Here is a 223590-nt window from a genome sequence, read left to right as displayed (position 1 = left end):
TCTATGATGAGACTAGGCTGACGAACAGGTATCAAGAGAGAGCTCCAAGATTAGAGCCCTGAGGACTTGAAACAGGGGTGCTCCAGGATAGTGGATGAGTTTGAAAGACTATTAAGGCTTTTAGAAAAATTATAGATCCAGAATGTATACAATGCCAAACGGGCACTGGTACTTCATAGCAGGCAGTTTGAACGTTTTCAAACTCAAGGAACTTTTGAAGTGGCAGAAAAGGTAGAGCTCATTGTGGGGAAACACTATTGGGAAAATTGTCTGCAAGCCTCTAGAGCCAGTGGCTTTACTCAGCACTGAAATAGGGAACAGAGGGAAGATAGATGGAGGTAACTTCTAAAGGGCCAGAAAAGGAATCGTCTCTTAAGAACATGCAACCAGAAATGACTTTATATGCCTGAGTTATATGCAAACTTGCTATTCTCCATATTTACGAACATTTTGTACTACCAAAGACCCAGAAATTGGCCTGAGTCTATGTACATTTTTTAAAAATCCGATATTATGAAAAAAAAAAATCTATGCAACAACAGGTCTCAGACCTGTCTCAGACAACAGGCAGCACAGGACAGTGATCTTTGAGAGAAGGAAAACTAATGAAGTAAGCCCTACAATTGCCCCAACCTACAACATGTAGAGAGTTTCCAGACCATGGATCAGAGAGAACAGAACAGAACCCAGGGGCACCTGGGTGGCTCAGTTAAGTGTCCAACTTTGTCTCAGGTCATGATCTCACAGTTGACGGGTTCAAGCCCCGCATTGGGCTCTGTGCTGACAGCTCAGAGCCCGGAGACTGCTTCAGATTCTGCATCTCCCTCTCTCTCTGCCCTTGCTCCACTCATGCTCTGTCTTTGTCTCTCAAAAATAAATGAAAATGTTAAAAAAAAAAAAAACAGAACCCAGATGTTTCCTTGGGTTGAAGAGAGTGCATGGTTCGGTAAGACCAAAATGCCTAGAATTGTGGGACAGAGTAAAAGAGAAGAAAATTTCAGAGAGCAAAAGATCACTGAAGATCTGCAAAGGCTCACCTTTGACTTTAGTACATATGTATGAGAAATTATCAAAGTCAAGGAAAGAACTGGAAGAAAGGTGCAGAAACAACAATCCACAGCTCACACATGGCCAGGAATATTTTATACTGTCAACATCAGAATAAAAAGACATCCTAATACATGAGGCAGCAATTAGAGTTCTCAGGTATCAAGTAGGGGCAAATTAGTCACAGATGAAAGGATGTTCTGGATCCACCTAATAAAGCATAAAAATAATCCTTAAAAAGATCCAACTATTTCCAAGTAACTGTCACAGGACAAACCTCAAGAATATTTAAATGAAAACAAATGATACAAAATATCCAACAAAATGCACAAAATGTACATTTTACATTACAAAGTACAGTGTAAAATACACAATGTCTGGTATCCAGTAAAAAATATGTATATGTATATGACCCACAAAGGAGAGAAAATTCCATCAATAGGAACAGACCCAAAAATTATGTAAGCAATAGAATTAGTAGATGAGAATGTTTAAAAAGTGATTATATTCTACATATCCAAAAAAAGTAAACATGAGCATGTTGAAAGAAAAAATGGAAGACAGAAGGAAGACCTAAATCACAATTACAAAAATGAAAACTATGATGTCTGAGATACAAAATACACTGGATGGGATGAACAGTACTTTGGATATTGCAGAAGAAAACATCAGTGAACTTAAAGACAGCCTACAATAGAAACTACCAACAAATGAAAAACAGAAAAAAAAGAAAAAACAGCATCAGTGAATTATAAGACAACATTAAATAGCTTAATATATGTGCAATTTGAGTGTCAGAGGAGAAATGAAAAATAGAAAAAGACATTTAAAAAAATAATGGCCAAATTATTCTCCAGATTTGTTTGGTTGCGCTTTTTTTTTTTTTTTTCAATTTTGGAGAAAGCTATAAACCCCAAAATCCAAGAAGTTCAATTAACCCCAAGTGGAATAAACATGAGGAAAACTACACCAAGGAACTCATATCAAATTGCTGGGAAAAAATGATAAAAAAAATTTTAAATAGCCATGTGGTGATGGTGGGCAGGGCAGGGTGGGGAGGAGAATACAGAACAAAAGTGAGAATGACAGCAAAATTCTCATCAGAAACAACTCAAACCAGGAGACAGGGGAGCAACATCTCTAAAGTATTGAAATAAACAAGTCCCAGATCTAAATTCTAAGGAATTCCAAATTGTCTCATAATTCTAAGAGAAAGACTTTCAGAAATGAAAATGAGGGGCCCCTGGGTGGCTCAGTTGACCATCTGACTCTTGACTTCAGCTCAGGTCATGAACCCTGGGTCATGGGATCAAACCCCACATTGGGCTCTGTGCTGAGCATGGAGCCTCTTAAGATTTTCTCTCTCTTTTCCTTTGCCCCTCTCCCTGGCTTGTGCTCTAAAACTTAAAAAAAAAAAATTTTTTTTTTTTAATGAAGATGAAATACACATAAAACTTATGGGCAACAACAAAAGCAGCACTCTAGGGAAATTTATCCTTATAAATACCTACATTAAAAATGAAGAAAGATCTCAGGGCACCTGGGTAGCTCAGTCGCTTAAGAGTCTGGCTCTTGATCTCAGCTCATGATCTCACAGTTTGGGGGATTGAGCCCCATACTAGGCTTGCACAGTAGGCCTGTGTATCAGGATCTGTGCTGAGCCTGCTTATTCTCTCCCTCTCTGTCTGTCCCTACCCTACTCATGCACTCTCTCAAAATAATAAATCAATAAACTTAAAAAAATGAAGATCTCCAATCAGTAACAGTTTACACCTTAAGCAACTAGAAAAAGAAGAGCAAGCTAAACACAGAGCTAGCATGTGGAAGAAAATAATAAAAATTAGGATATAAAGTAGAAAATGGAAAAACAGGGGCGCCTGGGTGGCGCAGTCGGTTGAGCGTCCGACTTCAGCCAGGTCACGATCTCACGGTCCGTGAGTTTGAGCCCCGCGTCAGGCTCTGGGCTGACGGCTCAGAGCCTGGAGCCTGTTTCTGATTCTGTGTCTCCCTCTCTCTCTGCCCCTCCCCCATTCATGCTCTGTCTCTCTCTGTCCCAAAAATAAATAAACGTTGAAAAAAAAAAAATTAAAAAAAAAAATAATAAATAAAAATAAAAAAAAGAAAATGGAAAAACAAAATCAATAAAACCAGAAGTTCCTTGAAAAGATAGGTGAAATTGACAAAGCTTTAACTGGACCAACAAAGTGAAAGAGACAAATAATTAAAATTGAAAATGAAAGTAAAGACATTAAATAATGGCCTTACAGAAATGAAAAGGATTACAAGTGAATACTATAAAAACTAAATGCCAACAAATTATATAATCTATAAAAAATGGACAAATTTCTTACAATACACAAATTACTTAAACTGACCCAAGAAGAAATAGAAAATCTCAGCAGACCTCTAACAAGTAAAGCAACATAATCGGTAGTGAAAAATCTCCCAATAAAGAAAAGGCCTGGACCAGATGGCTTCACCAGTGAATTCTATTGAACAAAGAATTAACACCAATCTGTAATGCCCCCGATTTCGAATCCAAGAGACCACCAAAGAGCCGATACCGATGCAAATGCACGAGGGTTTATTTGCAAGCTAGCGCTTGGGCCCAAGTATACCCGACACAGTGGAGCAGGGACTTGGACCCCTAGGTTAAAAGGCGTAGCAGTTTTATAGGGGCCAGTGGCCAATGAGATTGTAACACACACAGAAAGTTGCATAGTCATGCCAGTCCACACGCAGTGGCCAATTGAATTACAATTTATCCTATAGTAACTGTTTGAACTAGCCTATCACTCTGGTCAGAATTTGCGCGAAAGTTTGGCGGGCAAAAGGTGGGGTTTACATTCTTTGGCGGTTAGAGGTTCCGCATTCCTATATGAGCGGGTTTCCAGTAAGGGTGTGCTCAGCGGCTTGACTAGGGTGGGGGAGTGTCTTAAGCAATAAGCAGGTCATGTGGAGATTATACATGAGATGGTGGGTGTAGCACAAAATGAAGTTAGTCTTGCTCTGCTTGTCCAGGGGTAGGGGATTTTTGTTAAATTCCTTGGATCCCACACAATCCTTCTCAAATTTTCCCCAAAATTGAAGAGGAGGGAACACTTCCTCTCTCATTCTAAGAAGCCAGCATTACTCTGATACCAAAGCCAGTTAAAGACATCCCAAGAGGGGCGCCTGGGTGGCTCAGTCGGTTAAGCCTTGGACTTCAGCTCAGATCTTGCGGTTCTTGAGGTTGAGCCCCACATCGGCCTCTCTGCTAAACCTACTTCGGATCCTCTATCCCCGTCTCTCTCTGCCCCTCCCCTGCTCACACTCTCTCTCAAAAAATAAATAAATAAACTTCTAAAAGTTTTATGAAAGTAAATAAAGACATCACAAGAAAGCTACAGACCAATATTCCTTATGAATATAGATGCAAAAATATTCAACAAAAAGTTAGTAAATCAAACCCAATAGCACATTAAAAGGCTTATTTGCCATGACCAAATGGGATTCATCCCAGGAATGCAAGAGTGGTTTAACATAAGAAAATCAACATTTACAGAATGAAAGCACCCCCCACGACATGATCATCTCCATTAGTGCAGAAAAGGCATTTGACAATTCAACACCCTCTCATGATAAAGACTCTTAGAAAACTAGAAACAGGGGGGAAATTCTCAACATGAAAAATGGTATTTATGAATATTCCACAGTTAACCTCATATGCAATGATTAAAGCCTGAAAGCTTTAGGATGAGGAATGAGATAAGGATGCCCACTTTGACTGCCGTTATTCAACTCTGTACTAGAAGTTCTAGCCAAATCTATGAGGCAAGAAATAAAAGTCATCCAAATTGGAAAGGAACAGATAAAACTATCTCTATTCACAGATGACATGATCCTATGTAGAGAAAATGTCAAAATCCACAAGTAAGCTATTACAGCTAATAAACAAGGTCAGCAAAGTTGCAAGGTATAAGATCAACACATGAAAATCAGTTGTATTTCTATATACTAGCAATGAACAATCTGAAAAGGAAATTATGAAAGCAGTTCCATTTACAATAGCATTAAAAATAATAAAATACTTACTTAGCCAAGAAGATGAAAGATGTACACAAACTATAAAATATTGCTGAAAGAAATTAAAAACATAAATAGAAAAATCCCATATTCATGGATAATACTTAATACTGTTACATGTTAACACTACCCAAAGCAATCTAAAGATTCAATGCAGTCCCTATCAAAATTCCAGTAGTCTTATCCGGATGGCCAACAGGCACATGAAAAGATGCTCAACGTCGCTCCTTATCAGGGAAATACAAATCAAAACCACACTCAGATATCTCCTCACGCCAGTCAGAGTGGCCTAAAGGAACAAATCAGGAGACTATAGATGCTGGAGAGGATGTAGAGAAACGGGAACCCTCTTGCACTGTTGGTGGGAATGCAAATTGGTGCAGCCACTCTGGAAAACAGTGTGGAGGTTCCTCAAAAAATTAAAAGTAGACCCACCCTATGACCCAGCAATAGCACTGCTAGGGATTTACCCAAGGGATACAGGAGTGCTGATGCATAGGGGCACTTGTACCCCAATGTTTATAGCAGCACTCTCAACAATAGCCAAATTATGGAAAGAGCCTAAATGTCCATCAACTGACGAATGGATAAAGAAATTGTGGTTTATATACACAATGGAGTACTACGTGGCAATGAGAAAGAATGAAATATGGCCTTTTGTAGCAACGTGGATGGAACTGGAGAGTGTGATGCTAAGTGAAATAAGCCATACAGGGGCGCCTGGGTGGCGCAGTCGGTTAAGCGTCCGACTTCAGCCAGGTCACGATCTCACGGTCCGTGAGTTCGAGCCCCGCGTCAGGCTCTGGGCTGATGGCTTGGAGCCTGGAGCCTGTTTCCCATTCTGTGTCTCCCTCTCTCTCTGACCCTCCCCCGTTCATGCTCTGTCTCTCTCTGTCCCAAAAATAAAATAAAAACGTTGAAAGAAAAAAAAAATTAAAAAAAAAAAAAAAAAAGAAATAAGCCATACAGAGAAAGACAGATACCATATGTTTTCACTCTTATGTGGATCCTGAGAAACTTAACAGAAACCCATGGGGGAGGGGAAGAAAAAAAAAAAAAAGGAGGTTAGAGTGGGAGAGAGCCAAAGCATAAGAGACTCTTAAAAACTGAGAACAAACTGAGGGTTGATGGGGGGTGGGAGGGAGGAGAGGGTGGGTGATGGGTATTGAGGAGGGCACCTTTTGGGATGAGCACTGGGTGTTGTATGGAAACCAATTTGACAATAAACTTCATATATTGAAAAAAAAAAAAAACAAACAAAACAAAACAAAAAAAAAAACCCCACAAAATTCCAGTAGTCTTTGTAGAAATAGAAAAGCCAATCCTCAAATTCATATGGAACTCCCAAAACAATCTTGAAATAGAAGAAAATTGGAGGAGTCACACTTCTCAACTTTGAAAATTTACTACAAAGCTATAATAGTTAAAACAGTATGACAATGACATCAAAACAGACATATAGACCAATAGAATAGTATAGAGAGTCCAGTAATAAACCTTCACACAAATAGTAAATTGATTTTCAACAAGGGTACCAAGGCCATTCAATGGGAAAAGGACAGTCTTTTCAATAAACCATCCTAGGAAAACTAAATATCCACATGCAAAAGAATGAAATTGGACCCTTCCTTTACACCATTTACAAAATGGATCAAAGTCCTAAACTTTAGAAATGAAACTATAGCAAACCATAAGAGATTCTTAAATAGAACAAACTGAGAGTTGCTGGGGTGGGGAGGGGTATGGGCTAAATGGGTGATGGGCATTAAGGAGGGCACTTGTTGGGATGAGCACTGGGTGTAAGTAATGAATCACTGGGCTCTACTCCTGAAACCAATACTACACTGTGTGTTAACTAACTTGAACTTAAATAAGTAAAATTTTAAAAAGAGAAGAAAAGATTGGAGAAAATCTTCATGGCATTGGATTTGGCGACAACTTCAAGGATATGACACCAAAAACATAGGCAACAATAGAAAAAAATAGATAGATTTCATCAAAATTAAGATTGTATCAAAGGATACTATCAAAAAAATTAAAGACAACCTACTGAATGGGAGAAAATATTTTCAAATCATGTATCTGATAAGAGGTTAATATCTAGAATATATAAAGAACTCCTGCACTCAACAACAACAAGCCAATCTAAAAACTTAGTAAAAGATTTGAATAGACATTTCTCCAAATAAGATATACAAATGGCCAATAAGCACATGAAATGATGCTCAATCTCAATGGTCATTGGAGAAACACACATCAAACCTACGAGATACCACTTCACATCCCCTCATTAGGATAGCTATTAAAACACACACACACACACACACACACACACACACACACACACACACAACAAGTGTTGGTGAGGATGTGGAAAACTAGAATCCTTGTGCATCACTGATGGTAGTGTAAAACGGTAAAGCCACTGTGGAAAACAATGTGGAAGTTTCTCAGAAGGTTAAACATAGAAATGCCATATGATCCAGCAACCCCACTCCTACGTATACATCCAAAAGAACTGAAAGCCTGGACTCAGATTATTTGTGCACCCATGCTCATAGCAGCATTATTTACAATAGCCAAAAGGTAAAAGCAACTCAAGTGTCCAACAGCAGATGAATGGATAAACAAAATGTGGTATATACATACAATGGAATGTTATTTAGCCAGAAAAGGGAATGAAATTTTGATATATGCTACAACATGAATAGAGTTTGAAAACATTATGCTAAAAAAATAAGCCAGACACAAAAGGAGAAATAGTGTATGGTTCCTCTTATATGAGGTACCTAAAATAGGCAGATTCATTGAGATAGAATAGAGGTTATCAGAGGCTGGAAGAAGGAAAGGAAGAAAGTTATTGTTTAACGACTACAGAGTTTTTGTTGGGGACGATGAAAAAGTTTTGGGTATAGCTACTGGTAACAGTTCTACAACATTGTGAATGTATTTAATGCCACTTAATTGTACACTTCTGAATAATTACGATAAACACTATGCCATGTATATTTTACATATACAAATAAATTTATTTAAGTTAAAGTGAAATAATGACTTTTTCAGTTCAGGTATGCAAAACCAAAAGGAATTCATCATTATCAGACCAGTACCACAAGAAATGTTAAAGTAATTTCTTCAGGCAGGATGATGATACCAGATGGAAACTATATCTACACCAAAGAATGATTAGCACTGGGAATAGTAAATATGTGGATAAATGTAAAAGACTTTCATATTTTCAATCTCTTTAAAAGATAATGGGCTGTTTGGAGCAAAAGGATAAGATATATAAAAGTAAGATATAATATATAAAGATAATATATATAAGATTATATTATATATATATATATATATATATATATACGTATAAGATACATAAAGCTAAAATGTATGACAGCAATCATACAAAAGTTGGAAGAGAGGAAATGGAAATACACTGTTTTAATATTCTTATATGTTAGATAGTATAATATTTAAACATAAACTGAGATGAATTAAAGAAGTATACTGTAAATCCTAGAGTAAATCCTAAAATAAGAAAGCCAACAAATGAGATAAAATGTAATCATAAAAATAATCTAAAATAAGGGAAGAAACAAGAGATGAGAAGAGTAGAAAACCAATTGCAAGATGGTAGATTTAAAACCAAACATCAATAATCACATTAAATGTAAATGGTCTAAACACACAATTAAAAGGCAGATTCTCAGACAGGACTTTAAAATCAAGACCCAGTTATATGTAATCTGAGAAACCAACTTTAAGAATAAAGACACATATAGATAAAAAGTAAGAGAATGGAAAATATATATCATGCTAACACAAATCATAAGAAAACCAGAGTGGCTATGTTAATATCAAAATAGTTTTCAGAACAAGGGGTATTACCAAGAATAAAGCAGATCATCCCATAATAAGGTGATTAATTTATCAGAAGCCCAAATTCTGAGTGTTTATGCAGCTAATAATACAATTTCAAAATACATGGAGCAAACTGATAGAGATAAAAGTAGTCTAACTCAGAATTGTAGCTAAGATTTCAATATCCCTCTCACTAATTCAGAGTAAGTAAATAGAAAATGAGGACAAACAACATAGTCAACCAATTAATAGGTTAATTTGACCTATTAACACTTCTAGAACACTCTACACAACAAAATTAAATTAAAAATCATTAACAAAGATCTAAAAAAATCTTCAAATATTTGGAAACTTAAGTAGCTCACTTCTTTTTTTTTTTAATGTTTATTTATTTATTTTGAGAGAGAGCATGTGAGCGCGGGGGAGGGGCAGAGGGGGAGAGAGAGAATCCCAAGCAGGCTCCACACTCAGCACAGCGCCCAATGTGGTGCTCAATCTCATGACACAAGATGAAATCAAGACCTGAGCTGAAATCAAGAGTAGGACACTTAACTGACTGAGCTCCCCCAAGAGCCCCTTAAATTGCTCACTTCTGAATAACCCATGGATCAAGAGGGAGAGGGGAGCAATCACAGGAAATTTTAGGGAAAAAAAGACTCTTTGAATGGAAAGAAAATGAAAACATATTTCAAACCTACGGGATTACTGCCAAAGCCGTGCTTAGATGGAATATATAGCATTAAATGTTGATATCTGAAATGAAGAAAAGTCTCCAATACCTAAGCTTTCACTTTAATAAACTAAAATGTGAAGACCAAATTAAACCTAAAGTAAGCACAAGGAGGAAATAATAAAGATTAAAGCAGAAAGAGCAATGAAACCAAATACAGAAAAAAAATAGAGAAAAAAATCAGTTAAGCCAAAAGCTGATACTTGGAGAAGATTGATAAAATTCATAAACATTTAACCAAACTGATTAGGGGCACAAATTACTAATACCAGGAATGAGACTGGGAACATCCCACAGAGTCTACAGCTTTGAAAAGGATATTAATAAAATATTATGAACTTCCTGCCAATAAATTTGAGAATTTAATTGAAATGGAACAATTTCTTGAAAGACAAAAAACTACCAGAGCCCAATGAAAAAATAACAGATGACATGAGTAGTCCTGAATCTGCTAAATGGAATTTATAGCTTAAAACCTTTCCACATAAAGAAAAGTCCAGGCCCGATGTCCTCAATAGTGAGTTTTACCAAACATTCCAGAAAGAAATAATACTAATTCTCTAAAATTCTCCCAGAAAATTGAAAAGAAGGAAATATATTTCCTGGGGAGGGGGGTGGGGTGGGGGCAGGGTCAGTATTGTACCCAAACCAGAAAGACAATACAAGAAAACTACAGATCAGTATCCCTTATGAACCCAGACATAAAAATTCTCAACAAAATTTTAGCAAATTGAATCCAACAATATATAGAAAGGACAATATATCATGACCAAGATGGGTTTATTCCATGAATGCAAGTGTGGCTTAAGATTCAAAGATCAATCAGTGTCATTCATATCAATAGACTCAAAACAAAACAAAACCATCACACTTATTGAAAGAAATCAGCAGAAAATAGAAGTAGGAGGAAAAAAGCAAATTCAGGAATCCCTGTTTTGGGGTGTCAGTTTTAAACTTTGCTCAGGATTCCTCCAAGCACTGCTTTAATCAACTGTATAATTGACATCACATTTTTTTTTTTTAGTTTGCACATGCTTGTGCTAATAATTATCCTTAAAATCTTTTAGATATGAAAACAAACTTCTAAATTCTAAAACAACAACAACAAAGTAATTTAATTGATGGACTGAAATATGGAGACTGAATTACTAAACCTGAAACAGCTGAGGAAATTTTCCAGAAGGGAGCGCACAGAGACAGATGACAATGTGAAAGAGAGGTTATAAAACATAGACAACATGGGGCACCTGGGTGGCGCAGTCGGTTAAGCATCCGACTTCAGCCAGGTCACAATCTCGCGGTCCGGGAGTTTGAGCCCCGCGTCGGGCTCTGGGCTGATGGCTCAGAGCCTGGAGCCTGTTTCAGATTCTGTGTCTCCCTCTCTCTCTGCGCCTCCCCCGTTCATGCTCTGTCTCTCTCTGTCCCAAAGATAAATAAACGTTGAAAAAAAAAATGTTTTTTAAATAAATAAATAAAATAAAACATAGACAACAGGACAAGAGGGTCCGAACTGCATCTCCCAGGAATTCCAGGTGGAAAGGACAGTGCCTGCCACTCACGTTTGTTCTGAGAACAAGAAAGACAGTCATCAAAGCGAACATGCACAGTGTTTACTAGGTGCCAAGGATGTTCTGCACAGTAATCACCGTGGCTAAGAACCGGCAAAAATGTCCTCAAATCAGGAGATTTAAATCATGGTACATCCATAAAAGCGAGTACCATGAAGTTATTAACAAGCACAAGGCAGATCTCCAAGTACAGATCTGGTAATCCGCAAGCGACATTGTTAACTAGAAAAAGCAAGATGCAGAACAGTGTGGGCCTGTTCACGCGAAAGTGATCCAGACCGATACCATCATCCACACACAGACGTCTCCAGGAAGTTGTAAGGATGCATAATAGCTGTTGCCCTGCGGGGATGTGGGATGGGAAGGAGACTGACTTCACTATAGCAGGCACTTTTGTACTGTCTGAGTTTTTTAACTTGGGCCTATATTAAGTAATAAAAAAAAAAAATACGTCACTGAAAGAACGTTTGGCCAGGCAGCAGGAACAGCCAGTGCACGGCCCAGAGGCAGGAAAGAGCCAGTGGGTCACCAAGTATACCCAAGGAAAGCCATGCTATTAACCACAGACTCAGGCCACAGGCCAGGCTCTTGGCCGAACCAGGCTGCACACGCCGTCCCATCGCAAACACCCTCCTCTTGGGGCAGGGGTGCCTCAGGCCAGTCATTCCCTGTGGTGAAAAAGAGCAAGACAGACCCACCTCCTCTTCTTTCCTACAGAAGAGAATTAAGATCACAAAATGATGTCACTTGTCACCATTCCTAAAGCGGATGATACATGATGCAGTAATAATCTACTGGGAAGCACCGACAGATGTGTGAGGTACAGGGCAGAGAAGAAAGAAGGAATGCATGCTTATTTCTTCTTCCTCAGAGAAGTCAGCATCCTGACCCATTTCTGAAGAAGAGAAACTGGAAATATACACCTAAATATATTAAAGTTAAAGATAGCAACTAGGAGAACTAAAAATGTCAATTTTCCAAATTACCCAGGTGAAGACACTACAGCAGAAGATGAGCAAAGAAAATAATAGGGAAGCATTTAAAAGGGGACAATGTGAAAAAGGTGAAAACAAAGATCAAGAATCTGGTACTAACATAAGTGGGATAAAGTCACTTGTTAGAAGAAAAAATTCAAATCTGACCAAAAAGATAAATCCAACCACTGAGAAGTGACTCAAAATTTCCAAAGTCAGAGTTCAAGCAAAGATGTACCAAGCAAATGTACATGAAAAGAAAGGACATGAAAGGTCCAGCAAAGTTGAATTTTGGTAAATTAAGCAAAACAAAAGTTTCATAAAGTTGGAGACCCTAATCCACACTGAATCTATCATTGTCTAACCCAAGCTGTGAGCCAAGGTTTCTTTTAGAGAGGGAAACAGGACTGGGAGCCATAAATAGGGACTGTCCGTAATTTTGAGTGCTTCATGACAGTGTTTTCAGTTATTATTTCAGCAATTAAATATAAAAATCATGGGGCACCTGGGTGGCTCAGTCAGTTGAGCATCCGACTCTTGATTTCAGCTCAGGTCGTGATCCCAGGGTTGTAGGATTGAGGCCCACGTTGGGCTCTGCACTGAGTGTCGAGCCTGCTTGGGATTCTCTCTCTCTTCTTCTGCCCCTCCCCTCACTAGTGCGCGCACGTGCGCGCACTCTCTCTAAAAAAAAGAAATAGTGAAATAGAAATCTTAAAATCTGATGTTGTTACGAACTTTTACTGCCAAACATATCAAATTATATAGGCAAAAATGAAACACAAGAAATTGATAGAAATAAAAATGTAGTTGAAGATATATACAGAGGGGTGCCTGGGTGGCTAAGTTGATTAGACGTCCAACTTCAGCTCAAGTCACAATCTCATAGTTCGTGAGTTTGAGCCCCGCATCAGGCTCTGTGCAGACAGCTCAGAGCCTGGAGCCTGCTTCAGATTCTGTGTCTCCCTCTTTCTCGGCCCCTGCCCTCCTCTCAAAAATAAACATTAAAAACATTTTTAAAAGAATGTATATAGAAGGCTCCTAATGTTTGCGGCAGATCTTGTGCTCTCCCCCATGACCAGTCAATCCATCACTGACCCCTGTCGTTTATACTCCTAAACGCCCCTGGGATCTATCCATTTCTCTCCATCTCCTCTGTCTCCACCCTAGTCCAAGATAATACCATCTCATCCCTAGATTATTACAGGAGCCTTCTAACTCACTCTGACCACCCTCCCCTTCCATCTCCCATTACCTGCTTTGTACTACACAGCCAGAGTGGTCTTTCCAAAATGGACATATTCTCATATACCCCTCTGAGTCAAGTGGGCCAGTGGTTTCTTGTTGCTCTCAAGGCAGAAATTTGTAATGTGACACAAAGGGCTGGGGCCACATGGTCCTCCCTGCCTCTCCAGCTTCCTTTCACACCATGCTCCCTCCCTCCGTCCTCAAGATGCCCTTCCATTCCTTAAAGACCATGCTCCTCTCCTGCCACAGGACATTTGCACAAGCCGTTCCCTAGACTGGGACTGTTCTCCTCCAGGTTCTCTGTCTTATTAATGCCATCTCATCTTTCAGATCTCAGTTCACCTGTCGCCTTGGCAGGGAAGCCTGTGACCTACCATTCGAGCTCTGATTCCTCTATGTTATGCTCTCATAGAACTCCATTCTTTTCTTGCACTGTATTTATTCAGGCTATTACTTGTCTGTCTGCTTCCCATCCCCACCCCCATTATCCTATAAGGACTGTAAGAAAAGGAATTTTTGTTTTTTTCCTATTTCCCCCAGTGGCTTGTACAGTATCCCAAATGTACTAGGTGCTATAATAAACACTAGTAGAACAAATCTGGATCAAATTACTAGCATTTATTAGATCAATCTTATGAATACCTATTTACTATCCTAGAAATCATAACCTTTTTAGTTCTTACAGAATATTGATGAAAGTCGCAATCCTCACAAACCTGGTAATCTGAAGAGTGAAGACAACTGACCACTTTCTCTATTGCACAGTAGGACTAGAAGTAAATATGAAAAATAAAACCCAGCAAGGGCTCTGTCTCATTCACTGCTGTCCAACACCTATTCCAGGTGCTCAGTATGTGTTTGTCAAACAAATAAGAACAGGAAGATGGAATTAAAGGGCCCCAAAAAGTAGGGTGGAGAGACAAAGAAGGAAAAAAGGAGAGAAAAAATTTGAGTTTCAATTAACAAGAGACTGAACATCAGATTCATGGGAGTTTTAGAAAGAAAACCAAAAAGAGAAAATAAATAAAGAAATAATGTAATATTTCAGAAGCTCAGAATATGAATCTCCAGCTTGAGAAAGCCCAGCAAACGTTCAGCTAAATGGATGCAAATGACCCACATCAGGACACACTGCCTTAAGTGCCTCGATGGCTCAGTTGGTTGAGTGTCCAGCTCTTGGTTTTGGCTCAGGTCGTGATCTCACATTTTGTGAGTTCAAGTCCTACATCGGGCTCTACACTGACAGCTCGGAGCCTGCTTGGGATTCTCTCTCTCTCCCACTTTCTCTGCCCCTCCCCAGCTTACTCACACTCTCTCTCAAAATGAATTAAAAAAAAAAAAAAAAAAAACGTAAAACATCTCTCAGAACACTGGAGACAAGGGGAGGGTGCTACGCACTCTCAGAAAATACATGTCACCTACGAAGATTCAAGAACAAAATGGCTCTGGACTTCTAAATGGTAACACTGGAAGCTAAAAGACAACCAATGCCTTCAAAATTCCGAAGAATCATAATTCCAGACTAGAATTCTATACCCTGCCTCGCTACCAAGGGCTCAATAAACAATAGACTAAAAATATTTCAGATATGCAAGGCCTTTAAAAAATTGACTCTCACTCATCTTTTCTCAGGAAGCTCCTAGAGAAAATACTCTATCAAAACTACTTAATAAAACAAAAAAGACCCAGGATCCAAGAAACAAGGAATCTAACGCAAGAAAGATGACAAGGAAAGTTCCAGAATGATACTGTGGGTAGTAGGTCCAGATTAACATGAAGATGGAGGTTGGGGGCCACGAAAATGGACTTCTCAGACCCCCAAGTACAGGGAATACAACTGACCGAAGACTTCAGCCGCTTTCCTCTAAAATCTGCGCTGGCATCTGCACCAAGGCCACCTCCCACAAGGTGCTCCCAGTCAGTGACTAGTGCCACAGGGAAAGAGGGCAGACCTTTTCCCAGGAGACGTGAGACTCCCCTGATGGCTCAGTTCGGCTGGAAGACTTCCCGATGGCTTTGCTGAACTTTCCTGATGCTGCACAAAAGCCTAGGATGCTTCCACCCAAACTTCTCTCCTTCCCTTGGGGCTGTTGGCTCACCCAGCCTTCTCTAACCCCCTCCCTGTTCTCCATCACAGAGACATTCCTCTTAATAAATTCTCGCATGTTGGGGCACCTGGGTGGCTCAGTCGGTTAAGCGTCCGACTTCAGCTCAGGTCACGATCTCACGGTTCGTGGGTTGGAGTCCCGCAACAGGCTCTCTGTCAGCACGGAGCCCACTTCAGATCCTCTGTCTCCCCCTCTCTCTGCCTTTCCTCCGCTCGCTCTCTCAGTTTATCTTTATTTATTTTATTATTTTATTTATTTTATTATTTATTTTCAAAAATAAGTAAACATTTTTTAAAAAGTAGAATTATGCCTACCACAACACTAAAGAAGTAGCTGGCACGCACCAGCAGGAGCCTGGGCAGTGGTCCTGGGGTGGACTTGAAGCAAGAAAGCTGGAACGTAAGGTGAGATACACGATAATTAGTTGACTTGCTTGCACTTCTTTCGGGATTGGGGTTTAACACCCAAGCAAGCACCCAGGAGTTGGAGCCAACTTACTGCTTTAGCTCTTAGAATCCTGGAAAAGCCAGAAATGATTGGGCAAGAGAATAAAGAGCCTAAGTTAAGTGGGCATGCTGGAATAGATATTTCACACACGGCCAGAAGGAGGCCATCAGGAATAGCGGAGGGGGGGCCCGCATCGCTAAGAAGTCCAGAGGTGGCACTCCTCTGCGGGCCAGCACTGATAGGAGAGGCCATCACAGAGCTGGCCTCGTGACGCATCACATGGTCCAGGGGTGGCGCCGACAGCAAGAAGCTGGAAAGCACAACTGCTGGAAGACCAGCCGGCTTGGTGGGGGAGTCAGGGGGGCGTGGCGCTGTGAGGGGGTCAAGAGAGTATGATGTCCCTGTTATTCTTCTATTTCTGCTGCACCAACCAACTTAGCGGTTTAGGACAATACAGACGTGTTACCTTACAACTTCGGAGGTCAGAAGGGCCACACTGGTCTCATTGGGTAAAATCACGGCATCAGTAGGGGCCACGTTCCTTCCTGGAGGCTCTGGGGGACAAACCACTGCCTTGCCTTTGCTAACTTCTGGAGGCCACCCGTGCTCCTGGGCTCCTGGCCCCCTTCCTCTATCCTCAGAGCTAGTGATGTTGTGAATCTCCCGACAGCCCACCCCCTCTACAGCCCATCTCTCCCTCTCCAACTGCAGCCTGGAAAGGCACTCCGAATCCAGGACACTCTCCCCTCCTCACAGTCCAACCCTTCATCGTGCCCGCAAGGTCCCTTTCTCTGTGCATGTCCCAGGAATTAGGATGTGGATGTCTTTGGGGGGGTGAGGAGGTGTTATCCTGCCTGCCATAGTCCTCCCTCTAGCCCCCGGTGATTCATATCCATCCACACGCAAAATACATCCATCCCATTGCTTTGGTCCCTAAGAGTCTCAACCCACTGCAGCAGCAACTCAAAGCCTCAGATCTCGTCTTCCACAGCACTTAGGTCAGCTGTGAGCCAGGCTCCAAGCAGACTCCATCCCAGAGCACAGGGTACCCGTGAAACTCGAAAACCAATTATCCTCTCCCAAAATCTGGCAGCAGGAAGCTATAGGATGACAAGTATACAGACATTCAAAAGGGAAGAAAATGGAGGAAAAGAGGAACCATGGTCCCAAACCATTCTGAAATCCAGCTGGGCAAACCCCCCTTAGGTTTCAGGGCCTGGGAGTAACTCTCATGGCCCACGGCTCTACCCTCCCTTCTTTGTGAAATGCGGCATGTTTGCTCGGGTGGTTTCCCGCCTGCACAATTCTAAAAGACAGCTTCCTTTCATTTGGCCCCTCTCTCTGTCCCATTCAGTCCAAGCTGGCAGTGGTATAAAACTCTCAAGAACTCTGTGGGTCACCTGTGCACACAAGGATTCACACCAGTGGACAAGAGGACCATCCACAGATCTTTCCCAGATAATCTCATCTCTATTCCTCGTTTCTGCTGAGGTGACTCCAGGGATCTGAGTCACAGATTTAATCTCTTCACAGGGACTGGTGTGGGACCCCTGGACTGAAAAGTGGTTAGGTCCTGAGAAGCAAGGACATCCCAGCCATCACCATGGACCCTGTAACATCATGGCAAGCATATAAACCAGGAGAATTCCCCTCAGTCATTCCCCAAAAGAAGAAGGGTCATTTACTTGGGTGAACGCAGACCGGGGGGGAAAGGGACTAACCAGATATTTCAAGGACCACTGGACACAGGGTCTGAGTTGACCCTGATGTCCAAAGGCCCAATGTTTCATCACAGTCCACCTCCTTTTTTTCTTTTTAAAAATTTTTTAACATTTATTTATTTTTGAGAGACAGAGATAGAGCATGAGCGGGGGAGGGGCAGAGAGAGAGGAAGACGCAGAATCCGAAGCAGGCTCCAGGCTCTGAGCTGTCAGCACAGAACACGACGCAGGGCTTGAATCCACAAACTGCGAGATCATGCCTTGACCAGAAGTCAGATGCTTAACCGACTGAGCCACCCAGGTGCCCCAAGTCCCCCCTCCTTAGAGTGGGGGCTGACAGGGTCAGGTCCCAGATGGCATCCTGGCTAGAGGCCACCTCACAGTGGGTTCAGTGGGTCTGTAGATTCACCTACATCCAGGTCGTTGCTCCAGTCCCTGCTTGTATAATTGGCATCGATAAACTTGGCAGTTGCAATGATGCCCATATTATGTCCCTGGGTGTGGAATGAGGGCTGTCATAGTAGAGAAGGCCACACGGAAATCTCTGAAACTCAGACCCTCACACAAACACGCAGCTACCCACTAAGGAAGAGGTGCTGCACAACCAAGCAGACAAAATGACCCAGTGGATCAACACTGGCCAGTGTTCACCACCAGCCACCCTAGAACTGGCACAGCAGGTACATGGATGGAAAGGCCACAAATGCCATCAACAGCATGGACTCCCACCTATCAAGACTGATCTAGGGGCACCCGGGTGGCTCCGTCAGTTGAGCGTCCAACTTCGGCTCGGGTCATGATCTCAAGGTTGACGAGTTCGAGCCCTGTGTTGGACTCTGTGCTGACAGCTTGGGGCCTGGAGCCTACTTCAGATTCTGTGTCCCTCTCTCTCTGACCCTTCCCCACTTGTGCTCTCTCTTTCTCCCCCCCAAGAATAAATAAACATTAAAAAAAAAAAAAAAGACTGAGCTACTTGCTCCTGCCTCAGGATGTCCAGCTGGTCAGCAGCAGAGACCAACCCTGAGCTCCCCTTATGGCATAATTCCTTGGGAAGACCACTTGGTAGCCAGTCAACATTGATCCTTTTCCATCCTGGAAGGGCCAGTGGTTCGTCCTCATGAGGACAGACAACTACAGAGCCTCAGCCAGCACCACTGTCCAGGGGCTTATAGAAAGCCTGATGCCCAGGCCTGCGGGCCAAACAGCAAGCACAGCATGTGGCCGTGACGGAGGCGTAGAAGTGCACCCACGATTCGGGGAGCCACTGGCTGTGTCACACACTGGGCCTTCCAGAAGCCGCCTCACCCAAAGCTTCAGTGGCCTAAAGGCACAGCTGAAATGCCAGCTAAGGAAATGTTCTCAAAGAATAGGTGGTGTCGATCAGAACACCGTGTTTTTATTAAATCAGAGACTTCTGGGGCTCCTGGGTGGCTCAGTCGGTTGAGCACCCGACTTCAGCTCAGGCCATGATCTCACGGTCCCCGAGTTCAAGCCCCATGTCAGTCTCCGTGCTGACAGCTCAGAGCCTGGAGCCTGCTTCAGATTCTGTGTCTCCCTCTCTCTCTGCCCCTCCCCCACTCGTGCTCTGTCTCTCAAAAATAAATAAAAACATTTTTTAAAAAATCAGAGACTTCTATCTAGTTCTGAGACCTCATAGGAAGGATACATGGCTCTCAATTGGAACGGAGTGGGAACAGGAGTTGCCCCCATTTGCCATTTTTGTGCCTCCCATGCCACCACCCTGGGGCTCGGCAGGGTAGGAAGTCCCCGTCACCAGAGGGGCGAGCAGAGAGAATCCTGGCGCACTGCAAGTTCCGGCCGCTGCCAGGGCACGGTGGACGTCTGCAGGAGGCAGCAGAAGGAAACGGGAATCACCGTGTTGGCAGAGGCGACGGATCAGGAGGAAGGAGGATGGGAACAATCTGTAGGGAATCCAGGTGATGCCACGGGGCACCTTCTGGTATTCTCTTGCCCCACTCCCACCGTGGACGGACACGTGCAGCAACCCCAGGCTGAAAAGGGTCTGCCGGTAAGTGTTCAGACCCGTCAGAAATGAAGGTTTGGGCCACTCCAGCAGGCAGAACCACCAACACAAGGTGATTGCTGGGGCCAAGATGAATGTAGAACGGACAGTGGAGGAGAGTGAGGAGGAATTTGCAAACCCAAGGTCGACCGCAGCACAAAGAACCGTAGTTCACCTCACTGACTTCCTCCTGAGTTTCCCCGGAAGAAGAAAGGCCCACAGAAACCACAGAACTGCTGCTCCCCTCACCTACGTAGAGAAACAACTGAAAATGTGCCTCGCGGACCTCCAGCATCAGGGAGAACAGCTGACCAATAGCCCCCGCGGCCTAGTTTTGAACTCCATCCTCCAGTTTGCACGGAGGCCTCGCCTGCCATGGGCCCCTCCCAGGACAACAGGGTAACTGAGGCAGGTGATTCCTGGGGGACCCAGGACTCCTGTGATAGCCAATCTTAGCTTCAAGACTCCCTGATGGCTTTGCAGAAATTTCCTCAGGATGCGTCCACCCGACCTTCCCTTCTGCTCTCCTCCACGTGGTGTAATTACATCTCAGTCCCGTGGCTCTCCCAGCCCGGGGCTGGCTCCCTCATTTTCTCTCACACAGGTATTTCCTCAAGAAAAAATCCCCGCATACTTAATCCCATCTTGGTGTCACTTCTTAAAGGTCCTAGACCAACACGGGAAGCCTCCTACAGGGATGGCACCAACAAAAACATGGAACTTACAAGACATACGATGTGTGTAAACACGTAGAAAATTAAATCAGAAGAGTTTTTCACTTTGTTGGAGAGATTGGAGAAATCCATGACAGATTCACAGAAATAAGCAAGTAGAAAAATGAGACAATTACTAACTCCAGAAAAAAAAACATTGGATGAGAAGGAGAAGGAAGAGGAGGAGGAGGAAAGGGGGAGGAGAAGGGGGAGGAGGGGAGGAGGAAAGGAGGAGAAGGAGGGGAGGAGGAGGAAAGGTGGAGGAGGAGGGGAGGAGGAAGAGGAGGAGAAGGGGAAGAGGAGGAAGAGGAGGAGAAGGGGAAGAGGAGGAAGAGGAGGAGGGGAGGAGGAAAGGAGGAGGAGGAGGAAAAGAGGGGAGGAGGGGAAGAGAGGAGGGGGAGGAGGACAGGAGGAGGAGAGGAGGAGGGGGAGGAGAAGGAGGGGGGAGGAGAAGGAGGGGGGAGGAGAAGGAGGGGGGAGGAGAAGGAGGGGGGAGGAGAAGGAGGGGGGAGGAGAAGGAGGGGGGAGGAGGAGGAGGAAGAGGAGGGGAGGAGGAGGAAGAGGAGGGGAGGAGGAGAGAAGGAGAGGAGGAGAAGGGGGGGGAGGGGGAAGAGGAGAGGAGGAAATCACTCCTTGGCTTGGTGGTAACAGTAGTAACATGGTCATAATGAGGTCAACACTAAATACTGATTAAGCCAAGAATCATGACATAACTCGGCTGAGAATGTTGGGGGAAGGGAAGTGGGAGAGCAGGCTGGGGAAAAAGCTAAAATGGCAGCCTTTATGACCAGGACATGACCCTATAGAATCCCAAATTATAAATCAAGAAATTGAGTGAACAGCATAAATATGTATATACCAAAAGAGCCAGGAAATGAAAAGGAAATGAAAAAGGCAGGGCACTGAGGTGTCTGTTACAGCTCTGCAATACTATTTAATCTTTGTACGTTTTACTTTAATGTATGTTTCCTTTTGAGAGAGGGAAAGAGACAAAGCACAAGTGGGGGAGGGGCAGAGAGAGAGGGAGACACAGAATCTGAAGCAGGCTCCAGGTTCAGTGCTGTCAGCACGGAGCCAGACGCGGGGCTCGAACTCACAAACCATGAGATCACGACCTGGGCCGAAGTTGGGGGCTTAAATGACTGAGCCACTGTACTTTTTACTTTAAAGAAAAATAACATACAATGAAAACATTACGGGGGCGCCTGAGAGGCTCAGTCGGTTAAGCGTCCAACTTCGGCTCAGGTCATGATCTTGCAGCCTGGGAGTCTGAGCACCACGTCGGGCTCTGTGCTGACAGCTCAGAGCCTGGAAACAGCTTCTGATTCTGTGTCTCCCACTCTCTCTGCCCCTCCCTTGCTCACGCTCTGTCTTTCTCACTCTCAAAAAAATGAATGTTTAAAAAAAAATTTTTTTAAAGGAAACATTGCACATCAAAACCTATAATAATTATGCTGGTTAGATTTAAAATCTATGCAAACAGTCTGTTGTCTAGGAAAACATAAATTAACAAAATTGATCCTAGACAAGGCAGACAAAAAAACCCCCGAATGGACTAGTAAGTCTAGAACAAATTAAAAAAGCAGTTAAACATCTGTCCTGAGTGCAAATACTCTGCATGATATTATGATGGTGGATATATGTCATTACACATTTATCCAAATCCACAGAATGTACAACCAAGAGTGAATTCTAATGTAAACGATGGACTTGGGGTAATAATGACATATCAGTGAGGTTCGATGATTGTAACAAATGTACCGTTCTGGTGGGGGATGTTGATAATGGAGGAGGAGGCTGTGCATGTGTGGGGGCAGAAGGCATATGGCAACTCTCTGTACCTTCCTCCCCATTTTGCCGTGTAAAGTCTGAAAACTGAAAAAAAAAAAAAAAAATCTGTCCCCTGCCCTTAAAAAGCCATCTCATAGCAGGCGTCAGTGGGGATCTGGGGCAACTCTCTCATCGTGGATGAGAGGGTAAGTTGGTAAAGCTGCTGGGGAGAAATGCTGGGCAGCAGCCACTGAACACACGCATACCCTATGAGCAACAATTCTACCCCCATGCTTACATCCGACAGAACAGAGTGATCGTGTCCCGAAAGCCAGGGGCAAGAATATTCATATCGGCTTGATTTGTAACAGACAAAAACTGGAAACCCAACAACCCAATAGTAGAACGAATGGGTAAATTCATACAGTGAAGAGACAACTATTTTTAAAAAATGAACTAGTGACCGTAATTCAATATCATGGATGAATCTCACAGACGTAATGTTGAGTGAAGAAAGTTAGACATCGAAATAGTTCATGCTGTATCACAGTGTTATGTGAAGTTGAAATGCACGCAAAACTAATCTATGGTGATAGAAATTGGATTAGCGGTCACCTCGGGAGCCACTCACTCATCAGGAGGCGCGAGGGGAAGTGTGGGGTGCTGGAAACGTTCCATAGCCTTACCTAGATGGTGGTTATTCCAGGACAGTCATGCAGGAAAATCCATAAAACTGTACCCTTAAAATTGTGTAACTTACCAGTTACACCTCTTTTTTCTTTTTACTAGAAAAATAAAGTATCGGGCCCAGATGGTTTTACTGAGAGTTATAACAAAACTTTTATTGCTAATTAAACTATCCCAGGGCATATAAAATGTTGGAAACAACCTAACTCTTCTTCAAGTTTGGCATAACCCTGTGGTCAGAATAAAAAGTGAAAACTTTACAGATCAATCTTACTTATGAATATATATGCAAAACTGCTCATATTAACAAACTGAATCCTGCATTATATGAGAATAATAAACCATGACCAGTTAAGCTTCATAGCATAACAGCCATACCAAACAAGAGAAAAGTATTAATGTAATTCCACACATTTACAACTGGAGAAAAGCCATCACCTTCAAAACACATCTTAAAAATCTGCAACCCTTTCCTCGTTAAAAAGAAAAGAAAAACAAACTGTCCATAAACTAGAAACAGATGGAAATTTTCTGAAGTCACTAATGGCTACCTCCCCAGAAATGTGTAACAAAGAGATGTCATACCTAACAGTGACACCCCTGAGGCGTTCCCATGAAGCAGAGGTGGCCATGCAGGTGTCAATGCAACATGATAAGAAAAAGAAATGAGAGGCATAATACAGAACGGATCATTGGCAGTGATGACTGAGCTTTTCTGAGTAGGCAATCCATTGAGAGAACAAACAAGAAAGCTCTTCAGCATAACCAGATAAACACACAGAAATAAAAGAACTTAACTACATCAGCAATAAACAATTTTCAAAAATATAACGGATGATTGGGCGCTTGGGTGGTTCAGTCAGTTGAGCGTCCAGCTTCGGTTCAGGTCATGATCTCACAGTTGGTGGGTTCGAGCCCCACATTGCACTCTGTGCTGACAGCTCGGAGCCTGGAGCCTGCTTCAGATTCTGTGCTTCCCTCTCTCTCTCTCTCTCTCTGCCCCTCCCCTGCTTGTGCTCAAATAAATAAATAGATAAATAATAATAAATGATAATAAATAAAATAAATAAGTAAGTAAGATGATTTCTGGTTTCCTGCAAGACAGTAAGCTGGCCTAGGTTGCTGATCCCCTCCTTAGCCAAACCCTGAATGCTCTACAGAGGTTAAAGGAGAGCATACAGCGTTAAGGAACTCAAGTGAAATTCCAGGGACAGAGGGTGGTTGACACCAAACGCAAAGGGATCAACAGCAGCCCAGAGCAGAGTCAGGGGCTATGCAGCAGATAGGTCAGGGGTCCAATGACCATCCTCTACTCTTGGTGATTCACTAGAAAGATGTGGACGATCTGAGATCAAGTTACAGCACAGCTAAGGCTTATTAAGCAAAGGATACAATACAGAAGCAGCAGGAAAAAGATACACACAGGTGACGTCCAGAGAGGTCAAGAGCAGACCCTCTACAAGGGCTGCACAGATTTTGTTTTTAGATGAAGTGCTTTTTATTTTTAGACCAAACATACTTAATATAAAACCCCTTCAATACGCCAACTGTAATCACAACAGCATCCACAGAGCCGCAGGAGAATGGGGTGCAGCAGGGAGGATGGCAGGGGGACGGAAGGTTTTCAGGGGTCCCGCTCCTTCCCTGGCCTGCAGTCACTCTGTGGCCTGTGAGAGCATGAGTTCCCAGCCAAGGGCACCTAGAGGCCGAGGGGTCCCGATGCCGACACTGAGCCCGGCCGAGCACAGCCAGGCCCCTCCCAGGTGCCACCGCCCCACTGTGGCAGCCTCCAGGGAAAGCCAGGTCCAGCTAGGAGGTAACAGGAGGTGGTTGTGACCGACGGGAGAGGCAACCGCCGTTCCTCAACATCCCACTGGCTGTGTCTTTGGGCACGGTCTTCCAGGGGCCCTCTGTGAACCACAGAGATGTGAGACGTCTCTGCCCCGGGGCAGCCACTCAAGCCTCAGAATCCAGAACTCTTATGAGATGCCCACCTAGGCACATCCCTGCTACGTGACTAGCTGTGGTAACTACAGCTCAGGACCCCAAAACAGATACCAGATGCACAGCATAAGCCCTAATGTTAACGGTAAGTATTCTAACATCTGATAATCTGTTCCATCATACCCCAAGGCCCTAGAGATCACAGAATACATAGCTACTCAATCATGATGTTATGTCCAAGAATGTTACAAAATTAGACAGATATGGGGCGCCTGGGTGGCTCAGTCGGTTGAGCATCCGACTTCAGCTCAGGTCACGATCTCACGGTTTGTGAGTTCAAGCCCCGCATCAGGCTCTGGGCTGATGGCTCAGAGCCTGGAGCCTGCTTCCGATTCTGTGTCTCCCTCTCTCTCTCTGCCCCTCCCCCATTCATGCTCTGTCTCTCTGTCCCAAAAATAAATAAACATTAAAAAAAAAATTCAAAATTAGACAGATATAGGCAGGGGCGCCTGGGTGGCTCCGTCAGTTAAGCATCTGACTTTGGCTCAGGTCATGGTCTCGTGGCTCCTGAGTTCGAGCCCCACATTGGGCTCTGAGCTGACAGTGCAGAGCCTGCTTGGGATTCTCTCTCTTTCTCTCTGCCCCTCTCCTCCACTCTGCTCTGCCTCTCTCTCAAAAGTAAATAAATGTTAAAAAATAATAAATAAAGACAAATAAAGACAAAGACTCATTGAGTGCTATAGAAGCCAAATGATAAAAACCCCACCACCAAGCACATTATGATAAAACTTGAGAACCTCAAAGATAAGGAGAAAAACAATGGGAAAAAAATGGAAAGCCTTCTGGAGATCAAAGAGATAAAGAGCAGATAATTTACAACAGAAAAGAAAAAAGATAGGGTCAGACTCTTCAAGAGTGACAGCAGAAGCGAGAAGACAGAGATCTGCTCTCAGAACATTTTCTGTATGGACCTCAATGGACCTCAATGAATCAACCTTGGATAAAGTCCTTCAGCAAGAATATTAATAAATGCAGCAGAATGTGGAGACACTGGGAAAATAAGGGTGACAAAACACCTTGGTAGTTCACAGTGACGGGGAGGGAGGAAACGGGAGGGGAGGAGAAATCTCAAACAACCCTGAACTAATACACTGGAAGTGAATGCGGCTGGTGGGGAAGGGGCGGAGGGGGGCACAGAAGAGTAAGGAGACCAGATGAGACAATGCTAAAATTCCTTACCTGAGGAAAAGGATGTAGATGGAAGTTAGATAAATTGATAGGAAAAATGAAGTCTAACTACTGGCCTAAGTTACCTCAACCAGCAGAAGAATACAATTAGAATGCATGACTTTAACAAATAAAATTCAGTGTGTGCAATCAAAGGCAGAGAGGGAGAAAAATGAAAAGCAAAATAAAATGGAGAAGGGAGAATATAAAATGGCAGAAATCAGTCAAAATATAAAATAATTACAACGGATGGGAGCGCCTGGGTGGCTCAGTGGGTTGGTTGAGCATCCGACTTCGACTCAGGTCATGATCTCACGGTTTGTGAGTTCGAGCCCCGTGTCGGGCTGTGTGCTGACAGCTCGGAGCTTGGAGCCTGCTTCCGATTCTGTGTCTCCCTCTCTCTCTGCCCCTCCCCCCCTCACGCTCTGTCTCTCAAAAACAAAATTAAAATGTAATTAAAAAAAATTTTTTTTAATGTACTGACGTGAGAAAAATGTAAAGTGAATAAAGCTGAGTAATGCATGGAGTATGCGTCTTGTGGGGGCAGGGACACATAAATGAGATGTTCACAGATGCGCAGGGAAAGGTCTGGAATGATGCACCGGAACTATCGCTGAGAACGGATGGTCATTTTACCACAAAATATGTATTTGAAATGTTCGCAGAAAACAAAACTTAGTTCTAAAACAACTTTTTAAAGAGTGAACATGAAAATGTGAAACCATTTTAAAAAGTGGAAGCCACACGCTGTATGAGCCTTTTTGCAACTAGACAGCTGACGGATGATTAGCATCCAAAATATAACCCAAGAGACAATTACAAATCAGTAAGGGAAGAAGCGGACGAAAGACGGGAATGGCCATTCACAGCAGAAACCACAAGGGTCGACAACCATGTGAAAAAGCTGTGCAGTAATAACCAAGGAGATGCGAGTTAAAATCACAATCAGAGTGAAGAAACAGTGTAAAGTTGATGGCACCGAGGGGTAGACATGCTCCTGCCCTATTAGAAGGCTGCGTTCTAATCCAACTGCTGTGGAAGGCAATGTGGCAACATCTGGGAAAGCTGAAGAAACAGTCCAAAGTCCAGCAAAGACCGCTTCTACTTAAATACTCAGAAGCTGTCACACACGAACAAGGAGACACATTCCAGAATTTCTCTGCACCGGTTTGTGACAGTGCAAAACTCGGAACTTCCTAAGTATATTTATACAATGAGACACCAGGCAGGAATCGGAATAAACGAACTACAGTCGACGTATCAAAGCGGGAAAAAGAATCTCTTAAACACGATTTGGTTTTTACGAAAAGGTGACTTAGGGACTGTGAAGTAAATCTCAACAAATTTCAAAGAATTTAAATAATCAGGAAATGTTCTGAGACCACAATCGCAATTGAGGTGAAGATCAATACCGATGGGTGCGGAATTTCCTTTTGGGCTGGCAAAAGTGTTCTGGAACGAGATGGTGTTGATGGTTGCACACTGTACATGTGCTAAATACCACTGAATTTACCTTGAGGAAAAACGGTAAGTTTTACATTATATGTATTTCACCACAAGTGTATAAAAAAATCAGTAACAAAAAATACCGAGGAAAATCCCATGTTAATAAAATAATACTCTTCTCAATAACTGGTAAAAGACAACGCATGCGCAGTGGGACTCAGAACAATGGAATAATGAAAACACGGTATCAAGATTTACAAAGGGAAGCTAGGGGGCGCCTGGGTGGCTCGGTCGGCTGAGCGTCCAACTTCAGCTCAGGGCATGATCTCACAGTTCACGAGTTCGAGCCCCGCGTCGGGCTCTGTGCTGGTAGCTCAGGGCCCGGAGCCTGCTTCAGATTCTGTGTCTCCCTCTCTCTCTGCCCCTCCCCCACTCACACGCACGCGCGCGCGCTCTCTCTCTCTCTCTCTCTCTCTCTCTCTCTCAAAAAGAAACATTAAAAAAAAAGAAAGACTGAAATCATTGATAAACCTCAGATTAATTCAGAAGAAGGTAACCTACCAACAACAGAAGTCAGCAATAAAATAGCTTCACCACATTCTCACTGCCAAAAATCCACAGCATGAAGCCAGTCCTGAAATGATCAGACTAATCTAGACCCAGGGGCAGTCTACAAAATGACCAGCCTGGACACTTCAAACATGCCAATGTCATGAGAAACAAACACCATTTGAGAAACTGTCCTGGAGTGAAGGAGACAAGAGACCTCTCAATGCGGCAAGTGACCCTGGACCTTGAAAACAAATGAGAAAGACGATGGGACAATGGATAAATTGTGACCGGGGTCTCTGTATGACAGTTGACCACTGTTACGCTGCCCCTTCGGTAACCATCCTGTAGGTGCATCAGCAAATGTCCTCGTTCTCAGGAAATACATGCTGGGCACAAAGGGACGTGATGTCCGAGACCTCCTCCAACAGTTCAGGTCCAAACAGACGCAGGGGTGGGGTTCAGCACTTACTCGTGAGCTGGCTTCATCTACCAGAGGCCTGCTCCTTGTCAAAGCCAAGGGTTGGTGAGCTGACTGCCCCACCCCCCGCCACCCCCACCAGCCCCTTTAAGGACTAGAGGGCAGACTGGACCCTGGCTCAGCTCTCGGCCCTTCCTGACGCTGTGAGGCTCTTCCCACCGTCTTCCCAGAAAGGCCCAGACGGTTCTGAGAAGCAGATACCCACCTGGGACTTGGAAACAGGCCCATCCCCTGGCGTGCAGCCCTTTGACTCAGTAGCAGTGTCTGCGGCTCCAGCCCGAGGCCCGTCGGCCCTTCAAGACCCACACGCTTTGGAGCAGGTGGGGCAGGTGGGCCTAAAGCCAAACCAGGAGGGGCCGGAGTCCTGAGGAGAGCTGGGTTCCAGCTGGACTACCCCTGCCCGGGGCTAAGGCTCAGTTTGGGCTCCCTCTGTTCCCCTCTGGGCCTCAACATCATTAAACTCCCTCACCCCCCACCCCCCACCCTACCTAGAACAATGGCCCAGACAACATGAACCACCTGCCCGTTCCCTCATCCTTCAGCTGGGCCAGGAGCCAGTGCCATCTGGCTGAAGGGGTCAGGGAGCCATAGGAACACCCCTTCCCAGCTGTTCGTGGGGTCGGTGTCTCGGGAGTGACAGACCTTCATCTGCTTCGGTTGGGGTAGGTCTAACTTGGCCGCTGCTGGGGAGAAGCCCTGAATCCCACCCGCACCCCCCACCTCAGGCTCGCACCTGAGCCCAGGGTGGCGACAGGGGCAGATCTGGGAGCCCCAAAGAGGGTGCGAGCTAGGACCCAAGCCCCTGGGCGCTCACCTGGAGCAGGAGGGGGCGCAGATCACCCAGATGTCCACCGTCCGCCTGCCGCCTGCCCGCCCGGGGCCGCAGCCTGACCTAGAGAGCGTTCGGGGAAGACGCATGCGGCCACAGGTGCGGCTCGGTAGCAGGACACCCGCACACCTGCGGCCTGGCCCCACAGCGCGTGCGCTCCGCTCCGCCACGCAGAGCTGACCTGACCTCCAGGACCCGCAGTGGGCGGCGCACCCAGCCAGCCCCTCGCGTGGGAGCAAAGGAAGGGCCCGGGGATAGGGCCACAGGCTCCCGGCAGCTTCCGCCACCAAGAGGGTCCCGGCCGGTCGGCGCCCGCGCGATGGGGGCTCCAGATGGGTCACGGCTCCGCCTCCAGTTCCCTCCAGAGGCCTCACGGGGAGGGCCGACCCCGGCTCCTCTGAAATCTGTCTCTGTTCCGTTTTTCTTGCCGCTGCCTCATCACGTTGGGCGGCAGTCGTTCAAAGCTGGGGACACCAGGCCCGTCACCAGCAGCTCCAGCACGGCCACCCTGAGCAAAGGACGCTGCTGAGGCCCCCCCTTCCACAGCCAGGTTTGCAGGCCTGTTGAGCTTTGCCCAGTCCCTGGTCCCCTCCCCACCCATCAGGCACCCTCCTTCCTCCTGCTCGGGGGCTGGGCCCAAGTATGGGCCCAGAGGCCCTGACCTGCCCTCCCTACCTGGCGGCCACGGTCCTAGCCCCTCACCCCAGCCCCAGCCCTGCATCCTCCTTAACTGAGTCAACCCTGCCTGGTCCCGGAGCTCTCCCGTGCAGATGGCCGCCCCTGCAGTCAGCCTTACACACGCAAACACACACTCATACTCACACGGGGCAACAGAAGCCACCAACGGGCCATCTCCCCAGCAGCACCCAGACAAGGACGTGAGGACCAGAGCACAGGTATTCTTTATTAGTTTCCACGCTCAATTGTCCCGAAGAGTGATTCGGAGCCCTTCCCACACAAAGTACAGGGTTATGGGGCGCCAGGTCGTCCACAGTCACCCAGCCACACAGCCTTCCCGAGACATCCCTGGGAACCCCGAGGAGAACACACTTGTGCTACAATGAGGCCCGGTCATTCTGGCCCCCAGCCGACTCCTCCCCCTGACTCCCGACCTCAGGGAGAGGAGCAGACACTGCCAAGAGCCTGGCCCACCTGAGAAAGGAAATGGGGGCCCCATGGTGGTAACTCAGCCGCCAGGAGGCCAGGTCCACTCAGATGAAGAAAACAAGGCACGGTTGTGAAAAGGTAGCAGAGCCAAAAAACCGAGCTGAAGATGGGTGTCCTCCGATGCTGGCCACCGCCCCTCGCCTTTCCTTTCTCCCAGACTTAACCCCCAGGCAGTCTGGTCTGCGGCGGGCAGAGTGAGGGCAACAGGTGAGTCCACAGCAGAGGGCAGGCACGCCCTCCGCCTGTCCACCCCCCCCCCACCCCAGCATCCCTGATGGGAGCCAGGGCTAAGGCCTCATGGCTCCCGCCCCCTTCCCCTCAGTCCTCAGGTCAGCCTGGCACCTGAGTGGGGCTCAGCTCCGGTAGCTCTTGAGCAGGTGCCCAGCGATCACCAGCCTCTGGATCTCGCTGGTGCCTTCATAAATCTCAGTGATGCGTGCGTCGCGGTAGTGCCGTTCGGCCGGCATCTCTGTCACGTAGCCCATGCCACCCAGGATCTGGATGGCCTGCGGGGGAAGCAGGGGATCGGGAGGGAAAAGGCCGTGTCAGGGGCGGGATCGGCCACAGTAAGGGACCAGCGAGGGAGGGGTAACCGGCCCACTTTCAGCTACTCAGTCCTGGGGACCTCACACCCAGGCACCTCTTCATGCACCCAGGACACTCACCTGGTGGCTGATGGCAGTTGCAGCCTCCGACGCAGCCAGTTTGGCCATTGCTGCTTCCTAAGCACAAGGGACGGTGGGGTCAGAAACTACTTTGGGGAGGAGCCCCCAGCTCATGGCCCTTCAGCAAGGCCGAGCCTGGGGAGCCTCCCCTCGAAGCAGTAAGCCTACGAGGCCCAAGGAAGCGGGACCCCACCCGGACTTCTCCCTCGGCACACCAAAGCTGTGGGCCATGCCCAGGGACCCCCTTGCCACAGGCACCTTGGTAAAAGGCTTCTTGTTATCCTTCAACATGGCAGCACGCCAGGTCAGCAGCCGGGCACTCTCCAGGGCCAGGGCCATGTCCGCCAGCTTGAACTGCAAGAACCCAGCCCCGCCTCAGTCAGTGGCCGCCCCACCCCCCCACCCCTCCCTCCCAGGACAGGAGGGAGGAGGAGGGAGAGCCTGCAAGCAGGTAAAAGCTTACCTCGGAGCCGGAGAGGAAAGGCCGGGCTGCCCTCCCTCCGGCATCCAGGCTAGGCTCCACTCATTACCTGGATGCTCTGGAGCTTGGTGAGGGGGGCCCCGAAGGCCTTGCGATTCTCGGCATAGTTCACAGCACAATCGAGGGCGGCCTGGGCGATGCCCAGGGCCTGGGCGGCAATGCCAATGCGCCCCATGTCCAGGGTTTGCTGTGGGGAAGGCCCCGGTCAGTGGCTGGCCAGCGGGGCCCCAGAGCCCTTGCCCGCACTGCCGGGCTCACCATGGCTATCTTGAAGCCCATCCCCAGCTCCCCCAGCAGGTTGTCCTTGGGGATGTGGCAGTCCTCAAAGATGAGGTTGGCCGTGGATGAGGCCCGGATGCCCAGCTTGTCTTCCTTCTTCCCCAGCGTGAGCCCAGGCGTCGGCATGGGAACCAAGAAGGCACTGATGCCCTGCGAGGCATACCCAGAGAGGTTCTCAGGGGCTGGCCCAGGCCACACCCCTTGATCCCCCACCAAACACCAGCAGCCCCTTCCCTCCCTCAGACCTCAGGCCGGGACGCCCTCTGCTGGCCTCCCTGGGGACGGTGCAGACTCCAGCCTCAGGCCAACAACCGGCCAGAGAGGGGAAGGGGCAGCCCCAAGGTGGCCAAGAGCAGAACAGCTCCACGGAGCCGAGGGGATTCGGGTGAAGAAACTGCGAAAGGTCTGCATCCCGGAGGTCTCATCGACCCTCCCCCTGGGGTTCCCACCTTGTTGTGCAAGGATCTGTCCGTGCTGGCAAAGACCACGGTGGCGGAGGCCTCCCACGCGTTGGTGATCCAGGCCTTGGTGCCGTTCAGGACCCACGAGTCGCCCTCCGCTCGGGCGGTAGTGGAGGCGGCTCCTGCGTCGCTGCCATTCCCTGCCCCACGCACAGACTCAGAATCCACCGCCTCCACCCCGCAAAGGGCGCTGCCACCAGCAAGCAGGGGACCCGGGCTCCACCCACCCCCAACTTGTGAGCACGAGGCCCCTGCCACCCGGCCTCCAAAGAATCAGGGTTCTGGCTCCTAACAGAAAGCTCCCAGGCCGCACCAGCTCCCAGAGTCCTCGGAGACTAGTCCAGGAGGGGAGGGGGGTGGCACAGCAGGGCGTCTTCACCCCAAAGGGACCCCAGAGCCAGGCATCCCTCACCGGCTCAGCTGAGGTGACTGCGTGCTCCTTGGTCGCTCCCAGGCGGCCCGCACGGAAGACCTGTGCCCTCGCCTCTCGCGGGCCCCCCTCCTGCCTCTGCCCTGGGGGACAACCCAGCTCCAACCCAAGTCCGTCACTCTGACCCTGAGGTGAGGGGATGGGGGCCGACCGCTGTCCCACCGTGGTACCTGGTTCACTGAGTGCAAAGCAGCCAATTTTGTCACCACCGGTAAAAGGGGTAATCCACAGCTGCTTCTGCTCCTTGGAGCCGAACTTCAGGAGAGGCCCCAAGTAGAGGGACTGGAGGGGGTGGGCGCGGGGAGGTGGTCAGAGGCCACCTGCCTGCCTGTGGACCCCACCCCAAGACCTGTTCTCTCCAGGGCCCTACCTGAAAGGACCAAGCCCAGAGGAGGTTGGGGGCTGGGCACCAAGGCCTGGCTGTGCCCAGGGTGCCTGGACACATAGCCAGGGTGCCCACCTGCCCACGGGAGCCTCCCCTCCACCTGTGTGTCCCAGGGACCCAGGAGAGGGAACTCACGTTGTTGACACTCATGATGACTCCTGTAGAGGCACAGCCCCGACTGATCTCCTCCATGGCAATGGCATAGGCCAGGTAATCAAGGCCGGCACCATTTAGCTCCTCGGGCACATCCATGGCCAGAAGCCCGAGCTCGCCCATCTTCTTCACCTGGCCCCAAAGAAGGATGTCATGGCAAGGGCCGTCAGGCGCGCACCCCTTAGCTCCTGAGCTGGTGTCTGCACAAACAGGCCATGTGGCCCCATCCACCCACCCCATGATGCCCGAATCCAGACACTGAAGACCCAGCCTCAGCTGAGGTCTGCATGACAGCACCGTGGACTGAAGCTGTTGTGCCCCCACACTCCACACTGGGTCACCTCTGTGTCTGTAGCCACAGCCAGCGAGCAGGCAGAAGATACAGGAAGCCTTCAGGGGCCTCCAAGGTAAGAAGCAGGGCAGCATAGTGTCATACTGACCTTCTCAGCCCCACGCACATACTCTGCCGCCCCACCACACGGTCTTTGCACATGCTGTTTCCGATCATCTGCAAATGAGTTGTTGCGGCCTCCTTCCTTTCAGACCTCAGCTCGAGCCTCGCTTCTTTCAGCTGCCGTCTCTGTCCTCTAACTGCGTGCCCTCCCAGAATCTCCGCCTTTCCAATGCGGTGCTTAGGCGGGTGCAGGTTCACACCTATTACCCTGCTGGTTTCGGTTACGATCCTTCTCCCTGACCATGACGGCAGAGACTGCTGTCTGCCCACTGTGCTATCCCCAGTGCCCGTGAAAGAGCGAATAAGTGGTAAGAGTTTGGAATTTCTGATGCAGGACAACAATACTAGTAATGGTCAACCATCAAGTGACTACTACGTGCCCAGCTCTGCATCTGAGTCTTTCCAGAGCTCAGACACATGAAGCAACCTGCTCGGGGCCAGAGCCCGGAGGCAGTGCAGCTGGACTGCACCCCGGGCCGTGACCCCAGGGCCATAACCAGCTCAGCACACCACCCATCTCCGCCCCTCTGACCTGGGACGAACTGCCTACCCTCCTTCAGCCTGCTTTCCTTCTGCCCAACGGGGACCACACACAACCTACCGAGCTTCAAAAAGAAGCAAATAAAACCAAGTGACTGTGGGGAGCAGCAGGGGCGGGGGGAGGAGAAGGGCACCGTTGCTTTCCACAAGCCCCTCTATGTCACTAGATTCTTGTAACCATGTTCTTACGTTATTTTAACTTAAAAGAAGCAAACATAAGAATGTTCACAATATCTTCTCACTTTTCTATAATATTATTTCCATGATTATAAAATTGTTACACTTCCTCTGCAAATAGGATCTTCGTCACAGAACTGTTTGAGGACTGAGACAATATATATAAAATGCTGACCCCGGGGCCGGGCACAAGCTGATCAGTGAATGGCACTTACTATCATTAAGTAGCTGACAAGTTGGCATCCGGACAAGAATGGATGGGAGGAGGGGCACTTCCATAATGATCTGTGCGCCCCTCTATGAATCTCTTACCAGATTCTGCCTTGAACCGCTCCCGGGGAGACTCTCCTGTAAGACTCCACACCTGGGGGGACCTTACTCCCCTCCGCCACTCCGGAAAGACCACAAGTGTCTGCCGAAAGGCAGTGAGCTGCAGAGCCGCAACTGCAATGAAGCTCTGCAGCCACAGGGGGGCGACATGGGTGGGAGGCTCTGCAGGTGAGATTAAGGCTGGTGAGATGGGGGTTACCCTGGATTACCCAGGGGGACCCTATGTCATCTCCAGGGTCCTTACAAGGGAAAGAGGGAGAAAGGAGGGTCGGAGAACGGAGATGGCCCCTTCTCTGGAGCCGCCAGAAGGAAGCGGCCCGGCCAGCATGCGGCTCTCAGCCCAGCGGGTCCCACATCAGATTTTTGATCTCCAGGAGCTGTCAGATAATAACGTGGTGTCGTTTCAAGCCGCTAGTCTGTGGACACCAGCAAGAGGAAACTAACAGACGGTGATAAAGTACCCAGAGGCGCCAGGGATGTGTCATTTCGAGAACCGCTGAAAAGACAAATGTTCTGTGCTGACCGCACACCTGCCGTCAGAGGGGGGCAGCGGCCTGCTCAGAGATGCTGTATCGCTTCAGCAGGTGGGAAGCACCCGGGGGGGGGGGGGGGGGCAGGGGTTCAAGGCAGAGTGACTTACTCGGCGCTGTATCTGAACCCATGTGGGGCCTCACAGGACGCTGTGCCAGCACGAGCGTGGCCTCCAAACAGAAACCATCAGACCCACACTTGAAGGTAGCCAACTCACCCATGCCAGGGGGAGAAACGTGGTGCTGGGTTAGGAGTCCGGGCCACACTCCACCAGGTGCCGGAAACACGCAGGCCTCCAGGACGCATGCGCAAGCCTAGAAGGGCACCCCGCTGGAAGGCTCTCTCTGGCCTACCGGCAAAACTGCCCCATGCTACCTACCAGTGCCACCCAACCTCCTCCTCATGCCACAGCCCTTCCGGGTTCGGCCCAAAAGAAAGGTCGGATTAGGCCCACAACTCCACCTCATCCCCGGAAACAAAAAGGAAACCCAAATCCCAGGTGGGGTTCCAGGACACAAGGAATCAAGCCAAGTCTCCGCTACAAGGAAGCCAGAGTTCCGGGCACTCTCCCCTCCGCAGCGCCTCCCACTGGCTATCCAGGCAGCTGTCACTGTAGGAGATCACTGCACCCCTGACCGGTCATTCCTCTTGAGAGTCTCACCCATGTCCCCTCCTCCCCCACCTCCTGCCATCAGTGTCTGCTTGAAAAACCTCCAGCCCCAACACACTTGAGGGCAGGCACTCACCCACACCAGGCCCAGAGCCTGCACACAACCAGGTTCCCCCAGTTTCATCAGGGATGCCTGGGGCCTGGGGCTGCCCTTTCCAACCTTTCTATTCTGAAGCAGATCGTGAGAACTCTGGCAAAAGGTTACGGCCAGAGGCAGGAATGTTCTAGGAACAATACAGAGGCAGAAGCAGTTATGGCCACGAGGTGCCCTCACCCAAGTGTGTCCTGGAAAAGAGACCGGCATCGAGGGAAAGAACCAGCGGGGCCGTGGAAAGAACACGCAGTATCATCAAAAAGAGAAAGAAAGCAGCAGAAACCTAAAGAACACGTGTCCAGTGGTAGAAATCGTTTCCGATCTAAGTGCGCGGATGGCCACCGGCTACCAGCAGAGGGGCCTGGGCTTCAGAGTCGTCCCAAGGGGAACCTCCCGGAGCTACTCATATGGCCACCCTCGGTCTCTTGTGTCTGTGAGCCAGACCTGCAACCCAAAGAGAGGCACCAGCCCCGACAAGGCCAAGCCTACTGGTCTCCAAACTCCCAAGACGCGAGAAAGAGTAACACCCCTTTCCTGGTTGCGACGGAACGAGCCTTCGGCACCGCCTGCCTTGGGTTTGGGAGACGCTGAGCAGGTACTTCATATAAAGTCAATGCCTCAAGTCGCCTCTAGAGCTCACATTTTTACAAATCAAATGGATCCTAAGTATGTGTGTGCTCACTAGAGCCCAAACTAACCCCCTTAGAAGAATCAAATCTCCCAGCCTGTTGGAGATTGGCTGCGTATTTGAGGGAAAGAGGCCCCGTTGGCCGCCGCCTCTAGTGTCCGCTGTCGGCTCGTGGGTGCTCCGAGCTGATGCAGCAAGGACATTCGGGGCTACCTGACAGCCGGGCGACCATCTGCTGAAGGTCGAGCACTCATTGAGAGCAAGGTGTTGTGTGCACAGGGACATGCAAACACAAATAGGAGCTCACTGCCTGCAACATCCGTGCTGGAAGACATACGCCCAGCGATGTGCTGAGCACAACCAGGATCATGGGTTATGAACGGGATGCTCCCGGAACAGAGACCGATGAAGTTTGCTTGAGACACATGGGAGGCGGCAATCAGGACACATTTCCAGGGTGGAATTAACAAGAGTCGGTGGCTATGAGGAAGAAGAAAATGGGGTAGGGCCCTAGAGGTTTCTATGTGGCTAACCAGGTCAGCGTAGCACCATCACCTGCCAGGGCATGAAAAAGACGAGGTGTTGCACCTGGTCTATTAAAGTTATTCAATAAACAGTCACCGAGTGAAGAAGAAATGGGGCTCAGTTTTGTTTTGTTTTGTATGCTCCACACCCAACAGGGGGCTTGAACTCATGACCCTGAGATCAAGAGTCGCACGCTCTCCTGACTGAGCCAGCCAGGCGCCCGGGCTCAGTTTTCTACACATAAAGTTTGGTGAGTCCAAAATCAGTTGAAACACCATTTTATTTCTTGCTTCCCTTTATGACAAAATAACATTGTAAGTTTATATTTACATTTTTTTTTCTTCTTTTTTCTTTTTTTTGGTTTGGACCCAGGAAGAATGAAGTTGCACTTAGGTTCCCAAACCAGCCAAGTAACCAGAAATTGGCACCAGCCTTCCACCTAATAGTTGGGTCTGCCTCCCCCAATTCTTCTCCCCTTGACCCTTCCCCCATAAACCCACATTTCTGGGCGGTGGTGAAAAAATATTAGAAATCATTAACTAAGCATCTACTATAGGCCAGGCCAGGCTCAGGAGTCTATAGACTCCTACTGACTCTATATGTGTGACTGGGAAGCAAGAAGCTTAACCCGTGGCTTCCGTTTTCATCTAAAAACCCCACTTACTCTGGGGTAAGTAACTACCCCCAGAGTGTTGTGCTGAAGATGTAAGGCATAAGCACCTAGAATACGGTAAGCCCTAAATGATAGTTATTCCTGTTCCTATGTCTATTTTATCTGGAAACACTAGTGGGATTATTATCTTGAATTCCGCAACCTGCCATATCCTCTGTGTGGCTCGAGCTCTGTTCCCTCTGCCCGCTTAAGCCCTGGCCTTCCTGCTGCAACTGGGAGATGAGCACCACCCCCCCACTCCCTGAAACACAGAGAGGGAGGAAGCAAAAACCCAGCAGGCCTCCTCAATCCGTGGCCAAGGGAGGCCAGTACTGATTAACCTCCATAATCCCATCAGCCACCAAGACAAGCGGGGTGGTGGCAAAATCCGAAGATTTAGCACAACTCCTTCCTAGCTCTGCAACCCCAGGCAATTCAAACAACGGCTCCTTTGTCATCTACGAAAAGGGGATAATAACAGCAGGACTCGGGACAATTTGATGACATCACAGACATGAAAACACCCTGACCAACACAGACCCAAATACAGATGCCATCGCAACCCTGAGCCGTGGCCGTGCATTCGGCCCCCACCTGCCAGAGGGAAGGAGGCTGCCTGCCGCCCATGGTCTCCTCCCCCCATACCTGTGTCTGCCCCTCTTCCGGAGGGTTAGCTTGAAAAATACCCAGCACCAGGAAGCAGGGAGGAGATTATAAAGCCAGAGGATTAGTTCAGAGGAGCTCGTCAAAAAGTCTGTTTCTATTGCCAGCTTTCTTGCCCAGAGCAAATCTGTCTGTAATATTAGTAAGAATTTGAGGGAATGTAGGAATAGGATAGGAAAAGTAAATCAAGCCGACTGTCTTTTGGTAGGAAAAGCCCCAGCACACAGCCACGCTCCCATAACCGCTCTGGGGAGAGCGCCTCTGAGCTCTTCCTGCTTGTCAGTGGTCATCCGCTCACTCCCCTCCTCTGTCTGCAGAGAGATGGCGTTTGTTCACATCTCCATTAACGGCACCGAAAGATGAAGGGAAACTGCCAGATAAGGTTACTGAGAGCAGGGCATGTGGGTACAGAGGGCAGAAGGGCAGCTTAGACCGTTGACGGGAATGTTCCCAACTAGAAGGGGGCTTCCCTGCCTGCCAGCGGGGCTTCTGGAACAACCACGTGGATAGTGTGGATGGAGAAGGGTTTGGGAGCCAGCCGGACTTGAGATATGAAGTCTAGCACCACGGATCAGTAACCCTGGAAAATCACTTTACCTCTGCCTCAAATTTCTCAACGTAATGGTATTAATAATAGCTACCATTTCCCAAGGGCCAGGAGGCACCAGAATTTGACAGGCATTACCCCACTTAATCCTTGTAAGCATTCTAGAAGCAAAATGGAGATTAGACTTGCAGGTGAGGACGTCCTCAGGACTAGAATAAGAAGGTGCACATGAAGTACTCAACAGCTCAAAAGTTATCCCCCTGATGCCAGTGCCCAGAATGCCAGGTTCTACTATACCTGGAGCTCCCCAGGGACTGCCATGGTTCTAAGCACAGTGCCCAATATGCTGTGATCAGCACAGTATTTTCTAAGCTGGAAAAGTGGCCCCAGAGCCCAGAAGACATGGATGGCAACTCTTGAACTCCTTAAGAGTGAAAAAAACAGGCCAAGAGAAGAGGCCAGAAAGTTTTCCTCTTTTACAAGTTATTGACTGAACAAATAGCTACTGGATATTTATACCATGTGCCACATGGCTTGCCAGCCCGGGAATACAGCAGGAACAGCTTTTTTTTTTTAAAGTTTATTTACTGGAGGCTGGGGGGGGGGGGGGGGGGGGAGGGGGGGAGGGCAGAGAGAGGGAGACAGAGAATCCCAAGCAGGGCCCTTGCTGTCAGCGCAGAGCCCGATGTGGGGCTTGATCTCACAAACCGTGAGATCACGACCTGAGCTGAAATCAAGAGTTGGACATTTAACCTCCTGAGTCACCCAGGCATCCCTACGGCAGGAACATCTTAAACGTGAAATTACAGATGCGCCGACTTCAAGGGAAAGAGCACTCGCACTGAGAGCTCCGGGTCTGGCGAGGAGCTGGGTCCCAGCCCTAGTTGTGCAACTCCCAAGCTCCGTGACCTGGGGCCCATTATTGAACCCTTGAGTCCCTCTGGGTTTACCAACCGCACAACCGGATGTAGGATACCAGTACCCTCACCTCACAGGGCTACGGTGAGATGCGGATGGGCTGGCACACCTCAGAAACGTGCCGAGCACCCTGCAAACGTTAACTCTTACTATAGGCACAAGGCCTGGCACACAGTGAGCATGCCGACCACGCACCATTATTACTGTTATTCCAGGAGTTAAATCCAGGCCTCGTGCTGAACGAAGGAAACCTCCAGAACATTTTCTGGGTCCCAGGGTTCCTGGCTTGGGAGTCTCGGTGCCTCTGGCTGTCACTGTCCCCACACATCCAGGAGCAGCTGGCAGACCACCATCAGGGGCTGCTGAGGTTGGAACTCTCACCTGGGCTGTCGGGAAGCGATGCTCCTTGTCCACCTGGGCGGCAATGGGAACCAGCTCCTTCTCGGCAAATTCCCGGCACGTCTGACGCAGCATCTGGTGCGTCTCGGGAAGTTCCACAGACTGGTAGATAGTGTGCAACTGACGCCAGTCCCAAGGACGCAGAGCTGCGGCAAGAACAGGTGTTGGTGGAAAGGGATTGCATCATCATCACCATCATAAACCAATGACTTGGTGGGCCTCCACCAGGAATGTCCCAAAGGACATCTGGCAACGTCTGGAAACAATTCTGGTCGTTACACCTGAAGAGCGAAATGCTATCGCTGTGAACTAGGTAGGGGCCAGGGGTACTAACACCCTACCTACAATGTACAGGACAGATCCCACAACAAAGGATTATCTGCCCAGGGATGTCTGGGTGGCTCAGTCGGTTGAGCATCTGACTCTTGATTTTGGCTCAGGTCATGATCCTAGGGTTGTGGGATCGAGTTCTGCGGCCAGCTCCACAATGAGTGTAGAGACTGCTTAAGATCGTCTCTCAAAAAAAAAAAAAAAAGATTCTGTCTCTCAGGGCACCTGAGTGGCTCAGTCAGTTAAGCACTGGACTCTTGATTTCAGCTCAGGTCATGATCTCACAGTTCCTGAGATAGAGCCCCACATCGGGCTCTGTGTCTGCCCCTCCCCCATTCTCTCAAAATAAACATTAAAAAAAATTTTTAATAGGAAAATAAAAAGTTTGTCTCTCCCTCCATCCCCCTCCTCAGCTCACATTCACTCCCTATCTCTAAAAATTTTTTAAAAAGTACAAAATAAAAGAATCATCGGCCCAACATGTCAATAGTGCTGCTGTTCAGAAATGCACACCAGCGGAATGCTTTCTCCACTTACTAAACACTTTGCACACAACTATCCCATTAGGACACTAATGGTAATAATAAGACAGCTTTGTGTCCTTAGGCAAGGATCTTAACTTCACTGGGTCTCAGTTCCCAGAAAATGTGGAGGCCAACAGTACTTAGCTCCTGGGGGTGGAAGGGGTAAAGAGATCCTGACTGCAGCACTCAGCACAGGGCCTGACAGAGACAGACCTCAATGGGGGGGTGGGGGGTGGGGTGGGGGGGGGTCCCCTTATTGCAGTCCTGCAGGGTGAGCTGGGTCTCTGGCCAGGCAAAGGAAGCCCTGGCCACGTGTGTCACTGCGGCTACAGGGAGAGAAAGAAGCTGGGAAAGGTGCAGTGTGAAGACCTAACATTCACTGGGCACCACATGCCAGGCGCTGAACTGAGTGTGTTACACAGGCTGTGTCTGATTCGACCCTCGTAACAACTCCCTGAGAACAGTAACACATTGGCGGGACCATTTTACCCACGCGCCCGCCATATGAGGAGGACGGGCCGAGCGTCTCGTCCAAGGTCAAAGTCCCAGGGTCAGGGTTCAATCCCAGGCCTGGCTCGGGAGGAGGGACGCGCCCCGGACCTGAGGGGGCGGGGAAATGACGCTCGGGGCGCTGATACGATAGCGAGAGCCGGGCGGCAGGCGGGGGTCGGAACAGGAGCCGGGGCCGCGCAGGCGCCAGCAGCGGCCCAACTAGGGCAAAGGCCGCGCGCGCTCCCGGAGGGGGCGCCGCCCGCCCTCCCGCCGTTGCCGGGGAGAGCCCGGCCGGCCCGGGCCGCCGCCCCGCTGAGCGGAGCGGGAGCGCACTCACCTCGGAGGCTGGGGCCGCAGGCCCGGGCGAGCAGCGCAGCTGCCATGGACGCGAACACCGCCAAACTGCGACCGCAGGCGCGCGGGCTCCGGGCTGCGCGGGCGGGGCCGGAGGCGGGACGTCACGGGCTCCAGCCCCGGGGGCGGGGTCCGCCGCGGCTCTTCCCGGCCCCGCCTCCCGCCAGCTAGCGCAAACCGCACTCTCCGGGGGTCCCGCGGTCTCCGCTGTCCACGGACGTCCGTTCTCAAAACTCTTGGACGGTGGCCCGCCTCTCCTAAAATCCAAGCCCGCAAACTAAAATGCCGCATATGGCCACCCCCCGCCCACTTCTCCCGCCCCAAGCCCACCATGCCCACCGGGCCCTCGCTGTCTTTGCTCTGGCCGCACAAGGCAGCTTTTCTGCAGTAGCTTTTCTGCAACAACAGGGCTTGTTCCTGCCTCCGGGACTTTGCAAGCCCTGTTCCTCTGCCCGGAATACTCCGTCCCTCCATCCAGGCCTGACTCACTGAGGCCTGCCCTGACCACACATTCTCCATCCCAGCGTTTGTTTTCCTTATTCATGGCACCCACCATCTGACATCTTCTCCAGTCCTCACACTGGTCTGTGAACTCCAAGAAGCACAAGGGTCTCGTCTTGCTCTGGTGCTCAATATTCAGGCCTGGGGAATCGGGTTGCCTGGGAGGGAGTTCTCCTTCCCCCAGCAGCTGTGGGGGGCGTGGGGCGGGGGGGAGGGGGGGGGAGTAGGGATGTTACCCCCTTGTTCCGCTGTAGTTCCCATCTCACTCGCAGTTGTGGGGCACTGCTCCCGATGCCATGCATTTGGTCCTTAGCATCCGCCCCAGGACGCCTTCACCCTCCCCAGGAAACTGGCAATTCCAGTTGCTGACAAGGGTCTTCCCTTAGCACAAGTGTGTCAGACCTCCACACCCTCCCAAGCACCTACACATCCCTCCATCCCTGTCTTTCTCCCGCTGTAACTCAGCCAGGCACCTGTCCGCAGCACTGACCCGCAGGTCAAAATGTGCCTTCCACCAAGGCCTTACCCTGCATCCCCGGAGATCAATGAAAAGATGTGGCAAAGTCCTTAATATGTTACCTTTCATTTAAAAGAAAGCCTCTAAATCCACAATACTTTAAAGCCAGATGAATGACTGTGGTTGGCAAATGCTCTGAGGCCTTCCTCACCTTTCTATTGGCCCACCTGAGCGCCAGCCCTGGGTGAAAGAAGACAGGAAAAAGCAGGAGAGGGGGAAATGAGTGAGTGAACAGAGGCCGATAATTGCTTTGGGTGCCACAGACCATCTAAACCAGACATACTTTACAATTGTATTGTCACCTCAGGGTTCCTGGGTGGCTCAGCTGGTTGAGCATCTGACTTCACCTCAGGTCATGATCTCACAGCTCCTGAGTTCGATCCCCATGTCAGGCTCTGTGCTGGCAGCTCAGAGTCTGGAGCCTGCTTCAGATTGTGTCTCCCTCTCTCTGCCCCTCCCCTGTTCGTGCTCTAAGAATAAGTAAACATTGAAAAATTTTTTTAATTTAAAAAAATAAATAAAATTGTATTTTCACCTTAAACAAGAATGTTGTTTTGTATTAAAAGTAGGCAAATTTCCCAGTAGAGACAGAAACCAGACAATGGTTGCAGGAGGTTTGGGTGAAGGGAGGGAACTGCCCTTTGCCAACACCAGGAACCTTAGGGAACTTTCTGGGGTGACGCAAAATCCCTATATCAGATTGTGATGGGGTAATAAGATTGTGTATTCATCCAACTGTACCCTTAAACCAGGTCAATTTTACTGCAGTTAAAGTACACCTTAATAAGCCTAACTTTAAAATACACAAATGTTTAATTCCCAAAGTCCCCCAGTGAAACAAAGCAAAAATATAAAACCTAAAGCCAAACACTGTTCCCTGTTCACCCTAGAAGCCACCTCTACTCATTATTTACAGAAAGGTCACATAAAGAAACTCCAAGCCCATTCCCACCCCACACCTGCTCCCCCCAGCAATGCAAAGGGCCCACTCAGGACACAAGAGAGGATGCGTGTACTGTGAAAATCTTTTATTACTGTCTCTTGTGACAAAATAACATTTTATACAAATAAGTCACCTAGTTTACTTTGGACACAAAGACAATACAAACTGGAATGAGGATCTTGGGTGAAGGGGAAAGAGGAGGAAGGACAGATCAGGTCATTGATGTTTCTTATATTCTGTGAAAAATAGATTTACAGGGGAAAAAAAATAGACTTTCACAACTTCAATGACTTTACATGATCCTTTATAAAACAAGGGTAAATCCGCCTCCACCAGACCCCTCTTGTGGCGAAGATGTTCTGTAACATGGAATGTGAGTAAGTGATGATTTGACGACCAGGCTCTCACACTGGGGACGGCAGCACCTCTGCACAGGAACCCCTTGCCCCATGCCCTGGCAAGGAAATCTATGCTGGGATTCTGGGGGCAGGCTGTCTCCAGTCCCCAAACCTCACTGACATCGTGGTGACAATAGCCACCAAAAGAAAGTGACTTGACAGAGAAAAAAGAGTGCCCTGGGAGTCTACAGGGGTGGCAGGACACTAAGGCAAGACTCACCTAATTCATCCAGTCCACATAGCCTAGGAAATCCATTCCAGAAATGAATGCCCCTTGAAGGCATTCCCCTTGAAGATTCCCCGTCACTGCCATTTCAAGAATCGCTGGTCTACAGTTAGCCCCAGCTTCCCTGAATCACTGGCCCTCTCTGAGAATCAGATAGCCCAAAGGCCGTAGGTGTCTTCAGGGAGTCTGCATGCCCCTGAAAACTGCTTTCTCTGCAAGAGATCTCCGAGCCAACATACCAGGACGGGGAAGCCTACGTTAGCCCACAGCTACTTTAAGTTGTTATTTCTTCCGCGTACTCTTTAGGACAGAATGAAATCAACAGGGATCTTCTTTGGAGAAGCAAGAAGGGCATCTTAGCCCAAAGGCTCCACAGGAAAAGAGAGATACTCTTCCTGGAGATTCCAAGGCAGAGGAACAGGAGCAAGACAGGAGAGGAAGAGGTGCAGGCGTCAGGCCCCGTGGCAACAGATGGGCCCGGCGGTCTGCTGGAATGTATTCCTCCGGGAGCTGCCGCTCAGATACCAGCTCTGAACAGAAGGCAGGGTCTCCCCATGCAGGTCGTTTTGCCCCTCCAATGGTATGATTACCCCCAAGACACGTGCTATCAACAGTCCAGATAACTTAACAACATGGCCTCCTGATTCAACTCCTGATTGCTTCAGCTACTTTCAGAGAAAATATGACTTCCAATTCTCTCCCCAGTTCAGGAAAAAAACTTGAATTTGAAACTCCCCCTGGTTAACACCCCAGGGTGGTTAACTCTGATTTCCTGAGTAATGAGACATACAAATCCAGACTCCCAGGTACAGAATACCAGACAGACCTTCTGGAGCAGAAGATGGCACAGACTGAGCACATGGCCTCAAAACCGTCCCCAGTGAGACTAAGGCAAGCCAGTGGGGAGGAGAATACAGCACTATTCAGGCCAGAATGCCTGCCTCCTCTGCCCTCCAGGTAAAGGCTAACACTGCATATAAGAGACAGCCCACAAGTCCACAAGACATGATCTATCCTGGGACACGTTTCCAAGACATACTCAACTGAGCAGAGCTCTGGAAGCTCCAAAAACCACATCCTAGATACTAAGTGAATATCAAATAGTAGAAAATCTCCTGATTAGGCTGCTGTCACATAGAGAAGGGGCGATTCTCAAGCTCAATATGCACACAGCTTCAGCTAGAGGAGAATATGCTAGAGGAGAATATGCTAGAGGAGAATATGCTAGAGGAGAAACCGAAGGTAAGGAAGCAGTGCTGATGTCTGTCCACAGAGGAGGAGGGAAGGAGGCCAATGCAGCTTTCCCCAGCAGCATGTGGGACAGAGCCACACATAAGGCACCTAGATTTGTAGTGGACTCCGGTTCTAAGATTCACCCGGCCTGGCGATGAGTAAGCCGTCTGCAGGGTGCCTGGTCTCTTCCCTCCTCAGCGGTTGGACCCAGTGCCAACACACACAAGTAAGGGTTTTCTCAGTGAGAAAGCTGCCAGCACCTGGCACAGCCCAGATTCTGGCCTGGCACAGAGCACTACTAGGCCAAGGTTCAAGGCCACTCACGCTCTAGAATCCAAACAGGGAGAGATACTGGTTAGTGAATGCACAGGGGCTTTCTGTGGCAAAGCGCTGGCCCTTCCATCCTGGGCCCCGCATGGCTTTTGTCCCAAGCATCTTGGGAGACTGCTCTCCGTCAGTTACTATGATGCTTCACAATGACTATCACCACATACTTGGGCCCTTCCTACTGCTACCTTTCTATCGATGCAAAATCCTGGCCACAGCAACAATCTTATCAGAGGGTCAGCTAAAGCCACCCACAGTCAGACAACCATACGGAGCTGAGGTGGCAAGAGTCTATCCAGTAAGGGCCTGAGGACAAACATAACCCACAAGGATGTGCAAGGAAGGTATTTTGAGAGCACCCTTTGAGAGCCACCTCAGGCTAGTTCATCCTTTCCAAACAACCAAAAGAACTCCAACTAGCAGTATGAAGGATCAGAATATGCATTAGAGGTCTGACCTGCCAGGATGGTTCCAGAAACTACTTCAGTAGAAAGGCAGACAGGAAAATCCTCCTAAATAAGAAATCTACAGAGTTTCAGACGCAAATCCCCATCAAAGCCAATCCTGCAGGCTCTCCTGTGTTGAAAAATCAAATCCTTCCTTTAAGTAGCTGTTGGTCCGTAACTATATCCAGTCCCAACACGAGCCAGATTAGCCCCAGGAACCTGATTAATACTATCAGAAGTCTAACCACACATCACATATGCTGGGAACACCACTGACATCTTATAAAACCTCTCCGAAAGAAGCCTAGAAATAAAAAAAATGAAACAAAAAACACAAAATACGAGGCCTGATGTGGCCTCAAGAGATCCTACTGCTCCGAGAGCAAACACTGCCACATTCTATCTCAGGAGATACTCAAAAGTCAGGAGGCAGGACACGCAGAGCAAGCTCGTCTTTCCTCCAAAGCGGGAACAGAAGGCACTGCCAGGCTGAAACCTTGTCGTATCCCCGGGAGGGCTGGCGGAGGATCCTGGAAGTCAGACAGAGAAGCAGGCCTCTCCACAACATGGACTTTTCAGTTTGGCAGCCCTGCCGGCCGCTGGTGCCTCCACTCCTGGCACCCACACACACCCCCTTTTTTTCCAGTTGCTTTCGAACTACGCTCAAACTGAGGTCAGACCGTGCCACCGGCAATACTGCAAGTGAGAGGGCGAGCTGCCTGGAAGAGACCCACTGTTCAGCTTCTCACAGCACCCAGGAACCTATGCAAAAGCCACTGACTGGCAAGCCGGCTGGCCAGAGCCTCCTTACCCTGACACAGCTGTGCCCGTAGCAGCCCGGGCTCATCAGCACAACCAGCAGGCAGCTATGACTACGTGAAAATAAATTTTCTTTTTTCTCTGGATTCCAGTAGCCTTACCCTAATCCTTCACATTACTATAATACGTCTGCAACCTAAGGGGTAAGGGAAAAGGGAAGAAAAAGTACTGGGGAAGAAAACACAGCACTGCTTGGCACCTCTCTTGGAGCACAGGAAACCACCACCCCAGCCTTGGCTTCCTGGGACCAGGTTCCAGATGTGTGTTGACGAACAGCAGGTTCAACCACCTCCATGTGCCAGGACCTCGGGCCACAGCAAAGCACCTCCCCGTCCACTCCCACAGCGGTCACTGGCCTCCATTATAGGCATAATCGGCCTTGTTGTGCATTATCAGCTTGTTGTCAACAAAGTAGAAGCTGTCAGAACGGGTCTCATAGGGATTTTCAATCATCAGACGAACTGCAGGTCAGAGAAAGGGAAAAAGCAAAGACTTACCTGTGAGTCTGCCCCACAGAATTGGTGGGGGAAAACTTAGTATCCCCTCTAGGGGCACCTGGGTGGCTCAGCTGATAAGCATCAGACTTCAGCTCAGGTCATGATCTCACAGTTTGTGAGTTCGAGCCCTGTTCAAGCCCTGCATCAGGTTCTCTGCCGTCAGCACAAAGCCCATTTTGAATCCTCTGTTCCCCCCATCTTTGCCCCTTCCCCACTCTCTCCCCCTTCCCCACTCTCTAAAAAAAAAAAAAAATTAAAAAAAAAAACCTCTTTAAAAATTAAAATTAGTGCCCCCTCTAAAATTCATAGACCAGCCCTCCAGAACATGTGCGTATACTGTTAGAATAATGAGGTCAGAACAGAGGGGGCCAGGCTTAGAGAGCTGGAGAGGACCAAAGAGGCCCCCAACTTAAACATGATACCCACTTCAACACAAGGATGCAATCCTCTCTCTGACATGGCACTCCTTGAGCATCTCGAGCCTGGACTCGTACTCGGAACCCCAGGAAAACAGGATTACCCTTTGCCAAACATGGACTACTGCACATTGTTTATTCAGTACTTCTGGTCTGTTCCCCACCTCTAGACATTCTGGTCCAAATTCCAAAAGCTGTGCCTCACTGTGCCCACTTCCCATGGGCACTCCTGACAACCAAAGGGATCCTAGGTATACACGAGTGAGGGGTGACAAAGGGCAAGGAGCCTTTTCCGGGGATGGCTCAGGGTATTAACTCGCAAAAGAGTCAGCAAAAGGTCTGCTTGTCTTGGGATCCAGATTTAAATCTCATTTGTCCAGGCAGCTGCCCAGGCCTCTTTAACCATTCTGGAAAGTCAAGATAATTAACAGTCACTACCTCTGATCAGTTCTGAGTTAACGATCACAAGCTATTTTGGTTCCTCTGGAGGAAACGTTCTCGTTTACCACAGGTCTCAAAAGATGAAACTGACTGTTGAAAGTCCTTTGGACCCACCGAGGCCAAAGTTACTTGGTTCATATCCAGAATATTGACCTCCACACTCTTTTAGCTTATGTGTTTTCAAGAAGAAAAGTCCTACCACCTTGGGTAAAAACTTGTACTACTATGCATAATCTTTCCTTGCAAGTATCTACATATCCTGGCACAGCTTGGGGAGCGGGTTTCAAACCAGGACCAGATGCTGTCATAAACAGCCCACCCCAGGCAGCAATCCTCATTTTACCTAAAAGCAGCACTGCCATGTGAGTGAAGAACATTCTGGCTTTCAGAATACAACAATTTTAAGGACATGGGATTCTGAGAAAACCAGTCAGTATATGCAGATCCTTCCCGACAACTCAGCCAAACCCCCACACTATTCACAGGCTCCCGCTCATATTCTCCATGTTCTGGAGCCATTTTCCCTGGTTACTAACAGATAAGGCCAGGCTGAGAGAGCTCCACCAGAGTCATGGGAACTGATAAAGCCTGCTCTCTCTCTTGATGAGTCCACCTCTTCCCCTGCCTCAGCTCCTCCCTCTGGTGCCTCCCCAGCTTTTCTTCCACAGGACTACAGGATTACTCTTCCTAAGACGTGACTTCCATCCGGCCATTCCTTCTGTCCCAAACCCTATAAGAGCTCCCTATTTCCTGTGGCTCTATTCTGACAGTTTATCTACGCCACCTCTACTTGCAGGGAATGGGAAAGACGAGGCCCCCAGACCTCTGATTCTATTGAGTCCCCAGCTTAGCTTCTCCCTCTAAGGAGAAAGGGGAGGGCAAAGAAGGAGCGCCGAGCAGAAGCCAATGACTAGCACACAGTGGAAAAGCAAGCCTAACGGAGGCTCGGAGAGGCGCTCCGGCTAACCCTAGTCCCAGAAATCATCATGGTCCTCTCTTCCTCTTCCTCAGTCACCCCCTTTCCCTGCAGCAGGCACCCAAAGCAGATGGCCTGCATTATTAAAACCTCTGATGCTCCCATACAGGCAGAATTTGAAACCCTAGACGGGAGCACTTGGAAATGAGAAGCCTGAGGTCAAATGCCCGGAGAGGCATCATGTCACTACCTCCCTCCTCTGCCAGATGAGGGTGTTGGACCAGATAGACTCCAAAGTTTGTTCCTTCTAGTCCTAAGAATTTAGGACGGGGAAGAAGTCAGGGGATACATACTGACATCCTCAGAAAGCTGGGGAAACTCATAGATATGTTCACAAGTGTTTCTACTGCTGGGGATGCAGAAGCCGAAATCAAAGTCAAAGTTTTTCAGCAAGCGTTCCCGGAAATAGTGCCGCTCGATCATCCGGAAGTTTGACACAGGTTTGTCTCCCACTGTGAACTCCACTCTGCAAAATAAATCTCTGTGAGCCCTACTTTGCCTCCTCCCTTCTTTAAAGCCAACCCAGAACCCAACCGAGAACATGCTTTGTGGACAAACGAGTGTTCTCCCTCCAGAAATACTGGTACTCACGTAGCCCCGACTGTGCGGAGGCGGAGAAATGCCGGTGTGAACTGATAGCGGACAAAACGTCCTGCGCTGATATCCACATCTCCACCTTCCTCCTCCTCCTCCTCCTCTTGGTCTGAAAGAGCACAAGGAATCCTGAGCGTACTGTCTCAGCGCCACCAAACAACACAACCAATTAACAGCACTAACACCAACGGCAGGATGGCTGATATTTACTGGGCACTTGCTACATAGCAGGCCCTGCGCTGATCATTTCACAGAATCCTCCCAACCCTGTGGAGAGTCATCATTATCTCCATCTTATAGATAAGGATGCAGAAGCCCAGAGTGGTTAAGCAGCAAGTTCAAATTTCCCCAGACAGTACACGGAGGGAACAGGGATTTGAACCAAGGTCCATCTGACTTGAAGCTTGTTCTTATAAACATTAAGCTATTTACCTTTTATGTAGTTGAGTGGCTTGGGCCGTATCCTAAGAGTGAAGCTTGAAACACAGGCTGGGTACTAGGTCCCTGGCATGGTCTATATTATACATAGTTATCAGGTCGCAGTGCTAGCTGCTAACCAAAAGAACGTGCCTACGAAGGTTGAAAATAGGCAAAAGGCGAGTTCAGAGAACACAAAACTTTCTGACAGGCAGCAAAGACAAGCTCCAAGACATAATCTTGTCATTTAAATGGAAGACATGGGCCTACAGCCTTGTAACGCCTATCCCAGGCCATGCCAAATCAGACACTGACAACCTGGGAAACAGTGAGGTAGGTAAGCAATGAGCCAACATGCTGGACCTGACTGAGGGTGAGTCTAGTCCATTCCTGAGCCCAGGAAATGGAAGTTTGTAAAATGAATCAGAGAACCATTTTAATGTGAACAAGGAGATAGTTCCCACTAGTAGCCATCCAGTATCCCACAAAAAAATTTTCTCCAGGTATTGGCTGAATGTGGGTGCAACTTCTGTCTTTTTTAACCCCAAACATCCCTCTGCCTATCACAAGCCCAAGAGCAAATGGGGAACCAGACGGAGCAGGCGTTCAGAGCCAGAGACTCTAGAGCCCTCACTCCAACAGTGTGATTCAGAGAGAATCAGACCAAATCTCAGGGATTCAAACTCATCAGAACAAGTGTAGTAGGAGGGTACTGATTCAGTGTGAGCATATTCTAAGTGAATCAAGATCCTTACAGGTAAAGACTGGAGAAGTTGAAAATCAAGGTGTCTTTTTTTTTTAATAAATTTTTTTCTTAACATTTATTTTTGAGACAGAGAGAGACAGAGCATGAACAGGGGAGGATCAGAGAGAGAGAGAGAGAGGGAGACACAGAAGGTGAAACAGGCTCCAGGCTTTGAGCTGTCAGCACAGAGCCCGACGCGGGGCTCGAACTCACGGACCATGAGATCATGACCTGAGCCGAAGTTGGACGCTCAACCGACTGAGCCACCCAGGCGCCCCCAAAATCAAGGTGTCTTTACAAGTTCTGTAGCCTCCCTGTTTGAGACAGTTCGGTTTTGTACTGAAATGACTACTCTGGGCCCAGCCCAGTCCAAGTCCACACATCTGAAATGGCCATGGGGTCCTCGAAACATCCAAAGTACTGGGACATTTCACGTAGGGACGTGAATACCACAGACCCAGGAGGCTGCCTGGCCCTGATCCTCCCAATACCAGCTAAGTATCCACAAGCTGGAGCCTTCAGGTGCCTTGGTCAGCACTAGATTATGAGAGCATGAAGGATGCCAGGTGGGGTGAGAAGACCAGGGCTCTAGCCTTGCCTGTGCAATGAACCTGAGCCGAGACCTTCTCAGGAAAGCCCTTCGACCTGTCTGGGCTACTAACACCTGCCTTACCAAATTTACAGGCTCTTTCTGAGTAGCAAATCATATGAGAAGAGTTTTGCAAAAAGAATTCTTGATTCAGACCTCAGTGGATACTGCAGTCATCTGTGCTGGTGTTCCAGTAACTAACTCCAGGGGGTGCTCCGTCTCCAGTGATGAGCTCCAAAGACTTTGATGTGGCCTGGCTAGCCAGAGAGGAACCACCCTGGAGCTGCGTGCACTACAACACAGGAAGCATCTATTCAAGGCTAATTTAAGGAATCCCAAGTAGATGAGTTCATAGGTCTGGGCTTTCTGTTCCTCCAGAAAATGGTGGAGATTAACATCCTACTAGGCCTTACAAGAAAATAGAAGGCACTGTTGAAAGGAAAGCGAGCGAGAAGACAGGTGAGCCTGGAATGGGACCCCCAGCATGACCCTTCCAGTGTCCCCAGGACACAAGTCTCAGGTGAGCTTTCTTCATTGTACTTTTAATTCCAAGGCTTCCTCTCCTAAACAGAGGCGACATGGTAAGAGGAATGAGCACAGGACCGTGGGAAAGTCACTTGGAAATTCTGAGACTCAGTGTCCTTGTCTGGAAAATGGGAGTAATAGCTCCTCACAGAGACGTGAGGATCACGTGACCTGATGTAAACAGAAACATGTGGGACACAGCGCCCAGCACAGAGCAGATACTCGGCAAACATCAGCCTCTTAGCGCAGCTGCAAACCAGGGCACCTGGCAGCCCAAGCTTCAGGAGGAGGCAAGGAAGTGGACACGCTGGAGTCCACGCCACAGGATGCAATGGTACACACAAATTCGAGCCTCAAGGACCTTTTGAAGTGACTGCTACAGTACTGAGGCCTACCTGAAACACAAGGTTTGGCAATCTCAAAAAGCACCGTCCCTGTCTCCAAATCTCGAATTTTGAAGCGGGTGAAATCAATACTGTAGATGTTATCTTCAGGTTTACATAAATAATCTGAAATGAGAGACAGAGAGAGAGAGAGAGAGAGACACCAATGCTGTTAAATAATCATCCAAAACTACCATTCATTTCTTCCTCCAGTTTTGAAGCAAACTCAGGTTTTTTTCTTACACAACTCACTTAAAATACACTCAAAAACTTCCCCTTACGTTAAAAGCAAATGTTGCAGGAAGAGAATAAGGGGATCAAAGAAAGAAAAAAAGAGCATGGATTTGGTTTGCATGAAAGATTATCGTAACACTTTAAGAAACAGGGATAGTATAAGGGGACTCCTTTGGAAACCCCTTGAATATCACAACAGGACAGAATTTTTTTTAGAAATCCATTTAAAAACATTCATGCTAATCTAATGGCTAATATAGTACTTGTTTGCCAGCCATTAGTATCACAAAGCAGAGAGCAGCAAACTTTTTCTGCAAAGGGCCAGATCATAAATAATTTAGACTCTGGGGCCACACTGTCTCTATCACAACCACTCAACCCTTGTCACTGTAGCGCAAAAGCAGCCACAGACAACACACGAATGAGCATAGCTGTAGTCCAATAAAAGTATTTACAGATACTGAAATACGAATTGCATGGAACCATGTGGGGCAAGACTTCTCCCCCTCCCCCGCCGAACTATTTAAAACTGTAAAAACCATTCTCAGCTTGTGGGCTGTACCAAATCAGGCAGAGGGCCACATCTACACAGGTGACAGGACAGACTGGCTGGTGAGGGTACTGGGCCAAAGTAACGTGGAACCTCTGACAACCTGAGCAGCTGGTCAATACAGTACTGATCAGAGAAAACTTTGCTGATTTCTTTCTACGATGACTCCTGACCGCATGATGGCAAACTGAAGAGCTCCTGATTACTTCCTAAATCTGAAAAAGACTGAGGAAGGTTCTGCACCTTTAGAGGGTACTCCATACACAACTGAACGGAACAGGCTAACAAAATCCAGAGGTCACCAAGCTCTGACCTGTGGCTTTCTCCAGTAGGCTGCTGACATGAATTTGAGCCACAGCACCAATCCCAAGCCCCTACACAGGACCTCTGCCCACCAAGAACACTGCTTAGGGCCAGGCATTACAACGGCCTGATTCCCCCTTGGTATGAGGAGGAAGTAGGAGGTTAGAAGGCTCAGGTGATGAGCACTTCTATACATTCAGGGCCCCGAATGAAAACTGGGTCAGAACTGAAGAGCAAGACCTACTAAAGATATACTCAGGCATGCAACGGACAGGCCCGACCCAAACAGTGATGGCAAATGGGGACATGGAAATATCCAGAATCAGGTTAAACCTCTTAAGAGATGGGAATTCCTTTTCATACTGGCTGGACCAAGGCCCACCGCCTGAACTCCCATCCCCACATCACTGGAGCTGCCACCAGCTCCCTGAGTACACCCGAGCGGCCCCAGGCTGACAGCTAAAGCCGTTCAGCAGAGGACACGGTGGCAGCCTTAGGTCCGTGGCGGGAGTGCGGGTGCTGCAGGGTTAGAAGTGTGGAGGGCAGCAGGGTCTAACAAGGTGACTGCAAACTCTGGGGAAGAAATAGCAAGACAAAGGGCATCAGGTCAGGGCTCGGCTTGGAAGAGAACAGAGAAAGGAAGGAGAACCAGGACACGGGGGTGGGCAATATGTTTCTTCCCACCCGTACCTACATCCATGAAAAGGTGTAGTAGAATGGTTGCACGACACATCCTCAATTCACGAGAACACGTGTCAAGAGCAGGAGTCACATTTTGGATCGTGTACATAAACTGAAACTTTATCAACACACTTTTTAATGTGACTGTTTAAAATCTGCATGAAATGCCACTGTTTGAGGAAGGAAGGACGCCCCTGCACACAAAGGGACAAGGCTTGGGACCAAAAGAGGTAGGGCGGTCAAGCCAGGCTGGAGAGGGGGGCTGTCAGGAGCGGGGTGCAGAAAGGCGGAGGAAGAAAGTAGGGGTCTGGGCAGGCAGACGCTGCAGAAGCTGGAAGTGGGCAGGATGAGGGAGCCTGGCTCGGCAGGAGCTTCACTGATACCTGTGGGTCTTCCAGGATGAGGGGGCAGCAGTCCCACTTACCAGGGTCAAGAGGATCCAGTTAAGCTTAAGGGGGGCTCCCTACCCACACAGATCCAGCTGAGGAGGAGAACGGCCGGCCTGGAGGCCCAGCTGCGGCCGGCCCAGGAGAAGCCTGGCGTGGCTGGACGCAGGGGAACGCAGTCAAGCTCAAAGAGAACCCCTTCCCAACCTAGTCTAGTTGAGGGTGGGAGGCGCAGAGCTCGCCCGGCGGAGTGGCCGGCGGCGCGGCCTGGCCGACCGAGGGGGCCACAGGGTGGACCCCCGGGCCGGTCAGGCGGCGAGCGGCCGGCTCCGCTGAAGGCGACAAGGGGCCCGGGGCCCAGCGCGAGGGCAGGGCGCGGCCGAGCGGGCACTCACTCTCGGTGACCCGGCTGAGGCGCAGGACGTGCTCGGGCCGGATGGTGTCCAGAGCCAGCAGCTCCTGCTCCGTGACCGCCGCCCCGATGCCGTCCTCTGTCGCGTGGGGGGGCGCCTGCCGCCGCGCCTTGAGTCGGTTCAGGACACCGCCGCCTGCCTTCTTCTTCTCCTCTTTGCCGGCCACCAGCGCCCCCGGCCCAGCCGCTGACCCCGCGGCCGCAGCCTTCGGGTTCGACCCGCTCATCGCTCCGCCGCCAAGATGGCCGCCGCCTCCGCAGCGCCGTAACTATGGAGAGCGGGGGCGGGGCCCGGGGTGGCACCTGGGGAGGGGTGGGGCGGGGGCGGGGGCGGGGGCGGGGGCGGGGGGCGGGGCCTGCGGGTCAGCGGCCGGCTGCCGTCTCGCCTGCTTGGGCCCAGCCAGGTGGTAAGCCACGAGGGTGGCTGGGGTGCCAACCCCCCAGACTCTCCATCAGGTCCCCAAAGTCACCTCACCTCAAATGTCTTTAAAATATTTCATACAGTCAAATGACTTTCTGTCATATAAACTGTAGACAAGGCATCTTGAGAGAGTTTTTTAATCTGTAGCACAGAAGTTAAAAGTGCTTGCCTTGCAAAAGCACCTTTCCAGATTACAGTTTCTAAATCCTACTGTGCCAGGCTTTGGGCTCGACCTTGTGCTAGACTACAGGGAATGTAAGAATATGAATGAGGACTGGGATTGGGTCCACCTTACTCACTATTGTATTCTGGCAGTCCAGCTAATGCCTGACACAGTAGGTGCTCAATAATGAGTGAGTGAGTGAAGGAATGCTCCACTATGAAGGAGCTTCCCCTTTGCTGGGACAGACTGTGAAGTACATAATTCATTATGTGGCCCTTCCTCTTGACCAACCCAGTAAGTATGAATGAACTCAAAGAGGAGCCAGATGGCCGACTGCTCTAAAAAGAGGTAGAGCATGGGGCGCCTGGGTGGCGCAGTCGGTTAAGTGTCCGACTTTAGCCAGGTCACGATCTTGCGGTCCGTGAGTTCGAGCCCCGCGTCAGGCTCAGGGCTGATGGCTCAGAGCCTGGAGCCTGTTTCCGATTCTGTGTCTCCCTCTCTCTCTGCCCCTCCCCTGTTCATGCTCTGTCTCTCTCTGTCCCAAAAATAAATAAACGTTGAAAAAAAAAAATTTTTTTTTAATAAAATAAAATAAAAAGAGGTAGAGCAAAGATGCTACCGGAACACACAGGAGTGGTCTGGCCAATCGGGAAGAGGCTTCACAGAGGCAACATCTGCACTGAGCCCTGGAAGTTAACCATGACTTCACCAATTGGAAGAGGTGGGCCAGGGGGTTGAGTGGGTGAAGGGTGGGTTGAGGCCATCCTCTCACACCCCAGGTTGGCTCCTTCTCTAGGGATTCTGGATCAACAGGCTTCTGTGTCAGAGGCCTGGGCCTACAACTGATGTAGTGTGTCTGCTAAGTGTGGTATCACATCTTACCCAGACTTAGGCCAGAGTGAAACTCCACCTTTCTCCCCATGGTCAGCCTCAATACTTAATTCATGCCAGGCTTTGCTGTGTCCTTCTCACCTTATGTAAGGGGCTTGGGAGGGGCTGACAGACCTAGCCTCGTTCCTGGACAAAATCCAAACCTTACTACACCCCAGCTGCCCAGCCTGGTGGAACAGTATGTGGCCAAGTTCCTATCTAAAAACTGTCCTGTCTTTGAGAGATTACCACGGTGGCATTTACCAAACTGTTCAGGAAAATTTTAATAGATGTGTACAAAGAATTAAAGTCCTTCCCTTTGCAAACAACTCTTTTAAAACCACTCAGCAGTGAGTGGTTACTGAAGAATTTCCAGAACTTTTAATATGCTACTTAATTGTGAATCACCAGGAGGGAGGCTCAGAATGCAGCCATTTCCCACTCACTTGCTCACTGAACCTTTGTTCTCAGAGTTCTCAAGAATAGTTACCTGGATCCCCCGCTTTTCTCTTTCTAGGGATGGTAACAAATGTATTACCCCTTTTATGCACAGAGTTGTTTAGTGCAAAGACGTTTACCACAGGACCATTTGCAACATTGAAAAATTACAATAAATTACAGTTGCATCCATTCAAGTTATGCAGCTGTTAAAAAGAATGAGATCCCAGGCCCCTGGGTGGCTGGTCTGTTAAGCATCTGACTCTTCATTTCAGCTCAGGCCATGATCTCACGGTTTGTGAGTTCCAGCCCCCCCCATCAGGCTCTCTGTTGTCAGCACATAGACTTGCTCAAGTGTGCTCGGGCATGTGTGCTCTCTCTCAAAAATAAACGTTAGAAAAAAAAACCTTAAAAAAAAAAAAAAAGAATGAGATCCATCTATATGTACCAGTATAGAGAGAGCTTAAAGACATATTGGGGGTAGGAGGAGACAGGGGGGACAAGGCACAGAATCCCATTTGTTTAAAATAAAAAGGACATGAAAAACAAAAGGGGGGGGGGGCACACCTGGCTGGCTCAATTGGTTAAGCATGGACTCTTGATTTTGGCTCAGGTCATGATCTCACAGTTCATGGGTTCCAGCCCCCTCACAGGCTCTGTGCTGATATCACAGAGCCTGCTTGGGCTTCTCTGTCCTTCACCCCCTGGCGCTTGCATGCTCACGCTCTCTCTCCCAAAATAATAAACTTAAAAAAAAGAAAGTAAAAATAAATAAAATAAAAAGGACATGAATCTATGGATCTGCATTTGTAACTGCAAAGGAAGAGATCTTGAGATACACTAAAGTGTCAAGCGTAGTTCCCTCGGGGGAGGAGACAGTATTAGGAGGAACGAACTAAAAAGAGAATATAGTCACTTTTGACATGAGAGCTACTTATGCACTATTTTGTCACCAGCATACGATCATGGGTTGCTTATATATTTAAAAAATATACATCTTAGGATCTTTGTCCGGAAGGAAAACGTTAAACCAAAGTAGCCTTATCTTCTCTTAAAATTTAAAAGCAACTTCACATGTGATCACTTTTTCCTGTTCAAAAGAAAATTAAATAAAAACTCCTACATGGGGAGCTGGAGCTGGGGCCTATACTCTCTCGGGTCACTACCTATGAACCTTTGTTCATACACACACACACACACACACACACACACACACACACACACACACACACACATATACATGGAAGGAGTAGGAAGAATAAGGGCTATAAACTCCAATCCGTCGCTACTTCTCTTCACCAATCTTTCTAAGGTGCATCAAAAGGCTTTTTTAAAAAGTGTTTTTTGAAAAGTACATAAACTAACACCATGTTTGGAGAAAAAAGGACAACACAGAGCTACCGGATTAGCAAGTTTTAACCCAAGGTTTCCCTGGGCTAGATGCGGGAAGGCCAGCATGGACAGGCCAGACTCTTTCACCCCAGCTCTGAGCTCTCCAAGTCCCTCTCCTGGTTGTTTTCCTTGCTGTAAGAGGTGTGACAGTGGCTATTTTCCAGGGCAGTCCCAGGGTAGCCAGGCAGTCTGACTCAAACCAGGCCAGGCAGGTGGGGCCTGGTGCTGGTGCAACCAAGGTAAGCAAGACATCAGAGGGCTTTTTCTGCAAAGACTGGGAACTTCAGTCCTCCTTCCTACTCCCTCCTAAAGGTGGCATGCATCGAATTGGCGGGTCAAAGCTGGGACTGCAGGCATGCCTTGTGGTCTGGGACTGAGAACTGGTAACTTCCCTAGTAGCCAAGTCACCATCTCCCTGGCTGAGGGCTGTTTTTACAAAGCAAGAATTTATATTTATATCCCACCTGTTTCCAAAAGGGATTTCTCGCATATTCCCAAGTCATACAGCACAAGCTTGGTGAGTGAAAACTCATGGAGCCTTGTGGAGGGCAGTACTTCCAAATCTTTAAATGCATATAATGTTTGACCCAATAATTCCCTAATGGATTCTGAAGAAACATGTGCACATGTGCAGAATAAATCTGTGTAGGGGCACCTGGGTGGCTCAATCAGTTAACCGTCTGACTTCCACTCAAGTCAGAATCTCACCGCTTCTGAGTTCGAGCCCCACATCGGGCTCTGTGCACAGACGGTTTGAGCCTGGAGCCTGCTTCGGATCCTGTGTCTCCCTCTCTCTCTGCCCCTCCCCGCTCATACTCTGTCTCTCTCTGTCTCAAAAATAAACATTAAAAAAAAATGCTGTATCAATATGTGTATATGTATATATGCGTATACATATAAATATATGTACATATAAAATACGTATAAAAGGAAAGATATCCACCAGACCATCACCTATATTCTCCTCTGGGGATTAGATGAGTAGGTATGAGAATGAGAAGTTTTCAGATTTTGCATCCATATAACTTTAAATTAAAAAAATGCTCATGTATTTCCTGTATCACTACATCTTAAAGAGTTACTTTCTTTTTCAGAAAAGGAATGATATAATAAACCTCCATTTAACCATCACCCAGCATCATCAGTTACCTTCATTTAATTGTTTTTTGTTTTGTTTTGTTTTTTAAAGAACAGCACATCATGGCATTAAGAGCATGAGTGTGTGGTTAGTCCCACTCCTCACTCTGTCACTTACCAGCTATGTGACTTCGGGCAGGTCATCTATCCCCTCTGAGCCTTTGTTTCCTCCTTTATAAGTCAAGCTAGTCACACATCTTCCCTGGATGTAGTGAAGAGATCAAAACCAGCAACGAAAGCATGATGCTGGTACCAGGGGGCGTGAATCGTGAGTGGTCACGATGCCAATATATTTCAGCGGCCTTTCTCCAGGACCCCTCAGCAGAGGGCAGGCACACCAGATGGGGAGAAGAGGTGGAGCTGGACGGGAGAGCATGGTGACTGAAGAGAGCTGAGGGGAAATGAGCTGGGGACCAGGCTTGAGGAAGCCACACATGGATTCCAGTGGCAGCGGCAAGGAGACCCAGGACAGTAAGTCTTAGCACAAGGCCAAGCCAAAAGAGCAAGTGGGGTTATTTTTTACTAACATATAAGTGGGTGGCAACAAACAAAACTAAGACTCTAGGGCCAGAGTCCTGCAGTGAGGTGCCTACCACCTCAGGCTGTCAGAGAACAGAGGCAATCCCACTGCAGAACCTCCCTGCTCCACGTCCTCTCTGCCTTGACCCCTCACCACTGCTTATACCAACGAGCTTTCCAGTAAATGTGGAGAAAACTCCTCTCTCTTCCTCTATACGGGATGGAGGGGGGGAGGGTACTAAGTATGGAGAAAGGTCCGACACACCGGCTCCAGCCAACCGGGAGCCTGATTTCCTTCGCGAGATTAAGATCTGGACCCAAGGAGCGGTTTCACCCAACCCCCAGCACTTGGCCCAAGATCTTCTGTCAGTTTTCCTCCCTGCAACTCCCTAGAGCAAGGCTTCTTCAGGTCTCTTCCCCCATTTGGCAGCTCGCGGAAAGCTACTTGAAATAGTAACAGCTAGGTCTGAATTAGTAAAGAACTCCAGTTATGGGTGGGCTCGAGCTAAGAAAGAGGCTCTGTGGGCCTCCTGGTTTATTTGGGCCCTGAGAACAGACGCCATCAACACTGGCCTCATTCTTGGAGCTGAGCAATGAATTCTGCCCTTTAAGGGATAACTGAGGGAAGTAGGCCAAACTCTCCTGGTACCAGCAGCCTCCATTCTTGCTGGAGAAATACAGCAGGTAGGTTCTGGAGTCTGGAGCCAGTCACATAGCATGGTGGGGAAAGGAAAGGTAATCAGAGTAACAGAGAGTAATGATGAGCCAGAATCCTGGTGTAAAGTCCTAGCTCTGTCTAGGCTGGCTCTATGGCCTTGGGCAAGTCACTTCACCTATGTAAGGCTAATACCAACTGTTTTGTTGAAGATGAAACAGAAATAACTTCTGTAAAAGTGCTTGGCATTGTGCCTCATCCATTTCAAGGGCTCCATTAAGGGATATCCACAAGTATCCTTATAGCTTAAAGAGAACAGGGGCTTTGCAAGCAGATAGACTGAATTTGAAACCTGGCTTCACTGTTTACTGACTAGCCTGGGGTAAATGAAGTTTTTTGAGTTTCATGCTCCTCAGCTGTGAACAAGGTAGATTCATTACAGGGGAAAGAAATCCTTCCTGCTCTTTCTGCATATACATCCTTCCCAATGTATACTCAACACTGACAACACACCTGAAAAGGAGAAAGCAGAGAAAATCGTCCCAGGGCTCGGTCTGTCCACAGGCTGTCATGGCAGCTGAGGGAAAGATGTGCATTGGGAGGGAGAGTCGAGTCATGGCCTGGCATTCCAGTGAAAGTGGAAACAAAACAAAACAACTGTTTATTTTTCCTTGAATGCACTGCTGGCTGAAATGGCCAGGCAGTTTTACAGAACTTCATTCTCTTAACCAAACATCCCGGCGAAAACAAAAGCAAGAGACACGAGGCTAAAATGGACAAAAGCTGCTGGTCTTGTCCCAGGAGAGCCCTTTGCAGCTAAGTGAGCCCCCATGTCTCCCTTTTCCCACCCAATCACTTCACCTCTTCGCAATCAAGTTCAAACTCAATCTCAACAGTGTCACTGCAAATTGTTTATTAAAACACAAAGCAATGGACAGTGAAAAACATCCTGATTTTTTTACTTTTTGGTGGGAGTAGGATGGGGCATGTAAGGGGTAGGGACAGATGGAGACAGCCCAGAAGGAAAGACAGCTCTATCCACCCCCCACTGCTTTCCCGGGCCAGCCAGGTTCAAAGCCCCTCAATCACATCTCACTGTGCTGCTGGAAATGCATGTTGTGGCTACAGTTTGTTTCGCCGCGGCTGGGAGAGGATGGGAATCTAGGAGCTACCAGGCCTACTAAGAACTTGCCACTCTTCTCCAGTACTTGGTATAGAACAGAGCAGCCAGGCCCAATGGTGGGGGGGGGGGGGGGGGGGGAGGGAGGCAGGGGTGGTTTCCTGACAAGCCAGGTTAGGCCAATAATTGTTGAAGAGGCTGCTCTGAGCTCAGAATGGGCAGCTGGTCCTAGTGTGTGAGAACATGGTGGAAGGAGGATCCAAAGAGGGAACTAATCCAGGGTCAAATTTCTTTTCATTCCCTGGATCGTAACACGCCAGGGAAGAGGAGTCAAGAACGCCTCATTCCTGGTTTTGCCGTAAAGACTCTCCCTGCCAATTCTCCCCTCCCACCTGGCAACTAGGCTCTCCTTTCCTGACAGTTGTCCTTTCAAAGGACGGAAAGCACACTTCAGTTTGTTGTTGTTTTCCCTCATACTGAAATAAAGCACTGAAGCTCAAAATAGAGGTGAGAACGAAGTTCTGCTTCTCCTGGTGCTGTGTGCCCCCACCTCACAAGACTGCCTGGATGTGAGAGGTGCCAGGGCCCTCCCTGCCAACTCTAACAGGACTACTGTTTCCCTGGCTGCCGGCACAATCCTGGCTCCTTGTCTTTATGATCCTGGAGGGGGTGGGGGGTGGGAGGGGACTGTCCCAAGAGATCCATCCTGCTCTTTTTCTGCCAGTCCAGCCAGTCCCCAAATTATCTGCTCTTATCAAAATGATTTGGCAGCCGAAGGCAGGCCACCCAAAAGGCAGCTGGGGAAGGACAAACTAGATCGGCAGCAAGCCACCCACGTACAAAGAAGAAATCCGCCCTAGCTGGGCAGCTGACCCACTGATGCCAATCTGGTCTCGTAATAAAATGAGGAAATCTAGCCCTCTTGCCCCAGAAGAGGTCTAAATACAGAAAGAGTCCTAGCTCGGACAGAACGGGAGAAATTACTCTGATCTCTCTGAAGCGTGAACATTAAGGCTTCTTTGCAATATTTTTAGAGCTCTTTGATCCCTAATTATATCTTTCCATAGAAGAGAAGCAGACTTCTAAGATTTCTGAACAGATCCCGGGTGTTTCTGGTTCTGCTTCCGCACTATCACTGAGCCTTACCCCAGGCTCCTTCCCCCCAGGGCCACAGCAGAAGGAGGCCCAAGCATCTCCTCCTCCTCCCCTTGTTTTGAACAGGAGCATCTGTTACTCTCTCACTTTGGAAAGTTCACCTGCTCTCCTAGGTCCTTTGGAGAGGCATAGAGGACAATATTACATGTTGCCACTTGATGCCATTAAGGCTCCTCGAGGCAAGAAGACACTTGAATTAGGTTAGAGCCGGCCAGCAAAGGGGAGGGGGAGAAAGGGATGGGGAAGCAGCCCCACGGCAGGGACTGTAAGACCCCTGCCCAGACCTGAATCTAAAGGGAATGCCCACCCTGGCTCAGAGCAGGAGAGGAAAAGGCACTGTGCTGACCGGGGTGGGTCCTGCCCCAATCTCCAGGGAGGGTAGAGAACCCGTGGACTCTTTCCCTGGTCTTCCCAAGGTGAGCCAATTTCTAGAGAAAGGAGTATATGTGCTAGGAAAGGGAAAATACTGCTGCTGTTTTCTGAAGTTCAACTGAGATTCTAGAAGCCATGGCCAGGTCTTCCCAGGAGAAAGTAGAAGCAGGATAAGAAGGAAGAGAAATTCCTTAAAACAGAAGCTTCTCTAAAAAGATAAAGAAGTCAAAACACAATTCCAAAACCAGATTAGTTTCCAGACACAGAAAGGGGCAGGTAAACTTAACTTGAACTTCACCCCATCTCTTCAAAGCCTAATTGACCTCTAATGTGCTCTCCCAATTTCAGGCCAGTATCTCTTAGGCAAACAGTGGAAAAAAGAGAAAAGGTTACATTCTCAAACCAGCCGGTAGTGACCCTACAGGCCCTGTGCCGCCCCCACCCCCACCACCCGGGAGTCTAACACCACTGACACTCGAAGATAACCATTTTTCAAGTCACCAGAATTCAAGATATCCACTGAGCAGCTTCTCCTCCATAGTGGAGATGTTACAGAAATATGGATCTGGTTTAGGGGACATGAGTGCCACAGATTATTTCCTGGCAGGATGTTTCAGTCAGCGTGAGTGAAACCCAAAAAGGCCAGCTGGCCCCTGACCCAAATCAGAGCTACACTGAAGACTCTCAGTCTATCCCCAGCAGAACATCTTAATGTGGTCCACCCAGAAACTGAACCGAAGCCACATTCCTGGCAAAAGGAGTTTCATCTTGGCCGTCTGCTCTTGGCTTTGGCCAGCTGGGCTCAGGGAGATCTAAAAACCTAGGACAGTGCACGGATCCAGTAGAAGAGTCCAGGCCTCCCCTTCCCCAGAGCTAAGTGGCATCCCTCATCACCTCCCCAACCCCAGATAGACTCCCTACAGCGTAGCTGCCTGGTCCTAGCACTAGCTCAAAATACAGGCAGGAGAACAAACAGTGCAAAAAGCAAACGACGAACAGAGTAATTGGTGACGTACACAATACAAAAATAAAAATAAAGAGTGCCCCACCCCACCCCTTTAACCTAAACTTCATGTACCTATATCATCTTGAAGGAGCCCCCCCCCCCCCCCCGAACAAAAAAAAAAAGCTTTCAAGTTCAGCATCATGGGCCAGCTATGACCAGCCCCGGGCAGCTGTTAGCTGGGTGGACTTGGCTCCAGGGGACTCTACCCCAGCCCCCCACCATACTTCTTCCTGTTTCCTCACTTCTCCTTTAGTTTTTGTGAGCCATAGAAAGATGTTCCTTCCTTTCGGACACAAGCAGAGGAAAATGCCCATCCCTATCCCTGGGCTCAGGGGAAAGGAGTGAGCTTGGAAACAGGGGTGGGCTTGGAAGCAAAGCTGCTTGGCTTACAGTACCGTTAGGAAATGGCCCCAGGAGCCAGGGTTTCCTTCTGAGACTCTGAGTCACTGAAGGGATGCGTTGAGGTGAGTAGGCGGGACCCCTCCTTCCTCAAAGACCCAGGCAAACTAACAAACAAGGCAAAATGGAGGCAGCGAGTCCTCCTTCCTCCTCTTGTCTACTCCATTGACAGTGGCCTACAGCTTTGAGGAGATCTGATGGAAGGGGAACCAAAGCCACTGTCAGAAGCCCAATTAGTCAGGACGTCCATTGCCCTGGGCAAGGGGTGCCCCGGACCAAGGCTACAGGATGCCATCCTTCAAAGCAGGGAGCTTTGTGAAGCACTCCAGGAAGTGTTCCTCTTATTGCGGCCTCAGGCCACAGTCATCCAGATGCCTGACTCAATCCCCTACTACCGAGGCCTAAGTCACAGCGAAAATAAAGGGCTCCCACTCTCAAAGGACTAAATGCTGGCCCAGAGTAACTCATTAAGAGCCAAAACCCAGGCCATGAGCCCAAGAGCTACTTACTTTGTCACATAAGCAATTCAAATGCGTGGAGCTCTTCAAACACATTAAAAAAAAAAAAAAAAAAAAAAAAAAAGACAATTCAACACATTCTAAAAAGATGAGCCTGGTCTGAGATTCTATGCTGCTCTAGCCCAAGCGGAAGCTAACCCTGCTGCTTTCCATCCACAAAACTCTGTGTAGCTTGGTTGGGTCCTCCCTCATTGTTGCTCTAACTGGGAAAAGAATAACAGTGACCAGAAAGAAAGGCAACAGGGAACCTTCATTTCCTGTACAAGTTTTTCCAGGGAATTGAAGACAGCCACTTGATGCTAAGGCTGGCTTCAGAGCCGCCAGGACTATGGCTGACTAGAAATCTTTCAGCTCCGTCACACCAAGAACCCAACTGCAGCTCAGACAGGGAAATGAAAGGAAAGGGGTAGACTGCTAGGATCGGGAAGAGGCGCCAGTGGGCCAGATACAGACAATGAGTCTAATTTCTTGGGGCAGCTCTAGGCATAAACCAAAACTGGTTGACTTGTGACACGGAAGGACATGGGAATAAATGAACATCAGATACTAGATAGACACTCTAAACAGTGGTCAGTCACTTAGTAGGGCTCAAGTCTCTGAGGTGGCTCTTAAGTTATGCTAACATAAGCCTTTTCTAATCCAAAGACCAGAAAAGACTTTTAAGGTCAAGTGTTCTGTTGCTGCAGGCTGGAAAGCATCCCTGTCCCCTGGCAGCAAGACCCTACAAAGGGGCCAGTAAAAGAACTGCTGGGTCAGGTCCTCCTGGCTGCTGGCTCAGAGATCCAGGGAGGGAGGTACCAACAAGGTGAGGTGGTAGAGGATAAGACATTCAAGCAGAGGGAACCCCAAATCCCCAGGTCGCCTTCCCTTCTTGGCAATAACTTAGCGGGATGATTGAGAGAGAGAGAAGAGATTTCAAATGGGCCAGATTAAAGGGGGAAAAAAATGAGAAGAAATCAAAGTCCCCAACAGGCACTGAAATCAAAATGATTTGTTGTGGTAACAAGTCAGAGGCAACTTGAGGACCTGACATAAACTAATCGTCTTGGATACCAGACAGTCCTCTAACTGGCATATGTCAGGGAGACAAGCAATGACAAAGCGCAAACACTTAAGGTGGAACCATCACTGGGCTGAAACCAGAAAGGCTTCCAAGTAAGGAAGTATCTAATTTTCTTTTCTTTTTTTTTTTTTAATCCCCCTTCTGTTTTCGTCTTTATCATACAAATTATACACCTTCACACATACACAAAGCACACACACTTTCAATCCCAGGACATCTGAAAACTTATCTGGACATAACTTCAGAACATACCCAACTCCCAGCGCTGGTCTTCTCAGGTAATAAGATGACATTTCCCTGCTGTTAATTTCTAACCTAACAAAAGGAACCACGTCTGCTCTGGGTTCAGAGTCCTTTCCACTAGGTGTGCAGATAGGGCTCCTTGAACATGGAGGATCTGCTTCACCTTAAGTACCCTGGAGAGGAAAGAGACGGCTGGGGCCAGCCACAAAGAGAGCACGAGGACTGAAGCAGGGCTGGGACCAGTGGTGGATAAGGGCTGCTCTCTACCCACTCTGCCTCTTTTTTTCTCCTTTAATTTTTGTGTGTGGTTTTGTTTGTTTGTTTGTCTGTTAATCACTGTGAAAAATACAGAAACCAAAACCAACATGTTCGGTTTCTTTCCCACACCCCTTCACCCTGTTCAGGATGGTACTTGTTCTCACAACCGGCAGAGGCAGAAGAGGGTTGGAATGAAGACTCCAAAGGCCACCAGGATGGGAAACATGAGGCTGCTGTTGTCCGAGGCATAGGGGTTGGGCGTGCGGGGGCCTGACTGCACCCGATTCTTATTGGTCTGTCTTTTGAGATTAGACCCTTCATCATATTCTTCTTCTTCTTCTTCCTCTTCTTTCTTCTCCAGTCCTGGATGAGGCTGCAGCTTTGGTACATCTGACACAAGAAAGTAGACATCTTTTAAGTAAGACCCACACCATTTAAAAAAAAAATTTTTTTTTAATGTTTATTTATTTTTGAGAGAGAGAGAGAGACAGAGTGCGAGCAGGGGAGGGGCAGAGAGGGAGACACAGAATCCAAGGCAGGTTCCAGGCTCCGAGCTGTCAGCACAGAGCTTGACGCAAGGCACGAACCCACAAACCATGAGATCACAACCTGAGCCAAAGTCGGATGCTCAACCGACTGAGCCACCCAGGTGCCCCAAGACCCACACCATTTAAGTGAGACCCTTAAGAGCCATAAATGAGCCACAATAAAGAGATGCCATGACCTATGCAAGGTCTACAGCAAAAAAACAGATGTAGCAGAAACAACTCCTGGCCTAGAGAATAGCAGATGGCTGTAAACACCAGTCTTTTTTAGATTTAACTAAAATGTAGTAGAAGCCCTACCCCAGGGAGGCTTCCTATCACCTTCCTTTTCTCCTTCTTCAGAACCGTGAGGACTGGACTGAACAGTGGCAATGACTCGACACCCAAAACTTAACCTTTTCAAATCCCTTCTGCAGCCTCCACAATCCCATGTGCCCTTCTGATTCACACAGCAACTGAGGAAAAGCTGAGCTACATACAGGGCCCTGGGTTGTCAGCACACACCACCCCTCTGTTCTGCCTGCTCCTTAGGGACTCAAGCTACAAATCTGTTTTTGTGGCAAGACATCTGCCTAGATGTCATAACACCAGCATCTTGAGACACATCAAGACAACAGGATGAGCAACTTGTTGCATTAAGGATGAGTTTCGGGAAAGGGTACAGAGGCCGAATGGAAGAGAAAAGTCACTAAGACACCAGCTTTCTGTGCAAAAATCAGCCTGGGAAGCTGGCAGCCAGGATCATCTCAATGCTGAGAAAGTGATATATCCTAAGGCTGGATCCCAGGGACAAGGAGACATTCGGAAGTGGACTTTTGTCCAGTGCGGTTGAGCAATGCCCGAGAGCACACCGAAACCCTGAAAGACTCCTCCCTCTTTTGCCTTTTCCCTTTCTGCCCCCAGGAAATTGATGTCAAAGAAAGAGAATAAGGACAGGTTTTAGGCGATTCCAAGACTAGAAGGGTCAAGGCACACCAGTAGGTACCATTATTAAGCCCCATTTACAGTGAACTTAAAGGAATTTGTCCAAAACCAAACAGCTGATTAAGTGGCAGCAGCAAAATCTGAACACAGACCTTACTCCAAAGCTATGGTCAGCACCATGCTGCACTCCATCCCCATCCATCTGACTTTGGATTCCCCACAATTTGGCTTTAAGTGTTTATACAAAAGTGAATGGCTAAATTATTCCCCCAAGGCTTTCCTCAATCATATCCTTCAGACCAAGGCAAAAAAGCAAGTTAAAAACACCACTTACCATCCACTGTCCCAGCCATGATGTAGAGTGCACAAACTTTGGGATTGTCATAGTACCCCTGGGAAATGGGAGAACCAGGGTCAGCACCACACAGCAGTAAACATTCCCCCACCCCCACTCTTTTAAACATCTCCTCAGCTGGGAAGGCAGAGGGAGAGCATTACCTTTACAAACTCGATGTAGAGTTTCCCTGTGAAGGTGGACACCTCCCCTTGGACACTCAGCTTTCCCTTTCTGATGCTCATAGGGATGATTTCATCATGAGCTGTGCTGTGCCCAACACGATCAAAGATGTCCAAGTCCTTCACCACGACATGGCCGTTCAGTCGCACATCAAATACCTTCCACGATTAAAAAACAAAAGAGAGACAATGTCAAAACCATCAGCTTCATACTCCCTTTAGCAGCTGGACATCATGTACCTGCTTGGGCTTCAAGTTCAGAAATAATTTTTAAAATGAAAGAGCTGGATATAGTCAAGGGTAAAGAGTTCTTTACATGAGCCAAATCAAAGCCATGTTCCTTCATGGTCAAGGTCTCATACTGGCCTTAGGAAACAAAGAATATAAACAAAAAGCTCAACATGGAAAAAAAAAAAAAAAGCTCAACATGGAAAGAAGGAAATTCATAAGAAGAGACAGGAAAAGAATAAGGCTAAAAAACAAGAAGGTGCTGACAAGTAAGGAAGACGACCAGGATCAGTTAGTTGCCAAGAACTAAGATTCTGGCATTGCCTTCTGTCACCAACCCCCAAGGCAAGTGCAGCCTTGTGAGCAATGGGACATCGCTTCTCGAGGGGCAGAAGGAATCCAGCTTCTCCTCACAGCTCACCTGTTCCTCCCTTCTGGGGAGGCTCTTACATTCTCTGGCCCATAGCAGGGGACTATCCAAGAGTGGCAGTGTCCCACTGACCAGGCCTCACCTTCTGCTGGGACTGTGCAAAGTAGACCTCAGCAAATTTCAACACCAGCACGTAGTCCCCCTCCTCCTTGATGGGCACTTCGTAGCCAAAAGTCTCCTCATTGTACCGCTCTGTTTGATACAGGATCTGGTCCTCGGGGTTGGAACGCAGGATTGGCAGTTTCATACCATAGTCGGAGGCTGGGGACAAAAGTCAAAGAGACACCACATCAGAGGCAAGACACACAAAAATTGCAGAGACCCCACAACTGCCAGAGCCATTTCTGGGGCAATGCTAGTAACCCTCCCAGGGGAAGGAGCCACCCCCTCTGCATCTGGCTTTAAAGTGACCAGACACAAAGGCAAGCATCAGAGAGCCTAATGGCTCTAAGGAAGAAAAAGTGAAAGAAACCAAACACTAATCACCCCAATAGCTCCCTAACCCTCAGAGAAGAACTTCTTAGAAGCTTGTTAAAATGACTTTCCTCAACCGCAGAGAGTGACAGGAAGAAAACAGGCAAAAGCTACAGCTCCTGGCTCCCTGAGAGGGGAGCTTCAGAGAAACCTCATAAAACAGGGGGGGATGGCCAAGAACTCTGCAAGACCATTAAGTTCAAAGAGTTTTTTTCATTCAGAAAAGCTCAAGGGTCTAAAACAAACAGGAAATGTTAGGCAAGTCATTCTGCATTGTCTTTACTACAAATAAGATACCAGCTTAGTTGCTTTTTATAATTTTCATTCACAAAGTTCCAAGGGTGGTAAATACCAGAGAAACATGCTCACAAAAAGAAGGGCGTGATACTCTCTAATTTCTTTTACATGCAAACACCTTACTTCCCACAAACTCACAAAACTCAACCTCACCTACTCTCTCCTGAACGTATCCCAGTTAATCCAAAAGAGTTTAGAACCAAAAAGTTCCTAATGTAGCCCCAGCACCTAACAAAGTCGCTGGCACATAAACAGGCACTCAAGATGATTCGCTGAACCAACAAACAGCAACTAAGGAGGTGCCTGAGCAGCAGTGAAGCCATGCTATTCTTTCCATAGGGCTAAGCCATCCTCGCAGGAAAAAAATCTGCCAAGGTCCTATTGGCACCTCTGGCCTAAAATGCCCAAGTCCTGGGGGAGCCACCTTTCCCATCTCACACACTGATAAGGAATAAGGCAGGGTAAAAGTAAAAAGTTAGAGGTGCCTGGCTGGCTCAGTTGATACAGCATGTGACTCTTAACCTCAGAGTCATGAGTGTTCATGCCCCACACTGAGGGTAAAGCTTACATTAAAAAAAAAAAAAAAAAAAAAAAAAAGGTAAAAAGTTACATACCTTGAGTCAGTATCAAAAAGCCAAAAACCTCTACTGCCCCCAGCCCTCTTCCCCCAACCTTAGTAGGAGACAAGATTACACATGTTTTTCTCCCCCGAACACATAACAAATTAAACTGGGGTCTTGCCTCAAATATTAGACACTGACTGCACTCCAGCCTCAGAGATGAATAGCTACGCTTCCTCCTTCAGAGAGTAGCCTCTCTGACTCCTTTATCCTGTAAACACAATGAGGTTTCCCAGTGCTCCATAATCTACTTTCCAAACTGCAGATTTAGCAATGATTTCAGTACACCCGCCTAGTCTCTCCTCCAGCCTGGGATTAAGATTTCAAGACCACCTTCCAATCGCACATGATGACTCTGAAGACATTTGGCACCTAGATCCTTTGGGAGATGTCCAAGAGCAGTCATCCCTGGAGCTTTATCATCTGAATCACCACAACTCCAACAGGATCTTTTATCTCTAAGGAAGGTCAAAGAGTAACTAAAAGAGCCAGTGGCTAAGGTCAAGCCCTCAAAAAAATAAACATAACTGTTAACAGTTCCTGTAAGTGAACAGTTAGCCGTGACATCAGATGGACCTGATGAGACAATGCAACAGGAAACTCATTGCGCTTCTGTCTTCAGGCTTTTTTCTTTTTATTTCTTCTCAAGAAATCAAAGGGTGGCCAAGTAGCACTACAAAGGACGGACTGCCAACACGCCTCAGCTCTTTCCCAGGCTCAAACCCTTATGCCATGAAGATTAAAAGACTGCTATTTCTCTTCCACTTGAGCTCTAAGAATTCCCTCCTTCCAGGAGGACCATGATCCTTACAAATTTGGAACATTAACTACATTTGCTTTTTACACACACAGGAAATTTTGTACATGTGTGGGGAATCTTTTTTCTTTCTTTCTTTCTCGTGAGCGGAAAAAGTGAGAAACTGACAGTAATGTAATCTGTAAGAGCCGTAGTCTCACAACTCACAAAACTCAGCCATGTGAATAAAAACTACTTAACAACCTTGGAATTACCTTTAAATATTTTTCCTGTAAAGCCCAAGTGGCTTTCCCAGGAGATCTGCCACATGCAAAGTTGCATTTGTCCAAGTCCCAAGTGATGCAGCAGTAAAAAGGGTTTCTTTCTTTCCCCTTTAGACTTTAGGTATTCACAGCTAAACAGATCTCTCTAAAATACAGTGACGTGTACACAGTCAGCACACTGCTGAAGTTGGCACAATATAGCTCAGACAGTTAACCAGAAAGGAAGGCGGCCAAAGGGCCTACATTATGTCTGCTGCTTCTTAGTTCGGGACAATGGAGGCACCAGGCTGTTTGAAAAATTCAGCCCCAGTTTGAGAGTAAGACAGGCCTGGATTTGAATCCTGGCTCCGCCGCCTACCATGTGGTGTGGAACGATTTGTCTTCTCACCTATAAAATGGGGATAACACCTATCCCACAGGTTGCATGTAGGGAGATCTGTAAACAGCTTAATACAGTGCCTCATAGAGACACAGACAGACATAAAGGTTTGCCACCCAGGCAAGCATATGCACACAATAAGCACCAAAAAAAAAAAAAAAAAAAAGATGCCTCCACTCCCAGGAGTTTAGGGAATGGACCAAGTGGAAATGGAAGTAATAAAAAATTGGAAAACTGCGGTGAGGAACCACAGCAGTGAAAAAGCCAGAATGAGCTGGAAGCTGTCCTACACGAGACCACCACTGCAGAGCTGCTGTGGCACTCCACCCTTGCCACCCCACCCTTGCCACCCCGGGGTTAGGCCTCCCACCTGACCGCTAGCTTATTCTTCTCAGTCACTTCCTTCTCACGCAAGGCGAGTCCATAAAGAATTATTCTGAATGCACTGAGGCGGGGAACCTTGAGGATTCGGTTAATCAAAAAGGAAGGGCCAAAGGGCCTACATTATGTCTGCTGTTTCTTACTTAGTTCAGGACAATAGAGGAGCCAGGCAACTTAAAAAATTCAGCTCCAGTTTGAGAGTAAGACAGGCCTGGATTTGAACCCTGGCTCTGCAAACTACTACATGATTTGGAACAGATTATTATCTCTAGGTGTTTCTTCACCTGTAAAATGGGGATACCGCCTACCTAAGTTCTCTACCTGTGAACTTCTGCTACTTAGAGGGCCTGCAGATGAAGCCGGCCTCTTAGGCGAAAGTATGCAGAGAAAATTCTAAACAAATCCCACAGCCTTAAGCAAATCAGACACAGCAGTGACCCTCAGCGTCTTTCATGCTCTAATCTCCCCAGAGCCAAATCCCTCCCCAGCCAAAAGGAAGGTTGCCCAGAAAAGGGTCTTCCTTAGGCCTGCAGAATTAGTAATCTAATAGGTTCAGGCCCTTAGCCACCTTTTTTTCCCCTCTGGAACCATGTTCTGCCCTACTTGTAACTTCATGTGAAAGGTTATCAAGAACAGAGAAAGACAGAGACACTTAAACCCACTCTGGGCAAGAGAGTTTTCAGACTCAGGTCACTGATTTCTAGAGCACGAGAAGTTATAGTACAAAGGAAAACAAGGCCCAGAGAGGTAAAGCCTGTTCTTCAAGGTCATACAAATGATTGGCAGATATCTTTCTATGAAGAGGAAATAGCCTCTCCTAAAACCAGGCCAAGTCCTGGGCCCTCAGGCCAAATAACCAGGCCTTTTCCTCCTGAGTCAGGAGGAACCCAGAATGAGCAAGAACCTGGAATTTGCAGCATGCCAAAGCCCCAAGTTGAGCACTCTATAGTGGTATTTCCATCTGGTGAAGCCCACAAGTTGAAAAAGCCTTTCCCGGGCTATGAGGATCTCCTGTGAGCACTAGCTACCCTCAAGGCAGAAAAGAAATTCAATAAACATTATGAAGTGCCTTTGAAAGCAAAAGCCACTAGGTGCCCTAAGCCACTCACGGTTACAAGAATGCTGAACTACAAAGACACTATAGAGAAACATCAAGTTCAAAAGCAGGCCAAACCCTTATCTGGATTAACTTGGCAACAAATGCCTAAATCCATTCAACATAAAACGAACCAATGCTGGAAACAATATCGCCGGCATGTGGCAAAAGAAATTAGACATACAGCTCCTACTGCAATTAGTGTAATAGCTGCATGGAGCAAGGGTCTCCAAATACCTGGCACATCCCACCCAAACAGTGCCAGGGAAGGGAAGGCAGAGTGAACAGCTACACTTCCCTTGGTGGCACCGACTCCTTAGCACAGAAGCTACAGAGATGCCTCCGGAGAATGGAAGCTGAATTGAATCTAAGACCCAGATCTAAGGCCACCAAAATGCTACTCTCAGTCAGGAACCCAGTAAGTGCAATGATGCAACAGGCTGGTCCAAGCCACAGTTGACAACCAGCCTCCACTCTCCATCCACCCCTTCCTACCGCTACAATTCATGGCCCCTGTCTGTTACACTCTGACAGAGTGGAGCAGGGAACCTCTGTTTATAGAGCACCCCAAAGGCTGGGGTCCAAGACAGGATTCCAGTACACACGAGCTTTGGTAGGTCTCATGTAATTTTACCTGCTACAATAAACCCCTCCAAAGAAATTGCAACCATGAGCCAATAACCCAAGGACAGAGAGCCTGGCTGACTGCTGACCAGCACCACACCTCCCCCTGCAAATCACCTGCACCAGCAAATTAAACAGGATTTCTGAACTGGGAACTGAACCTGCATGGTCTTAGCTTTTTCCTCTGCACAATAAACCTAATAGGATTCATGTAATATGTAAAGCCTGGTATCTGTCAAGTGAAAGAAACCATCTGCACGCGTCCTCACCATTCCTATCTCAAGAGGCAAAGTCCACAAACGGTCTAGTTTCCTCAAGAGCTCCTTCCTCCCTGCCCACACCCATGAAGAAAGAGGAAGGGTCCAGGATGGAGACAGCAGTGACCTCGTGCTTATGTGAAGTCTGGCTTTGGCTGCTGTTACAGCTGCTAAAGACCGGGGCCCTGACTCAGCTGAACCCAGGCCACTGAGACCTACATGCCAGGGCCGAGTAAATTCCAAGACAAACACAGAACTTCAGAAAACGGCCCTGTGTCCCAACATCCTCACACGTATGGAAGCAATAAACCCTCGAATACAACAAACTCCGGGACACTGCAATGAACTTGGAAGAACGAAGTTAAACCCTTTTGTAAAGGCAAGAGCCAAATCTGGGCATCGTGGAAAAAATGAGAGAAAGTCTGTCTCTTAGCTTTCTGGAGATGGCACACTGCCAATTTGGCAGCCTCTGAACCCAGCATACAACATAAATCTCCTTCCAACACACGAAATAAGGAACTTCCCTCTTAAACCTGTTGTCCAATCCCACTTAACAGAAGAAAAGAGTCTAGAGCAGATTTTCCCAAAGTCTGGTCTGAGGATGCCCAACATCAGAAGCCCCTGGTGCAGAAACGTGGGTTTAATCTATTAGGTCTGGAATCTGCATTTTTAGCCAGCTCCCCCCCACCCCCACCCCGCCATTCTTACACTAACTTTGAGAACTGCGCAGCTCTGTGAAAACTACTGTTGCTGGTCAGTTAAGTCAGAATCATTTTCCCCATACACTGGAATCCTACCCCTCAAGACTTCTTAGGGTAGGCGCTACACGCTCTACACGTACTCTCGGATAGAATACTCCGATGGTTCCACTGGCTGACCCAGTTGACACTCCACCAGCCTCACGTGCAGGATGGCTTCAGTACAACCACCCTCTGGGGTGGCCTCAGCTTCTACTTTTGAGCACACATAGTCCTCACTCTAAAGGGGGGAGCAGGAGGAGGCTACAATCAAACTTTCCTGGCTCATCGTCTTCGAAGATTCCTTTCTATTCCGGCTAAGAATCAAGCCCCGCTCCTGCAGATGGGGTAAGGAAAGCGGCCGATTTCTGGGATGGCAAGAATCTAGCAGGAACGGTCGTAATACAGCACAGCAAAACCACCCAGGCCTGGGACACTGATAACCTACGACCCGTGAGGCCTCGAGGTGGCAACAAGCCGCCCTCGTCTTTAGTTTCCCACATCGGCTGGAAGAGAGGGGTTAAGAAAATGCAGGATGTGAGGTCCAAATATAACTTCTCGCCAACTCTGCCTCAATCTCTCTTCGTAGCTTCGAGACCGCGCCAGGCTCTGAGCTCTGACCGGGTCCCTGAGGAAACCGCAGAGACAGACTTGGCTCCGGAGACGTGGCCCCAGGGTCGAGGAAGGGGCTCAGAGCCCGCAGCCCTCGGTCGACTGCGCCCAGCACGGCAGGCCCCGGATCCCACGGCTCGGCTGAGGGGCTCTCACCTCGGCCCACCCGACCTTCCAAAGGGTCCTTGCGGAAGTGGATCCCGTGCACGTCCACATGCGCCTCGCCGCCCGCGTTGACGGCCCAAATGACGCTCTCGGGCAGCCCGGCCCCCGCCGAGCAGACCACGCCGAGCCCCGGCCCCCGGAGCGCCGGCGGCAGCAGCAGCAGCAATAGCAGTTGCAGGAGCGCCACGCCGGCTCCCTCAACCGCCCGGGCCTCCAGCATGGCGGCCACCACAGCGGGGGCAGCCTCCGCCGACCCTCGTCCTCAGTCGGCCGCCAGGCCGCCCAGGGCTCAGAAAAACAGCGCCACGGGCCGCTCTGCTTCAGTCGCCGGGGACATGTCGCTCTCAGGCCTCCTTCTCAGCCACGGGTGCCGCCTCCCACCTCAGGAACAACCTACCCCGCCGCCCAGCCCCCCACGACCCTACAGCCAATCAGCGCCCGGCCCTCATTAATTACCCATCGCCCAGCCGGGAGACGCCCGTCCATTGGCTTCCGGGCGAGGGAAAGGGCGTGGCTACTCCCAGGAGCCAGCCCAACCAACAGGCTCGAGAGGGAGCGCGCGCAGAGGTGGGGAGTTCGGTTGAAGCGGCGGTTCAATGCGGAAGTGGCGGGGTGCAGCGCCCAGGCGGCCCCGGAATCCTGCAGCTGAATAGGAAAGGTGGCCTGGGAGGGAAGGTTTAGAGTAGGGCGCACTGACACGTCGCCAACACTTCCGGTGCTCCAAATCCTGGGACCGAATAGGCTCCGGGTAGGGGTGCGTTGCCCACTTTCCCGCCCCCTCTTTTCTCAGGGAGAGGCATGAACATAAGCTCTAGTAGGAGAAGCAATGGAAACTCTTTCGACCCGAGCCTCAGTCTTTTTCTCTGTGTGAGGCAAAACACCCATCCTCTCCTAGACAGGTTGCTAGCACAGGTCTTCAGGGAGAGAGTCCCACGGGGACAAGACCCCGCCCCCACCCCTTAGCGAGCTCTGGGCTGGTGGTAGCGTCCAGACAGCCGTCCAATCAGAAGACTCCAACGCAGCGGAAATGCGTGGCCTTGTCGGGGAGGGGCTCCTGGCTACCCAGGTATCCTTGGCGACAGCCTGGGTCCGTCCCAGCGACTCAGGGGCGGGACCGGGACTTCCCCAACCCCGGTGAGCGGAGTCGCGCGTGGTACCCAGCCTGTAGGTGTACGCGTGACTCGAGCTCCCTTTCTGCTCCTTGGCATTTCACCCAGCGCTTTCCTACATTGGCGATCTCTGCGCTGTGGTCACTGTCCAAACCCCCACTCTTCAGACAGATAAACTGAGGCCCAGAGAGGGACTCAGTGTTGGCCAAAAGGTCACACTGCAAGTTTAGGGCAGGGCCAGGGCAAATTCCACCAATATTTTTTGAGACCCTACTAGTATGGTTGGCAGATGTAGCAGATAAAATACAGGAAGCCCAATTAACTTTGAATTTCAGGTAAACAAATGGGACATACTATGAAAAAATAATTCATATTTTGTTTAAAATCCAATTTTAACTGGGCTTTTTGCATTTTACCTAACAACCCTACCTACTACGTGCCAGGCAATGAACTTTGTGCAGCAGTGAACAAAAACACCCAGGGTCCTGAATGAGAATTGCAGACTTTGAACTACCCACAGCTCAATTATTTAGCTAGAACAGAGATAAAGGAATGCAATGAGATACCAAAATCGAGAGGATCCATGGGGGATATGGAAATGCACCATAATTCCTTGCCCAGCCCCCAAGGTCAGACCCCACAGGGTTAACTTTTAGAGTGTCCGCCCTCCTGGTCCCACTTTTTCCCTCCATAATTTGCAAGGATCTGGACTAGCTTGCTCCCACAGACATGTAAACGTCTCAAGGCACCTCTGAAGTCCTGCACTAGGGTTTCTTATCTCATTCTCCACTTCTCTGAAAACTCATCTTTGGAGAAAACTGACAAGTCAGCGCTTGAATAGCCCTCAGAGCAGGAGTATGGTGCAAATAGGAAACACAGGTACAAAGAGGTGATGGAGGTTTCCTCCCTCCCAGGCAGCTGACCTGTAGAGCCACACACTAAACTACCTACAGGAGCTCTTGTTTATTTTACCTTTAAGGTAGTGTAGTCCAGGAGAAACTATCACAAAAATGGATTAAATCTTTGGGGAGGACTCAAAAGACCTAACCTTAAGCCTTCTCTCAGTTCCCCAGATCCTTGGTCACCCCACGAGATGAATAGGATACTTGGCTAGCTCCCATTGGGCTCCTCAGATTCCATTCCTGACTGGGCTACTTTTGTACAGAGGAGTCTGGCCCAGCTTTTTGAGATCCAGTATCTGGTGAATTAGACCACCTCTTAGGTAAAATAAAAGTTCTGAGACCCTGGAGGCAGGATGAGCATGGAATCTGAGCTAGATTGCCTGGGTTCCAAGCCGTGCTCCACCATTTATTCACTGTGTGGCCGGCCTTGGGCAAGTGTTCTACCTCTCTGAGTTTCAGTTTCCTCAACTGAGAAAGACATAGTAGTAGTTCCTACTCTGAAGGCTAGATCTGAGGCTTATAAAAGGTAATGCAACCATTTGACCCAGCAATTTAACTCCATTTGACCCAAGAGAAATGAAAACATGTGTCCCCGCAAAGTGCATGAATGTTCACAGCAGCATTATTCACAACAGCTGAAAAGTGGAAGCAACGCAAGTGTCCATCAACTGATGAATGGATAAACAAAATGTGGTATATTTATACAATAAACTATTGTTCAACCAAAAAAGGGTAATAAAGTACAGTTACACACTACAACATGGATGAACATTGAAAACATTACACTGAGTGAAAGAAGCTAGACATAAAAGGCCACAAATTGCATTATTGAATTTATATAAAATGTCCAGAATAGGTAAATCTATACAGGCAGAAAGTAGATTAGTAGTTGTCTGGGGCTGGAGGAAGGGAGGCTGGGGGATGATAGCTAACATCTGTTTTAAAAAATTGCTTGAAGGGGCGCCTGGGTGGCTCAGTTGGTTGAGCGTCCGACTTCAGCTCAGGTCATGATCTCGCGGTCCGTGAGTTTGAGCCCTGCGTCAGGCTCTGGGCTGATGGCTCAGAGCCTGGAGCCTGCTTCGGATTCTGTGTCTCCCTCTCTCTCTGCCCCTCCCCCGTTCATGCTCTGTCTCTCTCTGTCTCAAAAATAAATAAACGTTTAAAAAAAATTTTTTTTAAATAAAAAAAAATTGCTTGAAGCCTACCAGCACCCTCTCGGGATGGAGAACTTGCCTTCCGTATAGTGATAGGAACTGAGATTTGGGGGTCAGACAGAACTGGGTTCAGTTCCTTTCTCAGTGGCTTCCCAGCTATGTCTGTTACTCCTTTTCTCTGTAATCACCTCTCTCCTAAAGTGCAAAAGGTCATCCACCTCACAGTTGTTGTAAGGATTAAACGAGATATTTTAAAACAGACACCTACCAATAAATTATCTGAAAAAGAAATAAAGAAATTGATTCCATTTACAACAGCATCAAAAACAGTAAAGTACTTGGGAATACATTTAACTAAGAAGGTGAAAGATCTCTACTCTGAAAACTGTAAGACATTGATGAAAGAAATTGAAGAAGACACAAATAAATGAAAGATATTCCATGTTCATGGATTGGAAGAACTAATATTGTTAAAATGTCAATACTACCAAAAGCCATCTATAGACTCAATGCAATCCTTGTCAAGATTCTAATGGCAGTTCTTTACAGAAGTAGAAAAGAACACTTCTAAAATTTATATGGAACCACAAAAGATCCCAAATAGCCAAAGAAATCCTGAGAAAGAAGAACAAAACAGGAGGCATCACAATTCCTGATTTCAAGCTATCCTATAAAGCTATAGTCATCCAAAAAAAAAAAAAGTGTCCATCAATTATTTCTCACTAAAATTGGAAAAATAAAAAATTTTTTTAGTTTTTTTATTGAAGAAAAAAAATTTTTTTTTTAAATTTTTTTTTTCAATGTTTATTTATTTTTGGGACAGAGAGAGACAGAGCATGAACGGGCGAGGGGCAGAGAGAGAGGGAGACACAGAATCGGAAACAGGCTCCAGGCTCTGAGCCATCAGCCCAGAGCCCGACGCGGGGCTCGAACTCACGGACTGCGAGATCGTGACCTGGCTGAAGTCGGACGCTCAACCGACTGTGCCACCCAGGCGCCCCGAAAAAAATTTTTTTAACATCTATTCATTATTGAGAGACACAAGGCATGAGTAGGGGAGGGGTAGAGAGAGGGGGAAACACAGAATCTGAAGTAGGCTCCAGGCTCTGACCTGTCAGCACAGAGCCCGATGCGGGGCTCGAACTCACAAACTGTGAGATCATGACCCGAGCCGAAGTCAGACGCTTAACTGACTGAGCCACCCAGGTGCCCGCCTCACAAAAAAATTTTTTAACAGACACCATTCGTTTATGGAAGAAAGATATACTTTTTATGGAAAATACAGACAACTCAGAAGAGAACTTTAAAAACATAAAATTCACTATAATTCCATCCCTAACTGGGATAAGGCATATAAACTCAGGCCCTGATGGAGCAGGTTCTTAACAGCCATTGGTTCCCACCCACTTATTCTCACAACCACCTCAAGAAGATGGGGAAAAAATGTCCCCCATTTTGCAGATGAGAAGCTCAAGTTCAGTAGGGTTAGGTGATTTGCCCACACAGTGAGAGCCAAAGACTGGTGCTTTTTGGCTTCTAATCTAGTAATCTGCCTCTGAACCAGGCTACCTCTCAGACACCACTTGGTGCAAATCACAGCCCCACCATTAATTACCATGTATGTGACTTTGGGTAAATAAATTTATCTCTATTAGCCTCAGTTTCCTTATCTGATAGATAAGGAAAGAATGGAGAGAATAATTGTACATATCTTGTAGAATTGCAGAAAATAAAAAGATATATTTTAAACACAAAATAAAAAGGACATGTTTTAAAAGTGAGCATGGTGGGACCCTGGAGCCCATAGCTAAATGCTCAATAAATATTAGTCATGGGTGTTTGGGGGCATAAAGCCCTGGACTCAAAGCCTAGCTTTACTTTTTTAGAGCTGTGTGGACTTGGGAAAGTCATTTCTCCTCTCTGGACCTTGGTTGCCTCATCTGTGAAGTGGAACTTATTAGAAGATCCACCACACAAGGGTGATAGGAACCCTTAACAGAGCGCCTGGCCCATCGTAGGCCTTCAATGCACAGTAGCTATTTATCATATAAAAATAAATAATTATATAATATTGGCAACTGAATAAATAGAAAAGGTCCTGGTGAAGTGCTCAGGCTGAAAAGTTGAGAAAAACCCTCCCACACACAGGACGAGGGAAAAACCAAAGGGAACCAGAGTTCAAAAGTGGAAAATGGAGCAGCTGTTGGCAAGCCCCCAGAGGCAGTTTCACCTTGACCCACAAAACTGAAAAGGGGTGTGTCTTCCTGAACAGATAAGGATCAGAAGAACAAAGCATGCTATTAATTAAGTCTTGCCTATTTTAAGTTTATGGACTATTCTTCCCTTAAAGATAAGCTCACAATAAAAGTTCAAAAGGTAAACACAGAAAGGGGGTGGGGGCCAGTCCTGCCTTCTGCTCAGCACCCCCTGCCAGGTGGGTGGTCTGGTCCCAAAGCCAAGTTTCCTCACCTAGGGCCTCTAACAGTCAGACAGCCAGGGGACCAGATCTTCCCAGAGAGTCCAGGAACCAGCCCATGGTGTCTCCTTGTCCTGGCCCCCAGTGAGCCACTGGAACTGAACTTCAGGGGAGGGAGAATGGACTTGGCTTTTCTTCACTTCCCCCAGAAGGATATGAGTCACAGGGAAGAAGCCAGGCAGGATTAGAGTTGCCTAGGACATGGACAGAAAAAGCGAGCGCCTTCCCATCTGGGTGAGCTTGGGCAAGTCACTTCCCTTCTGCATCTGGGTTGGAATGAGGATTATAGAAAGTAGACTTTGGGAGAATGCCTTCCATGGCCATCGAAAGCGCTCCACATAAGCTAACTGTTATCTCCCAGATTCTTTCCATTGTGTCAAGGGCACAATTTAGGGAGTCAGGAACCCCAGAGAGTGTTTATTATCTACTCTAGGTGTCCACTTGGCAAGTCACATCCTCTCTCTGAACCTCAGTTTCCTCATCTGCAAAATGGGGTGACTGTAAAGGTGGAGTGAATTGATGAATGAAAAATATTAACATATACCAACAATACCACCTAAATTAAAAAAGTCGCTGCTTTATCTTTTCTGTTCTCTCCCCTAGAGCTGGGCAAATTAGGGAAGCAATTAAGAAATATGAAAACCAGAGCTTGCACACCGGATTGTAAATGGCTACATTACTTGCCAGCTATCCCTTTTGTCCAGAACTTTCTATCATGATGGAAACATACTATGTCTGTACCATCTGGTACAGTAGCCACTAGCCACCCGTGGCTGTGGAACATGTGAAATGTGGCTGGTTTGCTTGGAGAACTATACATTTATCTAGTGTTAATTAATTTACATTTAAATAGCCACATGTAGCTACTGGCCAGTGCCCCTTTGGGCTGTAAGTTCCATGAGACCGGCCATCAGATCCGCCTTTTTTGTCCTTATATCCTTAACTCCTAGCAAAGGACCTGGCATAAAGTATGTGCTCAGTCTATATTTATTGATTGAAAGAATTAACAGAAGCAGGAACTGAAAAGAGAACATTCCAAGAACTGCATCTCTCCTCTTTCCCGCGAAGTTTCCAAGACTGTAAAATGGGGATAATAGTGGTTTCTCTCTCCTAGAATTATAATGAGAATTCACAAGTTAATATTTGTAAAGGTATTCATAGAATGTCAGCAACATAGCTGGTGTTATTTATACATGTGCTCATTAATTAAAAGCCATCTAGCCCTGCGAATTCGTCTTTTTTTGGAAAATGTATCAGTTATATTTAAATGTGGTTGCAAATGAAAGCAAATTTCGAAGTAATAATGGCTTAAAGGACACAGACGTTTTTTCTCTCTCTTGTAAAGGACTCTGGAGTGAGGAACTTCAGGGCTTTTAGGAGAGCTCCTGAAAGGTGTCAGGGATCCAGGCTCCTTTTATTTGTTGTTCCATTGACACCACTTCAGCACTGACTTCTTCCTCATGGTCCAAGATGGCTGCTCAAGCTCCGAGCTTCAAGGCCACATTCCAGCTAGCAAGAAGGAGAAAGAAAGGCAAAGGAAACCAGGTCTTCCTTTTAAGGACACTTTCCAGAAACCACACACACTTTTTATTTTTTAATTTATTTTTGAGAGAGGGAGAATGCAAGTGAGTGAGGGGCAGAGACAGAAAACCCCATGAGGTACAGAGAGAGAAGGAGAGAGAGAGGAGAGACAGTGCGAAGCCCAGAGCCAGATTCGAGTTCACCAGATGTGGGGCTGGAACTCATGAACCGCAAGATCATGACCTAAGCCAAAGTCTGACACTTAACTGACTGAGCCACCCAGGCACCTCTACGCAGCTGCTGCTGCTTCTTCTTCTTCTTCTTCTTCTTCTTTTTGTTTTTATTTATTTATTTTGAGAGAGAGAGAGAGAGAGAGCACTAGCAGCAAGAGGGACAGAAAGGGAAGGAGAGAGAATCTCAAGCAGTCTCCATGTTCAGTGCAGGGCTCGATGTGGGGCTCAATCCCACAACTGTGAGATCATGACCTCAGCCGTGACTGAGCCACCCAGGTGCTCCAAAACTACACACACTTCTATCCCATCAGCCAGAACTTGGGCACAAGGCCACACTGAGCTGCAAGGGAGGCTGGGAAATGTAGTCTTGCTTCTGAATGTCATAAAAATTGAGTTTTATTACTAAAGAAGACAAAGAAAACAATGTTGATGGACACCCAGCAGTGTCTCCCCAGAATTCGATTTTCACCCTAGGATTTGGTTTTCAATGGCTGTTTCAGGCCGTTGTAGCTACTAATACAGGTGACAATGAACATGTGTAGGGGGCTCTTCGACCCCACATTGGGCTTTCATGTCTGCTACCTGATCTGAACACTAAAACCCTTCCAGGCATATATGTTGGTTCTTATGGTTCTTATTTCCCCTTGAACAGATGAGAAAATCAAAGCTTCACCAACTAGCTCAAGGTCCCACAGACTATAAATGATGGACCAATGACAAGAATCTAGGTCTGTGCAACTCCCAGTCCTTGGTCTGTTTTCCCATTCCATGACACTAGACTTCGAGGCCCGCAGCCCAGAGAAATGATCCCAAAAAGACCCAATGCCAGAGCAGAGCAAGACCTGAGGTCAGGAGAACCACCGGGCATGGGGCCCGGAGCCCTTCCTGCATCCGAGGGCAGCAGTCACAAATGGCTGCCACCCTCAGCGCCCCCAGTCTCACATCCGTCTGACAAGTATTTGCCGGGCATGCACTACCCACCCAGCCAAGTACAAGGGGTTCAGGAGACCCAACAGAGAACAGGTCAAATAAGGTCCTGCACTTAGGTCTCTCACAAACCAGTCAGGGAAGACAGATGGTAAAGGAGTGAACAAATACATATATTTATACGTTCATGGATTTTTTTTGTTCATTTATTCAATAAATAATTGCTGAGTACCTACCACTAGACCCTGGAGGTACCGTAGTGAACAAGGCACAGATGGTCTCTGCCAATGTGGATCTTACACTCTAATGAGGGGTAAGGGCTGTCAAGAAGCAGATAAACAGGAACGTATTGTAATAAAATAAATATGTGTCAGGCCATGAATTTCATCTCTCTCTAAATAACGTAAATGGGATATGGCCATGGCTTCCTACCTTCCTTCAATAAGGAAGTCAAGGAGACATTTAAGCCCAGTCCCCCCAAAATGAGAGGGATCCAGCTTTTGGAAAAGGGCAGGGAAAGCATTTCCGGGGCTCCTGGGTGGTTCAGTCGGTTAAGCGCCCTACTCTTGACTCTGCTCAGATCATGATCTCACGGTTTGTGGAATTGAGCCCCACATCGGGCTCTGCGCTGACAGCGCAGAGCCCGCCTGAGATTCTCTCTCTCCCTCTCTCTCTGCTCCTCCCCCACTCGCTCTCTATCTCAAAAAATAAATAAATAAGCATTTTTTTAAGAAGAAAAGAAAAGCATTCTAGACAGAACAGTATGTGTGAGGGCCCTGAGCCAGGCCCTCTACTAAGTATTATGCATGGATCATCTCTTCACAACCCCCCGCCAACAGGCAGGTGCAATTATTATCGTTAATAATAGATAAGGAGGCTCAAAGAGTAAGACAGACTCCTTGACCACATACATCCCTTAACTCCCTTAAGTGGCAGAGCTGGGATTCGAATGCAGGTTCACGTTACCACTAACGCCCATGCCTTGCTCGTGGTACTCAGCCCCTTTGTCCTCTCTCTAAGACAGGCAGGCATCGGCAGAGAACAGGAGCAGGTGGCAGGCACCTCCAGAGGGATGAAGGGACATTCTGGCCCTGCAGCCTAAGCCACAGGCACAGCCAAGAGCATCAGGGCCACTTTGCAGGACCATGCTGTGCAGACAGTCACTCCCTGGTCATGGAGCCAGATCCCAGATTTAAGCTGATTATCTTGTCACTGTCAATGAGAGGTCCCACCAAAGCCATTGAAGAATAGCATAGCTGGCCCTCTTTTCCCCTTTCCTTGAGAGAGGATCGTGGAGGCATCAGGACACAGTGGAGAAAGGGGTCGGGAAATGGGGAATAACACCACAATAATAAGAGTGAAAACTTTGATGGTGCTTCCTGTGTGCCAGGTACTGTTCCAAGGGCTTCGAGTATGCTAACTTGCTTAATCTTCAAAACCATGCTATAACATCATCCTCATTTTACAGGTGAGGAAACCGAGGCCCAGAGGGTCCCATAACTTACCTAAGAGGACACAGCTAATAAGTTTATTTATTTCTGAGAGAGAGAGCAGGAACTGGGGAAGGGGCAGAGAGAGGGAGACAGAATCCAAAGCAGGCTCCAGGTTCTGAGCTGTCAGCACAGAGCCCAATGAGGGCCTTGAACCCACAAACCGTGAGATCATGACCTGAGCCAAAGTCAGATGCTCAACCGACTGAGCCACCCCGGCGCCCCACAGCTAAAAAGTGGCAGAGCGGGGATTTGAACCCAGGTGGCTGACTCCTGAGCTTACACTTGTTTAAACACTTTTATTGGAAAATAAGACAAACAGGGGCTCCTGGGTGGCTCCGTCCATTAAGTGTCGAACTCTTGATTTTGGCTCAGGTCAGGATCTCATGGTTTGTGAGTTGGAGCCCTGCGTCAGGCTCTGTGCTGACAGCGTGGAGCCTGCGTCTCCGTTTCCCTCTCTCTCTGCTCCTCCTCTACTCGTGATCTCTCCCTCTCTCTTTCAAAAATAAATAAACATTAAAAAAAAAAAAGAAAAGAAGACACACAGAAAAACCTACAGAACAAGTGTATAAATTAGTGAAATGAAGTATTATGAGGCAAACACCCTTGTACGTACCACACAGGTCAAGAAACAGAAATTTGCCAGAAACTCCAGAAGCCCCTGTCTGTGCTCCCCACTCAGGCACAGCCCCCTCCTGGCCTCTCTCTAAAATCAAACACTATTCGGACCTTTATAGGAAGAATTCCCCATGTTTGTCCACGATGTTTTCTCCTGAATGTATCCCTGGACACTGTTGGTTGGTCAGGCCCATCTTTAAGTTTTGTGTTTGTTTTGTTTTTGTTTTGTTTTGGGGAGGGGGGAGAAAGAGAGAGAGAGAGAGAGAGAGAGAGAATCTGAAGCAGGCTCTGCACTGTCAGTGCAGCTTGAATTCAAGAACCCTGAGATCATGACCTGAGCTGAGATCAAGAGTCAGGCGCTTTACTGACACCCAGGTGCCCTAAGTCAGGCCCATCTTTAAACTTGGTACCTTTTAGTCTGTAAGTTCTCCCTCCACCCCTTTCTTTTTCTTGTAACGTATCTGTTGAAGAGCTTCAGTCGTTTGAGCAGGGGAGTTTCCCAGCCTGGATATCGCTGGTGGAAGATAGTCACAGTACAGCTCAGCATGTTACCCTGTTCTCTGAGTTTCCTGCCAGCTGCCTGCTGGATCTAGAGGCTCGGACTCAGGTTCTATCTTTCTGGCAAGGCCCGGGGAGGGAGGGGGCGGAGGGAGCTGGTATTCTTCCATCAGGGGCATGGAAGGTCTGTTTTCCTCTGTCTTTTGATCAGAGCCCATGCTATTAACCACATTGCTAATAGGGATGCTTCCCGGGTGTCCTCAGCTGCTCCGTGATTTGCTCCACCCTCTGGACATATCTGTCTCCAAAAGCAAGCCTTTTATAGGCACCACAGTTTCTGCTGCTCCGAGCCCGGCTGACACACGAAGGCAGCCCCTCAGAGGTCCTACCTGAGCTTCTCCACATCCCAGTGGCAGTGATGGATGGGGCCCTGCCTCCCTGATGAGCCTCATCTCTGTCTCTCCTCCCTCCAGCCCAGTCCACCAGGCAGATGGAGTTCTGCTTCGTTTCCCAAAAGATCTGTGTTCTCCCTTACCTCTGGGCCCTTGTTCGTGCTGTTCCCTCAACCAGAAACACTCTTCCCCTTACCTCCTCTGACCAAGCATGGCAGATTCTTCAGGTCCTAGCAAATCTGTCCCTTCCACCCTCTCCCCACCCTGCCGGACTGGATTGGGTACCTTTCACATACCCTCCTCACTTCTCCTAGGCTAACCTCATAAGTAACCTAGTAAGCAGCACTGCTGCCACATTATACGTGTCTGTTTTCTCTTTTTTTTTGATGTTTATTTGTATTTGAGAGAGAGAGAGAGAGACAGAGACAGAGACAGAGACAGAGACAGAGAGAGGAGCAGGGGAGGGGCAGAGAGAGAGGGAGACAGAATCTGAAGCGGGGCTCCAACCCAGGAACCGTGAGATCATGACTTGAGCCGAAGTCTGACGCTTAACCGACTGAACCACCCAGGCGCCCCAACTTGTCTGTTTTTTTAACTGTATGCCCTGCTAGAGACAGGGACCCTCACACCGGAACTGGCACATGGTAGGTGCACAGTTAAGTATCTGTTGAGCACATGCATGCATGAATTAATGAATTGGAGTTTACAAGTCATAAGAAGGCAAATCTAAGCTCAGATTTAAGGACCTTTCAGACAATGAGAGCCCTTCTAAGATGACACAGCCCCAGCTCCCACTAGGGGAGGTAATTAAGCATTTGCGTGGTGCAGGTCACAGAAAGAACTCCCAACTGGGTTAGGATCCATCTAGAAAAATGAGTCCTCGTTCTTCGAATGCAGCAGAACCTTTTCTTCGAACAATCTAGGAACCACTAAATATAAGACAAGTTCCAGAAGGGGAGTTTGAGTTTCAGCACTGGAGGAGACAGAAGTCCAGGCCCAGGGCTTCCCCTTGTCCTGAGCACTAGAGTATCTCTGAACACTGGCCTAGCTATATATTCAAGTCGCTTTCATAGCCACTCTGTCTGTGATTAGGAGGCCACCACACCAGGGAAAGAAGTGTTCTAGATGACACCCTAACTCTACTTTCTTCCCTCTCTGGTGCCACCAAGGGCTCGTCCTATCAGCTGACAGAGATGCCCACAGGAGCCCTCTCTCTATGAACTGCTCCTCTGGCCCTCCAAGGCCATTGCACTTCTGCAACCATGTAGATCTGAGGTCTCTGGGCAGAGCCAAGTCAATACAAAAGCAGGCAGAACCGCAGGCCTGCCTTGCGGGGCGCAGAGCCAAGGGCTTAGTCTCAGAATTGGATTATGAGAGTGAATTTGGAACTCCCAGCCCCCCTGGCCTCAGGGACATGGGGATTACCCAGGCCTCTGGCGGGGGAGGGGGGGCGCCCTCAGTCCTTCCCACATTCCGTGCCAAGTCTGAGAACAAGGATCTTGCCTCTGCCGCAGCACACAGGCAGGGGCAGGGATTTCCCACCCACCACCCACTTCCAGCTTTTAGCCCACAGCCTCCTCCACCCACGCTGCCTGGGAACACACTTGCCTCCCCCACCCCCACCCCCACCCCCATGTCTGGGACTTAACAGCAGTGTTACTCAAATTGCGGTCCTCCAGCAAGAACATCCCCTGGGAGCTTATTAGAGATGCAAATTCATGGACCCCACTTCAGACTCTGAATCAGAAGCACTAGGGTGGGGCCGAGATCTGTGGCTTAACAAAATCTCCAGGCGATTCTTACATGCTAAAGTTTGAGAACCACAAGCTTGAAGTATACAGGTCCACCCTACACACCTGTCCAATCATGTCCTCACCCTGTCAAAGCTTCTGGGCAACTTCCACCCACTAACACCCCCTTGGACTCCTTCAACCCTTCAGTGACAGAAACTAATGACGGTGACTACAAACGGATCCTGTGTAATACTGCCATGCTGGGCACTCCCACGGCAGTTATAGGAATAGCAGCCCCTGGAGGGACGCAATGCAATGCCCTAAGAGCACTTACTGGGGATTTTATTATCCTTTATTATTCCCCTGTCACATAGGAGGAAACTGAGGTTCAGAGAGGGGACATGACTGGCCCAAAGCCACACAGCAAGTAAACAACTATACTCTCCAGCTTCCAATGCTGCAGAGCAGCATTTCGACATCTGTTTTACGCACACACTGGGATTTCCTTCGTGGCAAACACCTTGTCATCACTTCCGCAGGAAAGCCTCTCCTGACCTCCCCAGACTACACCAGGCCTTCTTATTATACCCTACCACGGATCCCTGCTTTTTTGCTTAATAAAATCATCACAATTTGTAACCACGTGGTGAAGTATTTCATGTCTGTCTCCCCACCAGTACGGATGCTCCAGGAAGACAGGAAGGGGACAGACCCTGCTAGATGCTTACCCAATTTCTAGTCTCCTTTTCTTTGAGAGCCTGACTTTGTTTGGGGCAACTGGGTACCCAGCTAAATCACTATATCCCCCAGGCTCCCCTTCAGCTAGAGGCATAAGGTCCCGGCTTCTGAGATGAGAGGGGTACCTGATGGTGCTCAATAAATGCATGTTGAATACAGGACTGTTCAGCCAGCTCTGGGCATGCGGTCAGTACTCAGGAAATGTGTGCCATCTGCACGGGCCCAAGAAGCAAAGACCCCCACAGCTGCCCTTGTCTTGGAAATATTTTTATTGGTTCTGAGAGAACAGGGCTGTGGCGAGCTGGGACGGGCACAGAGCTAAGGAGGGCGGCGAGAGGCTTTGCCCTGGGGCGGACATGCTGTGCGGGGGGGCTGCTGGCAGGCTCCCTGGCCCACCCCACCGGCAGCGGCTGGGTCCATGGCACTTGGCGCCCGGCATGACCTCTGCTGGCTTGGCACTGTGGCCTCCTCGTCGGCGGGCGCCCCCCTTTCCAGTTGCAGGAGTTGTGAGTCTTTCACAGTGCGGAGGGGAGGGGGTCCAGGGTGGGCACCTCCCTGGGGTGCAGGCAGGCCCCTTCCGCCAGTCCATCCTGGGCTCTCGGCGGCTACGGCAGGGTGAGGCGCGCTCTGGCTCCTCTTCTCCCGCCCGGGGGGGAGCTTGGCAGTCCTGGAGGGGCCCTCACGGCCTCAGCGGGACATCATCCGGACAAACTCTGGGAGGGCACAGGACAGGACCGGGTGGGGAGAAAGGAGCCGTCAGGCCCAGCTCAGGACACAGCCTCCAAGTCTCCCTCGGATCTGAGCGCCCCCCCTCCATTGACATAGCTCCTACCTCGGGGCTGGTCCCCTACAGCCCTCCGGTCTCTCCCAGTCCATCTTGCGCACAGCAGCTGGGCCCCAGGATGGGGGCTTTCTCATCTGCATACCTGACCCCTCTGAAACCTCCCAGGCTCCCCACTGGATAACGTCCAATATCCTGATGTGACCTCCAGGCCCTCCCAGCTGTGGCCCCAGCTGACGCGGCTCTCACAAGCTCACCCCCAGTCCATTACGCTCCAACCACACACAGATCTCCCTGTCGGTGCAGCTGGCACACTCACTCTCCCTCCACCTCTCAGCTTGCCTGCACTCGTCCCCTCTCTCTTCTTTTTCTTTTAACTAGACTTGATTTTTTTTTTTAGGTTCACAGCAACATTAAGCAGAAAGTACAGAGTTCCCATATGCACCCTGCCTTCCCAGCATACGGCCTCCCCTACTGTCGACATCCGGCACCAGAGTGGGACATTTGTTCTAATCGATGAACCCACGCTGACACAGCATTAGCACCCAGAGGCCACAGTAACATTCAAGTTCAGCCTTCGTGCCGCACATTCTGTGGGTTGGGGCAAATGCATAATGACGTGTATCCACTATTACAGTGTCATACAGAACGGTTTCACTGCCTTGAAAATCCTCTGTGCTCCACCTATTCATACCTCCCCCACCGCACAACCCTTAGCAACCACTGATCTTTTCACCGTCTCCATAGTTTTATCTTTTCAAGAATGTCATACAGTTGGAATCACACACTACGTAGCCTTTTCAGATTGACTTCTTTCACTTAACGATATGCACTTAAGATTTCTCCATGTCTTTTCATGGCTTGATGGCTCATTTATTTTTAGTGTGAATAATGTGCCATTGTCACCCTTTATCCACTCACCAACCGAAGGGCATCTTGGTTGCTTCCAGGTTTGGGCAATTATGAATAATGCTGCTATAAACATCTGTGTGCAGGTTTCTGTGTGGACGTAAGTTTCAATTCATTTGGGTAAATACCCTTTACTTCACCTGGTGGCTCCTACTCATCTCTTAGAGCTCTATTTATTTATAGCCTCCTCCAGGAAACCTTCCCTAATCCCCCCTCCAGCTTGGCAAGATGCCTCTCCCCTGTACTCCACAGCTCACTGTATTTCCCCCAAAACAGCAGGGACTACAGCGTTGGCTTCTGTCTTCCTTGCTGGTCTTGGGCTCTCAAGGCAGATCTCAACACACAGTAGGTATACATACTATGTATGCAATACATACGAGCAGAATGGATGGGGGATGCTGGGCTTGCAGGGAAGGGCTGTCATCTGTGAGGGGGCACCACCGGGACACGGGCAACCTGAAATTTTCGGATCTGGTGGCAGCAAAGCCTTCTTTCCATATAGCCACACTCTCCTCAAACTTGAGTCTAAGTGCTCCCCAGAAAAGGCCTTCCAACTTTTGTGTTCTGGACACACGCACATCCTACATCCTGGTACATGTTTATCTTGTCTTTCTGCTCAGAAGGCAAGTTCCCGGGGCACAGAGTGAACGTTTTACTGTATTTTTGCCCTAGATCCCATAGCTGTCTTGAGCAGTATCTTGCAGGGTTACATATGTAGTGGTTGAGATCCCAGGCCTGGTTTATGATCCAGCTCCGTGTCTTAACGGTCTGGCAATTTCAAGCAAGTCATATGACTTCTCTGAGCTTCAATTTCCTCATATGTAACACGAGGCCATAATAGTGGCAATCCAGACAGTTGTTGTGAAAATAAAATGGGATAATATATGTAAGTGTACTTGGTGCGGTGACTGGTACATAATACATGTACAATAAATGGTAACTAGTATAATGATTCCTGATTCCTTAAAAAAAAAAAAAAAAAGAAGAAACAAAAGCTTTTACTGAGCATTAGCTATGTGCCAGGTACTGAATTATGAGGAAATACAGAGATAAACAAAATGGTGTTCTTCTCAAAAAGTTCAGTCAAGCAGAGGTACACCTAGCACGTGGGGGAGCAGTGTGAAGGATGAGGGTGAGCCTGAGGTGCTGTGAAAGCCCAGAAAAGAGGGATTCAGCCTGAGGAACCAGATATACACACAGACATAAACATATACATATGTATGAATAAATGATTGTATGGATAATTTTTTAGAGATGGGTGAATGGATAGACACCTGGACACATGAAGAGATGGATGGAACAGATGGAGAGAGAGATTTGGCAAGATGGACCAATGGATGGTTGGGTGAAGGGATGAATGGGAAGGTGGGTTATAGGGGCGCATAGATGGAGGGGTACAAGAATGGAAGGGTAGGGGCATGGAAAGATGGAGTCATGATGGATACACAGTTGGAAGTCTCCACATATGGCCACTACTGCCTTGGCTTCTCTCCCACGTTCAAACCCCACCTACCTTCAAAGTCTACTCGTCCATCCCCATTGAGGTCCACATCTCGGATAATTTCCTCTATGTCTCGGTGTCCCACCTGATGGCCCAGGAGTTTCCTCATGGCCTCCCGCAACTCACTGGTGCTTATCTCTCCATCACCATTGGTGTCAAACTAGAGAGGGCAGGGAGGAGAAAGGGGTAGCTTCAACGTGGGGGGCCCAAGGTCGGGCCCCTTCTCTAGCATCATTGCCCCCCCCCCTTACCCCGAGACTCTTCTCTGTCCAAGCTTCTTCCCTTGGCCTGTGATCCGGGGCTCTAGTTTCTCCTTTCAAGTAACTGTCCTGGGGTTGGAATTCTAACAACACCCTGCCCGTGCCTGTCCAGTGGTCGTCACTTACCTCTCGGAAAGCATCTCGAAGTTCCTTCACTCCAATCATATCTGCTGTTTCCGCCAGGAGTTTAGGTCCCATTAGCTCTACGAAGTCATCGAAATCTACATGGCCACCCACTGGAGACAGAGGAAAGGGCTAGGTCATCCATCCAACCACTCCCCACCTCTAACTAAGCAAAGGAAGGCACTGTGAACCCCTCCTTGACTGGTCCAGTGCTGGGTCCAGGGTACAACCAAAGGCCAAATGAGGACACACAGGTGACCAGGGACAGGTGGCTTATCAAAGAATGGCTCAGGGGAGTGGCCAGGGTTAGATGGAGGGAACCAGTCGGGAGGTGGATAGAGAGAAAGATACGGGCTAAGGACACACTGGGTCAGAGACAGGCAAAGAATGTCAGAGACGGAGAGACAGAGAGACAGAGACAGAGCAGAAAGGCAGAGAGAGAAACAGAAGTTATGAGAGCCTGGCCCACCTGCCCCAAGCCTTACTCTTGTTGTGCAAATGGAAGCTCAAATTCAACAAGATCCCCCAGTAGGTAGGAGTGGTGGAGAACCAACACCCATCCCACCCCCTGCTCACGGCAGCTTTCAGCCAGTGACTGCTGAAACTCCCCATTGGAGGGATGAGGGCTCTAACTTCAAGGTGGGCTTGCTACACTGACTCCCTGAGCTGCCTAGCAGAATGAGAATGAGACTCTGGCCACTCATGGTGCTGGCTGGCTCGAGAGTTCAACCTTTGTGGCTCCTTCTCTTTGTGGTCTCACTTGCCTACTCCCTGCTGATGCTTCTCTTCACCTTCCAAATAAACTGCTTGCACTCAAATCCTTGTTTCGGGGCCTGCTTCCGGGAGAACCCCAAAACTAAGACAGAGAATAACACAGTAATGAGAACTTCCTTCTGTTCAACAATCACCGTGTGCCACGTACAGCGTTGTTTTGCAGACAGTCTCTCAATGACTTCCTGTGCTCCTCTCATTGTACAGTTTACAGGTGAGGAAAAGGAGGCTCAGAGAGGGTAAGTGGTTTGCCCCAAGTCACAGAGCTGGAAAGAGCTGGGCCCAGAACTTAAGCCCAGGGCCTGTGTGACTGCAGAGGACTTGGAGGGCGGGGACGGGAAGGGAAGAGGGTGCCCAGAGGAGGGACTCACGGTTCATGTTGATCTGCTGAGAAAGTTCAATAAGTTCCATCTCGGTGGGCATGTAGCCCATGGTACGCATGCAGTTGCCCAGGTCCCGGCAGTTGATGTAGCCATCCTTGTCCTTGTCAAATTCTCTGAAGGCCTCTCGGAGCTCTGAGGAACAGAATAAAAGTGGGCATGGCTGGGGGTGGGGTCCACAGAGCCTCTGATCAGAGGCAGCCCGGGTGCCCACTGGCCCGGAGAGCCAGACCCTGGAGCTGCCAGGACGGCGCTCCTCTGACAGCTGACTCCACAGAGGATACCCAGCCCCGTACCAGGCCTTGTCCCCAGGAAGCCAATGTGTCTCTGCCTCTCTTCCCACCAATCTCCCTTCCCTCAACTGCCTGGAGAGCTGAGCAACCCTTTCCCCTAAGGGGCTGCGTCTTACCTTCAATCTCCTCTGGCCGCAGCGATCTGTCCTGAAACAAAAGAAAGTGTCCTATTAGCAGCTGCGAGCGACCTAGAAGTTACAAAATGCCCAACCTGAAGGCCATCCAAGGGACAGCAAGCACCGAGTGGGACGCATGCCTGGACCACGTCTTCAAGGGAAAAAGCTGCAGCCCCGCATCTCCCATAGACACGGGAGATGCCCAGGGACCCCAGAGCCCCATCCAGCCTGGGCAGAGAACCTCTGTGTCCCCATTCCAGACACAAGGATGTGTCAGGGAACAGAGCTGGTCTGGAGGCAAAAACCTGTAAATAAAGCAGGGTGGGCGGGAGGTCACAACAGTGTGGAAATCTGCAAGGCGATGGGAGGGAGGGAGGGGCTGGAAGGACAGAAAGCAGGGACTAGACAGGCTGCCCATAAGGGAGGAAGAGGAGGAGGAGGAGCCAAGGGTGTGGAGGTAGACTTCAGGCTGTGCCCTGCTGCTTGGGCACGGCCCACCTTCTCCAGTTTGACCCCCATCCTACACCTGGCCCTGTCACGGGACACAGCATAGGACCCTGGGGGCCGCCAGTGCCAGTGGCTGCTGCCAGGGTCCAAAGCACACATCTCCAGCTTCAAGCAGTGCCCAGATCTCCTTGGGGAGTCAAGGAAACCCTGGGTCTAGGCATCTGAACAGATGGCGGCGAGGTCTCCAAAGAGCAGGCCCAGAGGACGCATGGGGTAAGCTCTGGCTGGTGAGGTGCCAGTCACCCTAGGCCTTCCCAGGAGGCAGACAGACTGGCACGAAATTGATGCCCCACTGGACCTGTTCAATCAGCTCCAGAACTGGTGCACTGGGCCCATCCTCCCTGTCACAGCTCTCCGTCCTTGGGCAGGAGGAACATGGGGCAGGGCGTGCCCCCCTGAGGAAGCACATACCAGGTGTGGGCACGCCTATCGTGAACACAGACACGCAGGTGGGCCACAGTGAGCGTGAGGCATCTCGGCTGTGCACGCAGGCTGTTCTAGCCCACACAGTCAGGGCAGGCAAGAGACAGCTTCTGACCACCCACTGTAAACTGGCCCTGGGTCAAGGGACCCCAGCTCCGGAAAATCTGAGAATCTTCTAGAAAGGGGCTGCTGAGCAACCCCTTATGAGACAACCAGGTGCACAGGACCATGTGCTCAAGAGTGGCTAAATGTGGCAGGACAGTGTTGAGAGTGTACATGAGCCGGGGCTGAGCAGCCTGCAAGCTATCCAGCCCTCAGGTAGTATTTCTAGCTGAGGGCAGGATTCACTGAAGGTATGCGTGTCTCTGCAAGATGACTGTCGGGACTTCCACCGTAAAAGCCTGTCACGGTACATTGTCATCACTCTCTTCCTAATCAGACTTGGATCTTGGGTGGCCGAAAAGGATGATTTTTGCCATGCCCTGTGCCCCCGGTAAGTGAAGTGAGCGAGTAGGCGAGTGTATGTGTGTCCATATGCACGCAGAGGTCACTGGCTAGGATAAGTCACTTCGACATGAGTCCTTTCCCCGCCCCCCCTTCAAGCCTCACGCAGGCTCCCACTTTTCCAGGACCCAGTTCTGCAGGACTGGAGGGGATAGGGTACTGCTGACCCCCAGGGCAGCCCCCTCTGCTTCGTGCACAGCCAGAGCCAGGAGCAGGAAGGCTAGGTACCCCTCTCCAGGTGCCTGTGGTGGTGCTGGTCTGGCTGAGTCCTGGGAGCTGGCCCCTGGATCACACACTCTGCTGTGTGAAGCAGGGCCAGGGATGCCCACCGAGGTGACAGGGAAACCATGAGCACCATCCCCAGGGGTGAGATGGGAATACAGCACACGAATACCCCTTTCTCCCCAGCTTATGTGGTCCGGGAGAAGATCTTGGCCTCTAGCGTCGGACAAACTCAAGTGCAAAGCCCAGATCTGCTACTTGCTAGCTGTGGGGCCTTGGGTAGGTCACTTCAGCTCTCCAAGCCATCGTCTCATCAATAAAATGGGTTGATACTGGTACCCACCTAATAAGACCTTTGTGAGCATCCCGTGAGACAAGATATATAAAGTGCTTAGGGGGCGTCTGGGTGGCTCAGTCTGTTAAACATCCGACTCTTGATTTTGGCTCAGGTCATGATCTCACAGTTCACGGGTTCAAGCCCCATGTCAGGCTCTGCACTGACAGCACAGAGCATGCTTGGGATTCTCTGCCTCCCTCTCTCTCTGCCCTTCCCCTGCTCACAGTCTCTGTCTCAAAAATAAATAAACTTAAAAAAAAAAATAAAGTGTTTAGCGTGTGGCATTCAAGAAATGGAACCTTCATACATTCGTATTGGTGACATTATGATTATCACCCTCTCCCGGTGACCGCTCGGATACCTAAGGGAGGTTGCCCCATATAGTAGCCGCGTGTGGCTATAGGAATTGGAATTGGAATCAAACAAACAGAATTAACAATTCAGTTCCCCAGTTGCACTAGCCACATTTCAAAAGCTCAATGGCCACGTGTGGCTGGTGGCTACTATATTGGACAGCATCAATTATAGAATATTTCCATTATTGTAGGAAGTACTGGACATTGTATTCAGGAGGGCTGTTAAGAGTACAGGAAACCCCTGAGTCAGATTCCCCAAGTTCAAACCCTACCTCTGCCTCCCATTAGCTGTCATCTCGAGTTACCTCCCTGACTCAGTTTCCTCATCTGCCAAATGGGGATGATCATAGTACTTACCTCTCAGGGTTGCTCTGAGACTTAATTGAAGAGATGCACCAAAGCACTTAGCACAGTGCCTTGCACATAGCAAGTGCTCAAAAATAACACAAAAAAACCAAAAAACAAAAAACAAGCAAACAAACAAAAAACATGAGCTGCTGTTATTACTTCTTGCTGGTGGATGTAGACTCACCAGTGCTTTGCAGCCATGGGTGGGAAACTTTGGGGGTCAGATTCCCAAGTTGAGGGTTTGGGGTATATCCATTAGGGGACACGGGTTGCTGCTGCGTACCGGGCCCCGCTTCTTCCCAGCACCTCGTTATGCCCTTGAAGGCAAGTCGAGTGAGGCTCCACTGGGGCCAACTTACGTACAGGCTGCCTGTTCTCAGCGAAGCCCTTGCGCAGGAAAATGCAGGCAGGGCCCAGCAGGTTGTGCATGACCGCGCAGTTCTGGGCCAGCATCAGGAGCGGTCCTGGGAGCTCGCCGCTGGCCGCCAGCCCCTCCTCGCTCGTCTGCACCACTGTGTAGCTGCTCTTCTCCTCCTGGCGCATCTTCAGCCAGCACCAAGCAAATACAAAAGAGAGGCAAGGGCGTCACCTCCCTGCCCAACCGGCCCTCCTGGCCTCAGCCTGGCTGCTGGTCCTAGAAGGGGCTCTCCTCAAGAGGAGACCCTGGAGAGTCAGACAGTAGGGTTCGGAGAGCTCTCGGGATGCATGGGAGGCAGGAGTGAAACTGGTTCAAGAAATGGAGTCTCTGATCCTTGCCTGAAACGGATGCTCCGGGGAGAGCTGGGTGTGACACCCGCCGTGTGGAACAGGGCCACACATGTGTTCACAACACACACACGTGCACAAAATCACACACTCGCATGTATGCAGAAGATTAGAAAGAGAAGGAGGCAGAGGGAGGCTTCTGTTCCAGCCAATGGGAAGTGCTCGCTCAGAGACTAATGAATACAGTCCTTGCCCGAGATGTTCCCAAACTGACTTTTGTCCCTGCCTTCAATAGACCCCACTGGAAGGCAGTGACGACAATCAGAGCTGGGAACACACAGAGCAGGCTCGGGTAGGCTGCTGGACTGGCAGGTGCAAACACATGAGCCTAGCCGACATAACCAAGAGGGGGGACTGTCCTCTCCGAAGGACAGTGCTACTTAACTCAGCCCAAGGTTTCCAGACCTTCAGCTGGGCCAAGCAAAGCCCAACTGGTCAGAGTCTACCCAGTTTGCTGCCTCAAGACTAGACACTCTCTGCCCCCAGCAGCTCTCCTTCTTCCCCCTCCTGTCTCTGGCTCCCTGCCTGGCCCAGCCTGCCCGGCCTCTAGAGGCTGAGGCAGGGGCCCTCTCTCTGCTTACCGAATATAGCTGTGCTTTCAGGCCCTGGCCCTTCTCTCCTCCTCCCTGACAGTTCCCATGCAGCTATAAAAAGTCAGCACTGCTCACAGACGGTCCCCTTAGGACAACAGCAGCATCCAGACACAACATTCTAGTCCACCCCGGCCTCCCCAGGATGCCCAAGGCCCCCCAGGATCCAGGCCAGGGCACTCTGCCTTCAGTCCTGAGCTTGGATGAGCTTAGACTTAGAGGCAAACCTTTCAAGGAGAAACAGAGCAGCTGAAACTTGGAGGGCCGTCTTTGCCCAAGAACCCCAGAGCTGCCCACCCTACCCTATGTCCTACTGTACCCCACTTGCTGCCAGGTTCTTCCAGCTCACAGAAGGTCATGCCCAGGAGAAGATCCTGTGATGTAGGGGGCGGCCTGTCCTCCCAGGCTGAGAACCTGAACAGTCTCTCCCAGCTTACATCATCTCCCCTCTCCTCCAGTACATCTTCTCCCCAAAGCCCCGCGCTCTGGGGCTCCAGACTAGACTCCCTTCCAACCTCCTAAGCCTCTCCCAGGCCTAGAGAGGGAGGAGCAGTATCCTGGTTCCTCAGAGGGGAGGCAGCAATTCATGCTAAGGGCAAGGCCCAAGTTCAGTGAATGCAATAGGTTTGGGTCTCTGCTTGTCTCAGAACTTCAGAGAGGTCAGGCAGACCAAGGGCCATTCTGGTTTAATGTCTGAAAGAGTTCAGGGCCTCAGCCATACTCTCACAGGATCCCAGGACCCAAGCTAGAGCAAGGGCAAATCCAGAGAGACCTTCTCAACTGGGAGGCTGGCTCAGAGGAATGTTGGCAGTAGACAGCGGCTCGACCCCATGAAACAAGCTCCCAAGATGTGTGCAGAGAATCCGCCTTTTCGTTTCTGGCTGAGTCTCGTACACTTGGCTCAGAGTGAGCACAAGCCAGGAAGGAGGAGGCAGCACAGCGGAGGCACAGAGCTCAGAGAAGAGATTTAGTACCCTGGCTTTGGACTCCAACAGTCTCGGGGACAAATTCTGGCCCCGCCCCTTGCTTGCTATGTGACCTTGGGCAAGTGACTGCACCTCTCTGTGCTCTGGGTTCCTTCTCAGTCCGGCGGGGATACACACGGCCCCTCGCAGGATTCTCGTGAGAAATAAATGAGCTATTGCACAGTGCCTTGAGCACTGTAAGAGCCAAATGCATGGAGTTGCCATGGGGATGACAATGACGATGATAAGGACAACGGCGATGATGGAGATGCAACATAAGAGGTGCTGGGAGCCAGAAGGCATTTACTTCTGGCTCCAGAGGAAGTGGGAGAATATTTGCCAATCAGGAAAGAACGGAGAAGGATGGAGAAGAATGTGTTCCCACGAAGAAGGGACCCGCGGTGGCTGGGGAATTTCCACTGCGTCTCTTGATCATAATACTGCCTGGCACCAAGTCGCCCCGGGAGGCTGCTGTTCTCCTCCGGCCAGTGATGGCACCTGACAGCCTGGTCCTGCCCCACACGGAGCCCGGAGCAGGCCGCCTCTCCCCATTACGCGCCCCCCGGCTACCACGCTCAGGAAGCCAAGTGGGCAGCGGCTTGACAATGTCTCCTGGCACCGAGGGGACATCTCCCCGAGAGGAGCATGGCAACAGGAGGGGTCAGCCTGCCTCATGACCTTACAGCTTTCTAACAACACGAGCTGGCTAAGAGAAGGCAGGTCAAAGCTTCCTCTCACTTGGAAGGTATTCAAGCAGCGGGTGAGTAAGTGAGCAAGTGCTTGGCGAGGTGAAGGAAGGAATCGCTGCAGTGAGTGGGAATCCGGACGACCTGGAAGGTCAGGTGCGGGGATCTACGAATAACATTTCTGACAGCAGGAGAGAGACGCAGCCTCTCACAGAGGCAAAAATAAAAATAAAATACCAGCTATGGATTCACACAGACCAGCGTTTCCAAAATCTCCACTCCGCTTCCACTCGGCTGTGTGACCTTAGGAACGCTCTTAAGCCCAGCTCCTTGCTCTATAAAAGAGCCAAGAGAACTACCTGGTGGAAAAGAGCAAACGAGATCACAGAGGCTGGGCGTGTTGTAGCTTTTCAGAAGAAAGCAACTGTTGTTATTACAAAAAGAAAAATGAAATTGAATGCAAGAAGTTTTATTGTCTTTTACCTTATTCCGTGGACTCAAACCCCCTCCTATTTTCTTTTTATCCTCCATCCCCATTCTAAGAAAACCCAGAGTGGAAACATTAGGATCATGATGATAATAATACTAATTACCATTTATTGAGGACTCGGTTCTGGGCAGTGTGCACAGCACTTTTATTTGCTTCTGACAATCACCTTGGGAGGCAAATATTAGTATTTCCACTTGATGGACAAGGGAATTGAGGTCCAGAGAGGTCAAGTAACTTGCCCAAAGTCACATGGCTGGAAAGAACAGATTTGAGAAGTCTGGCTCTTAAACACTCTGCTGTGTACAGGGAGAAGAGGGGAGGTAGAACAGAGGGATAAATCTTGTTCTTAAGTTCACCTCTTTAAGCTTTGGACAGAACCCGGGGCGGGGGGGGAGGCTTTCGGCCTGTGGTCCTCTAGACTAATTCAGGTCAGTTTCTGCTTCTCTGCAACTGCGTGGAGGCCAAATCCTCTCCTAAGATGACAGCTGATGGGGCTGTGTGCACAGAAGAAACAGTCAACCCTCGGAAGGATCCAAGGAACAGTGGAGATGAAAGGGAATTTGGTGTGAGCAGCTTAGCTAAATGAGGAAGATGATGAGCAAAAAGGCTCAAAATTTCCTAAATTAAGAGACTATCAAACTGACCCAGGAGGTAGTATGGGGTTAGGGACAGAGATGCCATTAGTTAACCTAAGACCTTCGGTAAGTCACTTTACCTGAGTGGCAATCAAGTTCCTTATCTGGAAAATGAAAGAACTGGAAGAAAACATCCCTATCATTCCTCCTTCTTTTAAATAATATCCATGAGTTTCTTCTATGGCTTAGCTACAGAGGGCTAGAAATACAAGCAGAGCCCATTTAAAGCAAAACCCTATAGATGTAAGCCCAGCTTTGCATGAAAAATGTCTTGGAGGTGGTGATTTGCTTTCCAAAAGGAATTCTTGCAAAAGGATATCATCCTGGTAGATAAGCAATAAATCCACTACACAAAGCGACTTACAGACACCTTTGCTCAACATCCTGTTTCTCAGTGGAAACAATCCGGGGCTCTGAACCAGCTGGTCCTAGTTGAGATTCTCTAACCTGATTCAAGAATTACTGAGGGTGGCAGGGGATACCCCAGTAGCAATGGGATTGACTCCAAAACCCACAATTCTGAAGGTTTAGAGACCACCAGAGAGAGGGCCAGATGCTCTCAAAGAGATGAATGAGTCCCTGGTCCTACGGCTGGGAAGGAACCTCAGCAGCAGCAGAGGCAAAGCCCAGCTCAACCCTCTTCTGATCCTACCAGCCCCAGGAAGGTCCGGTCACTCACATGCTGTGGATCTGTGCTTTTTATTTTGTAGCCCAGGAACTCTTTGGTTTCTTTCCTAAATCTTGTGCTAATTCCCAAACACAGCCCCCCATGCAGCTGTTAAGTCCCAACTTCAGCGCAGAGCCTGAGACACAGAAAACTGGGATCGGAGGGAATGTAGAGATTGAGGCAGGGAAACAGCTCTAGATAGAACCCACGGAAAGGGTAGCAAGCTTCAGATGCCCACCCCCTCCGTCCCCAACTCTGGCACAGATGGCAAGATGCCCCCTCCCCTGCCCCAGATCTTGGGAACTCCAGAAACATACCTTCCTTGAGAGATTTCTCAGTGGAGACTTGACACAGTTGCCCATCCTAAGCTGAGGCAGCCCCTCTCAGGATCCCCGGGTCCATGAAGGAGACTCCTGGGGACTAAGAGACCTTAGTCCCTGTCACGGCCAACCCCAGCCTCCATCTGCCTGCGCGGTTCTTCCTCCTGGACCGTTCTGAGCCCTCTCTCCTGCGCGCGTGCTCTCTTACTCGTCTGCCTGCTCCTGCTCTCTGATTTTTTTTTTTTTTTTTTTTTTTTTTTTTTTTTTTTTTTTGTGGATTGTGTATATGTTTGTGTGTGTGGGTTTAACTTTCTGGGCACTTTCTTAAGGACATGAAGGCAGGAGGGGAGAGGGCAGGGCACAGAGAAAATCGCCTGGAGAGCTGATGGCAGAGGGCAGCAAGCTGGGGAAAGCTGCCGGATCATCTACATCAGATTAGAGCTCAGTCCTCTCTCCGGTTCATTTCCCTTCCCTCAGCCCCTCCTCTCCTGCTGCCAAATCTGCAGGGAGATTGCTTCAGGGAGGGGGGCCCAGAATGGCAGCTGCAGCTGGGAATTAGGCCAGCAGACCCAGAAGGGGAAGCAGGCTAGTTTGGGCTACCAAAGCCAGGGTGCCTCCCAGCTCCCAGCCTTGTGCTTGCATACACACACACACACACACACACACACACACACAAAGAACTCAGGGACAGACACACATCCTAATTGCCCCCCGGCAATCACAGCTGGATTGAGAGCAGGCAGTTCCAGTTGAAGGCCTGGAAGATCCTGTGACATCCCCATCACGCTCCATTTTTCACACTTGCCTCGTTACCAAAAGGGGATGAGGCTCCGGGGCTGGAAGCTGAGCCAACAGCAGCGATCAGGTCCTTCGCTCCCTTTGCTATGTCAGGTCTCTCCGACCCAAGGGAAACCAAGAGACCACCGGGAGGGCGGGGGGCATGATGGAGGCAGTGCCGGTAGAGGTGTGATCCAGGGCTGTGACCCCTCTAACCATCCTCCGCCTAATCCTGAGTGAAGATCTGTCACAGGCTTCCTCTGGGTGCAAAGCTGAAAGGCTGCCCTTGTCAGAGTGGTCTTCGAGGTCCCACGACTGGAACTTTTTTTAGGTGAGTGGCTCTTCCTCGTCCCTCTGGGTTCCAGGTTTGATGTGAACTCATCTCAAGCCTCAGATGTTACATTCAAGACCTACAGGCGGAGCCCGATGACCCAAGAGAGGAGGCGTCCCTGTTTCCCCCCTGCAGCCAGCTTTTCCCAGCAGGGGGCACCAGAGGTAGGTTGGGAAGGCGAACTCTTTCTCGGCCCCGGTGCAAAAACCCTTTCATGGGTCGCTGAAAGAGTTTTCAGTCCAGGGAGGCTGCTTTCCCAGGGATTTTTTGTCCAGCTTGAGTGGCTGGTCAGAAGCCCCATTAGGGGAGTGGGTGGGGCGCGGCCCAGAAGGTGCCACAGGCTCGCTCCCAGGGAGCCGGGGGAGGAAGTCCCTGGATAGCTCCTGACGTCTGCGCTGCTGCTGACGATGGAACGGTTTAATCAGGGGAGTTACTCAGCAGCCTTGTTTGGGCCAAACCTCCAGAGGGGGGTACGGAGAAGGAGGGGCAGCCCCTGAGGACAGAGGGAGGAGACCGGGGAGGCGTTGACTCCCAAAGGGCAGGAAAAACACCGGGGAGATGAAACAGATGAGTGAGCAGCTAACATAAGTGCCTTCTCCAAAGACGTGTTCCTCCAGAAGAGAGCACAAAGCAGCCTCTCTGCAGGGCAGGGGGGTCAGGGTCATGAGACTCAGGTGCATGAGAAGGGTCTGCCAGCTTCTGACTTCTCACATTCCAGAGCTTCTGTTTCCTTGCCTGGAAAAATGGGGTTTCCCCTTATCTTGCTTCTAAAGCAGATGTGGGCAAGTACCCGGCGCATGGTAGATACTCAGAGAGTAATTATTAAAATGGAAGGAGGAAGTGACATTTGTCCAGTGTTTGTGTGCCAGTCACTGTGCCTGGCTCTGGGAATGCTGTGGGGAGAACAAGATAAACATGGTCCCTGCGTTCAGGGAGCTTACGCTCTAGCAGGCAGGCAAGAGCTATTAAAGAGCTAGGAAGGCACTTACTTAATTACATTTCAGGTAAATGCGATGAAGGGGAAACACAAAACCTCCGAGAATGTGAGACAGAGGAATCCGACTTAGTCTGGGGGTTTCGGAAAGACTGGGAGGTCAAACCTAGAACACCAACCATCTGCAGACTCTTGAAAAGCTGGGGCTCACCAGGGACCCCAGAGGGAAGTTGGGTTAGGTTCCAGGTACAGACCCAGTTCATATTAACTACCTGGGCAGATACACGGGAAGGCAGCCACAGCATCAAGCAGAGATTCTCAATGCTAGCTGAAGCTGAGAATCTCTGGGGAGCCTCCCCAGAGATTCTGGTTTAATAGGTGTAGGTAAGCTCCAGACATTGGTGGTGTTTAGTGCTCCAGGTAAATGTAATCTGCAGCCAGTGTTGAAGACCACTGACACGGATGCTAAGAGCTTGGAAAGCAGAGGCGGCAGACCTGGTTCAAATCTTGCCCTTCTGCCTAGCAAACTCTATGACCTTGAAAACTTGTGAATCTCTTTGAGCCTCAGTTTCTTTATAAAATGGGTACACTAATAACCCTTCCCTCTTGGGCTGTTGTGAGGAGTTAATGAGATAATACACACACAAGGGGCTTGGCACAGTGCCAGGCACCTAGAAGGTGCCCCTTCCCCTGCCCAGGATTGATCTTAAAGGGCCAGCTGTGCGCTCCCTTCCCCCATACTCAGCAAAACACCCACTCAGTCAGACCTGGTGACTTCTGCCCCCTGCAGGCCAGCCCAGAGCACAGCCCCCATTTGTCAACCTTGGAATATGCCTGTCCTTGGAAACAGGAGACGGGAAATGGCAAAAACAGGCCCCTATGGAAAAAGTCATGCACTTTGAAGAAATCCCATCCTTCTTCAGGGGGAAGGATGCTGCTAGCTTGAGGCTTAAGGCAGCAAGGGATTCAGGGATTCTAACTCAGAGCTTGCTTAAGCTATTTTGGGCTGGACAGGTCAGGTTATGGTGGTCCTGAGTGACCATAGGATAACTGGTGATCTAGAGGGAGCAGGTGGCTTGACCTTTAGGAGAAATTTTTTAAAAGGATCGGGGCACCCGGGTGGCTCAGTCGGTTGAGCGTCCGCCTTCAGCTCAGGTCATGATCTCACAGCTCCTGAGTTGGAGCCCGCATCGCATCAGGCTCTGTGCTGACAGCCCTGAGCCTGGAGCCTGCTTTGGATTCTGTCTCTCTCTCTCTCTCTCTCTCTCTCTCTCTGCTCCCTCCCCGACTCGCTCTGTCTCTCTCTGTCTCTCAAAAATAGATAAAAACATTAAAAAAAAAATAAAAGGATCGAACAGTGGGGGCTTCTCTAAGGAGCATATCATGTGGCCCCACCTTCCCATCCCTCTTCACTGGGACAGCAGCCCCTGGGCCTCCAGAAGCCTACACTTTGAGTTCTGGAATGGAATAATAGGATCAGAGGGATGAGAAGGATAAACCCTTTGCTGATTATTCCTGATTAGGAGGGAGGCTGGCCTCTAGCCCTGATCAGTTCTATCACCAGCATTTGAGCTTGGATGACAGCCCGGTGCGAACACACTCAGGGAAAGCTGGGTCATAACCTAAGAGGTGCTTTGTGGATGTTTCTGACAAATAGGAAACACACTTATGTGACTCCCCACCGAACTGGCATGGAGCAGCACAGGCAGGTTCTTCAGAGATCACAGCCCTGCCATTTACTTACTGTTTGACCTTTGGACAAGCCACTCCCCTCTCTCCAGCCTGTTTCCTCATCTCTAAAATGGGGGTGGGTGGAGTGGGGGGGGTGGATAATGCCAATCTTCACAGACTGCTGTGAAGATAAGATCATGAGAAGATACTTTGGCAAATGTTTAGCGAGCTCCTGACGGAGGTCTCAGGCCACTCTTGTTGTTTCCCCAAAACAGCTAAAGGCCAAAGCGGATGTCCTGGAGGACTGTATAGGATTGATATTAACCCCAAGCTGACCTCCTCTTTCATTTTCCCCAGGCCCCCGATGAAAGGCAAGAGGGTATCCCAGCCCTCCGAGAGAGCAGTAGGGAGAGACTGGGCAGGGCAGGAATGAACAAAATACACAGCCCTCATCCTAGGAACACAGACCTAGTACGATTGAATCTATTAGGACCCAAGCTTCCATATAGTCTCCCTCCCTCATCTGAACTATAGGAACTAAGAAACCTCTGCAGACCAGAGGCTAGAGATACTGGTCATTTGCTCATTAGATATGGTGATCATGTTATGTGCAAAGCAGTTTGGGAATTGGGCTAATCTAGTCAAATCAGAAGAGATGTCTCTATGGGTAGAAAAAGGGAAAAGATGGAACAGAGCTGTGGGTTTTATACACAGTTGCCTCCTCTACAAGGGGTGTTTCTTCCTCAGCTTAGACTAAGGAGCAGAAAAAAAAAACCAAACCAAAACAAAACAAAACAAAAACGTTCTTAAAATAGTTTTACAAAACCCAATGCCAAGAGTTGCCCCAAATCATGCCTATTCTGAGTTAATGTCTCATGCCGCATCTCTCTAGGCAGCTGGGTAGCATGTCCTCAGCTGGCCACAAAGAGGGTACTTGGGAAGCTCTCTTGTCATTCAGCTCATTTAATGGCCTTTCTTGCCCTGCTCAGAGACAGCTTTCAAAGTATCTTACACAGGCCCACATTCAGATAGTTACTCTATTAACAATAACATTAATGAAGGCTGCCCTTTTTTCCCAGCACCTACTCAAGCCAGGCATTTTGACATCCTTAATCTTGTGTGACCCTCATTAATAGCTCTGCAAGGTAGTTTTTGTCAGTGTCATTTCTGGAGGAAGAAACCCAGACCAGAGGGAGAGAATAACAGACCCAAGGTCACAGCAATGGGAAGTGACCGACTTGGGACTGCAATTTGCAACTCTTCTTTCTCCCACACCACCATTCCCTGGCTTCACCTCAAAACCACATCATCTCCTTGCAGGCAGTCAGGCAGCTCTAGGAGGTCACTGAAGCATCCTGATTCCTGTTCCCCCTAATGTAGGAGTCTAGCTTGGTCCTTTCAGTGTCACTTTGAGCCCTGGCTCTCCCTGACTCTATTGCAAATGGAAAGAAGAAGGTCCGGGACAGCACTTAGCAGTTAATCAACAATAGCAATAATAACTAATATCGATAGTGCCCTTGCTCTGAACCATGCACTCGGCCAAGATCTGTACACATCTATCTCCATGTTCCATCTAACTCCCCCGAAATCCAGTGAAGTACTATGATTTCCCCCAGTTCTGCAGGTAAAGAAACAGAGGCTTTAACAAGGTTACACAATTTGCTTAAGGTTAAAAACAATAACAGAACTTGGGAGACGTGAGAAATAGACCTCCCCAGGACTATGTTTTGCCCTAAACAGATTCTATCAGAATGTTTTTGTATTCAGAATCCCATTTCCCTTCTCTTGGTCCTGGCCCTGTCTCTAAGGACAGAAATCTCAAAGCAAAGAAAAGTAAAGAAGACTGGAGACCCTGACACAAAAGTCCCAGGCTGGGTTCCGTTGTTATTGCTGTTGTTGTTCAAGCAGATGTCTGAGAGCTGTCAGCAGGAAGCCCGCACTGAATGTGCTGAGCTTTAGAGAAAAAGTCCGCAGCTCCAGAGGCAAGAGCTCCCACACGGAGGTCGTAAATATTTGATGGGACCTTCCAGCCCTTCCTGACTCAGGTGACCCTGGTGACATTTCAGAACACTGGGCTGGAGACTATTAATGACTAAGAACGTAGAAGGAGGATGGAAAGCAGGCAGCTGAAATGCTCTGAGCTCCCAAAGGGCCCATGAAGGCAAATTCTGGAAGACTGGAAAAAGAAAAGACTCTTTTTCTAGGAACGAAGGCCAGAAAATGTGTGCTTCCGGGCCCGTGACCTACCCCTCCACACTGCTAGATGGTGAGCTCCCAAACAGCCAGCACCGCAGCTATCTTGTCCGCTGTTGGCTCCCTGGTCCCAGCAAATGCTGGGGCAAAGTAGATGTCCCCAAATATCGGATAAATGTTTGAATAGATGTCACTGACTCCACAGCCCAGACCCACTCCACCTCAACATGTCGCTGCACTAACTCTCAAAGCCCTGCATCCAAATCTCTACTCTGGAGAACTGCTTCCAGCTAACTCGGCTAACGAGGGCTCCCCACAGGAACAAAGCCACACACTGCTGCCCTATCACACCACACAGCAGCCCCGCGCAACCCGAATCCACGTGCAGCTGCCTTCATGTCAGACCTCCGCCGGCATCAGCCACCACGGAGTAGTGTTTTGAAAAGGAATGTGCAGATCTGAAGCAGAACACACACGGCCTCCGTGGAATTCGGATCCAGCATGGCAAGCCAGGAGCTTGAAACGGCTTCTCTACACTACATCCTAGCACAGAAACACTCAGGGCCCCTCTTCCTCCAGACACCATGCAGACTCTCCCATCAGACCTCTGCATTACACCCCTCCTCGGCTGCCGCAGAACTGCCTCAACGCTGTGCCAATGAGTTTGAATTAATTATGGACTCAGCACTAGAGGAAACCCTGGCTTTGCGCAGGAGTTCACAGTTCCCTTCTGAGAACCTCTCTCCCCAGCAGCACATCCCAAACTGTAGACCTAGATTAGGGCACGGATGCTCAGCTGCCAATGACCCTTGACAGAAAGGCCTAGAGGAAACCAGAGTAGCCACTGGTGACCCCCTAGTGACCTTCCTGACCCTAGAATGCACATCAACTCAGGCCAGGGTGTTATTCCACGTTCTACAACTTGACAGCTGCCCACCCGCCATCCTAGTGACATCCCTGGAGTGACAACTTCTTAAATCTCCCCAAAGTTCTGATGTGAGCCATAGCTCTGTGTAGCCCCTCTATGCCCACCCAGACCCTTCTCTTTTCTCATATTTTTCAGTCTCCATCTAGCTCTCCAAACTTTTCCCAGGTCTCTGGGGCCACGACAGCTCATGACTAGTGTCTTCCATCCCCAAGCAAGGCTGTGTGCCCCCGCGGTAGCCATTCTTGACTCCCAGACTCCAAACCCTTTGCTCCCTTGGGTGGCTCACTGGCAGTCTTGGCTGGAGACCGGAGTTGGCGCCACCTGCTCAGAGCGCCCCTCCGGACCCCTGCAAAAATCTCCAGACGGTTTGTGGCGGTCGTTCCCTTCCAGGACTGGCCTATTCTGGCAGGTGGAGGGCGGCGAGGCGCTGGTGCCTCGCCCAGAAGAGGCCCGGAGCGTGGACAGCGCACAGGGTGCTGAATCAGGCACGGGGGAGGCGGAGTGCCGGCCAGGGCGCAGGGCTGCGGAAGGACTACGGGGAGCGTGACTGGGGGGCCGCGGGCAGCGGGCGCGCGCAGCCGCGGCAGGGTCCCGAGCGCCTTTCCCGGGAGCGCGGACGGGAGGCGCGGCCCTTACCTGGCCGAAGGCGGAGCTGAGCATGGGGCGCAGCTGGTGGAGGAACGGGTCTGCCTCGGACGCGGCGGCTGGAGCTGAGTCCCCGCGACCCGGGACTCGCAGCGAGCCCCGGAGGCCGAGCGCCGGGGACAGCCCCCGTTCCTCCCCATCCCGCCCGCGGGCCGGCGGCAGCGGCGACGGCGGCGAAGGTCGGGACGCCGCGGTCGGCAGCGCCTCCCGGGGCCTGCAGTGCGCCTGGGGGAGCCCGCGCCTGCTCCCCCGCGCGCCCTCCTCTCGCGGCGCCGGCCGGCACAGGGGCCTCCGCGAACTGGGGTCCCCGGACGGCGGCGGCGTGCCCGGGCCGGTGCCGGGCAGCCGGCGGCCGGGCAGCCCTGGCTCCCGGGCAGGGCCGTGGCGGGGAACCCGGCTGCCCCCGCTGGCCGCCGCCGCCTTCAGCAGCGATGTCTTGGACTCGCTTTTGGCGATGTGCGAGCTCATCGCGGCGGGGCCCGCGCTCGCATGGCCCGGCGGGGGCGGCGCGGTGCGGCGCGGCGCGGGGCCCCCGGCGGGCAGAGAGCGGGGCGCCCGGCGGGAGCCAAGCCCGAGGACGCGCTGGAGGCGGGCGCCGTCCCCCGGCCGCTTAAATGCGGCCCCGTCGCCGCCGCCCATGTGACAGCGCAGCCTCTACGCCCGGAGCCCCGAGCTTCCCGGCGGCTGGCGGTGCGGATCTGGGGGGGCTGCCGGCTGTCCCCGGAGAGCCCACCCCCGGCTCCTCGGCGGCCCAGGTACCGCCGCGCCCCGCCCCTTTCCCCGCCCCGCGCTCGTGGAGCCCCGCTTCCGGGCGGCCTCTGGCGGCGGAGGGGGCACTGCGGCGCGGCGCCGGGAGCGCTAGGGAAGGGGTTCGGCGAATGGCCCCAAAGATGCCCAGACCTTGGTAGGCGGCAGTGCCTCTTATCGCGCCCGGAGGCTCCCACAGTGACCCGGAACCGCTGGAACTTCCAGAAATGCAGGCGGGGTGCACTCCCCAGGGGGTACAACTTTGGAAACGAGGAGAGAGAGGTGCCATGAACTGGAGACCCAAGAAGGGTGAAGGCACTCCAGGACAGCACTGTGTAAACAGACACCGGAGCCAGAATGGCGTGGAAGGACACCGCTGAAAGGAGCGTCTATGGGGCGCTTCATCCACTCCAGTACCACGGAGTGTGACCAGGATGACCCTGGTAAATCAGCCAGAGAGTTTTCAGTTGTCAAAGCAGAAGAGAAGCCAGGTGGCATCAGTGTAACCTGGACTTTGCAGGGCCTGGTGATGATGAAATCTCAGGTAGGAGCCATTTGCTACCCCTCCAGCTGTTGCCCCCCTCCCCCTTGCCTTCGTGTCTTTCCAGATGTTAGAGAAATTCCTGCTCTTGGCGGGCAGCCAGGGAGTCACAAAGGCCTGGTTTGAATCTCAGATCCCAGCTCTGCCACTTACCATCTGGGTAACTTGGACAAGTGTCATCAACCTCTTGGACCTTGTTTTTTGTTTTTTTTTCCCCTCTCTCTCTTCTCTAAAATGCAGGTAAATGATCATAACCAACTCCTCGGTAACATCCAATGATGCCATGCACATAAAAGGCCTGGCCGAGGGCTTAGAATATGGCCCACGTGCAGTTAACCTAGTTCCCTTCCCTCTACACCTTATGAAGCCCCATCTCCCACTCTTGTTTAGTAATGGGATACTTGAGATTTGAAGGGAAGGGGTGGGATGGGAACCTCCCAGGATCTCCCTGTTCTGGTCTCTGGCCCTGATGCCATCCATGCATGAGAATTGGGCACATCTGATCACTGCTCAGCCTCAAGAGAAGGATAGATGGACAGACTACGAATATGTTACACTTCACTCATGCCAAGGGTTCACCCTACTCTGCACTGCCTGCTTCTTTGACATACCCATATGCAAGGAATTAAGAAAAAAACAAACAGAATGGGCAGGAAAAAGCAACAGCCAGAGGCCAAAGTGAACAAGGAAAGTGTGGCAAATTGTTCCCCAGCTCACCTACGAGGGACTGAATTGGCATATCAAAGCCACTCGGGCTCCTAAAGCACAAATACTGAGGCGAGCTGGGGTCCAGTAGCCCAGGAGCCTTATTGCATCATCCACTCAGATATGAAGGGCATAAAGGGCCCACCCTCTCACAGTTTGGGACCAATCAATGTCTCACCTGTTCCAGCCCTCAGAATAATCGGTGTTCAGCAGGATTAACAGCAAGTGCACACTGTGCATAAATCACAGGAGATAAAATACCTTATCAGGGTCCCTTAGTTGCTGATGAGAGGCAACGAAGGGTATTCGGAATCCCTGCTGTGCCGCTCTTGGTCATCTTTCCGAAATTCCCAAATTTGCTGGCCAACACCTCTGTCCACAACCGATTTCTGGAAAAGTGAGGGACCTGGTTGCATCACCTATGATATTAGAGTAAATAAAAGCAATCAAGATTATGTTCATGGAGCCAGTGGATAAAACACTTGCACTCAGATCCTGGGGAATCCTGGATATATGCCAAGGTTCCATTTCATTTGTAAAATTTGCTGATTTGTTCGTTCACTTAAAGATTTCTAGAACCGGGCACTGTGCTAGGCACCTGATATACCAAGATTCATCCACGTAGTCAACAAACACTTGAGTGCCTGTTATTTGCCGGGCACTGTTCTAGGTATCAGAGACACGGTGCTAAACAAAACAGTCTCTATCCTCAGTGACAAGTGAACCATAGAAATGCATGGAAAGTTGATGGTGACACACTGGTGGCATTTAGTGCTGTGAAAAGAAATAAAGCAGGTAGGAGAGGAGGGCTTAATGGAGGAGGTTCTCTCGGACAGTGATTACGGGGGACCTCTCTGAGGTGGGGACATTTGAGCAGGGACCACAAGGAAGTAAGGGAGCAAGCCACATATATACCCAGGGGAAGAGCTTTCCTGGCAGAGGGGAGATGATTCAAAAGTCCCAGGGAGAGAACAGCTTGGCATGTTCGAGAAGAAGCAAAGAGGCAAATGGAGCTGGAGTGAACAAGGGGGAGGGTGGTACAGGTGAAATTAGAGAGAAAGGGCCAGACAGCCAAGGACTCTGGGTTTTTTCTAAGTGTGAAGGGAAGCCAGCAGGCCTGCAGGCTTGTGGTAGAGGAGGGGCATGTGGTTTTTTACATTGTTATAAAGGATCATTGGCTGCTTCGTGGCAGGTCCCCTGTTGGACGGCAGTCTGGCAACATGGATCCAGTCAGGTGCTGTCACGCGGAACAGGTGGGAGAAGGTGGCGGTTTAGCTAGAGTGATTGGGGGCAAGGGGTGAGCAGCAGTCAGATTTGGGAGATATTTAAAGAATGACGGTAAGATTCAGTCCCTGCTCTCAAGGAATTCACAGGAAAATCAAGAGAGAATGAAAGCCACTATAATGTAATGGGAAACAGGCAATAAGGGAAAGACAGGCTGGGTTAAGCAGCACCTTCAGGGGGGGTTGGGGAAGGCGTTGGAGAAGGTGACATTTGAGCCGTGTTTGGAGAAGTGAAATTCCACCAGATGTAAAAGGAAGGTCATTCCAGGCAGGGGGAACAGCTTACGTGAAGCCTTGGGAGCATGAGGCTGCACGGTGTGTTTTGGAATCATTTGGCGGGTGGGGGGGAGGGTGGGGGACGAGGAAGATAGCCCAGAAAAGTGGTTGGAACAAGACTGGGAAGGAATTTGAATGTGACATCATTCAGGAGCAAGTCCTTTATTCTATCAACAGTAGAGAGGCCTGGAAGGTTTTACAAGTAGGTACCAGACACAGGCAGAACTGTGTTCTGATGCATTATGGAGTAGACTGGAAGGACATTAGGAAATGCGGTTCATTCGTTTCACAAAAATGAGCAAGTGCCCACCATGTACACTACGCATCAGGAAGTGAGCAGTAAACAAATGACCATCCTGCCTTTCTTTATGGATTTTAGGTCTGGTGGGGAGGTAATAAGAACTAAATGTAGCGGGGCGCCTGGGTGGCTCAGTCGGTTGAGCATCCAACTTCAGCTCAGGTCATGATCTCACAGTTTGTGGGTTCGAGCCCCACATCGGGCTGTGTACTGACAGCTCAGAGCCTGGAGCCTGCTTTGGGTTCTGTCTCTCTCTCTCTCTCTCTCTCTCTCTCTCTGCCATTCCCTGCTCACACTCTGTCTCTCTCTCAAATAAACATAAAAATAAAAGAGGACTAAATGTAGAGGCTGGGACAGATTCAGGAAATATTTCAGAAGTACCATCATAAAGACAGGGAAAGTTCTGCATGTGGAAAATGAGAATGGCTTGCCTTTCTGATTGTGAGATATAATGGGAATATAGTTACTGCAAAGGATCCTGCCATGTGGAAATAATTTGTAAATAATCCATATGGATTATATATATACATATATACCCTTTATAGCTTTAAGAGCATTTCCACATAAAATTTCTCACTTGCCCTTAAGTGTTTTACAGATTGTAATTATTAAATAATTATATGTTGTAATATCATTTGACTCTATAACCCTTGGCCAAAGTTCTGCAAAAGGATAGCTGTTTTGGAGCACTGGAAAAACATCCTAGCATATGAGGGCAGTTAAATAGGGATAATACGTTCGAGACCATGGCACCAGTCTAGAGAGAAAAGTGTGTGTGTAGCTGTCTGTATGTCTTAATTTCTAAGAGAATCCATTCAGAAGGAGTCAGGCAGGGTGAAAGGCAAAATTCTTTTCTTTTTTTAGTTTTTTAACGTTTATTTATTTCTGAGAGAGCACGAGGAGGGAGGGGCAGAGAGAGAGGGAGACACAGAATCTGAAGCAGTCTCTAGGCTCTGAGCTGTCAGCACAGAGCCCAATGTGGGGCTCAAACTCACGAACTGTGAGATCATGACCTGAGCTCAAGTCGGTTGCTTAACCGACTGAGCCACCCAGGCGCCCCAGGGCAAAATTCTTAAAAATGTACCTGGGTCTCTCATTTAACACCTGTCACTCTGATAACGTCATGTCCCTGTAGCAAACTCCTCTAAAAAAACTGTACTTTCCTGACCAGGATGGTGTGTCATATTTAGAGTCTAGAAAAAGGCTGTGGAGCCTTTGCACAGTGGTGCTTAAATTAATTCTCCATGACGTTTCCCGTCTAGCTCACTCCTTTCTGCTGTTTTCAGAATCAGATTCCGCACTTAATCTCTCCCTTGTTTTCAGATGACAAAATCTCTCTGTTAGGTTTCAGAAAGCTGGGATTACAAAATGTTCTTATGGCTTTAAGTCCTCTGTGGTGATTGGAGAACTCAGGAAAGGATTGGATGAGATTTTGGTTTTTGGGTTTTGTTTTTTTTTTTTTGGTGGGGAAGGGGCAGTCAGTGGACTGAATAGGGGATTCCTTTGTGGAAATCTGCCTTTGGACCCAAATGTTCATCACTTAAGAGGATTCCAAGATTTTTAAAATAAAATGAAAAGAGATGTGGGTTACAGGCATATATGCATGTGCCAAAACCGCACTGTGCATGGAAGACTGCTCCGTGTACACATTATAACTCAATAAAAAGATAAATCAGACAAGCAAGACAGGCAGAGCAAAAATAATACTGACAAATAGAACCAAATACTGGTCTGTCTTAGGGATGTGAGTTGTGATTTTTCAAAATAATAGCAGCTAAACTCAGTCAGTAAGAGCCTCTGACGTGAGGCCAAGGTTGTCACGAGCTGATTCCTATGTAGGCCATTTGCTCGCCACGGTTTTGTGGGGGCAGTTGGTACCACTCATCCTACTAGCAAGTTCTGTATTTGTTTCCTGGTTTCAAGGGCAAAAGAGAGAGAAAGTATAGAGCAGGGAAATTCGGTCCCCTATGGATGACTGGTGAGGAGTTACCATCTTTTTTGTTATTATTATTGAAGTACAGTTACACCCTATGTTACAGTAGTTTCAGGTGTACGACGTAGGGATTTGACAACTCTATACGTTATGCGGGGCTCATCACCCGTGTAGCTGCCATCTGTCACCAGACAATGTCATTACAGTACCATTGTACTGTATTCCCTGTGCTGTGACTTAATTCATTCCACAACTGGTTACCATCTTCTTCTAAGAACAGCATATCGGATCTCCAAACGTTAGAACATATCATCACCATCAGTCTCATTCAGAATGCTCCTCGCTTTCCTTCTTTTTTTTTTTAATGTTTGAGAGAGAGAGAGAGAGAGTGAGCGAGCGCGAGTTGGGGAGGGAGACACAGAATGTGAAACAAGCTCCAGCCTCTGAGCTGTCAGCACAGAGCCTGATGCGGGGCTCGAACCCACAGACCGTTGGATCGTGACCTGAGCTGAAGTCGGACGCTCAACCGACTGAGCCACCCAGGCGCCCCTCACTTTCCTTCCTTAATCCAGAGCAGTTCTTAGCCTCTCTGAGATCTTGATTGGATGCAGGAGTGATCACTCCGCACTCCCACCCTCAATGCCTTACTCCTTTAATACAATACCACACACCCCTATACTCCATTGGTGGAGATATATACCATCAGTATACAACACACTGGAAGTTACCATTACATCCATGCAGTTTCCATTAGCTGAAATGCAACCCGTGTTCGGGTGACCTAACAACACTCCAGCCACATGGCCTCCTTTATTATCTGTCTCTCCCACTAGACTGTATGTTCCATGAAAGCAGAGACAGGCCTGATTTCGTCACTCCGGGATATCCAGCACTTAGCACAGGAACTGCCTGCCACATTACAGGTGTTCACCTAATACTTAGTGAAGGAGTAACAAATCAAAAGAAGCAAAGCATTGCTGTTTTTATAGAGATGAGTCTCCTGTGCTTGGACTCAGCGGAGGGGATGGAAATGGAATTGAAAGATGATTCTGCATGGTTTGGTTTTCCCTTTCAGACAGATCATTTCTGTTGTTCGTATATAGAACCTGGGTCCTGAGTGACCAGCCAGCACAAAAGTACATGTGACCTTTAAGGACCCGGCATGTTTTTGCCACAGGCAGGAGGGTTCTATGTTTTAATTGCCTGGAGGTTTCATCCAAAATCAGAGTCGGCCAACAGTGCAGTCTGTGAGCAGGGCGGTTACATCTGTGGCACTTGGAATTGTGCCCGGTCCCACACCGAGCAGACCTCCCCGGACCGCAAGGTTGGAAACAATGTGGGTTCAGCAAAGAAAGCTCACCTTGCTGCGGGGAATGGCCGGGCTACTCATAAAATTACCTGAAGTAAGACCCTCTCAACAGACATAAGTATGAGCAGAGGGATGGGAGGCACTGGGAGCTCACAGATGGAACTATTTACCAACTCATGTGGAAGTATTTCGGTATTTTAACAATTGAAAGGCACCACCAGCACCCATCAGCTGATTTCTGGTCCTGAGCATCAGCAGAACCATCCCTACCGCAGGATGTCTGAGAAGCCGCCTGCCTTCTCGGAAGCTGCCGTTTCCCAGTTTGCAGATGAGATGTACAGGCAACATCTTTGCCCGGACATCTAAACATTGCGGTTCTGGCCGGCAGGACCTTGACGGGAGGCCCCTCGCCTTACAGAGTTCTGAGATAATTTTCCTTTAGCGAGGCTGACATCACTGACCTAAAGGTGGGTTCTAGGCAACTGCCCTATCTGGAGAACAATCATTCATGCTGATAAATGAGTCACTGGGAGAGAGAGAAATTGAGACACCTTATGAAGCAGAGCTCTGCTCCCCCAGAACTGACACAGCCCTGTCCTGTCCCCGGGCTATGTGTAACCCAGCAACAAAGATGTATACCGGGACCAGGCTGGATGAGGAAGGTCTGGAGCTAAAACCACAAAGACGCTCAGCCTTTAATGGAGAAGGGCTTTTAGAAAAGATCTGGCAAATTCTCTGCCCTTTCAACTTCACTTTCTGTTCTCTTTTTATCTGCTTTCAGCATTTCCAATTAATCTTGGAATGAGAGCCCAAGGCAAGAAGCCAGTGGTGCCTGAGGAATGCTAAAGAGCAAACCGATCCAGGGAAACAAATGCCAGCAAGGGACCCCACAGCAAAGAGACAGACACTGTGAGCATCTCTCCCGTTACCATGAGGCTTGCGAGGCGTGTGCGCGGGTCTCCGCATTGGCACCATCTGCCAATTCCTCAGGAGGACAGAACAAACCAGCGAGGCATGAAGATTAGATTATGTAACGCTTGAGGATTGCTGTTTTCAAAGAGGAAACAAATGGAACGAATTGATTTGCTTGTTAGAGTCATGTCACTAAAGGAGACCCGTTCCCTCCTCCTCTGAGAGGACCTCATTAAAGAGGGACACGATTTCACAGATTCAGACCATGTGAGACCACAATTGACTCCATTCATAAGAGCAAGTCTAATTTCCAGAGTTGCACTGATAAATCCCACTCTGCTTGCCTGAAAAATGACTATTCAGCTACCTCCTAGGTACCAACATGGCAAGGAATTTAACTGTTGCCAGTGGCCAGCCACAAGATTCAGAACCTTTGAGCTTTGCCTGAACTGAACTCACTTGCTTCTGGGGGAGCAGTACCTAATTTTGAGACCGGTGGGGTCGTGTTTACTATTCAGAGCTCTAGACAGGTGCTTTGATAGAGTGGGGATGTGTTCTTAAAAATACACGCGTCAGTAACATTGTATGGTGACAGATGGTAAAACTCCACTCATCTTGGAGAGCACTGAGTAATGTATAGAATTGTTGAATCACTATGCGGTTGCACCTAAAACTAATATAACATTGCATATCAACTATACTTTGATAATAATTTCTTTTAAATACATGCATCGAGAAGGAAAATTCATTGCATGTCTAGGATTCTTTTGTCATGGCTGGGCTTCTCTCAAAATGCCCAGCACAATACTTTTTTATAGTATGGTCAGTAGAAGAATGAATGAATGAATGAATGACCCTGAACTTACTGCCATAGGTGCCATTCCCAAAGGTTTCATTTTCTTTTTTTTTTTTAATTTTTTTTTTAACGTTTTATTTATTTTTGAGACAGAGAGAGACAGAGCATGAACAGGGGAGGGGCAGAGAGAGAGGGAGACACAGAATCTGAAACAGGCTCCAGGCTCTGAGCTATCAGCACAGACCCCAACGTGGGGCTCGAACTCACGGACCGCGAGATCGTGACCTGAGCTGAAGTCGGACGCTCAACCGACCGAGCCACCTAGGCGCCCCTCATTTTCTTACTAAAATATTTAAACGTCTTACTAAAAGATTTAAACGTCAAGTCTTCACTCAACAAGGAAACGAAGTCTTCTATAACAGGTATTTTCCAATTGCCCCTTCGGGTCCACTTTTCTACCCATCCTACATCAACTCACTCCTTAGTCCTCTTAGCTTCCAGCCAATGGGAGGCAACAGCAGAGGCGTGGAGGGCAGAAGGAGGGTGAGGTCAAAGTATTTATTCCCCCAGTTCCCTCCCTGCCAGATCACCACGGGTTGGTTGTTCTATTGATAATAGCTCACCACCGCTCCTTGTCAAGGTGGCCCTCTCTTCCTGGGTTCTGTCATTTCTCCCTCCTTTGAACTTCCAGATCTAGAGATGATAAAGACTGGGGCACCTGGGTGGCTCGGTGGGTTAAGCGTCCGACTCTTGGTATTGGCTTCAGGTCATGATCTCTTGGTTTGGTCTCGTGGGTTTGAGCCCTGTGTCGGTGCGGAGCCCGCTTGGGATTCTCTGTCTCCCTCTCTCTCTGCCCTCCCCCACGCGTGCCATCTCTGTCTCTGTCAAAATAAGTAAACAAATTTAAAAAAAAATGACAAAGACCCCAGCTATTACGAGCCTCTTGGATCCTGCACTATCCTTATGGTTTCCCTACACCTTACCAACCCTTGCATATAGTGTCTCTATTAAATCCTCCCCTAATTATCTATTTTGAGTGTGCCATCTGTTTCTTATGCAGACCCTGACTGATACACGTACCACATGTGTCAGCCTGTTCTAGGCCCTGCACCGCAGTGTTTTTAAAAAGTAGCAAAATTAATAATACGATATGCTACTACTTTGTACTTATTCTCAATGTTCACCTTCTCACAAGGCTATAATAACAACTTAAAGATAAAACCTAATTCCTCTTTACAACATAATTGTGCAGTAGAGTTTGTATGAGCTAAATATAATTCGGAGAACAAGCTTTTTCGTGTCATCAAAATTCATGTTAACAACTATAAAGGGAGAACTGCAGAACTGATGCCCTTGAGATTTAACAGAAAACATATTCCAGTATTGAAATCAATCACACAGATGTTCAAAAGCCTACTAGGTGGCCAGAAAGGTGCTGATCTTAGTGAGAAACAACACAGACGTGGGCTCTCACTTCGTGCAATTTGTTCTTGTTTTACACGCTAAACATACTCCTAAAAAGTTGAATACCAATTGTGTTTCCATAAATCAAAAAATAGTTGTATGATCATGGTGAGCGTATTCTTCAAATAATAATTTGGTAAAATAATCACCCTTTGATCTTTTGAACTGATTTTTTGTCCATCCAGAGTACTTCAAAAGAAATTTATCTTTGGTCTGTAGGGAAGATTGGTCTCCTTCCGTGCTCCTGGAATAGGAAAAATTGTGGAATAGAATTTAGAGGAAAGATAAGGGAAGTACCATTTATAGACCACATATAGAATGCCAGGCAGTTTGCATCTGTTAGCATATTTAATCCTGGAGGTATATACGTATTCCATTGTTCCCTTATTTGCTACTTCTAAAAAAAAAAAAAATTAGAATGGCAGGTATGAATTCAAAATCCATTTTTTTTTTTTAACAAGAAATCAAAGCAAAAACATTCAGTGCAGGACTCTAAAGATCATATTACTCCTCAGCTTCGCTGGCTTCCCACTGCTTAGGATCAAGTCCAAAATTCTTTACACTGTCACTGCTCCCGCCTCAGTTCTCTCCACCAGCCAGGCTTCTTCCCACTTGAAGGCCTTTGACCTCTGTTCCCACATCTGTCTGCAACCTCTTCTTCTCCCTTCTTTTCCAGGCTAACTCATACTCATCCCTCTGGTTTCTGCTCAGTTTACACTTCCCAGGGAATTTTGTCCCCCCAGCTGGGCCTATGTCACTGCATCCCTAGTGCCGAACACCAGAGAAGGGCTGAACGCTCATTTGTGCCCCGTCGCAACGAATGGGGAAGGGTTGCCCAGCGGGGCTGCCCAGCCTCATGGGGGCCAGATCTACCATTTCCCTAGGAGGGGGTTGCCTTCGCCCCAGGGGCCTGCCAAAGCCTCCCTCAAAAACGGAAAGGCCAAAAGAACCTCCTTTGAGGTTCAAGAAGGTCTTAGCTTTCTCTCTCCCCATCAAGCGGACCTACAGTCGCTCCAGGACCCTCTAGCTGAGGTGAGAACAAAACAGCCCCACTTATCCCAACAGGGTCATGACCTTCCTCCCGCCTCACAACTGCCCACTTGTATCAGCCACGTGATGCAGAAGCTGCGCATGCGCCGGAGAAGTGTTCCTCACGGGATCTCTCTTCCCTAGCCCAGATGTTGGGGCATTTCAACCTGGCCCGCTTGAGGGCTGGCAGAATTAGGAGTGGGGTTTGCGAGGTCACTTGGGAGGCCAAGGTGGGGTTGGGTTGCATTGAGCATAGCCCAGTAGCAGGCACTGGGCTAAAATATCTCATTGAATACTCCCAATGCCTTTGTGTAGTGTAGGGATTGATATGTCCGTTTTACAGACGGAGAAACTGAAGCTCGTGTGGCAAAAACCAGGGACTTATCTAATGACGATCCTCGGATTTGAACTCCATTTTCTGTCTCCCAGACACCAAGTCTTCTTATGTCCTTGATCATCCTTCAACAGTAAAGGGAGGGATGCCCTCTCTCCTTCCCTGTTGAACCTCAGGGATTCATGTCCTGGCTGTGTGACTTTGGGCAAGTCATGTCACCGCTGAGCCTCAGTTTCATCATCTGTAAGATGACAGTATTGCCCTCTGGCCATTACTTACGAAAATTAACTTTTTTTAAGGTTATTTATTTATGTTGAGAGAGTGCAAACAACAGCAAGGGAGGGGCAGAGGGAGAGAGAGAGGGGGAGAGGGGGAGAGAGAGAGAGAGAGAGAGAGACTCCCAAGCAGACTCCAAGCTGTCAGCACAGAGCCCGACATGGGCTTTAACTCACAAACCTGGGGATCGTGACCTGAGCCGAAGTCAAGAGTCCAGCGCTTAACTGACTGAGCCACCTGGGTGCCCTGAAAATTAACTTTTCTAGAAAAAAATTTGGTCATGCCTACCAGATGCCAGGTACTGCACTAGGTAGGCCTGGGGTGTACCAAAGCAGAAGAGATCATGTCATTAAAAGATAGTGTATAATAGGAGATGCTAATAAATTCCAAAGCCCATCAAGAATATATACAGGAGGTTACATAATGGCAAGTGTCATGAAAAAAAATTGAGCAGGGAAAGGGAATAAGGAATGTATCGCATGGGCACAGGTTTAAGTAGAATGGTCAGGGAAGGCCTCATGAGCAGTTGGCATTTGAGCCGAGACCTGAGGAGCTGAGGGAGAAAGACCTGCCAGAGATTATTCTAGAAACCTGGGAGAGTTTGGACCCATCTCCCATTAAGAACAGATGAGATCTAAAAATGGGCCTGGCATCCCCATTGAAGCTTGCAGTTCTGTGGGCTTCCCTCATTGGAAGGTGGGAAGCTCTACTGTGGGTTTCTCACAGCTGGTCCTGGGGAAGTGGAAACAGCCTGTTACAGGTATAGGGATTCACAGTCAACAAGCCTCTTCCTTGCATCTCCAGAGAAGCAGGTGTTTCTATCAGTTGACTCAAGAAGGGTCTGCCATGCCCTTGGAAATTTCTACTTTCTGCTCCATTGAAACCAAAAAGAAGCAGGAAGACAGGATTAGGACCTGTGCTGACATTTTTCTGGAATGTCCTATCTCAGCCAGGTTCCCAAATACATGTTGAGGCTCATTCACACAAAGGCATCTGCTCAGAACCCCTAACAGATACGAGAGTGCTGGCACACACCGCTCCCAGGCTTGAACACTTTGCACGGAAAAGTCGAGTCTGGGAGAAAAATATCAAGCCAGGCCTTGGGCAGCTCTCCTTTTAGCAAGTATTCTGAAAAGAATCCTCAGGAGCCAGGCTGAAGGGATAGAGCCCTAGGACTGTCCAAACTGGGAGGCCACTGAGTCCAATAGACCGAGGCCCAGAGAGGTGAAGTTAGCTGCCCAAGCTCACCCAGCAAGTCCAAGAAAATCTCAGTGAACTCATGCAGTCAACAAAAACGTTTTGAGCACTATATATGCACCAGGCACTGTTCCTGACACTAGGTGTGAGGCAGCGATCAAAACAGACAACAATTCCTACCCTCTGCAATGGACATTCTGATAGAAGGAGAGAGACGATGAAAGGATAAACTAGTCATACATGTAGTATGTTAGATAATGGAACTGTCATGGAGAAAAAACATGAGCAGAGAAACAAGGAATGTATTGCACGGGCTCAGTTTTTTTTTAATTTTTTTTCTTAATGTTTATTCATTTTTGAGAGACGGAGAGAGACAGAGCATGAGTCGGGGAGGGGCAGAGAGAAAGGGAGACACAGAATCTGAAGCAGGTTCCAGGCTCCGAGCCGTCAGCACAGAGCCCGACGCGGGGCTCGAACCCACAGGCTGTGAGATCATGACCTGAGCTGAAGTCAGATGCTCAACCGATTGAGCTACCCAAGCGCCCCTGGGCTCAGTTTTAAGTAGAATGGTTAGGGAAGGCCTCACAAGAAGTTGGCATTTAAGCAAAGACCTGAAGGGGCGCCTGGGTGGCTCAGTCGGTTAAGCGGCCGACTTTGGCTCAGGTCATGATCTCGCGGTCTGTGAATTCGAGCCCCGCATCGGGCTCTGTGCTGACAGCTCAGAGCCTGGAGCCTGTTTCGGATTCTGTGTGTCTCTCTCTCTCTGACCCTCCCCCGTTCATGCTCTGTCTCTCTCTGTCTCAAAAATAAATAAACATTAAAAAAATAAATTAAAAAAAAAAAAAGGCCTGAAGGAGGTGAGGGAGGGAGACACGCTGGTCTCTGGGGGAAGAGCCTCCCAAAAGGAGGAAAGGGATTGGTGGCCCCAAGGCAGGAACATACCTAGTGTGTTCCTAGGAGCAGCAAAGAGGCTTCTGGAGTGAAGTAAGCATGAGAGAGGGTAGGAAGTCAGAGGAAGCAGGATCCAGATGGTGTCTTAGCTTTGTAGGCCACTAGGAGGACTTTAGCTTTTACTCCGGATGAAAAACCACTGGAGAGTTTGGGGCAGAGAAATGACACGATCTGACCCAGTAAAAAAGCCTAGAGCTGCTGCTCTTCATTCATTCACTCAGCCATGTCCTAGGTGCCAGGCACTCTGCTGGTGACAAGCCGGACAGCCCCAGAGTGAGCCATGGGGCACTTGCGTGTGCATTTTGTGCTGACTGGAGAGTCCAGAGCAAAGAGAAAGGAGGCTCAGCTGGTGGCCTTCCCCCCACCACTTGCCTTCCCCACCTGGCCCTGCAGCCTGGGCAGAGGGGCCCCAGGTAGCTGCAAGGCTCCATGCTCCAGAGGCTGCTAGAACCTGTAGGTTATAAATAGCATCTCCTGCACTGCGAATCGAGCTGCTCTGAGTGAGTCAGAAGCTTGGAGCCACAGCCCCTCAAACTGCAACATCACTCCCTAACCCCACCACCCCACCCCCGGCTCCCTCACTGGCCTCTTCGTCAAGGCCAGGCCTCTGCTTCTCACCAGGATCCCCTCTGACCCTGTCACTCCCCACTTACCCCAGGTTGTACCTCCTGGAGCACTAGGAAGCCCACTGGTTCCTTAGTTCCGAGGGGCAGGATCGCATGATGTTGAAACACCCAAGATCTGGAGCCCACATGGATTTCAGGCCCAGCGCTCTCTTTTCTGACTGTGTGACCTTAGGCAAGTCACTTTCCCCTTGGGTGCCCCATTTTCGTCATTCATAGTAATAACAGTATTATGATAAAAATAGGATATTATGGTAGTATGATGACGCTAATCATGACAGTACTTACTTTGTGGAGGTAGTATGGGGATTCACCAAGATACCCCACCTAGAGCGCTTCGCCCAGAAGCTGGCATACAGTAGCTGTTCAGTGAATGGAATGATAGTCCCTGTGCTCAACTAGATTGGAATCCAGAGAAAGGTAACGATAAGTAAGAAAATGGCAGCTTCAGTCATTCTGCGGCGTATCTACCATGTGTTTGAAGTTCGGTTCCTGACTTATGTTGCAGGATCCCTCATACTCGTAACCGAGCACATTGCACCATCTCCATCTTACGGAGGAAGGAACTGAGACTCAGAGAGAGAGCTGTGTGACTGTCCAAGCTGCACGGTGCCGATGCCAGGTGAGGCGGAATCTGGTGTCAGCAGAAAGGCATAGCCTGGTGAGGGCCGGGGCGGGGGGTGTGGTGGGTGCAGGTGGCCACGTGTTCCTAGCCCACCCCATATCTGCATACCACTGTTGGGGGGGGGGAGCAGGCAGGTGGGGGTGCAAAACATCTCTGCTTCCTCTGACATCCCTTCCGCTTTCCTGAGCTGAGAAGCTCTCTGCCACCCCACCCCCCAAAGCTTAGACTAGCTCTCCTCTGGGTGATATTGAGTGAAACTCTCTCTACTAACAGCTTCGCCAAAGATCTGTCTGTTTAATAATTTTTATATGTCACCCACATTGTTTAAAGAGGAAGGTGATAGTGGGGCACCTGGATGGCTCAGTCAGTTAAGCGTGTGGCTCTTGATTTCAGCTCAGGTCACGATCCCATGATTCGTGAGATTGAGCCCCCGTGTCGGCAGGGCTGTTAGTGCAGAGCCTCCTTGGGATTCTCTCTCTCCCTCTCTCTCTCTGCCCCTCCTTTGCTCTCTCTCTCTTTCAAAATAAGTAAATAAACTTAAAAAAAAAAAAGATGAAGGGGATAGTGATGATTTGGCTTCATTGACACCCCCACTTTGATCCTACAGGATTGTATCTGGTCACCCTCCCCCCCCCCCCGGCAAATCCCAGGTTCCAGAGACATCCCTGTAAGTCCCTTCTTCCTCCATGCTGAAAGCCTTGTAAAGTAGTAGAAAGGGCATGCATTTGGGAGTCAGACAAATCTGGGCTCCCTTCTGGCTCTGTCATTCCCTGCTGTGTGAGCTCAAGCAAGTCACTTTACCTCTCTGAGCCTCATTCACTTATCCATTCATTCAGCAAATGCATACCCAGCAACGTCAACCATGGACCAGGCTCTGCTGTGGCTCCTGGTGCTGGAGCCGTGGATGAGAGAGAACCTCTGTCTTCATGGGGGCTTTCGTTCTGGCCGAGTAGAGGAGAGACATAAGCAAACGATTTCAGAAGTGATGTGTGAATGAAGACAATGAAACCAGGCAATGCACTCATAACTGAGGTGGGGGCGAGGGTGAGCTCTCTCTCTATCATCAGATAAGGTGGCCTGGGAAGAGGTGATGGTGATTCTTCTGAATAATGAGAAGGAGCTGGCTGGGAGACCTCAAGGCAGAGGGGAGAGGAGGCATATGGGCCTCAGGAAGGGAGTGGGTTTTGTGTCGGAGCCGGCATGGTGGGAGTGAAGTGAGCCAGGGGGACAGGGCGAGGAGATGAGGTCAGAGAGGTAGGCAGGGGCTAGATCACAGGGCGCCTAATGACGAGCATCCCAAGTTTGTGCACTTGTGCGCATTTGGTGAGATGATGCATCATCTACACAGGGCCTGGCATACAGTGGGTGCTCGATACGCAGTAACTGTTATGATTCTGAGCCTTCCTTGTCTTCCTCCACCGCCCAGGGACCCTTGTGTCCCTCCCCTGCCTCTCAACCCCCTTGACCCCACCGGCTCTCCCTGGTCCCAGGAAAAGGACAAGGACACTGGCAAGCATCATAGCAGGAAGGAGAAAGTAGTCCCCACCCTCCCTCACCCCTTCCCCCTCCAAACCCTCCCACTGCAGCCCAGTGATTTTCCTGCCTCTCACAGGCGATTTTATTAAACATCTCGAAAAAATATTCTCTCACTCCCTCTCTCTTTATTTATAAAAATCAACTTAACACCCTGCTCCTTTGTTCTATTTGGAAACTGGAACAGCCTGGTTTATATTTAGCCAAAATCCTGCTCCTTTCCCCACAGACTCCAGCACAGCCCAAAGAGCTAGAGGGGCTAAGGAAGGAGAAGAGGGGAGGCTGGGGGAGGAAAGGGTGCCGCAAAGGACAGAAGGGTCCCCCAGAGGCCCGGGGCTTGGCTAAGTCCAAAGGACCCGGAAGGGTAAGATCTGAAGAGTCCTTTCCAGGATTTGGGGTGCCCCAAGTCCAGGCTTGCCCACTCTCTAGTCCCATCCAGATGTCCCCAGAAGAAGAAAGGGGAGATAGAATAGAGAGAAGAGAAACCCCCAACCCCAATCTGGAACCAGGCTTGGAAAGGCAGTCAGTACAAGGCAGTCATTAGGGGTGTGAGTCCTGGTTCAAAGCCAAACTCTCCTCTGCCCCTCACTAGCTGCCTGCTCCTGGGGAAATTAACGTGTTCATTAGAGTGTGTGTGACACATACTATGTGCTTGATAAATGATAGTTATTGTTATTAATCACTGTCGGCTCAAGGAAACTGTTCATCTCCTCAAACTTCAAGGCTCCGCTCAAAAGCCGCTTCCTCCATGAAGCCTTCCCAGATTAAAACCTATCTGGTCAGCTAAGAGCAGTGGGCTAGACACTGGGGCTATGGAGAGGAATGAGCAGGAACATATGGGGCCTCCAATGTGATCAGAAATGGACAGAGAACATACCAGGTTCCAGAAGAGACTTTAGCTCCACTTGGGCAAGGCCAATTCTCCTTTGTTCTCTGCTGTATCTGTAGAGCTAAAGACAGCACGTGGCACATGGAAAGACAGCATCAAATAGTGGTTAAGAGGGCGCCTGGGTGGCGCAGTCGGTTAAGCGTCCGACTTCAGCCAGGTCACGATCTCGCGGTCCGTGAGTTCGAGCCCCACGTCGGGCTCTGGGCTGATGACTCAGAGCCTGGAGCCTGTTTCCGATTCTGTGTCTCCCTCTCTCTCTGCCCCTCACCCGTTCATGCTCTGTATTTCTCTGTCCCAAAAATAAATAAACGTTGAAAAAAAAATTAAAAAAAAAATAGTGGTTAAGAATATATCTGGGTAGGGGCGCCTGGGTGGCTCAGTCAATCAAGCATCCGGCTCTTGATTTTGACTCAGGTCATGATCTCACAGTTCATGGGTTCAAACCTCACCTAGGGCTCTGAGCTGACAGTGCAGAGCCTGCTTGGGATTCTCTCTCTCTCTCTCTCTCTCTCTCTCTCTCTCTGCCCCTCCCATGCTCACCCTATCAAAATAAATAAATGAACTTAAAAAATATATATATCTGGGTAAAGAAATTGTGCTATGTCCATACAATGAAATACTATTCCTCCATAAAAAGGAATAAAGTACTTAACACATGCTATAGTGTTAATCAACCTCAAAAACGTTATGCTAAGTGAAAGAAGCCAGATGTGTAAGGTCACATACTGCACAACTCCATTTATATGAAGCGTCCAGAATAGGTAAATCCATAGAGAAAGAATGCAAATTGATGGCTGCCAGGAGCTGTGAGGGAGAATGGGAAGTAACTTCTTAATGGGGTGCAAGGTCTCCTTTTGGGGTGATAAAAGGTGTTTTTGGAACTGGATAGAGGTGGTGGCTGTGCAATGCCACTGAATTGTTCACTTTAAAAATGGTTAATTCTGGGGCGCCTGGGTGGCTCAGTTCGTTAAGTGTCCGACTCTTGGTTTTGGCTCAGGGCTCAGATCATGATCTCATGGTTCGTGAGATCGAGCGCCTCATCGGGCTCTGCTCTGACAACACAGAGCCTGCTTAGGATTCTCTCTCTCTCTCTCTCTCTCTCTCTCTCTCTCTCTCCCCCCCCCCGCCACCCAGCTCAGAATAAATAAATGAACTTAAAAAATAAAAATGGTTAATTGTATGTTATATGAATCTTACCCCAATTTTCTTTTTTTTTTTTTTAATTTTTTTTTCAACGTTTATTTATTTTTGGGACAGAGAGAGACAGAGCATGAACGGGGGAGGGGCAGAGAGAGAGGGAGACACAGAACCGGAAACAGGTTCCAGGCTCTGAGCCATCAGCCCAGAGCCCGACGCGGGGCTCGAACTCACGGACTGCGAGATCGTGACCTGGCTGAAGTCGGACACTTAACCGACTGCGCCACCCAGGCGCCCCCCCAATTTTCTTTTTAAAAGGACATATATGGGTCTACTTCATGGTCATGTCAATTGATGTGAGAAAACATTTGATAAAATTGACACCTATTCATGATTTAAAAACAAAAACAAACTGGGGTGTCTGGGTGGCTCAGTCGGCTAAGTGTCCCACTCTTGACTTCCGCTCAGGTCATGATCTCATGGTTCATGAGATCAAGCCCTGCATCAGGCTCTGCTCTGTCAGCATGGAACCTGCTTGGGATTCCCTCTCCCTCTCTCTCTACCTCTCCTGTGCTTGCGCTCATGCTCTCTCTCTGTAATAACAATAGTAATATCAATAACTATCATTTATCATTTATCTCTCTGTCTCTCTAAATAACTAAACATTTAAAAAATAAAAACAAAACCAAATGTGAGCGGGGTCAAAATAAAGAGGACTTCTTCAACCTGTTGAAGGGATTTTTCAAAACACCTGCAGCTGGGGGGCCTGGCTGGCTCAGGCTGTCCAGCGTGCAATCTTGATCTCAGGGTCAAGCCCCATGAAGGGCCCCTTGAAGAGATTACTTTAAAAAAAATTGTTTTAATCTTTAAAACCTACAGCTAACATATGCTGAAAGTCTGAACGCTGTCAGCCCTAAGACTGGGAACGAGGCAAAAATATCTGCTCTCACCACTTCTCTGCAACGTTGGACTGGAGGTCCTTAGCCAGGACAAGAAGGGAAGAAAAAAATGGGGGAAAGGATGAAGTTAAATTGTGTTTATTTGCAGATGACATGATTATGCATGTAGAATATCCTAGGAATTCACAAAAGAAAGAAATCTCTTGGAACTAATCACGTTATTTAGCAAGATGAAAGGATACAGGATCAATATATAAAAAGGCATTTCTCTATACTAGCAATGAATAATTGGGAGGTGAAATGTATGAAAACATTTCTAATAGTATCAAAAAAATAAAATATTTAGGGATGTGGTTCGTAAAACACGTGCAAGATTTGTACACCAAAAACTACAAAATCTTATGGAAATACATGAAAGACATAAATAAATGAAGAGATATACCATGTTCATGTATAAAATGTCCCTTCTCCCCATACTGAGGCTACAGAGTCAGTGCAATCCTAATCAAAATTTCAGCAGGTGTTTAGGGGCACCTGGGTGGCTCACCCTTGATTTCAGCTCAGGTCATGACCTCATCGTTCATTCATGGGATTGAGTTCCGAAGCATCAGGCTCTGTGCTGACAGCAAGCAGCCCGCTTGGAATTCTCTCTCTCTCCCTCTCTCTGCCCTTCCCCTGCCTGCCCTTGCTCTCTTTCTCTCTTTCTCTCTCTCTCTCAAAATAAATAAATAAACATTTTTTTTTTAAAGAAGGGAACATACTGGGGCACCTGGGTTGCTCAGTCCATTAAGCACTCTGCACTAGGCGTGGAGCCTGCTTAAGAGTCTCTCTTTCCCTCTGCCCCTCCTCCCTCACTCTCTCTCAAAAAAACAAAACAAACAAAACAAAATAAAACAAAAACAAGAGGCACCTGGATGGCTCAGTTGGTTAAGCCTCAGACTCTTAATTTAGGTCATGATCTCATGGTTTGTGAGTTTGAGCCATACACCAGGCTCTGCACTGACAGCATGGAGCCTGCTTGGGATTCTCTCTCTCCTCTTTCTCTGCCCCCTCCCTGTCTCTCTCTCAAAAATAAATAAATAAACTTAAAAAACAAAAAAGGGAACATACTGTATCATTTCATTTATATGAAGTTTCAAAACAGACAAAACCATCAATAGTGACACAAAGCAGATCCGGGATTGCCTAGAACAGGGCCCAGGAGGAATGACTGCAAAGGGGCATGAGAAAATTTGCGGGAAGAAAAATGTTCTAGAACTTCATTATTGTTTTTTTATCACATGTAAATTATATCCCAATAAAATTGATTTTAATTTTTAATATTTATTTATTTTTGAGAGAGAGAGAGACAGAATGTGAGCTAGGGGAGGGGCAGAGGGAGAGGGAGACACAGAATCCGAAGCAGGCTCCAGGCTCCGAGCTGCCAGCACAGAGCCCGATGTGGGGCTCGAACTCACAGACCGTGAGATCATGACCTGAGCCAAAGTCGGACGCTTAACAGACTGAGCCACCCAGGCGCCCCTAAAATAAGGCCACTTGGGTTGAATTCCTGGTTTTGCTACTTACTAGCTGCATAATCTTGGGCACATTGTTTCATCTTTCTGTGCCTCTATTTCCCCAACAGAGAAGTGACAACAGTAATAACAATACTTCCCTCATAGGATTTTTTTGTTTTGTTTTGTTTTTGTTGGTTGGTTTTTTGTTTCATTTCATTTGTTTTGTTAGATAAGCTCATGGGACTTTTGAAAGGATTAAATGAGCAAATGTATTACGAACTGTGGTAGCCAGCCTCTAAGAAGGCATCGGAGGATTCCTGCCCGCTCGGAGTCCCCTCCACAGCAAATAGGCTGACCTGTGTAACAAATGGGATATTGTCAAAATGATGGTCTGTGGTTTTGGAGACTAGGTCAGAAAACGCATTGAGCCTGCTGCTCTTGGATCACTCTTTCTAGGGGAAGCCAGCCACCAGGTCATGAGGCTTTTCACGCAGCCCTGTGGAGAGGTCTGGATGGCAAGGAACAAAGGGCGCCTGCCAACAGCCAGTGCCAGCTTGCCAGCCATGGAGGTGAGCCAGCTGGACCCTTCCGATGACTGGCTAACAGCTTGACCGCAACCTCAGGGGAGACTGGGAGTCAAAACCACCCCCGCTGAGCTGCTCCCAATTCTTGGCCCACGGAAACTGTGCAAGGTAGTAAGTGTTTATAAGGTTTTTAAAGCCACTGAGTTTTGGGGGGAATTTTTACGCACCGGTGAACAACGGATATAAGCAGTAATAAGAGCTGACGTTTTTGAGCATTTATCCACATGACCCAGTACAACCACTAGTAGGTGAGAAACAGAATCGCTTCCATTTGTCTGTCCAGAACCATTCTCCATCCTTTCCCAGCCTGCTCTGTGCCCACGGAGACTGACCCGTTCAGAGTCAACAGACTCCTATATCTTTTGGCCAGTGGGGAGCCCCGAGGAAGAGATGGAAGGGAGAGGGAAGAGAGAGGTCAGGCTATTTCTTCCTCTGCTCCCTCCCTGCAGGGCACCTCAGGCTGGCTCTGTCCCTCAACAGAAGGTCACAGCTTCTCCCTCAAGGTGGTTCACTCCATACGAGTCCTTCTGAGCCCTGGAAGGCTCCCTTGACTGAGTCCTTCTGAGCCCTGGAAGGCTCCCTTGACCATCAGGCCTAGGGAGGTAAGAGCTCTCACACTGCAACTGGTCCAGAAACGAACTACCCCTTTGCGATTCCCTGACACCCCGCTGACATCTAAATAGTCCCTTTATTCAGCCTTCCTCAAATTATCCAATTTGAGTATGCCATCTGTTTCCTTCTAGGACTGACTGGCCACCCTAATTAAAATCCCCCTACTTTACACAGGAAGTAGAAATCCAAAGAGGACCAAGGAGATAACTCAGAAACAAATGGAAAGGCAACAGAGGCCACCCAAGAGGGGCACTCTGAAGGCAAAGGGCACTGATACATACTTGCTGACTGACTGACGGACTGACTGACTGAATGAATGAATGAGTGAATGAATGACTCGGTAGGCACCAGGAAGGACTCATTTGCCCTACTTCCTGGAAGGCTATGGATACTAAAACAGGATGTCAGCAACTGAACTACTTCAGCCAGACAACTGATAACCAGCTCCCCAGCCCAGCCCAGAGCTGGCTTCAGGAAGTCCTGCGTTGGAAGGATTAACACACAGCCTGGGACACCAAGGAAGCAGCCCCCCACCTCAGTGAGACTCAAGAGTTATTTTTGAAAAGCAAGCAAGGCCTGCGGGCGGCCCTGGCAGAGCGCAGAGCTGGAAGAGAGAGCCAGAAGCAGAGAGAACAGATACAGCAGAGCCCACGCCCCGTCCCTGTGACGTCAGCCCCACGCACTGTGACATAACACCGTGGGGGGGGGAGGGGGTCTTGCATCCCCCCCTTGGGAATTTTTTATTAATTGCGGCAAGATATGCATCCTATAAAATTTACCCTCGGGAATTTCTGAGCCCCTCCCACCCAGGCTGACTGACATCGGGGAATGAATTCCAGCAGGAACAGGGAGTCAGATCACCAGCCAAAAAAATTTGTGTCCAAATGGTGTGTGAGATTTTGCTCAAGTCTGGAAAAATCCTCAAACCGAAGAGAGGGTCACTGCTATACGGCAAAGTCAGGGGCCAAGGATTAGGAAGGGGTTGGCATCCTTCACCTGGAAAAAAGAGTGGGAAGGCTGGAATGGCTGTGGGGCAGGGGAGGAGAGGAGCAGAGAGCAGGTGTTGAGGCTGGAGTCTGAGCTGAGAGCTGCAGGGGGCAGAGAGGGAGCAGCCGGAACAGTAGCTAATGAACCCTGTAGATGACAGGAGAGGTGTTTGCAACTGGGGGTGGGAGGTCAGAGGCAGCCAGAGGGAGCCATCAAGGCCCCAAAATAACTCTCGCTTCTGCCAGGAGGCTCTGGAACTAATCAAGGTAGGGATAATCCAAAAATCCATCAGAGAGAGGTTGCTGAGAGGGCTTGCGTCTCTAAGCAGGGATTGGAGAGGAGGGAAATTAACAAAAGATGTGGTTTGCAGTGAAGAGCTGTCATCCTAGAAGATGGTGCCAACAAGAAGGCAAGGTCTTTCTAGGGTTCCCCTCTCACTCAACAGTAGTTGAGTGCCTACTGTGTGCCCAGGGCTATAGCATACAGCTAAAAATGTGAGCTCTGCAGTCAGCCTGCCTGGGTTTGAATCGATCCCTGCTCTGTTTCTTGCTGGCTGTGTGATCTTGAGCAAGTCACTTTTTCTCTGCTCTGAGCCTGTTTCCTTACCTGGAAAATAGGGATAAAATTCATCCTTGCCCCATAGGATAGGTGAGAATAAGAGGTCAATGCATGAGAACTTTTTTTTCTAAATGTTTCTTTTTGAGAGAGAGAGAGCATGCATAAGAGTGGGGGAGGGGTGGGGGAGGGGCAGAAAGAGAGGGAGACAGAAGACCCAAAGAGGGCTCTGAGCTGTCAGCACAGAGCCCGAGGCAGGGCTCAAACTCACGAGCCATGAGATCATGACCTGAGCCAAAGTCGGACGCTTAACAGACATAGGGACCCAGGCGCCCTTCAGTGCATGAGATCTTTTAATAGGAATCCTCCCAGCAACCTTGGGGAGCGGGGTGGTAGCCTTCCATCTCCTCACCTTACAAAGGGGTAAACTGAGGGGTGCCTGGGTGGCGCAGTCGGTTAAGCGTCCGACTTCAGCCAGGTCACGATCTTGCGGTCTGTGAGTTCGAGCCCCGCGTCAGGCTCTGGGCTGATGGCTCAGAGCCTGGAGCCTGTTTCCGGTTCTGTGTCTCCCTCTCTCTCTGCCCCTCCCCCATTCATGTTCTGTCTCTCTCTGTCCCAAAAAATAAATAAACGTTGAAAAAAAAATTAAAAAAAAAAAACAAAACAAAGGGGTAAACTGAGGCTCAGAGAGCCCAAAGCTACACGGTTAATAAGTGTCAGGAGCCTGATTTAGGTCAGTCTACACCAGAAACCTGTGCGTTCACTAGGCCCAGCTGCCCTGGCCCCGCCTAGTTGGCAGCTTGGAGGACAGTAGTCTACAGGCAGGGCCCAGCCCCTCACCCACCACCTCTCTTCCAGGCCCCGTGTAGGGAAGCAGATCCAGCGTGGACATTGGAAACAGCCTCTGGGTAAGACATGTGGGGTCCAGTAGGGAGAATGTTGCCTTCAACTCACTGTATGACCTTGGCTGAGTCCTTTCCCCTCTCTGGACCTCTGATTCCCCAGTTGCAAGACAAAGGGGTGGTAACAGGTGATTGTAGTCCTGGAGAGTCTAGGTTCTGTCTCGCTGTTCTCTCCCAGAGCCTGGTGCAAGAGGCAGTGAGGAAGGGGCTGAGAAAGAGACCTGGGCAGCTACAAGGCAGTCTTCCCTACATGTTCCCTTTGCTTCCTCTGGGGAGTGGGTCTAGGCAGAGGGAACAGCAAATGCAAAAGTCGGAAAATGAGAGCAGGCATGGCATGTCTGGGGAGCTGCAAGCAGGATAATCTAGGAGCCTGGTTTATTCGTCCATACGATTATTCAACCATTGTTTATTACTTTGAGCCAGACATTGTTTTAGGCACTGGGGACACAGCAGAGATCAACATAGATGAAACCACATCTTTTGGGAGCTCACATTGGGGGAAATGGAAAAACCAAGTAAACACCACTAACCAGGATAGTTTCAGGATGGGACCAGTGCTCTATGAATAATAGCAAATATCTATAAAGCATCTACTAGGGGCCAAGCATGGTTAGCAGATGCTAAATAATGTTATTTTTACTATGATCCTACGAGGTACACACTATTATCATCATCCCGATTTTACAGCTGAGGAAACTGGCACCTAACTTGCCCAATGCCACACAGCCAGGAAGCAACAGAACTAAGATTCAAACCCAGGCCATCTGGCTCCATTGTGCTGGCTGGTGGGGAGAGCATTAAGTAGGGCAATTCATTCAGAGAAAAGCACTCTACAGAGGTAAAATTTGAGCCAAGACACATAATAAGACACCGGCCATGGGAAGCCCAGGAGACAGAAGGTTCCAGATGGAGCACTGAGTGCACTGAGTACAAAGAGTACTTTGTACTCAGTGCAAAGGCCCTGAGGCAGCTAGGAGCTTAACAGGTTGGAGGAAGAGCAAGGAGGCCAGTTTCAGCTGGAGCAGAGGACAGAAGAGGTCAGAGGGGTACAGTGCAGACACATGGAGGGAGAGGGGAGGCACAGGGGTTGCTCCCAGGATCTTCTCAGCTGGGATGCTGAGAAGCATGGTCTAAAGTGGCACCGACAGGCATGACACCCTCCTCTCCCTGCTTCAGACCAATTTGGTCCAGGCAGAGCTGAGCTTCCCCCAGGGTCTATTGCTGGGAAAGAGCCCCAGCTGGGCTGCCTGCCTGCCTGCTGTTTATCTGCTGTCGCACCTCCCCTAGGCAGCCACCTCCATGACTGATGGAGACCGGAAGGACTCCCCCCACCATTCCTCACTCTCATTCCTAAATCCACATCCTCCCTGGCCTTGGCCTTCCCGCAGACACACGAATGAGGGCCTCGTGTTCCCCAGCAGAGGCCAGACTGCCTCGTTCCTGCCCTCAGGGATCACCTAGGCCTGAGTCTAGTCCAAGCCAAGCAAGAGGGTGGAGTGTTCCTCAGCCTGGCCTAGTCCTATAGGCCGGAGTTAGAATCCAAATTCCACCTCATGTGCTCTTGGTCAAGTAGCTTCGCCTCTGGAAGCCTCAGTGTCTACATCCAAAAACTGGGAATAATGCCCCATAAGTTCACTTTGAGAATTAAATATAATGGGCCTGAGAGGGAGCTTCTGAGGGCTGGAAATGTTCTGTATAGCTCTACCTAGGAGGTAGTGTGTATAACAGTTAATGAAGTGTGCACTGTAGGTTTGTCCATTTTATACTATGACCATTATAGCTCAGTTTTTTAAAAAGGGCTAAATGCCTGGCCCACGATTAGCACCACGTAAATGTCACCTAGTATTAGTGTCAGGTGTTCTGTAACTATTCCTTGAATGAAAACTTTAGTATCCTTCCCTATTTCATTTATCACGTATGTGATTCCCAGTGCTCTCAGTGACTGGATGCTAGGGGAGCCCAAACTTAACACATCCAGGACTGAGCTCTTCCCTTCACTTGAGTCTTGCTCTTCCCCAAGGCTTCCCCATCCGCCCAGATCGGAAATGTGGATGTCACTCGGCCCGCCTGTTCTTCTGCCCTCCTTCCCCAAGCCCTCACAGCCAACCCACCACCAAAACTCTCTCCAAAGAGAGACCCCAACAATTCCTTCCCTTCACTGAAAGGGCATGCTGACCGGCAGTCACGAGATAGAGCTTAACCACATGCAAAAGAATGAAGCTGGACCCCTGTCTCACTCCATGGACAAAAATGAACTCATTGGATCAATGTCCTAAATGTTAGGAGCTAAAACTACAAAACAATTAGAAGGAAAGATAAGGGTAAATATTCATGACCTCAGACTTGGCAGTGGATTCTTAGATTTGACACCAAAAGCACAAGCAATAAAAGAAAAATAGATAAATGGGATTTTATGAAAAGTAAAAATCTGTGTGCAAAGGACATTATCAAGAAAGTTAAAGGGGGCACCTGGCTGGCTGTATCAGTACAGCATGTGACTCTCCATCTAGGGGTGTGAGTCCAAGCCCCACATTGGACATGGAGCTTACTTAAAATAAAAAAATGTTTAAGTGAAAAGATGGGGGCGCCTGGGTGGCTCAATCGGTTAAGTGTCTGACTTCGGCTCAGGTCACGATCTCCCAGTTCATGAGTTCAAGCCCTGTGTCGGGCTCTATGCTCACAGCTCAGAGCCTGGAGCCTGCTTCAGATTCTGTGTCTCCCTCTCTCTCTGCCCCTCCCCCACTCATGCTCGCTCACTCTCTCTCTCTCAAAAATAAACATTTTTAAAAAATAAAAAATAAAATTAAATAAAAAGTGAAAAGACAGCCTACAGAATGGGAAGAAATGTTCACAAAACATTTCTGATACTAAACCCCTGATAAGGGTTTAGGTTCCCAAATATATAAAAAACTCTTAGCAACTCAACAACAAAAAGACAAACGACCCAACTAAACAATAGACAAAGAAGAGATACAACAGGCCAAAAAGCACATGAAAAGATGTTCAACACCCCTGGTAATTAAGCAGAGGCAAATCAAAACCATAATGAGATACTGCCTCACATCTATAGGATGGCTTCATTTTTTAAAAATTTAATGTTTATTTATTTTTTGAGAGAGAGAGAGAAGAAGAGGCAGTGAGAGAGAAGGAGACACAGAATCCAAGGCAGGCTCCAGGCTCTGAGCTGTCAGCACAGAGCCCGATGCAGGGCTCGAACTTGTGAACCATGAGATCATGACCTAAGCCGAAGTCGGACACTTAACCAACTAAGCCACCCAGGTGCCCCATATTAGGTTGGCTTTAATAAAAATAAAAATAAACAGTAAACAGTAGGTGTCAGCAAGGGTGTAGAGAAATAGGAACCCTCGTACATACTGGTGGGAATGTAAAATGTTCAGCCACTGCAGAAAACAGCTTGGTGGTTCCTCAAAAAGTTAAACATAGAGTCACCATATGACCCAACAATTCCATTGCTAGGTATATACCCAAAAGAATGAAAAACAGGCAGTTGGGGTACCTGGTGGCTCAGTCAGTTAAGCATCTGACTCTTGATTTGGGCTCAGGTCATGATCTCACGGTTCATGAGATCGAGCACCTTGTCGGGCTCTGCACTGATAGCTTGGAGCCTACTGGGGCTTCTCTCTCTCTTCCCCTCTCTCTCCCCCTCCCCCATGCTCTGTGTCTCAAAATAAATAAATAAACTTAAAAAAGCAAACAAACAAACAAGGGGCGCCTGGGTGGCTCAGTCGGTTGAGCATCCAACTTTGGCTCAGGTCAATCTCACGGTTCGTGAGTTCGAGCCCCGCATCAGGTTCGCTGCTGTCAGTTCAGACCCTGCTTCAGATCCTCTGTACCCCCCCCACCTCTGCCCCTTCCCCGCTCATGCTCTCTCTCTCAAAAATAAATAAACATTAAAAAAGAACCTTAAAATATTTTTTAAAAATAAAAAAATAAATTTAAAAAAAAGCCCAGAGACTCAAACAGATAATTATTTACTGATGTTCATAGCAACATTATTCACAATATGGTAGAAACAACCCAAATGCCTTTCAACAGATGAATGAACAAGTTATGGTCTATCCATACAATGGAATATTATTCAGCCATAAAAAGGAATGAAGCACCCACGCATGCAATTTGGATGAACCTTGAAGACATTACGCTAAGTGAAAGAAGCTAGACACAAAAAGTCACATTTATAGGATTCCTTTTATATGAAATACCCAGAACAGGCAAATCCACAGGGACAGAAAGCAGGTTCCCAGAGACTGGGGAGGGAGGCAGGGAGTAATGGCATAATGAGTATGGAGTGTTCTTATGAGGTGATTAAAAAGTTGAAATTAAGGAGGAGAGCCTGGGTGGTTCAGTCAGTTAAGCGTCAGACTCTTAACTTCGGCTTATTGGTTAATGAGTTTGAGCCCCACATCAGGCTTTGCACTGACAATGCGGATCCTCTGTCTCCCTCTCTCTCTGCCCTGCCCCCACTTGTTTTCTCTCTCTCTCTCAGAAATAAATAAGCTTTTTTTTAGAAGTTGAAATTAAGGAGAGATGTTGGTTGCAAAACATCGTGAATGCATCAAATGCCACTAAATTGTGCAGGAGGAGAAGGAGGAGGAAAGGAAGAAGTGTTGTTTCCCCTCTCCTTGAATCAGGCTAGTCTTGGGACTGGTTTTCACCATTAGGATGCAGCAAAAGTAATGTTCTGAGACTTTGAGCCCAGGCCTTAAAAATCATGGCAGCGTCTTCTCGGAAGCCACCTGCTACTCTGTGAGAAGCCCGAGCCCCATGGAGAGGCCCACATGGAGGTGAACTGAGGCCCCGCAGCCAACAGTATGCCCAGCCAGCGGCCAACGCCGACCGCCAGCCATGTGGATGAGGCCATTTTGGAGTCCTTGGGGCACCCCTGTGCCCCCAGCCAACACCACATGAGACAGAACTGCCCTGTCACCCCCACAGAATCATTTAAAAAATTGTTGTTTTAAGCCACAGAGTTTTGGGGTGATTTAGTACACAACAACACATAACCGATCCCACTTCTGCAAACATCACGAGGCCACCCATTGCTCTCCACCCCCACCCCCAGCACCCCTAGGCCAAGTCTCTCTTCTCCCTCCAGGCAGCCACCTCCTCACTGTCTCCCCACCTTCAGTTCAGCCTCTTGGGGTTCCCCCTCCTCCAAAGCCAGAGGGACTTCTAGCCCCCAAGCACATTCTCTCAGCCTTCCAGATAGCAGCCAAGCCCCTTAGTGTGGGCAGCAAAGCCCTGAATGACCTGACCCCATCCATCTCTGTAGCTCTGGCCCCCCTCACCCACACCTCCAGCCCCTGCTACTCACACTTCCTATGACTCAGCACCACCACAAGCTGTCGCTCTGTCTACAACCCTCTTCCCTGCCACCCTTCTCTCCTGGTTCTTTTTGTCCTTGGGCCTCAGCTCGGACATCACCACTTCCAGGAAGCCCTCCCTGACCTCCCAGACTGAGTTAGGTACCTCCTCATGATACCTTGTCTCCTTTCTTGGCCTCATCACAGCAGCTGCCTCTGAATTGCTCTTGACATTTTAGCAACCTGTCTCTCACCACACCGTGAGCAATTTCAGGGTAGGAACAAAGTCTTCTTTGTGTTCTCAGAGCCTAGCACAGGTCCGGCACATAGTAGGTCCCCAGAGAAACCCAAAGGAATTAGGTAGTGTGGGCTGGGGGCCACCTCACATCTCATATGGGACTGTGTTGGGGGGTGATCAATGTCAAGGCTGGGAGAGTGGAGCCCTCCCCCATGTGCCCAGCTCCTTACTGCACCAAATGAACAACTTGCCTGTCTCCCCAGTAAAGAGACAATGACATGCAGTGGTTACTTGTAATGAGTTACACAGGTGGGCAGCTCGGGTTTCACATCCTGGCTCTGCTACCTCCCAGCTGTGTGACCCTGAAGAAGTGACTTCACCTCTCTGAGCACACTCCCGTCATCTGTAAGACAGAGCATGATAATGGCTCCTCATAGGGAGAGATCAATGAGATGATATAGGTTAAAATGCTTAGCACAGTGACTGGCACATGGCAGGCTCCCTGAAATGTCAATTGGTCTGTTCTTGCCACGCTGTGAAGCTAGAGGATCGAGGCCCAGCACTGTGCCTGGCACATGGCAGGCGTTCAGCCAGAGCCTGAAATGAGTAAGGAATCTGGTGAGAAAACATGACAATCATAACAGCACACAAGTTCTAACTCATCCAATCTTCGCTACCACTAAAGGAGGTAGGACTATTATTCTGCACATTATACAGGTAAGGAGATTGAGGCCCAAGAACATGCAGTGTTGGTAAGTAGTGGAGGTTGGATCGAACCTAGACGGTCTGAGTCCTTTCCCCCTTCAACCGCCACCCTAGACTACCTCTCAACACCCAAGGTCTGCTTCTCCTGTCAGCTTGGGCTTCTACCCAGCTTTGTGATTTCAAACACATTAATCTCTCTCTGGGCCTCAGTTTCCCCGCCTGCCAAGAGAAAATCGTAGGAGACAATGTTGAAGGGCACTTTCTATCGGTCTAAGAATCCAGACCCTGGCCAGCGTCTGGCCGGTGCTGGTGACCTGCTGTCCAGCCAGCCCCAGCTAGGGCAACATTTTCCATGGGCTAGACTGTCACAGGTGGTCACTGCGTACTGGTGGCTACACTATATCCCCACATTGGGAGGAGCCTGGCCTCTGCTTATTCCTGCCCCCCCCCCAGGGCCCCTGAGGGAAGCTGAGGCGGCCACCCCCAGATGTCTATTCCTGTCCCTGGCCTAGCGCCGTGCTGGGGAAGCAACAGCTATTTTGAGGCCCTTCTCCCTCCAAGTATAAGCGGTGGGAAGGCGCTGGGAACATCCCGAACTAGGAGGCCGCCCGGCGCAGCCTCACCCTGGATCTGGGCCACACCAGCCCTGTGGCTCTGCCCCTTTTTCCAGCTCTGGCGATGTGATCGCTTCTGATCACAGCCACCAGAGTGGGATAACCCAGGAGAGCCGATCCCAAAGGACTTCTGCTAGAGGCTGGAGCACAGGGTGGCTGGGCCTTGCCCTTCGAGGAGAGGACTGGAGCAGCCACAGCTGGACACACCAGCTGGGAGAAGGGACTGCTCTGAGCTTGAAGTTGAGGAAGACAGTGTTCGGGGCAATAATATAAAACTACCCAGCATTACTTGAGCGCTTGTGATGAGACAGGCCCTGTTCTAAGCACTCGTCGTGGAAGGAAGTCACTTAATCCTCATAAAGAGGAAAACATCTCTGAGGTTCAAAGTGATTTGCCCAAGGTTGTACAGATGGTGAGTGGCTGAGTCAGGACTCGAACACAGGCAAGCTGGCCCGAGAGTTCATGCTTTTAACCACTTTTCTTCCCTCTGAACCTTGCAAGCCCAGGGGGCTAAATATAAATTAGGGGAAAGAGCACTGGCTTGAGAGCCAACCCCCCTGCCCCCGCCATGTCATTCCCAGTCATGTAGCCTGGCCAGACCATGCGGTGAGTTCAACGTCCTCACCTGCAAAATGAGGGTGACATCGTCCACTTCCAGGGTTGAGGTAAGGATTAGTAATAACATGCTTTAAGGCCTGCGGCTCAGAAACTCCTCTGAATTATGAAACTAACATATGCACATGGTAACATAGTCTGGTACAAAAGGGGTCCCAGTAAAAAGGGAGTTCCCCTCCTACTCCACATAGTCAATTCCTCCCCCCAGAGGCCACCATCATCAATTGCTTTTGTATCACTTTTTGGAAATTCTCCATGCACAGAAAGACAGAAGTTCTATCCGATAGTGATTTAGAACATGGACTGTGGTACTGCCGCTTACTGAGCACATGAAGCATGGGCAAGCTATGTGTTCTCTCTGGGCCTCAGTTTCCTCACCTGGAAATTAGTTAATAAAATTAAGTTCCTAGTTTAAAGGGCAGTTGTGGGGGTTAAATGAGTCAATCTATGTAAAGTGTTTAGAACACTCTCTGGCACATGTCCAATACATATACACGTACAGCGGATCCTTTCTGATAGACACTGAGATAGGCTTTTGCTACCACAAACAACGCCGCAAGATGCATCCTCATTCACCTGTCATTTGGCACAAGTGCGAGGATCTCTGTGAGATAAATTCCTGGCGGAGAAACTGCTGGGTCAAACAGTAGTGCCCTTGTAGTTTCAATTAATTGTTGGATGAGTGAGCCCCCGCAGCAGGCAGGGGAGAGGGGGAAAGGGTCCACAAGGCAGGGAGGACGAGCGAGGAGTGAGATGCAGTGCTCTGTCTCTGAGGTCCAGAGAGGGCCATGTCTGAGGGATGCAGCCTCAAGGATGCAGTAGTTCCCTAGGCCCCTGGTCAGGCAGATGGAGGGTTTAATTTCATCCAGATTGTTCCCATAAAGGTTTTACAGGGAATTGGTTGATTGGATTAGAGGAGCAGGAGCCCCTAATGAGCAGCAGCTGCTTAACAAAATGTCAAAGCAGATACAATTTTCCTTTGCCACTATCCACCATGGCAGCATCCAGGCTCTTGATAGGGACCCCTGGATGCCAAAGTCCCTTCAGAACGACGCCCTGATTGGGTTCACCTTCTCTGAACATCCTTCTAGGTCACAGACATCCCAGAAGAGGTAGAGAACAGGGGGTTAAGAGCACAGGTGTGGGGGTAAGACAAAAGGTCTTTAGTCTGCTGAAATTACGGCATGACCTTGGGCAAGTCATTTGCTCCCTGAACGCAGAGAAGAACGTGACCCACCCTCGCAGGGTTGTCCGGAGGACTAAATGAAGTCAAACACGACGTGCTTACACGGTGCCTGGCACACAGTGAGAGCCTAAGACATGCAAGGGCAGAAGATCCCCAGGAAGACTAAAAGCAGCTACTCTGGACCCCACCCCATAAGCCCCTGGGACACCGTGCACAGTGGTAGCTTCCCATCCCCTATGTAAAGAGAGCGTTTTAGCAGTTGCCTCACCCACGTCCTAGGGAACTTCCAGATGCTCTAGTCTGTGAAATGGGACTTGTGACTTACGTTTCCAAGTAAGTTTTAAAGTTCTTGCCAAAGCTAATATTCCATCTTGTGTCTGATCCAAAAGGGCAAAATGAGGGTGGGAACTTTCAAATGAGAAGGAAAAAAAAAGACACTTGGAGAAAGTTTCCCAAGCACCCCCATCTTCCCCTCATTTGTCTGGTCCGGGACCTACTCTTCAGAGAAGTCCCCGGGGAAACAACAGCACGTACCCCCACTGCTCCAGGAAGAACCTGAATCAGGTAAGCGCACAGGTTCGGGGTCCAATCACGATTAGCCTACTTGGGCCTGAGCTTTGTGCCCAGGAGTTCGAGCCTCAGCGCCCTTCCTCACCTGTAAAGTGTGGAGAATACTGGCTCTGTGAGAGAGATTTGAGGCGAGACCGCGGGTGAGCGCCCCGCCCCTGCCGGGCTGGCCTTCCGCACCCCGCACCCCCGGGGCACATATGCGTCGCGCCCCGCGCATCCGCCGCCCGGGAGGAGGCAGCCGCCCTCCACGCCTCCGGGGGCGGATTCCCTAGCGGCCTCCTGCGCCTCGCGGCGGGGACCCGGGTGATTGCAAACAGCCGCCGGCCTCATTAGGAGACGTGTAATTAGCGGCTGGCGGAGCCGGAGCCGGCACGGGCTAATTACCGCGGGGAGCAGGCTGCACCGCCCCCGCCGCCCGCCCCCGCCGCCGGGCCACCGTCGGTGTCTGGACCCTCGTGGGGCGGACAGAGGAAACGGACCTGGTCCGGAGGAGGGGAGGCCCAGGACGGCCCCAGTGTGCCGGCTCCGGGGGTTACGCCTGGGCGGAAGGCTAGATCATTTTCACTCAAAATTGCGTGTACTGTGTGCACCCCCCGTGCCAGGCGTTTTACCCACGTTATCTCGTTTATCTCATATCCACCCTACAGCGAGGAACCATCGTCATCCTGTGGCACAGATGAGGAAACTTAGGTCTAGGGACATGAATTAAACTCCCGGGCAGCACGTGGCTGGAAAATGGAGAGGGAACAGACAAAACCGTGCACCGGACAGCGGACAGCAGCCGGATAGACGAGGGCAAGGACTCGAGTCGGATGGCCTTGGGTTCGAATTCTAATCTAGCTCCTTCCTGGATGTAACTTTGGTCTGAGCCCCACCTGCATCAATAAAATGGGCGTGATGTTGGGATTAAGTGAATTGAAAGCTAGGAAGTATTGGGGGAATTATTTTAGGGACGCGAAAGGAGTGGGCGGGAGGGGGGCGGTGCTCTGAGGCTCTTTTTCTATTCAGCGCACAACAGGCCTCTGACGCCCCCTGCTGGCCAAACGGGGACGCTGGAGAGACCGTTTGGGGATAAACAGGTTGTTCTTGGAGGAGGAAAGGTAGCAGTAGACACAGGTCCCCCAGCAGAGCCACTGCCCTCTCGCCTCCCCTCCACCCCTTCCTTCCTCAACATGCCTCCTTTAAGGTGGCAAGGAGTTGAGAGATGGGGAAAACTGAGGATTCCTTCCAGATTTTGCAAATAAATGGCCTCCATCCACAGACCTCACAGGGCCAGCCAGTTCCACAATTCTACAAACAGGAATGAGTATTAAGACCAAGGTACAAAGCTGTCCACCAGAGTACTGGGTCTGACAAAAAAAGTCTGGAACTAATTTGAATGTCTGTCATTGGAATAGTGACCATTTTAGCACTGTTACATCCAAACAATGCAATACTGTGCAGCTGAAAAATAACATTGCATAATGGCTGACATGAAAATATAGTCAAACAGACTGAAACTTAAAGACATTAGGTTTAGCAAAAGGAGACACACACACGTGCTGTTGGATATCCATATAAAGTTCAAGTATGGGCAAAGCTTATCTTATGAGAGAAGTCAGAACAGAGGCTACTTCTGGGAAGGTTTTAGAAAGCAAGGAAATTTCTTAGGTATGGAAATGCTCCCTCTTAATCGGGGTGGTAGTTACAAAAGTCAGTCTAGACATATGTAAAAATTCATTGAGCTTTACACTTAATATGTACATTATACATGGTATACCTCAATAATACAGTTGTAAAAAAAAGTCATAAAAAGTGCTAAACACTTCGACCCCTTTTTTTTTTTTTGCATAGATTTTTAAATGTTTGTTTATATATTTTGAGAGAGAGAGGGAGTACAAGCAGGGGAAGGGTGGGGAGAGAGGGAGAGAGAGAGAGAATCCTAAGCAGGTTTTGTGCTGTCAGAGAAGAGCCCACCTCGGGACTCAATCTCACAACTGTGAGATCGTGACTTGAGTCAAAATCAAGAGTCAGATGCTTAACTGAGCCACGCAGGCTGCCCCTTGATCCTATTCTTAGTAAGAAAATAAAAGGAAAAATATAATTTAACATAGGGCAGCAGTTCTGTTTTTTGTGTCAGGACCCCTTTACATTCTTAAATTTATTGAGGATCCCAAAGAGTTTTTGCTTTTGTAGGATATATTGATACTTACCATTGATACTAAAACTGAGAAATGTGAAGATTTCAAGTACATATTAACAAAATAAAACTGAGAAATGTTTAAAACAATACAAAATCCCATTAGCCATCAGAATGATGTCAGCACATGTCACATAGTCTCTGGAAAACCTTACTGTCCACTCTGAGGCAGTGAAAAAGGCAAATAACATCTTAGTATTATTATTAAAGTAATTTGACCTTGGGGACTCCTGAAAGGGTCTCAGAAAATCCAGTGGTCCCTGGACCTCACTTTGAGAATTGCTGGCACAGGGGGAAAGAGCAGGAAGAAAATACACTACATGATAAATTATTCGCTCTCAGTCCTGGGATTATAATTTATTTTTATTTGCTTCTTGTACTTTCCTGTTTAAAAAAAGTAAAATGTGGGGCGCGTGGGTGGCTCAGTCCCTTAAGTGTTCCATTTTGGCTCAGGTCATGGTCTTGCAGTTCCAGGGTTCAAGCCCCACGTAGGGCTTGGTGCTGACAGCTCAGAGCTTGGAGCCCGAGAGCCTGCTTTGAATTCTCATTCTCATTCTCTCTCTCTCTCTCTCTCTCTCTGCCCCTCCCCCACTCGCGCTCCCTAAAAAAAGTAAACATTAAAAAAAAAAAGTAAAATTTAACGACCAAGGGTTGTTTTTGCAAACAAACACCAAGACAGTACACCCGTCTCCATAACATTGTTGAAAGACCCAAACAGTAATAACATATTTGGCTGTAATAAAAAATTAAACTGAGCTCTAACCTGAAACTAAGGGTCCGATTTCCCGTGTCAATCCCAGGCGTGTAAGTGCAGGGTCTTGCCCTCTTAAATTCCACCGTCTAGTCTAGGGAGTGAATATAAATGCATACACAACTGTATTGCAAGGTAACAGAAAGCAGACATCCCGAGAGTCCCAAATGCAGCAGCTGCCTCCTACACAGATTTGCAAACTCCGGCGTGGAGCAGAGCCACCCAACACAAGCATACACCGCGGAACCGCGGACCTCAACCACGGACTACCTAAACCTCAACGAGGCAGTCCAGCAGGGCGCATGCGCCCTCCAAACATTTGCGGGAGGTGGGGCTTAAGGGAGACTGACATTGGGCTCGGCCTCCCAACACTCTAGCCCCGCCTTCTTACCCTGCTTCCCTTTCTGAGTGGCTGCAAGATTACGGAAACTAATTTCCCATTTGCCGCCAGCGAAACCGACATCCGCTTTGGGCGTAGGGCAGCCGGAGCAGAGACCGCCATGGTGCGATTCAAGCACAGGTAAGCGGCGGCGGCTCGACAAATCCTGCCCTGTTAGGTCCTCGCGGCCCCGGCTCCACGCTCACTTCCCTGCTGCCTTCCGCAGGTACCTGCTCTGCGAAGTCGTGTCTGATGACCCCCGCTGCCGTCTGAGTCTGGAGGACCGAGTGCTGGGCGGCCTCGTACGAGACACAATCGCTCGCGTGCACGGGACTTTTGGCGCCGCCTCCTGCTCCATCGGCTTCGCGGGTGCGAGGGTGCTGGGGAACTAGGTGGACGGCGGGTTTGGGAGGGAACGGGGGCGGAAAGGGAGAAGGAAGGGATAGGAGTGACCGCAGGAGCTTCCAAGCTCGATAAACAGTCCTCACTGTACGATATCGTCCTCTTGAGGCCACTTGAAGCCTGAGCCGGAAGTCTGAACGAGTCCGAAGTTAGGCAGAAAGCTAAAAGCGGGGGCGCCTGGGTGGCTCAGTTGGTTAAGTGTCGTCGGACTTCAGCTCAGGTCATGATCTGACAGTGAGTTCCAGCCCCAGGTAGAGCTCTTGTGCTGACAGCTCAGAGTCTGGAGCCCCTGCTTCGGATTCTGTGTCTCCCTCTCTCTGCCCCTACCCCGCTCACGCTCTCCCAAAAATAAGCAGTAAAAAAAATTTTTTTAAGGAAAAAAAAAGCTAAAAGCAGAAGGCGATGGGACTTGGGGCAAGAATCTCCTTTGCCTATTTGACATAGTATATCGGGGGATTGCGATTGAATTAAGCAGGATAATGAGTTAAATGGGGGAAGACGTGTATAGTTCCGAGAAAGCTATTTGTTACATTGACATCCTATGGTGCGAAAAATTGTCAAAATTACCTCTAAAAAGCCCTTAATAGTACAGGCAGGTAGAGTACAGAACTCATAATTGTGTGTATGTAAATGAGGAAGAGGATTCTTCCCACAGCACCAAGTTTTTTAAATTTGTTCCCTCCTTTACCCTGTGCTCAAAATTGAATACTGGAGAATCACATGCATGCACACAGGCACAATTCTCCTACATCAGGTCATTTGCAGTTGGCTGCTTCAAGACCTACAGAGCCCAGTTGCAATAGAACCACCTTTCAGCCAAGAGTTTTCTCTGAGGGAGGTGGATCTCTGCTAGCCCCAACTTCACTTATCAGTGATTTAGAAGAGCATTTATAATTCTGAATTCATTCACCAGTTCCAAGCAAAGCACTGGATGTGGTTTGTCCCCTTTCCATAAATGAAGGTCTGTTCTAAAGCTCTTTTCCTTTAGGAATTTTTTACCCACTTGATAATACATCCCAAGTGCCACTGCCTGTCACCTAGTAGACTCTGAATTAGTCTTAAGATTTTTAAGTGAATCCAAAGTCTCCCAAAATGATTTTTTTCCCTGTAGTGCGATACCTCAATGCCTATACTGGAATAGTGCTACTTCGATGCCGGAAAGAATTCTACCAACTCGTGTGCTCAGCTCTTCCTTTCATCACATACTTGGAGAACAAAGGACACCGTTACCCGTGTTTTCTTAACACTTTGCACGTGGGAGGTAGGGGTGCATATGGTATGGTTGCTGATTTCTAATACTAACAGGTTCAGGGTTCAGTCTTGACAGCGGGTGGGTCTTCCTGCTATCCTGCCAAGAACAAGACGTTTTCACCTAGCTTGGAAAGACTTGAAGCAGACACCTTTCACAAGCTGTTGACCACAAAGCTCTTTCATGTGCCAGGTACAATCCGAACATGTCAGAAGTTCCTGATTCGTTACAACAGGAGACAGCTATTGATGTTATTGCAGAACTGCACTGATGAAGGTAAGCGACATTAGCCCAGTGCCCACTGAACAGTAACTAACCTGAGTAAGAGGTCACTCCCAAAGACCTTTTTCATCCCTGCTGTCTGCCTTTCCAGGAGAGCGGGAAGCTATCCAGAAGTCTGTCACAAGAAGCTGTTTACTAGAGGAGAGGTCAGATGAGGAGCAGCTTTCAGATAGTGGCAGTGAGGAGCCTTCTGAAGCAATGGAGTGAATTTCTGCAGGCTATGCTGTGCCCAAGATTCAGGGCCCACTTGTTGGAACAGGACATTTTGGGAGGCAGCAGCATCTACTACGGTTTCCCAAACTGGATGACTGCTGACCAGAGGCCAGGTTATCAGCTTAAAATGGAGGACGTGTTCACTTAAACTGAAGTCACTTTTACCTACCAGTGCCTGGTTAAGTGGTTCTGCAGGTGAAGCCCCTGTGGTTACAGACATCTCTGTATCTAATTGCCTGGCCAGAGTAGGTTTAATAAATGTCCTTGGCTTCTGTAGCATTTAGCTTAAGTTCAAGTTTGGCCAGGTCTCCTTCCCCCTCAACCCCTGGCCTCACTGGGAAGACTGGCTCCCCTATAGGATAGCAGATGCATAGCCTCCCACTTGAGCCCTGTGCCCCAATCCCTAGGATGAACCCTAAGTATTCCAAGTCACTCAGAGTAAGTGTATTGGTGAGACACAGCAAGTGAACTGGTACAAATTTATAGCTGGTCTCATTCCTGACCCACAGGGCCTTAAAAATGCCAGATTCCTTACCAATAATAATCAGGTAACAGGATGACACAGTTTTTGCACTTTTCTTGAGGGGGAAGAAAACCTAGCCTTGCCTGACATCACTACAAAGCCAAACAGTAGTTGCCAACTTCCAGTAGTTTTCTGCAATTCCTCCCTTCCCTACTGTCTTTCACCTGACAGGTACCTGAAAACCCGTGACCCTGCCACACTGCCACAGGAAGGTTTTGATCTACTACCTACTGACATTTCTAGGATGTTTTTTTGAATAAAACATGTTATTCAGAGTCCCTTACACATTTAACAGAAGGATTTGTAATTTTTGTTTCAACATGTTGTCCCATTTTCAGGGCTGAAACACCCTCATCCACCCAGGAGAGTTCCTATTCCAGAATTTCTGAACCTCTTCCTTTTAAGAATGACGGGTTAAAGCCAAGCCCAACTCAAGAACCCTTTGGGCCTGACACCAGGAGAGACATTGCTCCATGATAAGAGTGCTCAAACTTCTAGTGTTGTTACTTTAACCTATTTAAGGGGGAGCCTGGGTGGCTCAGTCAGTTAAACGTCCATCTAACTCTTGATTTTTTTCAAGTCATGTTCTCAGGGTTCGTGAGTTCGGGCCCCCACTGTCAGGGACTGTGCTGACAGTGCAGGGCCTGCTTGGGGGATTCTCTCTCTCTCTCTCTCTCTCTCTCTCTCTCTCTCTCTCTCTCTCTCTCCCCCTCTCCCCCCTCTCCCACACTCTCTCAGAATAAACTTTAAAAAAAAAAAGTCTTAACCTATTTAAGAGGTATGTCTATCTAACCTATAATGAACTTTAAAAAACCAGAAAGTTCGCATTGCTTGTGCAAGTGATTTATTGCAACTATTTGCCTTCACATTCTACTATACCTAGAGGTCACTTTATTAAGCAGCAAAATAATTCACATCACTCAAATTCAGCTGAAACCAAGGCATAGACCGCTTCAGACAAAAGGAGGCAGTGGGTACCCCCACCGCTTTCAAACTTGCCCTACTCTGCCGCTCCTACAACTGAGGCCACTGTCACTTTTAACAGGCTTGACCTAAAAGTTGGCAGGTTCCAGGCCTTCTTTAGTGACAACTACACCTTTCCTTGCCAAACAGAAGCCACATTCAAGAGGTGTAAAACCCTCCATCACATATGTAAGCAACCCAGGTCTGGCACCACAGCTGACCATTTCTCAGAAGAAAAACTGCAATTCAGGCTGGGTATCCTAAGTCTGTTTTATTCCCATCCTTCTGTTTAACAAGAGGAGAACTAAACAGGAAAGATTCAACTGTTTTTAAAAGACACACTGATAGGTGTGTTGAAGCCATGATGCCCTGACATGTCAGTAGAACAGTGCTAGAACACTCTGGTTTGGGCTGCTCTGCGGGATGTTGAAGGAACTCAAACTTATTTGGGTTGAGAAAAACTAATTACATGGGGCAAAAAGACTAACCTGGTAACAAACTAAAAATCTTGGCAGGAAGAGAGATCTCTTGTGTGTCAATACTTTATTTTGGTGTAAAGATGGGAAGCTGGAAAATACACTGTATTTAAAATTTTCTTGGTTCCCCCTCACGCTGTGGAAACCCCCTCCCCCCAGAGCTAATCTGTTCAAACTCAAATACTTAAAAATTACAGCAGCAAAACAAAAGCACAGGAAAAAGAAAACCAGATGGAGAAGGTAGCCAGGGCCAGTAGTGTCACTTGGTGTGGACGACTGAGGTGCTGAACAGGAGCTTTTGTTTCTGTTTTTTTCTTTTCTTTCCTCCTTTCTCTTCTAAATGGAAACACAGAAAGAACTTAGCTTAGAATGCCATCCCCTTACCCCAGCCAGTTTCGTCCCCGAGAGTCTCAGAGTGGCAGTTAAGGTTCTAGGATGAAGACCCCCTGGATCCAGATACCAGTCCTTGCACACTCCAGGTATCTGGGCAAGTCACTTTACATCCCTAGACCTGTTTCCTCATCCGTAACATAGTCCTACCCATTTAATATGGTTGTTGGGAGAATAAAATGAGCACAAGGCTAGGTAGGCACAGCAAAGGCACACCATGAATGCTAGCGATCTTGTCTAACTGAATACTACAGAGTGGCGTGGGCTTCAAGCCTGACTTCTCCACCTATTGGCCACCTTCTACCAAACTCAGGATTCTAAAATCTACTCTCCATTACGTCTTAGAGGGAAAAAATATAGAGTTCTTCAGAATTTCACAGCTGGGCCTCAATAATTAATTTGGGGTGGCAAAAACGTCCTAGCTGACATGAGCATGTGAGCCTAGGGGCTCAAGAGAAAAGTGCCTGACTAATTAGTGATGCCCACCACTGGATCCAGGTGGGAATGACAACTCTGTACTGAGCACTCCGTTTCTTTGCCTTTACCAGAGAGGGGATCTGAAGTAGCTGGTGTGTCCAGTTTCATGAAGGCTGCTTCAATAGCTTGGCTGAAGGAATTTTGGAAACTGGGCACAGGAACACGGTCTGAGTTATCACTCTCCCCATCGCTGTCCACAGGAGCAGGAGGAACTAAGCTGTTTTCATCTATAAAATACCAGTGTTAATTTACTTTCTGAAAGGAGCCAAACTCCCCCTCCACCAGAGGGCCATTCTCACCTTTCTTTGGAGCAGTTTTGGGCCACACATCTGCTTTTGCTTTTCCAACTCTCAGCATCTGCCAAGGTGGGAAAGAAGGGAGAGAAGAATTTAAGCAACTGATCCAATTTCTTTCCCAGACTTGTGTCTTGACACTAACTGGCTAAGGGCACAAAGAACTATCACCTCTGGAAAAAAGGATTTTCCAAGTACTTCTCTCCTTAACATACTGTTTCAGTCATGTCCTCTATACCATGGTCTCTAGACCAAGAGAACTAGCAGTAAACCCCCAAGGTGGGAAACCAAAGCCTGTGTTGTTCCTTAGGAAACAGATAAAGAACAGTGCATGGACTGACTACACAAGAGGTTCTTACTCAGACTCTCAAGCTGGGAATCCTGACTTTGTGTCATTCCCTTCTTCTGCTAAGTTTTTCCTGCTCTTCTTGGGACCCCTAAAATATAAACCTCTTGGAATAAGCAAAACGAACCACCTGGTTATTGAACTCCAGTTACTTAAGGCCAAGAAAATCAATTTAACTTTATCCTAAAACTGCTCCAACAGCTGCCATTACCCTTCAGTCTCTGCTTTTCTAGTAGCTCCTTAATTATTAACTTTTAGATCCAATCATAGACCAGATTCCTCCACGTACAATAAAATCAGAACCATCCCTCCTGCCCCTGAATGAGGAATTCTTTCATCTCAGGTGGCTAAGGCCAGCTTCTTAATTATTGAGGGCCACACGTGTCATGCAACTCAAAGCAGGCTGAATTTTATCCCTGGAAAACTACCAAGAGACAAGCCCCATGAGATTCAAATGAGAATGTGTCATCCTAGGGGCGCCTGGGTGGCTCAGTCGGTTAAACGTCCGACTTCAGCTCAGGTCACGATCTTGCGGTCCGGGAGTTCGAGCCCCGTGTCGGGCTCTGGGCTGATGGCTCAGAGCCTGGTGCCTGCTTCTGATTCTGTGTCTGTCTCTCTCTCTGCCCCTCCCCCGTACATGCTCTCTGTCTCAAAAAAAAAAAAAAAAAAGTTAAAAAAAAAAAAAAGAATGCATCATCCTAAAGTATGTGTCCCGAAGTGAGGTACAATATTATTCAAATGGAGTTGGGTTGGCAGAGGTTTATTTCACTGAATAACCTTTCTTCATCATGTACCACTTGGATGATCTTTTCCCTTGGTCCTTGGGAGTTAGGGGTCCAAAGAGTATGGAATCTGAATCATCTTACTCTTAAAAGGCCATTAAAATATCTTATCACCTATGTGTTATTCTTGCCATAAATGTTTAAATGTTTAACCTGAATCCACTCATGAAAAAATAAACAGACAAATCCAAACTGCAGGACACTATATACAACAACTGGCCTGGATGCTTCAAAAATATCCATGCCACAGGAAGAAAACAAAGAGAGGCTAGAGAAACTGTTACAGATCACAGAAGACTAAAGAGACTTGACAAACACATGCAATGAGCAGTCTTTTTTTCGACTGGACTGAAAACAATACAGGACCATTGAGACATGGAGAAATAAGAAATAAGTACTGTATTAGATACTCAATTAGCTGAATTTCTTTTATGTGATCATGACAAATGTGGTCATATAGAAGAATATCATTTGGGGGCACTTATCTCGTAAACAGTTGGTGGTAAACTCAGGAGGTCTAACGTTTTCAATACAGTGTAACAATAAAAAGAGAAAGCACATATAGCAAAATGCTAACAACGGGTGAACCTAGGTGAAAGGTATGAGCGTTCATTATGCTATTCCTTCAATACTTAAGTTTGAAGTTGTTCAACATATAAAGCTGAAAAAAGCAATAGCAATAAAACCTAGTTTAAAAAAACAACTTCAGGGGTCCATGGGTAGGCTCAAGTCAGTTAAGCGTCCAACTCCTGATTTCGGCTCAGGTCATAATCTCACAGTTTGTGAGATCAAGCCCCGTATCAGACTCAACACTGACAGCATAGAGCCTGCTTGGGATTTTCTCTCCCCTCTCTCTCTGCCCCTCCCCCTGCTCGATCACTCTCTCTCTATAAATAAACACTAAAAAACAAAAACAAATTTAAGCATTTGACATAATTCCTGGGAACCACCTGCTTATAACTTCTGAAACCTATCAGTTAATACTCAAGATTGCTCTCAATTATTTCTTCCTCCTTGACTTCAGGACTCAACTTACCAAAGTCCAATTCCTGCTTCTATCTCAGCACACACTGAGAAACGAGAGAAACCTCCACTATCACCGGCTCTAAAGAACTGTTAAGCTAATGATCCCAAACTAGCCCCAAAAGGTTAATACTAACTTCTAAAAGGGGTGTTGAGCAAGCTGTCCATCCATCCTCCTCAGTTATCTTAATGCAGAAATACTGAGTGTTTGTTATTTTAAAGGTTAATAAAATGATCTGACATCTCTGCCTCGCTGCATCCAAGAGAACAAGATGGGTCACCAGCTTTATGGGAGCCGGCTGAGGAAATCTGGCCAGGGTTGGCTGTGTCTGCCAAACCGGCATGGTCTGATTCAGAAATACAGCCTATGTGCCGCCAGTGTTTTTGTCGGTTTGCAAAGGATACAGCCTTCAGTAAATTGGATTAAGTGAACTTCCTTGAATGGGTCATCCAAGAAACCTACCTTAATGCCATCTTGTTTTACATAAAATAAAAACACTTAAAGAATAAAACAGAACACAAAAAGATCTGACATCAAGTTTCACTAGCCTAGTGTTCCTCTAACTCAGCTGCCCAAGGAAGACAGTTTGGCTAGTTATAGGACAACCAAGACCACCTTTCCCTTCCCAAAGCAAAGAGAAATGGTTTATTATATGTAACAGGTACATACCACCTGAATCAGAAGTCCTAGAACCAGGGACCAGCTGAAATTGGTATCTCCCCAGCCCCTAAAACAACACTTAGTACCCAAGTATTTAATGATCTGTTAAAAAGCTAAAGCTCTGATTCTCCCTCAGCTGCTCTTGGCCTCTTTCTTTGGGAAGTCTACAATAACATCTGAAACTAAATCTAGAAGATTTCCTCTTAAAAAAAGCTTTCCATGATTATTACCATCAATACAACATTAGCCTGGAAGTCTCTCCTGCAGCGCAAAGATTTCCAGAAAGTACAAGCAGCAGAGCTCACGTTAAATACCCGTGAACTGCTTCACAAAGATTTACCTGGGCAAAGGAAGGGAAGGGAGAGTCTTCTTCCAGACTCCCAACGCAGAATGAAGGACTGCCCTGACTGGCAGTCGGTGACAGAGGGGTCAGCAGAAAGTCTGAAAAGAAACCAGAGACCTGATTATATAAGTCGAGTTCCAAGAGAGAAGAGATGAACCCTAAATCAGGTCTAGATAATTACCAGCCCCACCACAAAAAGCAAACCTTGATCCAATTTCAATTCTGCCATGTTCTTATAAAGTCAAGAACATGGCCTATTATTCATACTAGTGATCTAGGGAAACGGAAGTTTAGTGGTCACAGTAATACTAGAAAACATGGCAGAATCTATTTCCATGCCAAAAAAAACCCCTTTCCACACCAGCTGACTCTCAAGGCCTAGGTACCAGTATGTCATGGACTGGTTTTATGTGAATGAAAATGTTCTAACAAAAAGATAAAATTTAATCAGGTCAGCCTTTATGTTCCAGCCAGATGTGTATGACCTGCTCTATTCAGTTAGTATCCAAAACACACATCCAAATGGACAATATCCAACAGGAAGATGCAAGCTTTCCCCCGATACTCCCCAGGTAACAGTCTTCTCCATCCTTTCTGACCTAGAGTTGGGCATTTCCCACAGGTCTACCCACTACCCTGATCACTGCTGGAAGGGAGAGGCCTCTATTCACTCTCCCAGTAGCAGACCCTTCCACAGTCAGCCAGGGCTATTTAGTACTTTCAGTCCTAGGACTATCCAGCTGCTCTTGCTTCAATACATTAAAGCCCATTCCTTCAAAAAAGCTAGTATGTGAAAGCACATACACAACCAATTTTTTATCACAGATAATGTAGTTGATGTTCTGCCATATTCCTCTGTATTTCAGCTCTCTTCTTAGACTAAAAAGCATAATAGTTGTGCATACAGCCCTCAAGATGCAGGTTACAGTCACAGTCCCTGTCACTAAGCCCCTGCCTCAGCCTCAGGTTCCTAATCTGCAAAGTGACAAGCATATGATCATAGCAGTCACCAAGAGCTTTAAATATTCTGCTCTTGGACATTTTATTTAAAATGGCTGGCAGAGGGGCACCTGCGTGGCTCAGTTGGTTATGCATCCAACTTCGGCTCAGGTCATGATCTCACAGTTCATGAGTTTGAGCCCCACATCAGGCTCTCAGCTGTCAACATGGAGCCTGCTTCAGATCCTCTATCCTCCTCAATCTCTCCCCTGCTTACGTGCTCTCTCCCTCTCCAAAATAATAATAATAATAATAATAATAATAATAATAATAGTAATAATAATAAATTGATTAAATAAAACACTTAAAAAATCTTTAGAAATAAAACAGCTGGGTCACAGGGAAGAATCTAAGTTTAACTTTCCTGCCATATGAGCTGCCTTGAGGTTTTGAGGTTTTTAGAAAACAGCAGGGTATAAAGTAGTCAGTACAGCCAATCAGAAAGGTGAATCAAATGGCAAAAATCTGAGGTACCCCAAAAATATATTAACTACCCAAAGTAAGGTTAATCACCTAAAAATCCCACCATACTGAGTAGGTTAGAGTTATAAATTCAGACACTAGGGCCTTGCTTAAGGTCTGTGGCTGGTGGGCAACTTCATTCTTTAAATCCCAACTCATTTACCTGCTTGGGAACCTGGACTTCTGCTAAGAGGAGACAGGGAGAGGGCACCATGGCCCTCGGTGCTGGTGGGACCCAAAGCAGAATCAGAGGTGCAGGTATAGGAATTGAAGGCAGGAAACTGCTGTAGATTCTCTAAGGGAATGTGGACTTCTGGATCTACAAAGAAAAAAGAAGAGTACAGTAGGGCCATTTAGAATATTCCTCAAATCTTTTCCAACAGTTGTGGATAGTCAATACGAATCCCCCAAGGCTCTAAGGTATGTAAACACGCTTTAAAACCCAAATTTATAGTAATTGTCACTTTATATTTTTGTTGATTTTTTTAAATGTTTACTTTGAGAAAGAGAACGTGCACACACGCGCGTAAGCACGGGAGGGGCAGAGAGAAAGCCTGATGTGGGGCTTAAACTCACAAACTGTGAGATCATGACCTGAGCTGAAGTCTGACACTTAACCAAATGAGCCACCCAGGAGCCCCTATATTTTTGTTTTAAAATAAAACCCTTTTTGGGGGCACCTGGCTGGCTCAGTTGGTAGAGCATGTAACTCTTAATCTCAGGGTTAAGTTCAAGCCCCACACTGGGTGTAGAGATCACTTAAAAATAAAATCTTAGGCACGCCTGGGTGGCTCAGTCAGTTAAGCATCTGACTTCAGCTCAGGTCATGATCTCACGGTTCGTGGGTTCGAGTCCCACGTCAAGCTCTGCACTGTCAGCCTGCTTCGGAATCTTTGTCTCCCTCTCTTTCTGCCCCTCCCCCACTCATGCACGTGTTCTCTCCATCCCTCTCTCTCTCAAAAAAAAAAAAAACATTTAAAATAAAATCTTAAAAAATAAGTAAAAATAAAAAAATCTTTGCTCTGTTCTTAACTGAAGCCAAATATTATACATGATGGTTAATTATATTATTCTATGTACTTGTCTTTGGGTGTTTCTATAATAAAGAAGGTAAAATTAAAAAAGCCCCTGTACCTGAAACATCAGTTTTTTTCAATTCTTTAGGAAATGTGCCAAATAGCTACACAGCATTGGGACCCCAGCTATACACTTATCCCAGTTGGAGAAGTAAAATTTATGTTTACCACCATAAACATGTAGTCAAAACAGTGAAGTCCTTTCCCTGGCTGAGGACTCGATTCTTTGTTTTCTGGAGGATAAGTAAGTACACTCTCATGTCACACTAATCTGGATTCAATGAAGCTTATGTTGAAGAAGCAGATCAAAAGACTCTGTACTTACATGAAAGAGCTCTTAAATCTAACCTCCTGCATAGATTTCCTAGTTTGTCAAGGTTTCTACTATATCTTACTCTCTTGGCAGACTTGCAGTATACAGAGGTCTCCTTTAATACAGTCAACGGTGGGATCAATGTTCCATTCAGAACACACAGGAGACAATCATCCCCTAAATTCAGCAGATTTCCAATTGCCTTCCCCAGAACAGGTTTTCTCGCCTACTATACCAAGGATAAATTTAATCTCATTCCTTATTAAAAGCTATGAACTTTGACCCCCATTAATTCACTTAATTCTCAAGTCTATGAACGAAGTACTCTCATGATTCACATTTGAGAGCTAAAAAAAAAAACAACAACAAAAAACAAGTGGCAGAACTGAGATGTGGACCAAATAGTCTGGTTCCTGGGCCCAAGCACTGAGTATCTCCATGAGGATGCACAGCTGTACTAGTCTAATAGAGTTCCTGAACTTACACTTGCCCTGTTTCTTGTTTTCCTCCATCTCAATCCTGCGCTCCCGGCGGCGTTCCTCCCGAGCTTTCTTCTGGCGCTGACGCTTCCTCTTCTCAATGTCATCTGTGGGATGGTCAGACAGTGAGCAGGCAGACCAAGGACAGCCTGGCCATTAACTCCTCCCAGGTGACTAGTCACTAAGGCCAACAAAAGGAGGCAGCTGGACTGGATGAATGGAGTATGGTATGGAGACTCATGACAGAGCTCCTAAATTCCTCCCATACTGGGTTTCCAATCAGAAGAAACCCTGAGCTTCACTATGAAGAGAAGCAGAGTGGGTGCATTCTTACCTGAGAATATCTCCAGAGTTTCCTTAGAGACCACAGGAGGCTGCAGAGCCAGTTCACAAATGCTGAACTCACAGGTGAGCGGCAGGTGAGAGAGGTATCTATGACGCTGCCGAACATCCTACCGTGGAAAAGGGACCAAAACTCAACTAACACCAGGCCGAACTGTGAGGACAGAGGTTCCCATCCCAGACAGCTAACTCTTTGGGGCTCAAAGAGTTGTGCTCAAGGTATCATCATTTTGCAAAGCCAAACAGAAACCGTCAATTGACATTCAATAAGGTAAATGATCAACCAAAAGCAGTTTTTAGGTTTGTGCTGCACATGAATAAATCAAGCCTGGTAATAAATGATTTAAAGCTGATCAGCTGTTTCTGATTTTCTGGCGCCCACAACTGAGGAGAGAGAACAGGGGAAGATAAAGAGTATTTGTTGGCAAAAAACCTGAGATCCACTGACAATTAATAACTGGGAAGGTGGAAAAAGCAGATTTCCCTACTGAATAAAGCTTGGCCTGAAACAGTAAGAAAAAAAAAAAGCCCATCAATTTCGGTTTAATTTTCTTTTCCATTCTCTTTCTGCATGTTTGATGGAAAGTTTACAGCGTAACAAATTTGTGATCAATATAGGGATAACTCTCAAAGGGCAAAACCTCGCATATATAAATTATCAGATAATAATTGATGGTATCTGTTAAGCCGAAAATGTGTTTCAATCTTGTATAACCTAGTATAGAGCCTCCAATAACTCTTCGATTCCTTGGACATTTCTCCCAAGCCATAAGGAAAAAGAGAAAAACAAACTCATCTTGAATGAAAGTGGGAGACATCTATGTTCCCAAACCATAATAAATGAACCTAAAAACAGAGAGCAAGGGTGACTAACAGGACCCCGACATGGTAAGAGAGACCCATTTAACCTCTAAAATCTTTGCAGGCACAAAATCAGTGACAAAAATAGACTTAAATACAAAAGCTAAGCTCTTTGAAGAACTGTGAGCATGGGCTGCTCAGGCTCATATCAAAGAGATCAGGTTGATGACACTCCAGAACCGTGCCACAGGGACAGGCAGGACCTTACCTCAGACATGGAGTAGCCGGCGATCTCCACCACTACTGCCGAGATCTTCTCCGGGCTCTGCTCCAGGCTGCCGTACTCCCTCACAAGGCAGCGCACATTCACAGGGTGCAGGAACATGTGCTGCCCGTCCTCCGCTGAAGACAAGCGGCTCTCTCACACAACAGTCGTGGCCAGTCCTCAAGACAGGTCCCCCCCATACAGCTAGGCCTGCCTCTCCCTCCCCGAGGCCAAAGGCAAAACAGACCCAAGCACCCACATCTAGCAGCAATACCTCCTCCTGCTAAGAGGCCAGGCCACCTTGCTGAAACATCTCTATGGCAACCCAGCCCTCCTCTCAGGAACCCTCACCTTGGTAAAAGTAGTAACAAGGAGAGCCACTCAGGTGTGTGAAGCCTGGCTTGGTGATGGGTTCCTGCTGGCTGGACTCAGTACAAATGGTCCCCTCTCCAAGACTGTCATCTGCTAACTCTGAGTCATCACAGGCTTCAGGCTCCGGTTCAGACACTGCTTCCTCTTCCTCTACCAGAGGGAGAGCAAGAGGACGAGGAGAACCCAGAGAACAAACTTCGGTGGTCTCTTCATCAAAAGCAGACAGATAGTCTAACACACCCTGTTGGGACAAATTCTAGGTCAACAGAAAGTACATGTGGCAAGGGTAGACACATGAACCAAGTTCTCTGGAAGGTTTTCTTAGCTGTCACATTCATGGATTTAACATCCCTAGGTAAAGAACTAATAAGCACATGGGAAATACTCCTAGTCCCCCCTCCTCTCCCATGAAGAGGCGATTTCACAACATCACCTACCAACTCAACAGCAGCCTTGAGGAACGGCAGCCATTTAGTCTGTAACGGGGTCACACTCACCTTCCTGGGTTGAAAAACGGACTCCTTCGCCAAGGGAGCCATCAGCACCAGTTGTTCCAGAGCAGGCACAACACTAAGGACCTCCCCTCTGCTTTCAGCCAATCCTGACAGAGCCTCTTCCCGAGTCTAAACCACCAGAGAGAAGACCAGAGAAAGCTAAGTTTCTAGAAACACACTTAGTTTGTAGGGCAAGGGCTTACAATGGCCTTTCTCAACAGGAGCAAAAGTTAAAAGGCAACAAGACCCAATAGGAAAAGTACTTAAAATCCTCAATCCTTCAAGGAAACAGGGAGCAAAAAGCACCTGACACCCAAATGGGATGGTATTCTACTTACAATCTGACAGTGACAATACTACACAAAAGTTTCCTGAACAAAAAATCGAAGAACACAGAACTAGTCCTCTAGTTTTTACAAGCTACTCTTAAAGAAAGAGCCCCAGTGCGGGAAGCAGGGGTTTGGCCAACTGCCATCTCAACCTGGACAGCTCTACTTCTATACAGCTCGTCTTCTCTGAAATGCACTTGAACGAATGCTCTGCATTTAATTAAAAACAAAATACACAGGACCTACTAAAGGAAGACTCAGAAGTCAGAAAGACAGGAATTCAAATACTAGCTTCATCTCATATTAGTTATATGTCCTCAAGCAAATTACCTAACCCATGACTCCATTTCCTCATCCGCGAAAGGGGATAGTTCACACCGGGATATGCAGCTCATGTGACATAAATGTAAGTACAGTACCTTAACACAGGACCTGTCACATGCCAATTACTCAAGATACAAGGGCTTTCACTGTTCTAACACAGATCAGTGATTCTCAAAATATGGTCTGAGGATGAACATTAGAATCAGTCTGGAACTCATTATAACACAAATTATTAAGCCTATGGAGCCCATATTTGACTGAATTCACATCTCAGGGTGGAGGCCAACGCCCTGATTCTGATGTCTGGTAAGGATACACAGCACAGGAAGTTCTCTATTTGGGTAATTTTTCCTGCTTCAAAATCCTCAGCAGGTATTACTAGGGCCTGCTGGATAGGCCATAACACTCTCGTCAAAATGTGCCTCAAATAAAACATCTCTAAAAATAAATCCAAGTGTTTCCTTAGGAAAAAAACCTACTTTGCTTAACTAAGAACATAGCTAACCTAAGACTAAGAGACTCCCGTGACTCAACTAGTTATAAGACGATTTTAATTTGTTCCTTTCAGCTGCAGAGAGTGCTTTAAAAACCACTAGGTCAACCATTCCCTCGCATCACCAACGGCCAGAGCAAACTGGCTATTTTAGCCATTAACTATGCGTTATCTTAAATTCAGGACCAAGATAACTTATCCCCACCATCCTGTCCTGTCACCCTACCTTGAGCTCCTGGATAGCTGCCTCAATAAAGCAGGACTCGGGAGTGTGCTTCTCCTCTGCCAGCTGCTGCTCCAAAGCTATTTTCTCTTCCTGAACTACCCGGTGCAGCACCTGCTCCTTAGAGGCCAGCAGCAACTTGGAGTACTGGCTGTGCTGTTCATCTACAAGAAAGCCAGCAAGATCACAAAAATGCAACAGTCAAAGCTTTGCGACCTTGTGGCTACACAGGAATTTACACAGCTTTTATCCCCCAAAGTGAAGATGGAGTAATCAGGCTAATTTTCTAAAAATAATTTAACAATGACCTTAAGTAAAAGGTTTATAACTCTGACCCCATAACACAAGGAATCCAAGAAAACCAAAGACGCAGTAAAAATGTTTTAGCCAAACTATTGATTACCTATAGTCTGTAATACCAAAAAATGCTACATCAACCAGTTAAGTCCAATAATAAAGAAACGGTTAATGACATGATGGCATATTCATTAAAGAGAATTTTGCAGACATTAAAAATGGTTTTCTGGGGCACATGGCTGACTCAGTTGGAAGAGCATGCGACTCTTGATCTCGGGGTTGTGAGTTCGAGCCCCATGATGGGTGTAGAGATATTTGAAATAAAACAAAACAAAAAAACAAAACAAAACAGGGGTGCCTGGCTGGCTCAGTCTGTTAGGCATCTGACTTCAGCTCAGGTCATGATCTCATGGTTTGTGGGTTTAAGCCCCACATCAGGCTCTGTTCTGACGGCTCTGAGCCTGAAGCCTGCTTCGGATTCTGTGTCTCCCTCTCTCTGTCCCTCCCCAACTCACACTCTGTCTCTCTCAAAAATGAATGTTAAAAAGAAAAAAAAAAAAGTTTATTTAATGGGGCACCTGGCTGGCTCAGTTGGTTAAGCATCCGACTTTGGCTCACATCACGATCTCACAATTCTTGGGTTCGAGCCCCATGTCGGGCTCTGTGCTGACAGCTCAGAGCCTGGAGCCTACTTCAGATTCTGTGTTTCCTTCTCTCTCTCTGCCCCTCCCCAACTTGTGCTCTCTCTCAAAAATAAATAAACTAAAAAAAACTTTTTAATAAAAAAAATTTAAAGATAAAAAAATAAGCTTTAAAATTTTTTTAATAAAAATGGTTTTGTGAGATGACATTTAGTGACATGTAGAAATACCTACATTACATGAATATAAAGCAGACACCAAAAACTAGAAAATTTAATCCCAATCTTGCAAAAATATACATGAGTAGAAAAATAATCTACAACTTTGGGATATCTCTGAGTAAAAGGACCATGGATGATTTGTTTCCTTTACTTCCCTCCCCCATATTTTCTGTACTTTTTAAAAACTTTAGGACAATGTTAACTTTTGGGAAACTCTTGAAATGCCCTGTTTTCCCATCCTCCGATCCTAGTATCTGCCCAGAGATAACCATTTACAAATTGTGAGACGTATTTGCCAAATCTTTTTCTATACATTTATAAATCCATAATCACTTAACAAAGGTTTTTCCATAAATGATAAACTTTAAGTTGTTCTGTGTTTTTCATCCAACCTGTATTAAATTCTTTCAAAACATTAATACAGAGGGGTGCCTGGGTGGCTCAGTTGGTTGAGTGTCCGATTTCGGCTCAGGTCATGATCTCACAGTTCCTTGGGTTCAAGCCCCGTGTCAGACCCTGTGCTGACATCTCAGAGCCTGGAGCCTGCTTCAGATTCTGTGTTTCCCTCTCTCTCTCTCTGCCCACCCCCCCATTCGTGCTCTTTCAAAAATAAATAAATGTTAAAAAAACTTTTTTATACGTTAATACAGAGATCCTATTTTTACCTTCTGTATTGTGTTCCACAGCATAACAAACACTGAGTGAGTTCCTTATGGAACGTTTATTTAGCTTATTGACAGCTTCTATTACACTGTAACAAAAATTCCTTATACGTATTCCTTGGTGCATATAATTTCTTTATATTAAGTACAAAAGCTGGACCAAAGGTTGTGCATATTTTAAATACTACCAAATTGCGCCCCCCCCAAAAGCTGTATTGACTTACATTGCCACCCTGTATACAGTATTCGTTTTCCTACCCCTGCCAAAAACCTGGTGCTTCTAATGTCTTTTTTTTTTTTTTTTTTTTTTGCGTCAATCTGATAGGGATTTTGATTTGCATAACTCTTAGCAAAGTTAAACCTAATTCTTGGGAAGTTATTCTAGTATCCTTTTCTGGGAAATACTTTCATATGCTTAGCCCATTCTTCTACTGGACTGTTAATCTAACTTACAGAACACGTGTATATTCCAGACATTAATCTTTAGTTTTAAATGTGTAAATCTTCCCCTAGTTAATCACCTACTGACTTTAAGGAATCTTGACAGATTTCACTCTTATAAAATCAAGTGTATCTGTCTTTTCTTTTCTAGGATCTACAGTTTCAGCCTGGTTCAAAAACCCATCCCTATCTGAGGATTTACAGAGATACTATCCTATATGTTCTCTTAAGAGTTTTAGATTTTTTTAAGTTTAGGGGCGCCTAGATGGCTCAGCCAGTTAAGTGTCTGACTCTTGACTTCGGCTCAGGTCATGATCTCATGGTTTGAGATTGAGCCCAGCATCGCACTCTGTGCTGACAGCACACAGCAGGCTTGGGAGTCTCTCCCTCCCTCTCTGTGTGTCTTCTACTAGACTACTGAGTTCCTTGACAACAAGTGGCCAGTCTGGCTGACTGTGGAATCCTCAAGGCTGGGCACAATGCCAGGCACTATTTCAACAAAATTAAAAATTAAAAAATACATAACTAAATCACACCTGAAACCAAGAGTTAAACCACTCTCTGTAAACTCCCCTCTAACCTACTAGAATCCTAAAACTGACCTGCAAATGATAGAAATGGCTTGCCCAAAGGCTCAAATTTTGATAGTAGATAGATGTATTTGATAGCCTTAAAAGATGTACCCAAGATTATTACCCCCTAAATTAACAGAACTCACCTCCTAGATGAATAGGATGGTCTACATTCATCCATTTGGATTTGGGCAAGGCCAACAACACCCCTTTCTCCCTCTTCATCAGCTGCATTGTAATAGTGTCACCAACAACATACTGACGTGACTCGGTGGCAACAACACTGTAACATGGACATTTAGATGTAAAAGAGCAAGAAGTTAGCAGACTGGGGTCTAACCTAGTAAATGTCTCCTTCTCACCTCTTGAGATCCTTCTTATGCACAGAACTGTAACAGATGGGACATTTACTCCAGGTCTTCTCGCTCAGTGAAAGGTAGTGCAGAATGCATGCCCAGCAGAAGATGTGTCCACAACGGGTTATCTTGGCTGCAGTAGGTGGATATAGGCATATTGGGCAAGATGGCACTTCATGGCTACAAATGCGCTGCAACAAAAGGGCACCACGAGTTACACTGCTTTCAAAGTGACATGGGATTGTCAAAGTTAAAGCCTCTCCTCTCCCACCCCCATCCCTGAACATCTCTACTCAACACATCTTCACAGAATTGTTCAAAATGCAAGTATATAATAACACTTTAAGTGAATCGTTAAGGAAATCACAATAATGGTTTAATAACTACATAACAAGTACTTTAGAGGTTCCACAAAGGAAAAAGGAACAGAAATCAATATATAATCCCATTTATAAAAAGAAACTTTATACGTACACGTACACAAAGGCTTATAAAAGGTCGAAAAGTAATGTACCAATAATCTCCAATAGAGAAGTCTATCAGACCTACACTTTATATGCATCTCTATTTTTTTTTTTAACCAATAAATATAGAACTTAGGTTTCATAGGCCTTGTCATTCTCTGATGTTTTTATCAATTTTCATAGTTAATGAGTAGCCAGGCTTGGAGACCTAGCACTTTGAAAAGTATTGTATGGGGTGCCTGGGTGGCTCAGTCAAACATCCAACTCTTGATTTATGCTCAGGTCACGGTCTCACAGTCGTGGGATCGAGCTCCATGTCAGGCCCACTGACATGATCAAGCTCCCTTCAGGCTTCATGCCAGGCATGGAGCCTGCTTAGGATTCTCTCTCTCCCTCTGCCCCACCCCCACTCAGGCTCACTTGTGTTCTCAAAAAAAAAAAAAAAAAAAAAAAAAAATTTACATCCCTATAACCTAAGAGCAGCAAAGGAATACCCAGAACTCATTACTTCAACAGAAAACAAAATGCAGCAGTGGCTTAGACAGTAGTGTACCTGGTGGCTCACTCACCTGCCACAAGACTGAGGCCTAATTTGATATTGATTACTACAAATGGCTACCGATGAAGCCATGTTCATGCAATGAGCCCACCCTAGGTCAGGAAGGTAACCAGAGTGCCTCATGTATTTCTCTGGTTATTCCCAGGAGAAAGGAGGTCGTAGATAGAACTGCTTTGATGAGACAGAACCTTTGATGAGAGCCCTCCAACTCCCCAATCCTGCAGGCTAGTGCCAATTAGCACAAAATGAACTCCAGGAGAAACCAGGACTCATCTCTGGGGGACTTATCTCTACAGTGAGGTCATGCAGAAAAAAGGTATCAACAGTGATACCAGCCAACAGCTGCTGTGTCACCATGGTTCCTTTCCTTAGTTCTCTCTCCCACTAACAGTTTATAAGCTTAGCCAAGCTACTCACCACTTGTTCCACAAAGTCCCAGTTGACTAAGGTATCAGGATCAGCAAAATGAACTGTGTAGTCTTGGTCTTCAGACACTACAAATTGGCAGCTGGAAACAGGGAAGAGGACACGGAAAAGGCAGACTCTCAGAAGCCACCAACAAGCCCTCAGCAGAAACTCATTACTCCTTCACTTAGAAATCAAATACAGGCCATTAGCAGCCATGGTTTGTGAAGCACTGAACTAGGACTTCAGGCTCAGTTCTGAGCCCCAGCTCTGGAGGGAATCCAAAGACTTGCCAAGTAGGAGTCTAAATCCATGAACTCTGTTTCTTCTGCTTCCAAGCCTAGCCAAGGCCCTGCAGGCCTCCCCTGAGCTAAAATTAACCCAGACTGCAGCTCTATCAATCAGCAGGAAGCCAGATTTCCTCCCTCCCTCTGAGAAACCATGGCACACAGCTAGTCTTCAAGGAAGCAGAAAGACTGTTCTCGCTCAGTCATTTGATTACCAATTTATATAAAGTACTAACCAATTACTTCAGTCTAGATCCAAGGTCAAATCTTACATTGTAACTAATGACACACAAAAGGAAATAAAAGGGAATCAGTATTTGAGCAAACGTATGCCATGCCAAACACTCCAACCCATCATCCAATTCTCCTTTAAGTAATCCTCCTCCTTTATAGGGAGAAGATGAATCTCACCTTGGCTAAATAAATTACCCAAGATTGAAGGTCAAAATAAATTCAAATGTGGGTCCAATTCCAAAACAAATACTTTTACTACCTCATTATGACACTAAAGCATTATTTAATTTTAGCATTAATCAATGTATTTATTTAAGCATTATATTCTTTTAAGCACCAGGAACATCCACTTGAAAAGCTGGTTTTCGACACCTGCACTGCCCCCCAAAAAGAGAGAGGAGGAAAAGAACCAGTTCAACTCCCTTTCTGCCTCTCTCCCATAGCAGTTTAAAAGAAGCTTCTTCTCAGCACCAAGAACCACCCAGAGGCTCAACTGCACTTTCCTCCCAAGAGTAGACATACTCACTTGGCCTGTAAAAAGAGTTCCTTGTTAAAAGGCTTATGCCCCCATTTGTTCCTCTTTCCCCAGCTGCCATGTCCACTGCCTTCAAAGTGACCCGCCTGGCCACGGGGTTCAAAAGTGAAATTCAACAAGTGGTTCAGATTGATCTTCTTCGGACCAGAGAACTGGGCAGGGCTAAACTCTGCCCGTTGAGCCTCTGCTACCTAGAGAGAATAAGAATGAATCAGAGTATTTCAGAATAGAATGACACTGATTGATAGCAGAAACCAGCACAACCCTCCTTCTACATGGTTTAAAATATTAACTAAACGAAACACAGCTTAAAGTAAACAATCTTCCTAGGAAAGGGGAACACAAAAGTCTACCTAAGATCTGGATGGGAACAGAAAGGGGGACAAGAGCCTTTACCATATAATTATTTAAACTGTTTAGCCTGCCCCGCTAAATGGCAATTAACTATTTATTAAATGACTAAACCCAACATGAAGTCGTCTAGCTACTGGGAAGCACAATGATTTACTTACTGGATTAATTTTTTGACAATCCCATAGGACTCCTAGACCTTCACTCTTGTTAGCTACTTGTTCTCTGGTTTGTTTCTGGCAAAAACAAGTCTGTGGAACTATACTCTGGAGGCGGCTTGCAAGCAGCTGCTAACTGCCACGGGCTTCAGAATCCTGCCAGAGACCTCCCGTCTAAGACACACACTGCTATTCATTGTTAATTAAAACTGACAGAATTAGAACATGTAGGCAGACTACCTCTGTGTCCAGAAATAAACCCAATCAGCAGAGGAGAAATACCACTGCACATAAAGATGGAAAAAATCACGTTGGGGCTTTTTAACATTTCCAAATTGAAGTGGAAAGTACTTATAAGTCAGCCAGTGCATTTTCTAATCCCAATTTATAATTTAATGTCATAAGCACTTTGCCATGTGAGTCATATTAACACATAGTCACTTTAAATGGCTATATACCATTACGTCATATAGGTATACTATAATGCCCTTGTGTCAGACACAGACTGTTAGTAGCTTGTCCACTGTAATAAAATAGTATTATGATAAACACATTTTGGGATAGATCTTTGTGCACAAATATTTGGTCACCTATCATTGTTTCTTTTGAATGTATAGTAGGAATTACTGGGTCAAAGGAAATACAAATTTAAGGCTTTTGCTGCTTAGTCATATTTAGAAATTAGTAAGCAGCACCCGCACAGACATCATAAAGAAGCTAAAGAGTACAAAAAGGGATATGGTGAAAGATACATTCCATCCCAGAGACAACAAATATGACTTGCGATACCCTATGCATAAAGACCACAGCATATGACCCTTATGATTAAATACAGTGGCAAAACATACAATTAAACAATTTCATTTCAACAACAGATCCTGGGAGACAACCCCCCCCACACACTGTTCATGTAACTCACCACAGGAAGCTCACCACTTCCAAGTCATCCCTTGCCTCTTATCCCCTGGAAAATCATCTCCATGGGACTGCTGTCCTCTCATCAGTCTTCCACTCCCAATGCCCCCAAATTAGATAAGAGCTTGTGCTCACTCAACAAAATCCTCCACATCCTCAACCTTCTATTGTCCCACTCTTCCTAGCTGCCACTACCACTCTCTCTGATACTGCCCATCACAACTCCTGATTATCCTTCCAACACTGACTTCTCATTTCCTTGACCCCCCCTCTCTCCTCCAATTAGCTTGTCCTCTACTTCAGGAATCCAATCCCCATAGACATACCATCTGGAGCTGTGCCATCCTTTACAGCAACCACTACTAGCCAAATGTGGCCAATGCCACATCATGAAATACCATTTTAGCTATATTGGGTAAAAACATTAAAATTAATTTTACCATTTTCCTTTTTGAATGTGGCAACTAGAAATTTTTTTTTTTTTAACATTTATTCACTCCTGAAAGAGAGAGACAGAATGCGAATGGGGAAGGGGCAGAGAGAGGGAGACACAGAATCCGACGCAGGCTCCAGGCTCCAAGCTGTGAGCACGGAGCCCAATGCGGGCCTCGAACTCACGCACCACAAGATCATGACCTGAGCCGAAGTCAGCTGCTTAACCAACTGAGCCATCCAGGCGCCCCTAGAAAATTTTAAATTATATATGTGGCCTGCATTTCTACTGGACAGCACTGCTCTATAATCTAGACCATAAGGGTAACAACCACACATCTCCCACCATCATAATTTTGAGCACCCAACATTCAAGCAGCAACTCCCTCCTTTCCCAGCTTGTTCCCTTCAGTCCTGATTCCAACAATTCTTTACCCCTACTGGGATCTCCAAACCAGTGATCCAACCCATCTCTTCCATTTTCTTTCCTTACTTGACCTAAAGCCTATGGTCCACAACCCCTTTCTTTCTCTCTGTCATCTGTACTCACCTAGCAGAACCTTCCCCTAATTAATCTCTCTATGTATTTCCACACCAGCACCAGACAGTTACACACAAGAACACAACCACACCACACTGACCAGTCTCACTGAAGCAGCCCTACCACAACCCTGTTACCTTTCTGTACCCACTTAACTCCCAGTCACCCAGACAATGCCATTCTGCAAGGCTTCCAAGGCTCCCCTCTCAGCTCACCTTCCATATTTCAGAGACAATAAGAACAATCAGAAGAGAATTCCTATGTCCTCCTACCAGTACTCTGCCTTCTTCTGGTTACTGAGGATGAACTGGCAAAGCTCCTATTTAAGCCAACTCCTCCACTTGTACAGTAGGATCACAACTCCTCAAGGACTCAAGGACACTGTTACAGTAATTCTCGCCCTTTCCTCTGCATGTCTGCCCCCTAACAAGACAATCCCATTAGCAGAGATATGCTGTATTCTTCTTTTGACTCTCTTTAACTTTAAAATCTCTCGACTTCAGGGGCGCCTGGGTGGCTCACTTGGTTGGGCTTCCGACTTCGGCTCAGGTCATGATCGAGCCCCATGTCGGGCTCTGTGCTGACAGCTCAGAGCCTGTGGCCTGCCTCAGATTCTGTGTCTCCCTATCACTCTGTCCTAACCCACTCCCATTCTGTCTAAAAAAAAAAAAAAAAAAAAAAAAAAATCCTCGACTTCACATTCCCTCAAGCTACTGCCTCACCTCTCCACTCCCCTTTAGAGCAAAGCTCCTAAAAAGTACTGTCTGAACTTGATGTTTCTTCCTCCCATCCTTCCATTCTCTGAAGCTATCCTATCCGGTTTTTGTCCTCACCACTCCACCAAAGCAGCTCAAAGCCAACAGCCTATATTCACATGATCAAATCTACTAGTCCACTTTCAGTCTTAATCTTCTGCAGCCTATCAGTAGAGGGCAAAACTGACCACTTTCTCCAAATGGTTTTCAGTTCTCTTCCTCCCTTTTTGCTGGTGCCTCATGATCCTGACTCGGACCTCAGTCCTTGAATCTATTCCCTTTCTGCAGCACTTACTTAGTTCCATAGCTGCAAACACCAAATGTATGCAGATGGCTCTCTAGCCTGGGTCTCCTCCTTGAACTCCAGATTCCATTAACTGTCTATCTCTACTTAGAGATCTAGTAGGCATCTCCACACAAATAGCATATTTCCAAAATGAAGTTCTCTATCTCAACTCTCCTTCCCTCCCCACCACCCCCAACTTTCTACTTCTCTTGAAATCTTCCCCACTTCAGCATACAGTACCTGAACTGAGCTCCCACTGAAAACATTTTTTTTCAAAGTCATTCATTTCTCTGCTCAGACCCCACAACTAACATATTAAACAATCCTGTTGGCTCTATCTTCAAACATCACCCCAATGTGTATGCCACTCACCACTATCACTGTTTCAAAGCTTCCATCACTCTCACCAGAAATATCTTAACAGCCTCCTAACTAGCCTCCTGGTTCCACTCTCTCCTTTAAAACTCCCAACTCAGATTACAGAACTTCCCTTCTTAAACCCCCAATAGCTTCCCATCTTTCTCAACCAAATCCAAAATCCCGCAAGGCCCAACACGATCTGACCCTTCTTGTCTGTTCTTTGGCTTCATTCTCTACTCCTCCACTCATGGTAGCCTACATGTTTGACCTCAAACAAACCAAAAGTATTACCACCTCTGGTTCCTTGCACTTGTGCACTTGTTATTCCTTCTCGCCAAGACATCCTCCTCAAAACTGTATGGTGTGCTCCCTTGCTTCGTTCAGAACTCTACTCAGAATTCACTTCCTCAGAATAAGTAGCCTTCCTTCGTCACCCTCCAAAACTGTACTCTTTGTTACTCTCTATCCCTTTAATTCTCTCAATCTACTTTTTGTTAATTCAATAAGCACTTACCTTTGGATTTATTATACAATCGACACCTGAACAATACAGGCATTAGCAGCATTGATCCCCTGGCGCAACTGAAAATACACGTATAACTTTTGACTCCCCAAAACACTTAACTGCTAATAACCTGTTGACTGGAAGCCTCACCAATAACAGTTAACACATATTTTATGTTATATATATTACAAAGTATATTTTTACAATAAAGCTAGAGAAAAGAAAATGTTATTTAAGAAAATTAAAAAAAACCACATTTATGACACTGTATTTATATTAAGAAAAAAAAGTCCACATAAGTGGCCCAATGCAGTTCAAACCTGTATTGTTCAAGAGTCAACTGTGTAATGGTCTATTTTCTCTGTAAACTAAAATATAAGTTACAATGTTCTACTCAGTATTGTATGCCAAACTCCCATGTGGTATTTGATGCACAGTAGGAGAGGACAAAATTTTTGGTGAATGAATTCTTCCATGAGTACATTAAATCTGCTTTATTTTGTAATAGTTACATAGTACGGAACACTCAAACAGGAGGATAATTCATCTAACCAATGCCTTGTTAATTTAGGTTGTTTCCTAGATTCTGCAACTACAAACAATGCAACAGTGAACTCCTTTGTACAGAAGTCTTTATGTACTTCCAAAAGGATATCTAAGAAACTCCTAAAATCAGAGCACCTAGGACTAAGGATATAGCATCTTACAGTTTGCTATAGATACTACAGAGCAAATGTCATTAATTAAAGTCATTGTATTACTTAAATATTCAAGAGGCACCTCTAATTCAAAAGTGATAATAAAAGGTACCATCTATAGTATCTAGGGTACATTTATAGTATCTTGCTATAATTTCTCACAACCCATGATGATGATGTCTTCTTCCTCCAAAGAAATTTTCACAGCTTTCAAGAGAAGAAAGGAGGCAAAGTTCCAAACCTAGTTAATCCTCAACTACTCAAGACTGCTTTGGTTATTTACTCTTTCACCTCTTTCTCCCCTCCTCCCCAACTACTGATAAACTGGGAGGCAGGGGAATCAGAGTTCATGCTTCTTGTGTTCTAGAAAGGACATTCCTAAATTCCATACCTCATCGCGTCTTCCACCATTAAAAGAAGAGCTAAAGACTTTGCTGCTGCCGCCGCCCCTCTGTGGAGGCATCTTGTTAAAAGTTTTGCTTTTCTGTGAATTGGAGCGACGGGACTGGTTGCTAAAATTTTCATTTTTGGGATAGGAAGGTTCACGTTTGCGATTAAAACGCTTGGATCCACTTGAGTTCTTTCCATCTGAAAGCAAGAAATGTAAAGAATTAGTTAAGAAATGACCCATAGGAGTGCCTGGGTGGCTCAGTCAGTTGAGCATCTGACTCAACTCAGGTAATGATTTCACAATTTGTGAAATCAAGCTCCACATCGGGCTCTGTGCTAACAGGGTGGAGCCTGCTTGGGATTCCCTCTCCCCCGAAGGAAGGAAGGAAGGAAGGAAGGAAGGAAGGAAGGAAGGAAGGAAGGAAAGAAGTGAAGGAAGGAAAGAAAGAAGTGAAAGAAAGAAGTGAAGGAAGGAAGGAAGGAAGGAAGGAAGGAAGGAAACATAGGGGATCCTGGGTGGCTCAGTCAGAAGAGCATGTGACTCTTGATCTCGGGATCCTAAGTTCAAGCTACACATCGAGCCCAACATGGGGCTCGAACCCACAAACCGCGAGATCATGACCTGAGCGGAAACTGGCTGCTTAACTTACTGAGGCAACCAGGTGCCCCTTACTTTTGTTTTTAAATGATGAAGCCTAAACAGTCCCTCCTTCAGGAGGGATACAAATGCAGGTCAAACCACCCAAATAGTTCACAGTATCTCTCTTTTTTTGCGCAACTTAACCACTGCTCTTATAAAAGTCCATTGAGATGAAATGATAGAAAAGGGAACAGCCTGGAGCACCTGGCTAGCTCTGTCTGTACAGCATGCAACTCTTGATCTGGGGGTCATGATTTCGAGCCCTACTTGGGTGTTGAGCCTACTTAAAAAAATTTTTTTTTATTTTTTTTAACGTTTATTTATTTTTGAGACAGAGAGAGACAGAGCATGAACGGGGGAGGAGCAGAGAGAGAGGGAGACACAGAATCTGAAACGGGCTCCAGGCTCTGAGCTGTCAGCACAGAGCCCGACGCGGGGCTCGAACTCACGGACCATGATATCATGACCTGAGCCGAAGTCGGACGCTTAACCAACCAAGCCACCCAAGCTCCCCTTAAAATTTTTTAAAAAGAACAGCCTATCTGTACTAGGGGAAAATATTTCATCTGAAAGTAGGATAGAAGATATTACTCTCCGGGCGCATGGGTGGCTCAGTTAAGTGCCGACTCTCGGGTTCAGCTCAGGTAATGATCTCATGATTTCATGAACTCAAGCCCCACACTGGGCTCTGTGCTGACAGTATGGAGCCTGCTTGGGATTCTCTCTCTCCCCCTCCCCTGCTGACGTTGTCTCTGACTCTCTCAAAAAACTAAATAAACTTAAAGAAATTAAAAAAAAAATTCTCCTTATTCTCCTTAAATTACTATAACACAGCTAGATTCTATAGTGCAACGCCTAGGCCTCAGCAGATATATTCAAGAGGCATAACAGCAAAGCAGTATTTAGATATGTTCTAGAGGTCAAACTGAGAAGCCATTAAATTGACAAAAGAAGCTGAGCTCTGAGAGCATATTAGATCAGCATAAATTATGTCCTTTTAAAAAATATTTCTTGCTTTTTTTCCTCCAGTTCTAAGAACATACATTCGATTTTGAAATTTGGAAGAATAGGGGCACCCGGGTGGCTCAGTTGGTTAAGCGGCCGACTTCGGCTCAGGTCATGATCTCTCAGTCTGTGAGTTCGAGCTCCGCATCGGGCTCTGTGCTGACAGCTCAGAGCCTGGAGCCTGTTTCAGATTCTGTGTCTCCCTCTCTCTGACCCTCCCCCGTTCATGCTCTGTCTCTGTCTCAAAAATAAATAAACGTTAAAAAAAAAAATTTTTTTTTAAATGAAATTTGGAAGAATAAATTTGCCACTAGGCATAGAATACCAACTTACAAACAGTGCATAATTTCCTTTTACTCTCTATTTTTGTATACTTGCCACGTCTCGCACAAAATGACAGACACACAGGATATACTGTCTTCTATTGCTCCACGAGCATTTTCACACATTTCTACCTCTAGTCTTCAAAAGCATGATTAATGGCTGCACTGTCTATCATATACTTACAGTATAACATAACCAATCTCCACTGCTGTACATTTAGGTGGTTTCTAGTTTTTTGCTAGTTAGCCTCTTTATACAGACACCTGTATGATTATGTCAAATTCTCATTGTGAAATCAGCAGGTTAAGTATGATCAGCATTACCTTTTACACATCCTCAAGTTGCTTTCTAGAACCATTATACCTATTCATTTATATTCTAACAACACTGTAACAGAGAACATCTAGGTCACTGCAATGTTGACAAAATAGAGTTGAATACACTTTATTAAACTGAAGGGTCAAAATTATTTGTTTTAAATTTGACTTTCTCTGATGAGTACCAACAAATACTTTCCCAGTCTGCTAACCATTTGTATTTTGTGTAAAGAGCACTTGTTTGTATTCTTTGACCATTTTTTCTATTCAGGTGCTGAACTACATAGATTATTTTGTCCCAAGTTGAACAAAGATTCCTGACCAGACACATCTAACATGTGCCAAAGTTTACTGGCTTTAAAAAAAAAAAAAAAAAAAATGGTAAAATGAAACCTATCTGAGAACGATATATACCTAAATAACTAAAGGTCCCCAAATTAGTCTTTGGACAAAAAAAACTACTTTATCTTTCTTGTCCCTTTGCCCATTCCATGTTGTCTTTGTTTTTTTTTTTCCCTCAGAATAAAATTTATTTTAAAAAGATTTCCATCCTGTTTTAGATTTGTCTATTCACTCCATGTTGTTTTACTTCAATATGGAAATTTGACCAAATCAAATCTGCATACTAATTTAATGGCTTTAAGCAGAAACTTAGAATGAAAGTTGGGGGACTTTTAATGAAGAAACTGATTAGGCTTACTTTAAGAGGGTGATAGTTTACAAAGCCAAGAGGATTCTACCATGAGCCTCAGAAACTACAAAGTTTCCCCACCCAAATATAGCTTAATCCTGCATGTTAAAAATATATAACTCAGGGCGCCTGGGTGGCTCAGTCGGTTGGGCGTCCGACTTCGGCTCAGGTCATGATCTCACATTCTGTGAGTTCAAGCCCCACATGGGGCTCTGTGCTGACAGCTCAGAGCCTGAAGCCTTCTTCGGATTCTGTGTCTCCCTCTCTCTCTGCCCCTCTCCTGCTTGTGCTGTCTCTCTGTCTCTCTCTCAAAAATAAACACTAAAAACAATTTAAAAAATTAAAAAATACACACATAAATAAATAATAAAAATATATAATTCACAGAAAAATAAAGAGAGAGACAAACCAAGAAACAGACTCTTAACTATAAAGAACAAACTCACAGCTACCAGAGGGGAGGTGGGTGAGGAGATGGGTGAAAGAACTGAAGGATTAAAGAGTACATTTATCATGATGAGCACTAAGTAACGTACAGAATTGTTGAATCACTATATTGTACACCTGAAACTACTATAACACTGTATGTTAACTATACGGAATTAAAATTAAAAACTTAATTAAAAAAAATTTTTTAGGGGCACCTGGCTGGCTCAGTCAGTACAGCATGTGAGTCCTGTTCTCAGGGTCATGAGTTTCAGTCCCATGTTGGGTGTGGAGCCTACTAAAAAAAAAAACAAAAAAAACTTCTATGTGAGGATTGTTTTTAAAACTTTTTAACATTTCCATTATTAGGTTTCATAACCTAATGAAAATATTTTTTATTTTAATTTTTTTTTTTTTTTAATACTTGTTTTTGAGAGAGAGCAGGCAAGCCGGAGAGCAGAGAGAGGGGAGGACAGAGAATCCCAAGCAGGTTCCATGTTGACAGCAGAGAGCCTGATGCAGGGCTCAAACTCATGAACCTGAGATCATGACCTGAGCTGAAGTCTTGACACTCAACCGACTGAGCCACCCAGGTGACCTGGAAATAAATTTTCATTATGAAACACTGGATATCACATCTGTTACTACGTCACAAAAAGGTCCGTAATGTCCCCCCAGATATGTAAAAAAGGTCATTTATTAAGCTTTCTTTACATCAGATATCTTTCAATGAGCACTGACCATCACAAAGCGTATTAGTACAACTGTTATTCTCAATAAAATTTATAAAACACACATATATAAACAAAACTCATAGAAACATGTCTGGAAAGGCAACACAGCAGTCTGTTAATGACCATTAATTAACTTTGGGAAATGGAGCTTCATTTTTACCTAATCGAGTGGTTCTCAATCCTGCCAGCTTGAATACCTCAAATGAGCTTTTCAGGGATTCCTATGCTCGGGCCTCACCCTCTAAGATTCTGACTTTTAAGTATACAAAAAGTTCTGTACACTTATTGTCTGGGTAATTTTTAAAAGTATTAAATGCCAGGGCGCCTGGGTGGCTCAGTAAGTTGAGCGTCCAAATTCGGCTCAGGTCATGATCTCACAGTTCGTGGGTTAGAGCCCCGCATCAAGCTCTGGGCTGACCAGCTTGCTCAGAGCCTGGAGCCTGCTTCGGATTCTGTCTCTCTCTGCCCCTCCTTCTCTCTCTTCCCCTCTCCTGCTCACACTTTGTCTCACTCTGTTTCTCAAAAATAAATAAATGTAAAAAAAAAATTTTTTTTAAACTATTAAGTGCCTAGAAAAAATTATTTGTAGGTAAGATGACTAGCTTATTTTATAGGAAGCTAAATAAATCCAAGGTGGTGTGTATCCTCAAAGAAAAAAAGAAAACGTGAGCTAACAAATCAAAGTCCAAATTTTGAAAGCAACCACTTCACCATGATTTGTCACCACCATGGGATAAATGAGAGGTATGCCATCCTCTCCAAACCTGACCAAACCACAATCCAGGAGGCAAGCTAATAAGTCACGTGAGATGGCAGTAATGCCAACAGAGAACAGATGGTCAGAGAAACACTGCAAAGCTAGGTTTATTCCTCCCAGTTACCTTTAAATCCCAGTTAGGGAAAGTGACCAGAGTTTAATCTGAAACTAGAATTTAAGAACTATACTTTTACCTACTAATCCAGTTAGCAACAGCTATTGTCAAACACAGCATCTCTGGTAACAGAAAGTGAAGCTTCAGATCTCTTAGAAATTTTTTCCTACCTATGGAGTTAGTTGATAATAAGATTTCAAATAAACAGAAAATTCAGACGGATAGAGTCCAAACTAACTTTACCATGAGAACAAATGAGGAGGCTTTATGAAAACAGGCATAAATGGAGAACACATTTTCCCCAAACTTCATTACCTAAGACTGTTTCAGATGATACTGCATTTGACTCTAATACTTTCAAGACAAGCACCTAATAGATTCCACAGATTTAGGTAGAGCCAGATTCTACACTTCAACGGCTCAAGAAAGTAAGCTGGCCCTCAGCAGGTGCAGTTTTCATTTCTTCATTTATTACCACACACACAAGGAAACAGTTTCATCATGCTTACAGAAATGCTCTCTGATGGACAGTGAACTGCCCATTTCTAAAACAGATTACAACAACCGACCACATATGGATTTACAATTTTAGTTATTAAAATCAACCCCCTCGGGGCACCTGGGTGGCTCAGTCGGTTGGGAGTCTAACTTCGGCTCAGGTCATGATCTCACATTCTGTGGGTTCGAGCCCCATGTCAGGCTCTGTGCTGACAGCTCAGAGCCTGGAGCCTGCTTTGGATTCTGTGTCTCCTCTTTCTGCCTCTCCCCTGCTCATGCTCTGTCTCTCTCTGTCTCTCAAAAATATATAAACATTAAAAAAAATTTTTTTTGTTTTAAATACAAAAAAAAAATTAAAAAAAAATTTTTTAACGTTTATTTATTTTTGAAGGAGAACAGAGCATGAGCGGGGGAGGGGCAGAGAGAGAGGGAGGCACAGAATCCGAAGGAAGCTCCAGGCTCTGAGCTGTCAGCACAGAGCCCGAAACGGGGCTCGAACCCACACACCGTGAGATCATGACCTGAGCCGAAGTCGGACGCTCAACCGACTGAGCCACCCAGGTGCCCCCCCCCCAAATTTTTTTTAAATCAACTCCCTCATCTTGTCTTCCACTTGCCTAATGGTATGAAGTTACAGAATTTAAAGTGAGAGCTGGCTCTTATCTCTAGACCCAGGCAACAGGCAACTAAAGATTGAAAGTACAGACAGGCCTGTGACCGAGAGATAAAATTCAGAGTACTGTTTTGGGGATGGCTTGTAGATAACTTGCCAGCATACACATGTGAATAACATGGGGGTGGAATCTGTCCTCCTTTCTCTAAAAGGAGATAGCAATAAGATGATCTGCTTCAGATTTTAAAAAGCATACAAAAAAGTCAAGTTCCTAGGAGAAACATTCTCGGTTTCAAGTTTTAGTTTCCAAGTGGTGGTTCTTAATCCTGGCTGCACAAAAAAAATCGCTGGCAGAGACTTTTAAAACTATGGATGCCAGGGCCCAAGAACCCAACCCAGATCGAAAGAATCAGAAAGATTCCTTAAGGAAGAGCTCCATACATCTCCATTTTTTAAAAAGATCCTCAGGAGGGGCACTTAGGTGGCTCAGTCAGTTAAGCATCTGACTCCATCTCAGCTCAGGTCTTGATCTCAGGGTCATGAGTTCAAGCCTGGCATTGGGCTCCACACTGGGAGTGGAGCCTACTTAAAAAAAAAAAAAAAAAAAAAAAAAAAAAAAAATTCCTCAGGAGATTCTAATGCACAGCCAGAGCTGAGAACAACTGCCTGAGAACTACTGTCAAGATACATTCCAAAATGGACAAGACCACTAGTTAAATGGCTCAAATCCAGAACTCAGGATCCCAGAGTCAACGAGAGACTTGAAAACTTACTCCAGTGTCTCAGTTCTTCCACATTTCCCTAACAGAAAGGTCTCTACAAAATAACAGTAAATATATCTCAATGTCTTCCCTCCATTACCAAATTACAGACCATAAATTTTCCACTTCAGTAATTTGGCATCATCAACATTTCTAGCTCTAGTTCTAACAGGTGGCACAACCTAGGTCAGAATACCAACCAGGAAGTTTCTGCTGCTGATTCATGCTGTAATCACAAGCAAGTTGCTTACCCATCATTCAGAGTGGTTGACAAGCACCTCTGGAGGGGCAACATACGGCCTTACTATAGAAACAACTGACAACAAATTGAATTCAGCTGAAATTAGTAATTCTGAGTGAAAGGAAGAAGGAAGTGGTATCAAGAATGACACGTGCCAAGTTACCTGTCTGCTAAGTTAATTTATACAAAGGGTAACTTTTAAATATTGCCTAGGACTTCTTAAGAATTCACTTGAACCAATCACTCTAACCCCTTTAAAGCCTGGGTTTTCTTGTCTGTGAAATCGGGCTTATCTCTAGGGTGCCTCATTGGGTCATGAAGATTAAGAAAAAACTGTAAAATGCCTACCACAGTGGTTGGCACAAAGCTGCCATTATTATTTGGAAGCCTATTATTAATAAATCTAAATCATTCCTGTCAAAGAGCACCCACCAGACTCCCAACAAAGCCATATAAACCAAGGACTCCAGCCAACAGGCCCGGAAATTCTTGCAACTAAGTGGTTTTTATTAAAGGCTCCAAGTCACCTCAATTTTCAAAGCCATCAAAACCTCCAGGTCCATTTACAGCCCAGAAGCATTCTTCAAGGCAGATTACCACTAGTAACCTGGCTCCTGGTACCGGAATAAGAGGAAGTGTGTCAGGACAGCGCTTCATATCACCAACCTCAAAATAACTGCTTCATAATACCTGACCTTCCCTTAACCTCCATGGTAGTACCATCCCCCACCCAGAGGAATGGGGCAAGAGCTTGGTTCTGGGCCAGGGTCCATTGTTTGTCCATAAACAGCCTACTCTCTTGCCTCTTATTACTTTCTTTGCTCTTTCTAAATGACTTTCCCTAAACCCAAACACACCTTTCTCCTCTGGATTATATTCTGGGCTATTCACTGTAAATGTTCTTAGAACTGCATCTTAGCTCTACTGGAACAAAGCTAGAGGAAAATATCCAAGGAAAGGAATGTTATGTGAATGTCTGAAGCAATTAGCCAAGGCAAAGGAACTGCGGTATGCCACTCTGGCCAAAAAGATCAATTAAATCCCAGGAGCCAAATTCACCTATTTCCTGTGTGCATGAAGAGGAAACTTAAGCCAACTGCAGGAACAAAGACTCAAGTATATTAAACATGTAGATAGGAAGCAAATGACCATTTATGACATGCAGTTTAGAAAATAGAACAGATTTTTTTTTTCATATGTGAGGTAGGGTAAGAGGAAAGGGAAATTAAATATTTAAAATCTGAGCAACCCTTGTTCTTATTACTTTCACAAAAGAAAGTTGTCTTTTCACCTTACCCTCCATTTCCTTTCTTCAACTCAGTCCTTTCAACAACTTCCAACAAAATCAAGTATGAAGTATTGAGTCAGCTTTCGAAATACTACAGAAACCTTTTATGGAATTATGCTGAATTTGAGTCCACTGTTTTGCTAGAACAACGATCTAGAATCACTATATAAGAGGTCCTGAATGATATCTGTCATGGCAGCATTGATCTTTGCTGTAATGTTAAGGTAGCATATGCTAACCCTCAGTTCAACCTCAAAAGCCAATATCCAGAGTTTCCTAAACTATTTTCAATCTCTACCCACTCTGCCTTTGATTTGTTCTTAAATGCATGCCGTGGATTATGGCTAATGAACTTTTTATTTAGCTACAAACCTATCCTTCCTTTTCGCTAAGGAAACATACATAGCAGTAGCCAGAATGGCACACTGGCAATGGCAAGCTTTCTAACAAACATATTAAAAACTACTGTTACCAGAGGCACCCTGTGTATTTTACAAAACCTAGCAAAAATCCTTTATAAGAGCTTTTATTTCCTTCCTCAGAAGCTTTCAATTAAGAAGGTAAACAAATGCTTTTAAGAGTATTTTATAGTATTTAACTGTTTAAAAAAATCACTTTAGTCAGAATGAACCCAACAATAAGTATTCTATACAAGTCTATCTGAAACCTTAACACTGACAAATATTTTCTTGGTCAAATTACAACAGAATTCTATATCATCCTGTTGGATAATCAGAGTTAGGTCTACTAATCAACATTCAAAGGACAAAATGAGTAAATGCCTTAAATACCTCAGTTTCCTTGTTTGGATTGTCACCAACTTTCACTACTGCCTCATTACAGAATAAACTGAAGGCATTTATTGCAACAGACTCATGATTGCATGTTAGTGGCTTAAACAGGAGCCCCAGAAAAACTATTTGAGAATTCAGATAGCTAGAAAATCACAATCTTTAACTTTACAACTGGGAATTGAGTGCAAAAGTAAAGTTCTTTATCAACTACACTGAGAACTATTCAGACTACACTAAACCAGTAGTTCCAACACTAGCCAAGAGGCCTGGCTACCCTCTCTCTCTAGAGGGATCTGTGATAAAGCTACACGTGTACAAAACCCCAAAATTAATCTACATAATACTGCCTGAAAGACCACACTAATCCCTGCTTAGGTATTTAAAGCATTCGTTTATTATCGAGACACCTGGCCTCCACCCGGAATTCTATAAGCAATTTCTAGAAGTCCTCAGCATACCAGGTAAACAAGTTTGCTCTATCCAGTAGATCAGCTCTGAACTCAAGTCAGCCTTACAGTTTTTTAATCTTAAAAAGTTTTAAACTGGAACTCTACATCTGGGACTCCAAATGTTCCCCTGTCTACCACATATCCCCACTCCCACCGAAAACATCTTCCTATTACTGCTAATAACATTATAGCATGAAATAGCAGAGACTAGTACACGGACTTTGAAGTAACATGGAGAACATTCCACTCGACTCTGCCAACTCCTAAACTCTTGGCTTCTCAGCTTTTTCCTTCTTTAGAGATGAACAATTCCACTTTGCTGGACAGGTTAATAACTGGAGTATGGATAAGAGATGTACAAACCTAAGCCAGTACCTGGCACATGGTGAGCCCTCAATAAATGGTAACTATTATCATGACGGTCATAATTTAATAATGAGAGGCAGGACTACAAAAATGACAAAATCTTCCCTGTAAAAGGACACACTCTAGTGTGTTAGCCCTCCACTAACACAAGGAAATAGGCATGATGTGTGTTTGGTGCATAATAGCTGTCAGATACTCTTCCAAGCTCTTAGCTCATTTGTTTTCTGAGATAATTTACTTAATTCTGATTATCTCCACCTTTACAAAAAAGGAAATTCAAACACTCAAGGTCTGGCAAATCTAAAAAAACTGAATCACAGCTACTGCTCGTAACCACAACTCCACACTGAACAAAACCATTCAAGGATGACTCCTCTTCAACAAGAGGGATGGATCTTGGGCCAGGTTATTAAACATGAAATTTGAGTGTCAAAAGTCCTTGGGCCCCACCCTCCCCTGTTTAAACTTGAACACTATCCAAGGCTAATTCAACATTAAAGGGTAAAACAACTTAGTGGTTTAGGAGTGTGGACTGGTGAGTCAGACAAAGCAGGTTTTAAGTAAGGCCTGCTGTGAGGCACATACTAGCTGGGTGACCTTACCTTTTGTGAACCTCAGTTTCCTCATCCGCAAAATGGGGATAAAAGTAGCACTTAGTTCACCAATCTCTTCCGAGTAGTAAAGCAAGGATAATGCAAGGATTCACATAAACCACGCTGTACAGTATTCTTAGTGTTAATTTTTAAATAATGAGAGCTATAGGAAACGGGAGTAAGGGAAGAACGACAGTGGAAAGCGGAGCTGTACCTGGGTGACCCAGACACCAGAGCGAGGATCCCCCCCAGCCTTCGGGACAGTCACCCCCACCCCCCGCCCACCGCCCTGGGAGCCCGCCCTTACCACTCTTGGGTTTAGACTCGCCGGCCGGCCCCGCCGAGGCGGAGCGGGGCGGCTGTTGCCCTTTGCTGCTGCCCGAAGAGGCGGAGGAGCTGCTGGAGCCGCTGTTCTTGTCCATGTCGGAAGCGGTGGCGGCGGCGTTGGGGGAGCTCTGCGGCATCAACGGGGGCCTCGGCGGCGGCGGCGGTCGGAGCGGAGCGGGCGCGGCGGGGACCCAGGCTCATGGCGTTCGGGGCCGGCGGGGGTCGGCGGCGGCAGCGGTTCTCGGCCTTCATGGCGACATTTTTCCCTGTTTCCTTCCTCGGCTTCTCAAACTGGAAAGAGAAGCAGCGGGCGGGGCTGTCGAGCCCGGCGGCAGCGGCGGCAGTGACAGAGAAGGAGGAGGCCGGGGCTCGGAGGTCCGGGCCGGGCCTGGCGGGGCGGAGGCTACAGGGGAAGGGGAGTCGAGGGAAGGTGTGCGAGCCCCGCCGGCCGGCCGGACACGCTCTCCCGCCGCGGGGCAGGGGAGAGGGCTGGCTGTCTTGGTGTCGGGGACCGGTGTCTCCGACACAGCGACCGACACTCGCCTCTGGGCCGAGGCCGAGGTGCTCCGGGAATGGCGACGAGTCGCCAAACAGCATCTCGAAGAACCCGGATGGACTATATATATAATGGCGATGTGGGAGTGAAGCCCTCTGGGAAATGTAGTTTTCTGTCTACATCCGGGCCCAGTGATTCCACCCCCTCCCCCCTCCCCCCACCCCCCGAAAAGATGATGGGACTTGTAGTTCAGGTTTTAGCTTTAGAACGCTAAGAATGTGTATAATAATATGCACTACTAATAACGAATCCAAACATTGGAATACCTGTGAAATCCTTTTATTTACTCATTATTTAATTTGTAGTTCTTATTCTAGTATTAATATCAATTTATTCATAGTCCTTATTTTACCTAATAATAATAATAATGACAAAACCTTACATGTAATATCATTTTACAACACTTCATACAAAATTTCATTTCATTGTTAACAAGTCATTTATTAATATAAGTCATTGTTAATATTACATTTCACTGTTAATAACATTATGAGTGCTTGTCATTAACAGGCATTGCACTGTGGGTTGTATGAATCATCACACTTAATCCTCACATTAACGCAAATATAAAGACAAGGAAACTGGCTTAAAAAGCTTCCATCGATTACCCACGATCACACGGCTAATAAATGATGTTCTCAACTACCTATGAGATAAGCGGTTCTCTATTTTACAGATATGGACACTGCGACTTAGAAAATCTTGTCACATCCATCTGTACTTTGGAAAATTATAAATGATTCCTTCCAACCATAGCAGTGAGATCCGAAGGATCACATACAAACATCATTAAAGAGATGAACAAATAATTTTTCAGACTAACCTCAACTAGTTAGAAACCTATCATACGCCCGGCACTGTGCTGAGCACAAGGAATGCCAAAATATATTCATATTGAGGTCTTTTAATATATTCAGTTTCCTAAGTGAATTAAGCAAATAAGAAACTACAGTGGCTAGGCCAGTGCTCATCAAGGGCAAGGCCATGTTCAGTTCGCACCCAAATATCATGAAGCCGAATGGCTATGGATGAGTCCAGCACCTTCGAGGCTCTATTTGAGCTGCAGATGAACACGTGTTCAAAGCCCAGCTAAGGGAGCCAAATGTAACAACAGCCAAGAAAACTTAAGTTAGTGGTGGTCAGAAAGCTATTATAATCTTTGTTTGCATTCCTCAACTTAAATCTTTCCAGAAAATCCAAGTCCAGCTAGTAAGTAAACTGGAGGAAAAGTTCAGTGGGAAGTATGATATCTTTATTGCCCAGAGTTGCCTGAGCCAACTCAAAAAACGCTGTACAAAAAATAAGCAAGCGTTCCACACTCTGGCAGCTGTGCACGATGCAATCCTGGAGAGCTTAGTCTTCCCAAGTAAAATTGTGCACAAGAGAGTCCACGTGAAACTGGATGGCAGCCAGCTCATAAAGGTTCATTTGGATAAAGCATAGCAGAACAATGTGGAACACAAAGGTAAAACTTTTCCTGTTTATAACAAGCTCACTGGCAAGGATGTTAATTTTGAATTCCCCGAGTTTCACTTGTAAACAAAACTAACTGGAAAACATATCATTCACAGAAAGCAAGCAAGCCAGCCAGCAAACTACAATGGAAAATGGTAGTAAGAGCTATAATAGGGGCACCTGGGTGGCTCAGTGGGTTAAGCGTCTGACTTTGGCTTAGGTCATGATCTCATGGTTTGTGAGCCCCGCATCATCAGGCTAACAGTGCCTGCCTGGGATTCTCTCTCTCCCTCTCTCTGCCCCTCCCCAAATTGCACATGCACGCATGCGCATGCTCTCTCTCTAAATAAATAAATAAACTAAAGAAAAAAACCCTCTAATTCCTTTTAAAAAGAAAAGAGCTATAGTAAAGTTAATACAAAATGCTGACTGTAGCAAAGGCTCCAAGGAGAGAAGTACAAAGAGGTGAGGGCAGGTAGAAGAAGGCTTCCCAGAGAGGTGTCACTTGAGCTGAGCATGGAAAGATGAGTGGAATTTCAGCAGTCATATATGAACAAATAAATAGACAAAATTCTGGAATTCCCCTAATTGGATCCTTTTTGGCTCCTTATTTATCATCACATGTGATACAAAACATTAGTAAGTACTGTATGTATAAATCAATCAATTTCTTGAAATTAAGTTTTAACTGAAATTAAGAAAATTAGGTACTGATCTCATATTTTTAAATTTCCTTAAAATGCTTGTCTTGCTTCACTCTTTGCAGTTTTTTCCCCACAAATCATATTGAAATGAGAGAACAGGTACATAATGTTGGTCTGAAAACTTACTTTGATGTCTAGAAGGAACAGTCCCAAATCCTGAGCTCCATCCTTATATATGACTAGATAAGGAAGATATACTACGGTTCCTTGATGAATTTTTATTTCCTTTAACAACAATGTGAGAACTCTGATTACATGGATGAATCATTCCTTCTATCACTCTTAAAAATAAAAGAGAGGGAAAGAGGAAAAGCCTGTGCAGTTCTTCCAAAAGAAAGCAGTGGGTGTCCATCTGTCAGGCTACACATTAAACCAGGAAGGGATTTTTCATTTTCAAAATAGTTTCTTAGGGTCCTTGGCGCTTTCTCCTTGTGAAATATTTACAGGAAACATACATTTAAAAAGAGAATCAAAGCAGAAACATATAGAAATCCAAGCAAAACTCACCACCTCCATCCTCTTTTGAGCAAGATGGTCTACATTACCCTTTCCATAAAAAAAGAACAGGAAAATCTGGGGTTGAAGTAAACATCCATGCTCTGCCAGTTGGTGCTAAAAGTGTAGCTTTGTGACAGCAGAAGAGGGAGGGTGAGTGGTGATTGTGTCTGACTCGCTAAACAGTCACCAGAGCTTTCCTTCCCATTTATGAACTTCTTAAGTTCAAAAAATGGAATGACCAAAGAACAGCCTTTCATATGTTTATTTTTCAGAGTAGTCTAGCATATGTTTCTCAAGAAAGGTCTGCGAATTCTTTGCATCAGAATCATCAGAGAAGCTTGTTCAATAAAGATTCCCAATACCCATCCCAGATTTACAGATTCAAAATCTCTGGTATTGGGGGCCCAGGAATCTGCATTTTAAACATCAAACTAGGTGATTCTTAGGCACATCAAAGTTTTAGAGAATTGACCTTGTAATCTACTTGGAAACCACACCGTATCTCAATTTCCTCCTTCTGCATCAGAAAACCAGAGTTACTGTATATCTTGTGAGTTAGCATTCACACTACTGGTTGACAAGATTCAGAGACATGGCCGCTGAGACGCGACTGGGGGCTCTTCCTAAGGTCCCTTCATTTCTGGTAAATTCTATATTCAACGTGGGAAGAAAGAAAAAGGATTTCGGGTGCTCAAAGACTAGCCTCTGGATCCCAGAGATCATGCATAGCTCTCTAGTAAAGGGTTTCAGGGCGCGTTCGATCACTACTGTCTCCTACCGGCCGCCGTCGACCCTCTAGTGATGCAACATGACGTACGTTCTGGCTGCTGTCACCCTACTGCCAAGATGGCGGCCCCCATGAGCTGCGCTCTCTGGACCTATTGCGGTAGTAGGTGGTCGCGGCTGATGCGGTGCTGCGAGCTCCCCGGGCTTCGTAGCTCCTGGCCTGGGGGTCCGCTGGGTGCGCGGCAATTATCCCAAGAGAAGCGGGCAACGGAAACACACTTCGGATTTGAGACTGTGTCGGAGGAAGAGAAGGGGGGCAAAGGTGAAAGGGGCGAGAGGGCGGATGGAGGGATCTATTTGCGATCTAGTTTCTTCTGCTCAGCTAGGAGTTGGTTTTACGTCCTGTTGACCCGTATGCCGTGGCCTGTGCAGTCCTGACCTTCAAGGAGTCACCTCAGCCTGACTCCTCAGAGCTTAGATGCCTCCTCTTATTGAACACAATAATTCTCACTAAATCCCATCAGTTGGATGTTTATGATGTGCCAGGCACCATGCAGATATTATTTCCACTTCTCATTTCAACCTCCCGACAGTGGGTATTGTTATGCCCAAGTTACACATGAGGAAACTGAGACTTAAAGATCAAACAACAATTTGCCCAATTTAACATGGTGGAACCAGCATTCCAACTCAGTTTGGTGTGACCACACAGCTCATGTTTTTCACCTCTTGCTGAAGGGATGGACCATTTTTTCTAGAAAGGAAGAAGGAAACTAACTTCTCTGGACCTCAGCTTCCAAGTTTTATATGTAGGAATAATAGTAACCTTTCTCTTAGAGTTATAATAAGGATTAGATTACTTCATAAGTTAAAGTATTTTGAACAACGCCTGGCACTTCATAACTGCTAGATAAAGGTTAGGTATTGTTGAGCACTTTCTTTGTGTCCATTGTGCTATAGGCATGGGAAAGGAAAAGAACTATTTTAAAACTCCCATCTGTACCACTTATAATGGGGAAGGTATTATGCCCATTTTACAGATGGGTATGGTGAGGCTCTGAGAGTTTCCTTCACTTGGCCTATGGTCACCCAGGAAATAAAGAGAAAGAATTCACAATGGAATGTCCCATCCTTCTAAAGACCACTTCGTTGTCTTACCTCTCACCTCCGCCTTACTAAATACATAGCTTTACTGTAGTAACTCTTTGAATATTTATTTTAAATTAACATTTATTTCACAGAACTGTGAATCCCCAGAAAGCTAGTACAGTGGCTCATTCATGTCTATATCTTAGTTCTTGATGCACATTAAAAGCTTGATAACTGCTTGTGAAATAAGAGGAGCCAAGTAAAATGACAGTAAACTTTTATTAAGGACTTGAAACATTTTTACCTACTTCACATTAATTCTTACAAATACAACCTTATGAGGTAGGGACTAGTAGCCGGATATTATAGATGGAGAAACTGTTGAAACAGAGATGTTACGTCACTTGCCCAAAGTTCTGCTCATAAGTGGCAAAATTGGGGATTTGAATTCAGGTGGGTTGCTTCCAAAATGATAATGCCTAACCTCTGTATTGTACTTTACAACATATAAACAACATCTCACACAATGACAAGCAAGGAAGAAATTACCCACTGAGCTAAATCTAGATCTCCCACTTTGGGAGCCAACATTGAAGTGCAGGCAGTCTTCCTCTTGCACACTATTGCAGGACTATAAAAATGACCATGCACGCTGAAATCATGATCTTAATTATCAATGAGAAAAATTGCAACTGTTCCATGACCTCTAAAAATTATTGAACATCAGGGTCACCTGGCTGGCTCAGTAGGTGGAGCATGTGACTCTTGACCTCAGGGTCATGAGGGCATAGAGCTTACTTAAAAAAAAAATTGTTGGGGCGCCTGGGTGGCTCAGTCGGTTGAGCGCGACTTCGGCTCAGGTGATGATCTCACAGTCTGTGAGTTCGAGCCCCGCTCCGAGCCCCGCGTCGGGTTCCATGCTGTCAGCTCAGAGCCTGGAGTCTGCTTCCGATTCTGTGTCTCCCTCTCTCTCTGCCCCTCCCCCGCTCATGCTCTCTCTCTCTCGCTCTCTCTCTCTCTCTCTGTCAAAAATAAATAAACATTAAAAAAAAAAATTGTTGGGGCGCCTGGGTGGCTCAGTCTGTTGAGCGTCTGACTTTAGCTCAGGTCATGATCTCACAGTTCGTGGGTTCGTGCCCCGCATTGGGCTCTGTGCTGACCGCTTGCTCAGAGCCTGGAGCCTGCTTCAGATTCTGTGTCTCCTTCTCTCTCTCTGCCCCTCTCCCGCTCACGCTTTGTCTCACTCTGTTTCTCAAAAATAAATATATGTAAAAAAAATTTTTTTTAATTATTGAACATCAAAAACTTCCTCACTGTTAATTATAAATGTATAGGGCCAATGAAACAAATAGTAAAGTCAATATTTACTTAGCACACTATAATTTAAAATTAGGTTTAATTTGTTTTTATTCTTTTTTTTTTTTTTTAAGTGGGCTACACACCCAACCTGGGGCTTGAACACACAACCCTGAGATAAAGAGTCAGATGCTCTACTGACTGAGCCAGCCAAATGCCCCCAGATTAGGTTTAATTTTAACTTATTTAATGTAGGGGCGCCTGGGTGGCTCAGTGGGTTGGGCATCCGACTTTGGCTTAGGTCATAATCTCACGGTTTGTGAACTTGAGCGCCATGTCGGGCTCTGTGCGGACAGCTCAGAACCTGGAGCCTGCTTTGGATTCTGTGTCTCCCTTGCTCTCTGCCCCTCCCCTGCTCACACTCTGTTTCTCTCTCAAAAATAAATAAACATTTAAAAATATTATAAAGATGTAACACATAAAAAAAATCTTATTTTAATATAGTTAGGATTTTCAAATTTAAAATTTTTCAATTGAGTTAAAATTCTAATAAAATTAGAAACACTAAGCTGTTTTATTCCTTCATAAAAAAATGAACGAAGGGTAGTTTGAACAGTGTTTGCTACCTTCTGGTCATATATTTACAATAGGGAGCAAGCAGCGTCTCTATGCCTTGGCAAATTGCCATACTCCTTTCTCAGTTTCAATCAGCTTGTAACATTTTATCTTTTCACTTTCAAGGGCCATGAAATATCTCCAGGAATTCCTTTAGTGTGAGATTTTTTCACTGGCATCATTTCCTCTGGGACATCTTCAACCTTTTGTCACAACCACATCCTCATTTATGTCCATAAGTTCATCTTCACAAAGTTTTTCCAGCTGCGTAGCTAGAGTCTCTCGAGTATCAACGTTGTCAGCTGTTTCTCCTATAATCCCATGGACGTTTCACTTCCAGTATTACCACTTTTCACTTCTTTGCGGTGCTTTCATTTTCGTTGGCCAATTTCCTCTTTTTTTTTAATATATTTTTTTAACATTTATTCATTTTTGAGAGACAGAGACAGGGCATGAGCGGGGGTGGAGCAGAGAGAGAGGGAGACGCAGAACCTGAAGCAGGCTCCAGGCTCCCAGCTGTCTAGCACAGAGCCCAACATGGGGCTCAGACTCAACAACAGTGAGATTAGACCTGAGTTGAAGTCAGACGCTTAACTGACTGAGCCATGCAGGCGCCCCGGCCAATTTCCTCTTTGAATTACCTAGTTTTGTAAAATGCCGCATGTGTTTACAACTGAGAGATAAGGAGGTAACACAACTACATGCTTTGCTGTCTGTGTGTGAACTGAATGACTGATGTGCAGTGACCTAGCAACCACAAACTTAAAGAAGTGACATGATTGGTTACTGATCATGATATGTCTGTTATTTACAGATTGATTTATGAACTGAGGAACTACCAGCGGAGTTTGCACTGTATGCAATTACTCACAGTTTATATACCATTGGAACTGAATGATGTTGCTGGGGGACTGATGTTATTTAACTAAGCCACCATAACTGAAATTCATGTATATCAGAACCATGCAAAGCAAAAATTGCTTATACTCAGGGGGTTGAGCCTTAGTGTCCCTCAATACCCCAAAAGATGTTCAAAAGAAAAAAGCAAGCTTGGAGATCCTGGGGTTGAGAAAGGCGCTCAAGATGGAGTTAAAGGAGGAGCTCTGCAGTGTGCTGATTCAGCAGAGGACAGTGATGGTTTGGATCTATGCAGCACATTTCATCTGAAACTCAACGCGTCTCTCCTTCATTACCTAATTTAGCCTTATGGCAGGGTGATAGGGAGCTGACACTGAGTTTTTCATCTTATGCGCAGAGAAACAGGTGTAAAGCAATTAAATGTAGCCTGTGCTTTAAAGTGTTTTGGATAGTAAATTCCTTTTCCATTTAGCTCAGATTCCACATTCACCCTTGATCTTATTAGATTAATGAGGAGAAAATTTAGTTGGGCCCTCTGCAGTGTGGCTTGGCCCTAAATTGTACCTGTTGTTTTTCTGTGATCCCAGCAGAGATGAACTGAGACTTTCCCGTCTATTAGCCATGTCTTTCCAATGGTTTTGTTGTTTTTCTACTATAATAACCATTAGAAAAATTCCATACACCGCCCCCCCCGCCATCCTCTAAGAACTGGAAACCTATTTAGTACCAAGTAGGTGTGTGGCATTATTGAGGCATTGGTCCTAGATAAAGGTAACTAAAACAGCAGAAAAGAGGTTGGTTTCCTACCTAGAATAATTTAAGCCTTTTTAAAAAGAGGTTAAGGGGTAGATTGAGGGGGGCACCTGGGTGGCTCAGTTTGTTGAACGTCTGAATTCGGCTCAGGTCATGATCTTGCGGTTTGTGAGTTCGAGCCCCACATTGGGCTTGCTGCTGTCAGCACAGAGCCCACTTCGGATTTTCTGTCTCCCTCTTTCTGCACCTGCTGCACTCTCTCAAAAATAAATAAACATTAAAAAAAAGGGGGGGGTAGATTTGGGCATCAAGCATTATAGCTTAACTTCAACAAAGACAGGCAACTTCAGGGGAGAAAAGCTTCATCCTCTTTCATTTAGGACTTCCCCAAGTTAATCTTGTTAATAGCACAATTAATTGTGTTGTATTTCTCCTATGTCAGTCTATCATGTGTTTGAAAGTGTGGCCAAGAAGTATGATGTGATGAATGATATGATGAGCCTTGGTATCCACCGTATTTGGAAGGATTTGCTGCTCTGGAAGATGCGCCCGTTTCCTGGGACCCAGCTGCTCGATGTTGCTGGAGGCACAGGTAATGTCCAGTTGAGAATCCTTGAGTATCCTGAGCATTATTTTACGGAAGTTAGTGTTTCTTGTTGGAATGAGCTAGCTTAACTACCATTAGGCTGAAGATGGTAATTGAAAATCAATATACTTCTTTCTTTAAAATTTTTTAATGCTTATTTATTTTGAGAGAGAGAGAGACAGTGTGCATGGGGGAGGGGCAGAGAGAGGAGAGAGAGTGGGGGAGGGGCACAGAGAGAGGAGAGAGAGAATCCACACCACTGTCAGCACAGAGCCTGATGTGGGGCTCAAATTCATGAAACTGTGAGATCATAAATTGAGTCTAGATCAAGAGTTGGATGGTTAGCCCACTGAGCCACTTAGGCACCCCCAAAATCAATATACTTCTAAGAAACGTTTAACTAAATATCACTCAAAAGCACAAAATATCAACTTTATGCCTATCATTTTTCTAAAATGCACAGGTTACAAAGTAAATAGATTACTTTTTACTCCAGCAACATCTCACCCTCTACTTGACCATTTTCTTTTCTTTTTTTATTTATTTTTGAGAGAGAGAGAGAGCACGAGCAGGGCAAGTGGCATAGAGATAGGGAGACACAGAATCTGAAGCAGACTGCAGGCTCCAAGCTGTGAGCTGTCAGCACAGAGCCCGATGTGCGGCTCGAACTCACAAGCTGTGAGATCACGACCTCAGCCCAGGTCGGATGCTTAACCGACTGAGCCACCCAGGCACTCGACCATTTTATTTTCTGTTTAACCTTTAATCCACTTTCCCTTTTTCTTTGGGGGGGATGCCCTTTACAATATTCCATAAGCTCTCTAGACAACCTTTTCTGCTCAATCCACTATCACATCAGAAATCAAAAGCTCAATTGTGTTTTGGTTTTTTTTTGAGCAGCAGGCAAAAGTTTATTAGAATATAAGATTAGAAAGAATTGTAGGAAAACTCTCTTTACAGACAGGGGATGTTTGAAAGTGAATGCCCCAAAAGCTCAATTGTTTATATGTGGTTCTTTGTTACTTGGTGCACACTAGGCATTTGGGGAGAAAATGTCACGGGTTTCTAAAATGCATCTTGGGATGTTATCAAATGGTTCATTTACATGTTAAATTACATTAGAATAATGTGTCATACAATGTAATAATGTCATAATCTATACCAATTGAATAATATGGAATAACAAATTATAGAACAGTCTCCATGTGTGAAACACGTTTATGTCTGGTCCTCTCCTCAATGGAAGCTCAGAAAGCAGTAAGACACCTTGTTCAGTGGAAGACAATTTAACAGAATCTATTAAAATTTAGAATCTTTAGGGGCTCCTGGGTGGCTCAGTTGGTTAAGCATCTGACTTGTGGTTTCAGCTCAGGTCATGATCTCAAGGCTTATGAGATCCAGCTCTTCATCAGGCTCCACGCTGATAGTGCGGAGCCTACTTGGGATTCTTTCTCTCCCTCTCCCCCTGTTCCCTGCTCCTGTGTGCTCTCTTTCTCAAAAATAAATAAAACTTTTGTAAAAATCTAGAATCTTTATAGTCTAGGATCCTATAATTCCAATTCTCCATGTGTAGTCTAAAAAAAAGAAAAAAATAACTTGCACAAAGATACAGATATAGAAAGGGTTCAGTCAGAGCTGCTTACATCTGTGGCTTAACCCATAACATTACTGCATACTGGCAACTGCCCATTTAGAAAATGTAATTAGAAGGTAATCCCATATATTAAAAAAGACATTTTAAAAATATATAGCTACAAATATGCTCACTGCATCATTTTTAGTAGTAGTGAAAAATTGGAAGTAACCTATTTCTGCCTCAGTAAAGAAATTGTTTTAAATTAAGATACATCCCTTCTACGAAATATTATGTAGCTATTTAAATGAATGCTATAAATACTGGTGGAAAGTTCTCAAGGACATATTCAGTGGGAAGAGAAAGAAAACAAGTTGTGTAACTGTGTGTAGAATATCCCTGTGTAGGTTTTAAGTTGTTTTATAGGAGTACGTATAAAGTACTTAAATATATAGAAAAGTGACCAGAGAATGACTAATTTGTTGCAGGGACTGGAAAAACTTAAGATATATTTCTTGCAAATAGAGTAAGGATAACAAAGACAACTTTATAACAAAGGAAATGCGATCCTAGAAAGCACTGTTTTGGCCCAAACAGTATTTACCTGGTCACGATAACATAAACACTTTTGATTTTCAGCTTTTAGTCTCTAACCAACAAAGCGGAGGAGACATAATTATAGCGGTAGAACAAACAATGTATGTTATCAGTCATGATGGCACTAAACTTCACACAATAGAAGGCTGAAGGGGTTCAAGAGGTACCATCTGTAGCTGATGAAATAGAAATAAAATATTAATTAGTCTGTTACTCTAGTTTACAAAGGGATCTGTAAGGAACTATGAAATGTGATACAAATATATTGGGAAGATGGAGGCAACCAGAGAAGAGGGGCGGGGCATCATTATAAGCACGGTAAGTAAAGAGCTGGAACCAACAGAAGGAACAGCTGAAAGAGTTGAGAAAGATGGTCTCTGGGGAGCTGAACTGGGCATGGGAAGTGGTAGGGCAGGGAACCATTGCTGGTAACTATACCCTTATGTTGCTTTCCTAACAATTATTAGAGACTAGAAGGGCTTCACACTAAGCACTTGACACTGGCTGTGTCTGGAGAGGGTATGGAGAAAGAATGGAACTTTTATGTTTTCTTCTAAATATTTAGATGAGTCTTTTGTAGTGAGAACGTATCCATGCATTATTTATGCTATTTTTTTTTTTAAGTTTTGTTTTTTGTGTTTTGTTTTTAAGTAGGCTTGATGCCCAGCGTGGAACCCAGTTGGGGGGCTTGAACTCACGATGCTGAGATCAAGACCTGAGCTAAAATTAAGAGTTGGATGCTCAACCAACTGAGCCACCCAGGCGCCCTAAAAGGTTTTTAAGAATATTAGAAGTTAACAGGGAACCTGGCTGGTTCAGTTGATAGAACATGCAACTCTTTTTTTCTCAATTTTTTATTTTAGAGAGAGAGAGAGTGAGTGAGAGAGCACAAGCAGGGGAGGGGCGGGGGGGGGGAGAGAAAGAGAGAGAGAGAGAGAGAGAGAGAGAGAGAGAATCCTAAGCAGCCTCCACACTCAGCACAGAACCCGACTCGGGACTCAATCCCACGACCCTGGGATCATGACCTAAGCCAAAATCAAGAGTTGGATGTTCAACAACTGAGCCACCCAGGTGTCCCAAGTGTCTGACTCTTGTTTTCAGCCCAGGTCATGATCTGATCTCATGGTTCATTGGATGGACATGTCGAGCTTTGCGCTGACAGCATGGAACCTGCTTGGGTTTTTCTCTCTCTCTCTCTCTCTCTCTCTCTCTGCCTCTCCGCTACTCCTGTGTATGTGTGTGCTCTCTCTCTCAAAATAAATAAAATAAACATTAAAAAATAAAATGAAATCTTAAAAAATATATTAGAAGGGACACCTGGGTGGTTCAGTTGGTTAAGCATCCAGCTAACTCTTGGTTCCAGTTCAGGTCAAGTTCTCACAGTTTGTGGGTTCGAGCCCCATGTCAGGCTCTGCGCTGGCAGCACAGAGCCTGCTTGGGATCCTCTCTCTCCCCCCTCCCCTGTTTGTGCTTGCTTTCTCTCTCTCTCAAAATTAAATAAGCTTTAAATGTATGTATATATATATATATATATATATATATGAAGTTTTTAAAAATTGATGTTAGTAGTTACTATATAAATGAAGAGAAACTTCAATTTTTGTACACTCCTCAAATCTTGTCCCTTTGTATCTCTGTTTGGGTTTTGGAAATGCTGGGGTTTTGTTTCTATTTGTGTTTGCATCTTTCCTCTTGTTGGCTTTCCACAGGTGACATTGCATTCCGGTTCCTTAATTATGTTCGGGCACAGCATAAGGGAAAGCAGAAGAGGCAGTTACGGGCCCAGCAAAATTTATCCTGGGAAGAAATTGCCAAAAAGTACCAAAACGAAGAGGACCCCTTGGGCGGTTCCCGGGTTGTGGTCTGTGACATCAACAAGGAGATGCTAAAGATTGGAAAGCAGAAAGCCCATGCTCAGGGATACAAAGCTGGTAAGTCAGTCCTACAGAAAGTAGACACTGCAGAAATGTTTGTGTCCTTTTTGTTTTTCGGGTTTTTTTTAACATTTATTTTTGAGAGACAGAAAGAGACAGAGCATGAGCAGAGGAGGGGCAGACAGAGAGGGAGACACAGAAACCAAAGTAAGCTCCAGCCTCTGAGCTGTCAGCACAGAGCCCAAGGCAGGGCTGGAACCCACAAACCAGGAGATTATGACCTGAGCCGAAGTCAGACACTTAACCAACTGAGTCAACCAGGCGCCCCATTTTTGTATGTTTATGAAATGAGATATATAAAATGTTGAAGAGCTTTATTTTTCAGCTTCCAAAAACGTACAGATAGGCAGGAATCAACGATAATTTGCATGAATCCAGTTTGTATGCTGTTATGTACATTATTTCAGCAACCCAGGGAGTTAGATTATCAGCCCCATGTGACTGAGCGGATAACCAAAGCCCAAAAAGTTGAAGTGTCCTACTCAATTCACACAACTTTTAAATAGGCAGACCCCAATTTGGAGCTGAATCTTCTGATCTTAGCCCTTAGGCCCTGAGATAGTTTTGCTTTCAATTCCCGGCAACTCCCTGCTGACCCCAGTGTCCTGTTTTTGAGCCACATCATATCCCATCAGTACTCAAAGGGGTTGACAGATGTGGTAGCTGAGAAGGTGCTTTGCCCCTAAAGCAGAAACTTGTCCTTCAGACACAAGGAGTGCAAGCAGCTGACAGCCTCCAGCTCTTACAACTTTTAGGCTCTGCCTCAGCTTCCAAGTTGGGCTCTTTTCTGGCAGGGCTCCAGAGCTCCCTATTGGCTTGGGTAAGGCTTTATCAGATCTGCACTGATCTGTAGGCTTTCTCTGCTCAGTCTTGCTTCCTCTTCCTTTTATCTTCCCTGGGTGTTCTCCCCTGCACTCCCCCTCCAAAACAAACAAACAAACAAACAAAACATTTGCACTCCTCCATCATCTCAGCATGTTTCTTTCTTTCTTTTTTTTTTAATTATTTTATCAGCATCTGTTTTTCAGGGGCCCCAGCTGATAAAGAAACACCCATAAACAGTACTCTCAGCAGCAGACAGGAGAGTGACTGCACATCTCTGGGAACCCACTGCAACCTGAAAATGGACAGTTTGTGCCCTGGCTTAAAGACCTAGATTTCACATTTCGCTTTCTGTTTGTTTTCATATTTTAAAATACTTTCCCCCAGTTTTTTCCAAGTAGAAGTGAGGATCCGGCAGCCACACCACCGTTTAGCTCACTTTTCACAGCTGCTGCACTGCCCTCTTCCCAGCTCGCCAAGCACTGCAGGCAGCCACTGTGTGAGACAGTGGGATAGGACAAAGAAAATAAAGTCCCTCAGGTCAACATCAGCGTTCCTGGCCTCCCCTTCCCCCACCAGGAGTATCTATGGTTATTTTAGTTCAATTCTTCCTCCTCCTCCTCCTCCCACCCCCAGAACAAGCTGCCTAGACGAACAACCCACTTGGCCTACAAGATGAAGGGCTCTTTTGTTAACCATCAACGCTGATCAGAAAGCAGACAGTCCCTAGTGTTTTTAGACAAAGGCACTATGTTTCCTTACTCCTACTGAAAAACGTGTTTCCCTTCCCTCTGGTGCTTAGCCGTAAAGAATGGAGAACAACGAAAGAAATGATAGGCAGTGTTCCATTTCTGGATTCACCTCTTGCATACCATAGCTTGCCCTTCAGCCTCTCCCAACTGCCAAGACAAATCCACTGGCATAGGAATTACCAAGTGCTGCATAGGACAGTTTTTTATCTTTCCTCCTGGCTTTGTCAGTCTCCGATAATGATGTCTTTGTAAAAACTCTCATGCAAAAAGAGTTGAAACTAAGGAGGATCCTAGAAATTATTTTGTAATAGTAAAAGTTAATGTGAAAGGCATATTTATGTGTAGCGCTGTTTATTTGTATGTTATGTGGAGCACTTCTTCCCCAAATGTAAGCTTGGTGGGCTGGAGCTTTAAACAAATTATTTCATAGGTTATAAAAGTGGTATATTTGGGAGAACTTTTGGATTTTGGAAAAGTATTAAGAAAGTAAATGTTACCTATAATTGCAAATCATTTTCATTTCCTTTTTATGAAATTAAAGCCTTCCTGTATATACAAATTTAGTATCCTGCCCTAATACAGCATTGTATCATGAGATTTTTCTATGTCATTAAAAATTCCTTAAAATCATTATTTATTATATTCTCCTGTATGGATGTGAATCATGAAGATTTCACATAACCAATTTACATAACCAATAACCAACTGATCTTTCATTTTTTTTCTAGTGTTTTTGCACATTGCACAGCATTGTAACATCCATATTTGTAAATTTTTGCATGCATTTGTTAATGTTTTTACCTTCTATGTAACCTTGGACAATTGTTTAAACTCTTTACATTTCAATTACTTTATCTATAAAATGGAGAGAATAGGGACGCCTGCCTGGGTGGCTCAGTCAGTTAAGCGGCGTCATGATCTCGCGGTTCGTAAGTTCAAGCCCTGCATCGAGCACTGTGCTAACAGGTTAGAGCCTGGAGCCTGCTTTGGATTCTGTGTCTCCCTCTCTCTCACCCTCTCATTCACTCACACTGTGTCTCTGTCTCTCTCAAAAATAAATAAACTTTAAAAAAATTTTTAAATAAAGAGAATAAAAACCACCTTATAGTAGGAGGTAATATACCATAGCTGTTGAAAAACACAGGCTCTGGGATAAAACAACCTGAGTTCCAGTCCCTCCATATGACCTTGGGTAAGCTGCTTTAACCTTTCTGATATCAGCTTTGCTCATCTAAAACGTGAGGATGATAATAAGAGCTATCCCATGGAGTTGGTATGAGAATGTGATACGATAATGTATTTAAAGTGATAATACAGACCCTGCCACCAAGGGGTCGGAGCAGTTGCAATGATGATGATGATGATGATGTCATCAATGTCCTCCTCCTAAAAATCAAATAGCTGGGTCAAAGGGTATGCTTATTTTTATTTTATTTTATTTATGCTTGTTAACTACTGCTAGTTTGCTTTCCAGTAAGGTTATTTTCATTTACCGTCCTCTACAGAGCTTTCCTTCTATATCGCATTTTATGTCTAATTCACTGCAAGTTGGGTAATACTAAAGCCGAATCAGTATCCTTAGAGGACATAGCCACCGTTATAGGGTTCCCTTGGGTGTTTTCTGAATTTGTGACCAGACTTGGGTCTTGACCCTTTAATTCTCCAATAGAACCAATATAACTAGGCTAAATTGTGTACTTAGAATACTTCCAATGACACTCTGATACTCTTATTTTTTTATTTTTTAAAATTATTTTTAACATTTTATTTCTTTTCAAGAGAGAGACAGAATATGAGTGGGGGAGGGGCAGAGAGAGAGGGAGACAGAATCCACGAAGCAGGCTCCAGGCTCTGAGCTGTCAGCACGGAGCCCAACCTGGGGCCCGAACCCATGAACTATGAGATCATGGCTTGAGCCAAAGTCAGACACTTAACCGACTAAGCCACCCAGGTGCCCTTTAAAAACATTTTTTTTTAATGTTTCATTTCCTCTGATACTCTTATTAACTCCACTTTACAGATGAGGAAACCAAGTCAAAGTAGTTTATTCAAGATTATATAGCTAATAAATGGTGAAGCTGGAGTTAGAACCCGGGCAGTCTAACCCCAGGACCCGGGATCTTAACCACAGTGCTTTACACAAAACACTTAGTTGGGTAAAGGTTGCTTGAGGGTGGGCATAACTAAGTATTCATCAGGTTTTACTCTGAGACCCTTGGGGAAAGAACTTCCTGCTGACTTCAAGAAATCAAATCCTCAGGGGGACAGGACACCTTGAAGACAGTGGCCAGGAACCCAGTGATGAAGGCAGACGTGTGATGGTTGCTGATACCACATGTATGGTATTTGCCCAGCACCAAACTGTTCTCCATTTCTCCCACACCAACTAGGTAGGTGTCCAATGATTCAGTTCAATTCTGAGACTAATCCAGAGTTAGTCTCAGATTCCACAGATTTAGAGGCTCCGTACTATAAGACTCCCCCCACTTGAGAAGTCAGCCATCTAGGGGGTGTCCAGGCTGCCCATGAATCTGCCTGGCTGACTACACAAATTGGGGGGTTCCCATGATGCCCTCCTCAGGTTTGACAATTCACTGGGTGCAGAAGAGACGGCTACCCAGACTGAGACCAGAAATGATTTTCTCTTTCAGGACTTGCTTGGGTATTGGGAGATGCTGAAGAATTGCCCTTTGATGATGACAAGTTTGATGTTTACACTATTGCCTTTGGGATCCGGAATGTCACACACATTGATCAGGTATGAATGGCTGCATCGTCAGCTTGAGTGACTCTCACGATATTAGATCTCCTGGAATGGCCCCACGGAAAAGGAGGAAGGAGGGAGAGCTTCTTCACTTGAACCAGCTCTTGAGTGGAATGACCATGTCAGGCTTAGGGCCTTCAATCCTTGAAGTTGCCAATTTTCCTACTCACAAAATTGAAAAAGACCAAGACCACAGAGCAGATCCTCATAGAAGCCTTTGTTGCTTGGGTTGGTATTCACATCTTTGAGCTGTCTGTCTTGCTCTGGCATTCCATCTGTTTCCTCTCATTTGAGAAGTTGTCTGACTCTGTGAGTTTGCAGATCAGTGGCATTTCCAAGGCCAACACAGAAAAAGGCAAACACTATTTTGGCAGAAGGTAGCTAGAGTAATGGGTTCCTCTTTAGGGAGAAGGGAACATTCAGCTTGTAATCTGACACAGCTTTTTGTTCTTTTTTTTAAGGTTTTAAAGTAATTTGTTTATTTATTTTGAGAGAGGGAGAGACAGCATGAGTTGGGGAGGGGCAGAGAAGAAGAAGAGAATCCCAAGTAGCCTCCATTCTGCCAGCACAGAGCCTGATGCTGGGCTCAAACCCACAAACCATGAGATCATCACCTGAGCCGAAGTCAGATGCTTAACTGACTGAGCCACCCAGGCGCCCCTATTTTTAAGTAATTTCTGCACCCAACTTGGGGCTCAAACTCAAAACCCTGAGATCAAGAGTCCCATGCTCCACTGACTGAGCCAGTCAGGCACCACCTGATGCAGTTCTTCTTTATTTCTACTTCAACATTCTATCCCAAAGCATTTGAAGGTAATAGGCAAGGTGCCACGTTTTGGTTCTATAATGGGGGCTCTAGTTATCTGGTTTCTCTGCTTTCGGTGGGACTTTTTTTTTTTTTTAATGTTTATTTATTTTTGAGAGAGAGAGAGAGAGACAGTGTGGGCGGGGGAAGGGGAGAGAGAGAGGAAGACACAGGCTCTCACCTGTCAGCACAGAGCCTGACATGGGGTTTGAACTCACGAACCGTAAGATCATGACCTGAGCTGAAGTTGGACTCTTAACCGACTGAGCCACTCAGCCACCTTGGTGGGACATCCTTATGATGCACTTCAGCTTGGTTTTTATGACCTGCTTGTGTATGTAGCCAGTTTATTATTTTAATTAAAAAAAATGTTTTTGAATAGGTTCAAAGTACAAAAAGGTGTATCAGTGAAAGTATGCCTCCTATCCATGTGTCCCAACCATTCAGTGCATCCTCTCCCTCCAGACAATCACCAGTTTCTTGTGTCAATGTCTTTATTGTTTTTTTCTTTTTTTATACAAATATTAGCATATGAAACATTTTGCTCATTGCTTTTTTTCCATTAAATATGTATCTTGGAGGGGCACCTGGGTGGTTCAGTCAGTTGAGTGTCCTACTTCAACTCATGGTCATGATCTTGTGGTTCAGGAGTTTAAGCCCCGCATTGGGCTAGCTGATATCAGCACAGAGCCCACTTCGGATCCTCTGACCCCCTCTCTCACCCTCTCCTCCTCTCCTGCTCACATACACACATTCTCTCTCTTTCTCTCTCTCTTAAAAATAAACATTTATTTTATGCATATCCCAATAGATGCATTTCTATAAGATAGGTTCCTTGAAGTAAAATTGCTAGATCAAAAAGGATATCCACTGTGATTTAAATAAGTAATTGTAGGGATGCCTGGCTGGCTCTGTTGGTAAAGCATGTAACCCTTGATCTTGGGGTTGTAAGTTTGAACCCCACGTTGGGCAGAGTTTACTTTTTTTTTTTAATGTTTATTTTTGAGACAGAGAGCGCAGCAGAGGAGAGGTGGGGAGATACAGAGCATCCAAAGCAGGCTCTGTGCTGACAGCACCAAGCCCGATTCAAGACTTAAACCCATGAACCATGAGATCATGAACTGAGCTGAAGTAGGACACTGAACCAACTGAACCACCCGAACCACCCAGGTGCCCGAGAGTTTACTTTTAAAAATAAAGAAAAAAGGGGCGCCTGGGTGGCTCAGTCAGTTCAGCATCTGACTTTGGCTCAGGTCATAATCTCAAGGTCCGTGAGTTCAAGCCCCATGTCGGGCTGTGTGCTGACAGCTCAGAGGCTGGAGCCTGCTTCGGATTCTGTGTCTCCCTCTCTTTCTGCCCCTCCCCTGCTCATACTCTGTCTCTCTCAAAAATAAACAAACATTAAAAAATAAAGAAAAAAAATCCTGAAATAAGCTTTTAATAAATAATAATTGTAAAATTGGCCACCATGTGGTTATACCAGTCTGAATGCTCCAAGTAACCTTCTCTTCGTGCCTATAAAATTTAGAATAGTGTAGGGTTATCTCTGCTACTACAGCTTTCCAGCTAAGAATGCACAAGGGAGCTATGGGAAATGCTAACTTTTATAATGCCCACCGAAGCTCGAGCTGTCTTGGCCTCATGGAATTGAGTGAGTTCTGCTGAGGAGTATGTTCTCTTGTTCCTTGTCTTGCTCAGGCACTCCAGGAAGCCCATCGAGTCCTGAAGCCAGGAGGACGGTTTCTCTGTCTGGAGTTTAGCCAAGTGAACAATCCCCTCATTTCCAGGTTGGCACTGTTAACAGGGCTTTATTCTCCTTGTCTAGCCAAGGGCTTCCCATCCCCAAGTGGACAGAAAATAGCCAGTAAGCTAGAAGCATGAACCTCATAGTTCAGAGTCTCTAGGGGACACAGTGCCACCTCAGGTCAGCCAGTTCTAACGACAACACCTAAGCCAGAAGAATTTCAAAGGCTCAAGTTGGCCCACAGATGTATTTTGACTCATCGATTTTTAAGAAATTGACTTAGATGTTCATATTTAAAATTTTTTTTTCAACATTTATTTATTTTTGGGACAGAGAGAGACAGAGCATGAACGGGCGAGGGGCAGAGAGAGAGGGAGACACAGAATCGGAAACAGGCTCCAGGATCTGAGCCATCAGCCCAGAGCCCGACGCGGGGCTCGAACTCACGGACCGCGAGATCGTGACCTGGCTGAAGTCGGACGCTTAACCGACTGCGCCACCCAGGCGCCCCTAGATGTTCATATTTAAAAATCAGGAAGTTTTACATGAAAATTTCCAGCTTCAATTGAGAAATCAGATGTATGGCAACACTGAGAAAGCACTTATTCCCACATGGCAGTAGTCAGAGCTGAGTAGTGCTTGTCCCTTCTCCACTTCTTTTTAGATTTACTTATTTTGAGAGAGACAGAGCACAAGTGGGGAAAGGGCAGAGAGAGATGGGGACAGAGGATCCAAAGTGGGCTCCATGCTGATAGCAGAGAGCCCAGTGCAGGGGCTCGAACCCATGAACCTGCGAGATCATGACCTGAGCCGAAGTCAGACACTCGACCCACTGTGCCACCCAGGCGCCCCACGCCTTCTCCACTTTTATGCTACTTCCTAATTGTACCTTGTTACTCCCTATTGGTCTTGCACCTGGCCCGCATCGCTTATTTCAGGTACTGACCCTACAAGGCATTTGGATTTATGACTCCAGGCCTAAAACTTCTTGCTTATCAGGGGTCATGTTCTAACCTTAATCTTTCATCCTTTTCTTTAGGCTTTATGATCTGTATAGCTTCCAGGTCATTCCTGTCCTGGGAGAAGTCATCGCAGGAGATTGGAAGTCCTACCAATACCTTGTAGAGAGTATCCGACAGTTCCCACCTCAGGTACAAAACCATAATTTTACAACAAAGGGCCTAGAGTTTAAATCCAGGTGATCCTTGCTGTATCTTTCTTTGTGTTTTAGGAGGAGTTCAAAGAGATGATAGAGGATGCGGGTTTTGAGAAAGTGACTTACGAAAGTCTCACATCAGGCATTGTGGCCATTCATTCTGGCTTCAAACTGTAACTCCTTTGCTGTTCTGGAGTGTGTACCAGTCACATCCTGTCGAAAGCCTGGAAGTAAAGGAAGTGAGACCAGTAGCAGAACATCTCCTCTTAAGGAGGTGGGCCTTGGACTCATGTTCTGATGTGACCAATCTCCAAGTGGAAGAACCAGATTCCTGTCACTTTGTTGCACCTTTCATTGGGAGCTGCTTCAGGCCTTCTCCCAGAGGTATTTGGTCTATATTTTGTGCTCAACTCCTGCTAATTTTTCTTGGCTGTGCAGTGTGTAGTTGAGGTAAAACTTCTCATTTTTTAAGTGTATTTGTAGCTTCTCTGCTGGTGCTGCCTTCCAGAGGGATAATGAATCATTTGAACCCAATGATTATGTGAACTAGAAAATGTCCTAGCTGTACCTGAGTCAGCCTTTCAGCCTAGGACTAAGTCTGGGGCCAAAAACCAGGGCCCAAGTCAGAGGGTTAACAATCACAACTAGAATTATGAACTGAACCACTAAAGGAGTTTACAATTTGTGCACTATTTGTTATTTCTTCTTGGGGAGGGATCAGTGAGGGAAATATATTTTTGTCAACACTCACTCATTCCTCTTCCACCAAAAACGACTACTGTATCCTCAGTGCCTGTCATGAAGAAAACAATAAATCCTTGTTGAAAGAATAAATGTACCAGCCAACTCCTGCTTTTGTGTTTTATATGGAGAGCTTCCCACCCTCTCCCCCCCCCCCCCGAGAGAGAGGGCGCACACACAAGCAGGAGAGCAGGAAGGGGAGGAGCAGGGAGAAAATCCCAAGCAGGTTCCACTCCCGGCATCAAGCCCAACATGGGGCTCAATCTCACAACCTTAAGATCTTGACCAGAGCCAAAATCAAGAGTTGGACACTTAACTGAGCCACCCAGGCACCCCTCGAGAGCTTCTTTATCAGAATACATTTGAAGGGTTCTATAGCCAATAAAATTATAAAAGTTCGAAAACTATCTAGCCTACCCACCCTCTCCGCCCCAGTACTAAGGGGCAGAGCTGGGCAGAGCACTCATCTCCTCAGTACAGTCTACTGTTTGATGTTAAAGTGAGGCCATAAATATTGTGAAGTGAATGAAGCTTATGGTTTTTAAGGGATTTTAGTAAGAAACTGCAGAAAGCAACCTGTGAATTGGCTGGCCACGTATTAATTGTGGTGAACTTAGTTCAAGGGCATTTCAGAAGCCTTCAGGTATATGCTACATCTTGGTCCAGCACAGTGGGGGTCAGTTATGTACCTTCACTCACAAGATCTTGCCCTGTCATTGAAAAGCTTTCAGGGGCACCTGGGTGGCTCAATCAGTTCAGCATTTCGGCTCAGGTCATGATCTCACGGTTCGTGAGATCAAGCCCCATGTTGGATTCCAAGCTGACAGCGTGGAGCCTGCTTGCGATTCTCTCTCTCTTCCCCTTCCCGGCTCACAAGTATACATTCTCTAATATTAAAAATAAATAAAGTTTTCAGACACACAGCTATCTATATACAACTATCTCAAAGAATAGCAAAAGAACATTTGACAAGCCTTAACCCTTAGAAAAACTTTTAGCTTACATTTTCTCAGCCAGCTGGCCTTTGAAATTACAATTAACAAGCAGAGACACTGGAAGGAATTTCATAAACCATCAGCCCAGTTCTATCTCCCTGGCAAAGTGGTTTTCTCACATCTGAATCAAAAACATAGGGGTACCTGGGTGGCTCAGTCAGTTAAGCATGACTCGTGATTTTTGGCTTGGGTCATGATCTTTCCATTGATGGGATCAAACCCTGCATTGGGCAGCTCTGTGCTGACAGCACAGAGCCTGCTTAAGATTCTCTCTCTGCCCCTCCCCTGAACCTGCATACTCTCTCAAACATTTAAAAATAAAATAATTAAAAACTGCCACTTTCAGACAGTAGATATGGGCCTGATCAAATTAGAACTCCCCAATGTCCAGCCATTTGTGGACTTCTACCAGCTCTAGGATCTATTGCCGCCAGACTATTTGGAAGCAGAGATAACTGAACAGGACTGATACAGCTTTAAAAGCTTCAAATCGAAATATAGAAAGAGGAGAAAAAAGAGGAAATATAGAAATATAGAAAGAGGAGAAAAAGAAAAATGAACTATGGGAACATCTTCAGTCTGTTTATATAAATACAAACCTAAATCAACTCAGTTGTATTGTTCCACAGAACCTCATCCTTCTTCCCTGCAGCAAGCAGGGGGAAAATCCTCCCATTTTAACTACTGTAATAAACAGGAAAAATAATGGTTTGCCTCTTTACCCTGAAACTTTCCCAATCCTAACATAGCTCAATTTCACTACAATTCCTAAAACCCCAAGTTCTGGTAATAATAATCTCCCAAAGATATTACAACCTAATGCTATTCTTAAGCTGGAGTCCTCTCAACTCTATCCTCCCCTTCTGTGCTAGCAACAGCTCAGCTGCTCAGAAATCCTAATTGCATCTCACAGATCCAAAGTAAAATAAAAAGCCTGACTTCACGTGAACACTGAAAAGTAATATAGGGAAACCAAAAAGCCAGGACTTTCCTTGCAGCTTCCCAAGATGAGTGTGGGTTGTTTCAGCCTCCAGCGTATTTCCTTTATACCTACAAAAGTCATCTGCTATATTTGTTTTTCTTCATAGAAACGACTTAAGCCTTCTTAAAATTGATAGCAGGAAACCTTTAATGAAAGTTACTTATCCACAGCTTTAATTGGGTCTTTTAATGAAAGCCTCAATTCACATTTAATTGTTAATGGGGTTTCTAAGTACAGCTAGTTAAAGCACAGCACAGCAGGCTTACACGTTTAAATTCCTGCAAAGACTTTATTAGAATCACATGGACGGCTGCTGCTCAGAAACTTTCATTTTCCTTTTTAAGACCACTTTTAATCTTGAGTGTCCTTTTGGGACAAGGCAGGAAAAGGCCCGGGGTGGGGGGGGGGGGCGCAGATAGCCCACACCCCAGAGAATTTCTCATTAGCTCAACTTTGTAATTGGCTTATTTTACAGCCATAGAAAGCTTTGGTGAAGTTCTACACATTCATTCATCACCTCCCAAGGCCCAAGGTCCAGAACATTCTACATCTTTTAACAAAATGAGCACTTAAGGATAATATTTATCAGATTAGCCATAATATTTAATCCGAAAGTTTCTCTGCCATGTATTTCTCAACATGCACTTCTGAGTAGTAGGTCTTCCATGCAGAACAGCTGCAGGATGAGAGAGATGAAAGACTCAAGAGCACGAGGAACAGGCCAGTCTATTAAATCCCACAGAAACCAACTTCGAAGACTGACTCCCACTAACCTAGTCAAGATCAAGTGATGGGCCATCTTCAAACCTAGATTTGAACAAATCGTAACTAACACACACTTCTCCAACAGATTTATTTTTGAAAGGAATGGATTTTGAGGAGGAAAAACATGGGGTAGAGATATGGAATAGAAAATAAATACAAATGTAAGCTGTTTTGCTAATTGTTTTATAACCACAACAAATTCGTACAGAGAATCCCCTGTACAAAACAACACAATAAAGGTTCAAAGATCGAGGTGTTCCCCTAGGCAAGGCTGAAGATTTCAGTCTCTGGTATTTGGAATTTAGGCTGCAGTCCTTGTTTTTGGATGGATCACTGGGTGTGTGACACAGTCCATGCGATTAACCAGATTTGAACAGAAGAATGGCCACTTGGCCCAGGTAGAAGTAGATGAAGTGTTTGGTTTCATGTGTCACATAACTACCGAAGTTCCTCCCCACGATGCAGTGCCAGGTGGGGTTGTACTTCTTGTCAAACTCCTGGTGGGGGGGGAGAGGGAGGAAGAAAAAGAGAACACTAGAATTTCAGTGCTAAACCAGAGGTCAGAGTTTGCCTCCTAGATAAGTAGAGCCTGTAGGGGCAGAAAGGAGGAACGTTAGCATCTGCAAATTCTTAGCATGAAAGAATGTTCCCCAGCTCCAAGTCGCCTACATAGTGCATTAATGCAAACATACTTGCAGTCTGAGCTAAGCTGAGAATGGGGGTTGGGGAGGTAAAAGGCAGAAAGGGCAGCCTCAAAGGGCACTTTGTTTTCATGGTAATTTCACCTCCGTATCTTTTATGATATTGTTAATTAACAGCAGGTGATAACAGTTTCAGTCTATCAAGTCATGTGTAAACACAACAAGTCAAAATTATCCTACTGTAGATCATGCACCACAAAATCCAAAATGGTCACTATTTAGCCGAAAATACCCCATTCCTTAGCGCACTCCAGTATCAATGAAAACAAAAAGATGTCCAAAAGGGCAAAGCCTCAATTAACATCTAAACCACTGTGTGAAAATTTGAAAGGGGCACAGCAATCCACTGTTCCTACAGAAAGAATGCTAGCAGCAGAATCCGACAGCCACCTGGTCAGATTTTGTCCTTAATTGTAATTTCAGTAGCCCTCTCTTCCACATCTATCCTGATGATGCCCATCTACCACCTGGTACACAAGGACAGCAAATTGCAGAAACAACTTTCCCTGTTTTCCTCACCCAAAGGGGCTCTGAGGACCAAAACGCCGGTGATGATTTCTTCACTTAGGCGACTGTAGGGCAGGGATCAAAGCTAACCTTTCTCTATAAAATTCTTACAAGTCTCTGTGATGAGTTACACAAAAGTCGGCTCTTATACAGTGTATGCAGCATGAACATCTTTCAGACCTATTGGTATAACATTCTTACAAGCTAGATGAACGCACTGCTGCGTTGGTCAAAAAAGGTATTTCTGTTCCATCTGAAGTCTTTCATCTCCCTATTCTCAACTGGGAACCCTCCCACGGCTTAGGCTGCCAGCTTCCTTCCCTTCCAGAAAACACAGCTCGGAGAAATTGGCAGTCCTGCCAGCTTTCTACAGAATGCTATTTACCAAGCCCTCACCCCAGCCCCCTAACCACCACCACCACCCACTTTCCCTCAACTGCCGACTAAACTCCCCACCGAAAGGCTGGCAACATCTCCCTCCGGCCCGGCTGGAAACACCCACGCAGCACCCCCCCGCCCCTCCGGAACACCCAGATGGATCCTCCGCGCAGGAATCCTGCAGAAGGGGGAATCGCTGCTCCATGATCCTAGAAACCGTTGCTAGGTGGCGCTTTCCCCCCGCGGAGCTGGGTAATAAAAAAACTTCAGGAGCCGAGGGTCTGGTCTTCTCATCAGGAGCGCAAAATTCATCTGCGTCCTTTCTGGAATCCTCTACACCCGAGCTGCCCTGCGTGCCTCCAAGGACCTCTGCCAAGCGCCCTGGGGACGCAGCATCGGGGAGAAGGACTAAGTTGTGATTCGCCCCAGCTGTGCGCAAACGGCTCGAGCCCCCCACCCGCACCCCGTCCTCACCTTCTTAATATGGGCCGCAATGTCCTTCTCTATGTTGTATTTCTCCAACGCCTGAGTCGCACACTCCACCGAGTCCTGTTGCATCTCCTCCGACATGTCGGCGTTTTTGATCACGGCCTTTCGGTCACACATGGTTACCTGGGGGGGGCGAGGCCCCGGCAAGGGGTAAGAAGTTGGGGTGCAGGTTGTGCCTGAGGCGCCAGCTCCCCCAGCCCGCTCCTCCCGCCCCCCACCCCACTTCTCAGAAAGCGCGGGCCGCGCGGACCGAACGGCGGGAGAAGTCTGTCGGGGGATGTAACCAGGCGAAGAAGCCGACCGCAGCCCCCGAGTCCCTCACCGAGGAGCAGGGGGTGGCCAACTGCAACGGTCTCCTGGGGGAGGGGCTGGCGACGCTCACAGCCGGCTGAAGCTACCGTCGCTACCGAAGCCGTGGCGCATCTAAGGAGCCCCACGCCAGCCGCCGCCGCCTAGTGCCTAGGCCCCGCCCTGCTCCCGCCGGCCCCGCCCCCCATCGAACGTCCCCATTGGCTTGACGCAGCCCCCAGGACTCTCCCATTGGCCCATGACCTCAATGGTTCCCTCAGGATCTTTCTCCTGCATTTTGTTGCGGACCACAATGCATCTCTCGCGGCGTCGGTTGCCCCGGCAATGGGCTGCACGCGGTGAGGCCCACACACCCCGAAGGTGGAGCTGGGGCAGGGTCGTAAGGACCACCCAGAGACCAGAGGGGTGCGAGGAGACTTTGTGCCCAAGCCGGGAGAAGTGCCTTCAAATTTTCGAAGTTTGTCCCAAATTTGCGAAGGTGTTCTCGAATATCTTGGGAAGTTGGGTGTCCTACGTACGTCTCACCTCCACCCCAGGTCCCAAGGATTTGGGGATTCTGACTGAGGTAGCCAGTCCCTTCACTGGAAGTGTATCTCTGAAGCAGGGCCGGCTTTATGAGCAAGTGACCAGTGCAGTCGCAGAAGAGGGGCCCCAGGGTTTGGTTTAATGCTCTACTCTCGAATTCTTGAAATTATTGATTTTTTTTTTTTTTTAACAAGGGATCCCACATTTTCATTTTGCAGTAGGTCCTGCAAATTCTATAGCCGTTCCTCTTCTGAAATTTGGGGTAGTGGGCCAAGGGAAGTGGGGAGGTCTTCAGGAATGGGAGAGGGTTTCTTCATCCTGCTGGGCAATGGAGACTTCCTTTAAGGGGCTAGGGGGCCATCTGGGTGGATTTGGGAGTGCTGATCCCAGGTGTGTGTGTCTAGGGTGGGGCTTCTTGCTTTGATGAGGCAGTCTTTCCTGTGTGGGAGTTTCTTGGTTGAGGATTTTCTCCAGGGCGGAGGTGCCCAAATGGATAGAAAGGCATCCCTCAGAGGTATTTTCCTCTGGCTTTGGGAGACCAACCACTATGTGGTTAAAAAAGCTAGATCTTGGGGGGTTGGGGAACAGGGTCAGATCTGGATTTAAATCCCAGCGTTGTTATTTACTAGCTGTTTGAATGTCAGTTTTCTTATCTGTGAAGGGGGACTAAATATAAAAGGAAACCACTTCATAGGCATGTTGGGAATATTGAAGGAACTAATAATGCCTTTGAAGTTCTTCAACACAATGTGTGACATGTACTAGGTGCTCAATGAATCTTATCAAAGACTATCAGCTGATGGAACTGTCCCAAGAGTCAAGCAAGATTTTGACCAACCCTTAAATGCCTATGATGTGTTTTTGAACTTCCATAAGCAAGTTACCAGACTCATCATGCAACCAGAAGTTTTCTGTTTACATTTCTGCGTTTTTCTTCTTGACCACTCACTCTCATTAACCCAGAACCCCTTAAAACAATTGGACCTGACAGGCACATAACTCCAAAGAGAAACAGATGGGAATAATGAGCGCCTCAGGTATCACATGTGCGTATCAATTAAGTAAAATTAAGAGGCTTTTCCAAGTTCCAGGTTTCCAATGGAGGGATTATGAGTCTCAGGAGTTAAAATAATTCTGTATGGTGTTGCTCCTGAGGAAGAAGTTGGGCTGGAAATAGGGGTGAGGCTGGGTTGCTGCTTCTACCTGACTTGGGTGCATGATTCAGAGCTGTGGAATCTCATGATGCCAGAACCTGTATCTGTCTTGGGGGCCTATATATATATATATATATATATATATACACACACACACACACACTTCTTATATATTTTTTCAAATATATGTATTTATCTCTCTGATCTATGGCTTGGCCAGCTTCTGTTTGAACAGAAGGAGCTGAGAGTAAAGTATATGCCATAATAATAGCAACTGTTTATTGAATGGTTGTTTATCACCAAGTGCTTTCATTCATTCAGTTATTCCTCACAACAGCTGGACCTAGGACCCCTTTCCTCCTGTTTTCCTTTTTGCTTTTTTTTTTTTTTTTAATATTTATTTTTGAGAGCGAGAGAGAGTACAAGCTGGGGAGGGGCAGAGAGATAGGGAGACACAGAATCTGAAACAGGCTCTGGGCTCTGAGCTGTCAGCACAGGAGCCCCATGCGGGGCTCAAACCCACGGACCGTGAGATCATGACCTGAGCCGAAGTCGGACGCTTCGCTGACTGAGCCACCCAGGCACCCCCCTCTTTGCTCATTTAGATTACAGCCCAAATGCCACCTTCCCTGACATCCCATCTCTACCTGCCCTCTACCACCACGCTTCAGTGACTTTCTACAATGCTTATTTTTACTCCATTGTACTTGTTGCATTTATTCCTTCAGAAGAATTATCTCATGTATTTATTTGCTTGGTTATTGTCTCTCCATCCCTGTCTTGTTCACTGCTGTATCTTCAGCATCTCATTCAATGTCTGCATTGAATATATAGTATGTATTGAATTAAATATGTGTGGAATTAAAATTACCAGGTCTTATATCCCCATTTAATAGATTAGGAAGTTGATTTTCTCAAGGTCACATTGTTAATAAGTTCTAGGTCTGGATGACCTAAAATCCATTCTCTTAACTTCAGTGTTATTATAGTTAGCTGAGTAGACAATCTGCCTTTTTCTTATTTATAACTTTAAAGATAAGGAGTTTGAAATGGGATAATGTTAAAATTTTATTTTTTAAGTTTATTTTTTTATTTTGAGAAAGAGAGAGGAAGAGAGAGAATCCCAAATAGGCTCCACACTGTCAGCAAGGAGTCTGACTAGGGGCTCAATCCCACAAACCATAAGATCATGACCTGAGCCTAAATCAAGAGCCGGACACTTAACCGACTGAGTCACACAGGTGTTCCTAAAGTTTTCTAACAGAGAGTAGGATTTTCTTTAATAAATGCCTATAACTTTCCCTCCATTTGTGGCACCTGCCTTCCCTAGCATCTCCTGTGTTTGTACCACTCATCTCAACCAGCTCTTGACTCTAATTATTTTAAATTGGAAAGTAGGGTACTACCAGAGACCCTTGCCTTCCTGGGCTATGCTTAACCCCTAGAAACTCCTAGGTTTCTAGGAACCAAAAACCTTGCTGCCTTTTTCATTCCTTTAGCACTTACTTTTGCAGAGTTATTTCTTATTTCCTATCTATTCATCCCACAGTGAGGTATCCCCTAATTATCAGAGAAATGTACTGTGCAGTAAGGATGCTTCAAATATGTACCTAGAATCAGTTACACTCCCATCCTCAAGGAGCTTCTAGTCAATAGTAACCTAAACTTTCTAGTATCATAGGTTTGGGGTTTGAAGGGACTTCAGAATGCAGGGGCCCAGCCACTCTTAGTGAGGTGAGGTAGGTGGGAGTGGTAGGAACTATGACAAATAGAAAAACCCTTTCAAAGGTGTGAGGCAGATACTGTCATTTGGGAATGCTGCCCCAGTGATGCTAAATCTTCTGATTTTCAAGAGAGATCAGAGATCTGGATTATTTTTGTGATAAATATTGTTTTTAGTGTACCTGGGTGGCTCAGTCAGTTGAGCGTCCCACTCTTGATTTTGGCTCAGGTCATAATCCCAGGGTCATGGGATCGAGCTCCACTTTGGGCTCCAGGCTCAGCATGAGCCTGCTTAGGAGTCAGTCTCTCTCTCTCTCTCTCTCTCTCCCCCCCTCCCCCTTTCCCTCACTCGTGCTCTCTCTCCCTAAAATAAAATTTTAAAAAATATTTTAAAAAAATTTTTTTTATATTTTTTGGGCTCTATACTGACAGCATGGAGCCTGCTTGGGATTCATTCTCTCTCTCACTCTGCCCATTCCCTGCTCACTCTCTCTCAAAATATACATTAAAAAATAAAATACAGTGCAGTCTAGATATGGCCTATGGTCCTCTCATCTAGTTGAATACTCTCTTTTTGTATTCAGGAGACTCAGAGAAGGTATAATATATAAACATATAGTCTTTGTCTAGAATTCCTGACACAGAGCTCTAAATACCCTTAGAATTTTCTGAGTGATAAGAGCATCTTTTGTTATTCATAACGAGCCCCTATTAACTACTGATACCTGAGTTGATGCCAATGAGGTGACTCTTTGTGAGGAGGGTGCTGGATAGCTTCAAATATCTAGATAGCTAGCCACAAGAGGAACCAACCCTGTTATTAGAGGTTTGAAACTTTCTGTTCCCACCCCAATCATGTCCCCTTCCCCGACCCTCCCCATCTCCTCACCTGGGAAGGGAGAGGGGCTGGAGATTACACTGAATCTCCAGTGTCCATGTTATATAATGAGATCTCCATAAAAGCTCCAAAACCTTGAAGTGCTGTGAGGGTGGTGCCCCTGGAGAGGGCGTGGAAATCTGCAATACCCCCACCCCCAATATGCTTCTCCTCCATTTGGCTGTTCCTGTAAGCAGAGTGCTTTCTTGAATTTTGTGAGTTGTTCTAGAGATGTATCACACCTGAGGAAGCTGTCATGGGAATCCCCAAATTTTTAGTCTCCTGGGTGAAGTGAAGGTAGCCTGGGAAGCCCATGCGCAGGGACATCTGAAGTGGGGGCAGTCTTATGGGACTGAGCCCTTAGCCTGTGGGGTCTGTGCTAACTCTGGGAGTCAGTGTCAGAATTGAATTGTTGGACACCCAGTTGATGTTGGAGAATTGAAGAATTGGTATGGAAAAATAAGTACTTAGTGTTGGGGGTGAGGGGAAAAACAGGGTCAGGAAAAAAGATACTACAGAAGTAAAGGGACCTGCTCATGATTACATAGCGAGCTACTTATGGAACCTGGTCTGATTCCAAATCTGGTATTCTGTCACATCATACAGACTGGCTTGTCCTTGGGTGCTGGGGATTTTATATTTTCTGGGAGTGAGTGGAGTGTGGTGTATGCCTGCTAATTGGCACATAATGTTTGCTAAATGAATGCTGAATAAATGAATGGATATAGCACCAAAATGCCTACACTTAGAGCCCCACAAAGATGATATCTGGTGTAGTTTTGATTGGCAGCAGGAAGGAGACAACTCATTATAGCAGAGACTCAACAAACCACATTCTTGTTTGATCCGAACCATCTGATCAGATTTAGAAGGCCTGAGAATAGGTCATTTCCAGGGTCCTCTGGAAGTTCAGATGACACCAGAGTAAAACCACTATGACACCACCAAATAGAAACCTCAGAGAAGTTTCCGAAATCATCCTTCATGATTTTTGCCAAACCTGCACCCTACCTCTACTACTATTTATTCCATATTTTTCTTTAATTAAACTTTTATTTTCTTAAATAAGTATGTTTTAAAAGGCAAATGTATGTTATGACCATAAATGGAAAACTAGTCTCATTTGTTATAAATGGAAGGTAAGTAACTATAAAATAAATATTTGAATATCAAACATTTTGTCCTCATATTGCTTAACTGATCTTGGAGACCACTAGTGATATGGTCCCACACTTGGGATGTGCTGCCCTAGTGGAGGAGGGTTCTTAGAAGGGGCCCATGGTTGGGTTTTACAATCCCCCTAGAATTATGCACAAAATGTGTGTTGTGCTCATAGGCATTTTCCAGCGAGAGGATGTATAGTTTCCATCAGATGCATGAAGGGATTTAGAACCCAAGGAAGATAAAGAACAACTGCCCTAGAATAACCCAAACTCCTGGAATGAATGTCACAATTCCCTCACCAGATCCCACTGAATTGGCCTACCTGGCGTTCCAGAGCTTCACCAGCCTGGGCAACTCACTCTACTCCACTTCTAGGTGCTAAATTTGCTTGAAAAACCTTCTAAACCTGAAAACATGCATTTTCTATTCCTACCATGGGAAATCACAATTAGCAGGAGGCAAAATTTCTAAAAATATAGGCTTTGGGATCAGACAGATCTGCCTAGGAAAAACCTAAGTTGTGCATCCTCCTACAAGTTAGTTAACCTCTAGAGGGGCACATTCCCGATTTTTAAATGGAGTTAATACCTTCATGATAAGGTGGTGGTAAGGATTGTATTAAATAATTCATACAGAGGTAGCTCAGTCAGTTAAGTGTTCAACTCTTGACTCTTGATTTCAGGTCATGATCTCATGGTTGGTGAGATCAAGCCCCTAGTCAGGCTCTGCAGACAGCGTGGAGCCTGCTTGTGATTCTCTCCCTCTCTCCCTTCCCCTTCCCTGGTCATGCTTGCTTGCTCTCTCTCCCCCTCTAAATAAACATTTAAATAAATAAATAAATAAATAAATAAATAAAGTGTCTAAAGACCTAACCAAGGTCCAAAAAAAAAAATAAATAAAAAACAAAAACAAAAACAAAAAAAGGTAGCTATTGCTGTTGTGTGTTGAGACCCTACTATATGCCAGGCATTTGGGACACATTGTCTCACTGAGTTTTCACAACTCTATGACAAGGATATCAAGAACTGCTGGTCTCTCCATTACACATAGGAGGAAAGAGGGTCAGAGAGGTGAGCCCTCCCTTGCCAGAGGTCACCCTGCTCAGAAATGAAAGAGCTGGGTCTGACTCCACAGTCACATATGGTAGATGGAACCTCTGAGCTGTCCCACCTCCCCAGACAAAATGAGCTGATGGGTGTTCCTGGAGACTTTTAAGCATCCCTGGCTCCTGGCAGAAGCCCCCTACATATATGTTGGATGGATGGATGGATGGATGGATGGAAGGGATGGATATTTCAAACTGATTCAGCATTGCTTCCTCTCACACTTGACCCTAGATTGATCCTTGACTGTCTTGATCTTCTCTGGAAAAACTACCTTTGTATTTTAGCCACCACTTTCCCAGGCCTTCAGAAAGCCCTTTGGGATTGTTCATAAGCAGGTTGGGGGATTCCTTGCAGGGCTTGGAGCTCTACCCTCACACAAACAGGCTAGAAAGGGTGACTCCCTGCTCCACCTCCACTCGCCACTGGTCCAGGATTACGCCATCCCCAGTCCTGTGCAGCAATTACTTTCCGAGGTTTTCTGGGACCTCAAGCCCTTTCTTGGATCAGTTCTGTCACCAACCTAGCAGCCCTAGCCCTCCCTACCTGAAAGGATATGTGAGATATGGCCTTGCAGCCCCCAGAGTTGATTCAAGGACTCCTGCCCAGAAAGGATGGGCTTCATGGGAGAGTGCATAAGGCCTAGATTTGAACCCAGAAGCTTCTTCTCCATGGAGAAGGGCTGGCACTAGCCTGGGGCTGGCAGGGGAACTGAGCTTTAGAGCCAAGTACTGTACTGCAGTGCAGGGAGAGTGAGGCCATGCAGGCTAGGACAACTCAGGGAAGAAAAATCTCCTCTCTGGCCAATAGCCAAGCCTTGACTGAGTGGACAGACCCCTCTGAAGGCTTACTGCTCAGTCTCCTGTCCATGGTGGCAGCAGATAAATTCAGGAACATCCAGCCAGAGAAGCCTAGTAGCCCACCTCAACTTCCTCTACCCTTTCTAAGGTGTGTAATCTTAGGTAAGTCCACCTGTCTGAGCTTCGGTTTTCTCATTTGTAAAATGGGGATTGCAATAGTCCTTGTTTCTTAGAAACAATTTGGAGATTGAGATGGTGTGTGTAAAGTATACAGTGCAAGACTTGGCACACGGCAGAAGTCAACAATGCCAGCTACCAATTATCATTGTTACCCTAAACCAGGATTTTTCCACTAACATTTTGGACCAGAAAGTTTTTTGTTAGGGGGCCATCCTGTGCATTGGAGGATGTTATCAGCATCCATAGCCTCTACCTACTGGATGCCAAGTGCACTGCATACCCACTGTCAACCAAAAATGTCTGTAGACAGCACCAAATGTCCCCTGGTGGGTGACACGGCCCCAGTTGAGAACTATTGTTCTAAACAATCTAGACTGAGTCCAAATGTCACAAATCCCAAACTCACAGCCCCATGTAAACACAAGGCAGGTAGGCCTACTACGGATGAAAGGATGAGACATCTAACAATTACAGAACAGGTTCCCTCCAGAGAACACTAAGAAGCTGGACCTAGGTTTGCTCTAGGAGCTAACAGCCCCCTCTGACTCACTAGTGACCTCAGTGTTACTCTTTAATTCTATGCAAAGTGGCCTGAGTTAAATCTCAATTATTCTAGGGCCCAGACAAAGGGACAGGTAGCTGGTATCTGATTTCTGGCATCTGCATTCTTTTTCACTGACTGGGAGAAAAGTTGATTCTCCAGAACTCAAGAGTTCATTCAGACCTTCATTCCTGACTGCTGAGAGATTTTTGAAAGAACTAGATGTCAGTCATTGTTCAGGGTGCTGAGGATTATGATATTGTGATTTATAATGAGAAAAATATCTATATAATATATAAATTATATATATATGTATATTTTTACATATATAAATAAATAATATATAAATATATATTTCAACCAGGTTCCTGGCTCACAGCTCCCAAAATCTTGGAATTTCCTGAGCAGTTACAGAAATGGCAGTAGCTTTTTTTTTCTTTTTAAACAAATCTCAGCTATTCTGTCATTTTATTTGTAAATAATCAGTTTGCATCTCTATGGCAGCATTTTTGTCATGACATTTGGTCTCTAGTCTCAGTTCCTGAAATGGGTGAAATGGGTGTCTTGTTATCATAATAACTCCTTCTCTACTGTTTATGTTAATAAAGTGACTTTTGGAAAGTACTTAAGGAGAATTGATTGCCAGTGGAGCCAACCACGTGATCAGAAGGTTGGAACTTTCAGCTCCACTCTGACCTCCAGGGGAGCGGTGAGGGGCTGGAAGTTGAGTTCAATCACTAATGGGCAGTGATTTAGTCAATCATGCCTATGTTATGAAGCCTCCATAAAACCCTAGAAGGACAGGGTTTGGAGAGTTTCTGGGTTGGTGAACACGTGGAGATGCGGAGAGAATGGCATGCCGGGAGAGGGCATGGAAGCTCTGAGCCCTCTCCCCATACCTTGCCCTATGTGTCTCATCCATCTGGCTGTTCCCGAGTTATATCCTTTCATAATAAACTGGTGATCTAGTAAATAAAATGTTTCTCTGGTTTTTGCGAGTTGCTTGAGCAAATTAATCAAACCCAAGGAGAGGGGCGTGGAAATCTCTGATTTATAGCCAGTTAGTCAGAAGTACAGGTAACAACCTGGGCTTGAGACTGGCTTCTGAAGTGGGGTGGGTGCGGCAGTCTTAGAGGACTGAGCCCTTAACCTGTTGGTTCTAATGCTATCTCCAAGTAGATAGTGTCAGAATTGAGTTGAACTACAGAACATCCAGCTGGTGTCCAGAGAATTGCTTGTTGGTGTGAGGGAAAACATCCTCCCCATATATAGTGATTGGTGACCAGAACCCTATTAGGAATGTACAAGAGAACAAAATGGACAAAGTCCCTTCTTCATGGAACTTATATTCTAACAGGAGAATAAAGATAATAAACAAGCAAAAATACATCATACCCTGATAAGTGCAATGGATGATAATATAGTAGAACAAGAGAACCAAGGGTGACAGGATGAGGAGTCTTATTTTATTTATTTATTTATTTATTTATTTATTTATTTATTTTAATGTTGTTTTTTTTTTTTCTGAGACAGAGAGAGACAGAGCATGAGTGGGGGAGGGGCAGAGAGAAAGGGAGACACAGAATCCAAAGCAGGCTCCAGGCTCTGAGCTGTCAGCACAGAGCCTGACGCGGGGCTCGAACTTGGGAACAGTGAGATCATAACCTCAGCCAAAGTCGGATGCTCAACCGACTGAGCCACCCAGGCGCCCCAGGAGTCTTATTTTAATAAATTTTTTTTTTTTTTAACGTTTATTTATTTTTGGGACAGAGAGAGACGACAGAGCATGAATGGGGGAGGGGCAGAGAGAGAGGGAGACACAGAATTGGAAACAGGCTCCAGGCTCTGAGCCATCAGCCCAGAGCCTGACGCGGGGCTCGAACTCACGGACCGCAAGATCGTGACCTGGCTGAAGCCGGACGCTTAACCGACTGCGCCACCCAGGCGCCCCAGCAGGAGTCTTATTTTAAATAGAGGTTTCTGGGAAGGACTCTCTGATAAGGTGCAATTTGAGCCAAGATTTGATGACCTGACTACTGGGTGGAGGATAGAGTGTACAGAAGCCAGTGGAGGCAGAGAGGCCAGGCATCAGATGGCTTTAAACAGGCAGAAGTTAGGATGAGAGGTGGTTGACTTCTGGATGTATTCTGAGGGTGGAGCTGACAGATTTGCTGATTAATTGAATGCAAGGTGTGAGGGAAGAGAGGAGTCAAGCATGACTCTAAGACTTGTGGCTTAAGCAACCAGAAGAATAGATTGGGTTGGGGAAGGCTGGCCAAATCAGGAACAAAAAGCTGTTTTGGCCATGTTAAGTTTGAGATGCCTATTAGACATTCCAAGTGGAGAGTTGGATAAGTAAGTAGTTGGATATATAAGTGGAGAGTTGGATAAATAAGTAGTTGGATATATAAGTTCTGGGAAGAGA

The 223590-nt window shown here is 46.8% G+C and overlaps 8 protein-coding genes and 2 pseudogenes across 14 annotated transcripts; 4 read left to right on the top strand and 6 right to left on the bottom strand.

Moving 5' to 3' along the window:
* Positions 1 to 30318: 30318 nt before the first annotated feature.
* Positions 30319 to 42395, bottom strand: ACADS (acyl-CoA dehydrogenase short chain). Of its 2 annotated transcripts, XM_047828630.1 has the most exons (11): positions 42268 to 42395; positions 40567 to 40730; positions 33439 to 33588; positions 33089 to 33200; positions 32477 to 32628; positions 32007 to 32177; positions 31798 to 31935; positions 31526 to 31621; positions 31268 to 31324; positions 30945 to 31108; positions 30319 to 30782 (listed from the first exon to the last, which is right to left on the bottom strand). In XM_047828630.1, exons 1-10 carry the CDS (start codon positions 42311 to 42313, stop codon positions 30956 to 30958), a joined length of 1239 nt encoding a protein of 412 aa, XP_047684586.1. In that variant the 5' UTR covers positions 42314 to 42395; the 3' UTR covers positions 30319 to 30782; positions 30945 to 30955. The 2 variants fall into 2 exon arrangements, with proteins under 2 accessions (XP_047684586.1, XP_047684585.1); XM_047828629.1 differs by having other exon boundaries at positions 30319 to 31108.
* A 1920-nt stretch (positions 42396 to 44315) lies between these two features.
* UNC119B (unc-119 lipid binding chaperone B) lies at positions 44316 to 56106 on the bottom strand. Its single transcript, XM_047828428.1, has 5 exons — positions 55827 to 56106; positions 53290 to 53403; positions 50616 to 50727; positions 50318 to 50490; positions 44316 to 48155 (listed from the first exon to the last, which is right to left on the bottom strand). Exons 1-5 carry the CDS (start codon positions 56068 to 56070, stop codon positions 48043 to 48045), a joined length of 756 nt encoding a protein of 251 aa, XP_047684384.1. The 5' UTR covers positions 56071 to 56106; the 3' UTR covers positions 44316 to 48042.
* A 5964-nt stretch (positions 56107 to 62070) lies between these two features.
* On the bottom strand, positions 62071 to 77498 carry MLEC (malectin). Of its 2 annotated transcripts, none has more exons than XM_047828120.1 (5): positions 77334 to 77498; positions 70298 to 70476; positions 69540 to 69716; positions 69376 to 69433; positions 62071 to 67962 (listed from the first exon to the last, which is right to left on the bottom strand). In XM_047828120.1, the coding sequence occupies exons 1-5, from the start codon at positions 77335 to 77337 to the stop codon at positions 67733 to 67735; spliced, it is 648 nt and encodes a 215-aa protein (XP_047684076.1). In that variant the 5' UTR covers positions 77338 to 77498; the 3' UTR covers positions 62071 to 67732. The 2 variants fall into 2 exon arrangements, with proteins under 2 accessions (XP_047684076.1, XP_047684075.1); XM_047828119.1 differs by lacking the exon at positions 77334 to 77498 and adding an exon at positions 76869 to 77264.
* Positions 77499 to 90919: 13421 nt separating this feature from the next.
* CABP1 (calcium binding protein 1) lies at positions 90920 to 121571 on the bottom strand. Of its 3 annotated transcripts, XM_047827066.1 has the most exons (8): positions 121510 to 121571; positions 113351 to 113508; positions 98863 to 99042; positions 95803 to 95833; positions 95385 to 95528; positions 94246 to 94355; positions 93872 to 94019; positions 90920 to 91381 (listed from the first exon to the last, which is right to left on the bottom strand). In XM_047827066.1, the coding sequence occupies exons 3-8, from the start codon at positions 99040 to 99042 to the stop codon at positions 91356 to 91358; spliced, it is 639 nt and encodes a 212-aa protein (XP_047683022.1). In that variant the 5' UTR covers positions 113351 to 113508; positions 121510 to 121571; the 3' UTR covers positions 90920 to 91355. The 3 variants fall into 3 exon arrangements, with proteins under 3 accessions (XP_047683022.1, XP_047683020.1, XP_047683021.1); XM_047827064.1 differs by lacking the exons at positions 113351 to 113508; positions 121510 to 121571 and adding an exon at positions 111088 to 111735; XM_047827065.1 differs by lacking the exons at positions 98863 to 99042; positions 113351 to 113508; positions 121510 to 121571 and adding an exon at positions 111088 to 111735.
* Positions 121548 to 186553, bottom strand: RNF10 (ring finger protein 10). Of its 3 annotated transcripts, none has more exons than XM_047827060.1 (17): positions 185930 to 186553; positions 175012 to 175208; positions 169611 to 169810; positions 168576 to 168666; positions 167142 to 167326; positions 166926 to 167062; positions 163949 to 164109; positions 162580 to 162705; positions 162062 to 162323; positions 161714 to 161847; positions 160637 to 160754; positions 160308 to 160409; positions 158598 to 158753; positions 156971 to 157071; positions 153825 to 153882; positions 153535 to 153752; positions 121548 to 121604 (listed from the first exon to the last, which is right to left on the bottom strand). In XM_047827060.1, the coding sequence occupies exons 1-17, from the start codon at positions 186084 to 186086 to the stop codon at positions 121563 to 121565; spliced, it is 2445 nt and encodes an 814-aa protein (XP_047683016.1). In that variant the 5' UTR covers positions 186087 to 186553; the 3' UTR covers positions 121548 to 121562. The 3 variants fall into 3 exon arrangements, with proteins under 3 accessions (XP_047683016.1, XP_047683019.1, XP_047683017.1); XM_047827061.1 differs by lacking the exon at positions 121548 to 121604 and adding an exon at positions 152709 to 152994 and having other exon boundaries at positions 153594 to 153752; XM_047827063.1 differs by lacking the exons at positions 168576 to 168666; positions 169611 to 169810.
* POP5 (POP5 homolog, ribonuclease P/MRP subunit) lies at positions 148628 to 151511 on the top strand. The gene is made up of 5 exons (XM_047827067.1): positions 148628 to 148691; positions 148777 to 148919; positions 150064 to 150213; positions 150394 to 150477; positions 150575 to 151511. The coding sequence occupies exons 1-5, from the start codon at positions 148672 to 148674 to the stop codon at positions 150688 to 150690; spliced, it is 513 nt and encodes a 170-aa protein (XP_047683023.1). The 5' UTR covers positions 148628 to 148671; the 3' UTR covers positions 150691 to 151511.
* Positions 155756 to 158106, top strand: LOC125148795 (40S ribosomal protein S29-like; annotated as a pseudogene).
* Positions 186554 to 187489: 936 nt separating the features above from the next.
* LOC125149503 (40S ribosomal protein S7-like) lies at positions 187490 to 188044 on the top strand (annotated as a pseudogene).
* Positions 188045 to 189996: 1952 nt separating this feature from the next.
* On the top strand, positions 189997 to 208062 carry COQ5 (coenzyme Q5, methyltransferase). Its single transcript, XM_047828678.1, has 7 exons — positions 189997 to 190210; positions 194942 to 195091; positions 198965 to 199186; positions 203415 to 203521; positions 206031 to 206119; positions 207116 to 207227; positions 207308 to 208062. The coding sequence occupies exons 1-7, from the start codon at positions 190009 to 190011 to the stop codon at positions 207407 to 207409; spliced, it is 984 nt and encodes a 327-aa protein (XP_047684634.1). The 5' UTR covers positions 189997 to 190008; the 3' UTR covers positions 207410 to 208062.
* A 2724-nt stretch (positions 208063 to 210786) lies between these two features.
* On the bottom strand, positions 210787 to 213265 carry DYNLL1 (dynein light chain LC8-type 1). Its single transcript, XM_047828863.1, has 3 exons — positions 213113 to 213265; positions 212776 to 212913; positions 210787 to 211212 (listed from the first exon to the last, which is right to left on the bottom strand). Exons 2-3 carry the CDS (start codon positions 212905 to 212907, stop codon positions 211075 to 211077), a joined length of 270 nt encoding a protein of 89 aa, XP_047684819.1. The 5' UTR covers positions 212908 to 212913; positions 213113 to 213265; the 3' UTR covers positions 210787 to 211074.
* Between the last annotated feature and the right edge of the window lie 10325 nt (positions 213266 to 223590).

Source organism: Prionailurus viverrinus, chromosome D3 (assembly GCF_022837055.1).
Source record: "Prionailurus viverrinus isolate Anna chromosome D3, UM_Priviv_1.0, whole genome shotgun sequence".
NCBI lineage: Eukaryota > Metazoa > Chordata > Mammalia > Carnivora > Felidae > Prionailurus > Prionailurus viverrinus.
Note: the sequence above shows the minus strand (reverse complement) of the source record. Positions and strands in the feature narration are given on the sequence as shown.

What these genes read in the sequence shown, in the direction of transcription:
- DYNLL1 (XM_047828863.1), bottom strand. Translation starts at nt 212,907, where the DNA reads ATGTGTGACCGAAAGGCCGTGATCAAAAACGCCGACATGTCGGAGGAG. An exon ending in TTGCGGCCCATATTAAGAAG is followed by an intron (nt 211,213 to 212,775) that starts GTGAGGACGGGG and finishes CCCCCCCACCAG; the next exon opens with GAGTTTGACAAGAAGTACAA.
- CABP1 (XM_047827064.1), bottom strand. Translation starts at nt 111,735, where the DNA reads ATGGGCGGCGGCGACGGGGCCGCATTTAAGCGGCCGGGGGACGGCGCC. An exon ending in GCGGCCAGAGGAGATTGAAG is followed by an intron (nt 95,529 to 95,802) that starts GTAAGACGCAGC and finishes TCTGTTCCTCAG; the next exon opens with AGCTCCGAGAGGCCTTCAGA. An exon ending in TTCGAGATGCTTTCCGAGAG is followed by an intron (nt 94,020 to 94,245) that starts GTAAGTGACGAC and finishes TGCCCTCTCTAG; the next exon opens with TTTGACACCAATGGTGATGG.
- MLEC (XM_047828119.1), bottom strand. Translation starts at nt 77,097, where the DNA reads ATGCTGGAGGCCCGGGCGGTTGAGGGAGCCGGCGTGGCGCTCCTGCAA. An exon ending in TTGCACAGTCCCAGCAGAAG is followed by an intron (nt 69,717 to 70,297) that starts GTGAGGCCTGGT and finishes TAATCGTGGAAG; the next exon opens with GTATTTGATGTGCGACTGAA. An exon ending in TCTACATCGAGTTTGTAAAG is followed by an intron (nt 69,434 to 69,539) that starts GTAATGCTCTCC and finishes CCCATTTCCCAG; the next exon opens with GGGTACTATGACAATCCCAA.
- RNF10 (XM_047827060.1), bottom strand. Translation starts at nt 186,086, where the DNA reads ATGCCGCAGAGCTCCCCCAACGCCGCCGCCACCGCTTCCGACATGGAC. An exon ending in GGGACTTTGTGGAACAAGTG is followed by an intron (nt 167,327 to 168,575) that starts GTGAGTAGCTTG and finishes CTTTTGTTGCAG; the next exon opens with CGCATTTGTAGCCATGAAGT. An exon ending in CCATCCTATTCATCTAGGAG is followed by an intron (nt 164,110 to 166,925) that starts GTGAGTTCTGTT and finishes GCTTTCTTGTAG; the next exon opens with ATGAACAGCACAGCCAGTAC.
- COQ5 (XM_047828678.1), top strand. Translation starts at nt 190,009, where the DNA reads ATGGCGGCCCCCATGAGCTGCGCTCTCTGGACCTATTGCGGTAGTAGG. An exon ending in CGATGTTGCTGGAGGCACAG is followed by an intron (nt 195,092 to 198,964) that starts GTAATGTCCAGT and finishes GGCTTTCCACAG; the next exon opens with GTGACATTGCATTCCGGTTC. An exon ending in TGCTCAGGGATACAAAGCTG is followed by an intron (nt 199,187 to 203,414) that starts GTAAGTCAGTCC and finishes TTTCTCTTTCAG; the next exon opens with GACTTGCTTGGGTATTGGGA.
- ACADS (XM_047828629.1), bottom strand. Translation starts at nt 42,313, where the DNA reads ATGGCAGCTGCGCTGCTCGCCCGGGCCTGCGGCCCCAGCCTCCGAG. An exon ending in CCAAGCTCCAGAGCATCCAG is followed by an intron (nt 31,622 to 31,797) that starts GTAATGAGTGGA and finishes GGGTTCTTGCAG; the next exon opens with TTCAAGCTGGCGGACATGGC. An exon ending in ACAAGAAGCCTTTTACCAAG is followed by an intron (nt 31,325 to 31,525) that starts GTGCCTGTGGCA and finishes CCTTGTGCTTAG; the next exon opens with GAAGCAGCAATGGCCAAACT.
- UNC119B (XM_047828428.1), bottom strand. Translation starts at nt 56,070, where the DNA reads ATGAGCGGGTCGAACCCGAAGGCTGCGGCCGCGGGGTCAGCGGCTGGG. An exon ending in CTCCGCACAGTCGGGGCTAC is followed by an intron (nt 50,491 to 50,615) that starts GTGAGTACCAGT and finishes TTTATTTTGCAG; the next exon opens with AGTGGAGTTCACAGTGGGAG. An exon ending in CCAGCTTTCTGAGGATGTCA is followed by an intron (nt 48,156 to 50,317) that starts GTATGTATCCCC and finishes TCTGACCTGCAG; the next exon opens with TTCGTCTGATGATTGAAAAT.
- POP5 (XM_047827067.1), top strand. Translation starts at nt 148,672, where the DNA reads ATGGTGCGATTCAAGCACAG. An exon ending in CTGCTCCATCGGCTTCGCGG is followed by an intron (nt 148,920 to 150,063) that starts GTGCGAGGGTGC and finishes TTTTCCCTGTAG; the next exon opens with TGCGATACCTCAATGCCTAT. An exon ending in TAACACTTTGCACGTGGGAG is followed by an intron (nt 150,214 to 150,393) that starts GTAGGGGTGCAT and finishes TTCATGTGCCAG; the next exon opens with GTACAATCCGAACATGTCAG.